This window comes from Anser brachyrhynchus, assembly GCF_964034855.1.
Source record: "Anser brachyrhynchus genome assembly, chromosome: 6".
NCBI lineage: Eukaryota > Metazoa > Chordata > Aves > Anseriformes > Anatidae > Anser > Anser brachyrhynchus.
The window spans coordinates 35969640-36257997 of NC_137700.1; the positions used below are offsets into that span (position 1 = coordinate 35969640).

A 288358-nucleotide genomic window follows, 5' to 3' on the forward strand; every position below is an offset into this window, starting at 1 on the left:
TCATTGTGTGCACATTAGGGATGTGGATGGAAACAGTCTAATGGTACTTCGGCCCAGCTCAGTGATGCTTTGGATAGAGACCAAATTCAGTACATTTCAGCAGAATCGGCTCTATCAACATTTCAAGGTGCACCAGCCTCTCCTGTGGGTTTAACCACAGACTTGCTGGGCAGTGGAGGTCTGGCACTCAGCCATTATCATCCAAGGAAATGAAAGGATCTGAAGAAGCTGTGAGGGCTACGTGAACATGGACAGGTCTGTTTTATTAAAGCAGTCAGGGCACACTGTTTACCTTTTGGAGCCAGCATCTGCCAGTATAAACTAACCTTTCCAGTGCTCAAAAGGGAATTAGCCCACAGGACCCACTTTCAGACGCACTGCCAGGTCAGGAACTAAATGAGCACCAGCTGACCCACAGACTGCAAGCACAGAGCAGAAGAAGCAGCGGTTTGCTTCTCTGCCCACCTGTCATGCTGCACAACCATGCCTTCTACGTGCAGGCTGGCCACGCTGCACTAGGCTCCAATCACAAGTATGTTTAAAAAGCTCTTTAGCCTGATTAAACACCACTGTCTTTGGCCATACGCAGGCCCTCTTAAGCAAGGGTTATTAAACTGACATTGGGTAAACACATTTTTTAAGTAAAGGCTTTTGTGAAGGCCAATTATCATTCCAAGTTGTATCAGCTCTCCACGGTCACTGTAGCCTGCCTCCCCACACACAGGTGATGGCTAGTAATGTTGTATATGGGAAGAAGAAAAACCTACTTGGAAATAAGTTTCTTTGCACTTGACGGAGGATGTTTCGCTGAATAGATTTGTATGAATATCAGTTTTCTTCTTTTTTTTTTACAAAGAAAAGATTTACCATACACCTTCTCTCCAAATGACTGAGCAGACCTATGGGGCTGCAGGGTACATATAAAACATTTTCTCACATTGGCACATTTTAGTCTCTCCTTCACTGAGGCAATTTCTTAACAGGAAGGAAAACATTGATTTCTATTGACAAGTAAAAACAGTCAATGCAGTTTGCTCCTCTTTGTGCTCTGCAGTTACCTGTTCCCTGCATTAGTAATATTCACAGACCAAGTCAAAGAGTCCTTACTTAGTACAACGCTCACCCCAAAATCAAGATGCTTTTCTGTATATGGTTAATCCAGATCTTTATAACAATTTGGACGATAGATGACCAGTTATCACCTCTACTGAATGATGTTTCAGTAAGTACCAGAAATTCATGTGATGTCCTTCCATCACTAGAAGTACCAAACTGGAATCAGACTGACTGTGGCAGTAGGACAGACCAATGCGCTACATCAAAGAGCAGCCAGTTTTCAGATCATCTCTAATTCATGCTCTTATTCAAACTTACATTTAAGGCCAACCCACATTTCCAGCTCCTCATCTAGTGTCTTCCATGTCAAATTACTAAGTCTTTCCTGCACGGGGGCTGGCCTCCAGCATCACATAAAATGCATTCCCCAAGGTAACAGAGCTGCACAGAGACAGACAACTGAGGCAAGTTTGGAGTCTGAAAACTGGAAAATACTATGCACCAGGAAAGGGCCATTATTTTCTCCCTTTAGGCTGGTAGAGCTTCTCTTTGACAATGCAATGGAAAGTTGTAACATTTTAACCAAAATTCAAATTGATAACAAAAGTGTCATTCCTCTTGGGGACTCTACTTAACATTTCTAGTATTTGAAAAAACAATACCACTGCACTATCTGCTGAACCAGAGGAATATGTCCTTCTAACAAAGGATATATTCTTTACTCAGTTTTTTTTTTTCCTGTTAAAAATCTGAAATTCTGAGAAGCCAGCAGCATAAATACATATTTTGCCTTGCCTTCTACAGCTACTCTTCTAAATAATAACAAAAAACAACTCTGGCTTCCTGTTGAAAACTTGAAAATGAGAGTGGATGGAAGAGTCACTACATGGTTTTGAAAAGCAGACAGAAGCTCAATGCACTCAGGCTCCGAGCTGGGAAAAGCTACATGCCTCAGCAGAGTTCGTGTCACCACCTCTGTGCTCAGGTCTCTCCAACTTGCAAATTACTCGAAGACATGTCCTTACCATACAGTTGGTACAACAATAAAGACAGAAATGCTTTTTTTCCCCAACAATAAATGGAAAAGATGAAAGACTATGCTGATGAAAAGAAGAAAAGCAGATAAACCTAGGTTGTCTCCTCATAGGCCACCAGGCAGTGGGCTGGAATGGGGAAGGGTCCCAGGTGGGATGGGTTACTCCCTCAGACAGGTGCTGGTCATCTGGGGTGAGGCACAGCTGCAGAGAAGACATATAGGAGAGCTTGACAGGAGGCTGAGCTGCTGCTGGAGTCAGGCTTCAGAGTGCATCAATTCTGACTGTAGGAGGTTTGGATTCAAGGGTGTAAGAGGTTGGGACACCCTGGTGCAGCCTTGCTGAAATTGTGCTAGGTTGCGTACCAAGCGGGTGGCCTTAGGAGAGCAAACTGAGGAGTCCCCGTGTGTTCTTTCTGAAGTTAGTCCCTCCAAACTGTTATAGGCTATCAGCTGTTTTCTGCTTTGCTCAAATAACAGGGGAAAGGGCTTGTTCCTATACTTGTTGGGGCTGTTTCCTACGCAAATATGGATGGCTGCTCTCTTTTATAAGGGAAAAGAAGGGTGACAGTGAGTATTATATTCTACACAGCTATACGAAAGTCTTAGTCTACAATGCCCAGCTGGCAAAGCACCTGCAAATCCAGCACACCAGACCTTGTGAGGTGCATGTCTACCCCTTGAACATTTGAGATTTTTGGCTGCAGGCAGGGAGATGGTTTGGCAGCCTACAAGGCAGTGGGGTGTAGGGGCTCTCTGGGCCCTTGCAATATCAGCTCAACCTTCTCTGAAACAAGTCAATGCCCAGGAGTCGAGAGCCAGAACAAGATATGCATCTCACCTTGGAAGGTGCAGAGAGGACTGATTACTGACACCTTGCCCCTAACTGGATGAGGAAGAGAAATTCCCCGGATCAATTGGTAAGTACTGACAAAGGTCTGATGAAGACCGTTATTTCCTTTCTCCTGTTGGACTCTGTTGCTCTGTTTTTTTTTGTTTGTTGTTTTGTTTTTTTAATGCAGGAATGTTTTGTTAAGAGTCTTTCAGTAGAGGGTCTATGGTATTCTCTGCCCTGAGCTGGAAGCCCCTGTGAGGTTGTGCTAATCAACAAGGGGTTTGTAAACTAAAGTCTTGCTGGGTAAGCCAGGTGAGAAGGGCTACAGGCTACTTGACCAACAAAGAACAAAGGCATGGCAGCCAGAGGATTTAGATGAAGACATTGTTACCACTTACTGCACTAAACAGAGACCTAGACTGTTTTTTTCTGCACATAGATAATGGGTTGAATTTTAAATCCAATCCCTAAAACACAGAACTGCTTATTTGAGGAACAAAATCCTATTTTCTTCTGAAAATGTTCTACTGACATATCTTACAGCCTCACTTTTCTTTCCTCTTAGTGTGAAGGTTGGCTGTTGTGCCAAGCAACATTTATCTAGTATCTAATGGAGTGGCATGAAAGCATAGCAGGGAACGTTGTCCTGCTTGTTGTTCTGTATGCATCTGCCCTGACTTAAATCAACAGGCTGATTATGTCTGACTTGAGCAGTGTCTAACCCGTACCCCATTAACACGACATCCTGGCTTGGTGCTGTGTCCTTCCCAGAGGCTGCTGTTGTCAGGTGTACCCATCTGTGGTCCCCACTTCAGTTCAACACAAAGACTTGCTCTGTCACACCCCCAATAGAGTGTTACAGCTACAGCCATGGAAGGAGAGCCAACTATAAATGAAACAGACTTAATTACTTCCCATGGGCACAAAAGCGCCCCGAGCACAGTTAGGAAGGTGGAACCTGGGTGACTGTCAGAGCTTCACCGTTCTCCCAAAAACCTCCTCCAAGGAGCCGGACTCCTCACTGTGTCCTGGTCTTGGCCTCTGAGCGGCCTCCCACTTGGAGGCACACTGTTCGGCTGCTGGAGATCTCCCCAAGTACCCAAAGCTGTTGCTCGTCTTGGTTTACCTGTGTACGAACTGCAGTGACACCTCACAGACAAGCTATGAGCTCTCCTTAATGAATGTGCATGGAGGACCCAGGCTGGAGAGATGCAAAATAACAAATGAATACAACTGTGTAGCCTCAGAGTGCTCCTAAAGAAAGCTGAGTATGTGATGAAAACAAGTTTTAATAGATCCTGACCAAACATCCCTATGTTGCAGGCCTGCGAGCAAAATCCAGTCTGCCTCATGCCATGTGTGAGGAGACTTGGAGAGCCAATTAAAACTGCAAGCAAAATCTTGAAATTTATTTTATTTTACTTTTATTTATCTATCTTGAGCAGAGGATTTTAGGATATGCAATCCTAGGCACATCTGAAGTGTACAGCACCTGTGCTTCACTGTGGTTTGGTGATCTAGCACTGGTATCCTGGGTGGCAGCATAAAATATTCACAAAGACAAATGCGAGCTGAAGCCGCTACAGGCTCCCTCTACCAGCTGTGTGGGCAATAAATAAAGAAATAAATAAAATAAAACCCACCCAGCTAAACTGGATGTGGCAGGCAAGCAGAAGTGCCTCTGTCTGAACTTGTGCATGTGTGAGTTAGTCTGTGTGCTTTAAGAGCCAAATTAGCAGGGTTTTGTGAACAATTTTCTCTCGACAAGTCAGGTGAATTTTATTCCCCGCTTTCAGCTGTTCCACTGAATTTTATGCAGCTCTCCAGAGACTTGCAAGCTCAGAGAGCTCTTTCCAAAAATGTCGTGTTTGCTCTCTCAGTTACATTCCTCGCCCTGTCAAACCTCCGCTGCTCTAGTCCCCATCTCTTTCAAATGTTTTTTTCTGTATGTGTGCAAGCTTTAGTGACTGCATATAGCCAACGGTTTTTCTTCCAGTCAGCTCTGAAACAAAAGTGAAGTTAAACCACTTCCCTTCAATAGAAGGAAAGGGGGCACAAAGATTTAGAGAGCGACTGAAAGAAGGGGTCTGCATGAGGCTGATGCTACATACGGGATGTGATGTCCCTTCCAGTCAGCATCCAGTCCCTTTGGTGCCCTGTCAGTGTCTCTAGGGGACGGGGCACAATTTTCTACAATATGTAGGGTTTGGACAACTGTGGAAGAACAAGGAATAGAGAGGGAAGGGTGTGGAGGTTCCCCCCCCCCCCCCCCCCCCCATGACCTCATCAGATAAAGGATTTGAGGTTCCAAATAGCCACTGAAGGAGCAGAGGCCTGCTCGGAGGGCCTGATCTTTCCGGGAGCTGCTGGATGTGTCTTTGACCATCATGGGCATAGCAGTTGCTCAGACTGGTCTCAGACCTCAACAGACTCACCCCTCCAGGGCAGGCTTGTTTCCCTCTGGTCTCTCCTGACTTCACCCACCAACTGTGTTGTGAATTAATGCCACGTAATGCTGGGGACACCTGCTGGCCTGGCCCGCAGGGCCAAGTGACCCCACAGTGACAGGGGGCTCGTGGGCACTCGTGACCGAAGGAGAATTTGAATGAGTGACCCAAAGGCAAAAGGCTCATTTGGTATCCTGTTACTAATCCCCTCATCCAGCCGGATCCCCATCTCTTCCCCCACCTTTTTTTTCTTAAAGGGCATTTGCTGCACCAGCTGCCAGAATATCTCAATTGCATCATGTCAACAGATCCATCTCAAACTGATATTTTATACTAGGGGAAGGCTGGGCTTAACTCTTCCATTAAACAATTAAAGCCATGCACACCAAACTCAAAACAGGCTCTGCTGTAACAGAACAATAAATATTGATGACTTGAGGCAAGTCTGGCTTTTATGACGTTTGATGACAACTGGTATCACTTACAAAAATTACATCATAAAGAAAAAGCAATGAAGTTGTATGTCATCAGACAACATTAAATGTCAAAAGAAATATGTTTATCCTTTGTTTTCAGATCCAACTTCAGTTCTAACATTAAATGAAATCTAGGGCTGTTCTCATATTTATCAGGCACTGGTGCAAAAAAGTCCTGGAGTATTTTTGTTTACTAACTTGCTCATTGCCAAGGGTGGCGTGTTGTTTATGTTCTCATTCTTTCAAGCCAATTTGTGCTGAGCAGAGGATCCTCTGAATTGAAACATCCCCTTCCTCTTTACCCCACCCACCTTATTTTTATCTGCTCTCATCCTCTGGAGGAATTGTTGGCTGCCAGCTTTTTGAAAACCTCAGGGTAATCAATGGCTCTGTTGGGCCTGGGGATGAGATTCATGGAGGTCAGGTATTAGCAATAAATCATGGGTTTATTGAAGATGTTGGAGATGAAAACAGTCTTTTTTTTATCTAAGCTAAATAAATTAGGACTGTCTGGACCACTGCGGCACAGTTGTGGTTTAAACAAAATAAACTCTCTCTGAATGTGAACCTCAAGGTCCTATATATATCCAAGGATGTTAAAATAAGTGCTATTATTAGGCAATTATAGAATTTTCAGCTATTCTGAGTACTTTAATAGCTAGTGCTATATACATATAAAACAAAAATAAAAATGGAGAAGCCTTTAAATACATGTCTTAGTCATGAGGTCCTTTTGTTGGCCAAATTCTAAAAGTGTTTTCTTAGCTTTGCATGAAGTAACAGATCATGTGAAAATCCTGACCCAGAGCTTGTTGCAATGCTTGTTTTGTTTCTCTTTTGATAATTGACACAAATGTAGAAAAGTTACCTTTTTGGTGGGAACAGGTGGAAGAAAGTAGAGATGGTGCTCAGCAAGCATCAGGGAGAGTGGAAATGTCACTATGAGACAGTACATCATGGCATTCATCACGTCCTACCTACATACTTATTGGCACCTAAATATGAACCATTTTTTTTCAATTGAAGAGCATTTCTGTTGCATTTCACTGCTTCCAATGTCTGCTGGTATAATGCAGGGGAAAAAATAATGTTTTTCAGCTGTGCCATATTAAATGAATGTGTTTCTGATTCTCCTATAGCCTGTATGTAAAAGACGGAGTTATCCACTGTGCATCTCCAAGGTAAACTGTTCCCTGAACTTCAGTGTCTCCTTGGACATAATCAAGATTTTGGTATTAGGAAGACTGGGGAAACCCTGCTCTTCAGTGTAACTTAAGGTCACTGAAGATTTCAGTGTTTTTCTTCTAGATGTCTGCTAGAAAGGGTTTGGGGGTTGTTTTAGACTCAGGAGGAATCTAAACCCGGACAATTAAAAACTACGCATAAAAAGGCGTTTCTAGAACAGTTTTTGCAGTAGAAGTTTCAGTTGAGGTTTAACTTATTGAGGGTTTTTTAGCTCGTCCCTGATGAGAAAAAAGTAGGGGGAAATGCTGTATGTTTTTTTTCTTCTTGAATGGCACACAGGCTGTCAGTTCACAGGACCTGAATAATCACTGCTGGGTGTTAGGTCTCAGATTTTCTGACTGTTTTCAAGCCAGACAGGGGCAGCTGCAGTTGTTTTACACTAAGGAATTTCAAAGAATCATCATATGCTTTTTCTTGTGGTTGAATTGCTTAAAATATTCCTGTTCCTAAAGTAAGCTGAATTTACACACATCTATATGTATATATAAACAAACAAACACCAAGGCTGTAAATCAGCTGGGGAAAAAATGGTAGCAGTTGAAGCAGGAATACATCTAAGTTATTCTGGGGGACTAAGAAAACATCCAAAAGTAAATACAGCACACACAAAAAAACAAACCAATATATATAAATAAATAAAAATCAGGCATTAATAAGCACTGGAAGATATTCCATTGTTTCTTGCTCATTTGCATGTCAATACAGCAATGCTATGCCAGCGCAGAGCTACTTCATAGCAGCACTGGTGTCTGAGCCCAAGGGAACAATGTAAGAGGTCGTATCAGCACATTTGTAGGTTCACTGATTTCTTTTCCGTGTGCTCTGGAAAACAAAACAAAAGGGGAAAGACTGGCGGTGTATCCTACGTGGTGATTTGTTGCTGACCTCTCCGGTCTTCAGCACAAGCACAGTGGCTGGTTTTCCAGCCTCACAGCTGTAGCCCCACATGGTTTATGTTGCACAATGTGGGGGAAGCAGAGACCTTTGAATTCCACCGTGGGCTCTGCTGCTGTAATACGTTGCTGTAGCTTCACGGTTAACACAGCACCTATCTGGGTCTGCTTTGACTACTGGCTTTTCCTTGCCTGAACTTAGAGGTCAGGATGTCTTTGGCTGAAATCAGAGCAGTCAGCTTTAATTATCACTCTGTCAACTTCTACAAAACCTTTTATCTGAGGGTTCCAGGGCATTTTACGGATGTTAAGGGGCAATTTTGGCTCTGTTACACAAACACAGCTTCCTTCAATAAGCTGTATTTGTGGCTCTGATTTGAACCAATTAATGAAGTTTTGTATTCTCACATCAGCAAATCCTCTTCAGAGGAGGAGCCTTCAGCAGCTGTGACATGGAAAGCATCATTATACAGACATGTAGGGTGAGAAACAGGGAAGATGCTGTGTGTGCAGATAGGAAGGGTAAGCAAGCCTGACAAGAAGTTCCTGCTTCAGTAGTTAAATAAGGTGAAGTACTCTTCTGAAACACTTTCCTTGCACCTTATCAGTTTTACGTAGGGTTCCTGTAACTTTCCTTAGCACTTTCCACTGCCCAATTATCCTAAACCTGAATTTTGTGGTTCATGCTTTCAGATGGGTAGTGTTCTCTACAGGCTTAACTCTGGGCTACATCCTTCGTTGGATGGTTAAGTGTGTTGAAGTTGCAGCTGTAAGACTTGGTCTTTATGGAGCTAGCTCTGAGTTGCCTTACCTGCTTAAGATGACTGCTTAAACAAGTCCAGCCGTTGCCATGGGATAAACATGAAAAACTGCTCTGAATTTGCCCTCCCAGTACAGCTACAGCTGTATTATTCTATTTATTCATTTTTAAATGCCTGGGAACCTGTGCTAGGATCCCACCATGCCATAGTACCAAAGCAACAATAGGAGACTGGCAGGGAAATCTAAAATCTCTAAAACTAAAAATAAATTCATCTACCGGGGGATACCAGGAGGAAAAGTAAGAGCTGCCAATACATGCAGCATTTTTTTTGGCATATCACTATGTGCCAATTTTAGCTTGTCAACTGTTGCTGGCAGTAGGCAGAGAATGTGAGTGACTTTCATTAATTACCATTTCTCTGCCAACATAGATAACCAGAGCTTTCTTCCACCTCACTGATGTGCGCTGTGACTTTTCTTCCTTTTTTTTTCCTCAGTTGCAAAACTTCAAATTATCTTTTTACTCAGGAATTTTTGTCAGACCTTAAGTATGATTTTTTTTTTCTGGATGGAAATTGTATCTCCTTGATTTAAGCTGTGCTTTACACTTGCATGTTCCTTCTTGGACACTGAATGTTGAACAGCCTTCATGTAGTTTCAGCTGTAAAACTTTCTCTTCTCTGGACTGGATTTTTTCTTTGCATTTATAGAGAGCTTCAGAGCCAGGCAGGGAATCCAGAACTCCACATTTTCTTTCCTTTGGCCACAGGGTACCCGTGCAGAAAGCTGGAATGAAAGGGGTCAAAACAACCCAGCTGGGGAAGATGACGTGGTGTTCATGAGGCACAGTGTATGGCAATAACTAATGCATTTGAGTAAACCAGCTAGAGAGCAGATGTTGCTGCTTAATCTGTCTCATATTTGGTAGTTGACCTTTCAATGGTGAACTTTACCTTCCATGCTGTACCCATGATTGCCAAAGTGTATAAGCAAGACGTCTAAGAAGAGGCAAAACCGTTTGGTGTAATAAAACTTCCTGACTGCCATTGGCTTGTTTGTGGTCCTAGACCAGCAGGACTAAAATGATTCTACTCCTTTGTCATTAGCAACACCTGGTATTTTCTTCATTGAGTGAGAGGTAACTTTGAAGGCCACGTGGTTTTTGCTCAGGTTTGCTCCATGATTCAGTGGTTGATTTCTTTCTTCCTACTCAGAATTTTTATTCACATTTGAACAAATAATGGATGAGCAAGTCTGAGAAAAGGGAGAGTTAATTTAAAACACTGATTCAAGTCTGGTGTATTCAGAACACTTTGTTTTATGTTTTTGTTAACCTAAGCTACTGTATTTCCAGCATGAATGGGAAAAGTGCTGGAATCTTCCAGTAAAAACCTGCTCAGTCACTCCACCACTTTCTGTGAGGTTAAGTTAAGAGTTTTCTTCTCTTTCAAAAGTTGGATCTGCTCTGGTCACTACTGGAAGGCTCTTTCTGAATTAATCCCTGCAGTTGTGTGACTTAGACTGACTTACAATAGTGTGTTGGTGCAGAAGATCGACCTGTATTTAACACCTGTAATCTGTTCCTTTTTACAATCTGTCACTGAAATCACAGCAAAGAGTTTAGAACCAAACCGTGGTTTATTTTAATGGTGGGAAGACAGTGTTGAGAGAGTTTTCATGATGGCAAACTGTTGTTATCTAGCTCTCCAACAATTATTCTAAACACATGTAGTTTCTTCATGTCCTGGAGGGTGTCTATAGTCTAGTCTGATTCCTTTTCTTCACTTAATCACCTGGGCACTGACATTTATCAAAAAAGTTAGTCTTGCAAATCAGATGGAGTGGAAATACAATTTTTTAAAAGTAATAATTTGACATGCTTCTGTCATGCCTCCTTCAAATTATTCAAGGCGTTTTTTGTGCAGTTCTTAGCCTTTTATTTGGTTCATCTGCTGGTTTGTCCTCCCGTATATTATTAAATAAAATGATTCATACAAGAAACATAGATATCTAAGTCATCACACCATGGAACATGCGTGCAAGCTCCTGATGACCTTCCTACCAGGTGAGGTGTCCAGACAGACTATTTCATACCTGTCACAGTCCAAAATACTATTTTCAATCTTCACTTTAGGCTCGTCTTTCTGAACCAGGGTCTGCGTGTCCCTTCAGGTCATTTTTCTAAGCAAATTGAATCTGTGCTCTTAATCCCTTCATCCTGGGGGAGTTAAATCTTCACTAATTCTGCCGTGGGGCCCTGAAGCCTTTTAGTTTTCCTCGCCTTCAGGCTGTGCCACAAAGAAAACTAGCCAGGCTCGTTCTTGTAACTCAGACGATGTTTCAGAGTGAAAGTCTATGAAAAACTCTGCTAATTGTGCTTACGTGTTTGCTTCCGCATGATTATGTTCAGCTGCTGATCTCTAGGAACTGTCAAGCCTCGTTAACTAATCATACCTTCAGTGGAAAAATTGGGTCTGACAGCTTCATGGACATAAATGCCCTCTAGTGACTGGTGATCACTGTAAGGAGCTATATTTTGTGTAGAGCTCGTGTATTCTTTGGTATGCATCTTATGTGGCTGTTGAAGAGTTACTTAGCTGGACCTTTGCCCCTTATGGTACCGGACTGTTACAGGACACTTTATTAATGTTTGCTTTTTGTGAAAACATTCGCTATTTGTCCTTTTTAGCTCCATACTACATGAAAGCTATTATATGTGAGAAACCACTCTGCCACTGCTTTAAGCTTTTCCTTTTTCCTTTCCTCCAGTCTGGAGTAGTCAATTTCTACCCAGTGTTGCTTGGTCTAATTGTATTTCTCCACAGCTGGAATAGCTTTGCTCTCCCTAATGACTGGGAGAAATGGGAAGGGGAGGATTGGGAATGCATGGTTGCATTTCCAGCTCTCACTGTGAAATCACTTTTACAAGTAGAGCTTTTATTAAAAAAAAAATAAAAATAAAATAAAAAAGCTACTTGGATCACTAATTCTGTGTTTCTGCTCCTGTTAGCCATGGTTGAGCAATCCTGTCCTCTGAACCCCCAGGAGCTATTACAAGGGTCTTGGACCAGGCAGTAGATCCTTCTGCCAAAACACTGAGGAGGAGCTTTTGAAGTCTTGGAAAAGAAGATCAAATGGTCTTCTAGATTTTTGAAAGCTAGAGCCAAGAAGTAGCTGGAAAGGGCTGTAAGAGAAGTATTCCTATGTGACAGGTACGTCTTTTAACCTGTTTCTTCTCCACTTGTTGAAGAGCGCTATCTGCTCGCTGGATCTGAGGGTTCAGACATTTGGCTTCTGTCTTTTGGTGTGGTAGTTATGCACTGGCAAGCAACAAACTAGGTGGCTCCAACTAGAATGGCATTTGCTGGGACAGTGGCAATGGGACAGACATAAATGTCAGAGGAATACAAGTTCCTCCTGTTTCTCTCCATCGTCTCCCAAAAGGAAGTGCCCAAGATATCTTAGGATACTTTTTCAGTCAGCCTGTTCTCTGAGGTTTAATAAAATTAGTAAATAGAGACCCTTTACAGGGCAAGTAGCTGATATTCCCAATATTAATGCTGAAATCTAGGCATCTGCCATTATGCTCAGCTAGAGAAAATACTTGTGTACTGGTTTTCCTATGGAAGCTTCTTTGTAACCAAACAACTGTTAGCCTGTGTACCCATGTATTTCAGTGAAAAAGGCTAGGACTGGAGCTGTAAATATAATTGTAACGGCTTGGATTTTTATGTATCAGATGGAAGGGCTGTGCTTTTTATTGGTTTGGAGGGAAACTGGTTACGGGAAGTGTGAAAGAGAACAACGGGGATGTGTGGGAGTGGAGACAAGCTTTGGGGCCAAGCTGTAGTCTGCCATAGCACCACCAATCTATGTAAGGAACAAACTCCATTCAAAAAAAATATTAGTAATTAAAAATATCATCAATTTTCTAGGCTCACAAACAGCATGACCCTCATCTAGAGGAAAAATAGAGGTCTGCCAGTGTAGCTGTTGTTGTTGTTTTGTTTGTATTTAGCACTTCTTGTCCTGCATCTATTTGGGAGCTTGGCATGGAAATCTTTGCTTACTGTCCATTTGTGTTGTCATTCCTATCACCACCAGTTTCTTGGGAGCGCAGGCTGTGGCTTGGGTGACCGAAGCATGCTTAGATATGTTACTGCAGGGTGTTGTCAGGAGTAAAAGGACTCTGTGGAGACTGGGAATTAAAGGCCAGTACATATAATATGCAGAAAAACATAGCTTTGGGTAATGCTTTGCAGCAGGCTGTCATAGAAAGTACCAGAGACACTCACCAGAGCTTGATGTGAGGCAAAGTATTGTCACAGGTTGGGATCCACTAGAAACAGTGAAAGAGTAAGTGGCAGTAGTTTAAGTCATGGATAGTGTAGGTTGCATGGCTAGAAAACACTGCTGAAAATCAAGGACTGCGGGAGGTCCCTTCCAACATCCATTGATATCACACCATCTTAGATTTATAGAACAACCTATGGTACAAAGAAAGAGAACTGAAGGTTTCTGAAACATTTATTCCTTCTATGGAGCCTGTAGTAGGTAAGGAAGAAAGCTCTGAATGGGCTGTTAGTCTGGACTTGCTGGCTGTGGCACTCCTTCCCTTGGCTAGCAGGCTGCTATTTCTTGGAAAAGAGCATGGTATCGTCGGTTGGACTGCTATGGGATCATTCCTGTTGCTACCAACCTGCTCCCTTGTCCTGAGGTGGGCTCACCTGACTCCTGGAAGTCCTCCTTCCCTGCTCGTTCATCCTTATCTCTGTGCCTGAACGGGCTTTCTGGGGCTGCAGGTTCTTTGTTGCTGGCAGCCCCCGCTGAGGTCCCACGTGCAGCCGCTGCTGATTTGCATGTGTCTGCATCGCTGCCAACAAGCTGCTGCCCGCACTGACCCTTCCGGGTTGGGTTTGGGTTTTGTTTCTTGTAACGCTGCTAATCCCCAAACCTTTTTTTGGAAGCCTTGCAAAAATCTGTAGGCAGCATGTGAGCGATATCTGTAGAGGGGGGGAAAAGCATCTGATACTGGCTCGGTCTCATGGTGGCTGAAGGTTTCACATTAGCCTGACTTGTGTGGGGCTTTTTTACATTAGGGTATTTGCAATATTTGCTACATAAACATCATTGGTGTGCTTTCATGCACATGTATGTCTCTTCTCCATATTTCTCTTAGAAGGGTTTCTCATTGCGATTCATATGCCTGTCGCTTTTGGGTGTCACTGCCTCCTGCCATGCTAATTAAACCAAAAAAGGGGGAGGGGGTAAATAGCCATATAAATAAAAAATACAGACTTGTCATATTTGACAAAGGCACGGATGTTAAAACAGAAGTTTTCAGCACCATGACTGCTTCCTTGTTACCCCTAGCTAATGGAAAATACAACTAATGCTGTGGTTTTTAGTGATTAAGTGGTTAATGATTTAATGAACTAAAAAAATCTCATTTGTTGCATCCCTTGGACTCAGAAAAAACCTCAAAGAGCTGATTTTCTGTGTACCTCAGTCCAATATTGCTACCTGCTGGGATATGAACACAATCTCTAAATAAATTGCAAGTGGCCTTGGGCAAATGGAAGAGTTTCGCTTTGATCTTGCTAGAGAGAATGAAGTCAAATGTTCAATCAATCAATCAAATTCATAACTTCTAGCTACAATCGGCCTGACAACAGCCTATTATTTATTTTTAAAATCATATATTTCATTATTGCAAAACACACAGTCTCTCGTGGGGGGAAAAGACTAAATTATTGATAAGCCTTATATGTGACTGAGTTTGTTGTTTTTGACATGCTTGTCACTAACTATTGTCAGGAAGAATTTACTAAGATGTTTAGTCTGAAAAGTTGGCTGGGAATGTATGTTGTGCCACACTTAAACTGGGTAGAGGAAACTTTAATAGCTTCTTTCTTCTTGAATTCCTAGTTGGTAAAGACAGCTGAAGGCAGACAGGGCTTTCTAGCGTGAAAACAATGCGTTCAAACAAGTGTCCTTTGTTTTAATTGCTGCAAAACAGATGATTCAGGCTCTGAAATTATCCATGAGGTGGGGATATGAAACTTTTAATTGATTTATATATTTCTGGAAATAGCAGTTCTCAGGCTGCGGAGTACTTATGTAAACAGAAATGGGAGAACAATTAACCCCACACCTCAAGAGTCTGTTTTCACTCATGTTTGTCAAAAGCATCTGAAGAGTGGGTAAGAGAAGAGCATGTCAGAGAAGTCTGTAGGGAGACTTACTTCACATAGCCACGCTATTATACAAAAGCATTTATCGAGGTGTTGTAACGGGTAGTTATTCCAACACAGCCAGTGTGTGTGAGGAAGCCGCACAGATGTGTAGACACATCTCCCACGTGGCTCTGGGGACCCCACGACTGACCTATCGCTATGTGCCCAGTAATGGATAGAGTTTTTGTAGGAGAGCCATGACCTCTTCACTCCCTTATTGCTAGTTCTGCGACCCCTGTGGGTCTTACATGTCTGTAAATAAAATACAAGTACTCAAGAGACCTGGGTCCCTGGATATGTCTGGGGGAGCTTGCAGCAATACCTGAGCACCACGGGAAAGAAAGAAGTCAAATCCCGGCCCTTTTGAAATCAATGGATGTTTTTATAATGGACATTTTTAAGGTCAGGATTTTGTCCGCCTGTGCCTTTAGTCATTATTGGGCAGAGCAAGGAACCAAGGCGAGTGCTATGACCCCAATCCAGCAAGAGATCCTCCAGCTCAGTACAGAAAGGTACAGAAAAATAGCAACTGGTGTAGGGGAATTGAGGAATGGTGAATCTAGTGACTCTTAAACACATTGACATACGTATTTATCCATAATACATATTTGTGCACTCCTTGTCTGCATCCAAAAATGAGTCATAACTAAGGTCTTAAGCATTTGTGTGATTAACATGTAAGGCATTGAGCCTTACAAAGGTGCTGCATAATGTATCTGTCAATACATACGAAATAGAGCTTTCACTGTACCTTCTAAAAACAATTAATGAAATTAGAGTTATATTTTTTTGCTTGTTTGTTTGTTTCTGAAAGAGAAATTACCAACTTTTATTTGCAGATGGCCTGAACTTAAAATGTCACTTGTTCCTTGTGCTGGTACAACTCTCCCAACAGATAGAGGGAGGCAGGCTGGTAACACTGCCCTTCTTGCTGCAGGGAAAGGCAGGCATGGCCCCTCCAACCCTGCAGCCTGATTTCAAACCCCAAACCTTCAGGCCTGATGCTCTGTTCCCTGCTGCAGTGTCTTTCCGTCATCCTTGCTGATGCAGGTTCAGGTTATCTCTTCTGATCTGCAACATGGATCTCAGCCATCTTTTGGATCTGCTGCTTATTCTGCACCCATTCTTCTAGTGAAAGAACTGATACAGAAAAATGGTGCAAAATACACAGAAAGCATCCAAATGGCAAATGAGACCTGTTCTATGTGTAACTCCTGCACAATTCCTGCACTCATGAGCCATAGATAGGTAAGGGCTAGCTATTTAAACCTGGTCTTACTATCTTTCAGCTCTGTATATTGTAACCTGTCTTTGTAACAGGATTTTTCTAACAAGTCTTTTTTTTAAAAAAAAAAAAGAGAGGAGAAAAAAAAGGAAGAGGCACCACCACTTCTGGGGTTGAGGTGGCCTGCTGCAACAGTAGCAGCTGCTTTAGTGCAAGTGAGACTTCAGGGTTAAATTCTCCAGATTTTTACTTTTATTATATCTGTGAATGAGGTGTCTAAAACTTTAGTATCACAGCCATAGATCTTGGTGCAGAATCCTGAGGGTAGATTTTATGTGAAAGTGATTCTATTACAAAATTAATATGATTAGAAAAGATTTGCTTTCCTTCCAGAAATGCTGGTCTTCTCTCTGAAAAGTCTAAATAAGATATTGCATTTCAGGTTAGTATAATACTGAGCTAATTTTTTGTGTTTGTTTGTTTTAGTATATCTTGATTCAAAATAAAATATTTTGGGCCAGTGCAAGAAGAAGAAAATGTTGCCATAATCTCCAAAATGTGGTTTTAGTCACATTGAAATTAAACATCTTACTAATTCTGGCCGTGTTTGTTCCCAAACAGTTTGCTCGATGAGCTATTTGATATTTCAGCATATTATATTGATTTCACAACCATGGAATATATCATGGGTTAGAGGTTCCAAGAGGAGGTAAAGGAAAAGCTGAGCAAAAGGGTTGATTTAACCAAACTTTAGCCATCTAAAAGTTGAATGTCTCACCCAGACAGGACCCCTCTGGAGGCACTGTCAGAAGAGGTACCTGCAGATGGTCCTCCCTATGCTAAAGCCATTGAGCACAGGCATCTTTCTCCATGGGATGACTGTCTCCATCTTCACTGACTGCAAGGGGAGGTAATATTGCTAGCTGAGACCGGAGACCTTGCACAAACTGACAAGAAGCAAGCCTTGCCATGAGGGAAGTGGGAAGTTTGGGGCTGGATAGAAGGAAAGCTCTTTTTGCATTGGCACAGGCTGGGAAATTTCCACCCTTGAAGACTTTGCTCATGGCTTTGCCTGGTGAATCTGATCTGTTGAAGATTTGCTCAGGAGGTTGGACTAGAGACTTCCAGAGGTCCTGTTGAACTTAAATTCTTCCGTAAGGTTTCAGCACGTCCTTGTAGTTTTACTAAGCAAACTTGACCCTTATACAGCATTTCAGCAGTTTGTCTCCACTGCCAAAATGGGCTTCTGCCCTTGGCATTGCTTCTTTAGTGAGAGGTAATGCATCTGTCTTAATGTTTAGACTTTCTGCAGATAGATATAAAACACTCTTTAAATAAAATCACGTCTCCTTTCTCAGTGAGGTAACTTTAAGTGATATTTTAACATCAAGATTTAAAACTAACATTCAGTTGATTTTTTTGAGAATCTCAGTTGACACTTGAAAGCTTTAGGTGATTGTTTGCTTTGCAAGAAAAAGAGGGAGATGAATCCCTGCTGCAAGATGTGTTGCCTGAGAGATAGCTGAGCTGCTGAAGTTCTGTAGGGCAGTACCTCTGGTGGCTATGGCTTCTGCAATGGAGCACTGATGATGAACAGTCCTCAGGGCTACAGGCTGCTGGGGACACAGCAGTGCCACCATGGGCTAATCACAGGTACTCAATACACTTCTGTATCTGCGTACCAGATCAGCATGGGTCAAACGTGATTTGTGGCTATTTTAAACTGAAGGTGGGACCTGCATTTTAAAAAAAAAAGTCATATTTGGAGCTTTTACAAACAACAACAACAAAAATCTCAGGAAAATGTGTAGTTCTGAAATATTTCTTCATTTCTCTTGCATTTCCTGGCTTTAGCTGCTGTTATTTCACAGTCACAGAAGCAATAATGCAAAGTCTCCCAGCCTTTCCAGGTCCCTCTGTTCACATTTGTCAGAAAAAACACTGCGGATGTAACAAGCTGTGGATGTGTCTGGCTTTGGGGAACTTCCCTTCCCAGGGCTTGCTTAGCAGCTCTGAGCATGACCTCGTACAGTTTGTCTGCTTTATGTTAGTCCTATTTGCACCTAGATTTGGATCTAGGCTGTGAATGCCTTTTAAGCCTCGGACCAATTCACACTTGTTGCAAAGCCAGGAAAATGAAGCCTTTCCTGAGTTTTACTCTTGTGGCATCATTACACCATGTAATTATAGACTATAATGTTATTTTATTATGAAGGTTTAGTGAGATGAGCAGTTTGGGACATTTAATGCCTAATGTGCAGTTCAACTTGGCTTTGATTGCTGTTATGAGATTTATTATCACAGGGAATGCACGTTCCACTTGACACTGCCATGTGTCTGTCTGAGCTGAGAACACAGACTTTTTAAGGCTAGAAAGATTTATTTGTTCTTTTTAATGTCTAGGACTAGATTTTTGCATGGCAGGAATGTGTTGCATAAATACACTCTAATCCTTCCAGGTACAGGAGAGGTATAGAATAATTTGCTTTATTTCTGCTTTTCTCAACTGGGTGAGAAATATTTCAAAGATCCTTTCTGCCAGGTTTCCACTGGCCTATAAGTGACTATTGTCTGTTTTCAGAAGTTCACAGGTATATCAAAATGTACAAGCAAATATCCATCTTTCCTCTTAGCACTCACACAGGCTCAGATCATCGTGGGAGGGCAGTGCCAGTGTTGTGTACTTTGCCAGATGCTTAGCTGCTGTGATAATGAGGGCTATTAAGGAAGCAGGGATATTAGATGCTGCAATCCATGATAGTGGGGGATTGTGCTTGATGACTCAGAAAGGTCTCCTCAGCTGCTGTGTTCCTGTGTTTAAGGGAGGTGGTGTTCGTTACCTGCCAAGCAGCCTCTGATTTACAGTCTCAAAGCACTGTGAAGTGTCAACACCAAATTAATTTCTTTGTGTGTTGGTTGTGATCTCAGAAGGTCCCTTCTGATACTTGGTGGTTGCAAAAAGGTGGTAAATTCAGCTCTGAGGTTGTTTTGTTTTTTTGGCTCAAGCGAACATCAGAGGAAATCTTTTTCACTCAACTGTGCTATTGAGAAGAGCAGGGAAGTGGCTCAGTTGTGCAGCAAGAGACGGTTAGGAGTGATTTCAAAGGAAAAATGGTACTTGTAAACTGGATCGTCCTGTGATTTCTCTTAACCAGGTATATTTTGCTGTTAACTGTAGTCAGGTAATTGCAAGTAAACTACATACCATCTGTGTGCCAACTTGTCCCTGTGGAAATAAACACGCGGGGTGTAATTCCGCTACAGTGGGTGGATCAGCCACAAGACGATGAGCATCAATTTCTTCTGTTTGAATCGAGAGGCCCTCTGTACCAGTCTCCCATAGCAGCAACTGCTGGAAGCTGACTGCATGGCCTACCAAGGAGGACGTTTAACACCAGTACGTAGCACAGGGCATGTTCCTGTTGCCGTTACAACTCTCAGAAATTTTTCATGGGCTTCAGTAGCCCCAGCATCCCAGCCAGAGCTTTGAGCATGTTTAGCAAGGGATTGTGTATGAAGAGCTTCGATAACATGGCATGCCTACTGCCTTTGGGTTTTGTGAATGCTACTGCTTATGTGATATTCAGACGTTTTCCCAGTGAGCTTGTACATGCTGCTGCCTTATCCTGTGTTGGTTTTGGCTCCCTGTTCTTCTAATTTAATACAGGATTTCATGATCTTGAAAGCTGAGGTCTGAAGGCACCTTTTTGCACAGGCAAGCAATTGTGCACCTTGCACACTTACAATATTCAGGCATTTCTGAAGAGACTTGAAGTGCCATCTGAATGTTTGCCTCTGGATTTTGTTCTTTTTGCCAGCAGTAGGCTGGCATTTTAACATACCAAAAAGAAGCATCTCCAGAAAGAAGCCCTACAAACAACTTGATATTGTCTCCAAGTGGGAAGTGAATGTAAACAAACCAGGCAGCACAGGATGTCTCTGTTCCTTCCTCTGTCTTTAGCAACACCCTTGCTGGAGAGTAAACTGAATTTCTTCAGGTTCTAGGGATGGTGCTCATCTGTGTTTCATGCTTTATCAACGTGTAATCATAGGCAATCATCTGCTTGTTCAAAAAAATATTTGACTGCCTTTAATATTCACCCCATAAAAGATTGGCCACAACAAACTAGAGGAATGGAGTTTTATTCTTAAAGAGAACGGGGCTCTCTGAACTTACGAAGGGACAAAACTGAAGCAAGAAGACTGACAAGCAGAAGACTGATTTTTGCTATGCAGTAACATTGCTTAGATCTGCCCTGCTCCCAGGAAGAGCAGCACTGGAACACACCACCACTCATCAATGTCCATCCTGATCCTGGCACGTGGCTTGGTGTCTGTCCAGCAATATTAAATTTGCTATATTAGCAGGGGACATGATTTCACAGGGGCAGTGGAAAAGAAGATTTTAGCTTCATGCTTGACTTTCCTAGAATGACACTTCGACGCCAACTGATGACCAATCTCCATTGGTCTTATTTTAGTCTAGCTTCTTAAATCATAAAGTGCTTATATCCCCATTTTTATCCTTATGGTAGCATAAACCACATCTCATCTTCTGGATATAAGACATGGTTATCTATAAATACATGGGAGACTGGATTATGCAAATATGCTTGTTACTCTGTTACGGCGCTGGTAGTTGTTGGTTTATGTCTTTTTTAATTTGAGCTCATTAACACTTGAGGCAACATGTTTTTTTCCCCTGTGGTTTCAAGACAAAATCACAGGGAAAAAAAAATGTTGCCACCTCTACTTTGTCTGAGCTGAAATGTACAAAAATAAGAGGCTGCAAATTGTTGACCAAACCTCCCTCAGATCCCCCCTACCCTCACACATATCAGTCCTTGTTTTCTCACTCCTGAGCTGAAAGTATCAAACAGGAGCAAATGTACAGTTTTTTTAATAGTGGTTTCCATAGAAATTAGGCAGTTTTTCCACTACACCTTAATTGCATATGTTGCAGATCATGTCATAAGTCACTCTGACAAAAAGGCCAGGAAACCTTAATATTTTTGTTTACAGTATGTTAAACAGATGTTTTTTTCAGTGTAGAGATAAGACTACATTAAATATGATTTTATAAATAGAGGCTCGCACAGCTCAGCTCCTCTCGGGACTGCTCTGATTTGCGCATTGGATGATTATAATGGGTTTTTAATTACACCTGTGAGCCAAGGTGTATATCAGAACTAAATTACAAAGCACCCTACAGTTGAGATTTTTCCAGTGTACAATGAGCTGAAAAAGGCTTTTTGTCCATAAGGACAAAGAAATTATTTTTCACATTATTAAAATTACAGAAGCTTTCTGGGCAAATGCAGTGATAACACAAGATTAAGACAGACAAACTTTATTTGTTTATTTTTATTATTTTTATTTATTTTGGAAGGTGCTTAGCAGTTTTTCCCTAGCGGGTTTAACTCCTTGTGAGCAACTGACTGAGCCTCTGGGATTTTCATACTTGGTGATGAAGTTTATAGCAGGATACTGACTTTTGTTTCTAAAACTTTCTTCACAAGCATAAAGAAGCCCAATCATACAAATAAACAAATATGAACGTTTGTGTGTTTTTTTTAAAGTGATTTTTCAGTCTTGAAGGAAAGAAATTGAAATAGTTCAATTTTTTTCTGAGCAATCTGCAGTTGTCCCTTAGGTTAAGAGGTACATCTTTGTGTACTATGAGGAGTCAGACGGTTTGAATCCAAAAAATGACTATTTTGGTCATAAACTGGTGCTCAGAAAAGTAACAGAAGCCCAGCAATTCCATACAAACATGCAATTGGGCTAATATTCCGAACAGACTTGCTTAGTACAGGCTCTTAAATGCATTATTTCAAACATAAATATGTCAGCCTGATCCAAGGCCTGCCAAGCCTGGTGGAAGTAGGCCCTGTTTTCAAGGTTTGTTTTGGTTTTGACTAGATCCAGCATCTTCGGAATATACCTGAAACACTGGCTGCAGGACACTACTGACATGGTTTTGTATATTTTATCCATGTTCCTGCCCTCTTTTGCCCAGAACTGTCGGGCGCTTCCTTCTGTTGAAATATGTGGTGGCTTGCTGCTGCTGTCAGGAGTGACAGAAGGCCTGGGCCCAGAGGGGACATGCTTTGCAGGGCTGCCACCCTCTTGAGGGCTACACAAAGGGTGTGACTCCAAAAGGCACTGAGCTTGCTCAGGAGCACAGCTTACTTAGGTGTTAACCCAGCAAAAACATAAGTCTTGGCTAACCTCTGAATACATTTCAGCATGCGGCAGCTTCTGAATCCAGACCTTCTAGTCAAGATCAACTAAGGCGGGCGCATAAATGGTTTTCAGAAGTTTTCACAGTGTCAAAGATGATCGCTAGTCATTGCTGAGCTCTCACTACTGTCACACGTGTTTTCCCTTTTCCAGCAGTGTTCCTGGGTGGCCCAGCACACCAGGACGCTGCGGGTCATGGTGCTGACACAGGCCCTGTACCTGGGAGGCCATCAGCCTGGGAGCAAGCACTCGCATGTTTGGAGAGGGCTGGGCCGCAAGTGTGAAAAGTAACAACTGACATGTCCTGGTTCCTGGATTGCTCTCAAGAAGAGTCATTTCCCTGCGTGACTGAGTCTTTTGTTCTGTCTTACAAAAGTCTTCAACTTATTGACTGCTGTAGTGAACTGGCTACAATACGTGATTATCTAGGTCTGTACTTCTCCAAACAGCACGAGAGCAGGTGCTCCCATAATGTGACTCTGGAATGCACAAGTCCATTCAAACAAGGTGTTTGTCTTGGTAGAAGTGTAAAAAGATGTTTTATTGCCAACTTCCTTGTTACCATCTGGCTAATGCTAATCCCAATTGTTTGCCACTTCCCGAGCTCGACGCTGTTAGGCTAGTGAAGAGAACAAGAAATCTCTTTTCTTCCCTTTGTTTTGAGAAGGGAAGGAGTTCTTTTTTTTTCCCAAAATTTTGGGAAATGATGAACTCGTCTATAAAGAAATTAGAGCTGATGGCAAACAGAGCAATGGTCACCTGCAGATACAATGTGGGAAAGCTATGCAGTCCAAGGAATTCTCTTTAGTAAGCTACAAGAAGGAAAATAGTGCAAAAAGCACAGCAGATGCTGTGCAGGGAAGGAACCCTTCCCTGTTGAGTTTGTTGCTCATAGATGAGTGGTAAGTGGGCTGAATTTGTATCCCATCCTCAAATGTCTTTCAGAGCATGAGCTTGTTGTTTTTATAAAGATATTACTTAACGGCCCAGGGGTGAATGGACCACTTGAGATAAGCGATACTTGAAGCAGCCTATAGGCATGTTGTTCATGAATTTTTATTTTTCCCTGAGTTGAATTAGAAATGAATAAGCTAAACATTAAAAGGTAGTGTTGGAAAAGTAACAACAACAACAAAACAAACATATAATAAAGGATAGGGGGAAAGGCAGGGCATGAGATTAAGAAGTGGGTAGGTGGAAAGATGGAAGAGATGGAAGAAATGGAGATGAAAAGAGAAAACTGAATAGCCAGAGAGTTGGCACTAAGTGCAGAGGCATTGGTACTAGGAAGTGATTCCAGAGGGAATGGTGTTATTTCAGTTGTTCTGCTCCAGAGGTGCAGAGAGCAACTGACTGCAGCTACTGGCTTGGACACTGGTTTTGGAGACTGGTTTCACCCACCACAAGTGTTAATGCTGGTTTGGTGGCAATGAAGGGATTTTTACAGTTTCATAGAGCAAAAATGGTATGTGATCCCACTGAGCTCTAATCTGACAGTGAATGGGGGTGTTTTCCATCACAGGCAGTGGCTCTGGCTCAAGTCAAATTAAGAGGGCTCACTCCTCTAGGGTGTCATCATGCTATGCTCCTTTTATACCAAGTCAGAGGCTGGCAAACAGAGAGCCTCCAACTCCAATTCCTGGGTATCCCTCTCTTGGAAGTATCAAAATACTGGCTGAATCCTGCTTGATTTTTGGCAAGCTAGATTTGGCATGGTTGCAAATGTCAACTTGTTTGATGAGTTAAAGTGGGGAACAGTATTTCTTTATTTTACTTAGTACTTGCATAGGACCATGAACACAGAGCAGAGAAGGCCAGATTTGTAACAGATATGAGTTCTCTACAATATTTCTATTCCATTAAACCAAATAATTTTTTATCACTTGGGTGAGTCTCTTCCATTTGTTGCCAGATGCTGACAGCAGGGAGTCTTTCCAAAAGTTCTCTTTGTTGCTCTGCTGGCTTTGGCCACTGTGGGATGACTTGGAGAGCCCCTCCGAACCGAACAGAGCAGGCCTGCCAGTTTTTGACACGTTTTTCAGGGAAAGCATCAGTGCAGTAACTGAGTAATTTCCCTGACGTTGCTGACTTGAAAAGTACCCAGGTAGTATGTCTACTACAGTTTTCTGTTAGAAACAAAATTACCTTTGATCTCCAAACCCTCCATTTATTATAACTCAAGACCAGAAAGGCTGATACATGAAAACGAAGGCACAAGCATGTTAAAATGAAGCTGGCCACATCCCTTTCTGTGGTGTTTCAGCCCCTTGTTGGCACATGCCTTAAAGGCCTCCAAATGACCAGTGAGCATGTTTGCAGCAACCAGAGACATACAGTAGGGCCGTATCAACTGTAGTACACAGCTTTATAACAAGTAGCTCTCCAGTTGCTGTCAACCTTGACAAGCATCCTATTGAAATGCAGATGCCTTGTTCTTGCACGGAATAGTTCAGGCTGAGTCCCTTCCTCTGGCTCTAATGAGAAAGAGGACACGCTTCTGATGATACATAATCATCTCAGGTTGCCTGTGCCTCGGGGTAGGGCCAAGTTGTGCAGGTGCTTTGCACATCTTGCGCATGATTCTGTTATGAAATTTAATATTGGGCCTCTCCTATGGATAGTCCAGCCAGGAAAGTTCAGTGGTATCAGATTTGTCCCTCATTTTTTGACTTTGTGTTGGTAAGTGGGATATGACCTCGGTCTTGCAGAGGAGAAGAAATTTTATAAGCTTTTACATACAGGTGAAAGGTGTTAACAAGTATTTCTGACATTCTAATAGCCTTCCATTTAAGCATTATTAATAAAATCTCCCTTTTTCCTTTAATCACCAGAGCTAGACATTTCTGAGCTTTGCCATTGTTTGATAAGAAACAAACACGTAACAAATCGCACTTGACTAATTTTGTTAAATTCTACAGGAAAGCAAATGTGAAGTCAAGTCTCTAGAGGTCGAGTCTTTGGCAAGAAGAATTTATAAGCAGAGTACGTATCTATTTGTTCTCTGATTATTTGCTCTGCTGACAGTAGATGAAGAAAAGACGAAGCAGAAGATTTGTGCTAATTTAGAAAAATGTTTGAAAATGTTGGGCTTGCAAATCCAAATATATTAGCTAAATGTTATTGAATAATAATGAGAACAGGCGTGTATTGACCAAAGGACTTTGGAACTAGGCAAAATTAATTTGTATTTATTTAACCCTGCCTTTCAATGGATCTTTGTTCACGTTTCTACTGCTTGGATTTCCTTGTAAGAGCTGATCTTTCTTTTTATAGCACTTCTTTATTTTAGTAACCAGCCTAAGTGCCTTGCTTCCCTACCAAAGCTTGAACAAGAAACGAAGTAAATATACAAAGCAAAGGTTTGCTCCTCAGAGGTGCTATTGTTTGTACAATGGCAAAGCACAGGCACCTCCGCTGAGGCCTGGGCCACCTCTTGCTGGATGTACAGTAACCCCAAATCTTCACAGATAAAAAGCTGGAAGAAAAGAAGTCTGTTATCTGTGACTCCTATGCAGTGAGCTGAAGTGGGGAGCGAGCAGGAGATCTGTCCACATCTCTGGAAGCAGTGATCCGGGCTTCCCCGAGTTGCAACCCCTTACCCCAAGCAAGTTTCCCTCCTCTCATTCTAAATGGAGCTCTCCACCTGATGCCCTTTTATTATAAAAAGAGAAACGTTTCATCATATTAAAATGAAGAAGGAAGAGTCAGAGGGAAGGAGTTCTGAGAAGGGCTTACAAGCAAAGCATAACTACTGAAAGTGAAAAAACAGGATTTTAACCACCTTTGCTTCAAAGACAACCTCCTTGTCCACCCCATTCACACAAACACCATGCAGGAGGTGAACTGGAGATGAGCAAGTTGCCTGCATAATCTTCTTCGCTTTTCCAGTGCCTTGAGTGCTTTCCTGGCATTTATGTGCCCCTGTACCACTGTGCTTTGCATGTCCTCCATCTCTCCTTCTGCAACCCGTATGTGGGGTAGCTGGGCTGATTTCATTCCTGCATGTTGTTCTGTGGCAGAGACCTCAGGAGGACTGAACGCTCCTGAGCTGTTCCCAATGGACCTGTTTCTGAGCTCTTTCCTGAAAGCTCTGTGAAAGGCATCCCCCAGCTTCCTGCCGCTCCAGGGGCCTGCTGGCCCAACTGCATCAGTCTTTCTCTCTCTGGGGAACACAGAGGACTGTTAGTCATCACTCTTTTATAATAGCCATTCGTATTTGGAAGATTTTCCCCTCTGCCTTTTTCTTTTGTTGCTAGTAAACCCATGTTTTTCTGCCTCTGGCCAGTTCCAGCCCACCTGTGTGTGCTGGTGTATCCAGAGCTTGAGCTGGGGCCCTATGAGCTCAAGCACTTCCACTTCCCACATCTCTCCTTCTATAGACCCCTTGTCCTTCCCATGCCCTCCTTTTCCCCCTGGAGTGAAGGATCCCCCCCATCCTTCCCATTTGGGAAATGCTACGGTGCATGGATTCTTGGAGATACCAGTGAAAATGTTTCCCAATGCTGAAATCAGGTGGCATTTCTCAAAAAATAAGAAGGCAGAATATCATGTTCCTTTTTAAGGGAGTGGAGTGTTTAAGGCTTTTAAGCTTTGCCGAGGATAAGGTAATGAAGTCCTCAGCATGTTCACAAGGACTGTTGCCCACACGTACACGCGTTATCTGTAGCAACTCAATACTTTGTAGAGGACTTTGGAAGTGTGAGAATGAAACAGACTCTTTTTAATCTCATTTATTTCCTCAGGCCATCTGGATTTAGTATACAGTCAGGACGCCTGACAGGACAAAGCTGAACCTTAGCACTAACAGGTTCATATGTGCTTTAAGAGCCAGCACTGCCTGCACTCGGCGTGCTGGCTCCAGTCTTGGCTCGCTGTGAAGCCTTAATAGCTTTTCCACAGTTTATGCGTCTTAAAGTAGGCCCAGCTATGACTTCTTGCCTCATGGGGTGTTGTGAATGCTTATTACTCATTGCTGAGAGTGGACAGTGTTACTGGAAAAAAAGCTAGAGGTCTTATTGAAGGCTCATTAAAATCTTGCAAATTTGGCTTGTGTAAAGTCATCCTCGGGAATTACCTGCTGAAGTCACTTTGCACCTTCTCGTGTAAGAACTGCAGAGCCGAGCCTTTAAAATGCATTTCAAATGAATCTGCTCTCAGCGTGGTCAGGAGAATCTTACAACTGGCTCCAGTAGAAGCACGGGATGTAGTCCAAAGTGAAGGAATCAGCACTCTGGGAATTTGAATGAAATCTAGTAACTAATAAAAGAGAAGTACTTTTGTTTATCCGTGCTGGCAAGTGGCCTGTCCGTAGTGGGAGCACTAGTGCCCGAGTATGTTCTTTATCCATTTGGATTTATATGATGCTAAAATGGGAGCCTGGCCAAAGCATGAGGTGCCCCTGCCACAAAAAGCAAGGACAAAATACAAGCTGAGCTCTGAGAGCCGTTCATGAAATCCGTGCAAAACACAGCTAACTCCATGAAATTGCTGCCTCCACTGTGGTATATAACCATATATACCATATATAACCATGTGTGTCATTCATATTTGTCTATCTAGGATAAACTTACACCAAAGATGCTGCTATTTTGCTGATGTCTGTGCAGTTCTAAGAGAATGGTGGATGTATTTGGGTATAAATTGTTCCAAGCATTGCTTAGAGGCCTGGATATTTTATTGTCTCTTATTCCTTATAGTTCCTGCCCATGGAGGACTCGGGTGGTTTGGTCAGCTTAGCTGTTTTACTGCCTTGGAGTAGCACCAAGCCTCTGAGCAACAGGCACACGTGTGCCCCTGCCTCTACTCACCGTTGTCAGCAGGCACGAGCAAGCCATTAGTCAGATTTCTGGGGTTTAAAGAAAAAGTTCTAACATTGATTGATTTATTTTGATGGGATTGTAGCAGAAGGAAGGTTAAACTGCTGCTTTTCCAGTACTGCCAAGCTAGCTGATGTGTGGCCCTATCTAGCCCTGCTGTGACTGTTGTGTATTGAAACAGTGTTGATGGTATGTGTCTATGAGAAGGGGGATATTCCCTTTTATTTTGCTGATTCACAGAACTGAGGAGCAAATATTCTACTTAGGCTTCATAATGGGCTTTAAAATTAGGTGGTGGAGTAAGAAAGAGCTATTAGATATGATGCCTTTTCCTGAGCTTTACACTCAACCTACTCTGTAAATTGAAAAAATTTGGTCTACTTAATGCATGGATGCAAAGCTGCTGGAGGGAATTTAGAGAAATCATTCCACGGAGCTGCACCTTAAATATTTGCTTAATTTTTGTGCCTGAGCATCTTTATTTCATTACGGAAACCTTCCACAGGTAAAACCTGTGCAAGGCACTTAATTCAAGTCAGACATACAAAAATAGATGATATAGCATGCCACAGATGTGACATTTAAGAAGATCTCTAGCTCTAACTTTATGGAGGGGCTTTTTGAATCACAGATGAAATGTTCCCACCTATCAAACGGCCTCTTTTTTTGGCTAGTTCATGTCTTCTGCTGGAGGGGGAGCGTGTGGTTTCATCTGAGCTGGCAAATCTGAACCGCCGCTTGCCACCACCTCACTCTGAGGTTGAAGCCATTTGAATTTCACCCGTATGCAAAGTGACTGGGATGGAAGGTGTGGGGGGAAGAGGCTTTTAGCTAGTTAGAGCTTTACTCTGTTCTTGGTATGATGCCTCCTGATGGGAAGCAGTCTAATAAAGCTTCCATTTTCAAGTTGAGATAAAAGCATTACCTATCCCATAGATCTGCGTGTAGACACTAATGCCTCTCTGCTTTGTTTTCACATATTATATGTACAACTGGCATTAATTGTTGCATTTTTCTTATGTTTTTCCAGTACGTTTTTAATCTCTGCAGGCTGTATTGATTTTTTTCCTGTGTTGCTTCTGCACTTGCCACCAGGACCTCCTTGTAGATAAGGTGTTTCAATTCAGTGTGTGATATTTCTTGGGAAAACACTCTAAACCACTTTTTTAATGTGTTTTTTTTTCTTCTCTTCCCCCCTTTTGCGATGTATTAAAAGGAAGATGCTGGAAAAGAATTCAGAGCACAAAGCAGGGACTTGCAATGCCCTTTCTCTTTCAGCGAACTCTTTTATTCTACTGTGAGGAATGAAACGCTTCTGTTACAGCAAACAGACTTGTGTTTTACAGCAAAAGCTGTTTAAAAGGTTATACACAGACTGTACACAGGGTTGAGCTGGGTAGCAAGAGTGTTTCTGTGTTGCTAATACTGAGAAGAAGAGAACACTTATTCTGAAGTCAGAGTTGTTATGGAAGGACACTTCTTTTTAGTGCCTCTGTCATCACCTCTTCAATTCAGAGCTGAGGGGGGTTCTGTCTGGACAGCTAAGAGTTAAGGCAAAATGTTAGGCTGTCACGGAATTAGGCTCGGGGGCTAAGAAGAGGGTGTCCTTGGCCATTCCTCTTGTATGATGGATGATGATGGGGAAAAACAAAGTTTGACATGGGGTGGGCAAATCCGGTGACTGCAGAAAGATAAATCACAATATTTTCTGGGTTGTTGAGGCTTATCAGGCATTCCTTAAAAAAAATAAAATAAATAAAACAGGCCCGTAATTCTTCATTATCTCAGCATATGCGAACAGCAGATACGGAGCAGTCTGACAATACTGGGAGGTGGGTCCAGGCACCGTGTCCAGGCCAGCAGTGCTGCCAGGGATGACTCGTGGTGCAATCATGCTCACCAGTGTTGTGCACACACCTTTCCCATCCCTGTCTCTCCGTGCCAGCAAGCTCAGCAGCTCTGCCAGGGGACAGTTTTGCTCCCCAACGCATTATCTACCTGCTGCCAGCCTCAGCCAGCGCCCTCACCTCCTTAACCACAAGCTCAGCTTGTTAAACCTGGTGTGAACACAATGTGGCGTGCCTAAATTTGTGCCATAAACTCCAGCCACCAACCAGCCCTGGCTGAGGAGGTCGGACAGAAGGGCAGGGTGCTCCTTGCACCCCGTCCTGCCTTTGGCAGGCAGCTGCTGTGGCAGCTTTGCCCCAGGGGAGCAGGGGGGGGTCACAGTTGTGACCAGAGGTCCCTGCCAGCCTCAGGCATCCTGTGATTTGGGCAGCTGAGCCTCCTGCTTGATGTTGCTCTGGGAATGGCAGAGGACAGGGAAGCACAGGCTTCTCTTGCTACCTTATGCACTCAGGACTCAACCTTGTTTCTCCCCTCCATCCTGCCTTCTCCCTGCCCTGTGTTTGGGTGGGATTTTGTGCTTATAGATCCCCACAGTGACTGCTGGTGTTGGTAGCATCCCGCGCTCCTCCCAGTACTGAGATGGTGAGATGGTTGCTCTGGTTTGGATCTCATAGCAAGCAGAAGGCAGAAGCGGCTCCAACCACAGCTCAGAGTTCAAAACCAGACCAGTGTCTCCCACAGCATTTTATTGCCTAAGAACCCTTATCTCAGCTATGCCCCACGTGCCATCAGCCTGGGATGCTCCAGCACCTCTCCCGAGCAGGGAGATGTGGAGGAGGAGAACCTCCCATTGAGCATCAGGGAGAGGGAAAGCGCAGCAGCCAGAGCCTCTCCCAGTGTGCACAGTGAAAGAAAATGCCACGAGTAGGTCAAAGTCTGGGCTCTGTTTTCAGAGGCTCTACCTCAGGCAAAACGCAGATGAAGGGAAAAGCAGAACCCTTCCAACTCAGTTAACTTGGATCCTAAGCAGAGTGCGCAATTTTACAGCAGAGCTCTCTGTTCCCATCTGTGATGTCCCTAAATACAACAGTGATCAATTTTTAAAAGAATTTAATATTAAAAATTCAGCCACCTTAGTCAGAAATAAGCCCTGATTCAACACAGATGTACAAAAAATGTTTTGAATTTTAGGTCTACACCCCAGCCCCAGAGAGCTGAATGCTGAATCGTCACCGCTCTGCAATGCATGCCGTCTCTTAGAAAGTTCTGCAAAAGGTGAAATGTGTTGTGGTTTGTTTTGCTTCCAGACTGATCTAACTAACTGTTCAAACTCTCAAAGAAACCATGTAGGAGCCTGACATTTAAAAGAAGGGAAAAAAAAAAAAAAAAGTAGGGAGGAAGTCAAATCTTCCGAGAGAATCTGAAGTCGTCATCTTCCCGCCCGCCCCTATCCCAAAGGAGAATGTGTCTTGAGCACTGCTGCGCTGGGGTTTGCTCCTGGCAGGCAGAGCGTTGCTCCTTGTGTTTCCCCGGGGTGCAAAAGCGAATCATGTGTAGAGGGGTGTGCTGGTGTCAGGTTTGCTTAGCTGGGTGCTTCAGGGGGAGGGAAGCATTCAGGAGATCAGATCTACCTGCATCGTGAGGTACCGTGCTTAACAATAAGAAATACTTGCAAAGGTTTTTATGGGCCATGGGGGATTTAAAGCTGGAAAATACCGAGTGCTACAGACTGGTCATCTACCCAGGAGCCAGACAAATCTCTACTCTCCTTAATCAATGTAACCAGGAATTTACCAGATTAAACTCGGATGCATTTCCAGTGATTTGTTCCCCCTCTGTGGTAGACAGAATTTGCATACTGATTGTGTGCGTGCAGCTATATAATAGAATGATGCATAATATACACAGCTCTGATGTGCACAAGTATTGTGCCTGTGCGTTCATGTATTTCTTACGTATTTTGAGATACGCTGCAGCTGTTTGGAAACACAAGAAAAAAATTGTCCACGGCTTAGGCTGAACCCACAAAGAAGTGTCCCTGCTGCATTTTTACCTTGCTATAAGCTTTCCAAAACACAGCGCAAAGCAGGGCAAAAGCTATTTCTTTTTTCCTTAGAAAACATCATCAGGCAACACAGATTTTTATAGAAGGTTTACTTTTTCCCCACCATGTCAGCACACACACACTGACATAAGTGATCTGGATTGAGATATATGAAAAATCCCGAGGTCTAACGGTTTGACAAACAATGGCAAAATTCCCCGCAGTCCTGCTGAGTTGGTGTCCGTGGGTTATTCGGTGCAGCTCCGCTCCCAGGGCCCTCGGATGCTGCGGAAGCTGCAGATCCACGCTAAGTGCCAGAAGGATGCTTTTAGTATCGGGAAGAATTTGGCTCTCGGTCGTTCAAATAAATGCCTCGTTCAGGCTGAAGGTGGTGGATGTTTCTTGTGTTATTAAGGCACGGAAATAACATACCAGGCTAAGTCTTCCCCCTTGCTAGCACCAGATGTAGATTGTGGTTGTGCAAAAACCTTGTTAATACAAATTGTTCTTTCTTATGAGATGCTTCCCACTGAAGTAAAAATGAACTCCTATGCCATCCCTTCCCCTGAGCCCCCCTCTACACCCCGTCTCTTTTGTTTCTCCTCCCTTGATTACGGAGGTTAGGAATGCAGGCTGTTTGGGGGCTTTGCAGCGCTAAGACTGTTGTACCTAACAAACTATAAATAGTGCCACACCAGTGAGATAAGAGGTAATGAATTTCATAGAAACATTTAAATATATATTTTCAGGGGGTTCAGTAAAAAAATGCACTCCTAGGAAAGTATTAATTGCTATAACTCTCTGCAGAACTAATTTTTTAACTAAGTAGTATATTGGCATTATTGGACAAATGCGAACCAAAATCTTTCTTCAAATAATTTATGCAAGAAATCTATGAGTATCCTGGTTTCTTTTTCCTTTTTTTTTTTTATTTTTTTATTTTTTATAACAAGATGAGTTAAGAACGCTAAGCAAAAAAAAATAAAAAAAAAAGAAAAAAATTTCTTTTATATAAAGTAAAAGAAAATGTGTTGCTTAGAAAAAGACAGTAACAGGAACTCTTTTCATTCGTTTTCTGTGATGAGGTTGTCTCTTGGAAATTTTAAGGATATATTTTATTAAAATCATTTCAGTACTTATATCTTACATATTCCAGTTACATTTTAAAATATTTCATATCTTAGTGGCATATTTTCAGTTCTGAAGAATGAGTCTTTCACTGCTGAATGTTTTTAATATTGGGGTTTCTTACATCTGGTTTATAGTTTAAAAAAAATGTGTGAACTGATTTGCACCAAATTCCCTCATAATAGCAAGAGTTTATTGTAAAAAGGGTTTGTGGAAGTGAAGGGGAAGTATGGAAGAATTAAACATAATGGCAGAATTATTCTTGTAATCACTCCGTATAGGATAAGCATAAAATGCTGCTATAATGTGAATGATAATCTGAAGGGGGAAGTAACGGCTGAAAGACAGAAAGAATTTCAATTAAAATATACTAAGCTTAACTGATTGTGCAGATAAAGCACACTGATACAGCAATGATGGACACTATATAAATGCCAATGCAGATTCCCAGAGCACAGCAAACAGTTTAATTAAAAATGAATTTCAATACAATTATTGTTTTAGCCTGACAACCAACTACAACAGAAAGTCATATTTCATAGCGCGAGCTCCCGACGCATAAAGCATTGCATTGTGCGGTATTTATGAACCCAGGTTTTGTCTCAGACCTCATAATGGACAGTTGAAACGCAGAGCCATGACTCTACCCTTGTATCGGTTCTTTGTTCTGGAATTTTATCTAAAGATATAATTACGGGGAAAGCAGTGGCATCAGATGGGAGACCCCCCTTTGGCGCAGGAGGCTGAGCGTTTCGGCGCTTCGGTTATGTTTCAGTGCCCTCTCGTGGCTCGCACGACTCGGGGACACGGGGGACAGAGAGCCCCAAGTGGGATGCGATGCACCCGGTGGGGAACCGGTGGGCACTGCCACCTCGAAGCGGGGACGTCCCGTGGGTCCCCGTGCCCTGGGTCGCACCCCGGGGGGGCAGGTTGCCTCGTCGCCTGCCCCGGGAGGGAGCACGGGGTGCCATCGTGGTCTGTGGGTCAGGGTTGTGGCTGGACCCCGTTTCTGGACAGGGTCTGGTCCATGCCGTCTGTCCCTGGCCGTGCGATGGCTCACGCTCTTGTCCTGCAGCTGGGCATCAAAGGATGCTGCAGCCGAGCGTAGCTCCCTGCCTGGGGCTCCTGTAACAGCCAGGGGTTACGGTCTGTACAGCGGCCACATCAATACTGAATCCTGCATTTCACAGTTCCCCTGTGATCTAGCTGTAGGTACATGCCGATAAAACAGCTTTTCTGGTTTTCTCTTCTAACGTTTTTTCATCCGCCCCTTCCTTCCTTCCCGATCCAAGAAGTGCCTCTCGCAAGCCACAGTGTCTAGAGCAGGTGAGAGGGGCTGAAGGCTGAGGGACCGGCACGTTTTGGGCTGCTGCTGGGGGTGCAGCCCACACCCAGCGCTGCCTACAGCATTCTTTTTGGAGACTGAGTTCCCTTGCTCCCTGCTTGTCCCGAAACCTGCTGCCAGCCATGCTGGTTTGTACCCAAGCATGTGGTCCCCATGCTCTGACATAAAAACCCCGCTAATTCTGTGTGAAGTCGCTCATCCACGCCTGGTGAGGAGTCAAGCTGTGACCACTACTTTCAGACCACTTATGACACGAGCTAGATTTAGACACGTATCTCAAGAAGCATAAACCTGTATTTTCTGACTTCACTGCAGTTCTAGATGATGGTAAAAGTCAAACCCGCCACAATAATTACCCATCTATTTCTCATCATGCTTTCTGTAGTGCCCGTCACTGTAAAACCCAGGATATATTTGAAAGTTAAATAAATCATGCGAAACTCAGATCTTTGTTTCAGCGAGGCATTTTTTGCAGCGTCGGAACGGAGTGCAAGTTGTAAGTCTTGTCTGTGCGAAGTGTCTTTTATAGCTTCCTTGCTTGTACAGCGCAGCTTGGGAATTTTAAGACAGAGGAGGGTACATAAATTGTACAGCTCTGTGCTGCAGAGGAGACTGCTGTAACGCTGCTGAAGGTGGGAGAGTTGTAAATGGGAAGGACTTTTGTTCAGTGTTTAGTATAACCATTTCACTTTGTGCTGAGACAGAGACAGCAGGTGGAGAACGCTTGTTGGGTTTTAGAAACGTTTAACTGAGCAAGAGCACACCTTCCTTCCTCTGTTTTTCAGGTCTCAGGGAGACTATACAGACATCACTTTTCATTCTGAGGGACACAGCAAATCAAAGCCAGACCAGGTCTGGGTAGTTTTTTCTCTCTTGCTGCTGCCTTCCACAAGTGTGGGAATTTCGTTGGTAAGATGATGCTGATATCACTGGTTTTATCTTCTGCTGATGCTGAGCTGATGTGCCTGGTGTAGGAAGGTTTCTTACAAAAGTGTTTTTGGGAAGAGGTAGAGATAGATGTACTGGGATTCTCTATGTCTGTGCTGGTTCTTACAGGTCAGGGATGATAAAGTGTCCGTGGAACCGAGGTAGGGCAGGATGGCATCCCCTGGAGGTGTCCTGAGGTGGTCCTGTGGCTGCAGCAGTGACTTGCAGGTAGCTGCCACTGCTGCCTACTGTTCCGAGGGAAAACCCCATTCCTCACAGGGGGATTGAGGGAGAGGTCCCCAGTGTTGCCTTCATGGCCCGTCTGCTGTCTTGAGATTCTCACTGAGGTCAGGGCAAGTCCAGATGAGCATGTGTCAGGCTCACGAGTTACACCGCTATCAGTCATCATCTAGGAAAGGGAACATCTCTTCTCTTCCCTGTCCCTTACACTGGAATTTTGCTGGGTCTGCATGGGCCAGGTTTTCACCCGGAGGGAATAAATAGAGTCTTCACCTTTTTGAAGAGGGTGAAGAGGAGCTGGTGCCACAGGAGCAGGCAAAACTTCTAACAGGACTGTCCAACGAGACTGGCCAGCCTGCTCTGTTGTATCCATTAATAACGGTGCTGCACACACAGAGTTCTCAATCCTGTGTTTTGTGAATCATAAAACAGGGGGAGCCATCCTTTCAAGTATCTAGTAGGACACCTCCTTTTCAGACCTCAGTGTTTCAAATACCTCCAGTGTTGAAAAGGATGTGGCTGGAGAGAGGAGTCACTCCTCTGCCCTGTGCATAAAATCCCGGCGGACCAAACGCCAAGAGACGCTGCGCACCCCTTTCAGTAGCTCTTATTGATGCAGCCAGGCAAACTGCAGGTCATGCTACACAGCAGTCAAGTGTGCGCCCCACGGTGGGAACAGCAGAGGCACTTTGTGGCTGCAGCCCACTGCCGTGGCTGGATGCTGACCTGCAGAAGCACCGTCGCTCTGCTCTGCCAGTCCCAGCGCAGCTCCCTGCACACAGATCGAGCGGGCGAGAGGGGTTCTTTATTTGCTGAGATTGCAGAGAAGTCTGTGTTACCGTGACCTTGCTTTTCTGTGGCTCCTATTCTAGCCAGCCGCACCGTGTTGCGAACTGACCTTTCCTTGAATGTAACTGTTATTTGCAGAACGAGAGGTGAATGCTCAGAAATGTTTTTGGAAGCTGGCGGCAAAGGCCAGGTTAATGGTTACGTGTGTGCTAACACAGACTCTGACCCACGGAGTCTCGGCGCAGCCGAGAGCGCTGCTGTCATCTGCTCGCGTGGCGCAGGACGGCACAGCGCAGAGCCCACCTAGAGCAGCGATGTCTCCTCACTGCCTCATCTCTCATTAGCAGCAGCCTCTACAGCAAGAGACACTTCTTTCAAAACTTAAAAAGTGAGCGTGAATGCTGTTCAAAAGCCTGCTTGTTAGAAGACTAGAAGCGGATGGCAGCCTGAGCTGGGGAGATATAGAAGACTTAAAATACATATATATGAATCATATATGCCAGCCTATAAGCCAGCGTGTACAGAAACTGACCTTGCTGTTTCATCACTGCAGAGTACACGAACTGCATAATTTGCTCCATCCCACGAGTACTTGTCCCCCTCTGCTGTCTGTCCTGGTGTCACACACTGCAGCTGTGTGGGGCAGCTTCGCCCCCTCCCTCTTCCATCCGTTCCTTCTCCTTCAGCCGACAGCGGGACAGCCGACCTTCTGTCTTCATCATTTCTTCAACAAAAATATGGCCCAGTTTCTGTTCATTTTGGTGCAGGGATGAGTCCCGATCAGTCAGGGTGCAGCGTTTTAGTTGGCTGGTTGCTTATCTGAAAGGGAGGATCTCCCACCATAGGTGGGGGAAAAAGAAGACATTTCTGACTGGAGAGATGAATGGAAAGGTCTCTCTCTCAAAAAATGCATAAGAATTAAGTGCTTAGACCTGGACATAATAGATGTTCAGGAACTCAGCTTTGAGTTCAGATTCAATGTCAATGTATATTCACAGTCTTGTCTGAGGATGTCTCTGCTCCCGCCTGACAAAAGTTGTCAAGAGTAGTCACTTTTTCCATTTTCTAGCTAAATTGCACAAAAAAGTTATTGTTCTCCAAGCTGAAGATCTAAATTTAGTTTGCCCTTGAGGTAGGCAATCTCCATCAGAAAATATGTGTCCTTCACAAGTAGAAACAAACAACTATTCTACATGAAGCTGATATGTGAAATAAGCTAAGAACGCATCCTCCTGGGAGTCCAGCAGCCTGCTAGAAGTCCTGGGTCCGCAGTGCTAGAAATGTATTTTGTTCGTGGAGTCTGGAAAAGATCTGCTTAATTTTTTATCTCAGATGACAGTTTTGTTAACCTCTCTCCCTTTCGAGCATTTTTCATTTAAATATTTTTCAATAGAAAATACATAGAGAGAGTGTGGTAAAGGAGCAGGAAAATTTAAGAGGATGTGAGACTGATGGTGCTGGACCTGCCATAAAGTGTCAGCTCTGCAGCCTGGTCTCCTTCTGCTCTCTCGTGGGTTTCTGCACTGAAAAACCGCAAAGTTCCACTGCATACGAATGAATTTGGGCTGCACACACATACTTCACGTGTAAGGACAACGTGAAGCCTGTCTCAGTGGATTTAGCCAGGAACCTCATCACCCTAAGCGTGCCTATGAGTAGGTGCACGTGCTGGAGACACACCTCAGCAGTGCCCCTGAGCATCAGCCTGCTGGTGCCCTTTGTGGTCAAACACATGGCTGGATGGAAAGGACTCGCGTTACGTTCACAGAGGGCCAAACAGGCAAAGCCAGTTCCGGCTGGCCTTTTGGGTGACTGGGAGTGTGCTGGTGTAAATCAGAGCACACAGCTAACTCTGCAGCCCTACAGCACCAATCCATACATCACTTCTCCAACGCATGTCGCTGATGTTGATGTTCTGATCTTCCCACTGTGGAAAATGTTACACTTGGGAGAGTGTCTTTTGTTGTACTCATTCCTTACTGAGCTAAAACGTGTGGTATAGTCTCTTTGCGCTCAAAAATGTTACAAAGATGTTTATGTCTTTGCTTAGAAAAAGCTGCCCTTGATTAGCAGCCAGGTATTCACTCACCAGTCATCCCTTCACTGGAAGAATGTGCCATGCAGGCTGCAGAGGAAAGTAATTATGCCTAAGAGAAACTACCCCTGGCTTAAAGCCACCGGGGAAAATAAATCAATTGAACAGAGACCGTGGCATCTATATGAAGATGCAAGGTATCTGTCCCTCAGGCAGTAATGAAGGACAGGGTAGATGGTTACACACTTAAGGAATGAGACTTTGCTCACAAGCCTGGCATAGAATACTAGAAAAAAATTTTGTAGCAAATTTTCCCAATTTGTGGTAGAAGCAGAGAATTTTGCCCAGATGTGTCTTTTAGGAGCACTGCTCCTCAGAGCGGTGTCACTGAAGGGTACCACTCGATATAGCTGGCTTCACTTCAATGCGACACTGAGATCTAATTACAAAATAGGAGTATGAGCTCTGTATTTGTTCCTGATTTCGGGCATCCACTGAAGGGTAACCACCCTTCCTCTTCTCGCAGTTCCAGAAGCTGCTCAGCAGTTATTTTATCATCCTTTTTCTCATTGTTCTGATGATAAATTTTCCTATAAATTTCCAGATAAAGGTGAAACCATGACCACTGAGAATTACAGATTATAGAAAGGTCAGCCTGCAAGAGCGCTCTCACCTGCATGCCCTGAATCCTATGCATAGTATTCCCCAAGCATAAAGAGCCAAAAGGATGGTAAAGACTCACCGTAGTGGAAATTCTGGACATGTACTAAACCACCAGGTGTTAAGAGAGCTTTAGGTTATGGGACTGGGGAAAAACTTAATTTGTGGGGAAATTATTTCATAACTGGAAAAATCCTTCCTGACCCTTGTTTTGCACCAAGGCGCTGGAATGGGCAGCGCTGGGGAGCTGCAGTGACTGCGCCGTGTGAGGCCCCTGAGAGCTGGTTAGAGGAGACTCTGGCCGTCCTAGGGCAGGGCATGGATTGCTGAATGGACTGTGTGAATTTGTGTGGTTCTTTGCTGGTTTCTGACAGCTTGGGTTTTGGGATGATTCAGCTGCAAGAGAACATGGGCTGGGTAAACCTCTTTCTGCTCCCCACTGTAAGTTCAAATTAGTTCTCCCCTCTCCCTTCCTGTGCTGCTAATTGGGATGGAGGTTAGGTGACCTGGCATCCTTTATTAATGAAAGAAGCCCTATAACATATATGTGTTTGTTCTATGTTTGTCCGCTTAATTTAGCTTTGGCAAAATGTGTCAGAGAAGCAGCCCCAAAGACAGAAACCCTCCATTTACCTTCCCAGAAGCGGGCTGTGTTGCTCAAGCTGCAGGTTCCCTGTCCCAAAGACTTGCCTCCTGCCTCCCCTTCAGCGGCAGTGGGTATTTCAGCGGCTGGTGCTCTGTCCTCGCTGAGAACTACACAAAGTGCTGGTGCAGTGACAGACAGTACAGGCTCCCTTACCTCCCCCTAGCTATAAATTTGGTTGGCAGAACCCAATGCATCTCTGGGGAACCATAGGGAATCGTGCTTTGGTGGCTCACGTCACCTCCCTTCTCGCTGCCCAGCCGTAGCTCACGGGCAGAGGGCTTGCTGCTGGCTTCAGTGCCAAATGAAAAGGTTGTATAAAAAGCAGTTAGCCATCCTGCTTGTAGTAGGAACTGTCCCCCTGTTTAATTGCGAAACTTAACACCATCAGAATATTCCTATTTATCCCACTTGAGCTATTATGCAACTTCTCAGAAAGAAACCACATTCATCACTGGGGAATAATAAGTCTTATTTATAGAGTAGCCCATGCATGAAGTCCTCTGGGCAACTAACATAATACAGTCCGACTTAAAAAAAAAAAAAAAAAGTCTGAAAAAACATCTCCATGTAGTCCAGTAAATGCCAAGAGGGGTGAAATAATTTCTTATTGTTTTTAGACCAAACGTGGTCAGCAGTAAAAGAGTGTCAAAGAGATTTTTAACAGACATTTTCTGGAGTTAGATTGCTGTCCTTCTCCGAACAGTTGGTTGCTGTGTGGGATGATCAGAAAAAAAATAAGGAGAATATTGTTGAGGAGGTGAATTGTTTTGATCTTCAGCTCACCAGATCACCCCTTCAGTCTCTTATCAGCTTTCATTTAAAACTACTGAAAAAAAAACTAATATGGAGATGACTTTGCTCAACACCAAGTGACATTAATTTTACGTAGGTATGGCAACTTGGGAGAAAAGGCCTTCTCTTGAACATATTTTCATGATGAAGCCACAGGTTCCCACCCTAAGGGAGGAAATTCTGGTCTGTCCCAGGTGAGGGGACACTGTTCCCACTCCAGAGGGGCCAAAGCCACGAAGGGACATGAGGGCTGCGTGTGGCTGTGCCGCCCTTGGCGATGTGCCAGTCTCCTGTGCCAGGGTGTGGATGTCACTGTGTGTTAAACCAGACACAGCACCTTCCACGTGCCCCGTGTCACATTGGCCACGTAAACTTTTGTCCCCCTCAGCACGCTCATTCCCAGCGCAGGGCACTGTATGGGACCATAAGCAGGGTTGGTCTTGATGCCCAGACTCTCATCCTTGCTTATTTTTTAAGGAGAATAAGAGCAACGTTAGGATGCTATTGAAAACCAGAAGATAATTTATGCAGGTACAATATATCTCTTAATATCTTCCTTCCAACTACATTTTCTGTATGTTGCAGCTTTTATTTTAATTATTGCATTCCAAATGACTTGCCTTTCAGTCAGCAAGACTGAAAGATCTTGAAAGACCCCAGAAGTAATTTATGAGCAATTATCTGATTTTCATTTTTAGCAAGTCTGTACTGTTCCGATTTCTGTCACCTTGGAATATTCTTCGCCACAGTCTAGATAATTTAACTAATAGGAGGGACACCCGTTTTAAAAGGGGGCTTTCTAATGACAGGCCCTGCTGAGCCTGCTGACACTGGCGTGGGTCGTTAGAATTATTATGGTGATTCTCAGCATTCTCATTAATCTCTTCTGCATTCTCTGGGGTTTCTGAGCTGAAACTTGCCAGGCAAGGTCTTAGCAAAGTAACAATTTTTTCTTCTCTTTCCTTAGGGTCTTTTTTCCTAATGTAAGAGTGTGTTAAATAAGGTAAAAGTGTTTCACAAAACTACAAATGAAGAAGGTGATAACAGGCCTAAGGCCTGTTATAAGGAGCTCCATGGCTGTCTGCTGGAGTGGTGAATTCCCTCTTTCCCACATCCCCCACCTGAAAATCAGGGTGCGGCAGGGAAAGGCCATGTCATTTCTGGGTGCTAACCCACTCCTCGCTCAGGATCATGAATTTACTGAAGGATGCTCTGCTGCCTCCACAGGGAGGTGATGGCCACCAGCAGGTCCCTGCAGAGAGGCCCCGTGGCCCCATCCCAGTGTGTGGCCTACAACAAGCTCTGAGACCAGCTACGCCTACCTCAGAATCAAGGGAAGGTGAGGCAACATGACAGAGACATCAGTGTGGGTATGCACAGCCTGGTCAGCGACTATTCCCACCCCCCACCCCCCCCCGCCCCATCAAGTGAAGGAAGACAAGAAAATTCCATGATCTGCTTGTACAGCATCTACTGTAAGAGGCCTCATTTTTGTGTGGAGCATTTGGGCGCTTCCACAAGCCGAATCACGAACGTCACATTTGTGTTTATCTCCCCTTCCCTTTGATCTTTTCCACCCTCTGGTTGCTGATAGATTCAACTGGCTTAGAAACAAAGATTTATTGCAGCTACGTTCTTCCATAAATAGCAATTGTATACTTTTAATCAGAACAACTTTTTTTTTTTAAATAAAAATATATATCTGGAAGCTAAAGGGAAGGAGAGTAAAATCATTTAGAAAAGCACAGGATGTAGGCATGTGCATGTGTACCTGTCCTCTGTAGTACAGTGTGCAGAGCTGAGCACAAAAATGACTGCTCTTCTTGGCAAACGTCAGAGTCTTTAGACATTTAAATGTTCAGCATGCAGGGGAAGAAAAGGCATGGCAGCTACCAGTTAGCTGGGAGGTTTTATTTTATTTCTCTCTCTGCTCCTCATGTTTGCACTTAGAGGAGATGGCTCAGAGGATTCAAACTTCCTTGCTTGCTTGTGGTAAAAAAAAAAAAAAAAATCATCCTTGACTTGGGAACCCAACTTCTCTTCTGGCCAGGAAGTCACAGGTAGAGCAGATCAGCGGGTAAGAGAAACGCTTGCCTTGCCCCCACCCCAACACATCAGAAGTGAAACCTGGGTCAAGTCTTTTCATGTGTTCCTCATAGCTTCTTTAAAATAGTGTTTCCACTGATGCACACCAACGTGATGAACATTTTTCATGTATTATTAATGCGTTTCTTTGTACCATGTTCCAAAAAAGAAAGTTTTGATTTATTCCACACCTTAAACCCAATGTGACAAACTAGTGAGATGGCAGCGGGCTGTCTCTTTCTTTCTCCAAGATTTGAAAACTGAACTTAAAAGTCTGGAATTATACTCAGATGCATTCCACTCTTGTAATATTAACATTTTTTTTATTACCTGAACTATTTTCCCTGTCTCCCTTGACTCCCACAGCAGGGACTCTCACATTATTTCCCGCAGTGTTCCACCCCCACTTTCAGAGACCTGGATTTGAGGAGCTGCCCTACCGTTTATCAAAGCTTTTCCCTTGGTCATCAGAGAGAGTCTTGTCTGGTTTGGGCTCTATGAAATTGTCTGCTTCTACTTTTTTCCTTGCTTTTTCTTCCTCGTCTTTGTATCGAGTTATCTGTTCACAGCTGAGTAATCTCAGTAGAACTGCGGGGATGGAGATCTTCTTGCCTTGCGTCAAAGATACAGAACCTTTTTCAGCTGAGCCAGGGATTGGCGATACGGACAGGTATTTGTAAGTGCACACACAAAGTAGGTATGAGGTGTCTGCTGTGGCAATTCCTGTGCAATATTGTATTGATCATATATACCTCTGACCTCTTTTTCTGCCCTCTAACCGTAATGTTCGCCTCCACCAAGCCTAACTACTTCCAGCCTTCTTTACTGCTCAGTGCTTCTCAAGTAGCAGCCTTCTTTCTGGGAAAACAAAATAAAACAAAGCAGAAACAACCAAACCCCCCCACACACCAATCAGATAAAGAAAGCCTTTGTTTCATTCCTTCAAGCTGTAGGATTTTCTCCCAAACCAGAGCTGTACAATTCATAATACCCTTTCTTAGATGAGTTAATATTTTAAAAGCTAAATACATTGTAAATCAGGTTAAATCATCACCATTTTTATCCTATAGAATTTTGGGAATTATTTCTCTGAGAAGAGAGAAAACACTTGATTTTAAGCCCAAGGTAGACAATGAGATAATAGAGTTTAAATTGTCAGTGTTATGCACAGAAAAAATCACAGATATTTCCCGGTGAAACCATTAATAACAAATTTGTAGACTGACTTCATCAGCAGCAGGTATTATAAGTATATAGTGCTAATATAGGTGATCCAACCACAGAATGGGGTGACATGGCTCTAAGGAAATGTTTTAATTGGACTTGCTTGGGGGTTAAATTCTTTGTGTTTGTTCAACCATCCTGTTCAAGACTTTTCTCTCACAGTGTAGAGCTTCTGTATTGCCTGCACTTTACTTCTTAAACTCTCTAAAAATACTTCTCTGTGCAATCTTTTTTGTAGTGCAGTGACTTCACATATGTAGAAATTGTTGGTTGTTCATAATCTTGTCCATTTGCATGATGGTGCTGTGAGCAGAAGCTTCTTGGAATAGAAATGAGTCTTGCCTTCCTGGGAGTTTGGAAATCATCTAGACCAAATCAGCATCTATGATAAAGTTGCTGACACCAGTGTTACAGATGGTTATTATTTATTTATGTTCCCATGACTGGGTAATGGAGTTCTCTCACCTGATGATAATAGAAATATTTTTTACAGCAACATTATATATATAAGTACAGATGATGTGGACATTTTAAACTTCACAAATCAGTTCTATTAATATTTGTTTGAACAGAGATCTAAGTCTGCTTTCTCTGTTATTTGCTTTTTTTTTTTTTTTCCAAACACTGTTGTCACATTAAAAAAAAAAATCTGCTGCATTTTTATCTTGAGGCCTTTTCTGAGTGCATGCATTTGCAGCGAACCTAATCACTTTCTGTGGTTTCTCCAGCTGATGACTTTAATTACAAAAACACTGATGCTTGCATGATATCCTCAGCTTTTCACAGAAAGAAAATTTTGAATGCTAAAGTCAATGTAAGGAAACAAAATCAAGAGAAACACTAGACAATCTGCTAATCAGGCAGAGAAAAGGAAAGCCATACGAGCTACACACCAAACCAAGATTTACCAGCCCAGCTTAAACCACCCTTACTAGAGGGTGGTTGAGACTGTTTTGATAATGGTTACAGAACACTAAAGCTGTAAGGTATTAATGTACATTTTGTAAACAGAAAAAGTAGGCAAAACCATAGAATAAATTAAACGTAATTTTCCCCCACTTCTTTTGCCTGCCAGCACAACTATGCCCATACTGTGCTGAAAAAAGGTTTTTCACAGATTTGTGATCTTAACTGTTGAATCTATATTTATGAGTTTCCATGATGTTTCGGTAATAATAAGATTATTAATGTCTCTTTTACTTAGTATGAGGCACTAAAGCAATCAATGCATGAAACTCAACCGCCTGTAACAGTAACTGGTTCATTAGCAGAGACTGCTGTACAGGCTGTGGTGAGCATTAAGGAATATGCGTTTATTTTTAGCTGGCCCTCAATATCATGTGCAAATTCAGCATGGGAAAAGGGAATGGAACTTATAAACTTCTCATAAACAATCAAACCATCCCAGAATGGTGTCATTCAAATATCTCACACCTTTTCTTCTAGTCTTGCACCCTAAGGTGCTGATAAAAAAACATGAATACCACCAGTCCGAAGGCAGACCCAGAGATGGAAAGTATTTTGTCTAGTTCCCATTTCCACATTTTTTTCATGAGAATATTATGTTGTGCTCCTTTGGAAGAGTCATCTTCAGACACACCCCGTTCGAGTTGAATTCTGCTGTGTCCTGACTGTCTCTTTTTCATTCAGGTGAGAGTAGGACAAATGGGGACCCAAGTCTGGTGACACACAAAACCTTTCAAGGGGACGTGGTGATCATTGGTCTCACCAAGGTCAGACAGGCTGAATTCATCACTCCCATCAGACCTCATCACCATGAGGAACAGTTGCATGGTGATGACATGGTGCTGAATACATCAATTTGACCGGGGAAAAGTGTGAATATATTTGTTTTTTTAACTCTGTTTAATCAAATTGGAAAACTCCTTGCTCAACTGAAGAGTTTGCAACAGCATGTGAAAGAGACAGCTAGGGAAAACACCATCATTAGGAATGTTTCTGTAGTGTCTATGGCTCTCCGTCAGCAGGCAGACATGCTGAAGCAATGCATGCAGTATTTTCAAATTAATACAAAGTGTGTATGAGTGGCCTTTGTGAGTTTGCTGTGTGTTCAGGGAAAGCTCAAACTGAGGATCTGACCTGAATTTGGAACGGAGTGGTCCTCCCAGTTAAGTAAAAGCTCTTTTTCATGACATGAATCCATTTATTAGGCGAACCAAAAACCCCATAAGCAGACAGTTTTAGGATTTCAAAGTGCCTTCATACAGGTTCTGGGAAACAACTTGCAAAACATGCAGGAATTTATACAGAGATGTTTAATAAATCAAAGCGACACTTACAACAATGAACATCACTCAGTTTAGGTGATTAGTTCTTTACAGTCATTAGGATTGGAGACCAGAGTGTGTGGACTAGTCTCTTTTTATAGATGATTGATGGGATGAGAGAGATCAGAAACAATATTGTAGACAACAGATGAACAGAGAATATTAAAAAAGCAATGGGGGGAGGATTGAAGCCCTGCTGAAAGATTAAAGAATAGAAAGAAGTACAAATGAGCAAATCAATTATTGTGTGAAGATTTCTAGGATGTTGTTTAATTCATATTGGCCTGTTCTATATTTAGTTTCCTCACAGTTTCTTTTTTTATTGATGTTTCTTTTAGTTCCCTCTCTGGAATCTGATTCTAAGATGCATCATTGAATGATCCTTTGAGGGGAAATGTTACAAAATGAGACCCAATCTAGCAAACATCTTCTGACATGAGCCATCTTCCCTTAACTAAGCAAAATTCAATGATGCTGTTTCCGAGTATGGAAATCGCTCAAAGAAGCAAAAAGTTTGCGAGTGTGGGCCACAGAGCATGCATCTGCCTGGGGATGCAAGGGCAGAGGCAGACAGGGAAGTGCTAACTTCAGACATACTTTTTCCTCTCACCAAAACTGATGTTCCCTGTGGGGTATTTTAGCACTGGGTTGAAGGATGGTCACAGAGACAGGCAGAGCAAAGTGGGCTGCGAGCCGAGTGTGAGGATTACGCTGGGAATATGTCTGGGGAAGGGTGTTGGTGTGGAGGGACCTTTGTGCTTAGGGGAAGCACCATGGGAGGGGAAGAAGAATGAAAGAGGAAATAAATACCCCTTTAAAAAGTAGTGCACTGTAAGCACAGACCACGAACTCTAAAATAATGTGACCGTGCTCCTGCACTTACTTTGAGATGTCATTACAGAGCTAAGTCCAGACTGTGCAGGAATCAATCCTACTTTGGAGCACATTTGAATTAACTTTAATGATAAATTATTCAGTTTTGCAATGCTTAGCTTAGGGATGGTTATAACATCGCTGTAATTACCTTTAAGGTAAACGCTGATACATGCTGACACCTATACCAGCACCTCAACACTCAACATTTGCAGTGAAAAGTTAGGGGCCTGTCTAAAAATACTGTATGCAAAGTGCTGCTTCCCGCACAAAATGTTAACTTCTTCACAAAAAGTCCTTTTTAACAAAAAAAAAAAAAAAAAAAAAAAGGATTCATGAATAGCCTGATTGCGAGGTATCTCATAGATATGTGGTGGTGACTCTTAGCTCAGCTCTTCAGGAGACCACGAGGCACCACAAGAAAAGTGCCAACCAGGAGCTCCATGTTACCACCAATGTGACATTAGCAGAGGAGGAACTTTGCTGCTGCCATGAACCACTGCGATGGCTGGCTCCTACCAAAGCTTTCCGACCTTAAAAATTTTTAGTTTTGTTTAGACTCTGAAGCAGAAAAACCACATAGCCTTTCCGGCGACCAGAGCATCTCACTCCTGTGGCTTTCACTGGTCTGGCTCAGGGACAGGAAATCCCTTAGGACTTGCTCACAATTCCAGTGACTAATTTATAACCTATTTGTCCCACAGTTATCAGTCTGGAACTAACATTTAGCATTGCTTCTCAAGAGACAGCTTTCTTATCCTTGACAGTCTTATAAAAACCATGATCAATTTTGTTTTCAGTCGCCATTGCTACACGGAGAAAAATGCAAACAGTGCTGTGCTGCTTCTTTTATAAGCTTGGGAGACTTAAATTAAAAAAAAAAAAAAAAGACTTGGTTAAATTCAACTATGTAAAAAATGATCTTGAATTGTGGATTGGTGTCCACAGAAAAATTGCTTTTCAGAAAGAAAATCCAGGGATAAAGCACAGATCTGGGATGATGGATCAAAAAGAGGAATTGCAGCCTGGGGAAGCTGGGATTGAAAAGAAATCAAGATCCAACCAAATTGGCCCTGCTCATCATGCTAGGCCAGCCAAGTTAAACATGAAGCCAAGATAAACATGACATAAGTATTAGAGCTGCTAGGTATTTCATCACCACCTCCATGAGGTATGAGGACCAAGGAGGTAAGGCAGGGGCTCCAACTGTGCGCTGCTTCAGCTGTGCATCCACTCAGATGGCTAACTCTTTCTCATGTGTAGTATTGAGCATTAGTAATTAAATTAAAACTGGAGAAGAAAAAAAAAATATATATTCTTATTCAGAGCTCTGCACAAGGAAATGTAAACATCTAAGAAGAATAATGTAGACGTATGGTTCTTACTCAAGCAAGATTTGTTGACTCTCTCAGAACTGCGAAGCAGTGCTCATAGCAGCTGTGCACAGTTGCACCTGAAATGATTTGTCTCTGTTATTTTATCTATCATTTAGACAATTAATAACATAGTATGCTAAATTATTCTGCCAAAGAGTTCCCAAATATTTAGGATATATATTATTCCATGACCTCCTGTTGGATTCCCAACAGGAAACAGATGATATCCCACTGTCCCATTGAACATGCCTGGCTCCTGTTTAAAGCAGCAGCACTGCAGCGAATAGGAAAGAAAAAAATATGTCAAAAAGTTGAAGTAATTATTTTAAGGCATGTCTTTTAGAGGCTTTTTTTTTTTTTAAAAAACAGGTGTTGCTTAGTTTGTGCTTGCCTTTAAATGCATGCAAAATAACATGGAGGTCAGCTTTCATTAGGTTTTTGCTTCTTCAACAGGAAAAAAGTATTTGCCATAATGTTCATTATATTTAGCTTGTTGGGGAATTGTAAAAATAAATTAGTACTGTGGCTGGTGTCATCTGCGCTGCATGAAAGGAGAAAAGACGTGGATGCTGGCTGAAAGTGGCACCAAGATGCATGCCAGGGCTTACTGCTATGCGGGGCCTGATGGCTTCAGAGCCTTGGGTACCCAGGCAGATCGGTGACTTTCTCAGCACAGACAGGACACGGAGAGACCCTGGAGGTCCATGCACCTCTGCTTACTTTGTTTCTTGCCCTTTCCATGCAGCTCGTGGCTGAGGACCACCTCAGCAGTTGTGCACTACCCACGGCAGCTGGTGTGTGCCACAGGAACCCTGCGTGAGGAGGCGGCAGGGGTTCCTACCTTCAGTTGATTTGCTTGCTGGTATCTGAGGTGTTTGGGGGGCAGTTGGCTCAAAAACCCAAAGGCTGCACCTTTCAGAAAACCTCTCTTTTCTCCCAGAACACCAGGGCAGCACTGTCAGCTCATGCCAGCTCTCCCCAGCTCCCACAGCATGGATCAGGCCTGACACTGCATCCATCTCCCTGTCAGAGATCCCCTCACAGGGGCAGGGCTTGTCCAAATTCCCTCGGACTGGTGTCCCCTGAAGGACCACTGGAGCCTGTGAAGGGAGTGTTTGTAACCGGAGCACAGTAACTATATTAGCTCTACCTTTCCAGAGTGAAAATAATCTGTTTTAGGGTGGTTGAACAGAATTTGGCCCTTGGGATTCATAGCCTAGGCAGGTTAAAGTGAGAGCTGCGCACATTAAATGCAGACTTTGAGGTAGGCCATTGCATCTTTCCTAAAATGATGTTACCCTACGGTCACATTTTGTTTGTTTTTAATACTCCATAAATTTATGGCAGGAGCTTTGATGCATGTTTTTCAGCTTGAAAGCAAAACTGCCTTTCTTCGTCCACCGCTTTACAGTTTTAATGCTTTTAGCAGGCAGCTTCAAGACACAAAAATAGGCTCACAGAGCTGTGCAGCTAACAAGAATATCCGCAGCTGTTACAGGAAAGATTTAAAAGAACACCCAAGAGGCAGAAAGGGACAGAAAACCTCACGGCCAGGGCATACACCAATCTCAGGCTGGGGGCAGGAATAAAGTTCCTGTGTGGCAGGTTGTTCTTCAAGGGCTCAGTGCCACATCAGTGTCAGAGAAGTTGTGGGGCACAGTGTGTACCTCTGGAGCCAGATTGCCTCTCCTCCTAACTAGCCAAGCCCTGCCTTGCTCTATGTTTGAGTTTGCGTAAAGCCTTTGAAGTATTACGGGTGGGTTATAGCAGCAGGGACAAGGGAAGTGTCTTCTTTCACGTCCAACAGAACTTTCTGCTGCCTGCACTTATTCTGGTTTTTGTTTGTTTGCTTGTCTTTAAATTTTTACTCTGCTTTTGATCTGAGCCCAAGAATTGAAACCATCACTGGGAATTTGCTGCTAGAGAGAATTATGAAACAAAATGCAACCGCAACACTTTAAATGTTGATTTAAGTGGTGTCTAGACCTCATGCTGGCTTTCTGCACCAAGATGAGTTTCACAAAGAGAATACCCCTCCTCCCCTTCCCAGAGTTGATATTAAAAGTCAGTTCCCAATACTATCGCTCAACTCTGGTTCTTTTGCATAAAGAGGAATAATAGGGCTCCTGCTTTCTTATTTTTATTTGCAGTTTGAAAAAGGCTTTTGTTTAAGGGAAATAGAGGGAACACAAAAAAGGTAGCATGAACATATATACAGATTTTGAGTTATTAGGTTAATTAAAGAAAGCCACAAAACTGTAGCAGTGGAAAAGGCCAAAGCCAAAGCATTGATCTTTGCATATTCCACAGCATTGCTTCTGGGTGTGAAGAAAGTCCTTCTTATCTGACCCTCCTAGAGACTTGTTCATGCTCTTGCGGGCACTGTGCTGGTGCCTGATGCAGGCAAGTATTTCTAGAATCACTGTTTGTATTAAAGTTGATTATTAAATGTTTTTGTTTTTCTTTTACCTTAGGAATTTTCTCTCTCCACTGACAACTGCGGTGATTTGTTCTTTCAGGTATTAATAGCTATATTTGCAGTTACCATACCCGATACCATAATAATCCGCACACACATGCATATCCAGCACAGCATGTTGTTCATTTGTTCTCTTCTGCTTTATGTTGGAAGATGAAGAGCTATCAGCCAGGAAGGGTTGGAAATGCTTTCCAAAATCAGAATTTGCTGGCTGTGCATGGTGGCAAAAAAAACGTCCAAGTAAATATCTTTACACTGGAAATTCTTAGTGAGGAAAAAAAGAAAAAATAGGGGGAAAAAAAAAAGATTGACAAAGTGATGTTTCTGGTATTTATTTTGGCAACAGAATTACCCAACCATTATAGAGTACTCAGTAGTAATTCCAAATAAATCATTGAGAGTACAGTCCTTTAAGTTACTCTTTTCTTACTTTTACAGTAGGCACCACAGCCAAGAAAAGGCACCTCTTGTGCCTGGAGCTGTTCATTAACATAGGAAAAAAATAGTAAACCAGAAGAGTGTTGTCAAAACAGGCAACACATAGGGAAAGAGGAGGTGTTGCCACCCACACTCTTCAGGTGGGAAGCAAAGGAATACTGAGAGTAAATGATTTGTTTGAGGCAGTATAGATGACTGCAGAAGCCCCTCCAGTCCACCACAGTTCTCTTCCAGCATTTTAAGCGGTTGTTTTCACCTATTCATTCTCAATTTTAAAGGATTGGTTAGTTCCTCTCTACATTTTTTCTCCATATTTTTAGTTGAAGCCACCTAAACTGTCACAGAGAAGCACTTCATGTCTGGTGAGCAAGCCAGAAAATGGGTTTGGAGTTGTGGGAAAGGGTCTACTCCAAGAAAAAGAACAACTGGGCCCAAACCCTTCACTGCCTTTGAAACTTTCTACTATGCACAGCAACATACTTTATGCACCTGCTGTGCCCTGAAAGGGTTGGCCATATCCTTGTGGACAAGGAAAGCAAGGAGGTATAAGCAGGTTAACAACTTTAAGAATCAAAATGTCTCCAAAGCTGCTTTTAAGTTTCTTAAAGCTTCCTAGAGAAAAGACATTTGCACATATAGGAAAAATAAAGGAGTTTCACTCATTTAAACTTTAACCCATCTTCTGAAATTGATAGATGTTGTGAGCAGGTTTGTCCTTCCATGGGGTCTGGCATGAGGACCCCTTTTCCAACAGTGACAGAATGAAAAGGATGGGTGGGATTTCTGCAGTGGGCAAAAATCTCCCAGGAACAAAGAGCCAGTGGCATCTCTGTCACTTGTGTCTTACTCTTAAGGTTTATGTGGCACAAAAGGGTATAAGCAGGCATTGTGCTAACACTCTGCACATAGACAGATTTCACTCAGCAGCTTGAGAAGGTCAATTAAGTGTTAAAAAGCACCCAGGATAACAGGTTTAGATTACTAGGTGCCATGCAATGTTTTTTACATATCACGAGCTGTGCACTAGGGCATATCTAAATAAAATGCATAGGAAATAGCATCACGCAAATATGATCTACATTTTTTCTTGATCAAAGAGGCTGAGGGAAAAAAATAATTAAAAAGTAAAAGCCTTATGCAATGAGATTTAAAAGAAAACTTTGGAGGCTGACAAGACGCATCTGGCACAACTTCAAAGTCCATCAAAGTACATATAATCAATGTTTGTCAATAGCAGTTTTGCATCCTTTAATTTATCTTTCATGGATATAAAGCATGATGTTATTAGGATCCAGTCCATACCTTAATTCTGTTTGAGATTTGATGAATCAGGGCTCTATTAAAATTCAGTGCAAATCAGCTTACTCAAGGACACATTACATAAAGTTGTGCATTATCTAACTCCTTTCATCTTGCTGTCTTTCCAACTAGTTAAAGAATCTGGAATCTCTCAAACCTGAATGTGTGGCCACCAACATACTAAATCTCAAACACGTTTTGCTTGTAGGCACCTGCTTAAATTATGCACGTGTGGCATAATTATCATACTTAAATTCTTTGTTTATTTCCTGATGTATGAAACCTACCTCATGATGCTCAGGCCCCAAAGTGAGCAATCATCAGAAGGAGGGTTCCCTGGCATCCAACTTTTAGCACTTGCCACAGAGTCTGTAATCGAGTGCTCACATCTTACCTTTTTTCACCAGGAAAAATATCGTTCAGGGTGGGAAAGCTTGAGGTCCTCATGATTTCACTGTTTTCTTCCTCATATTCAACATGTGGATGCCCTCTCCCTGTTATATTTACTGTACACTACTCAAGTCCTTCCAACAGGCAATCATATTCTTTTCCTCCTGGTGGTGTGGAATGTGCTCAGCTTTATAAACACGGAGAAAACATATTACCAGGGACTTCCCTGTGAAAGTGGGCTGTGATCTCAAAGCACTATATTTCTGCTGGATTTCATTCTCTTGGCCTTTAAATTATTTGGGAGAAGAGTATATCTTTTCACTTCTCTCTTAACATGTTGCACAAACAAGATCTGATCAGTAAAAAAAACTGATGGCATTTCTGTAATAGGGGGTTGTTTGTTCTTGTATTGTGATTCCCTCAGTTGCCACCATTGTAAATGCTTCAGCTTCTAGACACTGGGGGTTAATTGAGAATTTCAGTTTTTATCAAAAAATGGATCTCAAGTTCTCAAATCTGTGGAAAAATTCTTGAGAACATGAGCCTTGATGTTTGAAACTTAGAAAATAATAAAAAGCATGTTTTCTTGTTTCTAAAAATCTTATAATTTTTAACTGGATCTCACTATTTTTTCAGGTGGAGGGGACAGAAATAACTCTGACTCCTACCTGTTTAAAATGACAATAACAGAAGAAAAATATTTCTAATACAAGAAAAATACTTTGTTTTGCCATTAGTTTATACTGTTTCCAGGTTGGATAGTTACTGGTTTGGAACATTTACCAGTAGCCAATGCGGTGATTATCTGGACAGGATGCACTTATTTGAACAGGGCAATCTGTTGAACATTAAACAATATTTGAAGCACAGTTAATTATTTGTGCTGAATTAGCTCACCCTCAAATGATTGTGCCTCGTCTGAAAAAACATAGGCAACAAGAAAAAAGCTAATTTCACAACAAATAGAGCAGTGCAAGGATGGCTAACGGCGCTTTGTCCCTTCAGGTTCTTCCACTGATCCTTTTCCTAGGGAACACACATTTGTGCGTGAGTATGGTTTTATTTCGCTTTACTTGTTGCATACCAGTCCTGTACCTTGCTGAACCCTTCCTGGGCAGCTGGAGAGGGTAAGGAGCAGGGACTGCCCACCTACCTTGTCCCCAGGCAGGGCATGGGGATGGTCCTGGGCTGAACGTGGGCGCTCACAGTGCGGTGCCCCATGCGCTAATGCAGCCACCACAGCTGCCGTGAGGACAGGCTCACAGGTTGAACAGCTCAGGCTCGGGCTGGGAGGTTTTGCAACATCTTTGTTTGAAGGTAAAATTTATCCCAGCCATACATTTCAGATGGCTGAGTGGTCATTGCTCTTAACTCTAGAGGTGTGTTAGCAGCAAAATGTCCAGCAAAGCAAGGCAGAGCCCTGCGTGGGTAGGGCTGGCAGTACTGCCCCAAGTCTCTTCAGCTCATCTTCAGGGAAGAATGAAAGAATGGCTTGTACCAAAGCAAAGTTGCAACTCAGTTTTAAAAATATTTCTTTTGTTTCTCCAAGCACCGCAATCAAGTAGATTTTCTCGTGAAAGACTTCCAGGTACCCTCAAACTCCCGCTTTATAATGCCAATTCCTATGTACGGTGATTTCGTATTTACTGAAATTAATTTCAAAATTTTAGATGTTGACATGTTCAAATTGAGTCCTTTGGGAAAAATATGTAGTGAGGGGCTTTAATAGGTGATGAATCCTTTTGAAGAGCTTGGGGAGTTTATAAGCAGTTATTTTTGCGACACGCTAGGGTTTTTATTAATTAGCGTATCATCGGGACTATCCATCCACTGGCAGCAGTGGATGTGGCATACTTGATCCACCAACACATGACAGCTTATGGGAGGATCAGTTCTAGAGCAGCTCAGTGTCAGTCCTCAGATGTCGTGGGAACCCAGTCTGATATAAATCAGCCCACGATAAATTGGGTTGTTAATTCACACTCAGCGAGGCAGGTGTAGGTGCAGTCTTCGACAACGTGAAGTCTTGCACGGATTTTCCTGAGTAGCTCTAAGTATTAGATTAATTCGTTTGCTTTGACAAGCCTTTTCTGACTCTGGTCTACATATTGCTGTGGAAAATGCAGTGCATGTCTCCCCCAGTCCTGAAAATTCATTAACATTGCTAAAATGCAAAAGCAATTCTGCTGTCACTGAAAAGCAGCACGACAGAATATTCAGCAGGCTAGTTTTTAATAAAACATGTTTTTTCTTCATAATTAATATAACAAGGTTTCTGGCTTAGCACTTGGCATGAATCCCAGAAAAAAAAAAGCAAAAAAAAAGAGGGGAATGAGTCTCTGTGACGTGACCATTGCATGACAAACATGTTTTGAGAGGACATTTTGCCTTAATGATTTGTTCCAAAGAAGAATTTACACTGAAATATTTTGAATGAGAAAGTAACAGAGTATGCACATTGATTGTGGACCTCCCCCCTCCATTCCTGTTTCCATCACTCTTTCCCATACTATCTCTTTTCACCATTCTCAGTTTTATTCAAATATGGTTTTAGGAGTTTTTATAAGTAACACCCCTCTTGTAACACTCCTCTTACTAAGTGTTATTGGTGTAATATAGCAGAAGTCGAATACAGATTTAGACAGTAGCTCATATTAAGTCAGTCAAAATAGGACAGAAAAGAGCTGGGATATTTATGGATCCAGAGGGTTTGGAGGAGGGCTGTAAGGCGACAATGTCCATTTGGTCTTTCATATTCTGAGGAGAAAGTGGTTTCACTTGAATGAATCCAAAGTATTTCCATGATGCATGAAAATGCACCATGAATGCAAGTAAAAGCAAAACTTGCTCCTTTACTTTAACATTTAAAATGCAACTGTATAAAAGATTGTCTTCAGATGTGACAGGTCTTCCCAGTTTTTCTTGGGAAGAGCAGGACTTGGAGCAACAGAAGTGGTCATTCACTGAATATTTTGGAACTTTGGAAAATCGATGCCTGCTTCGTAGTGATGGAGGTGTTTTGAAGTCACCAGCCATGTCCAGGCCAATAACTGAGTGCACATAGGAACAGAATGGGAAGGATTAAAGTTAAGATTAAGATTAATTCTAATATATTAATAACTGCAAAGAAAACTTATCAATGCCTATCTCCTAGCTGGCCCACAGCACGTGTGAGGCTGTTATCAGCAGCACAGGTCTTCCCATGTCTCCAGTGCTTGGAAAACCATATTTTAGGGTGAAAAGACCCCAGGTGTCTCCCTGACATCTTCTTATGGCGATGTTTCTACCCATTCATGGATCCGTCCCTGTAGCAAACTCTCATTTCTGCTCCCCTCACCCTCTCCCCATCACTGCACCTCTCCTCTGAGGTCCTTATGCTCCCCTGCGCCACGACCAAACCACTGCAGAGAGGAGCGAGTGCTGACAAACACCTCTCCATTTGCACCCCACTAGGTGCAATGCCCTTCTGCAGCGCTCGCCTAAATTTTCCTGATGCAGCAAAAAGCGAGGAAGCCCTGGGAGCGCCCCCAGCTAATTGTGCACCGCGTGCTCCGGGAGGGATGCGCGCCTCTCTGGCCCCCCAAGGCAATCAGCTTATGCCCTGAAGCGTGCAGGTTGATATCCCCTGGAACTAAAGGGACTTAATGACTTTGCATAAGCTTTAAGTCTAGCAGCATAACCTGCGATCCTGGCACCGGCTGCCGAAGCGTTTGATAACACGGCGCATGCGTCAGTGCGACATTTCTGGCTCGTGCAGCCCCCTTGGAGCAGATTTTGGAGCTTCCCCTTGCTCTGGCATCCGAGGCTGGCTCTGTTTTCCACCGGGGAGCCCACGCACACCTCGTCCACGAATGAGCAACTTTAAAACCAGCCAGCTGCTAGCAAGCCATCTCCCACAGTGCAAAGATTAACTTGAAAACTTTGATCTCTTGGAAAGCAGGAGCAGGTCGCGCCTGTGTGGGGAACCTGGCTGGTTTCTGCAGCACCTGCGAGGGCCGTGCGGCTGCTCTTGTGCTGGGTCCAGTGGTTACTGTGTCAGGTGCTACCTCAGGAAAGGTTCGCAACCGAATAATCAGGGAAATAAAGACATTGCATGTGAACTTCCCTGGGTGTCCCGGGACTGGTCAATAAGGAGCGTGCCACCTACTCTGAGGCAAACGCTGCAGTTCGGCGGGAGGCAGGAGATGGCTTGCTAGCAGAGAGGTGAAGAACTCAGAGGTTTTGGTGGAATCCTTTAAGGGAACGGTTTCCCAGGCTAAAAATACAACATGTGCTGCATGTGTGCTCCAGATGATAATGTGCCCTGCTTTCATTATGCTTCAGCCATCGCCTTGGCTGAGAAATATAATGTCATTGCTGGAAAAGCCACTTTCCCTTGAAGTTCAAAGACTGTCACTATCCAAGATGGTTGCAGGCAAAAATCTGGCCGATTGTAAGAGCATCAGAACCGTCGATTCCCTCCTCCTTTGGCGAGCAGCCCAGACAAAGGTTCCCACTGAGAGCTGTCAGCAGGATCAAGGGGTTCACGAGGAAAAGGCAGTAGTTGTGCCTGCCCTCGTGGCTCCTTCGTGCCGGATGTCAGTTGTGGATGGAAGTTGATCAAATAGCCGTCCTCGTCCTCCTACGCAGCCCCGTGCCACCGCCTCCTCGGCTGCAAAGCCGTGCCGGCGCAGGGGAAAGGGGCGACGTTTGTGCTGCTGCTGCGGAGGCTGCTCCGTGGCAAGTTGCAGGAGAATTGCCACGATGCAGTGCAATTAAGCGTGCAGGCCGATTCATGCCAAGGTAGCTGAATTTTTGAACTCCTGTAGAGCTTTTGTTGGGAATTATGTGCGTGTACAGGGGCAGGTTTTGTCCCTCTGCTAGTCTGCCACAGCAGCTCAAATAAGTACATTATTTGCTCTGGAATTACTTCTGGTTTGCACACATGTAAATCCACAGCCTAACCCTGGGTTGTCACCTTTGTGCTCCCTGTTTCTCCACCTGCGTTTGTGTTTTAATTATTCATTTTGATTGTAATAAGGGGTAGCAAATGTACCCGAGACACAATCAACAGTTCAACTGCAGAATGCCCTTGGCAGCTGTAAATAATTTCCCTTGAATTTAGGGTCAAATCTTCCTGGCTTTATTCAGAAGGAATTGCCAGAGATTAACTGGACATTTTTGTCAGAGCTGGAGCTGTAGGATTCTGTCCTGAGACCAAGAAAGCTCCTGGTTCTGGCGCTGCTGTTTGAAATCTATTATATTTCAATAGTCTTCCTTTCTTGAGGGGTTGAAATGGAAAAATGGAGAGTATCCTCTATCTGCAGTGTTTAACCTTTGTACAAAGCCCAATTAGCAAAGTTTGATGGTTCTTTGGAGAAACGAAGATTTGGTGAAGTGCTAATCACTGCAACGATAATGACAACAAAGGTCAGGTGAAATTAGGAGATTTTGAATTTCAGCCATTTTTCCACCATTTTTTTTAGGAGCCCTATAAATGTAATCGGCTCCACACTCAGCAACGCGCCAGTACCCACATAAAATGTCTCTCCTGGATCTTGTTTTTGCAGGGTTTCTTTTTTTTTTTTTTTACGAGCCTAAAGTCATAAAATTTAAAATTGCTCTCCGCCAGTTCTTCCAGCTTCGTCCCCCGTCCCTGCGGACCCGCCGCGAGCAGGATCCAGCGATTTTATTCCCTCTTGAGAGAACGCACAAAGTATCAGTGTCGGGCTGCAGAAAGGAGACTGTTTGGTGAAACAAGCCCCACAGTCTCGTTTCTTTTCTCTCCCCCCTCCTTCTCCTCCTTTTGTTTGCATCCTGCTCCCGGCTGGGCGCAGTATTGCACCTCGTCGGAAGGACAAGATCCTCCTCTGCTGGCCGTGAGCAATACGGCACGGCGGGCGAGGGGCCCGGCCACATCGCCGTGCTGCCCTGCCTGCCTGCAGCCCCTCCTGGGCCCCCTTCCTGCAGCCCCCTTCCTGCAGACCCTCTGGGATCCCGCATCCCACGTCCCCTTATCACACCCCGCATCTCCTGTAGCATCGCCTGCACCCCGCGTCCCACCTCCTGCACCCCACCTCCCTCATCCCATCTCCCGCATCCCGTGTCTCCCATCCCACATCCCGCATCCCACGTCCCACGTTTCCATGCCCAGGAGAGGGCAAGCTCCCACAGGAGGGAAGGAGATGGGTGCTTCTCCAGCTTCTGCCACGTAGCGCCATGGAAAGCTTCGTGCAGGGAGCCAAAAGGTTGAATCTGGCCCCGTGCTGGCTTGCGGAGGTGGAAATGAGTCTGAAGCGATGTGGTCTGGTGGACCTCAGAAGGGAGAGGAAAGTCTCCTTGCTGAGAGACCAGGTCGGCCCAGGGCTTTGTACCCCGCAGATCTGCATCAGGCACGTGAGGGGCAAAGGGACAAAATGGTTTCATTTGTTGAAATGGTTTCATTTGGTTTCATTTCATTATCACACCAGGTTAGTGATAAAGATTAGGTCAATCTCCTGGACTTGTAAGGTGGAACTCTCTGTGTTGGGTGCTCCAGGAACATTTGTTCCGAACGACATTTGTGTTGTGGCAGTGGACGGTGGCCTTTATCCAAAACTGGGAACCCAAATCTGGGGCTCGGCCACCCTTGAGTACAGGGCACTGTCTGCTCTGAAGGAAACTTGGACATTTTCCAGGGCACCAGGTCATTGCAGGAGGTTTAGGGTGCCAGCCCTCTTACAAGCAGCTCTGTCCATAGGGGAAGGCTTGGAAGGGTAGCCTGGACAATTAGCATAGCAATGCGCTCAGGCTCACTTCTGTCCTCTGTTCTTGGTATTTGAGTCTTCCCCTTGGACACTGGGAGACTCCCAACTGTGCTCTGCAGCTGGGGGAAACTGAGGCACAGAAGAGCTGGATGCAGCCACCTCCATGCCTCATGCAGCTCATGCTGGCACTCCCTGCCCTTCCCATCCAGAGCAAATAGCTGCCCTGAGCACAGGTAAGGTTTAGCAACCTCCTCGAAGACAAAAGCTTCTGCCCTGAAACCCTCTCCAAGTGCATTAAGCCCAGGGCAGGAAGGGGCAGTGCTCCCTGCCTCCGGCTGCAGGGGGACACTCAGCTGTGAGCGCCAGGCGGCAGCCACAGCTGGGGGTTGTTCTGGGTTATTGGGGCAGGTTCTTATTTATGGCTGCTTATTTACTCATTCCTAGCTACAGCCTGGTGTTAGCTGAGAGTGCCTCTCTTCTGTACAGAGTGCTTAATATAATGCACAAGTAAGAAGTGTGTTTTTACAATTAGTTACATCTGTAGCAAGGTGCATGTAGTAACTGTGTGTCTATACTGTCTTGATTACACACGTTAAATTGTTTGGAAATGCATTTTCTTCTGACAAATCGTGTGAGGGATGCAGCTCCAGATCTCCTCCTTCACACCTGCTGTTAGCGCGTGCTCTCGCCGCAGCCAGGTAGCCCCGTCCGTAGCTGTGACTTACAGCAAGGCGGGATGCACGCTGACATCTTCACGTGGGGGATGAGTCCTGATGCGGCGGCGGTACATTTTCTTTCTGCCTCGCTCGCTCTTCAAAGGCTGAGTGTTGTTTTCCTTCTCCTTCTGCTCCCTTTTGTTGTTTGCCCTTGATCGCAAGCCAAATAGGAAAGGCTGGAGCCCCGCGTCAGAGGGCGAACGCATGGCATTTCCTCGCAGGAAGCACCAGAAATATTCTCCTCCATCCGAAGGCTGTTGATCACCTTCTAGCTCAGAGGGCTGGCTCCCCACACGTGGGCTGCCCTCTGCTCCATCCTGCCCAGCATCTCACGGCCCTTGGCTCCGGCACCTGGCTGTGATGCCATTAGGCAAACACTCAGTGCATGGCCACTTAATACATAAAGGCAATTAACTCGTTTGGGACAGGTTTCTCATAAGCATGCTGCAACTTGGGCTGGGTGGTCAGAAAAGCTGGAGCTCCCCTGAGGTTGTTGGGAGCAGTGTGGGTTTTTGAGGCATTTTGGTGATCTTTGGAAAGAGCTCTTAAAAATGCAGCCTGGGTGCATCTGAAGTGGGTAATGAGCTTCTCTGGCTGACCAGTGCTGGGGCAAAGAGGAACGTGTCAGAAGTTGTGCTGTAGCCATGCTCCAGGCTGATTTTTCTTTTCAGAAACTGACTCTGCCTTTCTTTATCTGCTGCAGACCTCCTGGTTCTTCCTGGCCGACTTGCTGAATGGTAAGTGGATTTGATTTCTTCCATCGAAGCTCTGCATGCAGGCCTCACTGTTGGCAACCTGGTCCATCAAGATCCTCAGCTAGTGCCTAGCACTGAGTTTTATTAACTTCATGCATGGCTTTGTAATGCCTTAAAATAGGGCCTGAGATCCTGAGAAAGTCTGTTGGACTCTGGACAAGTAACACAGCACTTCCAGGCCTTCCCACGTGCTCTGTGTTGGTGCAGAAAACATCTCTGCATCGGGTCACGGCACAATGGGGTACAGAGCAGGGCTGCAGCAATGGTAATGGGGGACACCTGGAGGGCACCTGCAGCTTGCTGTGCTGTTCAAAGCCAGGAATCCTCCGCTGCTCCATGGCCTCACGTGCTTGGTGCAGCTTTGGGGACCTGTTGATGGGCTGGGTCTGGCACGTGGGTCTCAGAGTGGAGTGGAGGTCATGGTGCTGAGCTGCAGAGCGCACAGGAGGGTAAGGGAAGAGTCTGGTGCAGTTCAGTGCCAGCTGTGCATGAAAACTGGAGGTCAGATAAAGGATGGATAGCTTTCCCTTGCTGCACACAGCTAACTGTGGGACTTACTCTGGAAGCGGGTTCAGAAAGTGTTTGGTAGCTCCTGTGAGTAAAAAATCATTGAAGGTGATGTAACGTTATGATGCGGGTAAGAGAAATGCTGTAATGAATCTTAGGGGGTGGGAGGGTGGGGTGGGGGCTGCAGATAACTTGTGAGGACTTGTACATGCTCTTGCAGCCTGTTTGATCTATGAGAGGATTGTGGTTTTATTGCTAAGTTTTTTGTGATTTTGTGGGTAAGCCCCATTCTTTTTTTCTTTGAATTTAGTGGCTCTTAGATTTGAGCTTATAAATTATTAAACTAATGATGAGTAAATTAATTTACTAGTAAACTATTAAATTAATTTTCCCACCAAAGAAAAAAAAAGTGTGCCTTTCACTGTGCACTCCTTGTTCAACTACATGCCTCTTCGTTCTGCTGGCGTTTTGGTCCGGCCTGCGAGTCCAGCTGCCCTGTACCCATGCAGCACCAGTTCCTTCCCCAGACCAGTGTTGCTCTACTCATAGGACGTGTGTGGCAAACACCTTGCCAGATCAGCGCTTAGCTTCTGCAAGTACTCGGGCTCCTTCAGCAGCCATCAGCAGCCAATGCCCTCCAAGGGGTAGGTGCTGCAGAACTGGGGCTGTAACAGCCCCAGAATTGTTTGAAAGGAGTGAGGGCTTGGCTGTTAGCTGTTCCTATCCCTTCTGCAATTTCTTTCTGAAGCCACAGATGCTCCCAGCCAAAACCCATGTGGAAGGGAGGAAATACCGAGAGGTCTGTGCAGAGGTAAATGGGAGACTTATTGTTTTTTGAAATACCATCAGGATTTCAGCCTCATAAAAATAACTTTAGATTATTCACAGACCTGCAGACAAAAAGTATTTAGAAATGTGGCAGGAAAACTCATCCTCCTTAAATTAGGGCAGATCTCAGTCTGTCCCTGGAGGTTCAGAGAGCTTGAATAAATGCCGGGTACTTTCTGTGTTGGCAATAGGCTTTAACTTTGCACACCACTCATCTCGACAACTGCAGTCCAACAAAGTTACCTTGCCATTCAGGTCACTCGATGGCATCCTAATGCATCACTTTCCGCTCGGAACATTAGTCATGACTTGATCCAGGCAAGGTTTTGAAAACAGTGTGACTGCCGGCATTGGCATATCTGTTCTCCCCGCAAGAGAGAGTCCGTATAAGCTAATGAACAAGAGGATATTGATCAGAAATCCATTACTTGATTGACAGCTCTTGGCAACGTGAAAAAGTGCAGATGAAAGCCTGAGCAGTTTAAAAGATCACCCAGACCTCAAAGCTGATTTGAAGCTTTAAAAGTCAATCTCTGCCTATCAATTATGGGGGGATTTTTTTTGTACTACACAGAGGAAAGTTATTCTTTGAAAATTTGCATGCAGGATGTCTAATTTAATTTCATGTAATAGTCACATTTCAGTGACAAATGTCAGATCACTGCTTTTTTAAGCATGTTAAGGTTTTCCAGCACTTATAAAGAATGAGCACTCTCATTTAATAATATGTTTAAATCAACCAGTGTATCAGGCTGTGTTAATTATGTGCTCAGATTAAAAAAATGCTATTTTTGCTTTACTAAACCTATGGCTTGTTATGAATAATTTAAAAAATGGAATGGAAACACTTCTTAAGTAAGAGACGTGGAAGCCAAATAGTTATTTAGTGTTGAAGCAATGATAAACAGGAAGACATCTTTCAGTTTGATGTACCCAAGTCGGGTTTCTGTTCTTTCTTTTCTGGTGCTTAATAAATGATTGATCCATTGCTAAGGACTGACACTAATGTAACAAAATGAAGTGACACTATCATCATTTCTTAACACCATCCTTACACTGAGTAGTCGGTAGATGCTTCTGCAACAACTTCGCTATTTGTGCTTGTTGGGAGCACTTGTATTTTTTTTTTTGGCTGCCAGCTCAGCAAAGTCCTCTCTCGCCCCTGTAAAGCATGCTGGGCATGTCTGCAGTGTGCTCGGAGCAGCTGTAACTCCCCTGTTCATCCTTCACAACTTTTACCAGGTATGTCTTTTATAGAAAAAAGGCTACCCCATCTCTCTGAATAGTTCCTTAAAGCACCTGTGGAACAAAAGCCAACGCTCCCTGCTAAGATTTTGAAAATAAACAAGGAAACAAAATCAGGCTCCTTCACAATATTCCCTCCAACTCAAGTCTGCCTGCAAAATCTCCCCTCAGACAAAGTGAGCTCGCAGGTTGCATTTCAGGCAAAACCCTCTTTTTGTTTTCCTTTCTTAACTACATCACATTAAATTTAATTTTGTTCACCGTAGACAATGTCCTTATCTTCCAGCGAGATCCTTCTGTTCCTCAGCACGGCACACACTTCTGCAACACTTGCACACTGTCGAGACTTAGCTCCTGTGGAAATAATGAGCTGAGGAAAAGGAGTCTTGACTTGACATAGCAATAAATGAGGTGAAACTTTCCTCTTTTTTTTTTTTTTTGGTGAGAAATGAGAGTTGGCTTGTAGGAAGGAAAAAAAAAAAGACGAAAAAAGACGGTTCTATTTTAATATGAAATATAAAACACCCATTGTACAAAAGTGGATTTTTTTTTTCAGAAGCAAAGAAAGAATAAAGATAAAGGCTGCAAGAGAATGAATGAGGAGAGAAAACTAAGATAATGTAGTTGATAATCAGTTCAAGGCAGAGCATTATCCGTGGGGCCATCAGTCCGGCCCTAGGGGAGAGCTTTTTAAAATCTCTCTGCTCGCAGTTTAGCAGTGCTCATTACCATAGCTCGTCTCTGACACGCTGGCGGGGCTTCTGCATGCCCACGCGATTCAGCTCCCCCAAACACAGGCTGGCAAAGCGCTGGGGGATGCTGGCAAGCATGGGCGCGCTCTGTGGCACGTGTCCCATGGCATGGCGGGGGCATTGCGCCCTCAGAGGGGCTCTGTGGGCTCGGAGATCCGCTGCTCTCCCCCTGCCAGCAGCGGAGGTGCTGGGGATCAAAGCAGCGAGACAAAGGAAACCTCTCCTGCTCACACGGCCTCACGCGCTGCGGGTGGCAGCCACCCATGCCTCGTGTCCGTGCCTGCAGGGTCCCCCGCCACCAAATGGCAAAGCCCCTGTGTCCCACCGCCCCAAGCATCCTGGCAGGAGCCAGCACCTCCAGCTCCCTCAGGCAGCGGTGGCAAGGCCATGCAGGGGTGGCCTTGTAGCAGTTGTAACTCCTCCACGCGTCCATTCCCTTCTCCTCCCCACAGACGAGGCCGCCGATGACTACGAGTACTACGACGAGCACACGCAGGCCGAGGAGGACCTCTTCCACCAGACACAGACCTCGGAGGACCCCGACTGGTTTGAGGAGTTCTTTGGCTACAGCGACAACCAGCAAGGTGCTCCGGGGTGGGCCGGGGGGTAAGGAAGGGTGAAATCCCAGCCCCACGCTCACGGAGTGCGGCAGGCCTCGTCTGCCAGCCTGCTGGTGAAACGCCTGCATCAAAGGGATGAGTTAGGAGGATTGTTTGCTGTGTTCTCCTTTGTGTTTCTCTTGTAAGGAGCCTGTGTTTTATCTCTGGGTTTCTGGATTCTGATCAGGCAGAACATTTCTGATTGCTACTACAAAAAAGCACAGGCTTATTTGTCTATAGACACTGTAAGACGTAATTGCTGTTTTCATGGGATATATGTTCTGTATTTATGCTGGGAACCAAATGTAGAGCAGGTTTCCTTTTATTTTTTTTTTCTTATTTCTATTTTGCCAAACTTCAGGAGAGCAGGAAAGGGTCCTCTGGACTGCTTAGGGAACACACGAGGAGAGGCGGGAGGCTGCCTGCCGTGTCCCTGCTCATCCCCTGGTGCAAGGGAAGCAGAGCTGCCACGAGGCTGGCCCTGCTCACCCCAACACTGGCTGCTTCAGCACGGTGGTATTTATACCCCAGGGGTATTACATAGCATAACAGTGATGGACAGCTTTTCCAGGGGAGTTTCAGTGCCATGCTGCAGCCAGGGCAATGCCAGATCCAGCCACCACTGCACTAAGCACATGGAGGCAGATGCCCAGGGCCAGCTCTGGTTCTGAACACATCTGCTTCTTTCACTGCTGCAGAGGCAAATCTGCTCCATCACAGGCTTGTAAAGGGAGTTGGAGAGCTCCAGACCCAAAGCCACGAGCTCTTAGACCTTACAGTAAGCTCTGCAGCAATTTGTAGCTGCTCCTGTGGCTGCTGAACCATGGTGTGTGTTACACTGGATGCTGTGCCCAGCCTTCTGCACCATTAAAATAAAGGGGGGGCGGTGGGCAGGAAGAACAAGTGAGGAGGTAGAGAAGCTAAAAGGCAAACTAAAAGCCCTCCATTCTTACCCTAGCTGACCCTTGCTCCTCTGATCCCTGCAAGAACAATGGGTGGTGTGAGAAGAGAGGAAGCAGCTTCAGATGCGTGTGCCCCAAGCCGTACACTGGGACTACCTGCGAGAAAGGTAATCGCTCCTTGCTGGCCGACGCTCCTTCTTCCACAGCTGATGTTACTGCCATGGCTCTGCCAATAGAAGCAAGCACTGAGGCTTTATAAACCCACTGTTCACTGAGGTGAGGGTTTTAGCAGCCCGGTGCAGTCACGTCAATATGTCTTGTACTTAGCTCGTGGTCCGAACCCAAGTCTGTCTAAAGCAGTTATCAGTAACAATCTTCTGGTGTGCAGAAAGTGTACCTCTGTCCCCTCCCACCCAACGTGGACACTGGTGAGCTGTTCGTTGGTCTTGCAGCCTTTTTGCTGTAGATGCTTGAACAAGAAGGAAAATCCCAAGCCACACTGCTATGTGGTATGGTGTGACAGCCGGGTGACCAGCTCCTGGGGAGTCAGGAGAAAGCATGGCTTCCCACCGCCCTGTGGGGGCACAGCTCTGTGCGTGCACAAATGCTGGTGAAGCAAAGCGTTTACCTGTTTACCTGTTTCCCACAGTGAAGGACATGTGTCTGGAGAAGAGCTGCGTCAGAGGAGACTGCCTTGTTACGCTAACCCCACCTTACTCTCAGTGCAGCTGCAGTCATCCCTACAAGTTACCGGACTGCCACCGTGGTGAGCACAGCCCCAGCAGAAGGGGCTCCCACTTTGTGGGGTGCTGTGTGGGTGGCGGTGGGACTGGGTGGCAATTAAGTCCTGCTCTGGCCGAGATGGCTGCAGGTCCCAGCCGTGGGGATGGGATGGTTCTCACCACGTGTACAGCGTGGTGTCAGTTGATAAGAATTTCAATTTGAGGCTAAACGGGGGCTTTCCTGGATTTCCATGGGGTGTGTGAGCGGCTGTGGAGCATCCAGGAGAGTTGCAAGGCCTTCTCTGTTTTCCACCTTGACAGCATCTTCACAATGCAGGCCAAACCCATGCAAGAATGGAGGAACCTGCATACGGCACAGAATCAGATCAAAGTTCACCTGCAAGTGCCCTGAGCCATTCAGAGGGAGGTTCTGTGAGATCGGTACGTCACGGCCCCCAGGGAGGCTGGGGCTAACCCTCCTCAGGCTGCCTTCGCCCTGCAGCCGGGCCGACCAAGGCCTTCCCCACCAAGAGCCCGACCACTGGCCTCCTTGGAGAGGGTGTCAGGGGAAGAAGCTGAGCACTGCGGCCTCCATCAGCCAAGGGGATCAAAGCTGTTCCCATACCGATGTTTTCTGAGCTGTGCTTCAGCAGGCTCCTACTGGTAGAGCATGAGTGAGCACATGTTCTCCAGGGGTTGTATGTGACCCGTAGGGAAGGAACATCGGGTTTTCCTTAAACACCAGAAAGATGATGTAGGGAAGGTTCACAGCCGGTTGTCTGTGCCTCCCCAGGCTGGGGACAGCTGTTGATACATGGTTGGGTGGTCCTTACCATGCAATGAGGTTTCAGGTGTTTGAAGTCAATCAGGCTTCAAGTTGGACAGATGCTGGGACACAACTCTTGTTTCTGGCCTGTCTAGGCCAAGAGATATCACTATGTGATCCCATGGGTCCTTCTGATCCCTCATCAAATTAATGTAAGGCAAGGAAGGGAAGGAAGAGGAGCCACTTCAGGCAAGGAGCAACTTTTTATAAAGACTTTTTCATATCAACATTTTCTTCTTACAGGATTGGATGACTGTTATGAAGAGGACTCCCTTGGGTACAGAGGAAGAGTGAACCAAGCAGAGAATGGCAAGACCTGCCTGCACTGGAATTCCCATTTGCTCCTGGACCTCCCTGTTAATGCATTTATGGAGGATGCCGACTCTTATGGAATCGGTGAACATAACTTCTGCAGGTAATATTTTGAAGAAGCAGCTGTAGAGGTCAGTATCAAAGAGATCACTGAGGACAAACTGCTCCCAGGAATTTGGCAAACTGAGGGTGTTAAAATCCGGCATATTTCAAGACAGTGTCTGCCTATAAAATACGAGGATGTTAGGGCTGCATTCCCTAAGTCACTGCACAGAAGTGAGGCTTCCAGAAGTAGCCCTCAATTTCCCTTGTTTTTTTTTTTTTTTTTTTGATTAAGATAGGTAAGGGGACAGTAAAATGGCAGAAGCGGCACTTCCGTATCTTAGGTATCTTTGTCAAATCTTATGAAAGAGTATCTCTCAAAGCCCGGCTCTTTTATGGGAGCATGAGGCATCCTTAAGCATCCTTAGCTCCTTTGCAGTTTCATGGAGATTTCCCCACTCTGGCTGATGCTCAACTGTTCCCTTCAGGAATCCTGATGAGGATCAAAAACCCTGGTGCTACATCAGAAAAAACAACAAAGTGGAGTGGGACTTCTGTGACGTTTCACCCTGCTCAGGAACAGGTAGAGTAATGAATTAGAAGTGAGCTGTTTGGCAGTGTGTAGGTGTCTGGATGAGCAGGTCACCACCCGTTGCTTAACTCCTCCTGTCTGATATTATCTCTGCATTACCCATCTGCTGCCTCTTCCAACACAGCTCAGGAGAGCCAATGGCCAACAGACAGCCTAGCAGACCCAAGCGGAACAAATTCAATATTCAAAACATGTGGACAACCAGAAGGTCAGAGGGCACTCAAGAGGATCTATGCTGGAGTTAAAACTACAGCTGGCAAACATCCCTGGATGGTGTCTCTGCAGAGAAAGACTTCAAGAAGAAGCACACATTTCTGTGGTGGAGTGCTAATTAAATCGTGCTGGGTTCTTACTGCTGGACACTGCCTTACGTAGGTGCATGTCCTGTGCTTAGGGTAGATAAACATAAAAAAAACCAGGGTGGCAGTTAAAGACAGCTTCACATTCAAATGATTTACAATCCAAATTATTCTGGGAATCAAATTGAGAGGAAAACATACCAAAAAAAAAAAAAAGAATATGCACATGAAAATGTGTAAGTGTATATGAAAAAAATGGTGCTTGCTGGAATTAGAAATTAAACTTACACCTCACTCGTCTAAAATGAGCTAAAATAAGTGTGTGAGAGGAAAACAGGAGGACTATAAGAAGGTTTTTACAGTATTTGAAAGAAAAGACCCATGAAAATCTCGGGGATTATTGGGATACCATGATCAACCTGACAAATTGCATCATAGTTAAGATCTTTAGAAGAGCACAAACATGCTTTTTGTTTCCAATTGTTTATGTGCCAGCTAGCTCAGAAAATGACATTTCCTTGAGCATTCTTGTTTGTTTGTTTGTTTGTTTTTTGAAGAGGTTGGAAGCCACTACCATTGGAAATTGGTAAATTACACTCTAGAGACCATTCCAGCACAGATGATTTTAAGTGTGCTTAGTGGCGAAGGATTGTAATCCCATGGCTCTGTGAGTTAGCACTCAACATCACAGCCATGGTAATAGACTATTTGTACGCTGCTAGTCTGCCCCAAAATAAAAAGAATCAAAATAATAAATTAAAAAACAATAATAAAATTAAAAAGCATGTTCATACAGCTTTAACTCATTTTGTTTAATGACTGCAACAAGTTAAGAGCACACGTATTGTCCAACGCTAGAGTTTTCCTGACCAAGCCCAGTTATAACAATCTTAGGAAATCTTCTGGTCATGCTCTACAACAGGAAGCAGTGTCTTGACTTCCAGATACTAAAGCTGCAGGTTTTCGCCATTGATATACAAGGTCTGTAATGTCTGCACCACCACAATAGATAATGTTGTTTACTTTACTCTTTTTGCAGAGAGCCAGCAGAAAATCTCCAAGTGGTTCTTGGAAAGCAAGACCTCAAGAAGAGGGAACATCAAGAGCAAATATTTGATGTGGAGAAGATCATCGTACATCACAAATACACAGAGAAGGGTGGTGTCCCACACAATGATATTGGTAAAACCCTTTTTATTAAATGTATCTCAGCCCTAAAATCAGTTGCCTGAAGTGCCTCTCCACAACTGAAGTCAGTATAAAATTCCACTCCTAGAATGTATTCTGCAAATTATTAGGTCAAATTATGGTTTATACCCATGTGAATCTTTGGGATGTGAATCGTGTTGGGCAGGGAGAAACCACTGTATGTGGGGACTAAAAAAAAAAAAGTAGGGACAGGTCCAGCACATAGTGTGAACGATATGTCAGTGCAAGCCCCTGTCCCATGGAGTTGTGGCACAGACTGATAATGATGGCTAGGGATTAAAATCAAAATACAAGTTACAAATACTTTTATCTTGTCTCCAGCATTACTCAAGTTGAAGCCAGTTGATGGTCACTGTGCCATGGAAACAAAGTATGTGAAAACAGTGTGTCTGCCTAACTTCTACTTTCCCGTTGGTACTGACTGCTTCATTTCAGGATGGGGCGCAACAGAGACAGGTACGTGAGCCCATGAGGGCTGGCTGTGTTTTTTCAGAGAGCTCTGAAAAAATCCCCCCTCCCCATTTTTTTTTTTGGTTTGGTTTGGTTTTCTGCTTGCCAGATGACACACCATATCATGGTTTCATCTGGGGCCAGCTATAGAAGTAAGAAGGTATCGAGAGAGACTATTGTACGCTTTGTGAGTTTCAAGACAGGACTAAGACAGGCTGGAACTTTCACATGGTTTTCCAGCCCATTGGGTCAGATAAAGCTTTTCAGAAGCAGCATCTGGATCTTCAGATGTGCTGGAAAATAATATAAAAAACCCACCAAGGCTTTTCAAGTTGAACTAGCTCTATCCAAAATCTTTCTTGCCCATGGTAAATCCTGAGGGGAGAAATTACTATGCTTAAATAAAAGATAATGGCAATTTTCTGAAAAATGCATTTTCTCATGTTCTGATTGATGTGTTGCTGTAAAGCAGCAGAAGGAAGATGTGTCACTGAGGCTGCAGTAGGTGTCCTAGTGCTTTGTGACTGATACAGTCTGATATGATACACAGGACCAAATTCTCCCTTCTGATGTAACTCTCATTGAAGTCCACAAGAGACAAGCACATATATTTGATCAGAATGCACCAACAGAATTTAATGGACATTTTTTAAAAGTTCCAAATAGAAAGTCTCTCTTAAGAAGTGAATGGGGAATTTTATTATTATTTTCTTTTTCCTACAAAGAATATCAAGTATCCTGTATGTGTTCAAACTAGATGGCTCCTTCTTTGAGCAGAGCTATTATTAGCATTTCAGGAAATCACTGCAGAAATAGAATATTTCCTGAATCTCAGGCAGAACCTAAGTTATAAACCACCTTTAATTATCTACAGATGTAGTGCTTTGAAACTCTGGCTATTGCCTTTAGATGTCAAGTTATGTCTTTAGATTCCATGTAATTAATCATTGCTTTTAAATATTGCATGATTTTCAGTTTTCATCTGTTTCATTAGCCTATGTGTTACAACATCTAATGGCACTAGTCTGAGAAGTGCTGAGCAGCTCTAAGTCCCGTTGGGACCAGTGGGAGCTGCAGACCACCAGCACCTTTGAAAAGCAGGATACCCCTGACAGGTGTAGAGCTGATCTGAGCCAAATGCTGAATACCTGACTTTGCTTTTGTTCAGGCAACAGCTCAGTGTCCTGAGTGAAGCCTCCAGGCTCAAACTCTAACCCTTATCAATGCAGACATGCTTCTTTTCTTCCCAGGCTAGACCATGCACCCCTCCCTGCTCTTACCCTTTCCCATACAAACGGCAAGCAAGCTCCTATTTTGAACAAAGTCAACATGTAACAGGACTGGGAGGAAGGTGACTCTCTTTTTTTTTTGGTCTACATCCTGCAGATGATATATCCCATCAGCTGCTAGATGCCAATGTCAAGCTGATTTCACAGAAGCAATGCAATGCACCCAGAGCATATGATCAGCTACTGGATGAAAGTATGTTTTGTGCAGGAAATCTTCAGAGACCCAGAGCTGATTCTTGTCAGGTCTGTTGCTTTTTCTGTATTTGAACACTAATTTTTCGTGTAAATAGGCTGTGCAGAGTAATAGCTTTGGCAGGGTGCTGCATATGTATCTGTTTCTCCCATCAGTGTATTATTTCAACAGCCATCATCTTTCTACAGTACAGTTTGAGACGTATGCCCCTAGAGCTAATGTCTTCACTGTCAGCCACAGGCAGATCTATGGGGTCTAGAGACTAGCCTGGGAAGTTTGGCTTCTGAGGCATTTTGTCTTAATAACTTGAAAACTTGTCTTTTTTTTCTTTCAATTCTATTACAGCCACTAACAGTTCTAATCTGATCTTCACTATCAGAGCTAATACTTACAGGGCAAGTCAGCTAGTGCAAACGTGAAGCCAGTTCATATTTATACTGTTGTAAATATGGGGAGGAGTTTGAACAATGGTTCCTGGGCTGAAAACTACCACTGCAAGGATAGTTAGCAAGAGAAATCACCCGTAACACTGAAAACTACCAACCAGTTCAGAATAATTATTTTTGTTATTGTTATCTGAGGGGGTCGGGTAGGGGGATGGTGTGGGGAAGATCAAGTGGTTTCTTTTATGCTAAGTATCGCATCTTTGTCTTTCTCAGTTCAGACTCTGACTGCCTGATACTTTCATGCCTGGGAAATTTCATTTGACTTTGTCAGATATACATCACAGACTTAAACAGAAATTTACGTCCACAAAAGTCTAGTGTTGTATGACCTGTTTCCAGAACTGTAAGTCTACTCAGGAACTGAGCAGCACCTGCTGATACATCTGCTAGGAAAAAAAAACCCACCATCATTCCAATTTCAAGGTCTTTTGATGAGAGAAGGGAATTCTTATATTGGTCAATGTTTTGCTTCACATTTTGAACTAATTTTGTATGCTTTTTCGTATTTTCTCTTATTAGGGAGACTCTGGAGGCCCGCTAACTTGTGTAGAAAATGGCTCCTACTATGTATATGGCCTTGTGAGCTGGGGTGATCAGTGCGGGTTAAAAAACAAGCCAGGAGTTTATACCCAGGTGACAACATTTCTCAGTTGGATTAAATCCAAAACTCGGTCAGAGTCAAGATCACTTCAGTAGGAGACAGCTCTGGAATGGCAAAAGGTATTAAATCCTGTTGAAAAAAAAATGTATCTAAATCTATTGGATTATTCTTGAGTTTTTGCAAGGTTTGCAAATAGAACTATATTTTTTTTGTCCAATGATTCTGTAACCATATACAGAAATTTGAGAAACGGGATTGGTATTAAATCAGGATATAAAAAGTAGACATCTGCAAGCAAAGATTCAATTCCTTAAAATAATCTCTCTCTTATCTGAATTCAAGGGTTTACAACCTTCTCTAAGCAGCTACCTAATCTATCTATAGTGACCCCTCCTAGCTTCTAATGAGCTAATCTTGATATTTTGTTTTGAAATAGAGTGAATAACTAAAGTGATCCAAATACATCCTGTTGATCAAGAACAAATTCTCTGTTGTCCACTAAAAGACATGCCCTTGGTTAGTTAATAACTTTGCTTCCACCGGCCCTTGTCTTGTTCACCTGTTAAGCCACCAAAATCATGCTTTTGCATTCTCTTAGGTCAATGATGCCAATAATCCAGTAACATGAAAAACTCCAAAGGTTAGAAGTATGAATAAATCTGACAAATCTGGTTCCAATACAAATGATTTTATATTCTACCAATCAGGTTCATTCATCTGTAGTACAAAGCTGAGCCTGCCAGTCATCTAGTATTAATTTCATTTACAGCTGTAAATAAATATCAGCCTCTGTAATTCATACAATGATAAATCACAAAGTATCCATGCAAAAATTAGAAAGATCAGTTATAAATTGCAATGTCTAGCTTGCTTTTTAAAACAAACAAACAAAAATCTTAGATGCCATCTATTGTGCTTTCCAGAAAAATGGAAAAGCTACAAGATTTGCAGGATAAGATGAAAATCTATTTGTGTCGTGTCACGTTTCTGTTTACTTATACAGCTGCATTTTCTTTCTCTTGACTTGCAGAATTTCTGAAGCATCAGGATTGACTGTGACCTGCTGAGATCCTTCTGCCCCCAGTTGGTCCTGTAATAAGATCAAACAACTAAATTGTGAGAACAGCCAATAGACAGGAGAAAGCTTTAACTATTATTCTACAAATATATTTACAAATTAAAAATTACCTCAACTAGAAACAACTGGACAAAATCTGAATTACTGCTCTGTACTGAGGACATCTCTGCCGTGGAGAAGTGCAGATACCTGACCCATGCGTGTAAGTTAAATGACACACATATCCAAGGACAGAATGTGCTCAAGGCCTAATTTCTAAATTGAGCCTTAAATAACGAGCAACCTAGCAAGTTCCAAGTGAATTGCACACCTGTAGATTTCCCTGGGACCATCAGATCAGTACCACACGTAGTGCTTAAGAAGGTACTGCCTGCAGTCACCACTGCCTGCATTGCTCAACTATAGTTATAATTTATTTCCTGAGTAGCTTTTCAGATGGGAATGTAAGTCATGGGTATGTCCTGTTTCTTTTGTGTTGGGTTATTGTTTGACTTGTTGCCAAGGTTAAAACTTAAATGAAACAAGTATTTAAAGTGCAGAGCTTCTCTCTTACTGCAACTTAATGCTTCCTAACTGCGGGGGTTACAAGATCCCTGTATGGACTTTTGTTCTATTATGCTGGGAAATTGCAGGCTGGGAGCCATGCTGTGGAGGTGAGGGAGAAGGAAAACCTGGGGGAAAAACAAGTTTGTAATTTCTTGAAGCTTGGGACAGACAGAGGTGGAGGAGGCTGGAGCAAAAAGTTTCCCACAGTACGCTTTATGTTTTTAGGAGTCTACACTGAGCTTGTCAATACAGCTGTCAGTGGAGATTACAGGGTAACAAGGATGTGTCTTGCCAAAACCAGGAAAAGAGAAAGGGAGTTGTACAGGGAGTCCTTTCCAACTGAAATTTTGCTCTCTGTGGATATAGCAGGACACTTTGAGATCTGACAACATCCAAAGTTAAGGGAAACGCAGCCTGTAGTGTAAGTAAAATCCCGTCCTGGGGCATTTCCTGATCCCTAAAGGAATTACTCAACCCTGACATAGCTGAATTCCCTTGAGAGGTTCCTTCATACTGAGGTGTACACAAAGCTTGATGATGGAAGCAATATATATTCTGTTTAAATAATTGGGAGAACTGCAATGTCCAGGGAGCATCCAAAAGCATTAAACAGGATGTGTGCCTGCCTGTCTTCTACAGAGCAGAGCTCTTGCAATTTGTGAGAAGAATGATTTACTTACAACTTGAGGTCCATACTGAGCAGCAGCAGCTTGCATTGCCATGTCCCGAAGGTATGCCAGCTCAGCAGCTCTTCTTGCCATTTCGACTTTGTAAGAACCTGGGGGAGTCCAGCCAATGCCTCTGAGCCAGTTCAAGTCAGACTTGTATTTTACCTAAGAGAATGAAACGTACACTAGTGTGTATTTAATTTGGTTGACATTAATCAAACCACATGCCCTGGGTTTTCAAGAGAGAACATATAAAGAGCAACGGGGTCAATAATAAACAAACTGTTTGTTCTCCACAAACAGACTGTCGTTCTTTTAAGAATGATTTTGTAGACAGACAAGCTCTGTGAAGCACATTGCCACAGACAGCTCCTAGCGCCTGACAGGACAGTGCCACTTAGCTGTACTTACATCGCTCTGCAGCTTATAGGCCTGCTTTGCGTGCTTCACATTTAGCTGCTCAGGATCACAAGTATATTCGTGCAAGGGCTGCTTGTAGTTAACATTGCTGGCGAGCTGCTGGCTTCTCTTAGCATGCAGGAACCCCGGCTGGTTAAGGTGACTGTGGAACTGCGCCCTGTTTTGGGCATATCCACTCCTGTATTGGTTGTCACTCTGGAGTTTCCCCACTCTGAGGACATGTCTGATTTTGGGATCATCGTTCACGCTGAGGAATCCAATCTGCTGGCCTCTGCCTCTCAGGAAGGTTTCTCTGTATTTGTACTGCAGGAAATGTAGAAGGGCATCTCACTTTCATATTTACATCACCTTCAAATTCCATTATGAAATAAATTATCCTCCCCTAGCTATCCATAATGCTTCTTGTAGTGCACAGAGACCAAGGGTTTGTTTGGTATCAAACTGTATCTGCTAATTTAACGTGACACTCTAGGAGAATGACCTTTGTGCTAATTTTTTAAGGGAGTGTAATGGCTTAGGGAGCCCAAAGTAATCCTCTCTCAAAAGCAACCAAAGGTCATCTTATTGTGCACCCAATAAGCAATAAAGCTCTTCCATCTTCAGCTTTCTTGATGTCTTCTCTGCTCAAAGGTGACACACTTTATTCTAGCCCATGGTTGGCTATCCCTAGCCTGATTCCTAGCTTATTTACCTATAATATAATACACTTCCTTCCCAAGGACAGCTCCTTGAAATGAAAAGCAGCTTGGTCTTGGACATTATTAATGGGAGCCTTTAGCTGGAAACCTTTGCACTTAACTGGCATTTGGTTTCACTGGTCACCCATTTTTGGGAAACAGAACAATGTTCTCTTATGTCAGAATTCAGCATTTTTACAGGGTGGGGGTGGCATGGGAATAGGGTTGGGAAGTGTTTGAAACAGAACAATTCTTACATCACTTGCAATCTCTCTTGAAGCCTTTGCTGTCTGGAACGGAATGGCGTCAATCCTAAAATCGTAGCCAGATGCCCTTGTCTGTTCCCAAGATGTTTTATACACTTTCTGTGTTGAGAAGAAAAGAACAAAACAGTCATTTTCCCCCGCAGTGTCTTAAACGTAGTCCCATAACAGCAATAATAAATGTTTTATCCTACTGGGCTTATTTGTATCAAGAGTCATCAGTACCATCTCCAAGGTTTTGATCCAGTTCTATAGCACTTCAACTTCTTTTCTATTCCCCATAATGATAAAATGTCTCATCTGAAAAATGCCACCAGGGTTTCCTTTTGTACTTGAATGTGGTTGTTTTTGATTTGATTTAATTTCTATTAGAAACTGTGATGCATCAGTCACATCAATATTGCATTGATATTGCCCTTATTCTCTCTTTTGATGCATCCACTTGCAGTGTCTTGGGTTTCATGGCATCATAATTTCAATGCCAGTTATTTCAAGCTTTTCTAATGATCCCTGTCTCTATTCCACAGCCACATGTGGCTTCATTAACTCATCTGGAATAACAGCCAGTTCTAACATATTTAATGCGACTTTGTGGATGTGAAATACATTTACATCCTGAAGAGAAAAATTTCTCTAGATTTGGTTCTTCCTCCCTTAGAAGCATTCTTACACCAGCCTCCAGTCTGTGCATCCTGTTACCCAGCCGTTGTACCTTAGCAGACACTTCTGGCTGTCCCTTTCTGATTTTATTGATTTTCTTTCTGTAAGACTTTGATTCATCTTTTCTGGGGTTTGTGGCTGTATGAAAACCAGCACAAAATCCACTTCACATTTCAAAAGATATTTTTATGTTTCACTGACGGATTTAGTGCTAGGTGGTGCTTAGTCCAAAGGTAAATTGAGATGCCAGAAGTCCTGCAAGAACCAGTAGGCAGCCTGGGTAGAACCAATACAGTCTTTCCTGTGTGCTTTGTTAATAGGTCTAGGGCTGACTTTTTGTTTGTGTGCAATCACCTCTTTGCCATGTTACTTTTTTCCTCTGTCACTTCAAAGAATGTAAATCCTATTTCTTTCTTTTACCTATAGAGGACCTAACACTAAACAAGGAACTCAAAGCCTTTTTCAAACTAAGGTGAATGTGACCCTGCAGCTAATGATGACAACTGTTTAATTACAGATTGGTATATTAGGGATAAATTGAGTGCCTCTGCCTGGGGTAAGCTGTCCACAAGCTATGGCTTTTTCAGTTCATGTCAGGCTCGAAGAACCCAGCTTCTACATATTCATGAAAGTTTTTCATTCCCAAGCAAATTTGTTTTCTTTAATGACCATTAAATGGTAATGGTCATTGGTAATGACCATTACCAAGTCAATTCCTCAAAGTAAAGGCCTCTATTACTTACATCACTGATGTGAAGTGCATTCTGGCGGGCTCGGATAAAGTCTGGATGATCAGGAGGCAGGGTATACTTGTGCCTGGCTTCAGAGTCTCCAGCCTTGTACAGCCTCTGAGGAGTCAAAAGTCATTGAGTTTAACTGATACTAGAACTGAGGTCAACTCTATAATGCATTATAGCACAACGGAAATTATGATCATTTATAGTAAAATAAAACTTACGTCACTGCACTGGAGGTAGCTATTTTTAGCATGAATCAAATCTGGAGAGTCAACTACAGAAGTGAACTTCAAACTTTCTGGCTTCTGACGGTACTTCGTCTGGAGGAGGCAACAAAAGCAAACAACAGAAAAAAACAGGATGTTTCTGTTAGACAGTGATATATCATGATTCTGGGTGTGTGATAACTGGGGCAAAACACAAATATCACTTTCCTGAAGCCATAGTAATAAAAACATACCATTCTGCTTTAGTCTCAGTTGCTCCTTCAGCTAATGAAAAAGGACGCCACTGTGTCGTTGCTGTAACGTCCAGGCACCAAAATTTGTTGTTGTTTTGTAAGAAGGACTTTGCACTGGATATTCACATGCAAAATATTTTGAACACTACACTTTTGACAGCTCATAATTCTTCTCCATTAATACATAATACTGAGCAGGCTAATGCCCCCTCAGTGTGACTGTCAATGCTGTACCTTTCTATAACATTTCCATAAGCACCTGCTTAGAATTTCATAATAGAATTTACTGCATTTATTTATTGCTACATGTTTTGTTTATACTCTTGTGTTTCATTCAGAATGGAAAATATTCAGCAGGTGTCACACAGTGGACTTGCATCTCCCGTACTGCTTCTTGGTAACTTACACCTTGTATAAACAGGCTCCCACATCAAAAGGAAATGATAAGCTACATTCGTAAGTGTCATGTAACGAGGAGCCTTGATGGTAAACAATTCCTACAGACGTGCTATCCCATGAAAGATTTATCAGTTACCTCACTGATGAGCTCTCCAGCCTTCTTTACACTTTCTATCTGCGGAGATCTCAGAGCCATCCAACCAACTCCTTTCATGAAGTTCAAGTCTGATTTATAGCGATGCTGTTAAAAATGAAAATCGTTAGCTATCAGTTTTGTATCCACAGCTATTAAGGTTTTTTAAAAAATCTCCCTGATTCATATTAACATTTTGAGGTTTTTCATTTGCCATGCACATATCAGAACGTAAAGCCAAACTGTTTGCATTTGTTCATTCCACCAGGAATTAAATAATGTATCATATGCAAGTTACAAGGGAAGGCCCCACCAGTGAATTAGCATGACTCAAAGCAGTAAGTAATAACCTGTTTGTACTGGGCGTAAAAGAAACCCTTTTGAAATAATTTTCTGAGGTGAGTTCAAGTCAAGAATACTAATTATTTTATCTGGTGCAGGCTTCCTCATTAACCCCATTTCTAAGAGGAGACTTAAGATTCTTTACTCGCATTAAAGACTTCCTCTACCTCTTGATCCATAAAGTAAAATGAGACAGACCCAATAAAAAGTCAGAACCAGTAAAGTACTCTCAGTCCCAACAATTCTGACTTCTTGCATGATATTGGCGCACTGTGTGACTAATCCAAACATCCATTTTTTCAGTATTTTTTTCTCCTATACACAAAAGGGGACAGCAACCAGGAAGCTCAAATGGGTGCTGTACCTTATCCTTACTAGACAGTGAGGGGATCGGACAAAACCACCTTGATCATTTCTCTGTGGTGTCTACAGGCAGGGAACCAAGTCCTGAGGTCCTTATTCATCTCCTACCTTGACCCTTGTTAGGCAAGCTCTAAACTACATGCTGTTAGGACTAAGTCCTTGGAAATTACACTTTCCTATAGTATAAACCACCATCACAGATCAGTAAACAGCAAAATATGCTGCCTACCTGGATCTAAATAACCTCTATGTCATCAGTTACCCATTACAGAAGAAGACAGGAGTGGCATTTGGAAAGGCAAAGAATTGCTTCTAAAAACAGCTTCCACACCATCCCGAGAATATCTCCAAAAACCTGCATAGTGAATTTAGTTGCTTAGTCACTGCTCCCTGAGACAGCTAGCATACTTTGACAGCTAAAAGCTCTTTGTCTATTACCAGCAGTGCAGCTGTGAGGACTAGTCATCAGCCAGGAGGCAGCAACTGGTGGGCTCTACTGAGTAGTAAACCAGGAAGAAGAAAGTTTAATCAATCAAGTAGTGCTGATTTGCACAGTGGGGGGATAGGAGCAGTAAATTTGGAAAGGGAATAAGTAGACTGAGATTTCTATGACTTCACAGAGAAAGTACCTATGGCATTGTTGGATGGCCTGAGCAGGTGTATTAGACTTTCCTCAGGGAATGGCTTAACATGTGATTATTTTATTAATTTTAAAAGCATCTGATTATATATGTATATGCGTACATTACATATATGTAACATTATAATTGTACACACAATACCAAGTGCTATGAAGGTTGTTAACTGAAAGGCAGTTGACAAAGTGTTTTCCCTAGTGAAAACACTCTCTAGTGTCTGTCGTACTGATCTGAAACTACAGCCAAAATTCTCTCACTCATTCCTAATCCTTATTTTTGCTGCCCTCCACTGGGATACCTCTGTTTCCCAGGGTAGCACTTTTTTATTTTCATCTAGACAAATGAAAAAAAGACAATTTTATACCATAATAATAAAATCCAACTGGGATCCTTCAGTTGGATCATTTGCTCCTATTTGAAGAGAGAAGTTAAGGAGGGTTCTTTGAAGATGTCTTTTTCTGGCAACAAAGAGGATATTTATATACTCTATAATATATATAGTATTATATCTAGTATATTTGAGATACTAGATAGCAAGTGCACTGAGTACGAAAGGTTACAAGCTCTACAGTGCTTTGATTGCCACACTGACTTTCATAGCTGGACTATCTGTAAATATCTGACCTTCAGATCTGACATCCCATCACTTTGTCTCTCAATAAAATCCTGAGTTCAGTGTGATCAGCTCTCTGAAAACCTATAAAGAGTTAGAACAACTTCCTGAACAACCTTTTGCACTTCCTTGTTGGATCATTCAGTCTCTTTTCTAACACAACAAAAACCCACCCAAATATAGCTTTGTGGTACAAAGCACCTAAGGAAAGATGACTCCAGAACCTAAAGCATTAAAATACAGCTACCTGCATCCATGCAGCCTTATACATGAACTCAATATTTACGTGTGTTTGAACGTAGCCAATAGCTTGCCCCTGAACAAAGGTAAACATGCTATGACGAAGTGACATTGGATGTTGCCCATTCTGAGATTCCATCGTTTCTGTCGAAGTTTGTCTGAACTTACATTTGTGAGATCAATTTCTGTGAACACATCTGGGGAACTGGTTGTTTGATATTCCCAGATCTGTCTGCAAAATGACCCTCTAGCACCATATCTCAAAGCAACCTCTGAGCATTTAATTTCCTGCACAAAGAATTCTGCACGTAGGGCAGTGGCTGTCAAACCTCTGCCTGGCTGTGATCCAAAATGTCAAGAGAGCTTTTTTACATCCCTCAGGTAAGTGACCACAATGATTTTCTGTCAGATTCATAACATGAGAACCTCTGATTCACATTTATTCCATATGCGCAATCAGATATCTTGCTGCTACACATACACAAGTTTACAATCCTCCTAAAACCACTGCCCAATGTCAGCATACAATTTGTTCCAGTCATTCAAAGCTTTGTTATTGCTAAGTTCAGTTTACTATCAACAGAAGGAAAGTCTTTACCTCACTCTGTAGCATGTGGGCTTTTTTGGCCCATTTCATCTTCATGTCTTCTGGGAGCGCTGTAAATTCATGGAGTCTCTTTCTGTAATCTTGATCACTTGCTAAGGCCTGGGCTTTCCTTGCATGGACAAGATTCACCATGTCCATGGGCAGATGGTACTGAGACCACACTCCTTGGGATCCTTTCTTATATTCCTGTTCACTCTGTAATTTGGCAGCATGCAAGCAATGCAGCAACCTGGTATCATCCAGAACACTTCTGGCACCAATGTGCTTTCCTCTCTCCATCACAAAGTTGTATTTATACTGGTACTAAAAATAAAAAAGGGTAAAAGTGAAAACGTGCCAAACTTAGGCTGGCTGCTCTGGCTAAATAACTCAGGATAAAACATGGAAACATCTATGCTGACTGTAAAAACAGCCAGAGTATGCAGTGCTACGAAGTAATTTTTGAATCTCTCATTGCTCTCGAGTTTAAATATCACAGTAGTGGCAACATTTAAGTTAAGCACAATTCAATACATGCTTTGAATATCCTCTAAGCATTTGTCGTGTTTAACCTCAGATCATGGACTTTCATTATCTCTCATAGTTATGATCCCATCATTAGGAATGAGAATGTAAGAGAAACAAACAAAAGAAGAAAAAAATCTATACAGAGAAACATATGCACTTTGTAGCCTTCAGATTTGCAAATGCCACCCAGCTATTTTAAAGAGTAAATTCAGTCTTTCTGGATCAATAACTATGTTGAGAAACCTAAGATGGTGGCCTGAACACAAGAATAAGCACCAGCAACCCCTCATTCTCATCTTAGCTGGGACTATAACTCTCCCTATGATCTTGCATTTATCCTCTCTGTGAAATAGTGATGATGATGATAATGATTATTTATACAGCATCAACAGGGTGCTTGGAACTTTAAAGGGAAGGCCTGGGCCCTGAAGAGTTCATAATGTAGTTGAAATGGGATAATAACACTTATCTACCACACAAGAGAGTTGTGGGGATTAAATTACAGTAGCTAATGTTTATAAAGTGCTTCGAAGATGAAGGGCCAAATTCAGATCTGTTGTAAGTGGATGTAATTCTATTATGGATTTGTACCCTTTAGAGCAGATCTGAAGCTGTAACCAAAAGCACTCTGCAAAATATAGTTAAGTATACATTACAGCTAGATATAGCTGCTTCATAAAACAAATGCACATGAAATAGATTCATATTTTATCATATTAGAGATAAAATATGCAACTAAATGCTACACAAAAGAAATACTTTCTTTAATTAATTTTAGCTTAATTGTCAGTTTTTTCTTGTTAAATTTCCTGAGATGAACTTGGGCTTTCTGAGAAATGGATAACATCATGTCTGAGTATTTTCCAAACAACAACCTAAATGAGAGTATATTTTTAGGGGTAAGAAGATTTGTTCCCTCTGTTTTAGGCCGTAAAAAAACACATGTACAAGAGAATTCACTAATTTTCACTTCCTAACCAGACAGTCAGCTCCTGATTTACAGAGATTCAAAGAACACTTCTTCTGACTTCATTTCAATTCAGGAGCCCTAAGCACTTCCAAAAGTCAGTTCAAAGCAGGGTGGACAGAATTAGTGGGCACTTTATAATATGAGAAGCTAAAAGCCTGGAGAGGAGCAGAATCTCTCTGATTTATCTGTCTGCAAATACTTTAATTCACCAGCTATTTCCCACTGGAAGATGTTTAACTGAGCTTGGTTCCCGATTAGCAGTGATTCTTCCTCTTTTTTTTTTCTTCCCTTTTTTTTTTTTTTTTTTAAATTCACACAAAGAATCTCATTCATAAGTAATATATTCTGTCTCACACTTGTCTCACATGGTTATGGAGTTGCTTTAATTCAGTAAAATCTGCTTTAGACATTGTTTTACATGAAGTTAACAGAAATTAGCCAAGATGGAAGGTTGAATCATTCAACTCACATCACTGGCAATTTCTCTGGAGGCCCTCGCAGTCTGGAAAGGGAGTGCTTCCGTTGTCAGCTTGTAGCCTTGAGCACGTAGATTACGCCAAGATTCCCTGTATTTTGCCTAAAGTAGGAAAGGCACATTTAGATTGCTCTTTCACTTTTAAATGCACAAAGGAACAAACAAAGGAACCCTCTTTCATTTGTTATTCTGAGTTACAGTCTCATTCCTCATAATCAAAGGATTTTTTTTTTAATTATCTTGAGGAAATCCTACTAACTTAGACAAAACAAGTCTTATTCTTTATGTAGATTTAATTTACAACTGTATGTATGCTAATGGAGATAAATATAATCAAATCAGGGAAAGCATAAATAGAACAGATCTAAAAAGTCCTCTACTTATCCATCTTTCTTGACATTGCACAACTCATCCTCCAACTCATATAAGAAATATAAAAACCTCTTACATCACTGAGATTGGCTGCATTTATTCTTGCTCGTGTAAACTCGGGCAGACCCAGCGTTGGTGTATAGTGATGCTGACTGTCCTCTCCTGCTGCTTTATAGAGACGCTAGAAAAGAGATCAAAAAAGACGATTGCAATTAATTTTCCCAGTGTTTCAATAATGTAATAGCAGTGCTTAAGTTGTTTATGATTATGACAATTGTAGTCAGCCACTGAAAAAACAGCTGAGAATATAACAGTGCTATTGTATGTTTTTGGTTTTTTTCTGGGCATAAAAGAAAAGCAAATTTAAAATCAATTTTTATGCATATATCATGAAGCCTACCCACTGTGCTGTTAGGCTTGAATTTGTATGTTCCCAGGAGGCCAAAAGTTGACCTAAGAACATTAAGGGCACCTTGAATGTGGGTTATTTAAAAGAGCTGGCATTTCAGTAAGACTCGTCATATTTTCTAGCTTGGATTTTTTTATCCTCGTGTTATTACAGACAATTCTGGTAATTTACCTGTGGGTTTTCTCTTGTTTTTTGAAAATTAGAAAAAAGATTCTTTTTCTGGAGGCCTCAAAAGTGGACTGCATTATGCAAATAAGCTCCCTCAAGAACACCCCCCAGAAATGATCTTTTGAGGCTTTGTTTCATGTAAAAACACCTGATAACAGGACATATGGGCACTATTCAAGCTTTTTAAAAAGAGACTGAATTGAAAAATGGGATTAAATGTTTGTCTGGAAATAATAAAATGTGATCTAACTGTGCAAAAGCAGAATTCAGTGATGTTTGCTTTCTTTTTGATGCATTTTCTTTCAAGAATAGGGTTGTCTCTTTCCCACTCCTCCATCCCTCTCTCTGCATTTTGAAAAGCATATTTTCTGATTCACGTTAGGAGAGCCTACCTCATTAGCAATCATATTGCTGAATTTTGCATGAAGGAGACCAGGAGAGTCTGTCACCGATGTGTACTTGAAGGAATGTGGCTGCTGACGATATTTACTCTGGTTTCATACACAAAGAAAAATGAACAGAATAACTAAATTGTCTTGTCAGATAAGGTACATTTTCCAACACTAGTACTTAAACACACTAGAAGTGTGTTTAAAACCCTGCCTTGCAAAGGATATGTTATCTATTAACCATTAGACTAATTTACCTTTTGCTTCTCTGAGTGATGAACTCAAGTCTCACAGGGGAAAAGCAAGGAATAAGGTGTGAAACAAACAAACAAAGTGCTGCTATGTTGAATATAGTAATAAGGTTGTTTCACCCCTTGGTGCCATTAACCCTAGCTAGTGGAATTACAGTAAAGGTAAATCCAATCCTAAGAAAAGGTGCTGCATAAGCCAAATGATCTTTTTTTTGGTGGGAAAGATAAGGTTCCATCCAACCTGTGGTGTTATGTCAGAATTGTGAACAAAATAACTAAGATCACTGCAAGAAGGGATCCATTCACTAGAATGCAGCTATGAAGAACACTCTTATTTTTCCTAATTTCACGTCTATCTGAATATGGGCTAAAACTCCATGATCTGAAACTAGTAGAGACTGTAAGAAGACAACAAAACAAAGGAGAGAAAAATCTAGTTAAAGCAGTGTTTAAAAAAATAGCACATGAAGGCAGCAAGAGAAAAACAATCTGAGACCGCAAAGCAGAAGTCAAGCTGAGGACAGTGTAATGTACTGGGCACTCTGCAGTCTAATTTTGGAGAAACAGTACAAGGTACTTAAGAGAGATAGTCACAACCTTATTTTTTAGTTGAAAAACAGAAAAGAAAAACCACAACATTTTAAAACTAAAATAAATCACATAAACTAACAACCTCCTAGGTCTGAAATATGGGAGAAAATATTTGTGAAAAGTTAGCAAAGCCTGCAAAACCTTGAATTCCATCAGGTTCGCCTATCTGCAGTTAGAACATGATTGGAGTGATCAAACGCAAGGGGAGGGAGCCTAGCATTATCCAGTGAGTCACTTTGCCAGCCCAGTTTAATGGAAAGACATCTGGCAAACTCTTGTTTGTAGGGGAGAAATCAAAAACCTCTTTTGTTACCTCACTGATGAGTTCAGAAGCTTTCTTCTTTCCTTCAATCTCTAGGGCCCCTGGAGTAATACATCCAACTCCTCGCATAAAGTTCATGTCAGACCGGTATAAATTCTAAGGAAAACCAAGCAGAAGTAATTTCAAGTTTGCATTTGAGATGCCCTATATTTATTCATCCAAAAATACACAATAAGGTTATTTAAATAAATCCACTAAAATTAGTGCCTACCACAGAGAGCTAAGATACTTTCCCCTAGGTTCTTGTGTTTCTGTGCATACAGCACCAGCAGATCTACTGTACAGATGCAAGATTCTAAAGAGTACTAAGTATCATGAACACTGAATGATATTTGGGTTCCTAACTTCCATTTGAAACCTTGAAAAAACTTTTCCCAGATATATAAATTTCATTTGCATATAGTATATAAATCAAATCTACAGAGTATTCATTTATAAATTTACATAAAATAAAAGCAATTTAGAAAAGTGTATGAAATAATTACAAAAAAAGCTAGTAAGTTCATAATAACTAGAATAGCAAACAAAATAAGGTTACTTTCAAACAATTCTGCATGGTTATGACATATATAGGGAACACTACAGAAAAATACCACTGAGACAGCCTGCAGACTTTGTTAAAATATTTTCTGGACCACCAAACACAGCAGAGACTCATTGTAGACGTTACTTTTTCAACTGTTACCACTAGATTACAAGTAGATACTTTACAACAAATATTATTTCGTCTGATGATGAATGATGATGAGAAGGAGGATTGTCTTATTTTCTGCTTCAAAAGAATTATAAAGACCAAACAAGTAGTAAAACACAGATTTGTCTACTTGATGGATATGTGGAAACTGCAAGCGCTTACTAAGTGAACTCCTAGCTTTACTTAGGAGTTTTTGTTCAGCCAAGCACTTGTAATGGAAATGGACTATGCCTAGGAGAATAAAAACAGCTTTTCTTCTATCCTCTCACGCATATGCCTGCCCAGTGCTAAGCTCTGGACTCAAAACCACTGCAGTGCCGTGTATGGGAAATACCCTTTGGGAGTCTGTAGATTAGAGAGGACAACAGTAGATATCTCTCCTCACCTCTTGCCAGCTATTAGCCAGCTGATAAAAGAGGTAAATTCTGCGCTCTGAGACATGTTGCTGCCTATCAGCATTTGATTCCCAAGTCAGAAGATACGCATGGAGGGAAATCTGCTTCAGAATCTCTGATTACATCTGTTTTCACTCGAGTTAGAGCAGCACAACCGTAGCTGATGTTAACGGTTGTTTGAACGCAGTTGCCATCTTTAAGATTGTTGGCTGAAAATGTAGAACTTAGTACAGTGGCATTCTTGGGCCAGACTTGTTTTTAAGATACAGTCCTTCCTGAGGACTCCTGAGGCAACCTAATTTATTGAAAGCCCTTTACTTAGAGATTAGTGCATACTGACACTGCCTACCCTTGAATTTGTAATGCGTTATCTAGGTAATTCTACTCAAAATCATGTAGTGAGCTAAACTCGTCCTTATGAGAATTGCAGTGGTTATATCTTGGGCCACAGTGTACAGGTCTCTTACAAATCAGATCTTTAACAACAGGCATTTTTCTTGTGGAAGTGCACATTACTCCCACCCAGGTGCAAATCAACTCAAAATACCTATGGGTAAAGAGTCTTCATGGTTAGTAAGACCTTAAAAAGAGTAATTCGCCAACAGTGAATTACAACCAACATCCCCACTTGCAAACACTTCTCTGCCCCAACATCAAAGACTACCTTACTTTATCTTTTACCATGGTGCGATCACACGCTTTGTACAACTGCCCAACAAATAAATGTCTAATTCCTGAATGTAATCAAGGGAGAACAGTAATTGTTTATCCCTCAGTTGCCATGCAAATACATACCATCAGCTGCCATGATTTGGAACAGAACTATCTTGCACCAGACCCAACAGGGAAATATTGAGGGGATGTTTTGCAATTACCTCACTCTGTAGTTTATATGCATTCTTGGCACACTGCAATCTCAGATCATCAGTCAAAGAAGTGTACTGGTGTAGCAGCTGTCTGTATTCTTGTTCACTGACCAAAGACTGGGCTTTCCTGGCATGTACCAAGTTTATCATATCTAGTGGCAGATGGAAGTGAGCCTTTGCATCCTCAAAACCTTGCTTATATTTCACCTATAAAATTAAAAACAGATCACATTTATAAACACAGCATGGTAATCAGAATTCAAATTTTGATCAGCAGACGCATTACCCATCTTTCTTCAATTTTCCAGCATAAACTATTCTTTTTAAAAATGTTTTTCTTAATCTGTTTAACTATGCAGTGAAGAATCAACCTGTGCAATTATAATACGTGGCACCCTACTTTTCATCAAAATAGGACTCATCTTTATTATATTTAATTAAGATGCGGTATAATTTATTTTCATTTTTATTAATTGGACACATTAAAGCTATAAATTATCAAACTGAGGAAAGAATTCTTAATTTACTGCATTTCTAGAATGCACAACAAAAAGTTGAAGCTACTGCCTGAAGATAAAACGCAAATGGCCACATGTGTATCAGAATTAGTAAAAATCCCTACTCAAAATATTTGTCATTATATACTAATTTGGCCAGCTTAATTTCAAAATATTAAATATTATTGGGGGGGGGGGGGAGGGGAGGGTGTTTTTGAATTTTGTTTTCACTTCTTGTTCCAAGAAAAGAAAGCTGGAGAAATATTCAAGGATTTTTTTCATATGAAATTTCCTAATCGGATTATGCAAAAATCGAGAAACATCCAGATCTATTCACAATCAAACTGACAAACTAACCTCACAGATGACTGATTTATTCAGACAGTTGTTTTACCTATCTCAATCTACACATACCATCACACAAGAAAGAATCCCAGTGTAAGCACACTGCAATCAAACAGTATAATAAGAAGCTAGTCCAAAGCTGTCCATGAGGAACTAGGCACTGTTAACAAATCAATTCCAAAACATCCACATCTTCTTGTACTTACATCACTCTGCAGCGATGATGCATGAACTGAATGAGCAATATGAATATCACCGTCCAGTCCACATGAACCAACCATCTGACCTTTCATTTTCTCAAATGCCTCCTTATACTTGTGCTGAAAAAGAAATAGGAAAAAAATATGAATAGGACTGAAGAGAAGCAAGTATTAGAACTGTTAAAATCTGAATAAAATGGTTTTCTTATTACAGAAGGAGAGCTATGGACATTTAATTCTGGCTGTACTTAATATGATAACAAATTTGAATAAATCTTCAGTGGATGCTTGGGAGACTTCATCTACAGAAACATTTAAATATTTTATCCTACTTAGAGAAAGTCACACACATACAAAAATATATAAATAAACCCACAACAATGAACACTTAAAATAGTTTGGGTCAGTTACCTGCTATTACACAGGTGGTGAAAGACAAGAACCTGATGCAGGTGTTTAGAATCAACCTGATGAGCCTCTCTCCATTAGCTCTCTAGCAAATTCAGAAAAACTAGTCTCCTATGCTTGAAATTAAACTATATATCTCTACAACCTGCAAAGGACACCCAAGACAAACACTGAAGGGTAGAACATCCTGACTAAGCTCTGTTCTCCAAAGGTTGGTTATCTGACAGTGGCTGATATCTCCTGAACAATCCCTATCACTGTTAGTGACTGTAGCCAAGTCAATACATTAGGGAGGTTGGTCAGCTTTGCCTTAGCAAACCTTCCTTTGATGGTTAACTTGCTTGTGTCCACACCTCCAAAAGCACAATAACTAACTAGACTGAGGCCGGATGTCTCCCAGCTGTAGAGTTCACTGGACATGCTGTTTCCATCAAGAGTCACTCAGCAGAGCAGAAACACTCTGGAGTGACTGACATCTCCTACTGGACAATATCAGCAGTAAGTTCACCTACGTCGCTTATGATTTCACCCGAAGCCTTTGCGGCCTGGAAAGGAATAGCATCTAGTTTCATTTGATATCCACCGTCTTTCATCTTTCCCCAGGACTCCTTATAGCGAATCTAGGAAATATGGAACAGGACAGAAGCAGAGAGGCTGTTCAGAGGGTTGACACTGCAGCATTGTTGTTATCCTAGAAACGTTACCGGAGTAGTTCCATTCTATTGTAGCACAAACTGCTAACATAAATGAAAATATCAATACACACAACATGAATAATCAGATCACGTGTTCATTCTTATCTTTCTAACTTAAGAGAAGTTTATTAAGAAGTTTGGTAAAAAATTTGATTTCTGATTTTACTTCAGAAACACCTAGACCATAGATCATACACTGGTGAAAAGAAAAAAAATGATTTCTGGTGTAGGATAAAGGGGAAAGCACTATCAACTTTTTCCATTTCCCTTTAAAGTATTAAAGGTAAGATTTATACCTCACTGATATTCATGGAATTTAATTTGGCCAGAAGGAGTTCAGGAAAATCTGTTGTTGGTGTATACTGATGCTTTACACTCTCTCCATGTTCCTTGTACAGTCTCTGCAAACAGAAAAGAGTTTCAGTAGCAAGTGTTGACTACCCATTCATCGCCTAATTCAGACAAAAAATATTTTCAAATAGGTTTATGGCATGCAAAGACTATGGAAAAATTACAATAGCATTAAACACAGGCAACTATATCAGTCAAAAAGTATTCAAAAAAACTTCTAGTGTTTGATGCACCCATCAGCTAGAGTATGTGAGAAGTTATGAGCATACAAATCAATTACTATGAAATTTCATTTATCTGAATATTAATTTGATAAGACTTCCAACATATGTGAATAAGGAAAGGGAGAATAAACAGTATTTATTACAGATATGCAGCCTTGAGAGGCCCACCAGCACTTCTGAAACTCCACAGGAATCCGGGGAGTTGAAGTTCCCCAAACACATCTTTCCAAATTTGTTCATTTTTAGTAGATGAATACTATGACAATTATCTGTGCAATTACTCCAATTTTATTTCCAGAGCTAGTTGCGAGGGGGTTGCCCAATAGACAATGACAAGAAACAAAAAACTCAGAAGGTGACTGATCCCATCCTAAATTGCCTATGTGGGCTACTCGTATCAATCTTTGGAGGAAGAATATAGAGTTGGCTCAGGACTTTCGGATGTCTGTAGACAGATAAGAGGCATTTTATGAGGTTAACTGGAACTTCACCTACCATGGCTAATCAGATCACCTCCTTCAAATTATTTTTCTTTCCTCTCTTAGTTTATTCTTACATTAGCACTGTAGTTTTCAGCCCAGTACAGATAGCCACTTTTTTTGTGGCCTTTGGCCCATGTCTTGACCACCCAGCTTGCCTTTCCCAGGCATGATGGGTTTGAGACCCTCTAGATTAGAATGAACGTCTCACTGTTTCACCCTGCTGCCACTTTCTTTAGCAAGTAGACCCACTTGTAATGCAGCTCCATGAGAGGAAAATTAATGAGAACTCCACGTGTGAAGAAGTAGAGCAGCAGACTGATTTTGACTGCGGCTCAGTGGAACAAAATGACTTTTATTTATCCTGCCTGAGATGTAAGCCTTTTGGATCTTATTAATTAAACCAAAGGCATAGACACTATAAGTATTACAATAGCATGTGTTTTACACAAAGTCTTTCATCTTCCTCTTCACTTTAAAAATATCTATTTTCACAATGAAACATCCTCTCATGTTTGAAACTTGTCTTTTTTGAGTGACTTTTGCATATTATTTACTTCAGTATTATCCCAGTTAAGTCTACAATGGTTTTAAATCGCTCTTCTATTAAAAATAAACATGTTTAAACACTAAACACCCTCAATTCTTCCCTTTAAGGTTTCCCCTTCTGGATTTCTCTCTCAGGAGGATGACAGCTTGAAATAATTTATTTTTTCTTTCTTGTCATGCTGCTTCACATTTTCTTTCCAAAGAATATACGGAAATTGAAATTTGAAAGATCTGTTTGAAAAGGCGAAAGAACCCCATATATGTTCTTCCTCAGTGAATCTCAAAAGGCCAACAGCCTCTAAAGGTCAAAGGTCAGTTTTACTCTTAAATTTTACGGACTGAAAGCCCTTTTTACACGAAATTCCCATTCACTTCAGTGGGATTGCTACGACTTCCCATTCCAAGTTAGAAACATGCTCTTTGTGAGATGCGCCACACCAGAACACAGAAGTTTCATGGTTCCCAAGGATAATCTCAGAGAAAGAAAGAGAGAGAAAGCCAGTGCTTCAATCAGGTCGTTCAAAGAGGATACCACTCTTATAATCATAATGTATATACATTATAACTTACATCCACAGCCTGGTTATAACTAATTCTAGCCTGGATCATCTCAGGAGTGTCTTTAATACTGGTAAACTTCAAAGCATATGGATGCTGACGGTACTTCTTCTGTTGAGCAGAAAAAAGATCAAAGCTGTGAATTTTGTGCTGCTCTTTCATGCTATTTGAAAGAGAAAAATCATAGGTTGCTGGAGATTAGAGTGAATTTGTGAACATAATTATTATTCCTCTTTCCTCATCTTTATGTCCTAGGTACTTTCAGATTAATATTTGTTTCGATTTAACGATAACCTTTTGCCAATTAATATTAAAGTATTTCTCCGTAAATATAAAGAAAATATTTCAAAATCAGGTTCTGCCTACTAAAATACTCCAGGACTCAGGATTTTAAAATTTTTTTCAGATGGTTTCAAATACAGTATGACTGATTTTTTTTTATTTATTGTTCCTTTAAGCAAGAAATGGTATACAATTGCGGTGTGTTAATAATGGCAGCAGAAACTTACTGTTTCAAGACTCAGGTTTCCTCCTAACTTACATATAGCAAATATGTGCAGTCATTAACACTGTGTCTATTTGTTATGGTATGTGATATTAATTCAGCTGGTTTGGAAGGACCCATAGAAGCTTCTCAGAAAACTTGTTATATATGTACATAATTAAAATGAAGACTTTGATGGGAAACTGACACTTTTTCCACATTGTCCCGTTTCTAAAATCTTCCCTTCCTGCATGAGTTGTCCTATACCCATCATAACTCTTATTTCTTCTCCAAATAGCACATACTAAATTTTCCTGATGCCTGTGATGAACTCCCAAGTCAATAAACATATTCATGGCTCTTTTGGAAACTTTATATCTCAGTGTTCAAGTTTAAAGGCATATCATCCTCCTTTAATTTGAGCTATGATCTGCAGAAGCTTCAGACAACATCTTGATTCTTTGGAGACTCTAAACGACTATGTAAGACACATTAAATCTTTTAAGATATCACAAGCTTATAAGCAATGTTTTGGTTTCAGAGAGAAAATCCTCAATAATGAGCAATCTTACTGAGTTTAAATGGGGACAAGAGTGGGGACAGTGTTCTGTTCAGTTGTAGAGACAAATATGAGTTGACCAGAACATCTCTACAAAAATTCTGAGAAATAATATTGCTTTTTAGCAGTAATACAAGTAATTCGTGGTTTGTATGTAAAAAGGGAGGAGGCTCATAGCCATCTAAAATTTAGTACTCACAAAAAAGACTGGCATAAACAACCTACCAGGTCAAATTTCTACATGGCTAACTTGCCACTACTGTACATCAAAATGGTATACTTATATAGATTTACAGTTATTATCCCAGCTGCCATTTCTGTACTAGCTTTTATGAAGCTACCTTGCTTTATACCAGCTGAGGATCTAGTTTGTTGTGTGTAAGAAAACACATCCTTCTTCATTGTAGTTAATTGTATAGGAAGAAAAAAGTAGTGTTAGGAATAAGGCAAATGTGAAAGAATAACCATGACACTACACCAGTGGTTATACTGTTATTCTCATTGAGCGAATGGACAGATGATTCCTGTATCACCAGTGGTTATCTTAAAAAAAAAAAAAAAATCACAAAATTCAGTCTCCTAGTGCAGCAGATTTGGCCAATAGGACTCCTTCTGAAATAACAGAGACAGAATACGATGAACCTTTTAACCACTTCCACCAGTACCTCCTTTGAAGGCCTCATGTGACTGGCACAAATGTTTCTAGAGTTTGCCTTTGCTGTAAGTAGCATTGGCTACTGAGAGAAATAAGGATGAAAACTACTCAGACATATATATGTAGCTGCATACAGAGATATCTATGTGAATTTCAATAGCTAATGTGAATATATTTGGAAAAGGAGCAAGAAGGAATGTGTATCTGTTACAAAAGAAGGTTCTTGGTCCAATGACTGCATCTTTTCATCATCTCTCCTGTTTTGCTTCATTAAAAAGGTAGGCTAGTGGGTAGCAATTGAGCACTGTTTGATTGCCATTATTATTCATAATATCATTTGTCACCTACTTTGTTTTTGCAAAGGCTATATGGACTCCTACTGGTGTGTGTTTGGTATCTGGTTTCCCTCTAATTACCAGTCCTATCCCTGGTTTTGAGGGCTTTCATGTGGTATGCCTTTTTCTTTCCCCTTTGAGTGGAAATTATTTTAATTTTATACAGACATTTTGCACACATTATGCAGCAAATTCTGTTGCATGCTGTCATGAAATCTCACCTCACTAATGAGTTCTCCTGCCTTCTTAGCCTGCTCCACATTTAATGACCCAGTGGCTATCCATCCAGCTCCTTTCATCCAGTTCAAATCTGCTCTGTATCGGTTCTGACAAAGGAAAAAAAATCATCTTATTGTTGGTGTTCATACACTTAAAATGGCATTAAAGGATTCAGAAATCTCAGGAACAACAGCCAAGTCAAATTAGTTCCTGCTTGTGTTTTATTTGCTATTGAGCAGTTGCAAGGAAAGCAAAATAAATTACAGAATGAGATAACAGTATCAGGACTCACCAGCACTTGTGCAATATACTTTGCAAGGCAATTTGTAGAAGTGGCCTACACCTTACTGTCATTTGTAATTTTTACTCTAATTTAGCTAAAAAAACCAGTTCCACTCTACATAGCATCTGATGTGCGCTGTTTATAAGATTATTAATCATTTGCAATGATATGAAAATGATAATTAGCATTTCCTAACCTCTAACATGTTGCTGTACTGGAGGGAAAGCATTTTGTCGTTTGTTTGTTTTCCATGTGTCTTTAAGGAGCAAGGGTACAGATGTGCTTCTGTTTCCTCACTAAATCTCTTCTGCCAACAGCCTACTAAATTCCAAAAGTTTATACAAGCTCAACAGATGGGTTTCTCAAAGAAGCCAGAAGCATTTCAGCACCTGCACCTCGACAAGACCTGTACACATATCCATCTTAGTTTTCTTTAGAAGTTCTGAGTTAAAACCTCAGGATGGCAGACTGACTTAGATTAACCACACAGTGTCAGACAGTGTATCTGATGGTTACAGCTCAGTACATGGGCTCCACGTGGAATTTTATCAGCATTTTACATAAATTATTTAACCTCCCTATACATTAGGTAAAATAAATAAACAAATGTACATCATATGCAATTAGCAGGGTTTTATTAATATAGGCTCTGAAGAAGCCATGATCATAAATAGGATCATAATTCCTCTCAAAAACACTGAACACCTTAAATATGTCTCTTGAGCAAAGAAGTGGTTGCTAATTGCTCTTTTAATATTAGCTATTTAACGGTTGAAAAACTAAGTGCATAAATATGTCATGGCATTAAAAAGCATAAACGTTCAAAGAAACTCAGCCGTAAGTATCTGAAGGGGTTGCATGAAAGTGTTGAAATACAATAAGTTCTGGACTTACATCACTTTGCAATCCATAGGCCCACTTGGCCCACGCCACTTTCATGTCAGTAGGCAAGGCAGTGTAGTGATGGAGGGCTGTCTTATATCCTTTGTCTGTAGCCAAATTCTGAGCCTTTTTGGCATGGACAAGGTTAACCATATCCATAGAGACGTGGAACTTATTCTTCGTGTCCTCAAATGCCCTCTTGTACTCCAGATCACTCTGCAACTTTGACATTTGAAGGGAATGAGCCATTTTTGAATCTTCCTCTGCAGCTTTTACTCCAATCAGCTTACCCTTCATTTTCTCATAATCTTCCTTATATTTAATCTGTGAAGAAGGAAACAGACCATGAGTAAATGATCTAAGCTGTGAAACTGACACCTTTGCTACTACTAAAGCAATGGTGTATCAGTGTTGGGTCCCCAATACAAGGAGCCCATTTGCCAAAAAAAAAAAAAAAAAAAGAACTGGAATGCCTTAGAAATTAGCGCCTACCAAGAATAAACCCTATCTCAATAGTAATATGCTCTCAAAAAGCTCTAAGAAATATTTTCTTTTTGGTTATCTTTAGAAAAAAGCAATATTCTATAAGCACTGATGTCCAAAGAATCTTTCAGGGATTTTCTGGCCACCCATAGGTGTATTAAGTTACTATGTTTCACATGAGAACCCCACTCTGATTTCTGAAATTCACCCTCTGGTCAAAATGAGAATAGGAAAACATAGTCAGCATGTAGGGAATAACTCTGAATTGCTCAGAGCAAGCCTTCTGAATTATTATGGAATACCATTCACCCAGACAACTCCTCCATTGCTCTTTAGCATGAATCAAGGAGGGTGGCTCAGGGCACTGGGACAGATGTGACACATCCCTAACACTCTGGTAGCAGCCTGGACCTTCAGCTGTCCTATGGATAAAGAACCCTGATGGAGTCCATACTCCCATCACTTGCCAGATCCCTCTTTGCTTTAGCTGTCAAGAATGACAAAGCATCCAGACGAAGCACAAATCCTTTTTTCTTCTGCTGCTCCCAGCTACTTCTGTACAGTTTCTGAAGAGATGACAATAATAGTGTTTTTATTACTATCAATAATATTCTATTCATTTTATAGTTAGAGCGGAAGTTCTCAAGTAGTATCAGACTATCATACACTCCATGACCATCAACTATATGTGTAAGGATCTGATCCTGATCATACCTCACTGATATTGGCAGCATTTGCTTTGGCGAGTATGAAGAAAGGCTCATCTTTTGTGATGGTGTACTGATGAAGAAACTGCTCTTTTCCTGACCTGTAGGCAACCTGTCCAGAAAGCAAGTGTGGTTAACAAACAACAGGCCATGTTTAATTTTGAAGAAATATCGATTGAAACACTCCAAATATTCAAGAATTTGTTAAGGTTAATTTATTTGGTGAGTTAGTCTTCAGCTTCATGACTTTTTTTTTTTTTTTTTTGTCAAGTCTGAATTTAAAAGCTAACCCACAGAGCCAAGTTGGCCTAATTACTCATGGTTAAATTTCAAGGAAGCAGTGAAGAAATAACATGCATATCAGGATACTTTAATTCTTCTTCCTAAAGTTAGTTACTTAACTGGCTATAAAGCTGACATTAATTCACAGCCCATACAAAATGTCTGCAAGAATATATTTCATCCAATATTAAACTGCAACTACTTTCTAGGTGGAATGAAAGAGTTTAATAGGACATAAAAACAGTGAATTTTGGTCACAAAATGAAGAACACTAAGCAGTTCAATCTGTAGAGAAAACGTGTGACCTAAATATAATTGCTGACATAATACTCCAGCATTTAAATAAAAATATAAATGTCCCTTTTATGATCCAAGTAGCAAACATCTCTATTTTATATCCCAGAGCAACTTCAACAGAGAAGTTAGCTACTCTGTTTCAGAACCCCATAAAACTGTTGGCAGAGCTATTGAAAAGCTATGAAAAGATGTACCATTTCATGAAGCATTATATTTCTTATATCTCACAGGAAAAAAAATAGATTGTCCTAGTATAAAGCCCTAAATTCAGCATCACTATTCGAGCTTCAACACATTCAGAAAGGTAGAATTATCCAGTACATAGAAGGTAAATAATAGCAGTCAAGAGACCAGCGCTCTCCTCTGATTCACATTGGTGTTATCTTTGAGACACACAGCACTCATCCAAGTAAGTGCCACGTTTTTCTTGATGCAAAGGAACAAAAAAAGGAAACAAGGTAGTTGCCAGAAAAAAAAACAATCATGAGGCAATAATGCTTTGTTCATGTAACACCTGTATCTTCAGTTCTGACTGTAGATGGAGCTGACTGTACTTCAGTTCAAGGAACAGCACATTAAAATGCAACCCCCACACCAAAAATAATAAAAAATAAATAAAAAAAAAACACAGCTTGGAAAGTCACTTCTGTTACAATATTAGTCAGTAATTTTAACACCAGGTTCCCCTTCTTTTGGAAACTTAAGAGAGTTGCCGTCTGCTACTACGTTGTTTTGAAACACTGCCTGAGGATCAGCTGGGAATACTTCCTGCCTTTTACTTCCTCATGGATAGCCAATTTTTGTGCAGATGACATTAATGTCCCAGGAATATTCAGGCAACCTCTCATGAACACGTTTCAGCCATACTTGAATCCTGCCTGCACCACTCACAAGTTTGTTGCCAAGGCTGTCTTGTAGAGGCATCGCCTCTTTTTCTCTGGCCACTGACATCATTTATGAGAAGCCTGGCTTGCAAATTTCTGTTCCCATTGTTTTTTGGGGGTCAACTGTTGTTCTAGTTCAGAAAATTCAATGAGAGAATTCATGTAATTAACAAATAAAACATTTAGAAATAAATCTCAATAACTACCAGAGGTTGAAAGCTTTCATGACGAGCTCTTCTTCCTCTCCTCTCCCCACCCTCAGTGTATAAACCCCAGGAATGACCACATCATGAGAAAACTACTTGCAAAGAGAAAATTATGGTCAAGGACTTACATCACTTTGCAGTTCCTGGCTTTTCTTGGCATGTTTGATCTGAGAACTGTCCGCCACACTGGTGAACTTCAGAGCATCAACCTTCTGTCTGTATTTTTTCTAGGTCAAATTAAAGCAGGTTACACAAAAGTTGCTATAATATTTATCTTCCCAAAGATTCAGTGCTTTCAAAAAGCATATGACCAATAGAACCAGAAGTCTGCTGCAAATTCCCAAGGCAGTTTTAGCATAAGTATCAGAAAAAAAAAAAGCTTCCAAATAATATATTCTGCTACTGTCTCCTGCTGAGAGGACCACAGTGGCAAGGAGGTTAGTGTGAGAGCATGCCTAATACACTGCTGCTGACACTGCAAGCTGAGATAATCTTTGGTGGCAGAGGTACTAGCCACGTATCTTACAAGATCTTGGCTGCAATCAGACTGAAAAGTGCTCTTTACAAACTGGCTGTCTTAAGTGAGGGCCCATGAGAGCCTGTGAGCTACGCAGTCAATATTACTAGCTCATTTTCTTACATGAGACTTCTCAAACATAGGCATGTGGTGTTCAAATCACAGAACATACGAGCTATTTTTCAGTTGTCAAGGCATTTGTAATTTATCAGTTAAATTAGAACGGGAAATTTCAGTGTCTTGAAATTAATTGTAATTCAAAATCTTCCCCACCATCAGCTGAGAATAACACCCATGAGAGTCCAACACAAGGCTCAAGTCTTGGATATGGAAAGAAACATCCTAAAGAAACATCCTGCTCCATTCATCCTCTGGTACCAGCACTTAAATGAAATCTACTTGCATAGACAAATTTGCATACAGACTAATATTTCTAGCTTGCTAAATAAGACTTCCCTTACTTTTATTCCATTTTGTTTTATTTTACATCTGAGACACACTAAAGAAAGAGGAAAACTTCCACTGATTTCATCAGCCCTTGGATCAGGCCTGTTTTGTATCCATGCCTCTGCCCAAGTCTTCTGCATCACTCATTTCAGAGCAAGCTAAGCACTTCTATCTGGCTTTGAGACAGTGCAAGGTAATTCAGCACATCATTTCAAGACCACAGAATAAGAGCGGAGACCAGGCAAACACTTCTTGCATACTTTAGTCAAATTCCTATTCTAACAATTCCACAAGGAGGTGGGGCTTTCCACCTAGGAGAGGTTTAATTGCATTTTTTCAATATCTGGCATTTCAGGAGAGAAATCCTTCTGTTTGAACTGATGGGTGAACAGATCAGTTTATGCTATGACTTTTCTAGGGGAACACAAAACAGAAGTTATAAAAGCATGCAGAACTTCAAAGAGGTGCTCATCACTTTGTTTTAGGAACCTGGAAGGAAAGGAGGCAGATTAAAACCGGCATGTTTTGTCACATATCATGGAACACAATGTAGTGACATTCTGCAAAGAAGTGACAAAATGCCAGGTAAGAGATCTCTAAAAAATATCCACCAGTCTCCAGTTTAAATGACTGTCAGCCATCTCTTGGCCTTATACAGCACTGAAGTGAAAAAGCAGATCATTATGGATTAAGTATTTGTGGAAGTGATTATTACTACAGCACACTACAGCAGCAGATGTCAGTCTATCTCTAGCAAGACACTGGATCTGAGAGTTGCTGCTCTTCTTTTGTTTCTAAGATGTATTTTTTTTTCCCCTTTACAGTAGCAGCGAGAGGATGTCAGAGACCCAAGGTATCAGAGAGTGTGATCTCCAGTAGCTAACTGGCTTCCATTCCTTCCTCCAGCACTAAGTGGGATTTTAACCTTCTTGTCAAACTTCCCCTAATTTATTTGTTCTTCTATCCTCTGGTTTCCCCAGCACTAGTGAAACAACTCAACCATAGCTAAGCAGCTGAGGAAGTGTACTTCCATAAGGTTAATGGCAGTGTGGAACCATGAATTAGTCAAGGGAAAGTGATGAAAAGTAGCACAGGTTGAAACTGCCACTAAAGTCACAGCCCTTATTTGCTGAAGAGCAAGAAAATTTTCAAACATGGCTGTCAAATATCTAATTTTTCAGCACCGTTCCTTAGAATTCTACACACTACATGTAGCACATCACGTAGGAAATTCTGATTCCTTTCCATGCTGCTCTGCAAAATGGGTACGTGAATGAAGAGATGAAAGCACAATTATGGGGACTTTTGCCTCACAATCTTGACAGAAATCAATAATCATAAAATGGGAAAATTGTTTTTTAACCTTGATTCCAGGATCTCCTAAACTGTAGAATATCTAAATTATGTCCTTTTGATATAGGAGTTCCTTATCTATTTCACATGATGCAGTGGAATAAGCATGCATAAGCCTCTAAACAAACAACAGACAGAAGGCTGAGCACTCCGCTTACCTCACTGACCAAATCTCCTACATTTTTGGCATGTTGTATATTAAGACTTCCTTCTGTAATACACCCAACTCCTTTCATCCACATCAAGTCTGACCTATATTGAAGCTGTTGAGGGAAAAGGACATTTATTAGCATGGGGGACACAGATACAGTATTTGCATGTGAACATGTGCACACTTGCCAGTTTCAAAAAACATTTTGAAGACATTTTAAAAAGTCATAGTGCAAATCAGGGAGTGTCCACGTGAAATAAGAATGTCAAATTCTGAAAAAAAGTTTATGGACATCCATATTGCTTGTAATACATAAGCGGAGTACATATAAACTTACATCACTCTGGAGTCCATAGGCCTTCTTGGCCCATTTTGTCTTCATATCTTCTGGAACCACTGTGTATTCATGGAGTCTCTTCCTATAATCCAAGTCACTAGCAAGTGCCTGGGCCTTTTTAGCATGCCTCAGGTTTACCATATCCATAGGCAGATGGAAATGGGTCTTACTCTCCTCAAAATCTTTTTTGTAGGCAATCTAGAAACAGAAAGAATGAAAATAAGTTGTCTCTATCAGTGCATTGCAAATCCAAGTCTATCTTAAATGTCCAGTCCTGTTTGTTTCCAGATTAGGAAAAAAAAAAAAATTTAATCAGGTCCTATGAGGAATCCATAAAACAGCTGGCAGAATTAATTTTGCAGTATCTAGAGACACCCTCTCTATTACAGTACATCTTAGTTTACAATATATTATTATCTGCTTGAAAGTTCCGTGTAGAAGTGGTTATACTGAGGTTTTAATAGGATGATGTTATTTTCCTGCTCTGAAATTAGGACATCATCAACACAAAATTCCCTAGGGGAACAAAAATATTGTGCAATCATTGTACATTAACAGACTGAGGAAGGAAAACAGTTTCTGTCAAAGGCTTCCATTTCTTATAGTTAAACATCAGTAGCAGTGGTAGGTCAGGTATTTGTTGCTGAAAGATTCATAATTACGAAAAACACCTTTTGAGTAAGGGAAATAAATAATTTACCTCACTACTCATCTTGGCCACCTGCAGAGAGTGCAAAAGTCTTGAATCTTTGGTTCCAATTGCTTTTCCTTTTGTTTTTTCATACTCTTCTTTATACTTAATCTGTGAAAAAAATAGTTTAAGTCAAAGAACATTTTTCACTTACCCCAGAGATAAGCAATATATTTTTCACTGACAATTTGGGTGGTCAAAATTTAGAAGAGTTTAGTCTGATTTGCATCTCATCACTTCACATTTCCCAGACTTTCTCAGAAATTCCCACAGGCACAAGATTGGTATTACTTATGTTGTCTTTAACCTTATTCTTTAAGGCTTACTCCTCTGAGATGTATGTGCTTACAGACTTTAAGTCTTCTGAATAGCTAAATTATCTGGTTCTTCAACCAAATGATAAAAAAACAATCATGTAAAAATCAAGCAAGAAATCCAAGACTTGATTTTCTTAATGAAGTGGGAGAGCAGCTGAGTGAGAAGAAAACTCTTGTATTCTATTCCATTCTTAAGAGATTTCTGAATCATCTTCATTGCTGAACACTTTCCAACTACAGGCAAAGTTCCTTCCTTTTCTACCTCTCCAGAGGCTGAGAATTATGAGATAAGTTGTTCAAAAATAGTTAGTTTGGATATATATTTTTTTACTATGCATGTGTTTGTGTTAAAGAAACAGACTAAAGAAACACACAGTCCCTTTGCAGTGGATGATAACAGCAATTTTGAAGCTGTAAATAATTCAAAACACTGAATTTTACTATGAGAGGATTGAGCCATTGTCCTTTTGCAAACTTTGCTTCCTTCCATACACATATTTAAAAAAAATAATAATTTCAGAGAGTGAATTTTCATAGCAGAGTCTGAGAAAGTTTCCAGCTGTTCATCTGCCTTTAAGAAAGATGAATGCATGACAGCCGAATGCAGGGCTTAAACACCCAGATGAAGTGAGCTAAGCTTTATTTCCCTGTGCTACAGCAACTTATGTAAAGAATAATTCCTAGGTAATTAAATGTAACCTACATCACTGGCAAGATCCCTTGAAGCTTTTGCAGCAAGTAAAGGCAGAGAATCAAGTTTCATTTCAAAGCCCTGGCCCTTACTCTTCTCCCAGCCTTCTTTGTACTTAATCTGAGAAAGGAAAGACAGCAACATGTTAGTAACACACAAGATCTTCAAATGAGCATGAGAATGACTAAGAACAAAAAACAAGTATAAATACTCTCTGCCCACGAACTAGAACATTATTAAATCACAGTTTGTTATCATTCTGTGTTAATTAATTGGCTAGGATTGAATCAAGAGTTTTAATCTTGCAGTTTAGAGTCATTTTAAACCCCAGAACTTGCACCAGGTTTGCATGCATAGCTCTTGTTTTTTCTTGGCATGGAGGAGGGAAAGGTTTCCAAAAGTGTCCATGGTTTTGTCTAAATATGCAAATACTGTAGATTAATAGCAGCTGATCTCTAGGGATGAACAGCTGGTGCTGTTCACACTACATGTTTCAGACATCACACTACACGTTTCAGGATTTTTCTTCCCCCATCATACTGCCAAACTAGAGCTAATGATGTGAAAATCACGTTTAACTTCTGAAAGTCAATGGAAGCTAAAGCACTAGTTGTTTAAACTCGTTTTCAAGGTTCCACTTTAAATTCCATTAGATCAGGATCAAGTATGCTTGCATGCATACACCTACATCCATGAACCTCTGATTTCTGGATGTAGCTTTTTTTTTTTTTTTTGATAATATCTAATGCTGAGCATGCATCCCAACACATTATAGCCAAAAAGAGCGTTTCTCCACAACACAAATGCAACTCAAATGTAACTTAGCCATAGAATAAATTGTATGAATATGCCATGAAAAACTTGCAGCAATGCCAACTCAAAACCATGAAAAATTATTAAGCTGGCTCAAAAATAACAGTCACACCAGTAATACATTTGGAGGTTTTTGTTGTTGTTTTCTTCTTTTTCTTTCTGTTTTTGTATTTAGTCATCTGTTGGGCTTTTTCCCCACAAAATTATCTACAACGCAGGTCTGATAATTACTTAACAACTTAAATAGAGGTTAAGGCTTTCCTGTAAGTGTTTTATTTTAACATCCGGGTCACTAAGTAAATCTCTATATATTGTAATGAATGAAGAACGGTAGCAACAGTGGGCTTCACTGAAGTTCACTGAAGTCACTGTGACTCATTGCATGGACTTCATTTCCATTGCAAAAACTTCCTTTGAGTTATTAGAAATGAAATAAATATTGTCTTTTTTCATATGAATACCACCACAGAAGCTGCTAATTTTGTGAAGTGATCACTGATTTATTAAACAAATTCAAATCATTGGAAAAAATCTTGGAAAAAATGTCTGTCAGTTTCCATGTACTTGAAATTGCATGCTCTCTCTCTTCTGGTTCCTACATCTCATGCTGTTTAGTAAAAACAGACTGTAAATGCTAACCACTTCCAGAAACAGTGTCATCATCTGTACATTCATTTCTCCCTTTTAATGGCATCATGAATACAAGTATTTCCACAACACTTGACTTACCTCACTGTATAACTCAGCATTGGCTTTCGCCTTGACTAGCTGAGGTACATCCTGAGGTAGAGTGTAATTTGTTTTTGTCTTCTCATACTGGGCTCGGTAGTTCAGCTGTCATAAATTGAAAAAATCAAAACCAATCTCAGTTATTTTTAACTCACTAAATGATATGCCTGTTACACTGATTGACTGCTGTTGAATTGTAGGTTATTGGTGCCATATGATAGTGAAAGTCATAGCTGACAAATATATTGGGTGTGAAAAGCTAATTATAACTTTCACCTGGGTACTAGCAATTAGAACAGTTATTCTATAAATAGAGTCATTATTGATTGTTTGTAAGCAGCAAATATCTGATTAAAAAAATGCACAGAAGATAAATCACTAACAAAGCACACTAATACAATTGTTAAAAATGGAAGACAATACTGTATTTAGTGGTATTGTTTGTTACATTTTTTGAAGTAATTTCACTCGTTTTGTATTCTTGTTTTATTTGTAAATCTGCTGGTTGTCTGTCAAAAATAAAAACACTTAAGTGCTACAAATGCTGTGAAATAAAGTTATCGCATAATTCTAATAAAAAACATGGCCAATGTTGACAGAACTTACATCACTGAGCTGCTGTGCATTTCTTTTGGCTTGAGCAATTTGTGGAGTACTGGCAACAGAGCTGTACTTCAGCTTGTCTATGCTCTGCCTGTAGTTTACCTAAATTAAAATAAATAAATGAATAAATTTAATAAAGGAAGAAACTTTCAGGCTAGAAAATGAGAGATTGAGTAGACAAAAATTTTTTAGCTAATTTTCATAACTTAAACCATAATTAGTTGAGAAGGGGACGAATGTCAGGATCTCTTGGATGAGATCTGTAGTTAATGCTCTGAAAATTTCCTAGTCTGAGGTCATAATTTTTATTCCACTTTGAAAATGAACTTCACTTATAACCCCTTTCCCTCAAAACCACAAATTCATAAAAAAGGTGCAGTTTCAGCTGGTCCCTCAAAGCATTTCTATACAACTGACATCTCCAACCATCACTCAGACTATTTTTATCTTTATCAGACTATCCTAATTGACAGTTATAATTTTCCTTTATAAAGAGGTCTGTCCAGTGCAACTCTGTACAGAGCAAATGAACTCTCTTATGCATTGTATTTAATTATTAGATTAAAACTCAGTAATCACAGAAGTTCCATATGTCGTAAGAGTTTTGTAGATTGGAGCCCACAAAATTTCTAATACATTAACATGGTAGCAGCAATAATAACCTATAAAAAGAAACATATCAAAGCCCCAAATTATGGAAGATAACACATCATGGAGAAGCTTGCTTTCAAACCTGTTGCTGCCTAAGGCTTTAGTGCTACACTAAACAATTCTATAGAATCATGGAATCATAGAATCATGGAATGGTTTGGGTTGGAAGAGACCTTAAAGAACACCCAATTCCAACCCCCCTGCCATGGGCAGGGACACCTCCCACCAGACCAGGCTGCTCAAAGCCCCATCAGACTGGTCTTGCACATTTCCAGGGATGGGGCATCCACAACTTCTCTGGGCAACTTGGAAACATCTCCATGGCTTCTCTGCTTATTGACAACTAACATGCTTACTTTGAAGTCTTTAAGAATACAATTCTCTCACACACTAAGTAATCAAACAATGAAATTTAACTTTTTAAAACCTTTTCAAAGAGAAAGCTGGAATTATTGCTCAAGAGGCAATTGCACATCTTATATTTGAAGTTTATCAAATACTTCCTCAAAGATGTCAGGGCTCTTAATTCTATGTCTTCATGCTATCATCCTTTTCTTGGAAGAAATATTGAGGCCCAGATACATCTCATACAATGTTGATGGCCTCTGTAAGGCATCTTGCCCTTGGTTTCTTGCGTTTTCAACAGTTATATACGCCTTAAGCAATCTGAAATGCCCCGTAGAGGTGCTGCTCTCTTTCTGACAATTTTCACGAATAATGCCCTGTGACTGTGGTCTTAAGTAAGACAAAGGTTAGGTTCTTAATGCTAGATAAGATAAACCAAGACTTTACTGCTTGTGAGGTGAAAGTATGGTATCCTCTAAAGTCTGATCTCCTCCCTTTATCTGCAGAGCATGTATAGCCACAGCAGTACACAAATTTATTCACATTGTTTCACCAGAATCTCAAATCCAAGCACAGTGCGTACCTCTCTCACACCAACCAGTGGCATAAAGAAGGTTATGTAGCCCGTTAGTTTCCCTTCAGAGACAAACACCTGTCTTGGGGAAATTCACAAAAGGGGGGAAGTCTATTTAAGTCTCCCTGTCCTCTCAGTGTTTGATGCTGCTGTTGACTCTGTCCAGGATGGTGAGAAGTTAACAGACTAGGGACGGGGCAGAACTAATTCATTTTACCCCACTGTGCTCAGCTGAAACCAACGCCAGGAGGTGGCAGCACTTTCTATTCCCCCGAGCCCTCTTAACTCCTTGCACTTTTTACTTTAACTTTTTTTTATCAATGGCTGTTTGCTTCCGTGATTAAATCATCATTTGACACATGCAATCCATCACAATCTCTCCTACAGAGCGATGATGAGCCATGCAAGGCAAGGAAAAAGAAAAACATAAAATTATTTACATCTTTCAAAGGGACCAACTTCCTTGTTGTCTGATACGAAGGAGTGAGAGTAGCTGGGTAATTGTAGTCAACGCCGTCATGTTTGTAATCAGATTTATAGGCTATCTGAAACACAGGGAGAACAAAAAAAAAATCATTTTTTTTTTTTTAGGCTGTCATTTGTTTGAATAATTATCAGTCAAGAGGAAAGGAGAAACAATAATATTAATATTAAATGCAGGAAACAAAGTAATTTCAATGTCGTGAGTGACAAAGAAAATGAAATTATTTGCATAGTTTAGCCACTAATTGATTCTTTTTCAGCTCCTCAATTAATCCAGTGCCAACAGTGGGAGCATTAACTTAACTTCCACCTATGACACATCTCTTTTATCTTTCTACTTAGTTCTCAAGCTTCTTACAGATTTGTAAATAATGTACTTGAAGGAATAGTATGTAATGAAATAGCTTCTTGACTAACCCAGTAAATTAAATTGGAATCCAGAAATCTTCATTAAAGACTGCTTTTTTTTTCACCAAAGGTCTGACCCTGGGGGAGGGTAGCAAGCAACCTTCAGCATCCTACTGGTGTCAAAGAAAACTGAAGGAGCTCAGTATGTTGCCAGATCACTGAATTTGCTTATTTTAGCACACAGTGAGGTATAAATCAGTGTAAAAGGGTTTCCAGAATTTCCTCTCTTCCCAACATATCTAGCCTTCAGATCCTCAGTACAATATGATCTAAAGTTTCCTGTCAGTTTAATTATGGAAAAAAAATTAAAGAAAGCAACAACTCTACAAGTATGATTAAAAAAGACTTACATTGCTTGCCAAGTTGCCAACTTTCATGGCATGCAACATTCGTTTGTCCATACCAATACCTATATAATGACCTTTCATTTGGTTCTGGTAGGTTTCTCTGTATTTAAGCTGTACCAAAAAAAAAAAAAGCATAAATACTCTGACAAAATATATTTAGTTTTTCCATGCATTTCTATGTGTTACGGCAGTGAAACAAATTATTACAGCTGTGGTATACTAGTGTTGCACTACTACAAAAACCCACAAGTTCCCAAACAACCTCAGTACTTTAAAAATTAAAGCTTAGAACACTGTGAATTTCCTAATTTAAAAGATGTTATTCATATATTCTTCAGACCACCTGGATGCCACATAAAGGGGATATTTCAACACTATGGCTGCATGTTATTTCATCAGAAATAGAATAAAGTTGCAAGGAAGCATGACTTGTACATTAACAAATGAATCATCTACTAAAAATGGTCTGTTTGGGTGCACCTTTCACCAAGTCCAAAGCTGGGAATTCAACAACAAGATAAATTAACTACCCTACCATCTCATCTGTATGACATAAGATTTACTCCCCCTGGATTTCAGACAATGGGAGCAAGCAGTTTAAAGCAAAATTATATTTCAGTATAATGAGATACAAGCAGTATCACTATTTATATTGATTACTTTCACACATGAAACGTGTTCCTCTCTGACATTAACCCTGGTAAAATAACTCCTGCCTGCCTTTCCCGTCAAGAAATGGAAAACGAAAAACTCAACATGAGCCAGCAATGTGCACTTGGAGCCTGGAATATATCTTCGGCTGCATTAAAAAAATGCCTGGCCAGCAAACTGAGGGGGATGATTCTCCCCCTCTACTCTGCTCTTGTGAGACTGAAGCGCTACGTTCAGCTTTGGGGCTCCCAGTACAAGAAGGACATGGACCTGTTAGATCAGGTCCAGAGGAGAACCATGAAGATGATCAGAGGGAACACCTCTCCTATGAAGAGAGGCTGAGGGAGCTGGGGTTATTTAGCCTAAGAGACAAATCAGCTATAATCTTTCCCAGAGCACACTTATCTGAAACACACATATAGATGACTTGCAATTCCAGCAGCTACCAGGGTAAGCTTTAAACAAACCACAAGAGGCACTGAAAACTTACATCACTGGTGTATTTTGAGATCTTGCTCACATTCTTGAATTGCGGAGTATCACAGTAGTTAATGCTGTAGCCACTGTTGTTTCCAAGATCCTTCTTATACTCCACCTTGGTGACAAAAATACACAAGGAAAAGTTATGGTAACACGTTAACTTGTTCTATCAAGTTCCTCCACACTCTTTATTAGCCAGGCCCACTGTTCAGACATTTTGATACATGTCTCTTACCAGATGGCATACAATGAAAATTATTATGGAGATGAATTTCATATAACTCAGTTCTCTTTTTATAGGCAAAAGAAATGCAATCACTTTTATTCACTTGAACCTCAGCAAAGTGTATGAGACTGTGCCATGTGGAAAAACATTAGCAAAAACGGGCATCTGATGGGATTTTAAGGTGGGTGTGAACCAAATGAAAGCACAAAAAGCAGTGTGTGGTTTTCAACAAGAAGGACTGAACAGGAGGAAATTTACTAGCATAATTCTTCAGAGTGATTTTAAAGACTACTGGATTAATATTTTCATTAAGTTCCTTTGCTCCAAAGTAGGGATGTTCAGGGGCATATTAAAAGGACTTAAAAACTGGAGCAATAGAAATGGGACTAAATTCAGCAGTGCAGAGGTTAACATACATACAGACTAGCCACAGAAAAAAATCAGCTATAAGAACTCATCACCTGGAAAGGCTGAGAACAAGAAAATTGTTCATATGTTGGCTGATCACAGGAAAACGGCAAGATGCCAAAGTAATTCAGCCATTAAAAAGTCCAAGGCAGGAGCAAGAAGAGATTTTTCAGCAGGCACTGGGAAGTGCGTGTGCTATGTACCATGTTCCAGCAAGACCTCATCAGGAACTTACGTACTCTTACAGACATTCCTGTTTAAGGAACATGCTCTCAGCCTGTAACAGCTGCAGTGAAAGACTGTGAGAGAAGAATTTGGTGTGCTTAGTCTGGTAAAAGAAAGGCAGACAGAAAATGATATCTATCTGTAAACATCTCAGCAAGGTAATCATGCAGGGGGATGAACTTTTTGAACTAAAGGGCAATGTTGGCACAAAACACAACAGTAATAAAATGGACAGGAATAAATGCAGGCTTGAAATTAAAAGAAGAGGTTTATACAATACTGTGCCAAAACAGCAGAAGTCAGGAATCACTGGCCCAGGAGGCCCCTTCTAGTCCTACTTCCAGGGGTTTTTCATTATTGAAGATTTTATTCTTTGACATCTCAAGCGTATAAGTTTTTAAACTGCCATGGGGAAGCTCTAGAAACTCACATTTATTAATAGCTTTATAGCTGATATGACAATATAAATAAATTAACAACTCAGAATCTACTGAGAGTTCCCTAGCAATCTTCCTTTGCCAAGTAGAAGAAGAATGTGTTATGAGTAAGTCAGCCTTTTACATCATGGAAGAAAACAGAAATCTGCATTAACAGAATGGTACAAATTTTGGCTCTGTTGGTATTATTTTTTAATTATCATTAGAACATTCTTTGAAACACTGTAATATATACTGCCAAGTCATCCTTAAGCATTTATGTCTATAACCTCACAGCACATTAAGAGCACTGTCCAGAGTTTTCTTAGATTTCTATTCTCCACGTGACCAGAATTAGAAGTGCTCTCCTGGTATAATTCACCATCATGGGCAGGGCCAGATAACAGCACTTGGAGATCTGTTCTTGCACCTTATTCTGCAGCTACTGTGCTAAACACAGACTATATTTGTTAAACGAGAGACAATAAAAACAGCAGCTTTTTACACTTGTAGTCCTTATCCATCAGACACAAGTGTTTGTATGGTGTGAGCTACGTCTCACACCGGTCCATAGATCAATTCAACCCCTTACCTCACTGACAAGCTTGTTAGCACTTTGGGCTTGTTTAAGGACTAGGTTGTCTTCAGCTGTTAGAGAGTGGAAGTGAGCTGCACCTTTCATCTTGGAAAGATCTTTCTTGTATTTTATCTGAAAAGAAGAGCAATTATAAAATAGATGTCTACATTTTCACTATTGCTATTTAGACAGACTTTATGAGCTGGGATAACACTTTTCTTATTTCTGCTCTGATAATAAAACAGAATTTATGAAGTTATGATCTAGTAACAGAAGGGGATCTAGTAACAGAAGGTATCGGGGGTTTTATATTCTCTCAGTCGTAAACTCAAGTAACATCAATTCTTTCCCTTTAGTTTACTGCTAGTGTCTGGTTCAGGCTAGCGCAAGCTGAAAGACTCAACTATCTGTTAGCTCCCCAAAAAACAGATTGAGCCCATCAGCTCAGATAGACCCAGAGGGGACAGGTGTCCACACTACAAAGTTTGTCACTAACAGGAACTTTTCACAGCAGCCACAGGGTAGTGACCTCATTTTTGTCACTGCTACAAATAGCCTCCTTAAGCACGACTGAGGCTCTTTAATCAATGGGCTGCATGGCAAGAATCACACATCTCCACCTTTCTTGCCAATTCTTCAGCTTACCACCCAAAACTAAAAATCACCAGCCTAGAAATAACCTCAGCCTTATGAGGTGACAATGTCACACTCTATAGTTTCTTTCCCTCCGTATGACTTGCTTTGCGCTAGAGGCATGATACACATCAAAATATCAAAACCAGTTCAGCTCATTCATCCCCCATTTATTCACTACTGGGAATACCACAGTAGTCCAGAGGATGATTAAGGCAGTTGAAGGTTTCATTAATAATACAGGTGCAGATTTGCCAGGAGGGTTAACCTAACAGTAGGGATCCCCATTAGTTGCTACATCCACCTCCTCCCTCATGCAAGCTGGAGCTGTGTCCCCTTCTATTAATGGATATTATTAATCCCCTGAGCCACCCAGTTCCCGGCAATGCAGTGAAATGTCATTGTTGTTTACTTCTCAAGTGTAATTTTAGCATTTTCCTTCTAGGCACTGCTCTAACAAACTGATGTTTTTAATTGTTTATGAATTGTATTGATTCTGGTTTCATACTTACATCACTTGCCAATTCATTTGCTTTCTTGGCATTTTGATAAGCTGGAGTGATCATAGCAGGAAAGCTTCCTTTCCCTCTGCGTTCTTCATATTCATCCATATAATCCTGAAGAAAATTCAAGGTGTTTACTCATCATACATGACCAGGTGGGGTCATGAGTAATTTCACAAAACATCATAGTCCTTGTTAGCAGGAAAATTCATTACTTTTTCTTTATTTTAAACAAAAAATAGAATAAAATGACCAACTTTAAAAATAAAATCACCTATTAAATTAACTGTGCCTGTAAAATTATTTATGTGCACTGAAAAAAAAAAACACAACAAAACAACAACAAAAGGTAGCAATTACCTAAGGTTCAATATGGCATTCAAGTGTACAATGACATACATTCTTCTAATTTTACCCTAACTCTTATAGAGATGATATTTGCTAGCCCCTGTCTTTGTAAATATATGCTTGCCTGAAAAACTAGAAGAATATAAAATGGCTTGAGCAGCCAGAAGACTTGCTTAAACTTTTCAAATTTAGGGTGGTGACCTGACAGACGTCTCTTGACCTCATCATGGCCATTCCTCACACCATAATTGACCGAACCATAACATATTTCTAGTGTAGTGATATATTTTGAAGAGGGATTCATTAACGAAGCACAAACACTTTGATATTTTAGTGGTAAACTCCTTAGGAAACAAGCTAACAGAATTCAATTTGTTTGAGTTAAAATATATATATTCTGGAATTAATACTATTAAAACTATAAATAAGTTTGCCCATTTGAAAAGCCTTTTGAAGATTTAATAACAAAATATTGGAGCTTTTTTAGTATGGCAATGCAAATAACCACCCCAAAGATTTCCAGATCCGGGAAGAATATGGCAAGTATACAAACAAGTAAGGTATAATGTAATGTGTCTTCTCTCTTAATTCCTTTGTAGTAAAGAGCCAACTTAAGTGAAAAATACAGTGTGACATGTCAAAAAAATGTCATGGAGAGTACAGCATAGATAGAAATGACTATAAATATTCAGGGTATCTCTCTTGTGGCTTCTCAATACAAAACAATCCATTGTAGGTCATTTTGTGCAACATCAATGTCACATGATATGATATGTCATAAGTTTGCAAACAATATAACATAATTACAGTTATTTCATCTAAATTATTCTATAAACAGGCATAGAAAATAAAAAATATCCCTGACTAATCTGCTGAGTTAGTCTTTTAAAATGTCATTCACAAGCCTGAATTTTCCAGGCTAACTTGTAATTTTCTTTTTCCTTGTACTTTCCTCATATACATTTTTACATTATTTCTAATATCACTCATATTCCAAAACAGTATTTTTAAAGGTCCAGATAATTAATTATAGCCACTCGTAAGATTTTTAAAAATGAACAAAACAGGTGTTCAGAACACAGGTATTTTACAGTAAGATTCTTTAAATTGCCTCATCATATATATATATATGCATATGTGTGTTTATATATTTATATAACATATGATGTACTCTCATGATCTTGAAAGCTAGAATTCTAATCCGTTTACCCATATTAAATCACACTTCACTCAGAAAGATCCATTAATTTCAGTGGCTCTCTTTTATTTGAATAAAAATATCAGAATCCAACCTATGAAGATTAAAACTCAAATTAAATTTGAAGTCTGTGACTGAAGTTTCAAAGATACTTTCAAAGAAAAAAAGACTTAAATTAATTCTAAAGATAGAAGCATTCCAATGCTTGAAGATGCAATTAGCACTTTTTCAAACTCATTTTATTTGTTTATTCTTGCTAAAATTTGTAGTAGCTCAAAAGATAGAAACTAATTGAAGGCTCGATTGCTACATATTCTAAATTCATATTCTTTCACTATGGTTTGCTTTTCACACAAGATGTAGGTTTGGATAGAGGCAGTGAATAAACTTCCATATGTCTTAGAACAATGCATTTCTTGTTCCTTAATTTCTCCAAAGAATATAGGTTTCATGAGGAACTAGGATGACAAACCTAAACTAACCGCATTGTTTTGTTTATACAAAAACACTATTCAATTCTTTTCAAATTCCTTTTCCTATTCAGTTCTATTTTAGCTGTACTATTTCCCTGGGACAAGCCTAACTTAACTGGGATAGAACTTTGAATGATTTTTGGGAGACCACAAAAATAATTATATTCCCTTAAAAAATGAAACAAAACCAAGAAGAATGCCACAAACCAAAATAGATATAAAGCCCATTTGATTCCACATACATACAACTACAATTTGTCAGGCTTACAGTACCACTTTGATAGAAGAGCCAAAAACTAAGCACTTGTATGACCTTCGGTGCCACCTGCACATATTCAGAACCGCAAAGCTTTTCTCAAAGATTTCTCAAAATATTGGCAGGGAAAACACGCTTAACTACCTACTAACCTTCTATCATTTCATGACCCTTTCATATTTTCTCCTAGCTGATTTTACATTTTCTTTCATTTACTTTCTAACAGCATGGGAATGTTTCCACATGTAAACATATTTCAGTGTGATACATAAAAACATCACGATAGAAATGTCCACTGCATACATGTACACAGATAAAATTTGCCACAGTAAGTCTTACCTTACCCTACCGTAACCCAATACCTTACGGACCATGCACCTTGCAGTCCCATATTGTAAGTGTCAATGCCAAATATATTACACATTCATAGCATGATGTTACTGCAATCATCTTTTCCTTTGAGACCTTGCTTTCTTATACAGGAAAGCAAAGTGAAAATGGGTCCCACTGCAATTTCTAAAGTCTTGAGCAATCGGCCATAGTAATGATCAACATCAGCATGGGATCTCCTGGATGATGCATACCTGGTCATATTGATCTACATTTTCTCTTGCAAAATTAACATCTGTTCCAGCTGAATGGCTGGCTTTTCCCTTGATCTCGTTTTCATATTGTTGATGATACTTCACCTAAAAAAAAAAAAGGAAAATGAAAAGAATCATCTGGATGAGTTTAGTCTGGTACACAGATGCTGATAACAACAACAAAAAATGCAGATAAAAAAAAAAACAACAATAAATGCAGACAACAACAACAAGACAAAAAAAACAATAAATGGCACACACATGTTGATAAAATATTGTTAAAAGTCCCATAGCCACCAATCTACAGAAGTCAAATATGCTATTTGAAGATATAAAAACAAAAGTAGTGGTGTACTTTTTAATACGCTAGCAACATGAAAACGTGGAAGTTGCCATTTTAACCTATACCATTAGTTCAGTGTATTCAGTAACCTCTGATTGTCAGTGGCTAATCCCTGATGTTTCAGCAGGTTAAAAAAAAAAAAAAAGATTGTAAAATAAATTCATGGTTACCACAGAGCACTTCTTCCTACCTAATCTGCCACAAGGTCACATGCATGCCATTAATAAAGTGACATGTTTCTGAAATACAGTGATCTCACCAGTGATCAAGGAAATTGTACGAAATCAACCTGCAAATTTGGACCAAGAGTTGCATCGCTGTTGCTGAAGTAAAAGTAGTACCTATAATCTGATACGGTCTTTTAATCAATGTATATCTTTGCTGAAAAAAATGAAGGGTCTTCCACAGATCAAAGGCAAACTTTAAGGCATTTAAATGTTTTAGAATAAGTTCCTTAGTAAGTTGCTTTTGCCTTCAAAATTACAGATCTCTTCTCATTCTCCTTGGTGACCCTTAATAATGTTTTAAATTCACTTCCACTGAGTTATCCCAATATGTTATTTTCTCCAGTTAAAAGAGCTTTACTTTCACTCTCCATGAGAAAACACAATTAATTTTAGTCACAAAAATCCACAGTGTTTATTCACAAATAAAATGCCAGGTTTTCTCTTTCTGCATAAAAGTCAACTTTCTTCCTTCAATAGAAAATCACTTGAAAATCTGTTTATAACATGTGCTGCTGCTGTAACTCCACCGTGATAATGAAATTTCTGCCAGTAAAGATTTTAATCCAAACTTTGTGAGAGAATTTATTCTCTTATTTCCAAAAAGAGACTGCTTTGGACACTTACATCACTGGCTAATTCATTTGCTCTCTTGGCAATTTGATAAGATGGAGTGATCATAGCAGGAAAGCTGCCTTTTCCTCTCCGTTCTTCAAAGTCTTCAGTGTATTTCAGCTGTAAAAAGAAAAAGAAAAGAAACAAGACAGCTCAGAAGCAATTAGATCAGACAAATGTATCTTGATTACACACATAATCAATCCTTAAAGTTGCAAAGTCAGGCATTCAATGTCTGTCAACTGCCAAAAGGAAGATGAACCACACAATCTGGGTCTAACCTCTTTGTGTGCATGTTTTACAATGTAGTCTTTAACTATGTGATCATATATCTTCTGCAGAACCTCTGTGTCTCATTCAGTGTGTAGGATGGATCACAGTTGTTTAAGGAAAATACTAAAATTGTCTGCGAGATGCCTGCTCTATTTATATTAGTCAGACAGTTTCCTTCTTCAGCTTGCATGGCACCCAGTTGCTGGATGTAGAGCAGACTGGTTCTCTGCCATCAGCTCTGACAGTCAGCTAATCCCGTAACAGTCTAGAAATGAATATGGTCTTTACATCTAGAGGTACTAAACACTTAATGGTGAAATGTATCAAGTGTATTTTAAGATATGTACATTTCTAGTACTAAATTTTATTTATGTTTATATTTGCCAGTGATGTATAGATATCCAAAGTTTCTCTTTCATAGTCAAAAATGGGTCAACCTATTTTCTTTTGTTTCACTTACATCACTTGAAAGCTGTCCTGCAACTTTTGCATGAAGTATATCTGGAGTATCTACAACAGAGGTGAACTTTGAAACTCTCTCTTCATGTCCCCGCTTATATTCTACCTGGGGGAGAAAACATATGTAAGATACATATTACAAACAATGAGTAGCAAATATCTGTTTTCTCTAAGAAAGCTTCGAGAGAAAATGAGCAACAGCAGACATGACATTCCCCACTGTTGGCTGAAGCTATTGGCATACTTAAGTCTCAATTTCCTTAAAGTGAATGCGGGAGATTTATGTGAGCCATGCATTTGATTAAAATATTCCAAGAACAGCTCGAAGTACTAAGATCATACTGCAGCAACAATGCAGACAGTGTTGTAGAAATAAATGCAATATTATAAAACCATTTGTACAGGATTATTTTTTACTAGATCTTGTTCAGTTGAATTGTTATTTTTATAGAGAGACAATTTTGTGTGCATATATGGTTTAAAGTAGCTTGTAAATGAATTAAGTTTAATGTTACCAGTATTTAATTTCATATAATCAAGAGAGCGGGAGTGATCAGAAGATGTAAAAAAAAAAATTAAAATATAAATTAAAAAAAGACTAATTAAGCCATCAAATGAAAATTAAAGTAATGAAGTAAACATTATAGAGTGGTTCATGATCTTATTCACATTGTAATATGGTTGCTTCATCTTTCAGAAAATGACTGTATTGTCATTTATCGTATATGATTGTGTTCCAAAGCAAGTAGTTTGCTAATTGTGTTTCTTGCATCATGTTCCAGTTTTCTCACTTTGGAGGTTCATCATAGAACCTACTGTCTAAAGGGAATTGCCTAAACCCAGAATCCTCCACCTTCAGGATGTCTAATATACAATTAAAAAAAAAATAACACTTACATTACTGCTTAGTTGAGTAGCTCTCTTAGCAACCTGGTAACCTGGAGTGATCATAGCAGGAAAGCTGCCTTTGCCTCTCCGTGGCTCATATTCTTCTGTATATTGGAACTGGAAAATTAACATTTCTGGGTTTTGTTACAAAAGAACCCACTGTAGTTTAATGTAATTCCTCTGTTTCCCAAAAATATGCATCAATTTATTTAAAAGTAGACAAATTAAAGAGCATATACCATATAAGTTAAGTTTAGTTAGGTAGAAATATTTCCTACATACAAAAGAAAAGGTTCCCCATTCATATCTATTATTCAGTGTTAATTTGCTATGTTGATTAGGTCACTAAGATATTTTATGGACAGAGACAGTCACAATTCAGAATTGATTTTCACCAGTAGGGGAAAGGCAGTCAATGAAAGGTCTACACTGTGGAAAATAAGACATTTCCATCATGAGTTCTGCACTACCGAGGGAAACAGCGCTGCATGCTAGATAAGGACATAATCAAGGTCAGCTCAGATACCATTTCTCAGTAGCTGAAGAGCATCTCAATTACATAAATACAGAAATGTAGGATCTCCAGGATAGGCAATAACTTTGTTATCTGACTAACTGCTCACATGGCTAAATAGTGTTAATGATGGAAGTAGATATATCAGTATGTTTTGGTAACATTTTAGTAAAGATTTGGGTTTGATGCACTCTTACGTCTTCAGATTATGATAGCCCATGAAAATAAAGGTATTTCAAACGTGCACTTACATCATTCAGAGTCTTCTGTGCCTGAGTTACCCTCACCATCTGAGGATCTGGGATGCTTCCTGAGTACCACGAAGTTCCCCCCTCATAGGCAGCATAGTAAGCATTCTACAAAATTAATACAAAATTAATACAAAATACAAAAATTAAATAACTACCGATCTGTACCCTTGTTTCAAAAAGCAAATAGGTGGTCTGACACAAAGAAATGGGAACACACAGTGCTGTGGAAGAGTAAATTTACCCTCTGATGACATACACCACAAGGCCTACACTCCACATACTTTCGGAATGCCAGGGCTGAGTTTATATTCCAAGAACTGACATCAAGATGTCAGGATCTGGGATCCTGGAGTAAGACTCAAATAATTCTCCCCGGGAATCAGACCACTTGTTGTGAAGCTTCAGTGTCAGTAGAGAAGAGACATGTTGAGTATGTCTGTACATGCAGCAGTCTAAATTGCTAGCTGTATAGGTATGCTATTCCTTTCCCATCTTCTGATTCTTCCGTCCTAAGCTACAATCAAGCTACATTGCCATAAATAGTTCAGCCAAATGAGAAGTAATGTCTTTGTTAGCATTGGAATGCTGTGAGTAAAACCCTAACAATCACGACCGTCAAGTCCTTGCTCTCCTGCAGGCTAAAGGCTTGGAGATTTCAGGGATATTTCTTACCTGGCTGGCCAGTTGTTGGGCTTTATATGCAGCTTCAATGTCTCTAGACCTCACATCCCATTGAAAGGCGGACCTGAACTGTTCACCCTGTTCTCGATATTTTATCTACAAAAAAAAAATGACTTGGTATTAGTAGCTTGTTAGCACAGACTAAAGCACACCACTCTCAGGAGGAAAACAAGAAGGAAGACAAACAAGGTGAACAGAATCTTAATTCACAGTGATATGGAATCTACATGAACTGTAGCAACCAAAGAAGAGTAATGCAAATTACAACAAAAACAGTGCAATTCCCACCGTAACAAATCCACTTCAGTGCCTACTAGTTTGGGCTGCAACTTACACCAGTCTAAAGGAAGGCAAAAATCACCCTTGGCCATACTGGGCAACCTTTCTTGTGCTCTCTTACACATTGACACCATCAGACAGACATCCATGGGCCGAACTGGATGAGGGAACTGGTATGCAGGCTTTTGCTGTGTTAGTTTTCAACCATGCCAGTTCCTTCACCTGTCTCACTGTAAGAATCATCAGTGCCAACACAACAGAGGCAGAGGAACAGTGTGACTGCACAGAACAAATTCTCTGGGTGACAGCATCAACCTGACTCAGTTTAAGACAATTTACTCTAGTCATTGTTTATCTGTGTCTCCAATTGCTACAGAGCAGCCTAGTTTTCAGTGCCAACTCACTATTTCACCCTTGAAGACCCATTTCTATATGATACAAATGCAGAAACTTAGGGGCTAGGACAAGAAAACTTGGTCCACCAAATCTCTGCAGTCCACAAGAAAATACCAATCCTATTCTGACAGTCTGCAAAACTCTCCATCTGTTCCTCCTTCTCACGCTTTTGACCAACACCATTTACAGCCAGCTTATGTACAAAAAAGCCACATGGCCTGTAGCTCCATGCCATGCAAAGACTACATAACTACTTCCTCCTTGCCACCCATTCTTGGCAAAGGAATCTCCATGGAAGAGAAGACTGGGTTTAGCCTTAAGGTCAAAGCTCTACTCTCTAATCCATACAGCCAGCTTCTGTCTAACATCGGCTCTATTTCTGGAGCTGCACAAGGAACAGCATATTAGACCTGAAATCTAACATGAAGTTCTGCAAGAATAATTTGGTCTTTAGATTGGGGAAATATTTGGGGAAATATCTATGAACACTGAAATCCTGAAGAAATATTAAGCAGAACATCCCAATGCAGAATTAGATGAAAGAACTAATACCTGCTGGGCAATGTTCTGCTCTCCTATTTCCCTGTGCAGTGTCCATAAAGTTTCATGACTGTGTAAATGCAAGTGGATACTATATTTAGTTCTGAATCATTGTTTTCCTCCTGCTGCCTTTATCATGACAGCATACCAGAAATTAAACTGAAATCATACCTCTACTCTATAATGTATTCTACAGATGCAAAAACAAAAAAAACAAACAAGCAGTCACTGTACTGAAGAGTGCAAAATCTAAACTGACTGGACAGAAAAGTCACCAAGCATGATTACCGTTATCCGCATTTTATAATTTAAGTACAGAGGTACACAGAGATGAATGATTTGTCCGCACACAGAAATTCTGTGTAGATGAGGGAGCTGAATTTTTATCTCTGCATTCTACTTGGTGTCTCAACATAAAACTTATGTGAGAACATCATGTTAGGATTGAAGAAACATTTTCTGCTCAAGAAATACTATTAACTAAAAAAAGAACAAATTACAGTAGCAATTGGAATAAGTTAGCACCACTTTATTCATCTACCAATGAAAGAGTTTTCCTACACCCAAAATTTCTACAGAAGTACTCCCTTTAAGTAAGCACTGCAGAATCAGCTTCTTTAGTACCCCCTCAGCAATTTTCTCTCTGGAGCAGGACCTCATTATGTGATTGAAAAGGACAGAAGGTGCTTGAGGTGTAAAAAAAAAAAAAAAAAAAGAAAAGAAAAAGAAAAAAGAAAAAAAAAAAAAGACAAGAGAAAGTGATCTTTGAGCTATAATTTGTCTGGCGTGTATATTCACATGCACTGGTAGTATCGGTGTCATATCACTGCCTAAAACCAGAAATAGAACCTGCAGTAATCCCAAACTCATTCCTGACCACTTCTGTCACACACAGCTTAAAGTAAGTGTGATGGTCACTGCTGAAATAGTTACTGCCTCTGATATTGCAAGACCTGATGCATAGTAGTAACGTACAAGAATGATAAAGATTCAGTATCTGATAAGGGTTATTAAATGTATATCAACTTTGTACAGCTAATACAGAAAAAAAGACTGATGCAGTATGCTATAGTCTAAGTAACAGAATTCACTTTTTTAAATTTTAATAATGTCTAATCATGTTTAAACACACTAGTTTACTAAATATAGCTATGCAATGAACAGTGCTATTTTAGAGCACGGAAAGACACGACACTCAAGAAAGCAGTGTTGCACATAGAAGTGAGCTCACAATCAACTATGGGCTGGTTTTGCGTTTCTCATTGCCTGAAAGTTCATAGACATGCAAGTTTGAAACAAATGTATCTGGAGGAAAACAATGCAAGGCAGAACAGAATGGCATTCGGCAAGAAAGAAGACTTTGAGCACCCCTAGAGGTTTACCGGTGCACAGCAGCCTTTTGGAGTGCGGATGCAGTTCCATGGCCATAGGAAGCTATCCCATCCTTAACGTCCTAGCAAAACATTTTCAGCAGCACCATGCGAAGTTCCCTGGACTTTGTGCTTTCTCACAGAAGGGAAATATCAGCTCAGGTTTTTCAGAAATACTTGACAAAGCATTTATGTGAACTTTTGCCTAGGTCTCACTAGATCTAATAAAAAGATAATTTTGTTTGTTTGTTTTGTTTCATAGCATTTAGTATCAGTTTCAGATGAGATCATAAAGCAAGTAGGTCGTTCTTCTTTCAAATGGCAATGTAACCCCACCTGATTTAGTTACTAATTTTCCATAGCTCTGGGCAGTATCTCCTGCAGTTTACCTGAACAATTCTTCCATGTCGATTGCCAGATAGGAATCTGCTAGCCATTTCTCTTTTTGAAAGTGTAAACAATTTCAAATCTAACCTTCCTGTTTGGTTTCTTATGAAACAATTCTAAAAATTATGACTCAAGCCTGGGCTGAGATTTTACCACTCTGAAAGTATACAGAAGTGTAAATAAAGAATACGTATTTATATTTTTAAAACAAGACCCGAATATTGTATCAAAATTAAAATCAGAGACAAACACATTTGGCAGCCAAACTTCTTACCTCACTTACTACTTCCGATAGTTTTTTTGCATTTATATTTATTGGTGTCTCAAATACGCTTGTGAATGCATTGTTTTTTGGATTATGCCTAGAAAAGGAAGTGTAAAAGGATATTAGGAATGTGCCAGACAGCCCACAAAAAAGGTTCTCTTTGAGCCCTTGAAAACACAAGATCACCCTCCACCTCCCTCTACATAACTTTTCCCCCCACTCAGACACAGGTCTCAGATTACATTCCAGTTATTATTGCGTGGAGTAGGGTGCCTAGAGCAAAATTAATTTTAATGATCATCATATCAATGCTGTGTTTCTAATAACAAAAGAGAATAATAGAATAAAAAACAACTGTCATCTCTCCTTTTACCACTGACAAATTTGACAGGAACTGATCATTATAGAATAAAAACTTCCTAGAACAAACCAACTCCAAAATCTGCATTTTATGCATTTTCCTGATGATTAACTCAACCTTGTTAACTCTTAACTGCTGATTTGGAAAGCACTGAATTTTATGGTTCGGTTTGTTTTCTTCCCAAAATACTGAAATGGAACTTAATTTGGTGTCTTTTAACATATCAGACAAACGAGGAAGCTTTATCTACGGTAATAAGAGTTTCCCATCATTGTTGATTCACGTAAATGCAAAGCTATGCACTCAGGCACTAACAATACATAAAATGTCATCACACAGGACCAGGCTGAGTCCAAATTGTGATCTTTTGTTATATTAGGATTACTTGATGTTTTAAACATTATTTAAAAAGAAAAAGAAAAAAGGAAACAGACTTACACTTGGCAGTAAGGCTTTTTCTCGTGGCTAACAAAGTTGTTTACTGTTAACATCATCTTGCACACTTCGCAGTGAAAACAGGCTTTATGCCATGTCTGGAAACACCACAAAAGAGAAACCAAGCACGCATTATTTGTATTGCATTATTATTGAGTTTTAAATTTCAGCATTGACCCCTTCCGTCCATTTCACAAATCTGAAGAATTCTTCAAATGCGTGCCTATTATTAACTCATTTCAGTTCTGATCCCAGTTCTGAGTAAAGAACTTCTGGAACCGAGAGATTTGCACTGTGTTAAAAGTGCCAATCTATACATTTATTATAGTCCAAAATAATAAAGAAAGAGAACTGACCTGATCTATACAGTTAATCTTCTCAGCAGGGTAAACCCCATAGCCACATCTAGCACACGGCTGCACATTCATCTTGAAATCCACAGAGTGAAAAATATATAGGTTTATACAAAGGGTTCAAAGAGTATGAAAGTGACTTTTTGGCCTGTGCAAAGCACGCTCTAGACGCTCCAGTCAGGGCCTTTTGCTGTGGTCAATGGCTCCCATTAAAGCTCTGAATTGAAGTCTGTTGCTCCGTTTCCTGACCTTCTGTTTCAAAGTCAGCTGCAGGCTGGCTTTTAAAGCTGCCAGTTAGTAAGAGGGTTATTTTGGCAACTGTGTCAGTGCGTAAGGGAGGGTAGCAATATCATTCTCGAAATAGAAGAATGAACTCATAGAAACAAATCATGTCCATGTGAACGTCAGAATCTGGTCACTTAGTATTTCAGTTTTGCTGTAAAGCCAGCTCTCAGTAGCCCAGGATGAAGATCAAAGCATACACAGCAGCAACGCATCAGTCGCTCCTCACCCTGATACACAGCAAATGGCTCCGCGTAGGACTGCTCTGTGTTTAGGAACAGCGTTGGATGAGATGGAGGTACCACCACAGGAGCAGGCCAGGGATGGGTTTGGAGCATCACCCTTTGCTACACCCAGGAGAGGTACACTCGTTCCTCAGTTCTCCATCTCGTCAACCTACCGCTCCGTGTCCAGCCGCAGGACATGCAGTGACAAGGGCATCTCAAAGAGCTCTAAATCTGGGGGGTGCAAATCCAAACATCTATCCCCCATGGAAAAGCCATCAGAAATGAACTTTTTTTGTTTTAAAGAATGAACAAAGAGGCTATTCAAGAGTGTTTGCAAAGAGTAGGCTGGCACGGATCAGAATATAAAAGTTCCTTAGCCAAATAACACTCTTCAAGAATCATTATTCTTGACGTTAGGGTTCAACCACGTTATTATGGATGTCAAGTCTGCTCCAAACAAAAGAAGTTACTAAATTTTACTCACTACAAATGGTCAGGATTTGAGATTTACATCTCGCCTAATCATAACACCTCCAGTTACAAGGCGCGACAACCCTGGGACATGGCTAAGAGCGCTCCCTACCTAAATAAAAGTTTACTCAGTTGTCCATGCATCCGCAGCACTTCCCGTATCTGCAGCATATTGCTAAGCACCTTCCTTCTGTGTAGACTACAAAGAATTATCACAATCACTTCTACCCAAAGCTTCTCAGTGTGCTTAGAGAGCCTCCTATTCAAGAGATGGAGAAACACAGTTCTGCTTCACTTCTAACTCCTTTTACTGAATGCTGACAATGTACTGGCACAACGTACCGTCAGCAACTGGTGTGCTGAAAATAGCGTCTCTAATCTGAAGAGCACTGGGTTCAGCACAAAATCCTGCAAACATTTATGGCAATTTAAAATAGGTGATTAATAGGAACATACAAACAGTTGTATTTTCTTTAAAAAATACAGTCACAGAACAAAACCTCTTGTATTAAAATAACTGCAGAGTTACCTCATGCTGTTCCCTTTGGGATCTGGAGCAATTTTATGTTGACTATGTTACATCACAATAATATTTATCATGCTTACACCTGTGAACCAAAATAATTTGGTGTTCTTCCAGTTCTCTTCTCACATAGCTTTTCATGTTGTCCCAAACAGCCATTATATTTATACAAGTGACCTACGTTAGGGTCAGGGTAGCCAGGCTGTCCTCTCCTTACTTAGCGTCAGGCATACTACCAGCTGCAGCCTCTTTGTGTTCATCTACTGCGAGTGTCAACACATCATTTATTGTCTAAATAGTCCAAGTTGTCTTGATCCTTTCTGTATCCATGTTACAGCCCTCTTCCAACACTGTGGCAAGAAAAAAGATGCATAACCTTCTTTTGTCCCAGCACGGAAAATCCATTGCTTAAGGCACTCACTCCTGAAACGAGCGCTGGGAGATACTGAAAATAATACATCCCTGAACACACAGAAACAAAACAAGTTGGTTTTGTTGAAACCACGAAACAAATCATTGATCCAGGAGCCCCTGGAAGGCTTAAGATCTGGACAGGGCTCTAGGATGCACAGTGCACCATGTGTTCCTCCCAAGAGCCTTGTCACACAGCTAAAAGTTCTTTATTGCACAGAGAGAACCTATTCAAGATATACAGAGCACGTTTGTTTATTTTCACAGCAACATAGATTACCAGCTTGGCTGAAAGTCAGCAAAGATTTTCCAAGTTCTCCTGCTTCTCCTAGGTTACAGTATGTTCCAAAAAACAAGCATGGTAAGCAACAACATCCCATACAGTTACTTTCTTTCCGAGCCACATTATTTCCCTCGCATCCATTGTGCACCAGTTCTGCTGGAGTCTATTGAAGAGTTTCCCATTTCTGAACACCTCAAAACTGTCCTGTTGCATGGTCTGTTCTTCACCACTCTGGAATAAAATCAGAGTTGCTAACAGAAGAAAGAGTTTATTGAAAAAACAAGCATTGTCTGGTGTCATTACAAAGCGCGCACTCCATTTTGATCATGCAAGGAATTAAATCACAAAACCAGTGCAAGTTTGTTATCTTGACAAATCTTAGCAAGACATTTTCTCTTCAGTTAAAAGCTCATTGTGTTTTTTTTCCTCCTTTAGTAAGGCCCCATAAAGGCTTTTTGATATCAATGAAAATCTTAAAAGGCTTTACTTAACAGTAGAACCTTAATCAATGCAGTTTAGAAGTACTGCAGTTACGTATAAAGTACAAGGAGACAGTACCTTGAAAGTGCAAATTAGTAGGAAGAAACATTGTTACCTCTCCAGCCACCTTACATTCATTGAATTAACTGCATAGAAAACTTAGAGCATGTCTGAATCATGAATCTGAATCTAAAAGCACACTCCAGTTACACAAAGTAACCTCTTAACAGACATTCAAGTCAGGGCCGCCTTCTCTGTCATTCCTGAACAGCAGCTGTGCCCTTCCAGCCACATGAATAGCAGGAAGCTAGGTACCACAATTCATGGCAACCGTAAGAAAAAATAAAGGTTCTGTTTCACCACACAAACTGGGGCTGGTTGTTAAAAAGCTGCCTGTAGAAGTTCAAACACCAGCCCAACCTCATCGTAACCTTCTCTGAACCACGCAGCTAATTAGATACGTGGGCTCATACAGTCTGTTTGTGCTAATCAAATTTAGCATAGTAGCAAACCCAGCTTGCAAGAACATCATAAGAAAGCTGGCAAATATTTATCAGTGCCAGGACCTCCCACGACTTGAAGAAAAAACACTATGGGGCTGCTTTCCAAATCTGTACAGTAGTTTTTTACATTTTTGCTGTTCTGGAAACCAACCAACATCTGTTTACATTTCATGACTTGTGCTTACACTTTCCCTTTGTTGACAGTGTCTGGAAAACTTGAGAGTGAGGGGATTTTGCAGACACTTCTAATAGAGCAAGAGAAAGTGAAATGGTGAGGATGTGGCACAACTTAAATTGAAAGCTTGAAGGAAAGTGTGCATAGCATGCACAACACAGCCCATGTGCAGACGATGAGACTTCCATTGTCCAAATATTCCCATTTATCATGTATCATAACCTAAAAATGCCACACATTTAAAACCAGTAAAACACGGCAAGTGCAACAGATCACCCCTGCCTAATTCCAGATAAATCCCACCCAAACATATACGCCAAGCTGACTGAAATGCATTACTCTACTGAGCTTCATAAAGCTTTTGTGTATCATACATCATTGGGAGTGTATCATATCATACACCTCCAATATTCCCAACTGTGTATCAAACCATCCACCTTTTCTTGCAAAATATATAAAATCCTAACAACCATAATTTAGGAGGGAATATCTTGAGAGTCGTTCAAGTTCTCCGTCCTAGAAGTATCCCCACCTCTGCCTCCCAGGTCACAGCAACGACTCACCCTTGTTTTCACAGCTGTTGTGCAGAACACAGCACAAAGTTATTATTCCAGACAGGTACTACTTAGCTGCCTCAAGCCTTCTAGTATGTACCCGCCATCTACCTTTCTATTTCCCAAAGGCGTGCTCCATTGTCATCCTACAACTGCTTACATGGTAGTTAAATATTTCTTTTCTACAATGCAAATATCCACTCAAAGGCTTCATTATTAATGTTTTTAGAGAGTGCAGTGAGTCTCTGGGGATAAGAAAAGGAATGCTGATGCATCCCATTGCTGGCTCTTCCCTCTGCCCAACAACACACACGGCCAGCTGTGCAATATTATATGTGAGAAAAATCTTCCTTCCTGACCCTTCCCCAGGTAGCAATCACTCTATGCCCTGAAGCAAGGTATTTTCTTCTACTTCTCTATTTTCTAATTTCTCCCTTACTCATCACTGAAAACCAGCAACATTTTCTGAAAAATCTAACACTTTATTCTGCATTAAAATCAGTTAAACTAACATGTAGTTAAGAAAGGTATTGCAGCACACTCAGGAATCAACCCTTCACTTTGTGAATGTCAGCAACTGACATGAAAATAACAAAGAGATGTTTCATCAACAGTTTCAGTCAGAAATTACCCACATATAAATCTATTAGTGATCTCTTCAAAATTGAGAAGCGTTATCAAATACCATACGACTTTTTCAATAGCATTACAATGACTTTGGGAAGAGAGACATTTCTAGACCTGCTAATGTGCCTGTGAGGGCTAGGTGGCAATGGATAAGCTTAGCCATAAAGACATGGAAAGCCAGTTGGCATACAGCTACCGGATTTCCTGGTAACCCCACACATCATCAGGAAAGCATATTTGGGTGTTCTGAAGCTCAGGAGCCAGTGCCACTCATTACTGGTTATGGCATAGTCCACTCCCACCTCTCCTCTCCACACGTTTACTCAAAGATCTACACATTTCCAGTTTCTCTGTTGCCCGTAATGCCCTATTACAGATTTAGAAACGGTGCCGGCTTCTTGAAAAGCAGCAGCTAACAGATGGCAAGAGAGGAGCCATGGGATTCTGTCAGAGTTTGGTTCTCAGGCGCAAACTTTGGCTACACGTCCAACCAGGAGCTACCGGCGTAATCCCACAGAGCCGAGGCCGGGCCCGGCAGCAGCACGCAGACGCGAGGCGAGAGCCGCGGCGCAGTTCAGACGCCGCTCTCTCACATCGAAGCGGTGACCTGTCGGGAAGCAAAAGGCTGTTTGTTACGATGCCTGTGTTTTGTGCCAACTACGAAGCGGTTACAGTGAAAAATGTCGCTTTGATGTAAATCTCTTCAGGTAGTGAATGTTAAACACCGCGCACCGCTGGGTAGGTGCATGATTTTGCAGGATTGGAGCCCGCATCCAGGAGTAATTAGTAAGACTGTGCCGATCTTCAGTCCGTGTACTGGGCTGCTGGGCCTGATGCAGCGGCTACACAGTTGGATACCGTAATTAGCAGAGATGCAACACAGTGAATAATTGGAAAGATACGGAAATGCCACAGAAGTTTATACAAGGGGAAAAAAAAAATCCTTAGATCTAGACAACCTCGTGTCACCATGAAACTTAAGGCTCTTCTTTTGAGGGGGTGTGAGGAGCGCTGCTATTAAACCTGGCAATTTTCTAATTTCCTCTTGGCTGTGCCCAGGCTGTGGCTACGGGCAGGTAGGGACGGCCACAGGGCAGCACCGAGCCCCCTGCCCCGGGGGGACGAGCCGGGGGCGTCCCTGGGGCACCGGGCGGAGCGGAGCGGGGTTGGGGCCGTCCCTCCCCGGTGCCTGCCCGCCGGCCCGGCACCACCCCGCCGCTTTCGCTTTCGCTTCTGCCTCGCCGGAGCCCAGCGCCAAGGCAATCCCCGGAGCCGCTTCACTGCCCCTCCGGCCGCCCTCCCCGCTCGTCTCACAGGCGGAGGCTTCCCGCCGTCCCCCCCCAGCCCCTCCGCCTTCCCGCTCCCCGCCCGCCGCCGGCCCCGCTTCTCCTCCCCCGGCCCCGCTTCTCCTCCCCCGGCCCCGCTTCTCCTCCCCCGGCTCCCCCCGGCCTCCCCGCCGGCCGGCAGTCCCTCTCTTCTGGCCGGCCTTACCTCCCGTGCCCCCAGCGGGGTGTAGAGGGGCGCCGTCCCGGCGGCTGGCCGCACGGCCATTTCCTGGAGGCGTGCTTGCGATTCCGGGCATGGCCGCTGGTGGTTGCCCCACCTGTGTGGGGCAGCTGCCCCGGGGCGGCTTCTCCTCGGCCTCCTCTGCCTGCTCGTTTTTCCTTTCTTACCTGTTTTAAACGTGGCTAACAAATCTGTTTGTCGAAAGCGGGTCTGCTGTTGTTCTTGGGGTGCTCAAAAACCTGCTGGGTGGTGTTGGGGGTCATGCAGCCGGCCTGGTCCTGCTGCGGGCTGCCCGAGCTAGATACAGACGTGTACACTACTGAGTAAACGCGTTGTAAAAGCAACTTTAATCTGCCTAAATGCGGGGATGAGGCAGGAAAAGCTGCTGCTTTTCCTCCTGAAAATCTGAGGCCGGAGTCGGAGAAACGGCTCAGCAAATCCCACCGGGAGCAAAGATGTGGGGGTCCTGCTGTTCCTTCTCCGCTGCTCTTCTCACCCCGTGCTGAGCTGATGCAGATTGCTATGCTATCAAAAAATGACTCTTTGCAGTTTTCTGCTAGTTTAACAATCTAAGTAAACTTAGTGAATGGTCAACTCGGTACACAGAAGAAAAGAGAGACCAATTTTTTTTCATCACAAAAAAAGTGACTAGACCAACTCAGCCATGTGGTACCTAGTGTCCCTTTTGAGATGACTGAAGATGTTCCAAGCTTACACCAGAGTAACAAAAAATTGGCTGAAATATAGCAATTTGCATAACAGGCTGGTTTATGTCATGAAAAGTGTCTTAATTTCCAAGAAACGCTCCTGTTTTTTTCCTAATGACTGTACACATGTATTAATTAATCATTAGAAGAATATAAAATTGGTATTTACGGTTGATATAGACAAAACAGAGAAATTAAAAATTAAGATCCCATCCACGGAAGATAACACCACGTTTTCTCTTATGCTCATTTGCTTATGCAAATGAAAACACAGGAGCTTTCTGGGTGTTTCGGTACCAGGTGGGACTGCAGTTCTAAATATTTTGATGTTAGTTGTCCTTGCTTTCTTCTCAACGCACCTCTTCCCAAGCATGAAGCATTTTCAGGGAATTAGACATAAGATCTTGCATCATAAAATGATTTTTATTTCTGTCCTTACCTGCATTTCTGAGTGCTGTTAGACAAGTCACTTGTTGGTAACTACCACAAGGTATTAAGTACAGAGATGGCTGGGCACGTGCAGTGTCCCATTAATGCGGTGTCAAAAATCTATAGCCACTCTTCCTTAAGTATCACACGAGACCAGCAATCCCACATGTATCTGGTTTAATGTTTCGGTTTGTATAAGAATTTCTGAAATAATAGTTTTCATTGAGGAACACTTACGTTCTTGTACTTCTGTTTGTAGATGTCAGGAGCTCACCATGTTGATAATTCTACTGAAGAGAGAAGTGATGAAGGTCAAGATGATGTAGTTGATGCAAAGCCGGACAGAAGTAGTAGACTCTCAATTTTTGCAAAGTAAGTTGCTACTTTTATTTCTGTTATTTTTCTATCAGCTATGATACTGCTCTTCGAATGGGATTCTAGTATTCAGTGTGCCGTGCTCACAGTGTCAGAGAGGGTCTGATAGAGAGAAGCTGTATGTTGTGTAAGGTCTAATGTATCTAATCAGTACCCTAAAGCTGAACAGCCCTCAAGCTGCTCTGATTTACAGAGACCTATAGTATCTCTCATCAGCTTACTTGGTAGTCAAGAGACCACTAAGTTCGTTTAGCATCAATTGTAGCCCCTCGTCTTAAACATTGCCCTTTCGTAGATCTGGGAATTAAATATGCCATTAATTATCTATTTTACTGCATTCAGCTCAGCTAATCTCCTACATCACTGGAATCCCCTGCTGACTATTTAAGTTAGTTTGAAGCCTGGATGTGCCATCTAGGCTGTAGCACAAAGAAGCCTCACTGAGTCTAGAGATGTAACCCATTACAGAGGAAATTAAAAGCATTTCATTTTAAAGCCTAGTAGTCTCACTGAAGCATAATCTCACTTTCATTAAATGTACAGGCAGCAAGAACTATGTACTGCTGTCTGTACTCCTGAAAACACTAGATAAATGTGATTGAAAATGAAAAAGACAAAAAATGAACACGCAAAATTTACAAATACTGTTGAATGTCAGAAAAAGACTACTTCTCATTGTGAACTTCTTGTATTTTATTACAGGTGTTTATTACTAAGACTATTGCATTTACAGAGGGGTTTTGATTTTTTTTATTGGACATTCACATTCAAGTGAAAAGTATAATTCAGAGAAAGTATATGTGCCATTTAATTTTATTTTTGCAGCTTATTATGAGAGGCTAATGTCTATAGCAAATCTGTGAGAGAGCTGAAGCTGCCTTAGTCTTAAGTCTTAGAAGACTTTTGATGTGCTGTTAAGCAAATCACTCTACTTTTGCTGTCTCTCATTTTCTCATTCCTCAAGTGTGTTTTATGATGTGTATGCATATTATTAATTTTCACAAACTCACATACTACAAAATAGACAATGTAACATTTATTTCTAAATCTTGCAAAATACTTTTCAAAGGTTTCTTTTAAAATGTATTAAATGTGTGTTTTAATATACGAATGGTCTTCTTTACAAGAGGTGATATGCTAATATTATTATTAAATTATGCAACTCAAAGTTAATCATTCCTGAAGGAAAGGCAAGAATCAGCATTTCTATCACTTTTCTTTTTTTATAAGAAATTTTTCAAGTAATTTGGCTATTCATCAGTTTGAGGCATTCATCTTTTGGCAACTCCTTGAAGATACAATTTGAAACATTTTTCTTTAGAAATAAAAAATCACTCAGATAAAATAAATACAGAAAAAAAAAAGAATAAATATGAGGTACTTGAGAAGATTCAACGTAGATTTTGTAGAAAAAAAAATAAAGCCCAAGAAATCTATCAAAGCTCCGTGAAGAAGCTGATGATAGTTTAAAGAGTGATGAGCTGCTGTTCTACCAAGAAGGTCTTAAAAATCCAAGTACACTGATAAAGTCTTTGTCTTACAGAAACTAAAACTCTTTGGCCTGGAGGAAGATAGGAAAAGAATGTGAGAGCATAAAGAAAGATGGGGTATGATCTAAAATAGTGACTGTGATGTAGGAGAAAGTGAATAGAGAGTGACTGGTCATGGTGCCTCACAAAACAACTAGGGGGCATCCAATGAAAAGTTTATACAGTCAGTTTAAAATAATCAGATGTATTTTCAACATAGCTCAGAGTGCAGTTGTAGAATGAAGTTGTAAAATGTCACAAGATATGCAGATGTCAATACTTTAGCTGAGTTCAGAAGAAATTAGATGAATATATGGAAGAAAAGGCTGGTGGGAATACTGATGTTAAAATCTTTGGTACAAGATGTCCCTAAATGAGTTTTCTCTGAGAGTATTCCGTACCGCATTTTTTCATTTGTTCTCTTAACTCTCATTACTAGTCAGTACCAGATACTAGGTTAGGTGTACTGTTAGGTGGAACCGGAGTGGTTCTTGATTGCCAAGTCTCCACTTTGGCAGCATAAAATTAATACCTGAAAAAAAAAAGGTGTCTGGAAAGCTTTAGATTGACTGCAATTATATGGTCTGTTGTTTTGTTTTAGCAACCAAATTTTTACCAGCTGTGCAGTACTTTCAAGGAAATTCAGCATCTGTTTCAATTATTAGTGCTTAAAATACGTAATCTCGGTAGGAAAACAACTAGCTTGGTAGATCCGCATGTTAATTTTAATGTGGAAGAGAACAGAACAATGAGAAACTGTATTCAAAGCCATGCAAAAAGACCAACTTCTTCCAGTAGCTTCACAGCTTCAATTCCTTTTCCTTTGGCTGTGACTGGAGATTTATGTACAAGAGCAGTAAACAGGTGAAAATCTTCTTCGATATAGCACATTTCTCTCCAAGAAGTCTGTGACCCTGGTTTACTAAGGAGGTGACAAATCTCAGAACAAAGCACAGAGTGGCTTTTTTATGTGGCACAGTTTATGGGAATTCTCTTCTACATACTTCCTTTTCTTGGAAAAAAAAAAAAGTGCTATTACTTAGATAATTTGGGTGAGGAAAGTGTTTGGGCTTGTTTTAGGGGTGTTGTTTTTTTTAGCCACTAGATGGCAGACAGGTTTCACTTTTGTTTACTACAAAACACGACATAAAGGATAAAAATTACAGAGACTTGCAGTTCAACCAAAAAGTTACATTTCAGAAAGCAAAGACCTCAGGATGCGCTCTGGCAAGCCTGAGCCAAACGAAACTTTAAAAGACACTGATAAGCAAATGTTGAGCTGAGGATTTGAAACGCATTTTTTAATTCTTCATGTTATAATTAAAAACTGATAGAACTTTTCCCATATATTTTTTTTCTCTTCTTTCCTGCGTGTATTCATGTTACGCTTTTTGAGACTTTAAAAATAGTCTCTACTTCTCCAAAGGACAAGTTAATATCTTCATTTGGAGTCTTTTATTAGGGAACTCTGTTAGGGAGATTGAGAAACAGAGTAGAACCTAGGTTAGCATCCAGGTAACATAATTTGTCATGAAATAGAGTAGAATTTGTGTTCCATTGTATTATATGGAGCTAGGATTTCTCTTACTCCTAATGTATTATTATATTTTTTAAAGTTACATTTGAAAATGCCCAAGATAGACTAGCACTAGCTCTGTTAATAGTCATGATGGTCGGCTTCAGTGAAGAAGCATAATACAGAAGAGGGTAGTTGTTAGTAGTATCTAGATACCAGGTTTATACTACTTTAATTATATAGAAACCTCTCTCTGTCCGCTAGTTACTTTTATCCACTGCAGCTCTGCTGTCTGGAAACAGAAGACATCATTTAAATGTATATATAAGAATTACAAATACTGAGTTACCATTGAAACTGATACTGTTGTATCATCAGTGCAAAAAATTTTGAGTCATAGAATCATAGAATGGTTTAGGGTTGGAAGTGATCTTAAAGACCATCCAATTCCAACCGCCTGCCAGGGGCAGGGACACCTCCCACCACACCAGGTTGCTCAAAGCCCCATCCAGCCTGGCCTTGAACACCTCCAGCAATGGGGCAGCCACAGCTTCTCTGGGCAGCCTGTGCCAGCGCCTCACCACCTCTGAGTGAAGAATTTCTTCCTTTTATCTAATCTAAACCTACCCTCTTTTATCTTAAAGCCATTACTCCTTGTCCTATCACGACACTCCCTGACAAAGAGTCCCTCCCAGCTTTCCTGTAGGCCCCTTTAGGTATTGGAAGGTCAAATACATGAAATGTATTTTAACAAAATCCCCATAAGGAAATTGAGAGTCTGGTAGGGTTCATTGACATACACTCACCAAGAGTACTTCATCTGTTTAACAGTGTAAAGTAACAAAATATTTGTATATTATTTATTTCTGCCAAGTCAGGCTACTATAAAGTTTGAGACTCTTAATTAATTTGAAAATTTGCAAGAAACATCAGTGCGTATCTTACTTCTGTAGTTCAAGAGTTATGATATCTACCAATTAAATATCCAGGGTTCACAGGTATATAGGGGTGTTTTCTTTTCATCTGTATGGTATTTATTTGGGCCACATGGCGTCAAAATGAGGAACCATGGATGTTACTAAAGCTGTTTTAACTTCATGCCCCATATATCAGCATAGTCACATTTCTAAAAATAAATAATCCTATCTTTCAAAGAATAAATACTCCTTTTTGAGATTCAGCCACAACTGAACCTCAGCTATGGAGCTGCAACAGGAGTAGAAAATTGTCTTTGTTTTGGCCTTGCTCTTTTATTGTTCCTCTAGCTTTTCAGGAGATATTTTCCATTCACTTTTGGTTACCAACAGTTTCTTTTTGTTTGGTTTATAAGATGTTTTGCAGGTAGAACTTAGTGAAGAACAGATTCGCATCATGTATTTCTCTTTTCGCTCTCACATCTGCATATGTTTTCTAGAGTTTCCCAGTTTGGTTTTTTGAGGGACAAAACTGGGGAAACACTGGGGAACACTGTGCTTGATCTAATACATTAATTGCTTTATTTACTGATAAACTACTGCTGGTATCATTGTATGGTTGTGAAGCAGCTGTATCGGCCTCCAGATCAGCTGTTTCTGCCTTGAAATTAACGTGTTCAAATCCAAATGATGCTTTGAATGATACCTCATCTTTTTTATCATAACTTTCACAGTTTTAAAGTAAAAAATGCAGTTTTGTTGCAGGTTTTTCAGCCACAGAATATTACAAACCTTTCAAACCCAAATATTGCTAAGTACCTCTTTTATCCTTAAATTAGGTGTAATAAAAACAGCAAGCTACCTTAAAACAAATAAGAGCCAATGAATCATTATTTGAATTTATGCTCTGGGCTGGAATGCAGAGATCTGAACTGAACACTTGGTTCAGCCTTAGGTTTCCTCTATGTCTCTAAGCAAATCACCACGTGCCTTAGTTTTTTTCTGTAAATGGGTGATGATCTTTCCTTTCAGCATCCTATAAAGGCTATCATTTTAATTTGTTTGATGTTTGTGGGTTTTGCCTTCACAGGCTAAATACCAGAGTAAGTCCCCCAAAGCACTGAACATTTAATTTCAGAAGTAATAGCTTTTGGCATCTCTAGTCTGCTAATATTAATTCCTACATAGACAGTAAAAGAGACTTTAACATAGTACAACAGAGGTGTTTCTTTTTCATTACTCTCTCTTAAGCTGGAGGTTATTTTTTATTTTTTGTTACTGTACTTTTTGTTAGATCTAGAACTCAACTTATAGAGAACGCGGCAGGAACATTTAACATCAAGTTACAACTGTGGGCAGTGCTTTCCCTTGGACACTTAATAAATGTGCCATATAGGAAATACCCAAGTGTCTTCAAATAGCGTCTAGCCTAAAGTATTAAGAAGTCGTTAATTCATAGTCAGTATTTGCTTCCAGTCTCCTTGGAGACTTTCTCATGTGCTGCACAGCAAACACTGGGTTATTCTTGAACTATATCTGTAGCAATCACAACAGTGAGCTAAGTAGCCTAATTCCTTTTTATTGTAGTAATTTATTTCCTTCCTTACAATAAACTCTGCTTGTCAGCAGTTAAAATTTGGAGGAAAGCTGTTGTATATTTTCATTTTTAACCTTCTAAAGCAACCAACGACTATCCAAATTTATAATAAACAAAAACTGTGTCAGAGTAAACGTGGGAAATAGTTCTGTGAATTAGAATACAAAAGAGGTTTTGTAAACCGTGTGTGTTGTTTTGCATTATTTTCTTAGGAACGTTCACTGTGTAAATATTGTAGTGATGGTGAATGGGGTTCTTAGAGAAGGAAGGAAGATGTGTTAAAAAGCAAAGCTTGCTGTCCCACCTGCATCTCAAGATCTGCTCTGTTTTCCTACACTTTTGCATAGGAGCAGTGATAGAATCAGAGTGATGGGAGCGTGTTTTCCGCTTGTCAGCAAAGGTAGGTCAGGCCTGCATGACCTCAGCTCGCAGGGCGATAGTTGTGAGGGTTTGAATAGCCCCATAGAAAAGTCCAGCGTGACCCACTGCTGACATAGGCGAATCTTTGGGCCTGAGCACAGAACACAACCTGTTTCACTCTCCAATGTAGCCCTGAGCATGGTGGGCTCCTAGCATTAGCAAAGAAGATTAGACTTGCTCTTGGCACAAGCTGAAGCTATTTTCAGATGCAGTGTGGAGTGCCATTTGATGATGAGCCAAGGTACTGTAGAAAGTTACTTATCTCCTTCTTTCTCCGCCACCTGTTTGGAAATCTCATGGATGTGCACCCTGAAAGAGTTTGGCTGTGGTGCTTATATCAAGCTAATAATAATTATACTGGTGTTTTCCGATAGGTAATCCTGGCTAGAATGTTCTCTTAGAAGCTGTATTTGGGGGTTTTGCTTTATTTTGAGTCATTTTCCAAGCAGCCTCTGTAGACCTCTTAATAGTTCCTAGTACCAATGACAGATAAAAGAGGCTGTATCTTTTGTATTGTATAATTGGGAGTTGCCTATATACTTTATACTACTTAGGATATTATGTGCAAGATTTCAGTTTTCAGAACACCCATGGAAGGTGTATACGCTCAGGTTTTCCAGAAATGAGTGGAAAGCCTTTCAGCAAGCAATATTATTTTTGATAAAATTTTACCTTTTGAATATTATGTTGCATATAATATTGTGAGACCTGCACAGCAGATACCATGCAGGAAGTTAGGAAGCTGAAGGTGAATTACAAATTGATGGTTAAGAGTTTAGAATATGCTCTATTTTGGTCAACTGCGGGTATTACATCTCCAAATTTTCGTGTAGGCTGTAAAATATCCATACAATATTAGGTGCCCAAAGACTAGGATACTGCAACCTGCTGTTTGTTTTTATTTTTATCTTATTTTATCCTGTCTTTTTTTTAACTGTCATGAAATGTGGGCAATATTAGACATAAAGGACTGTTGAAACTTTTTTTTTTTTTTACTAAGTGGGACTGGCTTAGCACCAGTGTACTCCATCTGCTTCATTTGTATTTAATGAATAAAAATGTAGCCATGATTTTGATTTTATGTTAAAGCCATCACTAACACAAAATTAGGACAGTGAGATACTTGGCACTGAGGGTCATGTTTTAGTGATGGGACTTGGTAGGTCAGCTCGATGGTTGGCCTTTAGGATCCACCTTGGTTGGTCTTTGCCAACCCAGGTGATTCTGCGATAGATTTAGGTACAATGACTAGAACTCCAGAAATAGCTGTAATGTACAAAGTATGTTAAAAGCTGTAGTCTGAGGTTTGTTCTTTCAAATAGCTCAACTCAATTACACGGTGTGTTTCCAGTTGTGCTTAACTGGGTTTCTCTGTTTTCCAAGTTCTTAGAAAACTTCCCCTCCTGATTGGAGAGTGGTCTGAAACTAAAATGGCACTAAAAAAGCTACAAGGGTAGTTCAGGTTTTGAAAAAAAAAAAAAAAGTCCTAAAATGAGGGATTTAAAATGTATTCTGTTTAGTTTCTCTAAAGTTGAAAGATAATTTGTTTATACTATATATGTGGGATATGGTATTAGGAGATAGGCTCTTTTTGCAAGAAAAGAATTCATAAGTAGGTCCAACAGAGTGAAAATGTACACAAGATATAAATTCAGACAAGCAGATATTTAATAGTGAGGGCATTTAAACACTGGAATATTTTATTTAGGCACAGCAAATCTTTGAAAAAGCTTGGGTATGTATCTGAAAAACATGCTTCAGACAAAACAAGCTGCAGGTTTGTAGAAACTACTGAATGGGGTTGTGTGGTTCGTTTTGCAAGAGATCAAAGGAAAAGCACGCTCGTGCTCACACACAGGAGAGTCAGCTACTGCAGCGAGCATGCTGCAGGTCACCGGTGGATTTTGCTCGCCTCTGCGACTGTTGCACTTGTGAAGCTTTGTGGTAGGCAAGGCCGTACTGGGGCTGAAGCTAACACACTTCAGATTGTGGCTTCAAAGGATGTGGAACACGCACACAGCCACGGCTGCAGTTCAGCTGCAACCTGATAAACCATGGCAGATTGGCCATTAAGGTGCCGGGGGCCTTTAGGGGAATGCCGTATTCTGTGGACTGCAACTGTTTGTGTATTTTGCAGTTAACGTAAAACTGTTAATGCCTACACGATTATTTACTATTCAGGGAAGCTAATGTGCGGTAACCAAAGATAGGGAGTGGTTTCTGGACTAAAATCCCCTGTAGACCTCCACAGTACACAGTAAAAATGCCTTTGGTTGCAGCAGTTTTTTCCACCAGGCACGTGCCAGTAAGCTACCTCACCTGCTCTGGACCTAAAGATTGTGCAAACGTGTGCTTGCTAAGGGCAAAACAGGGGATTTTAAATTCATTCTCTAGGTTACTGCACACTACTATCATCCTGTACAGAAGCCATGAGATCTGTAATTGCTTTATGAGATCTGTAATTGCTTGAAATAAGTTTGTTTAGGCTGCATTTGTAATGAAAAAATGAAGGCCCAGTGACGTGGAGTTAGTTTCTCAAAGTTACTCAACAGCAGAAGCAAAATTCGAACTCAGTTCTCCAGCCTGAGCACAGCTATATGGCTCTGAATGTTGGTAACAGCACGTATCTTCCCCCTGGAACCAGTCAAGCATTTGGGGTTTGTTTAATACTTTTCATCAAGTTAACTCAGCAAAGCATAGTCAGCATGTTATCTTAATAAATACTTTTTATGGCTTGTGTTTTACTGTTGGAGGTGATCCAGCATGCTACAAGAAACTTAGGAAAATGCCGGGATTTCTTTAAAAAATTGAAGCATTTTATTTTGCGAATTTTCTGCAAAACCTGTAACAATACTGCTACATGTTTCATAGCAAGACCAAAAGTCAGATTTTAATATGAAACTGTTTTACTGGCCTGGAACCCAGTCTTGCCTTGGGCAAAGAAATTGTTAATGAAAGCTCAGGTCTTTCCCAGCCCTATTAGTATCTTCACAAGTTCAAGGAAGTCATTCCATTATTTACTTAACTCCTTTCTTTCAGGACTGATACAAGAATATTTTCCTTTCAAAATGAATCCTAAGATTAGTGTGTTTACAGTTAGAAGAAGGACTCGGGGCATGTTTTTTTCCTAAGAAACAAGGGACTCTCTTCATCAGCTTCCTCATATCAGGTCTGTTCAAGGAAAAGTCTTTTCCTCTGGTGATTTTAAATGATCTTTGTTCGGTCAGCTGACAATCCCGTTCCAAAGAAGTCATGAACCAACTGGCAGTTTAAAAGGAGGCTGAAGACTAGATATTTACTATGGCCCTGATCTTGTGAACAGTCAGAAGCAGACTGTATTTAATGGCCTGTCTAGTCCTCTTACTTTTAGTAGGTCTGTGGGATGTGCTCACTAGGGGGTGTGGTGTTTGAGTAAACACACTTGCCACTTCCTGGCATTCTACCACTTCCTAAAAATGACTTCTGTGGTTTAGGCACTTTGGCAGAGTGGTATGTGAAGAAGAAAGCACTGGCCAGACTTTTTCTGTCATTGATAAATACGAACCTTACGCTCTGGTGTTATCAAGTTGATCTGCTTCACCATCATTTAAAATTTCTTTAGCATAGAAAACAAGGCTATTCTATTAGAGGGAACAAAAGTATAGGACTGTATATTTGTTTGTTTTCTGTTTAAATGCTTCTTTTTTGTATTGTGTTGCTTGTTTGCTAGTGTTTTCTAAATTGACACTGTCAGTTTTCATACCTTTTGTGCAATCTCCTTGCCACAGTAAGTAATATAGGTGCAATTACGTGTAGGTGCTTTCAGGGGAACTTGTATGTTCAATTTTGTAGGACCCCTTTTCTCTTCTAAATGAAGAGTTTCTATGTTGTTGAAAAGATTCTGACTTCAATATTAGAAATCTTTTCAGCTGTTTTAATATTTCTCTGGAGCATATTTAAAAATGGCCTTCTAAGGACTGCTTATTTTGTTGGTGCTGGTTTATCAAAGTCAGCAATCATTTGCTAATAGCTTTCTGTAAAGAAATTGAAAGTATGTGATATTTACTTGAACTTCTTCCTATATTATCAAATATTCCTCCTTTTTCCTCAGGAGATAGTTGCTTCAACTATTAAACCATTTTTCAGTTTACCAACTGGCACATAATTTGGAAGCTTGGAGAACCTTTAAAGTAATAGATTGTGAGGCGTAGTATTTTTTTCTGACTTGGTTTACAATTATATTTAAGCTCTTTCAGGAGAGTCGTTGGTAAGGTGTTACCTGTCTGAAAAAGAGAGAAGTGGAAATCGCATCTGCTGCTGGGGTATATTCAGGAGAAAAGGTTTGAGAGCCAGTTGTGTTTCACAGGCAGATTGCAAACAGAATGGAGATCTCCCAAAAGCCAATCTCTTATGCAGTGGCTCCAATTAGTATTTAAAGTAGATTGTATTTCATATTCCAGCATGCAGCCTTGCTAGCCTGTGACCCAGAATCATATAATCAAATGCAGCGTAACACAGATGTAGTATTTGGACTAGCCTTTCTGGGTAATGCTTAGTTAATCCCACATAATTTATGCTTGCTGGTTATTAACAGTAAAAGAATATTCATTTTATAAAGGAAGCTTCGAATAGTGACACATTCATCTTGTCCAGAAATGTTGCTGCTTTGCCAACCTGATGCAATATTAATGGAAAAAGGCAACAGGATAATCTATTATTTGCATGCAGCTCTAAATCTGCATGACATTTTACCAAAATGGATCTGACAAAGAACAAAGAGTCTGCCTTAAAGTACTTAAGATCTAAAAAGCTCTAGTCAGGTTTAACAAGTGTCTTGTGCTTGTTATTACTAATAGGTTCCAAGAGAAAAAAAATCAAAGAGGGGAAAGTGTACAGCAATTAAAGGTGTACTAAATAGGGTAAAATTAGACTGGATAAAGTATTGAAACAGGCTAAAAGTATTAAAGCTGGCACTTTGGTTGTATAGGAATAAGACCTATCCATGCATGATCATCAGAAAGCAACAGACATACGAAGAGACCCCTAATTACTGAGACTGGAGTAGAAACAGGAAACCAAATTTTGAACCTTGATTTGTCTAATTTATGAATTTTGTTTCCTGATCACTTCTTCAGAAGAATAATTTTGAATTGGTCTCCACCACACTCAGCTTTACTACACAGAACTTGATGGTGCCTTGTAAATTCAGACAAAATCTTCCTTGCATTTTCAGTGTTTCCCATCTATCCTGTAACTATTTACTAAAAAGAAAAATGAAAATCCACTGCGGGAGGTTTTCCCCAGGAGAGCAAACATAGCACTTGTGATAAGTAGTTGCAAACACCCTGCATACTATACGTGCAATAGTGGAAGAAGTGGGGCTTTTAAGACAGCTAAAGCAGCATAGAACCACACAAAGTGCATATAAATAAAATCAGCACGATAGGCTACCAAAGTTTCTGTAGAAGTCTTAAAAGTAAAATATTGTCCTTCATGCTTACCCACTCTATTCAATGGGGAATTTATTCAAATGCAGTATTTTAAGAGGTCGACAAATATAGAAGACGTGAGAGAGACACCTCAGTGGTTAGTAATAGAATAAAAAAAGAGCACTGCAGTTTTAAGATGCCTTCCATCCCACAAGATTAAGTGCATCAAAGTTCTTTTGGATGTTGACGGATTAACTGAGATTTGTACTGTGGACTTTGTCACTGTACCACCACTGTCATCTTTCTGGGTGGACTCAACAGAAAGGCTGACAACCTCAAACAACGGTAAATATACTTTCCAATGGCAAAAGGTATGGGGACTCCAGAAGCAACCCTGAGATGATGTATTCTGTAAAATAAACATGCTTTTTTAGACAAACAATTTTTCTTTTTAATAGAAACCCGTTACCAGTCATTCAAAAATGATATACGGCTGCGCATCAGATTAAAGAAACATGCCAGACTAAAAAAAAAGCTATCACAATATTCTGAGACAGTCCTAATCAAATAAAACTTAAATTTACTGAACTTCATAGAACAAAAGTCAGAGTTCTCTCTTTTGTGTGTGTGTGTACTTTGGATAGAAATACATGGAATCAGTTTAACCTTTTCCACTCTCCTATGAATGGAAACTTCCTTAAATTGAATAATATCTTAATTGTTGTTTTTTAAATCTACTTACATCTTCTAGTATAGCAACAAAAGTCCCTGACTTTCTGTGGCGTAAAAAGGAATACAGCTGTTTTCAAAGCCCAGGTATGCCCTGTAATATCATTGTTCGAATTTAATTTCTAATTAACACTATAATTTCCCTTAGAAAAGAAAAAATGTAAAAACAAACAAACGTGAAACAGGGAACCCCTCCCATCCTCTGAGTAGGAAGTGATGATCAGGACCTGAGCCCAGGAGCTTGGCTGGAACAGGTGGAAGAGATGATGAGAGACTGGGACAACCGAGGAAGCCCTTGTCCTGTACACAGATTCTTAGTACGTTGGTTTGTCATACCAGTAACATATGTGGTAGCAAAGATAGTGCAAGAGGGATGCTAGTAGAAAGGAAGCCAAAGTAGAGGAAATTGTGGCTGCTAAGAGACACTGCTTTCAGTAAAATTGACAAGATTTTAATTTTTTATTGAAAATAATCTTTAAGGATATTTAAACGTTAACAATGGTATTTTTATCTGTAAATCCTGATATCTTTACATACTGACATCATAGTTTATCCAAAGTGTAACGGAAAATTTGTTGTGATAACTAGCATTCCTTTATACAGTCAAGATCAAAGTTACTACTGGTGCAAATGAATTTATCTCCATTGAAGTCCCATTCCCAGACAGACCATTGTCTAGCCTAAGCCCTCGATTTAGAGACACGGTAAGGATGAAAACGTGCAAGATATATGAGTGTGCCAAAGTGGAGTTTTGATCTTCCTGAACTCTTGACCAAAAGGAGAGAACATGAAATATGTGAGAGCACTGATTGAAAGACTGTTTCTGTCCAAGGGAAAGATCACATTGACCACTAGTGGAGTGGGGAATTAAGGCATGGCTGTAATTAAAGGCTAAAGGAAGACGAAACAGTCATAAAATTCAAGCTTCTATTTAGTCTGGGCAAGTTTGAATTCAAAAAGAGGGATGATGCTGGATGTCAGAGAAGCAGAAGGAAATAAAACTGACGGCAGATAGATGAGAACAGTTTATAACAGCACATAATTAACCCATGAAAACCCTTTCAGAAACTACTGTGATTAGGATGCCTAGAGAACAAGTCAACATTTATATTAACATGTGTCCAGTTCAGCGCTTACAAAATAAAAAAATTCTCTGGAAAGCTTTATCCTTCCAGTCGTAAGCCAGCCTCTCACTAACAAGGAATTTCCCTTAAGGACTGATAAGTACATATTTATTACATTATTAATCATTATTGCAATTATTTAGCTTGTTTAAACTGAAGAGTGGGATTTTATACTATCAGCTTAGGTCACTCAGGCAATTCCCATATTGCACTGTTTTGGCACGGCAAACAAAATCTTAAAAAAAAAAAAAAAGAGTTCTCACTGGACTGTAGAGTGGGGATAAGTATATAACACAACCTTATTCATTCAGTTTGGACAGATACCAAAAGATTTCTGGAACTGTTTTGTTGTTCTGCCAGTAAAGAAATGATAGGCGTAACCCAGTAAGATACACCGTGGTTGCTTATTATCTGATTATCCTGTTCAGGATGGAAAGAATCGTTAGAACAAAACCATACTATCTTTTGTAAAGGAATGGGGAAATGAAATAAAGGGTTCGTGCGGACTGCCATGCTGGCAAGGCTCGTCTGTGACATTTTGACATTGTACAGCCCAGAGCTTCTGGCCTGCTTTTGGAAATGCCAGCAGTAGCTACATCCCGTAAAGTCCTGAGACTTTCTGCATGAATGAGTGCGAACTCCTGAACTCGGAAGTGAAGTGGTTTCAGAGCAGAAGTTGTGGGGCTACATTCCGGGGCCAGTTCACCCAGCTGCTATTTTCAGAGAGCTTCTTTGTAGGGCAACGTGACTGCCTGACTTCTGGTCTACAAGTAGATCACTTCCAGCATTTTAAGAGAGCGGACAGTATAAGCACGACACTGTACCACTTATGTAGATCTGTCCTAAGTGTTCATGGGCTAGATAAAAAAGGAATTTGTGTAGAACAGCCATGAAAATATCCTGTTAGATGTAACAGCCACTGCTAGTCATACAGCGTAGTCAGGAAGCTGCTGAAGCCAGGTAGATCTGTAGTATTTTAATCCAATGTGGACTGAGGAAATTAGCCTCTTCATTGATCTGAGTGCTTATTCGTTGTTTTGAAATTTTTTTCTCTTTTTTTTTTTTCTTTTTTCTGAAGAGTTGTCTAGTGATATGGGATAGGGGGAAATTTTAGGCTAAAATAAGAATCCAAGATCTCTTTGAAACTCAAATGTGATATTAACACCATACAACTGTGGATAATTCTTTAAAATGGTAAAAATTTTTTTTTTTTTTTTTTTTTGAGGCAAAGCATATTTATTGCTCCCAGGGCCCTCAAGAAGTAGTATGTAGGGAGAATACCAATACTGGTGATTTGCCAGAAAGAAAACACTGTACTTTCAGAGTATCAAATACAGTCCTCAGGTAGGTACAATTCAAAACCTAGTTTCATAGTCTCTAAAAGAATTCTTAAGAGAGGAGATGACATTAGGAGTGTTATGTGTAAAAAGAATACAGACACAACACTCACTAGGTGCAGCTATTTGATTTGGTCCTTTATAACAGAGCACTCAAAGATACGAAGGAACTGTTTTAAAATTGAATTGCAGTAGCATTTAAATATGATGAATCATCCAGAGACGGTTTGTTATGGTTTCCAGTTAGGCCTGTCCTTTAGTCATAAAAAAGAGGACGCTTGGAGCCAAAACAATTGCTAAATCAGGTAGGTAAGAAAGCACGTTTCCTAAACAACATTTCATCAATTTGCAGCAATCTCATGTCTACAGGCTGTTATTGAAGCAAATAGCTTCATAATTCTCTAGAAAGATGTCAGAATGAGGAGCTTGAATTATGGGAAAAATCTCATTTGGTTAAAAACAAACTGTAAAGTGCAGTTAATTGTGCTAAGAAAACAGGTTATGTTTTCCTCCCAGACTTCAGCAGTAAGTACTATTGGAAGCAGGATGCTGGACTAAATCAGTAAGAGATTTGTTGATACCTTCTGCCCTTTCCTGAGCGTTGTTTCTAACTGTGCTGCTCCAGAGCTTGGTTTTATTTCTGAGACATCATCAGATGCTTTAAAGGCACTCATTGGCTTCAGTTCTGCTTGTGGAGATCTCAAAATCGGAAGCCACCTGGCTGGACCAAAAAGTCCACCTCAGAGCAAATACTGTTGAGTTCCTCATGACTGTACCTCAGGCGGGCATGCTGGCTGTAATAGATTGTTCTATAATTCTTCATTTAGAGTAAATTGGTGGGTAAGGTCCATGCTATCTCTCAGCAGCTCTTTCTCATTCAGTCTATGGTTCCCTCAGAAAGCAGAAAGATCAGTGCATAGCTGAATGAATGGAGAATATTTATAGGGGACTTTTTTTTTAACGTGAGGTTCAGATGCTGATGAGATTACACTTAAAATTTACTTAGATTTTGCTTAGTTTCAAACTATTGATTGACAGACCAAGTTAACACATGACCTGTTCACACCTATAACATTTCTCAGTAGAAACTATCAATCTTCATAAAATCTAGGGATGGTGATTATTCAATAAACAAATCCTATCATGCTATGGGGTATACTGTGTATCTTCTTGTCATGTTTGGAATAGTTAGTAAGGATGATCTGTCTGTGCTTCCATGAATAACTTGTAGCAAAAATAAAACAGTACTTATGTCCCGAACCGTAGTTTGCAAAAGCCTGACTTAGTGTTTAACCCATTTGTTTTATCCATGGTATTTGGGTCAGGGTCTGCTGTTGGCTGCAGTCAAGTGTGACTTTACCGTCATCAAAATCCAATAGCGTACAGTAATCGCTGCATGGAAATGACAAGACTTAAGCAATGAGTTAATATCTCTACATCTCTGTCTGAAATATGAAGGAAGAAAACAAATATGAGAGAAATAAAAGCACGAGTTCAGGCTGCTGCAATAGTCTGAGTCAAGATAAATAGGCACGTTGCATGTGACTGGCCACTAACAGTATTTTCATTTGGTTCACATAGAAAAAAGAAGAATGGAGAAGAAGAGCAGCCAAAGTCCTCTCTCAGTAATCAGTACCGAATTGTTACACCCACATTCCAGTATAATATGGACTACAAGAAAGTTGGCAAATGTATTATTATAAACAACAAAAATTTTGAAGATAAAACAGGTAATGTTCTTTGCCTGCTTGAGAAGGGAGGTTGGACCACATGACCTCCAGAGGTCCTTTCCAACCTAAACCATTCTGTGATTCCTTTGATGACATTCATTACAGATTTTAGATTTTTTATACTTTCATTTATCAATAAAGCTATTATTTTCAGAATATTGCATTTTAATTACTATACTTACCTTATTTGAGAAATAGTTGTTCCTACAGTTTATTCCTGTTCTTTAATACTTACACTGGAGCACCTCTTTGCAGTTCCTTTGCAGTAGATATTTCAAAAAGGTTTAGTTTGAAGTTAGCAGAGCAAAGTGATGTCACTTTGCTCTGCTAACTTCAAACTAAACCTTTGTCCCAGACTTTAAGGCTGTGTTGTTAAAATTTGAACTTTGATATCTGCACCCCATGTTATAACTTTCCTGTCCCTGAACTACAGCTAATAGCCGTAGCTGTGCTACAAAAGCTAGTATCTGTAGCTGTGCTCGGTTCACACTCCTGTGGTAGATGCCTTTAACTTTCCAGCCTGTGTACAGTTTTGAAGCAGATGATATTTGTGTTATAGTCAACTTCATATTTTTTTTCCCCTACATGCTGGGCAAACACATTAAATGAAGAGCTTATTCCAAAGAATTTACATCAGTGTCTTTTATGTGGGTATCATAGGGACTCTTTTTCGACAATAATTCCTTGGGGTGCTTTATGCATGTGTTAGTCTGCATAACCAGAAGGAGATAGAATCCTCCACAGAGGTTCCATGTTCCAAGATTCTGGAGGTATGCCAACAGTTTTCAGGATAAGATACATGTTAACATTGAACTTTGCATTATTTTACATTAAAAAGAACCTCACAACTGTTCTAAATGCTGAAAATTAACGTTAGAGGATTGTTTTAAAATTGTCACCTTTCAATATGTAAATTATTTTGCAATCAACTGTATTCTTTCTTTTCTGACAGGAATGGGTACACGCAATGGCACTGATAAAGATGCTGGAGATCTAACTAAGAGTTTTAGAAACTTAGGTTTTGAGGTTCACATATACAATGACCGAAGCTGTGATGATATGGAAAAACTACTGAAGCAAGGTAAAAATTTACAATCATAGAATAATTTATTGCGGAAAGGACCTCTGGAGATCACTCAGGTTATGCACTGCACAGAGCAGGTCAGATTAGAACAGATTGCTTAGGCCCCTCTAAATGAAGTTTAGAAAGTGTAGAAAGACTGTGTTTCTGAACAGATTAGCTTTAATTCCCCACCTCTTCCTCTAAAGTCAATTCAGAAATACAGTTTTATTGTCATAGTAGATGAAGAGCATTGTCATTTAGTGAAGAGTTCGGCCTGTTTACTCCAGTGGGCTAAACTCTGCATTCAAGGTACTCATCACATTATTAAAAAGTGGGTTGTGTCTTTATCCACTTCTTATGCCTTCCAGAAGAGGCCCACTGCATTTAGTCTCAGAAAGTTTTCATTTAAAGTTTTACTTCCTTTTGGCTAAAAAGTATTTGACTTGTAGCTGCTGAAGAGAATCACAGTGATGCTGCTTGCTTTGCCTGTATCCTTCTAAGCCACGGGGAAGAAGGCCTCATCTATGGCACCGATGGACCTATGGCTATCAAACATCTGACTGCACTCTTCAGAGGAGACAAATGTAAAAGCCTTATAGGGAAACCCAAATTATTTTTCATTCAGGTAATAGCGCTAAGGTAAATATAATACACTACTGCAGCAGCAGGGAAGACATGTTTTGTCATGTGTCTGGTCTTGTCGTCTTCACTGCTGTTTCAGGCATGCCGAGGCTCTGAATTTGATGAAGGTATACAAACTGACTCTGGACCTGCAAATGACACTCTGGAAACAGATGCCAATCCCAGATACAAAATTCCAGTAGAAGCAGATTTTCTGTTTGCATATTCCACAGTGCCAGGTAAAAAAAAAAAAAAAAAAGAGTGGGGGAGGAAAGAAGCCTGACAACTTATCACTCATATGAATTAATCATGCACTATTTGTAAATTAGGTGTGCACTTTTACATTTAAATTTCAGTAACCGGGTATGTGTTAGTAAATAAAAAAGAAACAGTTATATTCTGTTAGATTTTTTTTTAAATTCTGTTTTCCGTCTTCAGAATTTTAATTTTGTTTTTTTTTCTTCAGCAACCGTAACATTTTTATTTTCAGAAGTGCAAATATACGTGCTGTATATGTTGACTTTCGCTAACATTCAGAATTTTAATTTACTATGGTTAACAACCTTCTTTTTTAATGAGAAGTTAGATTCTAAAGAAAGTACTCCTACTGTAGTGCTGTGGAGCTAAAAGTATAGCATGCATGTCACAGTAGCAGTGAGTTTGTAGGAGGTACATAATTAAAATAGAGAGTGTGAATCTGAGTATGAAGCTATAATCATCAGGAACAGAAATAAGTTATCTTAAATATGTTTTTTAAATTGCTTGATAAAAAAACATGATTTGAACTCCTTTATTACAGCATAGACAAAGTTTGTAGGCAGAGAATTAATCTTTGATTCGAGTTGCTAATATAGGCGGAAGAAGTTGGAAGTCCTATCTTCAGTTCTCAATTGACATTTTCCAAGTGTAATAGTTACTCCGATAAAACATGTTATTTCTACAGAACTTGTGTCTCTGCCCCCAGTGCATCCATCACAGCCGCTGCAGTACTACCCTAGCATTGTAGATCCGCATTGATAAGCTGGTGTACATTGGTGGGCAAAAAGCTAAGACCCAGCATATGCTGGGCCAATGTGTTGTATCTTTACCTTTCGTGCTAGCTACCACTGAAACAGGAGAAAGCCCAGATTTGGCAGGTAAGAAGGCACTGACGTTACAGATGGCAGAGGAAGGGGATACTGCCTTTTCACAGCCCGTTTTAGTGACTATGTTGAATTTGAGTTGAATGCAGGAAGAGGATAGTTTATGGCATGAAGCTAATACAAAAATAAGGCTCTATGGAAAAATATAGAATGGTACCTTGGTATCGTAAGGACTGGGGAGCCGATGTTATTCTCCGCATTAATAAAGCAGGATAGGTGATGCAAATAATAAGAATTAAACTTTGTATGTGCAGTTACTGTAAATCCAGAATCTTTCACACAAACTAGTAAATCTCTGATATTCCATTCTTCAGTGCAAGACAATAAGAAAAAAGGAAAAATAATGTACTTTTTTTATCTGTCTTCCCTGTAAGGTTATTATTCGTGGAGGAATCCTGGAAGAGGCTCCTGGTTTGTGCAGTCTCTGTGCTCTGTGCTAAATGAACATGGAAAACAACTCGAGATCATGCAGATCCTCACACGGGTCAACTATGTGGTTGCCACAAATTTTGAATCACAGTCTGATGATCCACGCTTCAGTGAGAAGAAGCAGATTCCCTGCGTAGTGTCTATGCTCACTAAGGAACTTTACTTCTGAAAGCAGATTTTAATGCAGCCAATGATGTGAGATCAGGATATGGTTTTGGGTGGAGATTGGATTATAAATTGGAATAACACTATTTTATATAATGCAATTACACTAGATTTATAAATTGCATAAGCTGGGGTATCTGATGGATGGACAATATACAAGATTTTAAAGAAAGAAATGCTCTGGACCAACCCTACAGCTAATACAAATTATTTTGATTTTCCTTAGTGTGGCTCTCTTGATTTATGGGTATTGAAGATGTTCTGAGAGTTAGCTACCTGATCCATAAAGGCTTATTCCAGAAAACAGATTGTAAAATTTATTTTAAAAAGTATCAGTGAGACTTCATCTTTTCTCTCACTACTAGCTCAAGGAACTGTAAATTCCTTGGAAATTTCTGAAGGCTGTCATACTATGGGAATGTCCAGAGATGAAACTGATTTTGTAGCTGTTTAAAAGGGTGGTTCATAGTCTAATTTATTCATTTCCTTTTTTATGAACATTATTAATGATGATTAATGGTTGCTCTGTGCTTAATATGGAAGTCAAATTACTTAGTTATCATTCTAGCAAAAGGTGGTTTTATTTGTAGGTGATTCAGTTGAATAGTATGGAAATGTGACAAATACAAACAATTTTATTTTATTCTAAAATTGGGCAAATTGTAATTGGATGATGCCTTATTAAAATGCCACTTTGGAGACTTTTGCTTTGCAAATGACAATTAACTGTTAGAACGACCTGAAACAGTGGTATTGCAATTTGTTTGCCTGCAGAAATAAAAATACCTGCTTGTTGATTCAGAAGTTTTGAATCAACAGAAAGTTAATGTCTAGGCTTTGTTATAAAAAAATAAAAAAAGGTTTAATGTTGAAATGATAGAATTATGTGAATGTTTACAAGTGGATGTTTAGATTTAACTTCTGTCTGTGAGGAACTTTGCCAAGACTGGAAATACTTACTTGAATCAGAAACCAGAAGTGCCTTTTTAGTTACTGTGTTGTCTTGATCTTGTATTTTGGAGATACGTCAATGATGATCATATTCCTACTTTTTATATTTTCTTTACATTTGGTAGCTAGTTCAGAAAAGTAAGTTTTATGATTTGGTTAGACTGCTAAATGATAAGTTATACACCCTTTTCCCAGCTAATGCATTCTATACTTTTTTTTTTTTTTATATAAATCTTCTAAGAAAATATTTACATGTTATTAGGGCCAAATAATTACCAACGTATTAAGTTAATTTTCTTACAAGAACTGTGGCATAGTGAGGCATATTTTTTCATAAGTCAAATTTACAATCGTTTGAATAAAATGAATTACTGTTTTGTGGAAGTCTTGAGCATGACATCAATAAAGACCTGTTTTGTTTTTTAATTTCTTTTGAATATCTGCCTGTTTGTCATTTAATCTGGCAAAGTGAAAACCAACCAAAATACTTCCCAAAAGTTTTCTCAGAGAAGAATGCAGATGGTTCAGCCAGTGACTGATGAGATCCCCTGTGACTGGTGAGGAATCAGGAGGTAATATTTGTGAGTTTACTCCAACAGCAGGAAAAGGTTCTTACCCTGTTTGACATGATGTCCTAACGAAAAAAACAAGTGGACAGAGGGGGTCTTTACTAGATTTTGGGGTACATTTATCCTTATGGATACTAATACAGCTTGGGAATTTCCAAATAATAGCTGAAATGGTTGCTGTCTGTCTAAGAAAAAAGGGCAAAATAGTAGTGTTATTTGAAGCTCTTCAGTTCTCTAATTTGCAAGAGATCTCTCCTGGTAGACCAAAGTTTTCCTGGAAAAAGCACAAAGGAGCACAGCAATTCTTTGTGCTGACTTACAATGAAAGGAAGAAATTAAGGCTGAATCTTAAACAACCTTCAGGCTTGTCCGGTATGTGAAGTATACAAAGATCGAGCATCAAATACCTGAAGACACTGCCAGAGAGGAAAGTAACTTGGAAAGACAGCTGAGAGTAACATTGAAAGAAAGAGATAAAAACATAATTCGTTGTGTAGGGGCCAGTGTCTCTGGTAGGTGGACCATTATTTTAGATCACGTCCAAAAAGCATGGGAGGAATCTGTTCAGAGTAAGGAAGCCTGACCCTTTGACCCGAGCAAGGCCAGATAGCTGCATAGTGACTTATAAGCTGTTGAGCAATTTAGCCGATTTCCCATTCAAATTTAGAACTATTTAAAACTATTTTCTGTCTAAAAGCACATCCCTTGCCTTTTGCAGGATTAGCCAAATGGTTTAGTGCATAATATCAGTATCATTAATTATGCTGGATGTCTCTGGAGAGAACCCAGAAAGTCACCTGTAAACAAGATGGACATTGATCCTGGAACAAAAGTACGCTGTCATTACATAGGTAGCGTAAGAGAGCCTGCTCCACCTCGTGTTTTAGTCAGTACAGCTCTTTAAATCAAAACTTGGTTACATTTTATGGCACTTTATGATCTTTTATGGTTGTTAATGTTGGTTTATCTTCCATTTGTGGGTGGATACGATCTCTCAGACACAGCTCTGGGGGAAAAAAAGGGACTGTTTAATAAGCTGAAGCTAAAAAAAGTTGTGTTTTGTTTTGTTTTTTTCTGCATGGGAGACATTTATGGCTGCCTCAAATGTGTGTATTTTTTATTTGTTTGTAAGTGAATATTAATCTGGATTTCCCCTTTCAGAAAAGCCTTTAATTTACTTCCCCGGGCAGAAACGGGAATTTCCTCGTGGGTCATATTTCAGCTGCATTTATACCCTGGCTATAAGAAGGCAGTGACGATGCAGGGTGAGGACACCATGCTTGGCCGCAGAAAGCAATACAAGGAATCTTGAAATACTTCAAGGTGTATTTCTCTAAGACTTTCTACGCTATAAAGACATCTGCCTGTAAGTATTAACACCGTTTGTTTTCCTTATCTTGGTATTATATTTGTGAAGGTTTGTAATAGCCAACATCTCGGTCATTTGCGGTGCTTTATTTACATTTTGACTGAAGTGCCTCGCTGCATTTCCACAGGTTGAAATCAATCAAATCTCTTAATGTCAGGTACACAAAAATCTGAGGGGTATAATCATGGAATCGGCACGATTTATTCTGAATGAGACATAATGCTTTTAAAAGGTTGCTTTCCACTGAAGTGAAAAAAATTATTAAGTACAACACTTAAAAACTTTTTTTTTTTTTCAAAATGCAGAGTGAGATAGCACAAATGGTGAAAAGCCTACTGTAATCTCATGGGTTTCTGTCTTTCTACCTGCAAATCTTGACTTTTACTGATACCTAGATGAGACTTCTATCATGTTATAGGCTCTTGGAACGCAGCTTTGAGATGCATCGCCTGCCCGTCGTGGTGCCTTTGTCAGTCGCACTGAGAGGAATATTACACTGCATTTCATTGCAACCCCAGACATGTCCCCCCACTGCTGACATTAGGAATTTGACTGTGTGCAGTCACTTGTAGTTCTGGAAATAGCTTTTTTAACCTTTTTTGGTAGGCAATAGATGAAAAGACTAGGCAGTAAATTTTATAATAGTCTGTCACAGCAACCAATCTTTCTTCCCAAAAGGCAAAATTGTAAAGGTTTCCCTAAAAAAACGTACAAGCAGAAATGCTCTACAGAGTTCTCCAGCAGACCTGAGTTTGCAGTGGTTTGTTCTCATTTACAGCTTTGCCTGGAGCTGGGTATGGAAGCTCACAGCTTGATTTTTGTGCATAACCCACCCTGTGTCGGGTGACAGCTGGTGCTCGCCATCACTCCTGGCTGTTCTGTGTTTACTTCTGGCACCAGGGAGTAAATTACTGAAGAAATAAAAGCAAACACCCTAAATCTCTCAGTGCAGCCAGGGAGTGCAGCAAAAAACTCGAGGACGGTACTTGCAGTCCCTCGGCTTTTCCCAAGAGGCTCTGCAGGTTCATGTGGCACACACTGGAGGCTGTGCCACCTCGTTGTAGCTGACAGGGAAAGCACTGAAAGGCAAATGAGCTGAAAATCCCCATGGAAGTCAGTAACCAAAGCCACCATCTACCATCTGAATGTTCCAAGTCCCACGGAGTGTTGCCTATGTGTTTTGTTAGGGGGTTATTTAGCAAACTGCTGGCGAAATCCATGGCAATGCATCAGTGCGTTCTGCCTCCCTCCTAGCCTCTGCTTCCATCTCTGCCTCAGCCTGGCTATGCCATGAGCAGGTAACGTAACTTCTCAGGCTCACAGGAAGATTACTTGGCTATATTTATATATTATATTACAATATAATATGTAGTTATATTCATATATTATATTATATTACCTGGTTAATATTGGAGGAGACACTGTGAAAACCAGTTGACATAAATAAAAATAGATGCTGTGAAAAAACATGATACTAATCCACATCCATCACTGTTTATAAATTGTTGGGAGGACATTGTATTAAAACTACTACAGGCTAGCACATTATCCTAATTACTATAGCACTCTGAATAGGTTTTCTAAATGCCCTCAGATGTTAAGCTCTGCAGGCCCTGCTATGCCTCCTGAACGCGGGGCTGACCACACTGCCAAGGCAATGTCAGGAACAGGTGGGATGCAACATTCCTGGGTTATAGTTGTTGTATCTACTGCAAAAGAAGGGACAAAATACACTTCTCCTCACAGCCAAAGCAAATCATCCCATGGACTTATAGAAAAGTATACATTTTATTACACATCATTTTAAATTTACGGTATAAGAATATAGCACCATAACATATATGTAATTTATAATATATAATCTTATATATAGTAATATATTTAATAATTATTATGATTGTTTCTGTAGTTTCTTATGGATTTTTTTCTATGTTTAATTTCATTTAGTTTAACCATCACTACAAAAATAAACGCATCTGAGATATTTGTTATCTTCTCAAGCAACCATCCATGCAGCAAAATGTTGCTCAGCAAGAAACAGAGTGAAAGGAATTAGCTTCAAGTTCGTGGTTCTCTTTCCTATCTCAGAAGAAAAAAAAAACAATCAGGATGGCTTCAGGAAACAGGAAATATTCTGCAGGTACAAAGTGTCGTTTATTAAGATTCACCAGTAGTGAGGTTGGATCGGGTTTCAAACTATTATTTTCAATATTTAATACTTGTCTCTTTCACCTCCAACTGCCAAGGAGTTTGTCATAAACAGTGGGTGAAAAACAGGGGAAAACAGTGTGTTGAAAATTCAGAGAGCTCAGCTGGACTTATATTATATGTTAATTTTGCTCCTTTGCTTCCTTCATTAAAGAATCTGTCCTAAACGCAGCATTTCCCTCTAGAGCAGAATCCGTCTTGTCCCTGACACAGAGGCTGGGCTGATATTTCTGAAAACATTAAAATCCTTAAAAATTAACTGGGAACTGTCAGTAGCTGATGACGAAGTCACCACAAAGCTGGGTGTTTTTTTATTGCCACCTTTCCCAGAACTTAGGCATGTCCTAGGTTGCTGGAGGTTGACTGCACTCTCTTCAGTCATTCGTTGGTTTCTTTAAAAGTCTTAATTTCCCATACACTGCTTACAGCTTAAAAAATAGAGTACGATTGCCACTCCTTTCACTGGGTGTTCAAGTGCTCGAAGATTTTGATCAGAAATCCACCAGTGGTTAGAAAAAAACATGAATCTTAAACTGTAGTTGAGCACAGAGTACACAGGGTCATGAAGAAATGCATTCAGGTATTTTTACCCCCAATCTTTTAGCTTATATTTTCCTTGTAAGACTTCTTTCTGTTGCTGCATTGTGATCTGCAGTGTAAGATGATTTATCCTTTGTGGTGTTTGCAGCCTGTCCATACTGAATGCCATCTACAAATTTAATTAGGATGCTGTTTACTGTCTTTCAGATCGCTAATGAAGAAGTTAAGTAAGACCAGAGCCCAGAACTTTAGTTAGATCAGTTAAATAAGACAGAGCTTTCTGATATCTTCTGAGCCACCTCCCTCAATGCAGGACATTGCCACTGTCACTTGTTTACAGTTTTGGCCAGTTGTCAGCAGTAACAGGGACATCAAGGAAGCATGGCCTGGCTCTATGTTTTATAGCTTTGATTTCTGTTTGTCTTCTCTAATTGAATGTGCTTTATGGCCATTTAAGCACAGCAACCCAGTGCTCAGCATCATTTTCCAGTTCAAGGAGGTCCCTGGAGGAGATTAATTGGCAACAAGTAAGAGTAATGGTGCCATTCGTTCCTCTTTGATTAGTGGGAGCTCAAAACACGTTTTGCCCTGAAGGTGGAATCTTCCTGCATGGATTCCTCATCAAGTCACCACCTCTTCAACTCTTCAACTCACAGGTATACTAGCACAGATTAGTCATATTCCAGCAATCCTTCAACAGATATCTGCTCTTTCTGCTATCCTGAGTTTTAATGAGAGACAAATTACTTTCTCTTTGGCAGAAATCCTGGAAAAGGCGTTTTTTCATCCTGTCCAAATCCACCAAGGGCAAGTACATCCTGAAGTATCTAAAAGGCCAGAGCGTGAAAGGCTCCATAGCTGTTGATGAGTATGTAACTCAAATGCATCACCTTTTTATTTTATATCATGTATCAACCCTCTTAATTAGCTACTGATTGTACAGACACTTGTTCCTGATTGAGGTTCTTCATCCAAATCCTACTGAAGACAGAAAAAGAGTTCCTTGGGCTCTTGTAGGCTCTGGGTGCAACTTAGAGTGTATGTTTTTTGTAGGAGTAAAAATTCTAAATGATTTTGATGGAATTTGATACGTTTACGTGAGCAATTGTGGTGATGTGGAACCTGCAAAGCAGACAGGTTGGCTCCGTGATCCCAAAGGGAGGATTCCTACAGTAGGAGACATTTTGTGTTCTGTGAGGACAGTGCTATGCATTCACTCACACAAGAGTAAGAATGGGCTACAGCACTCGTAACTGTGTAGGCACACAACCTTTCTCACCTTACAGCTTTGCAAAGTGCTTTGAAAGTCGTGCAAAGGTCTCACGGCTTTCATGTAGCCCTTTGGGCTGATGCTGGCTGCCCCTGCCTCTTACCCTGCCAAGAAATTGCTCTGCTTGGCTCATTTGGGTTGGTCACTTCATCCTCATGGCACAGCATCCACTGCAGGCTTCAGCGAGTCTGAGTGTCGTTGGCTTTGTGCTAGCAGCCTTACCGTGTCAGCTGTGGTGTAAGACACGTTGAAGGGAAACAGTTCTGGCAAAGAAATGTAAAGATTTTACCAGCCAGACTTGGAGCTTGAGCCAAAAGCTCCTGGAGCCGTTAGGAGTTTGCTGGACTCATTGGTGTTTTGCTTCTTCCATTAAAAAAATTTATATTATGAAGTTCTGAAAAATTTCCAGCTTGCTCAGTGATATGTGGTGACATTATTACCATCATTATCGTTATTGTTGTTATTATTTTTAATGATTTAACTTCTTGTAAGTTACTGGAAGTAGTGCTTCCATTTCAGAATGCATTAAGAGTACATCTTGTCTATTCCAGATCCACTCCATTAAAATACTGTTAATATGCAGTTTCAAATCAAATTTACTGTTCTGTCATGGATCAAAAACATCTGCCATGAATTTTTCTTACTATCATTTCTGTATTAGAACAACAGGCCCATTTTCAGAAATGGTGTTCTAAAATCTAGACATGAATCTTTGTAAAAGTTGATTTTATTTTTTTTGTTTGGAAATGTTCTTCACTGTGAAAGTCCAGATGTTTTTAATGTGGGCACTTACTTTCTTGAGAATTTATTCTGTTGAAAAATGTTCACCATTTTCCGTGTAGATCTCCTCATGTCATGCTGTGCTCAAATTAAAATGCACCCCTACACACACACGTGTAAATGTGTGTCTGTATATGTGTTTGTATGCATGTCCAGTTATATAGGATGTTTCGTATCGTTACCTACACAGGATTGTAAAAGTTGAAATTGGAATAAGTAGTTCCGAAATCATGGCAACGGTGAAGAAGATGTTCAGATGCTTTTTTGAGGAGGTGATGTCCATCACTACTGGAAACAGATGTTACTACCTCATTGGGAAGAGCAGGTAGGCAGAGGAAGATGTGTAAATGCAACATGACATTACAGTTAAGCTCGTGTAAGACCAAGACCAAGGAATGGCTCTACTCCTTCCCTGCAGCTCTGGCCAGCCCTGCCTGTGTCCGTGCAACTGAGTGTGCAACGCAAGGTTTCAGCTGGCTGATCCCAGAGAAAACTGCTCTCTGGTGTGCTGTTTTATCCCCCGCAGCCAGGCTAATTCCTTGCCGTTTAGGGCCACTGGGCTAAGCTCCCCCGCAGCCACGCTGCTACAAGTCCAACACGTGAAAGCAGTGGGAGCACACGGCTGGGAGCGGGCACGGCATTGGCGGTGTGGCAATGCCACGTCAGCCCGTACCCGCTAGGGCCGAGGGGGAGCAGAGGGCTTTGCCTCCTCACCCAGCAGCTCCTGGGAGCTAAGAAAGCTTCTGCAGTAAACAGTCGAGCTCTGGAAAGCAGATCGGTAATCGAGGGAAGCAGACCGAAGGGGAAAATTCCCAAGAGAGAGCGAGTAGGTCCCAAGGGGAGCGACTCGGGGCCGGACTGCAGCAAGGGCAGAAATCACTGCTGCACAGGTGAGCCCTGAAGCTCAGCGAGGCCAGGGTTTGGCACAGTGCTCCTCTGCTGCTGCTTCCCGGCCTCCCCTCTTTGCCTTCCCAGCCCCAGGCACGTCGGGGGGTTCTGCCTTGCTGCAGAAGAGCAGCTGATGTGTGAAATGCTGATAAGCGCAGAAGGAAAACACATACCTGTGTGCTACTTGAGCGTGCCACCCCACGCCTTCCCCCCGGGCACTGCTCTCAGGGCCAGCCCTCCCTGGGAAGAGCTGCAGAATTAATCCAACAAAACCCACTCACAAAAACAGGGCTTCAGGGGTGCTTTCAGGAGAAGTTTCTCACCCTGCATTCCCAAGCCCCAAAGTCCCACTAGAGCAGCATTATACACAGAGAATGAAGCAGAAAGCACCATTGTACAAAAGCCTCTTTGTGCCTCGTAGCTCTTGGCCCTGGGCTGCACTTCCCTGAGGCCAGACTTTGCCGTCTGGCTCTTGAAAGGAAGGTGCAGATTTTCCCTGTTGATTTCAAGAAGCATTGTTTTGGGCCCATGGGAGGAAGTGGGTGAGCAAATGGGTTTTCCTTGTGTTTTACCTGGAAGTAGGTGTTCATTTCTGTTGTTCCAACCCACAGCCAGGAAATAGAGAACTGGGTCACTGCGATATCTTCAATCAAGAAGGCCAAAAAAGATGAACACTGCCCTCAGGTGATGTTTCTGTACTTGATTTTAGAAAGAAATAATCTTGTAATCTCATTAGAAACCTGTGCAAAAGCAAGGAATTGTCTTGTCCTGGTTTTGCAAGTTGGCTCTTGACTTGGTTAATCAGAAATTAATTTTCCATACAAATCCTGTACCCTGGGCTTATGCACTAAGCAGGCATTGCACAGGTTTTTTGTGCAGGGATCGTTTTTACATTGAAAGAATCTCTTTGAAGCGTACGACACATGGAAATGAGGAGGTGATTGACACTGTGCTACAACGAATTCCACCTTTGATGTGTCAGAATGAAAATGTGTGTGTAATTCTTACCGTGTACTTTTTGGATATATCTACACACTGTTTTACAAAGCGATCCACATCTAGTCTGTCAATGCTATGAGCGAGCTGGAAGCCCTGTTAGTTCCAGCTCCAGCCCAAATTTCTGCACCATGTCAGCCAGCCAGGCCATCTAGTTCAGAGCCAGCACTAAGCATCTTACACCCCATCGGCTTCCAGTCTGCTCAAAGTGCTAGAAGCACAAATTTACATCTGCCTGCAAAATGACACCTAGACAACCTCCCTGAGCCATTAGGAGTAAAATCTGCACTGTTGTGTGATGTGCCGGTACATTGTAGCTCATGCCATACAGGTGCCTGTCTTACACAGCTGTTATCTTATTTGTAGAACCAAGACCTTGCAAATCCAGAAGTCAAAAGCCGTCCCTGCTCTTTGCCATTACTATTGGATTATGTAGATGTGACCAATTTCCTGGAAAGGCAAAGCTACCTGGAGGTAAATGGTTAGCCATCTTTAACCATGAGTTTGCTGCCAGGGGTGTCTGTGAAATTTGATTTGTATTATGGCTTGTTTCAATCAGAAGTTCTTCAGAGCTCATGCAGTGGGTGCCCAGGTGGTCTGTTCTGGTCCGTACCGGGGTTCCTGAGTAAGAGCTGGACGATAGCATCGTCGGAGAGTCCCCACAAAGGGCCGGTACTGGCGTGTTAGTTTAGGAGTCTGCGTGTAAGTAAAGACAGGTGATGATGACAATGAGCACTGGTATTTTCAGGCCATCTCAAATGACCAGCAAAGGTTGGTCGGGGTAAAATAGCTTCAGATTAGCTTTGACATGCCTTGGAAAAGCCATGGAGTGATTCTTTCAACAGCTGCTAGCCACATTCTTCCTGTTCTGTGACTGTGCTTTTCTTTGTCTCTCTCTTCAGGCTCTCAAGCCTAAGGGGGAATTTGGTCCAGTGCTGTCCACTGGAGCCTGCACTCCTTGCTCTCTGTGCCTTTCACATCTCCCCCCTCAGTATTTAAATAGAAAGGAAAGCATTGCTGCAGTCACAGAGCAATTACAGCCTGTACGTTGGTGACAGACTGAAGAGCTGCCAAAGCGTTGGCTTTCTGCAGTCACAGGGTGACATCAGGGCTGCAAATGGCCCTGGTGGAGGAAGCTGAATGCAGAAAAAGCACATCCAGTGCATCTCCAGAAGGAGTCAACATTGTTTTCTTTTGAATGCAGGATTATGGTCCCTCAGAAGACAAGAACAGGCCTAATTCAGATCCTGGCCCTCATCAGGCTCAGAATGACTCACTGAGGGGAGTTTTTCCAAACCTGGTGAGCAGAACAAATAAAACTGCTTTTGACTTGTTTGGTATGCAGAAGTGACTATGGGCTCTTATCTCACCTGTCTGTAGCTATAGATTATTCATCTACTTCCCCAGCACACTGAGCCGGTTTTCATTATGAGGATTTCCTAAACATAGCTAGTCAGTTGTCGTCTTAACCATTGAAAATAACTTTCCAAGAACTTGCTTGAAATACCCTTTATTTGCTTTGTTTCTTGGGGGCAGATCCTCAGAATTTCTGTGCAGTGATTGCAACTTGTGGCAGCTCTTGCAAGCTGGATGAAGAAAACTGAAGTTGCACTGCTTGAGGATTTGTCCCTCCTGTCGTATTTCCCAGCTGTGCCACACTCTTTGTAAATGGCTTCTTTCTGCAGCCTCCGCAAGTAGCCTTTATATTGAGGCACACCTCAAGTCTGACCTTCTATTAGCGTAACTATAACTTCAAGTAATTTAGCTTCCCTATCTTGCAGGAATTGATTAAAAGGATACAATAATTAGTGTTATCATTTTTTATCAGCTAAGTGTTCTGACCTACGTTCCCCGAACAAAAAGGCATGCAGCACTTTCAGATGTCTGTCACCCACCCTCTGACCTGCCTTTGCAGCAGTCAACAGAACAGAAGGCACAACCAAGGCTCCACCACGCCAGCGTGCAGTTTGGCAGCTGAGAATAAACCTATCTTTAATTGCAGTTTAAGCACTGAACTATGATCTAGAGTAGCTGAGATGCAGGGGAAGAATCTCTGCTGCTATCACAGCTAACAGGGCAGTGAATCACATGTTGCAGTCAGCATCCGTGTGTACAGGCTGGCGGTGGGTATGGTATAATACAGTTTGATTTAGTGGACTGAAGTGAAAAGAGCTGAAATTACATTGCAATGCCATGGGTTATTACCACCGTTCAGCTGATGCACTGTAATTTACGGAAGTGCAGTCATTCAGTTATGAGTCTTAGCTCTGAAATGCACTGGGCCAGCCCTTAGTTTGACTTTAGCTGGTGCTGCCACCAACGCTGTCTTTCCGCCCCTTTCCTACACTTGCCGCTTCTGTCTCATTCGTTAATCCTTCTCATACTTACAGTGACTCAGAGGGCATGTATTTATGCAGCTTGTCAGAGTAGGACAGACTGACAAGCAGCACTAAAAGATAAGGAATTTGGATTTTACCTGTTCTTTTTAGCCTGAAGCAAAGGGAGTAGCAGGAAGCTCATAAATCTGTTTCAGCATGTGTGAAAATGAATAACCTTGCCATACAGCTAACAAGGAGCAAAAATGTTCCTTCATTCAATAAAAATACTTCATTTGCCTCATAAGATTAGCATCTGCTAACATCTCCAGATCTATTCTTTGCTCAGCGATGTCTGGACAGCTGACTCCCATAACAAGCCCTTGTATTTACTTCCTGTTAGCAGTTATGACTCCACATTTCTAGTATCTGATTAGCTTTACTTTTTTATTGGCCGTTCCCTCATCCAGGCCCTGATCTTGAAAACTGTTTGGTCAGTAGCCATTGCTCATGCAGACAGGCTTCTCAATGTCAGCCGAGTCTGGTCACACAGGCCGGGACCCAGCCACCTTCAAGGGCTTTGAGAATCTGGCTCCACTTCAACCCACATTTTGGTGCTACCAAACCACACCTGACTCAGCAGTTGAGTATCAGCTATTTCCATACACAGCATTCAATATGTAAAATGCGTCAAAATAAAGAGCCCAGACTTGTATCATGGTGCTCTTTACCGTACTGCAGGTACCTAGACATACTAGTCAAGAGTCTGGCCTCAATAAATGTTAGACACACGTGATTTTTTGAAAGAGAAATTTGTCTGTCCAAGGGCAGCACGTAAATTTTGACCCTTTCCCTGAAGAGCTTGAAACTAACAATTACTCAATTGCTTTCCAGGTTTCATTTCCATTTTGTGCTACAGCCAATTTCCTCCATAACCCATTTTCTCTCTAATGTAAATCCACGCCATGGTTCCCCACAGCCTTAAAGAACTCATTCAGCTGTACAGCTGAGAATAATTTTACACTGAAGTTAACTGTAATTCTCTGGTTATAAAGCACTCAGAGGAAAAGATATGTCAGCAAACTCCTTGAGGAAAACACCGTGGTGCTGCTGTTTAACCTTCTCCTTCCTATTGTCCCCATAATCTGTGATGGTGCCAAGGAGAAACAGCATGTGCATTTGGCAAAAGGTGGCCACCGTCAGTGGCCCAGGCTCAGTTTGGGAAGCTGATGAGTGCTCTCTACTCTCTGACATTTTGGAGGAGTTGGAGCATCTCAAGACTTAATAAAATCACCTCCGTTTTTCCCCAGGTGTTAACTTTGATTGATCCAAAGCCTCTAAAATATCACTAGGAAATTCGTTCTTGACTTTAGATCATGACCAGAGTCAGTCTTGTTCCTGAAAGAGTTTTGTTATGCACTTCTTGAAAGACCATTTGTTGGTTTGTTCTGGCAGCTACAGCATGGGCTGTTTTTTATGTCATTTATACCAACAAGGAACAAAAATATGTTCATCATCTCTAATTTCGATTCAATGCCGGTATCTTCTCTTTACATGTGCGAGAGTAATTAGTTTAATTTACTTTACCTAGAAAACAGTAATATATTCTGTGACATATTTAGCAGTTACTAAAATGATCACCATAGAAACCAAGGAGGTAAGTGGAGAGATGAAAAATGGTTGTATCACAAACACGGCATGGAGAATTGCATTGGGAGGCAGCAAAATACTAATTACTGTATCCTTCATTACAGTGAAGTCAGCAAAGAAACAAAAATAAATAATTTGCCTTTGTGACTTAGAAAGATAAACTTGGTGAAGTGATTAATTTCTCCTTGGTTTACCAAATGGCCACAAACTTAATATTTCAGGTATTTATGAACCTGGAGGATATAATTCAGGACACAAAGGACTCAGTATCAGACCTCCAGCCCAAGCTATGTTCTAGCTCACGGAGAAGTATGAGTTAATAGACTTTTCATCAGTCAGGGAAGTCCCAAATAAATTCATTACTTCAGAGCAGTTAAAAGATACTTAAAAATGACAAATATCTCCCAATCCACTCCTAGATTTCCTACAGATTTTTTCCTAGTGTAAGGACTTTAAGACTGAATGCAAATAAAAAATCTTTTGCATACAAGCACAGAAATGCATGCAGAACCACGCATGAAGTGTTTAGCCCGCCTGATTTCTAAATAAAATAACACTTTTTGAACAAGCAGTCAATTGCAGTATTAACTCATACTTCTCCATGAGCTAGAGCTTAGCCCAAGGGGCTGGAGATCTGATACTGAGTCCTTTGTGTCCTGAATTGTATCCTCCCAGGTTCAATGAGAAATATTAATACTAGTGGCCAATTTTGTGCATGTGCAGTGGATTTCAAAAATTCAAGTAGGAGCAGAACTACAGAAGCCTGTTCCTAAAACAACCTGAACAGACTCTTCAAGGAGAAACATATCTTATCATCTTTCCTGTGGATAGTTGCTGATTCTGTTACTATTAGTAATTGGCAAAATACATGTTAAACGATCCATATAACTGAACCTATTAAATATAAAAACATATTTTTAACAGGATAAAACTCTAAGAAAAAGTGACGAAAATTCACTGTCGTCAAATTCAGATGAAGACATCAAAAAGGAAGAGGAAGCTTATTACCAAACTCCCAGCAATCTTTTAGCAAAGGTAATTTATCTGTTGTGAGTTCTTCTGTTTTGTTAACAGCTCCAGGGAGACGGAGATATTTAATGACCCAATGAGGAACTGGTATGAGGAACCACTAGTACCTTGCCAAAGAAATACGTAGATAAAGCAGTACGTAATAGTTTTAATGTATACAAGGAAAAATGCTCGATTCAAAGGATCTTTCTGCTAAAAAGTAGTATTTTAACAAAAAACATTGCTGATTTTGTTGAAATTCCACAAAATCTCTGTTTCGTTGTAAATGGCTTTTGCCAATTGTATCCATTTATTTTTATCAAAAATGAAAACTTCATTTAGAAAATGTAGCTGTGCATTATAGATTTTAAAATGTAATTCCATTCAAGTATCAGTAAGTGGCATAAAACCAAGCAGTAATTTAAAAATGCTGTCATACATTTTGGTGTGTGCATTTCAGTGTGAAACAAGGGAGCAGAAGGAATCATACTGGTAATTTTAAACAAATTTTGGTGCCTAATTTGGGATACTGATTTCTCTAGGCTTCCCATGTAGTCAGGGGTCATGAGAAGCTAGTTAAGCCAGGCTTCTGCAGAAGTCACAGCCTTTCTCCAAAGACTGTACAGCTAACTGAACATCATTAACAACCTACTTTTATCGTAGCATGTAAGTACTTTAAGTTAAGCACACTCAAAAGACAAGACGCTTTTCGATCTGCTTTTCTGAATTAAATTTTTAACAAATTTTATGTGATGGTACTTAGGAATATAGCTGGTTATATTCCAACCTAAAAGGAAAGCAAATGGTAGTGTCAGTAATACCAGATAACACGAACCTCTGATTTTCAACCACATTTCTAGCTCACAATTTCTGGGAATTGAGTTATTTGAGGAATACCAAGCTGTATTAGCCAATGGTCTTAAACAGCACGAGCACTGAACAAAACAAGGAGATTAAGAAGATTTTTTTTTCTGTTGGAAGAGCAAGAATATCTATGTCTTATGTTGTTAATTGTTTCTAACAGTGCAATGCTGAAGTATCTAAACCCAAGCCTATAGATGAATCCCATGTCCCTGTGCCAAAGAAAACATGGCAGAGGAAGCCAGTAAAGGAGAATGTCTATGTGTCTATGGAATCACTGTAAGTAACATCTCCATTAAAGTTCTGCAAATAACAAGTGATGTAGTGATATAGCTAGAGCTGTCGTTTGCAAGATTTACTTTGCGGTATCTAAAGGCTGCATCTTGTTTGAATGAGTTCTTCAGTCTTGGTTCAGAAAGTTCAAAACTCTTGGGAATATCAGAGTGAAATTCAGACTCATCAAAGTGGAATTTAAGCTCACATTGCCACTCATGCATTTAGGCAGGCTCTGATTACAGGACACAGAACGTTTTGGTGACTGATAGTTTAGCTAGGTTCTCACAACATGCCAGCCCACCACTGTCCTCAGACACCACAGCCAAGCTCCAGCAGCGATTCAGACAGGTCCACCCCAGAGCAGTTAGTGGTTAAAAGAGGAACGAAGAATTGCAGCATCAGCTCCCAGCTTTTCCAGTAAGAAGTTACATGGTCCCCAGTAGGTCACCTCCTTCCTTCCATTTTCCCGTTGGAAGTATGGGTCTGATGCTGTGTACGTTGGGGTTACAGTGTCTGGTATGTCACAGAGAAGGACCTGAACTTTGTTTCACAGTTGCAGTGCCACCAGGAAACTTCACAACCTGCGCGATATAGCTGAAGAGACACGTGCCTACATGGTAACACCAGTCCTGAGCCACAAACTGGTCGATAGCTGCTAGCTATGGCCTGCCACCTACAGACAGTCAGGTCTTATTTCACATAGTGGGAGGCAATCAGAAATGCAGACCCACAAGCCAGTTTATTGCAATAGACTTATTCAAGTCCATCCATGTCTCTGGCAGTCTTTATGGAGGGATTCACTATAAAAATCTCACAAGCCTACACAATCTGAGTTCATATATGCACCAAGAGCAGTTTTTGCTTCTAACCCAAACGCTGTTTGAGGCACAGAAGGGAGTTGACTCCAGGCATTATATGGCTCGTCAAATAACCTGAAAAGTATTAAAGCACTTCTGAGTTACTGTATCCCCCAGGGGACAGCGTTACATCCTGACAAAATCCAGTAAAGCCAAGGACAACAATCTGTACTCATTTCTTTGGAAAAGCATGTTGTTAGCTGGAACGTTTTCAGGCTTAATAAATAGTCTTTAAATACTGAAAAGGTTTATTTTAGGATTTATAGTCCATTTTTAGAAAGACTGTTTATTTTACTTAGCCGTAATTTTATCCACTGACTATTCTACAAGAACTTGTTATTCTTTGCTTCACTGACAGCTATTTGATCTGGCAGGAGTGTCTGGAATGGCCAAATCAATTCAGTTTTTATCATCATTCTTCTTCAGTAGGCTCCTGGATAACAGTTGCCAGCTCACGTGTAGACATGATAGGCCCCCTACTCCTCCCAAACGCTGGGGAAACAGTGCATGTCCAAGAGACTTGGAGGCAAACAGAGACCTAAAACTCCCAGAAAACAGTACCACACAGCAGTCCACCCTCCAAAGAAGGCACAATTCATCACCACTTTCAGTGGTTCAGTTGTCTATCCTGCTCAGGTAAGCATCTTCTCCATTTTTCGTTGCAGAGAAGACAGATATGTTCATGGGTTTCAGTTAAGGCACTGGTCCATGATGTTTTCTCTCACAGTCAAGTTACAGATGAGACGCAACTGCAGGAGTTGGATATTTTCATCCCCCTGGCTGACATTAACAGTTACCTACAACTTACCGAAGCAGCAGGACAAATATGGTAAGCCCTGGATACCTTGTGATGGTGCACGTCAGGTGTGAATGAGTGACACAACCAGTGTTGGCATCCATACATAGTTTTAGCAGTGCAGAACAGCACAGGGTCAGTGTGTGCTCAAGCTGCAGTAATTCCTGTCTGCTTTCTGACTTTTCATGTACTTGAGCTACTACTTCAACTGCTGTTGAAAAGGGCTGTGTAGCACTGAGATCCCTTAGCATGCTGTGTAATAGTTCATGAGGGAGTCCCACTCCAAAAGCTAATCTTCTAATGTTAATAGGTGTGAAATCAACTAATTACTGCTACGCAGGTTTGTCTTTGATTTGGTGAATCGTAGTGAAAGCATGTCTCAGAAATACAGTGAGGGGACGTTATCTTGTGATAGAGTAAATAGGGCCTTTCAGCCAAAAATCTTACAGGATTTGGTGTAAGTGGCTAATAATTTGTAACACTTTGTTATTGACAAAAAAAAAAAGAAAAACAAGAAAAAAAAAGATGAAAATTAGGAAGAACATACAAGGGATAGACTTCAAATCCCATTTATGTCCTATGAAGAAAAAGGGGATGTGTGGAAAGAGATGACAATCTTTTGGAAAGCCATAAACCTGTCAGTGGAAAGAGGGACAACATGGAACCTACCAGCATAGGGGAAGGCATTTCCAAACCTAGTACATTCAGTGATTTCATCTTTCATCATCTCTTTCATCAAATCCTTTCTTATCTTTTTCCCTTTAACCTACTAGCCCAAATATTACTGACCTACATTACGTCATTTTGTAATTTAAGTAATAGCCCCTGCAAAGTACTCAGTCTCCAGATGTGTGAGCTGTAAGTGAAAATTTAAAAGATGTTACATAAATTAAGCTGACCTGAGTTTGAGGCCATCATAAAGTAATCTCCAAACTAATCCCAGCACTTCTTCAGTGCTAGGAATCACCGCTAGGCAGAGATTTTCACAAGTAGGTGTTAGGACGTTAGCACATACATCCTCTTAGTAGACGCACTGGAAATTACTGCTCTCCCTAAACCTTTAATATCAATTACTAGAAGAAGGAAGACAAAGCAGAAAAAAATATTTTTTTGCATGCTCCTACACTACCTGTTGATCTTTCACTGCCACACAGCACTGAGACTGCCTTTTGCCACTGCTCTCTGTTCACACTAGCCAGGTGCACCGTGTGCACAGCAAGTCACTTTGTTTCAGCCACAGTCAGCAAGAGAAAATATCACTGCAAAAGGGACAGGAAATGGGACTCCAGAAAAATTTGATCTGTGTCTAAGTTTACAGAGCTTTCCCAGTGGAAATTCACATTGAAAGGATTTGGGGCTGGTTCTGGGTGGGAACAGAACACTAGGTCTGACTGTCAGCTTAGCTAATCCTAGACAGTTTGTCATCACAGAGAGTCTATCGGAGACCAGCAGGAAAGAGATAATGGAATTTCCACAAGGGTCCAGTCAGGACAGCAAGAGATCTCTGATCCTTGCAATTATATCACAGATAAAACACATTATAATACATTTAATTTCATCCTCTTGGGATGACTTGGGACAATTATATCATTCCAACATGAATATGCATGCATGTACCTGCATCAAATCTGGCCCACAGTTTTCAGACTGGAGTCCCCAGCTCTCACTGGTGATGTTTCTAGCAGCAATCTCACTTGTTAACAGCCTGGGATGTCAGTGTCACACACACTTTACAAGGCGTGGGTGAAGCACCTTGATTTCAGCTAGAACCAGATCAAGAGGCTGCAGTCATTCAGCCCGTGTGTCATTTCCAGAGGGCAGTATGGTAAATGCAATTCTGTTCACTCTTTCCCATTCTGTTAACAGTAACTCAATATCACACATAATTCCTTTGTTGTCTCTCCTCCAAATACCCTAGTGTCTCACAGTGGACTGGTCCTTGCCAGCTGGGATGTTTATTTAACCATGGAGACCGTATAGTGGCTGTGAATGATCTGCACCCTCAGAACCTGGAGGAGGCCTCCTTGTTCATCAGCAGGTCCATGAGAAAGGAGGTATGCTCAACTGACCTGAAAATGATAGTCAAGTAAATCAAGCCAAATGAGAAAACACTTTGCTTTTGACTTTCAGATGTCTTCATTCAAACCAGTTCACTCTGTTTTGAGTGTGGTGTGAATAACCTCAGTACCTAGTAGTGCCTCAGCATCACTCGATGTAGCATTTCTTACTCCTGTGCTATTTGGGGAATGCAAGGTCTGCACTGCTGTGTTTGAGGATTGATCTCAAAGAGTCTGAGCAATTCAAACTTTAATTTAAAGTTACTTGGTATGTTTTGGCTGAGGTCTGTGCACTGAAAACTTTGGGAAGTAAACAATTGTCTCCAATGGATTTGCTTATAGTGGTTTTGGGCATTGAGAGCAGAACCCTAGACTCCTATTTCCTTATCCACCTATTATCACTTTTTTGAAGAATGTGGGAGATTTCTAAGTGATACTTTAACGCCACCGCAATCTTCTACACATTTATACCCACGTTTCTCTCAGATGGGCCCCAATTTCAATATGCTGGTTCTCTGACCCATACATGAACACCTTCACATTTTAATTTTGCTGAGAAAGTTAAGGTCATTAGATGCTGTTGCCCTCTATAGAAAAGAAAGCCAGTCTCCATAAGAAAAAGCTATCCACTTCTCTTAACAGGGTATTTTTTATTTAGCTAGTTAAAACACAAGTCAGATAGTAGCACAAATGTTTGTCAGTTTTAACAATCTATAAAGCAGTGTCTCCCACTTTTTCTTTTTAAGGTGAAACTTACTGTATGTAGGATTCCACATTCAGATACTTTCCATGTTAAAGGCTGCTCATGTTCCTGAAAAAAGACAACAATAACGAAGTAAGTGCCAAAGTTCAAGGGAAAGGATCAAGGAGAAGAATGTGATATATAATGCATGGAGATCTGTACCTTCTAGGGCTGCCGGACAGATTTTGTTGCTAAGTACAAAGAACGGAGAAAGTAGATTTCATTTTATGTCCTAACAACTTGTTTTGGTGACATGAATAGCTGTGTTTTTCTTCTGTTTCATGTTATCATATATTTCAGTTGCATGAGCAAGAAGGTCAAATCATTTACAAAACATTTGCACTGTATATACTTTGCAATTCAGTAGAAAGTACTGGTTCATGCCTCTGCTTGCCTCTTTACACTGAGTTATATAGACTTATCCCTAACTCCCGAACCATTTAGGGATGTGGGAACAACCTGCATTTGAAACAAAGCCATCTTTTCCCTTGCTTACTCTCAGCTTCAGAACAGCAAAGGCAAGCTGAGAACTATAACATTGGAAGGAAGATGGGGGGGCCTCCTCTTTGCTATGCCCCTCATGTTACAGCCAAAACATGCATATAGAGTGTATACAGAGCTTATACCTATTCTATATGGGTATGCATACATTTGTACATACATGTGTATGTGAGTATTTACAAACATATATATATATAGCTGTTAGATAGATTGTGTTAATATACAAGTGTGACAACAAACTAAATAACCATTTTTGAGTACAGATCATTTTATTTTGCCAGAGAGCCAAAATAAATTAAACTAGTTTTAGCAGGCATAGGTTTACTGTTATTAGCATATTTAAGGTGGATTTGGCCCAGAGAAGACATTTGTCCAGCTTCCTGTTGAATTAGGCCAAATCAAGAAACTGAACTTATTAAAATCAGTGTTTCTGCCACTTACTCCAGTAGTAAATTTGACAAAGATGATTTCTATACTTGCTTAAAAATCCAATCTGGACTTAAAAAAAATAACTAAAATCTTTATAAAATTGTATTCAAGCCAGAGATTAAAACAGTGTCAGTAACTCAAACAAACAAAAACATTTATACAACAATTCAGACTCAGCTCCCATTCAAAATATTAATTTTCACATTGTTTACACAGCCTTTCTCTTCTGTTTTTGAGATAAGAGTGTTTGTGATATGCTTATTTCTCGTGATGGGAAAGAATCACTTTCAAATATTTGTTACAGTGGCGTTCAAAGGCCTGCTTGTGCTGAATTCTGCATAAAGACCGAGGGAAACCCCAGTTCTGGAACAGCAGAGACTGAAAATGGAAGAAAAGAAATTCCTTAGGAGCCTTCCTCCGAAGTTGCTGTGGGATTCCTTTGCTCTGGGCTGTCTCTCCGAGCCCAACAAATCCCCTTCTGCCTAAGGAGTCTGTGAGGATGCCAAGGGCATCGCTGTACGGGGCACTGCCAGCTCCGTAACCATGTCGGCCTGCTCGAACAGGCCTCTAGGCCGGGATCCTAAAACCATGAATCATCTAGGTCAAGAGTACCCACCGATGACGTGTCCCTTGACTTTTCTGACTGAGGCTTGCCTAAACTCTTCTTCTGAACTTTAGAAAAGGCCAAGCCTTCCTGTCTTGTTCCAAGACTCATCTGGCTGTATAATTAAGATTTTTCTTGCGTGTTTTCAGCAGGCATGGGGAATTGCTCCACTGTTTCCACAGAAGTCTTTATTCTGGAAGATATTTTTTATGCCTGTTCTTCCTTCCATTTTTTAGACCAAATATCCTGCATTCGTTCAGCATTTTTTCCCAAACATTTCATGTAACCTTTCCTGTGTCACTGACCTGCAGAACAAATACCTCCTTTTTCCAGTTATGGGTGAACAAAGAGGTGAGACAGTCTTAAAGCAATTTCCTGAAACTTTGTATAGAAACATTTCCAAGAAGAGATGAACAAAGAGAAGCTCTAGACTGTACGTAGTGGTGAGAGGAAAGCCAGGGCCACAGAACCTGCATGTGGCATTGCTGCTGGAGCAGACGTTGAGCAACGTATGCTGCACCCCTCAGCCATGGAAGAATGCTACTTCTGGAAAAAACTACGATTTGGGTAGAGGTATCAAGCACGAGACAATTCCAGAATATTTCAGAAAACTGGGCGGTTACTTCTGTAAACAGTTACTGATGTGTTACATTAATCGATCCTTATGTCAGTTTGCAGTATGATAAATGCAGATAATTAATGTTACATATTGGCTGATTCACAACACTTGCTAGATATACAACATGGAAGTGACATCAGTAAATTCTGGTAGGGTGTGTGAAGTTGTCTGTGCATGTATGATCAATAAATGGGTTATCACTTTACAACACATATTGTATTCCCTGACTACCTCACTTTCTCCTAATACAGCCCCTCTTTATCCTCCAGAGACCACCCCTAACTTTCCAGTAGCTTGTAGATGGGACACCAAATAGCCCTTTAAAAAAATAAAAATTAACCTACCCTTAAAAAACAAGAGCAACCTGCTTCTGTAACACTTTTTGCCAATATGAAAATTTTACCTTTCTTCAAATGAGCAAATTCTGCTGAATCTCTATGCTGCCTCTAGAAATGCACAGCAGTACCCAGTACTCACATTGAACCCCAGATCCCCCAAAGACACTGTCTTTAATCCGATGCCAGCTGATGTGGAGCTGCTGATTTTTTAGATCACCTGTGGGCATTTAAAGGTGCTGTGTAGGCAGACTTTTAAATAGGTGCTATTGTAACTTCTTGTTGCAGTACACTCCGTGGCATCAAAAATCTTCTTAGCCAGTCCCCAGGTAACTTTTGGTCTGTGGAGGGTTCCTGACAGATGTTTAAGTTGACATGAGCTGAAATTCAGTGAACCCACAGACTAGCACACATGTGTAAAACACAGTGGAAAGAAGGCTGCAAATCCTGAAGCCTTCCTGCACCACTGACCCCACAGAGCTACCTGTGTGGAAGCAGGGGCTGGTGTCGGCTGCGACATGTGCCAGTTGAATCGCTCTGCACCTGCAGGCTGGGTCTACAAGAGACAGAAACCAACAGACTGCAACACAGATTACATGATTAGCTAAAGATTAATGTGCTCGGCAGTAACTGTATTTCATTCCCATGCCTTTAGGTTGTTTCCCTGACTGTTAGTTCATGGCTGCATTCACTCATTATTAGCTGCTGATTTTCCCTCCAAACTCCCAAATATGAGTCATGCTCTTTCTACCTCTCTAGTACCTTCTACAACAGGAAAGTGGCAAATGTCCAGGAGAAAAGCAAGTCCTGGAACAGATTAAAATTAATGGGAAGAGAAGTCCCCAAACTGATGTGATGTCACTGAAGTTAAAAAACATAAATTATACAGCAAGCACCTAGCAGTACACACAGTCCCAGCACTTTTCCTTCAGGAAAACACCACTGAGAACCAGGGTTGGAGTCAGATATCGATAAGAGAGCACAAGCCCTGCAGGAGAACGAATACGGACAGGAAAGGGGATCTGTGCTACCTGGCTGTGCCCATCCCAAGCCGAGCTACAGGCAAGCCCTGCACGGTGCAGCATCTGGCCACAACGCGTGGGGCTGGGTGTGATTTAGAGTCCCCGCAACCTGGGGTACCCAGCCGTGCATGCTTTGGCATGGCTGCACTTTCAGCAAGTGGAAGGAGAAGTTGCAATGAGGGAGAGCAATGGTACCTTGTACACTGGAGAGAAAACAGGTCGGTGGTGATCTGGAGACACCAGGCACCAGTTGGCGTTTTGCCCCCAGCATTCTGGGTGACCTGGGGAGAACCATTTCTTTCACCCACACAGTAAAATTCGAAAAGCAATTTCACACACATTTGTATCATGCAGTCTGTTACAATGAAAGCAGTCTCCAGCATCACATCCAACGCTACAAACTGCTTTTACTTCCAGAGCACCTGCTGGAGACACCTCCATGAGACCTGCATGCTGCAGAAGTGCACAGGTGGAGGGAGGACATAAAAGCCCTGTGCTGTGGAGAGGTGCCGGTCCTCAGGGTCCTCAGCAGAAAGCTTTAACCACAGGACTTTCAGGTCTGGGGAACTGACAACGTAACCTGAGATGTGCTGAGGGCTTTCTTGGTGTGCTTCCCAGGGACGATCAGCCCTCCCACAGAAGTGCCTCTCCGCAGCCAGCCCCTTCCCTCCCGCAGGCTGGCCAGCAGGTCGCCGTGAGGAACTTGGAGCGTCTCGGCCTGTTCCTAGAAATGCCACTGGAATTTCAAATGTTCCCTTTGGTCCCTTATCACTTTCTAATTTATTGCACCATTTGAAGAAAGCGAGAGGCCAGCCAAGGTTGATGCAAATCTTACATTCAGCAAAAGCACCTGAAGAGAAATCGCGTCTCTGTGCCCTGCAGCACTGAGGATGCTCAGCAGGGAGGATGCTCAGCAGCCAGGAGCAATGCGGCTGACAGTGGCTCAGCCTCTCCTCCCTGATATTGGATCAGGACCAGCTCCTCAGCGGGTGCAAAGCCACTGTGGTGGCAGCGGGACTGGACGTACAGCAGAGAGCGCCTGGCCGTGTTGGATTTTCCACCCCAGGGTGCCTGAGTCCAGGTCTGTGCCTGAGAGTTGGTTTTGTTTCTAACCCAGCAGTGGAGAGTGAAGTTCAGCAGTCAGTGGGAGCACTAAGACCATGGCTATCAGTGGTAATCTCACATTTTAAAATGCCTTGTCTGTTATTATCGTCATTGTAAAAGTTGATTTGGAGCCCTAGTCCCAGGCACCCAGCCCAGAGGTCTCTTCCCCTGAAACACTCAACACCTCTTCAGCCAAAGCAAGCAAAATATCTGCATCGGAGCAAAGCTTACACCCGCAAAGTTCCCCAGAGTGTCCTTCTTGGTTTGATTCCTTACCCGATTTCATTTCAAAATGGTGTCCACAAAGCAGATTAAGGAAGAAAAGGGCGCAGTCCAGCAAGTGACCCCCAGCTCACAGGACAGCCACCTGCCCGCGTGCTCCAGCTTTGGGGCTGGCAGCGACAGAGGCTGTCCTCACAGACCGTGCCAAACAGCCGGCATGTCAGTGCACAACATAGTTTTAAGCAAACATAATCCTAGGCAGGGCTGTATGGGAACAACAAAGTTTGCTAATCAAGTCTACCTGAAAATCTGAAGCAGCCACTGCCATGAGCAGTAAGGATGCTGACGTCTCTTCCAGTAGCGTTGCTGTGAGTGTACATCGTCCAAACAGTGGGATGAGGAATACCTCCTTCCTGGGAGCCCTCCTCTGCTGGAGCTCTGCTCTAGGCAGCATCTCTCTGGAACCACCATGGCTCGGTGTAGGCCTGTCTCCAGCGGCCCTGGGAACTGGAAAAACAACACACACACACGCACACAAAGGATTCTGACCTTTCTCCACATAGCAGAAGTTCCTCTGAAAAGTGAAATCCCCAAACACTTGCTCCAGAAAAGAAAAAACAAATCAATCTAAACCTCCACCTCTCATAATCCCCGAAGAAAAATGAGAAAGGAAAAAAAAAAAAAAGCTTGGAAGAGTTAGGACATGTGCCTTGTCTGCCTTTGCGTTTCTGCGAAAAGCACTGAATTATGAGTGGTATGCCATGAAACCCATTTGGAAGGGCCCGTCACATGTTTGCATTTCTCAGACATGTCCTTTTCCACCTGGAAATGTAGTTCTGGCAGACTGCAAGGATCTTGTACATTTGCCCAGGATTTCTGGGCACTTTATCTTCCCAAATCCGTGCGGCGTGCAGCTCCAGCGCTCTGTGAAGCACCCGTCCCGCCGTGCCTGTGCTGCAGAGGCGGTCTGTGCAGACCCCTGACAACTAGCAAAGCAAAGCGACTGTGCAAATAGTCCTGGCTGGGGGACCCTGACCTGAAACTCCCAGCTGCAGCACAGAGGAGGGGAGCCGTGGGCTTTGCAAGGCTGAGCAGACATTAAAACGCCACAGAACATCCTCCTGAAGCCCAGCTGAGCACCACCGCCATGGCTGTGGACTTCAGGAGAGCTACGTCCATTTTTTTTCTGCTGTCTCTGCAAGCTTTCCCATGATATCTGTTCCTGTTTCCTGTGTTTGCCTACAAAACCCAGCACAAAATCATGATTTGTGTCCCTCTGCGGGCTGTTAAAAGGGTACCACCACTGCCAGCTGTGAAGGTGGCACAGCTTTTGCACCCAAGAGGAGCCCATGTTTTCGTGTACTCGCTCCTCTGCAGCCCCTACTGACCAGTGGCATGTTCCACACCAGGGCGTATTTTGCCAAAACAACCTCATTTACATGCTAAATGCCCTTGGACTGATTAGATGCCCTGCAGACCTTCTGCCCTCAGATTTGCCCCTCTTCGGTTTTATTCGATGTCCAAAGCCTGTGTCATTGCTCAGAGATGTCATTCCGCTTCCAAGCAAATGTTCTTGTGCTCCTTTTTCTCAGAACAAAGGTGAACGCTGGTAGTATAACATTTCTAAGAAATTCCCAGCAGTGGAAGGGTAGCTGGGGGGAGAACGCAGATAGAGGAAGGAAAACTGAGTCATGAGGAGTAACTATAAACAGAAAGAGGGACAGGGGTAGGAGAAAATCAAGTCAAAGGCAGTAAAAGTGGAGTTCTCTGCTGTAAATACTTTTTTGTTATATTTGGTGATTTGAAAAAAAAAAAACAAACAAAACAAAAGAAAAACACTAAAAAACAGCTTAAGGTTGTTCCCTAGCATCAGACAAGCAGCAGTTCCTGCTCTTCAAGGCCAGCTGAAGCATCAAAGTAACTCACAGTAAATATGCGTCCGGTCTCTCTGGCAGCGTGATGAAGCATTGCTAAACTCAACAGCTCCTGGCACCCTGAGAGTTTCCATCCATTTGTACTTGTCTTGTTTAAGTCCTGCTGATGCTGGAGATCAAGAGGCTAGGAATAGTGCGGAGAGATTTTGGCACTGCAGCAAGAAGACAGGAGGATAATGTAACACGGCGTACCCCTACAGAACAGAGTCAATAGGCAACTGTCTCGTCCAGGGGCTACTGGGCAGCCAGCTGGCCAGGAACCTCTGGGATAACTCCTGAGTGCTACTTCAGTGGTCTGGCTGCTTTCAGGACCCCTTGCAGGTTTGGGACACCAACCACCCCAGACCCCTGAAGTGCACCTGTGAGTCTCCTGCACCTCTGTTAGGTGACGGTGTCTGGTCTTCTCCTGGCATGGAACTGGTTTGTCCCAGGTCTGAGGCGCTATTGTAACATCTGTAAAGAATAAGAAAAGAAAAGCAGCAGATGGAGGTGTACCTGAGGGCATGATCTGAGCCTCATCTCAGCGAGAGGCCATCCTGCCTGGCTGGCTCCTGCGCACCTTTACCTCCTCGTGCTCATTCCCAGAGCTTCCTAAACAGCAGCTTGGGGCTGCAGCCAAATTTATAGCACACAACGGTAAGGAATTTTCTGTCCCCAGGGGGCATAGAAATCAGGCTGCTTGGTTGAGTAAACATCCCCAGAGGGAACTGGAAAGCACCAAACCAGGAAACAAGAGCCTCCACGTCTGCCAGCTTTGACTGGAAGGTAAGTCACTGACCATTCAGTTCTGTCACTGTGAAATCCCCGAAATTTCCCCGATTGATTAAGCATCACATTTCATGGCTGCTCTGGCAAGCTTCACCACTGTCCTGTTTGCTCCAGGTGCACACAGATCCCTTTGCTGCCTTTCCTGAGCTTTCTGTGGTGCAATGAGCTCCTTCTCTACATGGTATCTGCTGCTGGCTTGGACTCTGGCTTGCACGCTAGCATCCCAAACCACAACCAGTACTCCCCAAGGGGTTAAAAAGGAGAGGAAGAAAGAAGGAAGAAAGAAATGGGTTGTCAACAGAAAGGAAATGACTTGATTTTGGTCGCCTGGTGGGCAAGGTGTTTTGTGAGTGTGCTGTGCCTGATGGTTCACCGGGCTCCTCCATGGACCTTTTGGTTTCACTCACGAGTGAGTGGATCACTGACAGCTCCGTGCAGGCGGCATTTGACAGAAGGGATATAAATCAGGCCGTGGCCTGCTCCCCCACCCTGTCCCTCCGTTTGGGTGCTTTGGTAGTTAGTCGTTACCTGACGAGCCATCAGGCAGTGACCCGCTGTCGTACCACCCTTGCTCCTCTCCCCTTGTCTCTGCTGTCAAAATCAGAGGGCCTGCTGTCACAGGGCAGAAATCCAGGCACCTTTACACACTGCTGGAGACGTTTGTCTCTCCGGAGGCCCCAGTAGCTCCCAGTGTCCCTGCCCACCACTCAGAGCCCCATTTCAGACCCCCAAGCTGTCAGTCACTGCCCCAGCGATCCTCAGGCCCTGCTAAAGCCCTGGGAGGAGCTACCTCCTCCATGAGTGACCATGAAGGACCTAGAGGCAAACCATGTTTCTGCTCTGCCCCGGAGCTCACTCCCTTGGCCTAGGAAGCAGCACAGAGGAGTGGATTTCAGCTGCAGCTCCCTGGTTCAGGCAGATCCAACCCAGAGCAGGGTGGAGAGCTGAGCAAGTAACGCAGCTCGGACACCGGGTGAGGCCCAACCTGCCTTCCTGGCCGAGGAAGCCCCACTGGGATAAACACACCAACCCATCTCCGCTCCAAAACGGGAGCTGAAACACGGGTTGGAGCCTGCTGCTGGCAGTGCTGTGGTCTCTGCCAGGAGTTCACAAATGACTGGAGTGACCAGAAAAAGCAAGTTTTGCTTCTCGCAACACGGTTCACCAAAAGCAGCGTCTCCCTGCATGAAGGCTGGTGGGCAGCCAGGAGGGGTGGGAGGCAGCGCGAGCAGAACCTCATCTTGCTGAACTCAGCTCCCAAGTCACCCTGTTTGCATTTGTGTCCTCGTGTCACCTTGTCCTCACATGCACTTTTTCACGTGTCTTTTTTCCCTGAAATGGTGCATCTTCTCCTCTTCTACCCATAACAACCAATACAGCGTACAGAAGGAAAGGTGAATAAAGTTAAATTCAAATGCAAAATGGGAAAATTTAGGATTTTTAAAAACTGTTTTATATAAGCACTTGCTGGAAACTGGCACAAACAGGATGCTATCTGCCCGGAGATACCATGGCACATGTAAATGTGACCGAGTGGAAAAGACCCTTCCCTGCCAAAGTATTTGCTGGAGATTCGATAACGAGGTGCCACTGTACAACAGTGGGTAAGGGTTCAGGGAAAGTGGAACCAGGAAAGGCACCCAGGCGGTGCAGGGTCTGCCTTTGCAGGCTGCAGCTCCACACGAGGCTTCCCAGGCTTCTGCTGGCACCGCAGCAGAACTGGCCCGCCCGTGCACCACCTCTCTGCCTGAAAGCAAGCATGAGCCTGCGGTGGTTGTGCTGGCCAGAGATTTAGGGTCTCACTCTTAACCCACCAGCACCTCACACTATGCGCTAAATGCAGGTGGGAGACCAGACCAAAAGTCCAGACTCACTCACGTGATGAGCCCCTTTTCAAATACATACCCAATAATTTCTCTATTTCTGTTCCCTGGTGATCAGGGAGCAGACAAACCAGCTGGAGGAATCCTCCTCTGGGCCCTTGGGACTGCTTCTTGGCTTCATACAGGTACGTGGTGGTGGCTCCCCTTTGAAGTGTGGAAGGCTGCAGGCAGCGTGCCTGGGGGCTGTAAGGCGTGCATGGAAAGCACCAAGCCCTCCTCTGTGATTTTTGTTTCTCACAGCCCATGCCTGACTCAGCTCATTGAGCACATTGCTTTCCTCCTCTCCCCTTTCCCCTCCTGCTGCCCTTTTCAAACAGCGTTGCTTTTAGCTCATTTATCTGCCTATCAGGGTGATAAGTAATCAGAGCAGGGAGTCCTGATGGGAAATACAAAGTGATCCTTTAGAGTGGGCACTGACTGAGGAGGTTACAGCTGCCCTTTTGCCTGCTTTGCCTTCTGCCCCAAGTCTGTCAGCACTTAACAAATTAGAAGAACATCCAGGGTATTCACGAGCCCATCTTGCTTTAGAAAAATCTGTTATTTACGTTGACGTGTGGCACTCATTTGATGTGGAGGTAAGTACAGAGCCTGCCTCATCTACCCTCTGCACGGGGGACTGGGGTCAAATCTTGCTTTAACAAAGAAAGCCAAAATAACCTCCAGTCTATTGACTTTGAGATAGTGGTATCCTCAGTTAGAGTGAACACTTGTAACCAAAATAACATTTTTTTTCCACTCCAATCATGTATCCCTCATGTCAACATTGCCTAAAGACAGGAAACATTTTCTCCATCATTAGGAAAAGTGGAGCTACTCCCCAAGTCCTACTTAATTACACTTCAGCAACTCTGAAATAAGGTTTATCATATGTCTGTGCCCCCTACAGGACTTAATCAGCTGCGATCAGAGAGCCTTCCCGAGGAACAATCTAGGAAAGGAAAGAGAAAAGGTCCTGCAATAAATCTTCCCACAAAAATCTTGTTTAATTAAATGGTTTTCCACAGCCGTTACTCTGCCCTTCTTGGCAATCTAAGAAATCTAATCCTGTTATTAATCTTCTTCCCTTACAATATGGAGAATAAAAACAATACTTTATTTCCGGAGTTTGGATTCTGAGAAGACTTTTTTCCATATGAAGGAGGCCAAGTAAATGGTAACATGGAGAGCTCCTAACATGAAGGAGGATGAAATGCTGCAGCATTCAAGGCTACCCTCGAAAAACAGCTGGTAGAAGTACAAATACAAACCAGAAAGGAGGAGGAATGAAAGCAATCAGAGGGCTGATGCACCAATACCTACAGCAGAGCAGACAACTGAAAACAGACTCCAGCACACACAGACTAAAAAGGAATCTGGTACAAAAGCCATTCCTCTTCTGCTTTTGCTTTGTGAGCCTATCAGCATGTGTTCCAAATCAGAACAATATTAACTGAGTCAATCTCGTAGATGTCAATGTCAGTGTCTTCCAAGACACATTTTTGTGGTTAGTTCCAGAAATAAGTTTGCTTTAGCCCCCCTGCCTCTCCCTCCCCCCCCCCCCCAAAAAAAAACCCCACCCACACAACCCTTTACTCTAGATAACAGCGTAGAAACCGATAGCACAAGGTAGAGCCACCGTGAGGCAACAGGTGTCTCACACCTACCATCTGCAGTGAAAGCCGGTTTATTTTGGTTCTCTGCTACTATTTGCATAAAGGCTAGCTAATTGAGTTGCAAACCTGTAACCGCACCAGCATGTTCCGAGCCCACGCACATACTCATTCTCTGTAGGGATATTCATTCCTGAAAATGTAATTATGGAAGCAAGAAGATGTCAGAGCTGCGATTACCATTTTGACCTCAGTGTGCTTACTCCAGTACCTCATACTTTGTGCAAAATAAGTCAATAAGTCAAAATAAGAAAAAGACACAGGAGCCCAAAACCACAAACAATTCCTAAACGACTGAAGTGTTAGAAGCATTCACTCATCAAGCCATACCCCTAAATTTGCTCCTACTTGTACATTCGAGACAGTAATTCAGGCTCTGTAGTTGCAAGCACTTTAACAGATAATTTTTTAACACACCTACTCCAACATGGAGTGGAACTGTAGAAATGAGTATGCCGAATCCAAGGCAATGAACAGTGCTTGTGATAAGGGGAGCGAGCATAATGCATTATGTAGAATAAAAACTTCAGATGCCTTTAATTGCCTAATTTAAACAGAACCATTTAACAATGTCATATGTCAGTGAATGTACTGAGAGAATTGTGAATCAGTGTAAGAATTTTCTTCTGTCAGAGTCTTGCATGGTTATTTCTCTGAGAAGATAAAAAGTGATATTACATTACAGAGCTCATCATTCAAAGACACGGATCTGTTTATACTTACACTGATCATTAAATAAGCATTTTCCTGACAGAAAAGGCATTGAAGATTTCAGATTAGCCATTCAAGGCAGTTGAAGGATGATTCTTTATGCATGATCCAAATTTCTGTTTAAGTCCTGAAACTTTGGCATTCTTTCATATTAATGCTTAAAATTATACTTGTGTGCCTGCATGCAACTACGTACTTCAGCATAATAAATACTAAGCAGATACAGAAAAAGCAGCACTAAGAATCTGTCAGGATTCAGGAGTAAAACACAAAGGGAAACTCAGTTTTCTGTTGCCAGCACTACTATTTGCCTTTCTTGTTTTTCCAGAATTCAAGTGGCAAACCTGTACATACAACCCCGCAAACCCAGAAGCTCTGTACTACGTGAAGAGGAAGCACTTCTGTGCTTTGACCACGTATTGAGAATTTGCACTACAAGGGCAACACAAGCAACATATATGGAACGTTCACTGAAAGCATTAAAGAGTTTTCTCAGATTAGCAACTACAGTACTGAAAAGAAATGTACTTTGCTCTTAAGAAGAACACACAGGCTTCACGGAGGTTCTTTATTTAAAAAAAAAAAAACATAGAAAATCTTGAGTAGAATGTAGGTAGCAATATCTTTTATAAAATTCATTCTTCTAAGTATGTATGTTGCAGAAACCTCTGCCAATCCTCTGTCATAAGGTAAACGTCTTACAAGTTTTGAATTGTGGGTGTAACTACAGCCAGTTCTGCCTCATGGAATGAGCTTCTCTGAAGCCTGAATTAGCAGCATGTGACATAAGCATAATGTTGTTGCATTTATTGCAATAAATTATTTTCCAAAATGATGAACCTGGAGGTGGTTTCACTCCCAGCATCATACATCTAGGAATCTCCATAATCTGAGGAAAAAATAAGAATGGGAAAAAAAGAGTTAGATTTTAGTAAACTGCAATATACATTTGCAAACAAGTTATAAAGTTATGGGAAAATAAATTAGTAGCTACATCAGAAAACAAGGTGCTCTTCCCCGCCCCAGTCCAGCTCTCTCAGGAGATTGGCAGCGTAGACCTTCCCATACAGAGCTCCGTGGAAAAAGGAGGAGTTAAACAATTTCACAGGAACTCTCAATTTCCCCTTCAGCCTACCTCTTTTGAAATGTACATTATTCTTTACAGTTATTTATGTCCACTGCCCTCAGTCATCCAGTCTCTAAAATGCTTTTCCATCAAGCTTCTGGCTCTCCAGTCACCAACATTTACAGTGGGGATGATTTTCTGTGGCTTCAACCATTGAACAAAATGCTTCATTTCCAGGTAACTGCTGTGTTCACTATAAGGAATTCCTGAAATAAAACAAATCAGAGCAATCTATCAGTCCACTTAGTTTCTTGCCAAAATACTTTTGCAAATTTCAGCTCAGAAAAACTTGAATTATTAAAAAAAAAAAAAGCAACAAACTGGAGATCTAAATCTTATAGCTAAGGTAAAATGAAAATCCAGATTTTATTTCTGGAAAATTTACCTTGCATTATGTTAACAAATCAATCATCTGTGCAAAATGAACAGTATCTAACATTCAATTAAACAAATGTTAAAGTTTTTAAGAGATTAAATTCCATGCACTGAAAAGAAATAAGAGGGAGAGAAAGATCCCCAGTCTCCCCAGTGTTGGAGCAACGTATGGAATGAAATCTTGGCTCTGGAACTGCACTGCCACCGGCATCACTAGGGCCAAGATTTCATCCTTGAAGTTTCTGCAAATATCATATAAAAGCCTTTGTTTGCAAGAGGAGGACATGAGCAAAATGTACATAAAAATCTACGTTTACAGTGTCCTCGATTACTGTTCTCCTGGAGAGATCCATCTGTTCGGTTTCTCAAGAATTTATCAGAAAAAGCATTAGTTACAATGAACAGTAGGAGTTTCCAGAACAAAAAATAAGAAAATCATTCACACAACCAGATGCACTGAATCTTTACCACACTTATACCATAAATGGTGATCCTTCCTCTCGTCTGAGGTTTGATATCCAGCAGAGAAAGGCATGAATCAGAGTAGGTCCATCCAGTAGGTTTGAAAGCCAGAACTTGATCAAAATTCTCAGAAAACTTATTTAAGTGGTCTTGCAAGCCCTGTTAAAAGAATATAGCACATACTGAGTCCCATTAAATGGCTCTTTAGTCTAAAGATTGGAGATTTTATGATGGAGACACCTCAGACTGAATTTTATTTTTTCATGTTTTGATAAGGACTTTTTTTCTTTTAAATACCACCTGCCTTCAAATTAATAATGATAAATATTTACATCTGCAGAACACCTTGTACGTTAGGATCTCAACTGCTTCATCTGAACAAGTGCATATTAATAGCTACGCATTACAAATCCGAACACATGAGGCATAATTACATCTTGTATATCTTGTCCCCAAGCTATTCATTTCCTTCGCTCAGCTGGAGGTCAGCACTCTTGCAGCTGAGTTCTGATAAAAGAAAGTAAAAGCCAGCTTCAGTGCAAAATCATCTGGTTAATTTAAAGTACCACTGACATCTCGATATCCGTTTGTTTCCAGAAGCACTCAAAGATTAAGTAAACTACCCAAAAAATTGCAGCAAGCCAGTGCACAAGTACAGTATTGCTCTGACAACTAACTGTGCTTTATCATGTCTCCAGTCATGATAGGAAGGAAACTAGCTCTCATTTCTTCACTCTTAAAAAAAATTAAAAAAAATTGAAATTTAAATAGTTTCCAAGTTGGCTAAGTTAGCCTTCAATGTTGTTTAAGCTAGGATCAGGAAGAAGATGAGAAAGAAGTATAAGGAATGTACAATCTTATTCCTGGATGAAGTGAAGTCAGTATTATTTCAAACCAAAAGCAGAAAATCAATTTCACGTGTCCTGTATAAAACCTTAAAGGCATATTCTTCATTTGAAAGACTTAGGAGATTTTAGAACTCAAAATCATAAACTTTATGTCAGCAGCAGGAAGAGGAACACAAAAAATTAAGACTGCTGAATAAAAAAAGGGGAGGGAGGTGGAGATGGGGAGGCTGTGACAGAACACTAACCACCCTGCCAGACACTTGAAAATCATTACACAGAGAAGTGGAAAGCTGCCTGCGACACTGCTGCATTTAGCAGCACCTTCAGTACACTGCCCAGTAGCAACGTACAGAGCCCATCAATCTGGGCACGTAAAAGACTTACAAAACACCCTACCACAACACGCTGCACTTGCAACAGGAATTATGGCCAGCCTCCACGGCTCTTAATGCACTGCAGAAGTCCAATCTTCACTAGATTACAAATACAACTGCAGCAGCCTGCTTCTTCACACTTCATTTAAGAAAACTGACAGAGCTTAAGGCAACAATTCACAAAAACCGTATTTCCTCCCCTTGCCTTCATGAGATCTAAATACAGTACTTCAAATACAACAATTATGATATTAACCAATGCTAATTTGTTCTCAATTTTTGTTATAAATCAAGTGTGCAACATTCACACTACGGATGCAATTTCAATCCCATCAAAAACAATTTGTGCATTTCAATCACAGACACTTTTGAACATCTCCCCTCGATTTTCAGTGAATGACGTTACGGAGCTAAGCACCGTGAAGGAGGTGCACAGACCTGAAGACCCCAGTTCTCTGGAAATCTTCCACTGCATATTCAAGTGGCAGAAGCCCCAACTTTTAACTTATAAAATGTTGTTTTTGTTTCAAGAGAAACATACATGCACTGTAGAAAAGACGGCCTCTTTCCACAAAACAAATGGCTACAGTGTTTGCTCATAACAAGCTCACTTTAAATACACATTCCAATCTCTTATTTCTTTGGCCAACACTATTCTAAACCTTCATCCTTTTAAAATGGAAAACACATTTTACTGCTAAATCAAGCTCCTCCAATCACCACGACAGGCTGTTATCTAGTGTTGCTAAAGTCAACAGTACTTGATCAGGTAATTCTTGAAATACTATTTTCTGAGTTCTTGTTTACTGATGCTACTGGAGCAGAAATAAGATAAATGGCAATGGGAACTCCTCTTTAAGCACTTAACATTCTCACAGTTTACTGATACTACATTTCAGCAGGGCATTCACACCTAGCTACTGGCCTCATCCGAAGCTTAGCCTCTGGAAGACCACTCCGATGCCTTCTTCACATGGACACAAAATTTGTAATGAGAGGGTGAGACAACATTTGAACAACTTCACATATGAAGTGAAAGTCCCAGTGCAGAGGACCACGGCTGGTATAGCAGGCCTCCCATCTCTGTCCACTGAATCTCTGTGCCTTTAGCCCTTCCTGGCCCTTTGCAGGTTCCAGGCATCGCTTCTGGCATGCTGTAGGTTTGTCCAGAATCCCCATTCTGAGAGATGAACCCCTGCACATGATATGACTGCCTCACCCTGAGAAGTAAGGCTGCGTAAGACATCCTTGTGGTATAATCACGCCCTCTGCCCAAAAAAGTCCAACTATGTGAGTACTCCACACACACTGGGATGCAGCAGCAGAATCGTGTAACAAGCCAAAAAGCTGCAGAAGAAACTAACATATAGCACAGTTTATTAAGACAACACATAAAAAAAATCCATATACATTCCCACCACTCATTTCCTGTCTCACCATGGAAAAGATTATAAAACAACTCAGAATACTGAAACACTAAGTTCTTTTTCCTGTACCTCCTGTCCAAATCATACAGCCTCCTTTTCTCCTTTTTAGGTCAACTCTGACCTTGACTGAGTCTGCAGCTAAATACCATCTTGCTCTGAAGAATTTGCTTGGGATGGCACAGCAGGCCTGCACTAATGCAGAAAAATAAATCCAAGTTTGTGAGGCCTAAGTGACCACTGTTTCTCTTTCAGGTTACCTTTAAACTAGAGCCTGCTGCTTTGCCTTAATGCCATTCTGTGTTTTGTGGTCTATTTAGAAACACCTTTTCCCCCCAGGGATTAGTCACCTTTCCTAACTAAGGAATCCCCACAGAAGCTCTCAACAAGAAAATCCTGCTGTCTCAAATCTCTTGACTGAAATGTGTACTTAAAGTCATCTAAGAAGAAATAATGTCTTAAACAAGAACTGCTTTACTTGCTTTTGCTACAAATAACAGAAGATTCCTCTGTGTGGAAAAACTAAAGCATGTGTACGTATGAAGTGTCCTTCAATTCATTTACTGAGTGCATTTGTTTACGGAAGGCTTTTCACTGATTTTCCAGTATCTGTATTCTCATGTGTATCCCCCAGTATCCATATCCACATTCTTCGGCACAAGAGCAGAAAGAATATGCTTTTAACAAATGAAAGTATGATTGTAAGTCTAAGGAAATTGACCTGAGAGATGAACATGGAGAACCCTATTTCTTTTTCATGTCAAACATCAGGCTGAAATTAGGAAATGTTCACAGGCTGCCTCAAAACAGGGGAAGTCTCAGCCAGAAAATCCTTCTGGTCTTCTCCTACATCACACAAAGTAAAAGACAGGCTCAAAGCAGGGACTCAATGTCAAAATATATTAATTGCTAATAGGATAGATCCTGGAGTCATTACATAAACCTACTTCAAAAAGGCCTGCAAAGAGCAAGCCTTTGAACAAACCTTACCTTATCTTGTACAAGCACTGTACTGAAGTTACACTTTCCGTGCATCACGTTTGGAGACATTTATTAATGCTTAATTGCATTTCATTTTCAGTGTATTGCAGTATGTCAAAACTCTACTAAATAAATATGATCTGACAAGAGGGTAAAAAGCACCAAACACTGGCTGGGAGGAACCAACAGTAAGATTAGCTAGCAAGTTAACTAACAGTGTATTTTCAGAACTTACCTTAAAAGTAATTTGCATCATGGGAAGAATGTGAAGCAAAGTACCAGCCCAGTCCACACTGATGAGGGAATTAACAGCTGCTGACTCCAAGCACTGCAGTGTTTTGTATTTATCACGGGACATGCTTGCTTTCGAGCCCAGAACTTCAGCAATTGCTTTAGGATTAATTGGAAAAAAATAAATAAACAACTGAACACGCAGGAAAAAAAAAATATAAAGGAAGAGCTATTTTGTTACTTGTTTTGGAGAGATTCCTAGTTACTGCACTGGAATATCACCCCAAGTGCAGTGTGCAGGTTTGGGCGCCACAGCATAAAAAGGACATAGAACTGTTAGAGAGTGCCCAAAGGAGGGTTACAGAGATAGTGAAGGGCCTAGAGGGCAAGGTGTGTGAGGAGCAGCTGAGTTCCCTTGGTTTGTTCAGCCCAGAGCAGAGCAGGCCGAGGGGAGGCCTCATGGCGGCCTGCAGCTCCCTCACGAGGGGAGCGGAGGGGCAGGCGCTGAGCTCTGCTCTCTGGGGACAGCGACAGGACCCGAGGGAACGGCATGGAGCTGAGACAGGGGAGGGTCAGGCTGGGGGTTAGGGAAAGGTTCTGCACCCAGAGGGTGGTCGGGCACTGGGACAGGCTCCCCAGGGCAGTGGTCATGGCACCGAGACCAATGGAGGTCAAGAAGCGTTTGAACAACGTCCTCAGACACAGGGTCTGATTTTCTGTGTGGTGTCATGCAGACCAAGGAGTAGGAGCTGATGATCCTTGTGGGTCCCTTCCAACTTGGGATACTCTATGATTCTACAATTATTTTTAATATTGAAAAAAAAAAATCCATATTCAACAAGATGAACAGTATTTCATATCCTAAAATTAAGAAGAGAAATTAATGGCTGTTAAAAACAAACATCTTTTTCAGTACCAAAATTTAGTATGACAACTGGAAAGAGAAGGAGAATAGAAGCACTTTGATAAGTTCTAAGTCGTATTTCTTTGGTAAAATGTTACTGGGTGAATTGTTATTTATTTCAAACAAGCCAGAAAAGCTTAGTTTTTGGGATATGCTACAAACAATGTAAATAAACTAAATTTCAGTGTGAAATTCTTGTATTGATGACTTCAAATATACTCAAATCACAAATGGTACACAGCTGCCTGCTCCGGGGTATACATCTGGGCAATCAATTTGTTTTCTAACACTGTAACTGAGTGAAGCATAGCATACAAGATTTTCATTAAGACAGAAAAGATGTGTTTTGGTTTGGGGAATGCTGTGGTAAAACAGATTTCATTAAAACTGATTACTATACATATTCACAAAAATACATAATATAAACCTGGAAGGAAAAACCATTAGCAATATAGAAGTTGAAGAATAACTACATCCCCCTGCTCTCTTGACAAAATGAGATAATTAAAACTTAAAATGACATTTATGCTTTTAAATTGTCTTTAGCCCTTTTCTCGCCACAATCAAACAAACAGGTCCATTCATTTGGTATCCAAATTTGCCTTCTGCGTATGTGTGTGGGGGGTGGTGGTTGTAAAAATGTCAGAAAAATATTTCTATCAGAAAGTTTAAACTTACTGATTAGAAAAATAAAGTACTAACAGTACGATTATTAAATGTGCTTAACTTCTTAATGCAATATCTGACCACTAAGACTAAGGGACCATTTATATCTTAAAAGGCCATTAACACTGATTTAGACATTTATTTAGTTATTTGATGAATTACAGTTTTGTTTTTTTTACATACCTAAAAACACTTTTTCTTTTCCAATGGAATAGGTGCCACAGACAACTAGAGTACGCGGGTTTAAGGTCACTGTCTCAAAGGCAGTATTGACAGCAAACTGGATAACTTCTTGTTGAGAAGGAAAAGTGTATTCAGGACTACAGTATCTGGGGCATGGAAACATGATACACCAGTTCATTACACCAGATAGAAGACATCTGAATTTACCAAGAAGGACCTCCAAATTGCACGTACACTTTCACAAAGTAATGACAAAGATGCTATTCTGAAATATAACTTCAGTCTACTTAAAATCTATTTATTAGAAACCACTGAAGTGCTCAGATGAAACTGTTGGAATAAAATTTACACTGAGTACATCAGTCTTCTCTCTACAACCCTACAACCATTCACTTGTCTGACACTGACACTCAATTCTGTAGCTTTTTTCCTCTATAAATACCAAGTGCTCTTTCAAGCTAGATATTTGTAGCATGTACTAATTACATCCTTATGTCTATTTTTCCTCATGCACACAAACCATAACATAAAGCATTATTCATTCGCAGAAACATATGGAAGAGAAATGAAAGACTGCAGCTGGGCATTAGTCATCATACACAGAAAAACAATTTTATATACATGAGTCACAGAAAGGTCTAATGAAAACCTGGATAAGTGACAACCATTTGGCATTCTATCACTCTCTGAATTCTCTCTTCCCCCCCATCCCTTTCACAATATAGCTGAATACTCATAAAAGCGACGTTCCACGATCCTCCAGTTTTAGAGTTGAACGCTTAATGTACAAATTTTGCAACCCAGAACTTAATACCACGTATAAATAAGATGGTCATCTCAACAAATACTTCACTATTTTTTCCAACACCCACTTTTAATCTCTCATGTAACAGCATAAGAGATGAACAAGGTAGACATATAAGGACTTTCAAAAAATACCTGATTTTATATAACAGTAGCTAACAAGTGTTAAAACGGTAAGGTCATTTATACTCACATTTATGTGGTTCACCCAAAGTCTTACTAAACTGAAAAGAGGAACATTACATTGAAAAAATATACGTTAAATGCAGCTTACGTGGTATCAAGGTAAAGGGTGTGGACTTTTTGACCGATCAAAGCAGGGTAGCGCTCCATAGAAGGATTGGCCCTGAAGTCTCCTGTGTGCAGGATAGCAGTTCCACTGGGCAGACGAAAAAGGATCATTGTTGCACCTGGACAACTGGAAAGGAAAAACAAAAAACATGAAAACCCCACACAAATGATGTTAGTTTCTATACAGGTGTAGTGCCTTAAGACAAGAGATAAACCACTCTCCAGTGGCATGAAAGGATGCAGAACAGCATTTTAAAATCACAGCTACTACACTGTCTAAGTTAGCTAGAAATTCTTGTTTTATAAAGGAATTCTAAAGCTATCCTTATTGCCTCAAGGTAGCCTTGAGTTCTCAGCTGAGATGGAAAGAAGAAAAATCACCAACAACAATGTAATCAAGCATTATTTCCTTTTTGGGATGTTCTTTCTTCTAGGTACTACAAAGATGCTGCCTCAGTTGCAATCTCTGAGATTCTGTTAGACTTGATTTAAAGAAGAAACAGCACACCAAAAAGCAGCAGCATTCTTATTTGGGAGAAACGTTATTGTATTATTTCAGATGTATCTTCATTCCTGGAGGACTTACTGAAGCATTTCTTTTTAAACTCTATTTGCAGGTTTTAAACATCATCCAACATCCAGAATTCAGTGGTTATAAATACAACTCTTGTGTTGGCCACAATGCATCCACTGCGCCTTCTGCAGTTCCTCACCAAAGCTGTCTGAAGGGCAAGTGCAGACTGGAAAACCAGACTGGGACTATTTTGGACATGAATCATCTGTAAAGGGTAAATGAAATCTCAGAAACCAGGAAAACTGGCATGAATCAGAGCTAAAATGACAGAATTGGTAAACTCTCCAAGACGCTGAACTTCGTACCTAAGGTTTACATGCCTTTTAAATTGAAGGCAGGGGATCAAGGAGGCAAACAGGAAAAATGAAAAGCGTCCAAATTACATAAGAAACAAGGCTTCCTTCATTCCCAGAAAGGGTTCTCAAAGGACTTCATGGAATCTTATCTCTCCAACTATAAACAAATCCTAAGATAAGTAATATTCAAACCAGCTGTGACACAGTGCTGTGTGTCAATATATAGTTTAGGAAAAGGACTTCTCTTCGAGCCCATAGCCAAATAAGGTACCAAGAGACAGAATGGCAAGAGCATGGGGCTAGAATCCAGCAGCTACTGAACCCTAAATCCAGCATTAACACACACTGACAGTGTAATGCTGGGCAAAGATCTCACCCTTTATCACTAAATCCAGTAGATATTTTTTTTTCCCCTCCAGATTTCAACAGGGTTTCAACAGTTTGATTTTCAAAAACAACTCACCTATTTCAAAAGCTAGCTACTTGCTATAAATTTAGGTTTCTACACGCCTAGTTTGCTTGTGAAGTGAAAATGCACGTTACTAAGTCACGTCAGGTATCTGAAGAATTTCTACCCTTGTTTTTTCAGATCCACTAACACCTAAGAACTACAGAAATAAAAACTGCCTCTGTACAGCTATCCTTAATATTCTATACAACCAGTGCAGTGATACATACTGATTAGCATCGAGCAACACCACTTTGATCCCATTCACGACACATTCCGTGTCCATCGGCAGCACATGGACGTACTGCTCTTTGACTCGAAGTTTGCTCTTCACCAGATTGCCAGTTATCTGTAACAAGAAAAGGATTTAATATGGAATAGGAACAGAATCTAAAAAAAGCCTTTATTTATTTTAGAAACAAAGGTTCTCAAAGCGAGACATTCTGACTTTGAGAGAAACTATGAGATCCTGTGTATAATCAAGCCTTTCAGTAGCATTTCAGCTCTCAAAAAGCAAACTGAAGAAAAGCTGTCTTAAAAAAAAAAAAAACCAACAAACTTTTGAAAGCCTGTCAGCCTGTTATGGGTTGGAATCCAAGAGGAGGCCAACACGGAGGAACAACACAGCGAACATCTGTTACAGATTGACTAGTCAAGAATCACAAAATGGTTTGGGTTGGAAGGGACCTTAAAGATGACCTAGTCCCAACCTCCCTGCCACGGACAGGGATGCCACCCACTAGATCAGGTTGGTCAAGGCCCCATCCAACCTGGCCTTAAACACCTCCAGGGATGGGGCATGCACAACTTCTCTGGACAGCCTGTGCCAGTGCCTCACCTCTCTCCGAGCAAAGCATTTGCTCCTAACCTCTAACTTATATCTCCCCTTTTTTAGTTTAAAACCATTCCCCCTTGTCCTGTCATTATCTGACTGAAAAAAAAGTCACTCTCCATCTTTTTTAAAAGCCCCCTTTAAGCATTGGAAAGCTGCAATGAGGTCACCCCGAAGCTTTCTCACAGGAGGATCCCACATTCCCCTATAAATATCCACCGTGCCTAACTGTCCCAACAATGGAACTTCTAGTCCTCTATTTATTTTCACCACTGTAGAAGTGATTATAGCTGCAAATAGTTGGATAATATCCACTAACCTTGAAAGCCCTTACCTTGTTACAGTAGATTGGAAACATGAAGTTTTTTGTCAACCCACAATAGTGATCAGAGTGAAAATGAGTGAGGAAATAGGCTGTGCAGCCTTCAATTTCTCCATACTGGAAAGCATCAACTGTAAAACCAGTTCCTACAGCAAAAAGGCAAAAGAACCTCGTCAGTAAACATGCACAGTTCAGAACAAGTTTCTAAGGTTTTTTTTTCATTATTATTATTTTTTTTATTTATTCCAAATTGAAAAGGGAGAACAGTTACACTCTATAAAGTTTTAGGGATGATTTAAGGATGAACATGTTTTGCATATGAGTCAACAGTCACAAAAAAGATTTTCTCTCATTAAAACAAAGATTTCGCAAAGCATCCAAGTGCAAATATGTTCAAAGGCCTTCCACGTATCTGTTGTTCAGCTGCCATCCTACACAGATGACAACTGGTTAAGCAAATAGAAAATATCTATCTGCATTCAGCTGGTATTTCTGAAAGTTTCTCTGGATTAAAATCTAAAACCAGAATCTTAACACAAGATAAAATGGACAGTGACAGCTTAAAAAAATGCATTTTGTGATCAAACTGTAATTTTTCAATTACTCTATGGTTAATATTCCTCCTAAAACATGCTACCATATAGTTACCAAATAAGCGATCCGGGGTCTTCAAAAAAATTTGTTGAGATGAAACTTGACCGATTTGCTGCTATTCCACGTTTTCAGTGAGCTGCTGTTTGTATAAAGACAGCTCTCTTCTCTGCAAACTTTTTTTTTTCTTTTTAAGTGTAAATGTACGACAGATGGTCCTTTCACATTCGGTTATACTTTTGTAAAACCACCAAATACTGCACAGAACTAGTGCGTTTGGTGGCACTCAAATATTTTTCATTGTTAAGCAAATTTCCCATATCTTGCAGCTGAACTAGAAATAGTTCTACTCACTGGAGGATCGAACTTCAAGTGTTTGCAACTCCAAAAAAATAGAGTGGTCTGCTAACGGAAACCAAAAGAAAAGAAAAAAACAAAAATACCCTTCAAGTCTAGTAATAATATTGAGAACAAAAAATAATATAGATAATAGCAAAGCAACTTTAGAATTTCATTGTAGGCACAGAACTCTGCTCCTCACATTTATTACATATGGGAAATGCTCTCAGCCCATGGAACCCAAGATACTGGTGTAACCTCACAGAGACTTGTAGGTCAATCTTCAAGCAGCAGCTTGGCACTCGGAATCACTGATGTATTTCTATTTGGCTTCCTCAGATACCTTACTAAGACTAAATCCTTTGGTGGTAAACAGACCTGTGAGGATGTGAAGTTTTTTTTTTGTTGTTTGTTTGTTTTTTAAAGTTCCTGGTGTATTATTCTGTATTTAGATTGAGAAGACTGAAGGATTCCTGTCTGTTTTTCTGAGCTAAATTCTTCTGCTTGGTTTTAATTTCTTTGCTTACATAGTTGTAGCGCTTCGTATTTCTCCTATTTGTGAGCTTCGTATACAAAATATATATATATTTTTTTTACTTACTGTAAGGAAATAATTGTTATTGACTGCCCTATTTTCACTGGCAAATGAAACAACATAGAAGATTAAATTTGGTAATTAAGAGAAGTGCATATTAACAAGGGATATATCCAAAAAAATAAGAATGTAAATCAGTCTTTAAATACTCCTCATGCTTCTTATTCTGTCAAACACATGCAAAAGACTGTCCTTGAAATCACTTTCCTGAGATGGCTGTGTCAGTGTGCTTTATTGATGAGGCCATTGCTGACTCCGGTTCTACAATCACTTTCTTCTGTTTATCTGCACCTAAACAAGACTTCACTGACTGGGATGGAAGAAGGAAAAGTTGTTACAGACTGCAGTCTAAATGACTACGGAGAGTGAATATGCTGAAGGCTTACATTAGGGAAAAATACAACACACCAACCCAAATTAGTTAATCACTACAAAAAGAAAGAATTATCTCTCACCTGGTATTTTCTTGTAGAAGGGGCACTGTTTTTTTCTTGTTCCTTCACCTGTAGCAGGTAATTCTCTAAATTTTTTTCTCCACTTTCGTTGGCCACCAGAAGTTACATCTGCCAGCTCTCCATTTTTATTTGAACTTTCTTCAGCTCCTTCTACATCCTCCACAGATCCTTCAGCTTTCCTTTTTTTCTGTCTGGGCCTCTTTCCATTGGGAGTTACTGAACTTGGTGTCTGCTTTTCCTCACTCAAACACATCTCTTCCTTACTTTCCTCTTTTACTTTGGGTTTTAACCCAAAGAAAACACCAATGTCCATTTGTTTGAGTTCTCTGGCAGAATTGGATTTGGCATTCACACTTGCTAAAGAATGAGATGACGCTGTTTTAGAGACAGGGCTGGGAAAGCATACACCAGCTGCGTTAAGGTTTTCTTCTTTCTTCACTACCGACTGCAAGCTTTCTTGGCGAGCACCTTTTTCAATTACACCAGCAGCCATTTTATCTGGATTGGTTAAAACGCTACTTGGGTCCCTCCTAACCTTACTTTTTTGTGACAGAGGAGAGCCAGCACCTTTTCTGACGGACACCAGTGGCGTATCCGTAAGACCCACGTACACAGGATCCAAAGCACAAGCACCGCTACCTTTCAGCTCTGTGTTACCTGCATCAGCAGCCAAGGAAATCAATGCTGGCTGTTGAACCTCCTCCTTAAGTACATCACAACTAAAAGGAAAAGAGGAGTCTGTCACTAGTGTCTCTTGCTGATGCTGATTACCTACACATGCTGAATTACAGAAGTTGCTGCTCATGTGACTCTGAGAAGCAGTTCTTAGGCTATAATGCTGACAGTTCCACGTATTTACTCCCTCACAGTGTTGGTTTTTTAACATAAAATTTCCCTGTTCAATACGCTTATACTGAGGCTTCTGCTGTAAAAAAAGTCCATCACATTTTTTGACCTCCACAGAATCAGATTCTGTATCTTCAAAGTTCTGGACTTCGAATAATTTATTTTGTGATATTTTTACTTTTTTCTCCTCTTCTTCAGTTTCATCTTCGCTTTCCTCACAAGTACTCAGTGGAGAGTAAGAAATTTCACAGTCACTGAAGTCCACTTTTGACTGTAGTAGACTTGGCTGATTTGTATCTTTTTGACTACTCAGATCCTCTCCTGTAACACTTTCCTGAGAGGACGCAAAGTCATAAAATTCAAATTTACAACTATTATCTGTGGTTTGTGTGAGCTGAAACGTTTGTTGAGGGTTTTGAGCATGTGCAAAAGAGGAAGTACTTTCACTGGTTATATTTAGAGACTTCTTTTGTGGTGAGCTCTGTACCATCGGTGCACACTCATATTTTGGGATGTTTTTTACATTATTAGATGGTTTCTCATTCTGTGAAATTTCTTCTGAATGACTTGGGAAACAACCTGACTTTGCAGCAGCAGAGCATGTGGACTTCCTCTCCAAAGCGTCTCCCGAAGAGTTTACCAGATATTCCCCCGCCCTGCTTGCTGCAAGTAGGAAATGACTATAGCGCTTGTAGTGAGATGGAATGGTAGAAGTGCACAGTAAGCCATCAGGACACTCTATGAAAACAGGTCAGAAGAGAAGTTCTGTTAATAAGTTTGCACATATAATTGGCATAAGCATTAAAATAAAAAACACATATGGCATACAACTTAAAAATTGTTTCTTATAAATGCAGCTATTGGAGGAGAGAAGGCACAAGTAAAAAGTAATTTTCAAGCTGCCAGATCTCTTTCCAGAGAGAACGCCAGAACAAGAATGTTTCCAACCTAAAACCGAAAGGCTGATACTAACACAGCATTAAGCCTGAATTCATTCACCCTTCTAACAAGAAGGGCACGGCACCCTCTTTCAGTACTGTGCTAACGTAGTTACATGGATTCTAGTTTCGAGTTGTGTCATGCACAAGCAATGATCTCAGAGCAACAGCACCAGAAAAGGTCAAGACATGTTTCAAAACAAACTAAGCCGAGGTTCTGAATCAACCTGAAACTGCATTTAAAATTGTCTGCTAGGTTACACGTTAAATTTTAAAATTGTCATGTACTTACTACGTCCAAAAAGTATTCAGGATCTATTTGCCAGCAAAAGACCTGTGGCTGTTCCATAACCATTTTTGAGTTTGTTAGCCTAACTTTTGAGAATTTAAAGACAGATGCAAATCAGTCAGTATTTTTTAGCTGTTAATTATGGGAGGAAGAGATGGAAATCCAGTGTTAACACGTCTGCCTCAAGTCAAAACCACTGCCAACATCAGGAATAAGGGCTCGGATTTCATTGTTCTTAAGAAACTTCAAGAAAAGTAAAAAAGATATGAAAAGATAAGTTGCAGATATTTATAAACATGGTATTTCCTCACATGAAACTAGTCATGGGAATGATTCCATTTCTATTCCTCTTGTGCAGAACTGAAAACCAAACAGTGTTATCTTATGATACAAGAATGTTCGTGTATAATTCTGGATAAAAATTCCAAAGCATACTTGACCAGCAGCTAACGTTTCAAGCAAATTAACTTAATGGACTGATCTCTGATTACAGTTGTCCTCAGAGAACTGAACAAATCACACATCAACATGGGTATAGGATAATGACGTTTATACTTCAAGAAATTCTGTGTTAAAAGTAGTAAAGTCTTAACAGAAGGAGGCTTTTGGCGAACACTGACTGAATGATTGAAACAAATTCCATTATTTTAGACTGGTAAACGTACACCTTTGATTTCTTCAAACCAGTGAAAGTGGGGTTTGCTAAACAATCATGAATCTTTATCAATGCTCCACAAAGTTTTGAGACTAGATTCTAAGATTTCCATATCAGATTTCCACGTTCTTCATAAAGAACTGAAAATTTGATACAAAAATGTCAATAAATGATCAGTAACAACTTCCTAAAAATCATACCAACTACCATTTCACGTTTCGAACCAAGTATGAAAACCAAAGCTAATAGCAGGATTATGTGTTTAACGTTGTTTCCCGAAGACTTTTTTCTTACCCTACTCATACCTTTTTCAGTGGATCCTGGAGTATCCAGACATTCGGCAACGTGCCACCGAGGTGTCTGGACTAGCAGCAAGGAGAAGGGCATCTGACAGCTCGGACAGTGCCCGTCGTGAACCGGCCTCGCACTTTGTGAGCCGTGCTCTGCCTGGCTGCCCGCGCTTTCCTGGGAGTGCACGCTGCTGTCATCTTTACTCGGCTCTGGATCCTCATTTGGCCTCGATCTCGGCTCACTTTTCTGAAGAGTACCATTTTTCCCCACCTTTTTCCTTTTACTTCCATTTCCCTTTCTTTTCGGCCTGCGTTTGCCGTCGGTTACTTTCTGCAGAGGAGCGGAGGGACTCTCCGAAGCGCTCTGCTGCTTTTGCTTCCTGACGGACTTGTACTCCCAAATGTCCTCTTCCAACAAGTCCTCCTCAGACATGGCAGCGTACGGACCGCTCTCCTTTCCCCCCAGAAACACCTCATAAACCCAGCCTGCTTTCTGCTAACACATCCTCTCTCCCCTCCGCCCGGCAGCGAAGCACTCCCATTCCATCTTAACAAACCACCACAGGGCCCCAAACCCAGCAGCAGCCCGCGAGGGGACAGAAGCATGGTGGCCCCTAACCCCCAGAGGATTTGACGATCGCTTCCCTCACGCTCTGCAGCCCCCGGGAGCCCCGGGCGGCGCCATTGCCCTCAGCGGCCCCGGGCACCGAGGCTTTCCACACCAACGGCCGCAGTTTCGTCACCGTTCCCGCAGCATCCCCCCCTCGCCTCCCCCCCCAAAAAATCCCACCGCCCTAATCGTCTGGTTTGCGCCGCTTTTCACATCTTTTAATCTATTTAAAAAAAAAAAAAAAAGGAGAAAGGCGGGAAAATAAAAGGCTGTGTTGAATCTGCTGAGACACCGTTGGCGCCGGGCATTCTCCTCACGAATATGCTTCTCCGAATAACAAAAGCCCTGTAAAAATCGGGGAGGAATTAGCAGCTTCTCCCTTCAACACAGCCGAGTTGCGGCGTGCTTGTGCGCAGCGCTTCGTTATTATTTTTATTCTTATTCTTTTAATTACGGCTGTACCGCCCGCGTGCCGAATGTGCGGCGGCCAAACGGCAGGGCGGCGGCAGCGGCGGGCGGGAGGCGCCATGGCGGCGGGGGCGCTGCCGGGGCTGCGGCCCGCCCAGACGCAGCTGGAGTACGGCCTGCTGGACGCCGACAGCCCCCGCGACAAGGAGGCCTTGGTCTACAGCTACCTGCAGAAGGCCGACAGCCGGGAGCGGGACCTGACGGTGCCCGAGCTCGGCGGAGGTGGGTGGAGGGGCCCGCGACGGGCCCCGGTGCCCCCCGGGGAAGCTGCCGGGCTCGCCCTGAGGGGTCCCTTGGGTGATTGAGGCCGGGAGCTGCTCTCCTTAAAGGTGGTTTTTATCCGGTTGTGGGGCTGTGAGTCCTGAAAGCACCCGGGGGGAGCAAAGGGCAAGAGAAGGGAAACCCCTTATGGATGCTCGCTTAGGTACTGGTTGCAAAAGTCACGTTCTTTAAATCCTCGTTCTTCTCTTAGCTTCATTAACTTCTTTTTTTTTTTTTTTATTTTCCCCTCCAATAAAGCGTTTCGCTTTTCTTCAGTGTATTGACAGGAAGCTTCCTCCTGCTCTCAGCTCTCTCTCCATGGCTTACCCGTGCTCGTCAGTTTCTGTCTGTGCACCGTAGCGCATGCTGTGCTGGAGACATCGTCCTCCTTCAGTGCTCTGCCCGTTTCCCCTTCGTGTTTCACATATTTCTCCATCTCTTCTTGTGAAAAGTGTGAATCAAGGGTTACGTAAAAGTCTTGCAGGTCCTGCTCCGGGTCCTTGTAACCTGAGTGGGGCTCCTTGGGACTCTGAGAGATTAAGGGTTTGCAAGACAGAGGCCTAAGGAGATAAACTAGGGGATTAAAATCATATGCATAGCATAGGAGTGAATTCTGACTTCTAACTGATGGAGCAAAGTGAATGCTTTTTCGGTCTGGATTTGGACTCCTGAATTTAATTTTCACTTTCGTCATCAGTAATGTTTCACTTTCTGTCTTCTGTCAAAGCTTGTGTTCTCCAGGAATCAGCTCAAATAGTAGCCAAAGTTATTTATTTCCAGTTTATTTTTAGGAAAGATATCCCAATTCTACTGAAGAGGGAAGGTGTGTCATAAAACAAATAACCTCTTCTTTTCTTTTGAAAACGCAAAGTGGAAAGCCTTGCCCATACACAGTGGAAATAATGTATAAATTATTGTAATTACTGTCACTAAACCTGAACGTGTGTGCATTCATTTATGCTTTTAGGTATATATGCATATATAGGTAGGGAACAAATTTCCGCTTACTGAGGGAGGAAACAAACCTGCTGACTTGAGTAGCTGTAACTTCTCCTGGGGCAGTAAGAACTTAGTTTGCTGAAACTTGACAGGGTGGAAGCTTTGAGTATTTTTAGATTATTCAGAGTAAATTTGTATATTAAAAAAAAATTAGTTCTTCAAAAACTTAGTTCAACTTTACAATATCTTTGCTATCTGTTTTTTATCCCATTATTTTCAGAAGAGTTGGGTGGTAATAATGGCAGACCATAGTCTAGGACATTTATGTCTTGATACCAGTTTCTTATGGGACCAAAGGAATATTAGTTACCAGTGAGGAAACATTGCCTCAATGTCTCATCAAGTAATTGAAATAATTGTCCAGGAGTACTACCGGCTATATATGAGTGGGTTGTATTCCCAGGTGGCAGCGTTATTTTATAACTGTCATTTCAAACTGTTGAAAATCAAGATCAAAACGCTTAAGTAAAAAAATATTGCAGTCATTTCTGAAGTTAGTTCTTTACAAAAATGTTATAAAATCATGAAGAGTTTAACAGGCTTTTAGTTTATTTGCATTTATTTGAGGTTTAAGTAAATAGGTGTTACACCTATGTCTTTGTTAGGTGTTGAATAATGTAGATCATGTTCCAAGATGTATGGGAATCGTTCTGAGGTTTCCGTGTTCTTTCAATTGAAAGGTGCCAATTTAACTATATAAACCACACTGTCATTGTTACATTACATTTTGTTAATATTCTCATTTACTAATTTTGAAGAATTGGATAATATAAGGGTGGGTTTGATAAATATGAGACTTCTGTTTTGCTTTTGTACTTGCTAGAAAGTTATGTTGCAACTTTTCTTTAGTGAAATATACTAGGAATGTGTGTTGTCATGCAAATTAGGTGTGTCTTCCTTTCCCTGCCTTTCCCCTAACTGGGTATCTCTGCTCTCTGAATTGCAGATCTACAATGGTTGAACACCGAAGGTCCTATTTCTCTTCACAAAGACCTTTGTGGAAAAGTGGTGGTGTTGGATTTCTTTACTTACTGCTGTATCAATTGCTTGCACCTGCTGCCTGATCTCCACGAGTTAGAGCAGCAGTACTCTGATAAAGGTAAAAGAGCCTTGGCTGGCTTGGTACAAAATTTCCTGGCAGTGTTGCAGGTGGAGTAGCTGAGTCACTTTGTTGGTTACTAAACAGCTGGCAAAATTTCAGAGGTGCCTAAAAATGTCTTCTAATATTTTAAGTATTGCAAAAAAAAAAAAAAAAAAAAGGTTACTGGCTATGCTTTCATCACATTTTTAGATGGGGTTAAATATGGCATCTGTTGTGTCCCTATAATTAAGGAAACGGGCTATGTGCTTGAAGCCCAAATCTGATATCCTCATGAATAGGGCAGTTTGCAAAATGTGAGGACGTAAGACGGGGGCTCAGAGTTGATAGATGTACACTTTACTTAGTAGCCAGCTCTGAGCAGAATGTTACACAGATGGTAGAATGGATGTAGTTTAGATGACTTTTTTTTTTTCCCCTTTCTAACTGAAATAGCAAAATACGTAAACATGGTTTAAGATTTTTTTTATTTTTATTTTTTGGTATTTGCATTGCCTTCTTTTCAGTTAGTAGTCCTCTGTTCTGGAGAGGGAATTAATCTCTTTAATTTCACATCTGAGATAAAATCTCCATCTCTCTCTGAATGAATGAAAATGCAGGGTAACTGCTATTTAGAATTTAGTCTCTTGTCATCCTGATGACTTGTCAGTGAGAAAATGTCGTCTTACCCAGGAACGTATCAGCTACTAACTTGGCTATTTTGATAGGCTAAATGATGAGATGAACAGTGTTACTTTCGGTCCTTAAAATCTTGTATTAAATACTATAATAAAAATAACCTTGCCTTATAATGTTTACATTTCTGATTCTCCATTTGCTCTTCTGATTTGATTTTCATTTTGCCAGCATTTATTTTCATGTGTTACCTACTCCCACTAGAAAAATTTCCGAGTCTTTGAAATTGCAAGTGTAAGTAGTTCACTCATATGTTGTAGGCTTAAATGGCACTTTACAGAAGATTCAAATAGATGAATTTTTCCTCTTTGGGAAGTTAAGTTGTTTGGCTTGAGAAACTTGAGAAAGGGTTGGAAGAATAAGACTGAAGTTGAAAGGGGGCAGATGTACCAAAAATACTGTAAGAATATCAAGATATATTAATGTAGGTATCTTGATACTCATCCTGATTCTGGAGTTTCATTACACTTTAACGTCTTCTGCTGTCTTCTTTAGTTAATGGAAGTCCCTTCTCCCTTCACAGGATGGGGGCAGATTCACTTTCACTCAGCTGGTTCCCCAATCTCTTGCCTCGTAACTGGAAAAATAAAGAGATTAAATATATAGTGAAGTTATAACTTTATTAAACTTCAGATTTGTAAACATAGTATTTATATACACATTTCATCTACATATTTACAGAGCTGTGGTAGTGACAGAAGGTCCTGATCTAGCAGACAATGATAGAGTGAAAACAAGCATCTTACTCTGACAAAACATCTATGTCACTGTGCATTTGGATCTTAATCTGTTGTTTGAACAGCTGAAGGAGTGTTGCCTTCATCTTTCTGCATAACTGAGAACAAACCTTAATACTGATATAATTAATAGCAGTATCTTTCTTTGATTGTACCTTTTGTACATATTTTTTGATATTCTGATTATTTTTTTCTTGTTCACATGGTTCAAATACTGGCGTATGTGGAGTATGTTGAAACTTCAGCAATGTGATCATCAGACGTGAGATGTCCGAACCTGAGAACCTGTAGTTTTAAGACGTTTCTAAGCCATTAAATGTCTTAGTATATGCACACACAGTTCTATTGTCTGGAACTCAAGGAGATTTGTCTCAAAATAAAGACTGCTTTCCGTAGGATTAAATGTCGCCAAGCATCTTTATCTGATACATTCTCATTGCTATCTTCAGTGGAGCTATTTCTGTTTTTCAAGTGGCGTTCAGAAAGTTATTTTAAACTCCAGTGCATATTCAGTTCATGTTATCAGCAGTCCAGAAATTACTTCTATAAGAGGGAGTACTTTTTAATATTCAGAAATAGCTTGGCATAAGTCCAGTGTTGTGCTCTGCTATAATCCTTCGAATAAAGTGTTTTAAATGGTGTGCATGTTTTTATATCACAGTGTAGCATCTGTCAGTTTCCACACGAGTTTTCTTCATGAGAGGATGCTATAACGTATATGTACTGTACAGGTGTCCAGAATAGCGTTGTCCTTCTAGCTCTAACGATATTTTTGATGGACAAATTATAAGCACTGCTGCTAATCCTACTGTAGTTAAAATGTTTGACTTTGCTGTTCAGAGCTCAACAGTTTACGATACTACAACTTGAGCTGTCTCACAGCAATGTACTGTGCGGGCAGGATTGGCAAAGACAATATCAGTGATTTAAAAAAAAAATAATTATCTGTGTACTTGTTTTATTCAATTAATGTGCAGAATTTTACTGTTTCTTGTTCTCATATTGAAATGTTACCACTCCTGCAGATGCTATTCTTCTCCATTAATACTGTTTTACAGTTGGGGACAAGGGCCAAAATAGAAAAATAGTTCTCAATTTCTCTGTAACCAAATAAAAAGCCAATCTGACATTAAATAATTTAAACTCCTCTGAGCTCAATAATACAACTGTTTAAGATATGAAGTAATTGCCTTTCCTACATTTCTACCACAAAACTATCAAAATAATTGACTTGAAATAAAAATTAAATACGGATTGTGCTGCCAAAACAATAGCAGCTCTGGCAGCCTTCCATTTTTACAGAGCTAATTTATCAAATGCTAGCAATGCAGTGTGCATTACTGTAGAAAACTTCTTTCCTTCAGCAGGTGTCAGACAATCGTAATGCATCCTTGAAACACTTATTCCCTTTTTGGAGAAAGGGATTATTTCTGCTCTGGCTTTGTACATTATAATACGTTTTTTTTAAAAAAAAAAGACAAACTTTTTTTATAGTTCTTTTTTTTGCAGTCATTTGTGGTAATACGGAGTTTTTCAATAATCTGTGTTTCATATTGGTTTAAGCTTCAAAATTAAAAAAACAAACAAAAAACAAACAATGCAGGCACTAGAAACAAATTGGCATAGAGTTCTTCATGACAGGAATGCTTTCTGAAGCCAGCATCTGGATTTTTGCATTGCAGAATAGAGCAAGCTGGACATGTGTTCCTATCACATCAAATGTTTTTAATGGCTGGGAAGAAAACATAGTGTTGGAAATAAAACCATTGGGATGACAGTTTAGATAGGATCAAATGGCAAAACTTCAGGGGAATGTCATGGTTTAGTATCACCCAAGTTGTAGAAATCTTCAAGACTGTGAGAAGGTTTGACGTTGTTATTCGTGTTGTTGGTTTGTTTTTTTTTTTTTTTTTTTACAAAAAGTGAATTTTAAAAAAAAAAAGATCCACTGAGCAACAGGGAAAGAAGAGATTTGCAGCTGTACGTTTAGGTAGGCCGAAGAAGAGCAACCTAAAGAAAGAGGCTGCAATTCTAAATTCAGACCAACTCAGCATGGATTACCGTGCTGGCAGTCAGGCCCTGAGGAATTTGGAATTTGGAAAAAACAATGGCGAAACGTAGCGAATGCCTGAATATAATCCCTACCTGAAAGCAAAACAAGATTTCTGAAATTAGATGGGTTTGTGTAAAAGCAAGCATTCTTCGTGTACCATAAAGCTAGGAGGAAAACCTAAAACCAAATACTGCATTCCGTTCAAACCCATCTCCTTGCGTGTGGTTGCTTACAGGTGTCTTCTGGGCCCTTTTCTGATCAGAGGGCTGGTGTTACCCTTCTTGCAGTGCTGAACTTCCCTGGCTGTAACTGCACTGCTTTCAGAGAACGGTTGTACAAAAAAAGGCGTTCTGCTTTTACGTATGTGTCCAGAGTTTTATAAGCAGTGAAGTGTTTTAGTGGATAAGGTAGAAAATGCCAAATAACAGGAATGATCTGACGTGTAAATTTCCAATTCAGAACGAGTTGTGACACGTAAGTTGATCCTAAATTAAATAAAATATGTGATAGGTGAGTTATTGTGGAAAAAAAATACATTTCCTGTGAATTAAAAAAATAAAATGTTAGAATGCTGTTAAATAAAATGAATGTCTTTGATAAGGAGAAAGATGCATTATCGTGCAAGCTGCAAAAAGTTACTTCCTTTGTAATTTTTCCCATCTTAAAGAACTAATTATGGATTTTGATATTTGCAGTTGTAAGTGGAAGAGGGAAAGAGAAACAGGAGAGGGAAAAGAGGCTTTGTTCTGGCAACTATGAGAAACTAGAAGTTGAGAAATAAATTTGCCAGCGATGTTACTGAAAATATTTAGGTTTTGTTCCTTTTAGATTTGTGGTAAACTGATGAAATCTTCACTCCCTTGTAACAAATGGTTATTTTTGAATAAGGGCAGAAAACATCTTCTAAAAACTAAGTAACTGCTGCTTCAAGTAACTAAAACAGGTCATGCTCTGCAATCTTCTTAAAACTTTGCTGAGAAAACATTTATTTAAAATTTGTCTTTTCCAAATTAGAGACCTTTGGGGAGGGCTCTTTCCATTGGATTTTGTTTAGGACAAAACATAACCGTATTATTCAAGTCAACACCAAATAACGGAAGTTGATTGACTTTGCACATCAGCCTTTATCCTTTCAAACTGCAAATTGTATCCTGCTTATATAAATTTAATAGCTGTTAACCAAATCTATTTTTCTGTAGTGATACAATACAACATTTTTGATTGCGGTGAAGGAGCACAAATGAATTTAAGATATAATGCAGTAATTCAAGATAAATATAATTTAAGAACCATGAAGCTCTTCAGGGGTCTACATTGATTTTATTTCAAAGTATAGGCATAAAGAGAATTGGATTAGATTGGATAATGTCTCTTCTTCTTCCGTGCCACCCTGTAGGGCCTCCAAGTTATTTTTGTTGGTTTTTTTTTTTTGATATTACTTGCATAACTGAAAAAATTGTTGTGCTACAAGGGATCCACCTATAGACATTGGTGACTCAGGGAGGGAAGGAAATGCTACAGATATTTGAATGTTAATAATAAAAGTGTTTATAAATGCTTGATATTTGTTTAGACCTGACTGGAGGGGAGGACGAAAACACTTTTTTGTTGTTGCTATCTAAATATTTTCTAATACTAGAGTAAATTTAACCAAGCTGGGTGTCAACTGTATGGCTACTCTCTTTCCCAGTTAATTTCACCCTTCTCAAAATAACACAAATGATGAGATAAAAAGTTTAAAACTTTTACTTGGACAAAGTAGTAGAATGATCCTCATTGTCTGTGGATACAAAAAGCTTGCACTATCCAAAAAGAAAGTGATTTTTGGATACATAGGAAGGTTAGTATGTAGGGATTTCCATTAGATCAACAGTTCTGGTTTAAAATCGTATTACATCTTTCTACAACTGCGTGGTTATTGTTGTTATCTTCCTTGCTTCAGTGAGGAAAAATCCTAAATGTCTCATGATGGCTGTGAGCAGCAGACTCTGGAAATGGAATGTTCTGAAATTTAATCAAATGTCATGGTTCAGACAGTCTCGTTTATTTTGCTCAGATCTCTGAAGTTTAATAAAAATACCACCAAATTCAAATCATCACAGATCTGACAAGTTATTCTGACTATAACAAGATTATGATTTTTGCTAAGTATTCTCTGGTATAAAGTGAGACGAAATATGGAGTCGATGTCATGTACCTAGCTCGTTGCATTTGGTAGAGCTTATGCTAGGAAAATGGAATTTAAGGCTCTGAAAAAGGCTGTAGTGGTGTTTGTTTGTTTGTTAGGGGTCCTTTTTTTGCTCCTAGGACGTACCGAAAGGTGACTCGACTAAAGGAAGGCTCGTCATTCTTTTTCTGTTGAGTAGGTAGGGGGAATGGAAATTTTGGGGCTGCTTACGTAAGTGTCTGCAGGGGGTGGGTGTATATTTCTTTTTTGTCGCACAGGGAAAAGCAAGTGAAGTCTGAGCCATAAATTTTTATTTCTGTTTGAATTTCATGAAACTGAGGAAAAAAGCAATTCAAGGACTCTGGTAATCGTGTGCTTTTTTGATTGTTTTTAGGGCTGATACTATGTATTCTGTGTATATAAGCTGAATTATATTACTTGGTGCTTGTGCAGCACCTTCACAATAGGATTTCAAGTGTAGTTATCTCTATTGTGGGAAAGCCTGAACTTTTCATTGTCTTTATTAACCAAATACAGAAATTAGGTTAAAAACGGTAAGGGGAGGGGCAAAAATGATAATTTAATTGATTTAATTCTTTTTTTTTTTAAATACAGGATACTATTTTGATTTTAGGTGCCTATACATTTTTTTTGTTTTGTTTTTTTTAACTGTCTGTCTAGAGTTAGATGTGCCAGGATAACTCTGGACTTGTGGTCACTTGTTTACAGTGGAAAAGAATTAGTTTTCTGTAAACACCATAGTTATGTAAAGGAAGCAAAAGTCAAAGAGGTATCCTAAACACTTGAAAGAACAAAGCATCAGTTAAACGTGGGTGAGCTGCAGCAGTTCGTTTTGAAAGTATTTTCTGCCTTAGAGATTCAGGGCTTAAGAACAATTTATAACATATTATGCTCTTTATTTGTTCAAATCTTCTTTTCTGGAATGCAGTTAGTAATGTTGTAGGATAACTGTGCTTCCCTCTTACAAGTTTTTTTTAATTGAAATACAAATATGTTTCAACACAATACTTCATTTTCCCTTTCAGATGGCCTTGTTATTATTGGTGTCCATTCAGCGAAATTCCCAAACGAAAAAGTCCTGGATAACATCAAGAGTGCAGTTCTGAGATACAATATTGTCCACCCTGTAGTAAACGATGCAGATGCAACGTTGTGGCACGAGCTGGAAGTGTCCTGCTGGCCAACTCTCGTCATTCTTGGCCCTCGTGGAAACATGCTCTTTTCGCTTGTTGGAGAAGGCCACAAGGAGAAGCTGTTTTTGTTTACTTCTGTAGCACTGAAATTCTACAAGGAGAGAGGACAAATCAAGGACAACAGTATTGGAATAAAGCTATACAGAGACTCCCTCCCACCTTCTCCCCTGCTGTTTCCTGGCAAAGTGACAGTAGATAATTCAGGAGAAAGGCTGGTAATAGCAGACACTGGACATCACAGGATTTTGGTTACTCGGAAAAATGGGCAGATTCTACACACTATTGGAGGTAAGGTTATATACGGTTTATTATAGGCATTTTATTTAGGAGTAGACTATGTTCGGTGGTGGTGCTAGGACCTAGCTATTCATAAGCATTGATAATTTTTTTTTTCTTATGAAATCACTTTTGCAGGACATGAGGGAATATAGCGTAGTACCATCAGTGGGAGGCTCTGTTAATGCAACTGGTTGAGGTGTCCCTTATTTGTCGTTGTTATTTCATTGACTAAGTTTTGTACTTTCATGTGATAGCCAATATGAATTACAAAAGAATAGAGTCATAGAATCATTAAGGTTGGAAAAGACCTCCAAGATCATCTGGTCCAACTATCTTCTGAAAGAGTTTCAAATGTGTTTGGATTTCAGTGACATGCATTCACATCCAGCAGCAAGATAGGGAAAAGAGAAAAATACTTCCCTTTCCAAGAGGAAAAAACAAACATGGAGTTTTGGTTGTGATGGTGTGTTTGGGAGGTGCTTTTTCTTTGTTTGTTTTAAATGAAGAACATCCCTCAATAGGATTCACAAACATCAGAAAAATACCAGTGGCACTATTGTTTTAAGAAAGGAAGGAAATATTTCATTATTTGATGGAACAGTGCATTGAATAGACAGGCTAATTATCCAAGCTAACCTGATAAAGGCCTTAATATGGGAAGTACAAACAAGGTTTCTTATGACAAGAGTCAGACAATTTGATTTCTGTTTGGTATGTGAGATGAAGTCTCTGCCAACAAAACACCCTTTAGTATTCTGGGATATTCATTAAATAGCAACTTGGAGGGAAGTCTCCTTATCTCTGAACGGGTACCCCTCCTTCCTTTGGCACTCTGTGCTGTTCCCGATGAATGGGCACCCTGATGTAGTTCCAAGGGGAACTATCGGAAACTGAAACACCAGCACCTCAATGCTTCATGCCTGTTAATGTCTGAATTGTCTTCTGAGAAGTTGTAAAAAGTTTGTGTATTTCAGTGACTCAGTTAAGTGATTCTGTGGGCAGAAAATAGTGTAACAAAGTTGGTAATACTGTAATAAATGTGGGCATGCACAAAGGTTGAAATTACTATATTTGCATCACAAATCATGATGCGCACATAATAACTCATGTATCTAAATGTCTTTTGCTGACACACAGTGCTAATGCACTTTAAATGTTACTCCATCTAAAATGCGATGCTTACCTTCACACTGTTTTATTCAGCTCATGTTCCTCCCTATATTTCTTCTTTGTGCTATACAGAAGACTGTCACTCCATCATTCTCACTGTTCTTCCATGTAATTAGTTGCATATCATCTTTTTGTCAGCTTTTATTATTAATAAGAAAGTGCTGCTAATCAAATATTAGTTTCATTGTAATTACAGCAAAATCTAAATCATTGAAATGTAATTGAGTTTTGGAATTTAAAATCTTTGCTTCTGGCTGCTTTTGGTAATGGTTTGGCTGATAATTAGGAATTTAAAAAAAAGCTATACAAGGTGCAATGAAAGCATCTTTTAGAATATGTAATTATCTTACAGGTTTAAATACATACACTTTGGTTTTTTTAAGTTTTATTTTTCTAAAATGACTTTTGAGTTTTGCTTTGTTTCATTTATAGGTCCAAACAGTGGAAGAAAAGATGGAAGATTTTCAGAGGCATCTTTTAACGCACCACAAGGAATTGCTATAAAAAATAATGTTATTTATGTAGCTGATACAGAAAATCATCTAATTAGAAAGGTAAATTTTCCATAAGGAAACAACCTCTTGTACTTTCCCTACTTACACAGGTGAAAATTTATACCAAATTAATTATTCTACAAATACCTTCAACATCAGGAAGGAAATTTGGACTAATATCTTATAAATAAGCGCTGTTGTGCATTTCCTTTTTTAAAGGGCTACATATGCTTTTGTACTTCCGTTCATAGAATCATTCAGGGTGGAAAGGACCTCTAAGATCATCTAGAAATGAAGAATGTGCCACTTGTTCTAGCATAACTGATAGCTTTTTTTTTTTTTAACTTGTGACTTGCTTTCCTGTTATGAGAAGCATCTATTCTTAGTATTGGAAGCAGAAACTGTTTCTGTTTCACTTACAGTTCAGATTCTTATCTAAGGTTATTGTACTCTTATGGTTTGGTGGATATCTGTATTTTTGTTAACTAGTTGTTTGGGCCTGTAAGCATACCTGCTTTAATTTCAGAATTATTTGTGTGTTGATCTTTTTTTGAACTAAATACTTAAAGTTTTTAGCACACAGGAATGTTGCTCAGTATAAACTGGAGTTGAATCTTAAACCCAGTTAGGTAAAATTTAGAATAATCAGAAGTTTGCTGAAGCAATGTCATATGACCTTATTAATAAAAGTTTTTATGCATCTCAGAAGATATTTTACTCAGATTTACTCACCAGGAGGATTTCTGAGTCATGATCAGAAGAGGTACACGATAACTCAATTTGAAAAGCTTTTTTACTGTTCAGTATGTTCACATTCATTCAGTGTTTCACTTCAGGGCACTAGTCTAGAAGCCCTCTGTGCTGTATTCATTGTCACTGGCTACCAGTTTTATTCTGGAAAGGACCAAGTGGCCCTGTTGATCCAATGCCTTCATCTTAATAATATTCATCACTGTAGCCTGGTGACCACAGATAATTATGTGTTACGGTTAACAGAGTACAGAAACAGCTGAAGATCTGGGCCATGTTGCTTCAGCATCTGTCATGATAACTAGCTGTTCCCTTTCATTTAAGTTTGCCACCACGGTATCCAAGAATTAAAATAATCTGTCAGCTGTAGGACGTCCTTTCAAATGTTTGTGCAGGACACAGGCCTTGCAAACTGCTCCAAAAGTTAGTTTTCATGCTACATGTGTGAAAGACTCCCTTTTTATATAATCATTACAATAAATTAATGAGAAGTATTGGAAGTCACTTAGAATATAAACAAAGGAGGAAGGAAAGATACATGGAGTTAGGTTGCAGAAATTAAACAATTCTTTTTTCTTCCAAGGCATGAAATTAACTGCAAAAATAATGTTTTGTATAGATTATTTTATGTAGAGATGGGAAATACTTCTACAATTTCTGATTTTTAATAGCATATTCTTTTAGAAGAAGTCTAAAATGAAACATCCACATCCACTGTCCATCTGAATACTTCTCTAGAAAATGTTGATACCTTCTTCCAGAGTTGCTGACCAAATTTTGACAGTTCATTGTTGGTGCATGTGGAAGAAAATTTCAGTCACTTGTTTTTCCTACTGTCCCCCACCAGCAGCAAACATGGTAAAATTAATTATTCTCCTTCATAAACAAGTATTAGGATTTGTTTTTTAGTTGCAAGCAAAGATCCTCTGTTTTAAACATAGCTAGGTCAGATTATCTGTATTACCTCTGTATTAACTCAAGGTGCTGTTGTACATTTAGCATATATCATTTTGCTTCTTGCAGATTGACCTGGAATTAGAGATTGTGACTACTGTAGCAGGCATTGGGATACAAGGTGTTGACAAGGAAGGTGGAGCAAAAGGAGAAGAGCAGCCTATCAGCTCTCCGTGGGATGTGGTTTTTGGCAATTCAGGTATAGTATCAGTTGAACTTTTAACATCTCACATTTATGCATGCATAAGTGTTTGCTAAATGTTTTCCTACTCTGGTAACAATTTGAAGTTTAGTAAATATTTACTTTACAAGTGAGTCGAAAAACAGTGGTTTCTTGTTCACAAGTAACTGCAGTTATCAGCTGAATCTAAGTTTCTGAAGTCCTTGAAAAAACATGAACTGTTACCTGACCTGAAGAATAATTATTTTGTAGCAAGATACGTAGTTATTGGATCCAAATACAGAAGGAAATTGTGATTACCTTTGGTGGGCCGGTGCTTTATGTCAGGATTGCTTAAGAAGCAGATGTATTTTACAGGAAGGGAACATTGTCTAAAGTTCTTTTCCTTGACTATACAGATATGTCTTACCACTTGTAAATATTTGAGTTCAGGAAATAAAAATAATTTTATCTGGTGACTTCTGTTTATTCCTGTTTAGATGATGTGAAATTGTTAGATTCAAGATCATGATAGAGGCAAACAGATAGAAGAACACCTCAGAAAACACCTCGCGAGCATCAGGGCATAAAAATAAAATCTTTGCATAATAGGATGTAAGAATGAGCTTCTGAGGATTTAGGTGGTTTTCTTTTCTGATTAACTTAACACACTCCTGAGCCTTACATCACGTAACTGCCATGTTTCTTATGTTTCCATCTCAATATAATTTAGAGGTTACAAATGCAAGTTTCTTAACGACAGTAAAATGATTTAGTGTAGCTTAAAGCCCTTATATCAGGGAAGGAAAAACACTCAGATTTAGTTTAAGGGAACATGTAGCTGGTTCATGAATGCTGATTGTATGGAAGTCTTCTGGTAGAAATACATTGCCAGTTTAGACAGCGTACTACCATAAACCTTGAGTACTAAAGTAAGCCACAGGCATCAATTTCACATTTCACACTTTCAGTAACATGACTTAACACACACACACACACAAAACACTCTACACTGAAAGGCTTATTAATGATCCTTACTAATTAAGGGAGTCAAGGAATAGGGAGTCCTACTTAATAGGAGTACCTGGAAGAGAATCTCACCAGATCTGGGTTGCTGTTAATAAATTTTATCCAGTCTGATTTCACTTTTGTGATCCAGTAAACTTCTGTGGGACTCGATGGTGTAGTTTTCGTTGTATCTTGAACCAGCAAGCTGATGGCTGTGGGATGTTGTCACAGAGCTGTTTTGCAGATCAGTAATGGAGGGGAATACCAACTCGAAAAGTATTGCCCCAGTGCATCAGAAATTTAAGCTGGTTAATAGAACTATTCAAAATATCCTTTAATTTTACTTACCATTTTCCTGATGCTTTCTTCTACTTCTGCCAGTATCTGTTGATACTTTTATTTTTGAGAGCTCTGATTGTTAAATGAAATGTTAAATTATATGATTGTTATCAACATGAAGACAGTAATCACTGAATTAGTCACCTGTGAAGGGTTAGTCATCTGAGCTATTTAACATTGCTGAATTTATATCAGTGTTTATATGAAAATCAAACTTTCTAAATGTACTGTTTTCAGACCAGTATGATTTTTTTTTCATGCTCGATCAGATCCTACCAGTTAGTTGGCTATTCAGATCTGTCCAAAATATAACATAACCTGTCACTTCAGAGGAGATCAAATCAATTTAATTTCCTTCTTTGGGAGGGTAAAAGGCCAGATAGATAAAATGGGGGGGCTGCTTTCAGTTGTTTTTTGTTGTTTTTTGTTTTTATAGTTCTGATATGGTTTTGTGTCAGTAAGGTAGGGTAGTTGTCTGCCATGTGTAGATGACTGTAATATCTACATAAATCTCATTAGAAAACTATGACCAGGGAGAGATGTCAAAACTGAAGGTTATATTGAGTAGAATGTTAACAAGAGAATGTCCCAGAGCCCGGAAACACTAATCTAATAAGGTTGTTTTTAGGGGGCCAAAACTGCAGGATGCAATTAAGGCACTGCAAGGAAACTGGAAGAATCAGAGGAGGTTTGAACAGGTGAAGGAATGGTGATCACTGAGACACTGTCTCGAGATGAAGCACAAAACCAAACAGGTTGTGCACAAGGAGCCAGGAATATGTGTTAAAAGGCTTCATTGTTTGCTTATATTTTTTAATGTATTGTTTGTTGTGAAATTAAACTAATTCAAATCATCGTATAAAAGATGCCATTCACAGAACCAAGAAAAGCGCTCAGTAATCCTCCAGCACTGTGTTCACAAGTCATTATCACTTCGAGGCAGAAGGTGTCAAAGGTGTGAAGTAAATACAAAGCTAAGTTGTAACGTTTCAGTGTTTCGTGGATTCCAGATGACATCGAGCCTGATTCAAAGCCCACTGAAGTCATCAAATCTGTTGCTGACATCTGTCTTGACAATACAGAAAACAGTGAATCACTTTTTTTGTGTGTGTTAGTTTGCCTCCCAGTATGCTAGGAGTCAGACTTAACTTCATATGCAGTTCAGCACTCTGGTATCTGGTCTCACTGTGATCACGTTGGAAAACATTTTTGGAAATCAGCATTCATAAGGATAAAGTTTTAATTTAATCTGATGAGTAAAACCAAGACCTGAAAGGATATGATACCATCTTTGTCAAAAACAGTTGTATCCCCATGTATAGAGACTTCTGTGTGATTGGAATTTGCTTTCTGTATATTTCAAATATGAAAGTAATGAGGAGAAAAGTTATTGAAGGCATAGACAAGTTCATCTTTAAAACAGATACCGCTGTCATACTTCTAACCATCATCATAGTATTTCTGTGAGATAATAAGCTTTTGTTTCCCCCATTTTTTGCTGAAGTTTGAGGCAAAGAGTTCATAAAATCATAGAATGGTTTGGGTTGGAAGAGACCTTAAAGACCATCTAATTCCAATCCTCCCCCAACCACTTTTCATGAGGTTAAATGACTGAAATACAATTTAATAGAAAGCTGATAAAAATGTCTCTCTAAGATAAGGGAGTTAATCAAGACAAAAACTGTGCTGGCGTTCATGTAGACAGTATTCTTCTGTGTCATCTTTTTAATTTCTTTGATTGTGGCTACTGAACTTGTGTTTTACCCTCCCCTTTTAAAAGTCTTGAATGAACTCGATGGATTAAATTCTGCTGTTGAAGGTGGTGCTGAAATTTCCATTGACATAGATTGTGTAAGAAATACACAATACAGGGGGGAAGGCCAGCAGCTTAAAAATACGTTATTAAATTACTGTGTGCTTTTTTAGCTTTCTATGTTGTCCCCTTCTATTTTTACTCGGTGTTGAAAGCAAGTGATACTTAAATGCAAAGTTGGTCTGAGTGTGAAATGTTCTTGATAGCTGCATTCTTGCTGGAAGGAACAGGATGATGACCTGTGCATGGTGACATAACTGTGTGGTTCACATTCCAAAGTCCAGCCTGAAATTGCATGGTTGTATTTTATTTATAGAAACTCCCAAGCACAGTATTGCCCATGTGTTCAGCAAATTAGTTGGAAATGTTTACGTCAATACAGGTTTTACGTAGGTATTATTGAAATGAAAGTACTGTACCTTATCACACTGGTGCAATCTTTATAGCCCTTAAAAGGCAAAAGCACGTACAATTTTTTTCTTGTGTTTCTGCTAGAGGATTGTTTAGTACAACTGCATTCCGGAGGAAATACTTCTTTTTTCTTTTTAATCTTTTTTTTTTTTTTTATCTTGAAAGCATGCTTTCTACACGTCACTTTTTTTCCCCTCTAGTCTGGTCTCCTTCTGGCACTGAGGCTCTAGCCTTCACTGCCTTATGAAAGGAATCTTCCTTGATTAGAGCTGAAAATAAAAGAGCTCCTTTTGAGTTCATCAGCGTTTAATTAGGAACCATTTTTCTTGACAACTCAAAATTTGAATTGCTCTAAATGTATGTTGCTTATGTGCTATGACTGCATGATGTGTCAGCGTAGACTAACTTGAAATGCAAAAGACTTTCTCACCTCCTCAGCAGTTTCCAGTGCAAAAGTAGAAGCTCAGAGATCCCATGCCCAGTTTTGGGCTGCATCTGCCCTTATAAAAGTTAACGGCACAGAAAACCACATTAGAGGCATCACTGGCACTAGAAAGCATCGTCTGTCTTCTCTTCAACTAGATCCTAAATCTACTTGCAAAAGGTCATTATTTTTTCTATGAAATACTACAAATTTAAAAGAAAAAGAAGCTTCATTAAAGTTAAGGCTAAAGTAAAGTGGAAGACATTGTAGGGTTTCATTCCCATGTAATGACTGTTTGAGGAGAAAAAGTCTTTTGAGAAATGTGGCATTAAGTAGTTGCAATAAGGGACTGCAGAGAAGAAGAAGGTTATACAGGAATGTTTTGGGAGGATTTCTGAAGCGCACTGTGTTCTTACATGTGTTGTCCGAGTGGGTCAATCAGCTTCATACTGTTGGCAGAATCCCAAAGAGGGACAAATATATTAAGTTAGGACATGTGAAAACTTCAGCTGAATCGATGCACAGATTCTGTCATCCCTAAGCAGCTTTCATTCCTGCACCTAAACTGGCATTTGTGTGTTTTTTCTTTTTTTTTTCTTTTTTCCCTTTAAGTATTTGAAGGACAACTGAGGAGAGAGAAACTTTCAGAGCTGGTATGATCGCCCCAACAGACTTTCTGTACAGCAACCCAGTTAAACTGTTGCCTGAATGCCCCGTTCCTGTATTCCAGACAAAAACAAAGAGATTAAGGGTTTATGGTAGTGCTGAATTTACAGCAGTAGGCTGTAAAGCAACAGGCTTTATTAATTTTTCACATGTTCCTGTAGAAGTAGGTCAAGAAATCAGATATTTGCATTAATATTTTAATATAAGCATGCCTTTGACATATACATAGCATAAGAATGCGATGGGAGCTGTGACTGAATTTCCAGCAGCAATCCCACACAATTTAGTTTGACAGACTCATTTTCGAGTAAATTGGACTTCTCTAAATCTTGACAAAGTGGATGATGATGATGATTACTTTCTGCAGTAAAAGAAACATTTGGATTAGCAAAGTTAGCATCTTAACAGATGTCAAACTTAGTAACGTTTGAAAGTCTGTGCCTTTTACGTGCCCTCTGTATAGAATGATGAGATTTGTACCTGGAATGATGATTTCTAATTCTCTTTTTTCCACAGTCTGTATGTTTTGTTTCGTGAATTAGGTACACGTTTGTGATAAAGGAGTTAAAACTACTAACCAGGTTCCTAAACATTGTTTCAGGTTCTAGATACTGTTTTTAATGTAAAGTTCCAGATGAAGAGCTGCTGAAAGTAAACATCCTTGACAAGTCTTAAAGAGGCTTTGTTGGGCGTGCTAGGGTCAGAATGAGACACGCTTCTGGTCCAATCTGGTGCTGAAAGTGCTTCCCAGTGTGCAAGGTCTGTTGGGGATGGGGGGAGTGCAGTGCTGAGGTACCCTCAAGTGTATGTGCTTGCTCTGAAACAGGAATGAACAAAACGCCTAACTACAGGAAAGCTAAGACTGGTTAGAGTAAAGTATCCCAACACTAGATGATCTACAGAAGTACTTTCATGTTAAAAAATGCCATCACTTGCAATTTGGATTTCTATTTATTTATTTAAGTATATATTCCATTACAGTCAGAAGACCTGAATGGGAAAACTTGGGATAGAAAGAAAACAGTTGTTCCTAGTTGTTATTTTTATCTCCCTTTTATCTCCCATTGTATGACATCCCCTCGGTATCCACGTCCAAGAGATTTCCTGTGATGGGATGGTAGGGGTAGTTTACTAAGGAGGAAAATTCTAAAAGTGTTTGGTTTCGTAAAGGATTATGCTTTTTGCATGATACAACAGTATGTGAAAGAGTGCTGGGTAGCACAGGGAAAAAGGAAAAAGGAGAAAATGAATTTTTACTCCTTCAAAAAGGATGACGTGTATGTGTAACAGTCCAGACTTCGTGCTAAAGCATTCCTTTTTGGGATTTGCCGTCTGTCTCACTGAAGACCAATGATTCTGTAGTTGTTTTGTCAGTTAGATTTGGATTTAATTTGCTAAACTTCCACTGACTTAAGTGAAGACGAGACTCGCATTCATACGTGTAAGTATGCAGCATATGTATCCGTGAGCAGGAGGGGCCGCCGAGCAGCCCTTTTTGCGTGTTTTTTTGCAGCGGATGAGTGTACCAACAGGCTTCTTCCTTGTTACTGCTTTCTTAAAAGATAAAATCAGAGAAGACAGGAATAATATTTTCAAACTTCATTTTATTTAGAAAATAACAGTAGTGCCAGCCACAAAATGTGATTTTGATTCCCAGACTTCTAATTCTCAGTCGGGAAGTTAACCCCCAGTCCCCAGACCGGGGAACTGGAAGTGTGTGGAAGTCCTGGGAATGGGGTCTCTTCAGTTAGGTGTTGTTGCCTGCTGTTTAAGTCTTTTTTGTGTGCTCGGATTTACTCAGAAATAGTGCCTTAAAAAGGTCGTTAACTGAACTGTTTAAAATTGTGTGTGTACACAAACAGGACTGTTAATTCTTAAAACATGGTTATAGAGCAGAGGCGGACTCAGGAACTTGAAAAGCACTGAAATACCATCCTACATCACACAAGTGCATTCAAAGCTCTAGTTCATTAGTAGTGAATCTTTATAACCTAAGTATATCATATTTGTAAGCCATACTTTGCTTTGATACAGGCAGCACTAAAGATAAGAAAGTCCATACCCTAATAAGGAGAAACTAAACTGGATTTTTAAAACAGCTCGAGATAGTTTGGAATGCGGCGCTTAATTGAATCAATGTAAAAGAAATGCTTTGTTCTTTTATGTTGCTTTATAATAAATTCTTTAAAAATAAATTCTTTCCATTCAGGGATGATAAGGAGTTATGGTAATGATGGCATTATCATAACTTTAACATGTTGGTTCTCCCTGTCCCCCTTCTCCTGCAAGCACAGTACGAGGATGACAATGGTGGCATGTCTCCAGATTGTTTTATCCTCAAAGAAGTTTTCTATCTTTTGTTTCAGAAGATAAAACATTAAATCCTGTAGTGTCAGGACCATTGTGTGATAAAATACCTTATCTCTGCAGCCATATGAATTGTTTTTACTTTTCTGGTTTTGTATAATTTTTTTTTTGATTAAAGCTCCTGATACATTTTCCACAATTCAGTATGCTTGTACTGTTCCCATGCCTGTACCCAATCCCTTTGTTCTAATTGCTATCCAGAAGAAAATATTTGTGTTAAAATTTGCAGTTGCAGAATTCTTACTTTTCCTGTCTTGTTCTCTAGTTGAAGAAAGGACCTTGTCACTATTGATCTTGCATATTCTGTAAAATTCGAATTAATATTTTTACATTTTCCTCATGTTTGAAGAGACATTTGGTGTGCGGAATTAGAGTGAGACACCTTTTCATGTTTTCACCATAGAGCTGTCACAGGGGAGTGCGAGTGGGCGGAATTACAGAAATTGGATTTTATGGAATAGATTTTTCTGAAGTGCTCAGCTCTAGTCTTACTCCTTCGTTTCGTTGTTGGATGAAGTGAATATTAAATAATGAACGAAGCACTTGCTGACATCCCTCAGAATGAATGGCACAACGTAGTAAGATGAAAAGCTCCCTTTCTGAGCTGACCAGTGATTCTACCGTAGGTCTTTTGGGGGTACTCAGAGTAGCAGCATCTGAAAAATGCAAGCTATGCAGCATGGAAACAAAATCCTGGAAATGGATCGTGCACATATAGATAGTAGTATATAGTAGTATAGAAAGTAGAAATGTTTTCCTAAGCGATTTTCTCAATTTAAATCTCGTAGAAACAACCTCTAATCAAAGGGGATTCTGTGTTTCCGGGTTTTGTTAGGGGGACTGGGGTGTGTGTGTTGGTATTACCAATACTTTGGGAATGTCTCTGGTGACTTAAAACGTTTATTTTCCAACTCATTTTGAAAACCTTCCCTCTCAACAAACAGCTTTTACATGCTTTGGAAGTCTGACTTTTATTCTTGGAACTCCAGTTTGTGTAAAAACATGGAGCCATGTGGAAGTGCAGGAGAGAGTCAGCGAGTTCCTTTGATCACAGCCTTGGAAACTTGTATCTTGATCCAAGAAACAGAAAAGGCAGAAGATAAACTGCATTAAAACCATACCAGTGGTACTCCGAGGAGGGCTCACAGGATGAGGAAATTGATTCTGGAGATAGGAAACTATTTTTTTTCTGCTTGCAGTTGTAATGTGAGAGAGATTTAGGATTGAAAGAAAAGCGGCAGGATCTCAGTTGGGGGGGATAGTGGCAATTTCATTTCAGAAAGATTGATTTGCACTAACTTCACAGATTTAAAATGTTTGCAAGCATTTTACATATAATTGCTTTTATTCTGAAGGAATAAGGAATGGGGAGGGTGGCAGGGGCTGGACTGTGAGATTGTTTGCAGGAACAAGTATGAGATGCACATTTTTATAAGTTAGTGTGAATAAAAAGCTTCTGTGAGCAATTTGTTTTTCTGTTGACTAGCTAATAGTCATTCCAATACATTCATTTAGGAAAATATTTTAATGTTGTCTTTAACTAGATCAGAGAGAGCCATTCAATGTATGTGAACTAGTAAAATGTTAGAAAGATAACACTGGCCACATTTTAATGCAGTTTTTAGATGTCAACTTTCTTGTTCCTTAGCTTTTTCAGAAAAGGATATATATTTTTTTAACATCCTTACACAATTTGTCTTCATGCATTCTTACGCTGTAATATGACACATTTTAAGCTGTAAAGCACTTGTATGTTCTTCTGTTTCCATTTGTATTTGTGAAGTGTTACCTAGAAAAGCTTTGTTTAATTCTATAGATTTGGATTGGTGAATATTAATGTTATGCTTCAAGTTGAAAAAATTAGATGCTTGATACACACTTGAAATCTTCTTGAGAAAGTCGCTGTTCCATGGACCTGCATCTTTCACTTGTGATAGCACATGTGCATGCAGAGTACAACTTGGAAACCAGATGCGTAGTGCAGAGGAAAATCGGTAACTGCACACATCTCTGATTGAACAGTGGTTGTTGCTCTACAGAGCATAAATCTCCATGATGCCCAAGCATCAATTTCCATTATCTTAAGAACATTACGTACCTTCTCTTTACTGTCATTAGTAGTACCTCTGATTTCAGTGGGACTGTTACATGTAGTATGGTAAGAACATCAGAATTTGCAGGATAAATGACCAGGAACTAGCAGGAGCGTATGGTCTGAAAGGTACTGCCATTGTTATTTGTCTTAAAATGTGTTAACAGTTCTCAATAGCATTTTGGAATATCTAATTTTATCACCAGCATAGTGCGTGGTGGGTTTTTGTTTGTTTGTTTTTAAAAGAACACCCCACAAACATAGCTTAGGAAAAATATGTACATATTTGTTGACCAGTGTGATGCCAAAATAACAGGTGAAATGTGGAGCTAATAGCAAAATCTTGCAAAGAGCAAATCCCGCTTGAAGTATTGCCTTTACCAGGCAAAGATACACAATTTTTATTGTGTTTTTAATATCCTTAGGAAGAGGATAAAACAGCAATAGCAGATTTCTTCATAAATGAAAGACATTCTCTTGCTTTCTTGCTCTGTAGCTTGTTTGTTTGTTTTTCCCTGTGGCAAATGGTGAGCTGGAGTAAGGGGGATGGCAGGGTTTGTTTGTTGGCTTCCTTGTTTCATGAAGCATTCCCAAAGAGGTTTTTTTCATCTGTTCTTATACATCCATTTCTTTAAAAGTTTCAGAGACCCAGGAAGACGATGTTTTATGGATAGCGATGGCAGGCACACATCAGATATGGGCACTGATGTTGGAAGGTGGAAAACTGCCAAAGGGAAGGTAAGCGGTTTTAATACAAGACATGTGAAACTGTTTGTCTGGATAAACAGCCTTCAAACCCCACAGTAAGAGATAATCCAATTAAACTAAAAGTATTTTTTCTCAACCTGTACTTAGCTTGAAGCTTGCTGTTTCTCTTCAGACTTAAAAGGCTTGTGTCCTTTAAAGCCTGCCTGCTTTTACCCAGATCTGTTAGATGAAATGAAATATTCTACTTTAGCTATAAAGCTATGACTTGGTAACGTACAGTCATATAATTGAATGTTACTTTTCATTGCATTTGCTGAATTTATCTAGTGATAAATGATAAACTAAGGTGAAAAAAGTTAGCATAAAGGCATGGAATAATTTCTTGTGCTGCAATACAGTTGGTTTTATAATTCACAAGTGCTTTTCCTGTGATTTCTGTTCATGCATAATGTCTAAAGTATTTCAGACCTGTTCTTGAATATAAGTACTATTTTCATTTAGTGATTTAAAGAAAGGAACCTGTCTTCGATTTGCTGGGAGTGGAAATGAAGAGAACAGAAACAACACCTACCCTCACAAGGCAGGCTTTGCACAACCTTCAGGTCTCTCTCTGGCTTCCGAGGAACCGTGGAACTGCCTTTTTGTAGCGGATAGTGAGAGCAGCACCGTGCGAACAATCTCTCTGAAAGACGGAGCAGTGAAGCACCTTGTAGGAGGAGAGAGAGATCCATTGGTAATCACTTCAAACTTCCCCACACTGCCCTACTAATATTCCTCAAGCCTGACCTGGAGGAACCACTTTTGGGGTGAGAGGGTAAATTAGTTTCCGTGGCCATCAGTTTCTTAACTTCACTGCTTGGAATGCAAATGTGTACCAGTTGTGGTGCTCAAGTTGTAGTGCAGAACATTGCTCCTCAGATACAAAATTACTTCACTTATTTATAAAATAGCCAAACTGAAACAGTATTGTATTGTTATTAAAGCCAGCTGGATTCATATTGATAATTTAAATGTGGTAGTTTCCATCTCCATCATTAGCATCCTTATTCCTAGTTCTCAGTATCCTTGTTATAAAGTAGTCTTGCTTTTTTTTTTGTCTCAGTGAATTTCCATTTAATTACAATCATTTAAATTCAAGTCAACATTGAGTAATCAAATATTTTAATTTAATAATATTGTTTTCCAGAACTTGTTTGCCTTTGGTGATGTGGATGGAGCAGGCATAAATGCGAAGCTGCAGCATCCCCTAGGAATAACATGGGACAAGAAAAGAAAACTGCTATATGTGGCAGATTCCTATAATCATAAGGTAAGCATGTAGAGTAGCTTGACATATGCAGGCTTTACAATTTTTACTACTATGAGAGTTTATTTTCAGAACATACAAAGACTGTAGTTGGTTGAGCTGAAGAAAGAAATGGTAAGAATTCTTTTGTGAGTTCTTTTTCCTTCCTTCCTTCCCTTATGAGTCCTTCTCTTTACCCATTGTTTTGTTGTTATATGCTGCTGTGTTGATATGACAGCCCCTTGGGTAAGGTGAATTTGTACCAAGTTACAGTTCCAACTAAAGACTCTTTCCTTATATCTTTCCAAAGAGGCTAAACTGGGGCAAAACAGCTAGGAACGCTTAGTCAGGAATACTGCAGGTTTGATAAAACCAGGACAGCAAGAGGACTTGTTCTTTCCTCAAAAAAACACCCATATTTTGAGAAGAAGTATTGTGGGTTACTCCCATGGAATTTAAAGATGAGACAGGTTGTTCTGTGTTATTGTTCTCAAGCTTTAATGTCTACAAGGTTCCTAACTGTATGTTGATTAAATGTATTAAAAAATAAGTAGTTTGTTTTGTTTTACAGAATAAGGTATATATATCACTAAATATTCATTAAAACCCGTGGGGCATATGAAATTTTGTTTAAAGTATTTTATAAAACATTATCAACATTTTTGCTATTACTTTAAGAAAAAAGTTAAGAAAAATGTAATCTATTTTTAGGAAAAAAAAAAGTTACCGTGACAGTTTTATTATGCTCTTACTATTTTGAAAATGTTTTCAGGAAGGCAACAAATATTAGGAAAAAAAATAAATCTGATCAGCAAGCATACTTTTATACCAAAGAGGTAGGTGCATTAGAAAGAGAACACGCAGTGAGGACTAGGAAGAAAGATGGGAGATGTCTTTTGATAAAGTATGATAACCTAGCTTCCAGGACAAATGCTCGTTAGCTAAGATAATCAAAGTTATTGCTGGCTTCTGAAAATACGGGCTGTAAGACAATCCAGAACTTTTACATTCTGGTAGTTTTTTTCAAAGAAAGTCTTTTTTGTTTGTTTTTATCTTAGATTAAGGTTGTAGATCCCAAAACGAAGAACTGTGCTACCCTGGCAGGCACAGGAGAAGCAAGCAATGTTATTGGTTCCAGCTTTACACAGTCAACTTTTAATGAACCGGGAGGTTTGTGTGTTGAAGAGAATGGCCGCCTGATGTATGTTGCAGACACAAATAATCATCAGATTAAAGTGCTGGATTTGGAAACAAAAATTCTTTCCATGGCAAGTAATATTTATTAAACAGGCTGATAGTGGTGTTTCTTTGTAAATTACTATTGCAGACTTTAGCAAGTGGTATAAAAATCATATAGCTAATAAACTTTCTGGGGACAGTAGTTATATTCTTACAATGTTTTGTGATGATCTAGCAAACAAGCATTACCTGTTAGCATCCTTGTTGATAGCCCTATTTGTGAAAAGGGAACTTTTGCATATAAAACTTTTTACATAAAAATATCCAAAACCATGCAGAATACTGAGAATATAAAATACAGCAAAGTTAACTTGCAGCAGTGGTCTAGAGAGAAAAGTCAACAACAGTTTATTTAACATGACTTATGTGGGGAGAGCAGAAGAGCTGTCATCACTCTCTTATAGTTCCAAAACCAAGTTTCTAAATCCAAATTCTTCTAAATTTGACAAAAATATTGATACGACGATGTCTTTGTTTTGCTGTTATGGTACTGAACTTTTTGCTGAACTTTAAAATTTACATTTAAATGGTGTTTAACTTTTAATGAGTGCCATGCAGAATTTTATATATTCTTTATTTGTGGCTTTCAAGTTGTCAAATTGAAACCACTTTCAAATACAGCAGTGCTCAATTTGCTTGTAAACATGAAAACAAAACAAATTTGTACTACTGTCTATCTTATAATGATACCATGTCTTGGTGTTCTCGTGTATATATATGAGATAATAGTCTTACTGTATTCTTTTAAGCTTCTTGCATTTAATAGTACGCAATCTTAATGTGTATTTAAATTTCCATACCATGTAATATCTTGGTGCCTTTTCTGGGAAATCGTCCTTTATTTTGCTGCATAATCTGCATGGTTAGAATCTTGGATTTTATTACCAAAGGATACAGTTATCACCCCATGGGGAGAAAATGCTTATAAATTTTATTTAAAATAAAAATGTAATGCAAATGTTAAAAAATTAAGTTAAAGAATACTCTAAATAGTGGATTTTGTAAAGTAGTTACAGATTTTATGATTTTAATAGTAAATATTTTTATCTGTATCCATCTGTTTTATCTCTTACATTTAAAAAGTTATTTTGTCCTCTCCTTTTTGTTCGTATCATTGCACCATTATTGTGCTCCATCAGAAAGTTTCAGTACAGCAACCATATTGTCATGTGTTAGTTTTCTGAGTTCATGTCAGCCATCAAAGTGTGATTGTATTGTGAAATTGCCTATTTGTTATACCAGGACAGATGAAAATTAATACTTTGCTTTCTACTGATAGTTGCCTATCCTGAATCCAGAAATGTGCGATGTTCCAGATCATCTGCCTGTGCAAAAGGACAAAACAGCAAACCTTCCAAAACTGCCTAAATCTGCACCAAACATTCAACTTCATTCACTGACTGTAGCTCCTGGCCAGACAATTCAGTTTTTATTGAAGTTGACCCTCCCTCCAGATTCAACACTGAATGAAGAAGCACCCAACTCCTGGTTTATCACGGCAGAAGGTAAAGTGCTTGTGTTGTTTTATCAGTTGAAGAGGAATAGATAAGAAACAAAGTAGATTATATCAGGATGTGCTTGCCATGCAAGGGACCTCAGTGTGATGAACCAAAACGTCCCTCCCAGTCTGTTCCTATATGACACTGTCATGTGGTAAATGTTAGTTAGTGTTGATAAATCGAACAGCTGGAGTGGGAAGAATTAAAAAAAAAAAAAAAAAAGAACTTGATAATTGTAGCTTCTTGCTTGAATTAATACATGCTGCATTAATTTTTTTAAAACTTCCTTTAAACAAGTTGCCAACGAGGGCTTGCAGGGGCACTGTTCCCAGAACAGTTGAGCTTTTTCGTCCTTAGATGCTTGCTCTCACCATGCTGTCTCCATGAAAGCCTTATCCCAGCCCTACTGTCTGCTTCTGGGAGAAAGGTTGCTGTGAAGCTGAAGCATATTCCAGAAAGATTCCCTTTTTTTCCTTCTGTCTCTTCAAAAAATTATTTGAAGTAAATTTCTACCTAACCACTTTGAACCTACTTTGTTATAATTCATATATTTGTACTTGAATATTTCTATAATAAGGCATGCTCTCATATAGGAGGAATATTGTGGTATGTCAAGGCAGCAGAAATAATTGGCATTTATTGCAGGCCACTTTTGCAGGCCACTCTTCCTATGTGGCCGTGGGCAACACTTGCAGTCACTGCATGCCTTGGTTACTGTGAAATGGGAATAATATTTCATGTTAGAGCAGCGTCGTGAGGCTTAATTAATCTCTTTCAACGCTGAAGTATTTTAAAAGAACACATGGAACATGTTCATGTGGCATGTGACTGGAATGGTTTAATTCTAACCATCGTTGCCATCCTTACGCTGGGTATTACTATGCACGAAGCATGACCAGTAGAATGAACTCTGTGAGTGTGTTCCCTAAAATTCTTTTCAGTACAAAAATAGTAAGGTTATCTGAAACACCTTCTTGCACAGGGTGACCATTAGCAAGTGTTTGGAAACAGTGCTTCCCAGTGTTCCAGCTGTGCTCAGAAGGGAGTATCTGTCAGTGCCCTTGGCAGTACCATTTGAAAGAAGAGGCTTACATATGGATGTGCTGTATGGAAGCTGATGTACATAATAACCCCTATTTTTTTCACGTTGTGTCGAAACAGTTTTGTCTGGTTATTGAGTTACTCAGGTATGACTCATTTGCTTTAAGTCTAGTATATTCATGCTATACGAATAATTTCCTGATCTCTGGAATCAAGGTTTCTAAAAAGTATCCTGTACCTTACCATGTGTGCCTAAGTAAGACTCCCACCGTGAGCTTGCCTTTTGTGGGTGAAGGGAGGATACTTTTCATTCAGACTCTGACAAATTTCTGAACTTTGTGAGCACATTTGCTGTCAGACTCTCTGCACCCTAAAAGTAGGTGATGCACAGAGAACTATTTATTACTTCTTAGAGAAACCAAATAAAATAATAAATAAGCCATTATATAGAGCAGAGGAAAGCTTTGCCAAACAGCTAAAAAAAAAATATATATATATATATAGTTTTCTTTAGTTTTGTTGTCATGTTCTTGATGTTGAGTTTTCATCATGTGGACCTTCAGTAGATTTTTAGAAGCAATGGACAAAACATTTTTATTTCAATTATTTTTGCTCATTTACTATACTGCATTGGAAAATATTCCTTTTTTTTGAAATGCTGCTGGATTCTAAAATTCTACTGACTCTTAGTAATTGTTCTCAGCCTGAATTTACATGTCATATTGTCTTTTACAATAATAAATACGTGTTAATAGTCATTACTGCTTGTAGATGCAGTTAAAATGATCTGAAGCTAAACATCTCATCTTCTGACTCATATTTTGTTGGCTAGCTTTCAAAGTGTCTATATATCCATGTGGTAGCTTAATTAAATGGGTTGTTTTAAAAAGCAATCAACAAATACTGTACAGGGCCTGCAATTTGGTTATACACTTCATGATTTAAGGCAGTTTCTCATCGCAGTTTATGCTTTTGGAGTACAAGTAGACTATTTCCAGCACACTTTTTGGCCTATAAAAATCTCCAAATATTGTTGAGGTGAAGATATATGTCAGAGCTTCAAGGGTTAGTAAAACTGGAGAAGATAAGCAACTTAAATTCAACAAGACATTTCAAGCTCATAACTTCGAGAGCCAAATTTAAGGTATTTTATTAAAAATGCCAGAAAGAGCACTTCATCCATCTCACTTTACAATAAAGTACAGAGTGCAACGCAATGAAGTAGGTACATACATTGTGCAGTTTATTTTGCAGTTCACATACTCTTAAATATTTAAATAAATGTGAAACTCAAGCTTTGTTGTAATAGTCAGCCTGAACATAGCTAAATTACAGCAACCTATTTATAAAGCCAACCTTTCTGTTTGGAAACATGATAAAGTACCTGCAGTTCTGTGCATTTATGGCAGTCGTCTTGCCTGGAGTATTAGACCTCTAATACAAACATATTACAGCCAATTTATTTCAGGAGTTTTGCTTATGTATCAGAAGAAATTTTAATATCCTCTTAAAAGTGTATACAACAAATTGCAGATTCGTTGCATTTAGCTAAGGTATACTGTGGAGATAGATATACCCATGTTTCTGAAGCAGAGCTTTGGATTATCTTTAAAAGACAACTAAAGAAGCACTTGTAAACTACTTTTCCTTTTTTTCCCCAAGACTGAAAAAATCAGAAGGGAGATTTCCCCTAATGTTCTATATGGAAAAAGGTCATGTTGTCATATGAGTAAAATTAGTGTTTTCTATAGGTTTCAGACATGGTATTAAATATCCTAATGATAAAACTTGTTGTTCTTTTGCAGATAATACATGGTTGCTTCAAGGACAGAGTCTGTCTGGAGAAATTAAGGATGTTTCCTGTCAAACTGTCATTCCCTTTCAGTTACCAAGGAGCTGTCTATCAGCTGAAGCTGTCCTGGCTATCAAAACGTGCCTCTACTATTGCAGCAAAGATAGCAGTGCCTGTATGATGAAAGGAATCTCATTCAGTCAGCCTTTGCAGATAACAAGTGAAAACCAAGCCAGCTTGACTCAAGTTGAACTAACATACACATTTTTAACTAACTAACCCAAAGCCAGCTAATGTGGTGCTTTATGTTGCTGTCTACCGTAGGAGAAAATATGAATAGATAACTTTTCTCCATTGGCCATTTTCCTGGAGCTTATGACAAACCTAAGAAATAATATTCTTGGTAAAATGCAGTAGAATTCCTTACAATTTAACATGAAAATTTATAATCACAACCTGATTTCTTTTCATTGCAGTAGAAACAACGATACTGTAATACTTCAGACTCCATTGCCATTTGTGAATACATTGGCCATACGCCATTGTAAGCGATGAGCAAAAATTTTTAGTGTCCTTTTGAAAGAGTTAGTATTGCCTTGTGATTATACTGTAAGAAATTCTTTGCACTATACGTACTGTTAGAATAATTAGATCATTTCAGACTAACAGTTACAGATTCCTTTTGTGCTCTTAAATTTAATAGAATGTCAAACCTAATAGTTTCTTTCTCCAGGCTATAAAAGGAGCATCTTGCTTATTTTTCTGTAGTGGCATTTCTGAAAATACATCTGAAACTAGGTGCAGCTCTAATGTTATGCAAACTGATTGTTTTAACTAGATATGACTGCCTTATATGAAGAGCACGGTTTCATGGAAAAATTTCTGTGAAAGGAAATGTTTGAGTTCCTACAAAAAAAAAATCATGCTGATTTGTAACAAAGAATGTGCCTCTCTAATGTGTGTGTATATTTGTAAAGAAAAAGAAAATGCTGGAATCTTTCTGATATATACTGATTTACATTTTATGTAAGTGGTAGAAAATGGTTGATTATCTAAACTGCAAAAATTAAATGTCAACCATTTCAAGCAGGTGAATCACTTTCCTTTCCCACTTTTATGATTTCTTTGTAAAACCCAGTCTGAAGACTTCTGTCTTGGAAACATACAATATTAAGAATGATACTACACTCCTAAAGTGTGATTCAAAGTCTTTTGAAGTTGCTGTTTGTCCACCCATTTGTTATGGTGGCCTCTGAATCAGAACCGTACGTTTAATAATGGATGGTTGCATTCATGTCTAGAGGTTCTGAGCTTTTGCTAGAAAACTGGTGATTCAATCTTTGAGTAAAGTGCTTTGATTTGAAGCTGTATTCCCAAAACTCTGCCTTTGGTGGTTAAATGTTTTGCGAGTAAAATTTGATCAATTTGCCATAGGAAGTAGCAGAAATACGGGAGGGTGTGCAATTTTCTTACTTGAATTGGAAGGATTTCCACAGCGCTTAAGTGTATTTGGATTAGGTCCAGTGCTCTGATTATGAGGATCAGTTCTGAGAAGATGAATTTGTTTTAAATTTGAAGATAGTATTTTTACATATAGTATGATGTATAGTAGTGAAAGAATTTTTATGTTGTCTTTTCTAAAGCAGTCACCATTGTTCCTGACACCTGTCAGTAAATCCCTGGTATGATTTGTTTTTGCTCTTTCCTAATTGAAAACTGATTGAAATGTTGGTCATGAACTCCAGAGGCTTTTGTTTTAAGGGAACCATATGGATTGGTGTGGTTTTTCCTTCTATTGAAATGCCAGCATATCTGTGAGTTCTCTACAGTACCAGAAATGGTGGTTATCTCACCTGTCAGCAAGGCAAGGCCTGAACTATTATTTTCTTGTGTTTATTTTTTAAGCAACTTTTCTAATTCAGTGTTTCAGTTCCTTTGAGTAAACCTCTCAATCTCACATGCCATTTTGAAGAAGGATAAAGCTTTGCTACTTTGTTCACAGATTGCAAATGCTGTTGAAAGGATGAAGGTAAAGAAACCGATTATGGGGCATTAATCACTTCTCACACTTTATTACAAATCTTTAAGAGTTTTTGTTGTTGTTTATTTAACTTTGGGTGGTAGCCAGGAAACCTTAGATAAGCTTCCAGCTAGCTCACAATTTTTCTGTTGCTTACTGTAAAAAGCAAGCGTTAGTTTCAGAAGTTCAGAATAACAAATTAAATTCTTACAGTTATCTTGAGTATACAACTCAGCAGATAGATTTCTTTTTTTTTTCTCTCATTTCCAACTAAAATATTTATCTGTTTTGATTGGACAAGATCATCAAATTCTACCTTGTATTTTGGCATACAGAAAAAAGTAAGTCTCAACAAATCTGTTATCTTAATGACACTTTTTAATTTAAGTATTGCTTTAATTAAAGTAGGGAAAGGCCACGTATTCCTAACTTTAACTACAGTAGATAGTGTTTAGTGTTGTAGACATATACATACATTTATATCTAAAATATAAACAAACGTTTAAAGGTCATATATCCTTTTTTTTTCAAGATTCAGCTTCAAGTTACTGTGTGTAAATGCATTCAGAACCAATGTAGCTTATTGGGAAGACATGATAGTAGATAGTAGAAAAACTGTTGCGTAAGCGTCACGCTGAAGTCCAGGATCAGACTGTAAAGGACCTTTAAATATTTAGTTGTAGCCATATTTTAAATAATGAAACAATTTCTGCTTTACTAGCGGAGAGTAGAAAAATGTGTTTGAACCATTTTATTTTTCTTTCTCTGAAGTCCATGTCTTGCAGCAGTTGACTGAATCCTGTGTAAACTGAGGGGTGTATACTAACCAGGTGGTTTAATGGTGAACTTGGCAGAGCTAAGTTAAAGTTTGGAGCAGATGATCGTAGAGTTCTTTTCCAACCTAAATGATTCTGTGATTCTGTTTCTAGAATCTGTAATGGCTTTATCCAAAAAAGAGACAAAAGGTGTGAGACCATCTCAAAAACTTGACCTGAAAGAAAAGGTGAATGTCCTCAGATGCTTTTACCCCTGCACCCCATAAGTCCTAAACCATTCTATGCAATAACCCCCTCAGTTTACAAGGGAGAGCTTCTTTCCCTGACTTTTCTTAGTGGGTTTCACACAAGGACACTGCTGTAATCATTCTCCATCTTCTTAGGTGTAGCTGATTCTCAGTGTGCTCCAGTTCTTCCTGATGATGTTACTGGGGATCTTCTGATCCTCAGTCTGTGTGTTCACTATGACTGGCGTTTATCACATAGCCTGTTTTGTTTGTCCAAGGAATAGCACACACAGCACTGAGTCCCTCCTTATGTTTCACTTGTGGCGTACAGACATTTGAATGTTCTATATTTAGAATAACATGCTTTTTAAAAGCTTATGATGTTTACTTTTATTCTACAAAAGGGATGCTATTTCCATTGCTTTCTCCAGGGTTTATAAGATGCTGTTACACTAAAGCAAGAAGTGCCATAAATGTAACCAGAAAGGCAAAAACAATAGCTTGTACAACAGAAGTTTCAGTTAAGTTACCAGAAACCATCTTCAAAATACAATTCAGAAAAATAGCAAATTTTACTACTGTCTCTAAATACTGAAAAATTAAATGGCTGCTATCTTTTTGTATGGTAATGTAGCTTATAGTGTTTCCTGATACAAAAAAAAATTCAACTACCAGCATATTGGTATGGCTCAGCACTCCCAGATTTGTATCTTACAGTAACGGTATGTAATTGAAGGCCTTTTCAAATCATGCTTTCCCACTGACTTTAATAGGTTTTGCATCAGACCTATAAAGTCATAAATTACTGTAGCAAATCTCTAAAGAATATTGGTCATGCTTGCATTGTATAATGGAAAAAAGTTCAGAGGCGTTTGCAGTTTTTAGTTCTAGCATTTGCTTTCCTGGAACAGCACTTTTTTTTTTCCTTTTTTTTTTTTTGTTTGTTTAGACAGAGTAAAAGTGCATATAGCTTTCAGTATATTGTATATATTCTTTATGTGCTTTTTTATTTCAATGGGCAAATCCTGTAGTTCAAAGTAAAAGTATCTTTTGTGAGAGCATTAAGAAAAACTTGTTCCTTATCTCTTGCTTAGAGGAAGGAGATGATCAGAACAAAGTGACTTCCATTCTTGTACAGGGGCATGTCCTTTTGCTCCTTTAATTATTGACTATTCACTCTAGCAAAGAGAGTTGCATTATTGACCACAGTTTCAAGTTCTCTTGAGTTTTTGATTCCTAACAAGGTTTGCTATGTACATGACAGCCTTAAATGTTTGACTTTGTAGAGTTATCAGTGATATATCTAGTATGAAATGGCTTACAGTTTAGCAGACGATAGCAGAGATTTATGTATTTTTTGAAAATTACTGTTCTTCCTTAACACTTACCTCAAAGACATATTGCAGCTAAATTTCCACAGAAGTGTGTGTTCATAAACTGTGTTGCAAATCAAAAGTAAGTTTGCTTCACTCTATGATGTGTGAGAGATGCTGTAACAGGTTGTGTTTGTGTGTCCTCCGGGCTGTAGTTCTTCTAACAGAATTTACCATGCATAGCAGTTTGTTACCTACCCTTCCTGATGGTAACTGCATGGTCAAATCTGCCAGCTCAGTTGTTTGTATGATCAGCTAAGATAACCGATTTGAGTTAGCAAAGATCTAGTATTTAAAATTAATTATACTCATTTTCACTGAAAAAAAGTTCGTCAGGGGTTACATGAGCTTCTCTGTCCCTCATCAGGAAGATATAAGAATAGTGAGAGTTAGTTGCAGACAGTCACTGCAAAAGTGAGACCTGTTGTTTTGTTTTTTAATTGAACCATCACTTCTGGCTTTGCATTCTGCAGCAGATCATTAACTCAGAAATATTTCTAATAATATTTTACATTCTATTATGTTCATATAACCAAGCTTGACTACTGTCTTCCATCAGAACCAGCTGTTCCTATATTTTTGTAGATTTTGAACTATCGTATGTAAAATCACTTACTCTTGTTAAAGATTAGCTTTCGTTCTTATTAAGGATTCAACACAACTATGACTTGAATTTCTGGGTTTATTTTGATTTTTGTCATAATATTGGAGGGGGTTTAGGGTGGGGAGAGGAGTTGGTCAGGTTTCTGTGTCTATCTTTTCCTCCTGTAGCTTCCCCAGGACTGAAATACGGCCAGTATCTTATTACCATAGAGGGATCCAAGTAGGATAATTCCCTCCACAAGCCTCTTGCCCCTCCCCTGCTTTAGGGCTGGGGAGTAAAAAGAAAGTGCAATAGGGCTTTTACATACAAGGACAATGTTACCTGGCAGCTCACTCCAAACGGGTGCAAATGAGGTGAGGGTTTCAAGATGAGTCGCATGGCACTGATCCTCAGAATGGGTAGACCTAGTGTATATTGGCTTTCTGGAGTTACCTGCTTCCTAGGTCTACTCCTCTTTATGACCTGTAAAATTTTGCTCCATACAGAAGGTGAGAATTTTGCCCTTACTCTCACTGGAAAAAATATTTAATCAATTGATTAGTTAGTGCTCTTTATTTTAAGGTAACCTGCTAATAGTTACTGAAATCCAGGACCTGTCTAGACCCTTCCATACAGTTCTAGGTAACATTAAAGTAAGATTATGTCCTCAAGTCAGCTTCATCAAACTCTACAGTGATGCAGCTACCATCATTTTTTTTTAACCTTTATCTCTGGCCCTATTCAATGAAGTTCTGAAGTTGTTTCTAGATCTCCTACAGCATCTCAAACTTGAGTAGCCTACACATGGACTTTGTTGGCTCTTAGTTTCAGGAAACTGCAGATTAAATACTTAGGAGTATTAGGTGATTTGAAAGATACCCCAGCTTGCTATCTTGTTGAAGGCTTAATTATTATCACAGGGTAACGTACTTCTGTTGCAGCTGAAAGGCTAAAACCTTGGATATAATTTGAGTGTTTGTGTACCTACAGTTACTTGTTGTTTAGTGTACTGCCTTGTTGGTCCAATGCTTTCGAGGCATACAAGAGGACTTTTTGTCCAACTGCAGGCCCTAGGGATAAGAAAAAGAATTACAAAGGTTTTTCAAGCCTTGCTTGGTTCCTTTATAACACTGATAATTTTGAGTTAAAGAAATCACACTTGTAGAAATCTATTTATAAGTCTACCTTAACTTAATGCTCTGTACTCAACATGCGTCAGAAGAGCAATATTCCACAATATATTTTTCCCCTCTTGACTAAGTATTTAGAAACTCAATCCATCTGGACATTGTCAGACTTCATAGTAAGCGAGATAACTATTCCCCATTCGGTTGTATGGTTTTTTAAAAAAATAAGAGCTTGTACTTCAAGTTTTTGATGAAGCTGAAATACCTGGTTTTGAACCACCCATTCAAGGAATGTGTGCTGAGAGCTGGCTGTTTCAGATAACTTCCAGGTTTTAAAATTTTGGAATTGATAGTTAAATGGTGGAACATAGCCAGCATGGGTTCATGAGGGGAAAGTCCTGCTTAGATAATTTAATTTCCTTTTATGACAAGGTTACTCATCTGGTTGACCAATGGAAGCTGGTAGGTGTGATTTTGGGGGGGATTTTAGCAAAGCTTTCAGTATTGTTTCTCAGCTATGTCCAGCATACAGCTTGACAAGTACACGATACGACGGGTGAACAATTGGCTGACAGATCAGGCTCAAGGGTTATAGGAAGTGGAGTTACAGTAAATGGCTGGTGGCCTGTCACTAGTGGGGCTTCCTAGGGCTCAATTTTAGGACAGGCTCTCTTGATTTTTTAAATGAACTGGATGCAGGACTCAGATGCATAGTAAGTAAGTTAGCAGGTGACACTAGGTTAGGAGTTGTTGATTCCCTCAAGGGAAGAGAGGTCTGCACGGAGAGAGCTCACAACAAATTAAAGGTCTGAGCAATCACCAACTCAGTGAAGTTCAACAGGAGCAAGTGCTGGATTCTGCAACTGGGAAGGGCCAACCCTGGGTATACGAACAGACTGGGGAATGAGAGGCTGGAGAGCAGCCCTGCAGAAAGGGATCTGGGGGTTCTGGTTGATGGCAAGTTGAATATGAGTCAATACGAGTGTGCCCTGGCAGCCCAAAGAGCCAGCAGTGCACTGGGGTGCATCAAGCACAGCACTGCTAGCTGGTCAAGGGCAGGGATTGTCCCCTGCTGCTCTACGCTGGTGCGGCCTCGCCTCAAGAACTCTGCACTTTGAGGCACAGCAGTATAAAAAGGACATAGAACTGTTAGAGAGTGCCCAAAGGAGGGTTGCAGAGATGGTGAAGGGCCTAGAGGGCAAGACGTGAGGAGCAGCTGAGGTCCCTTGGTTTGTTCAGCCCAGAGCAGCGCAGGCCGAGGGGAGGCCTCATGGCGGCCTGCAGCTCCCTCACGAGGGGAGCGGAGGGGCAGGCGCTGAGCTCTGCTCTCTGGGGACAGCCTCCCGGAGTTCAAGAAGAACTTGAGCAACTTCTCAGACATAGGGTTTGATTTTGTGGTAGTCCTGTGTGGAGGCAGGAGTTAGACTCGATGATCCTTGTGGGTCCCTTCCAATTTGAGATGTTCAATGATTCCATAACAGAAATGCTAAATGTTTTATATCTGCAGTATCTAACTTCAAAAATACTCAGTCTTGCTTTTAAAAGAAAATTAGTGCACTTAAAGCTTTCTCTTCTGTAAATCATTGTACTGTTAAATTATGATGGATTTGTGTGATTTTGTATAGATATTAATAAGGAAAAATAAGGTAATTGAAAAACTGCAACCAGGTGAAATGCAGGCTCTCTCCAAGGTTACCAACAGCTATCTTTAGGGCCAGTAGTTCAGTCCAATGTGACAGAAATTCTGCATTTTCATTACATCATGATGACTGAAGGAAGAAATCAGTGCCTTGAATAAAAATACTTGAAAGTGTGTATTTGTAGAAAAGCTGGAGTGTTGATTGAAATAAGGTATTTATTTGACCTTCATGATTTGTGAGTTTTGTGTTGTTTTTTAAAATTCTGTACTAATTCAGAAACTGTAAAGTTTTTTTCACTGTTATCTTGTAGAATTAAGTTGAAATTGAAGTGCTTTTTATTCGAGCTACTCTTCCTATGAAGTACTTTTACTATCAAAAGGCTTTTTCTCTGTCTTGCAAACGTACCTCTTATGTACACTTAAAAACATCTTGCAGAAGTTGGGATGCAAGTGAGATGGAGGTTAAAACTTTAATTTAGAAGGGCAAGGATGATTCTTCTCGACATTTGAGGGACAGGGAGTTGGTCTGCTTTTTTTTTGGTTTTGTTTTTTTTCTTTCCTTTTTTTTCTTCTATAAGCAAAGATTATTTAAATGGCAGAGGGCTGTGTATAGAGGCAGCTATGAAGGGTCTGGTTCTCTCACTGTGAAACCATGTAACTTCATTTAGGTTCTGACGTTGGGATGTTTTAAAATCCCTGCAGTATAGCACTAGTGAAGAAAGTCACAGTTGAGCACTTAACACCTTAGTACATGGCTTATATTGTTTAGATGGAAAGATGGGGAGTATTTTTTTTTTCTTCCTTGAGTACTACAGTGTTGCTTTAAGGACATGGGAATATTTTTGTCTGCTCTTTGAGATACTAAACCTCTTTTTTTCCATTGCATGTGATGCAAAGCCTTTCAAATATCTGAACGTTTTAAAGGTATGTTTTATATTTGTTACTACAAAGTATGTGAAGAATTAGAACTGAAAGCACATCATCTGCAGCTGATGTAGATTGTGGAGATTCTTCATACACAGCATCACCTAATAGAGTTCTTAACAATATTCATGGGTTATGATCCTTTTTAAGTAAAAGGTAAATGTCCTGTAATATTATGAGAACAAATAAATACACTGTGGAAGAAATGCTAGCTTCAGATTTCAATTCAGCAAATAAACAGTGATTGAAGAATGTATTCTCTCCCCTATGAAGCCTATTTCTCCTTGTAAAGCTTTTTCATGGAAAAATAAACATTAAAAATTTTATCTTTTCTTTCAAATCTTGGCTTGCCTGTCAATCTTTACATCAACATAGATGTGGAAGTAATGAAATGTGTGTGCCATAAGGCATTGCAACTTGATTAAAATCTTGTAAACAACAAGTACAATTTGTTTCACGCTCCCTTTCCTGCAGGGCTCTGCAGCCATGGGTGTCAACTGACCATTCACGGACCTGAGGTTTGGTAAAACAGTGTTCAGTCATGAAGACTCGCCAGCTTCAGGTTTACCCAGTGATCTGGAAACAAGAGATCTGTTTTTATTCCATTTGTGCACATAAGAGAGATGAAAAATGTTGTGCTGGATGAGTCACAGACTGTTTGCAGACTTCTAGTTGTTTTTTTTTTTCAGAGATGCTAAGAACTATCTTAGCTACTGGAACAGGTCTTGCTGCATTGAGGTCTGCTTTAGAGCAAGGTTAGCCATATTAGCCTGTAAACTGTGCCACAGTTTGCGCTGTGTGGGTGCTTATAGACACAGCTATTCTCCTCCCGCTTGACGTTGCATGGCCCCTGGAAAGAAGGGAGTTGCTGTAAGCAAATGCTTGGTTTGACTTCACCCAGACCTTAATGTGAGGAATGAGGGAATACAACCTTCCCCCATTTCTTCCTCACTTGCCTAGAGAGGTGGACGTTTTGTTCTGTTGACAATAACTATCATAGTAAAAATGTTTAATTGTAATAATTATGGTTGAACCATACTCTAACAACAGCTTGTACCAAATATAATTGTTTTATTATAATTATTTCACTTGGATAACAGTTTTTACAGCTTTGACTAAGAACATATGGATATGGACTACTAATACAGGCTTCTTGTGCAGTGATACAACTGAGGAGCAATACCAGCATACCTACAAATATAATCTATTATGCTTTGAATCGTGTTCTTAATGATACAATAATTAATTGTTGATGAAAGTATTGTATGCAAAAAAACTGTCTTGTTTACTGCAATAGGTGAGCGTTAGTAGTGTAGCTAAGTTGATTTTTTTCCCCCTTGTTAAATAATATTGCTAATTTTTATTCAAATACCTGTAAAACTCAACTAATTTTCTTTGATTTTCCATCCAGATGAAATATATTCAGTGTAGCCTAATGCATTAAGACTGAATTTGACAAACATTCAAGCAAATTTATTTGCATTTCTATGTTTCATATAAAGTGCATATAAAGCTCCTGCCAAACCTAACTCAGCTTAAGCAGTGTTGTGTGATATCTCAGCATCTTAGTGAGCATTCACTTTGGATGATAAAGCTGAAAGTTCACTTATTTTCATTCATCTCATCTGAAATGATACCTTCACCCCCGATTTTTAATCTAAGTATTAATTTAAATAATAATAATAAACCTGCATGTACAAACCTATAGATTCTTGTATGGTAGTAAATGCCATTGTGTACAATGACATATTTGACTGAGCTGGATTTGTGCATTTTGCCAGAACTGAGGAAGGCACTGCCCCTTTCCGTGGCCTCAAAGTGGCTGCTCTAAGAAGCAATTACTTACATTCTTCCTAAAGGCAGGGGAAGGGAGCCTTTCATTTGAAATTTAATGATGGGGCCAAAATATTTTCTTGTTATTGCAAGGGATTCTGCAGTCTCCTGCCAAGAATTTACCCAGACATGGGATAGATGAGTCTTTAAAAGGCTTCTCTCCCTTCCCTGTCCCTCCAATCTACAGAGTCTGTTTTTCTGTGGGTGTTCAAAATCACGACCCTGCTTCCTCATCTGAATTTTTTCCTTTTCACCTGTCACCTTGGTATTTTGTGCATGCAGTCCCAACAGAAATTGAAAACAGTATTTGACCACAGTTTTGCATGCTGCTGTTTGTAGCAAATTTTTACCTTAACTGTAATCGGGCTTTCTAGAGCTGGTTTGGTTGCCTTTGCCTTCTTCCTTAAGCAAAGACGTGAAAGCAGAGGCAAGGATTTCAGACTTGAAGTATAAAAGAGTAGCTTTCTAATGTACTGCTACAGCAATGCATATTGTTTCTTTTCTGGAAAAGCATTAGCACGCTGTAACCCTCAGTTAAATATCTATATTTGTCCTATGTCAGACATTCCCTTAAGCAGAACATGTGGGCTTATCAATGCTCAGAGAGCCTATCAACGGGCTGTAAGTAATGGATGTGCTTTCCAAAAGCTGAACAGAACTGTAACATTAAGGAGTAGTTAGATATTAATGAAGAGGTTGCTTTAGTAAAACCAAATATTTAGTCAAAATTACCTCTGTGTTGTATATTTGTGTGTAAATTCCTACTGCGGAACAGCAATGTTGTTTGATCTTTGAAGTTAAAGTTTGCAATCATTGTCATTGAGAACTGAGAAGTTGTTCTAACATCATCTCTATATACTAATGAGAAGGCAGTACAACAGTTTTAACATCTTATTTATGCAGCAGGGTTTGAAAAGCACATCACTTCCCTAGCATCGGTCTGAGCTCTGTCTGAGATGACAGCAGATAAGCCTGCTGTGTTTCACAGAAAGTACAGTCCCGTCTAACAGTGGAAGTAGTAGTTAGATCAAGTGGAAGTAGTAGTTAAATCAAGGCCTCTGCACTTTCCCTCCCTCTCCTTATGCACACTAACAGGCTAATGACTTGACTGAAGTTGTAATGTTTTGCAGGTTATTTGGGTTTAACACTAAACTACAGAGATTGTTAAGAATGAGAGATGGAGCTGTTTTCCAGAACCTTAATCCATTAAGAAAATGGAATCACACAAGAGAGTACAAAATTGAAATGTACCAAACAGTGCGTAGGAGCATCGATTTCTAAATGGCAGCTAAATCCAAGGGAAATTTGCTGGGGGCTACTGAGAAACCCATCATTTAAAGTTTTCTCTCCTTTATGCAGTTGAGTGAGGAAGATGGATTTAATTAGCATTTTTGCTGTGCTCTTAGCAGTGTAAGTGCTATAAAATGCTGTTGTTATTGCAGACTTGAATCAAAGGAGGCATATGAGGCAGAACTTGTTAGACTATGTGGAAGGTGCAGAGGATATGCTGGGACACTCGGAGATGGAATCCCTAGTAAAGAGTGACAAAATTTGCCTCTCGGAATTGCAAAATGAAACACCTACTGAATCATAACAGGAGTAGTCATGAAATTAAACTTAGCAGGGGGTTAACATTTTTTATTTACTTGAGGCTGCTGAACAAAGCAATTCTCTTTACAGTAGGTTTAAATTACAAGGAGTGCATAAAATACAGGTAAAATTACTGAGAAGTCAAGAAGAAAGATGAATGCTGATTGTTTTTTTTTTTGTCTTTTTTGTTTGTTTTTCTAGAGAGATACATAATCATCTTTTTCTAATATGCATAAAACCCATTGATTTAAAAAATAAAGATTCTGAAACATTAGTGGCTGGAGTCTCAGCACCTTTGTGACCTGCTTCTGGTCTGTGTAAGTATGTACCCTCTCATAAGGATAGTTTTCAAAGATGCTCAGGACAGGGTCTCTCCTTTCATACACTATGATGGTCTGATTGCTGTTGTGCCGTCTGGGACTCTGCATGTCACAGTTTTGGTCCTGACAGTAGGATGGACTAGGTTATTATAGACACCTGACAACAGGCATGCATTTTTTGCAGAGAATGGTCTAGCTCAGATGAACTGGTCATGGCAATTGTTTTCCAGCTTCTAATATGTAGATGTGGGGCATCTTGTTACAGCAACAAGAAAAAAAAAAAAAAGAGGATTCTTTTAGATTTAATCAGTGTTGAAGCTTCACACAATCTTGAAAGAAATTTGTATTTACGATCAAAAAAAATTATGTTGCTAGCTTAGGCAACTTTTATATTTTAAGCTGAGAAGTGTTTGCAGTGAACTGAAGAAATTTTCAAGAAAAACTTATCAATGTTATTCTGAGGCAATTCTGACCTTTCTGCTTTAACAATATGTTTTGGGAACTACCATAAGCCATCTGATATCCTATCCTTTTTTTCTTTTTTTTTTCTTTTTTTTTTTTTGTCAACCAAGGAAATTAGTGAGGGAAATTCACTAGCCTAATGTCCCTGGGTAGCACTCTGATAGTGTATTTCAGCATTGATGTCTACTGAAATTGCCTCAAAATAGGGAGAGATTCAGTAGTAAGTTTAACTCAGCGATATAAAATGTGAAGGCTGAATCCTTTGGAATAAATCCGTCATTCGCTTTAGGAACATATTTGTCCCATCATGGTGGGTCCCAAACACCTTCATGCATTCAGAGGGGTCACTACAGCTCTGGCCTAAACCAGCAGTGAGGGGCAGGAGGACGGCAGCACCTCAAAGCACGAGGTCTTGGTGGACGTGCACCACACCAGTGCCTCTGACCTGTCAGCTAAACCTTTCTTTCCCCTCATGTCTGCTGTCAGCCTCCAACGTCACTTCAGCTGTCCCAGTCAGGAGGAGGCAAGCATTTCACGTGGGTCAGAAGCTGGCCTGCCTCTGACTGGGCAGTAGACCTCATACATTTCTTCCCAGGCAGCAAATAGATGCATTTTTTACCACATTGCTGCACTCGTCTCTTATCTCTGTTGAGTTTCTTCTTAATGACCATCACTTGACCCTTTTCACTCTACTTTCATTTCTCTAATTACCTCCACCAAAGTCCCAGTGACTACCCACTTGTAGCTCTTTTCACTCACAAAAGAAAAGTCATTTAGTTTCTCTTATACTGGAAGAAAATATTCCTAACCTGTACATCCCTTTTCTTTTGACACTCATGAAATGTGCTATTAACAAGAGCTCCTGCTTCCTGTGCTTCACTTCTGTATTACATCCCCACTAATTTGGCTGTGTCCCCATGCAGACCACTGAAATTGCTCTTAACACATCTTCTAATGATCTATTGCTAGCCAAATCTCTTCCATCTTCTTGACCTGCCAACATATTGCCTTCAACATACACAACCTGCGTTTTATTTCTGAAATCTCCATTTCTATTTGCTGCTGTATGTCACTTTATTCAGGTACTCTGCCTGACGTGGAGACTGCTCCTTCATCATGTCCTTGGCCGAACATTTCTCATCATCCCAGCCTCCAGCTCTCGGTGGGAAGCCCCCTTTATTCTTCCCACGTGTTTGCATAACGCCTAATGCAATGGAGCATTTTTCTGAGAAGGACTCCTAGACGCTCTGGTAATATAAATGATGATAAAACTTGGTAGGGCAGGTTTATTTCCCTAGCACCATTTATTCTTAGGAAAACAGCTTTAAAAATAGATGCAGAAGCCAGAATAATAAATGACTTCTATGAAATTTGCAGTTCTGCTTCCATCATCTAGTGGCTTGCTCTTGCCTGTTTGTTCACGTACAGATCTCCTGTTGCTTTTCCTCCTGAAGCCTCAGTAATGGAGAAGCAAACGAATTCATAAACCTTCCTGACCTGGGAGGATTAAGTCCTTAGTTCAGGAATTCCAGAAGGGCCTGTGGAGTTCGGCTAAACTACAGGTCCCTCCAGGTTCAATCCCCAAAGGTTCCAAGATTTTATCAGGCTTTTTATGTGGATGTTTGATCACATGCTGAAAAAATGTTGGAGTTGGCCAGAGATGCAGCAGTCCTCACAATATTTATTTATTTATTTATTTATTTTAATTAGTTCTAGTTACTCAAGAGATGATTGATTGGAATGAATGAAAAACAAAGCAGCATTAAATATAGGATTTGATTTACATTGTGGTACATCTGTCCTTCTCCAAAATACAACAGGTCCTACACACGTGAGTGAAGGCCTTGCCATTGCAGGTCATTGCAAAGCTGCTCAGTTCTTACCAGCGTTCCCTAGATTTTGGCTCAGTCTGCTCAGCAAGGAACAACCCCATCACACCAACCAGCTGCTGCATGTTGAGTTCGTGACAGATAAATCCAGTAGTACATATGGCCAGAGACAAGGTTGCTTCTGGAGTTACTGCCAAAGAGTACCCATCAAAACACCTCTCAGGCCTCCCTGTATATAATTAGGGTGAGGACTAGAAGAAGCCGCTGTGGAAGCACGTGTCACTTCCACAAATCATCTTGCATGACACGAGCTTACAGCTGACCTGAGACTGTGAGCTGACAATTTATGGATGACATTAGGTGTAATTTGTACAATGCTCAGAAAGGATAATTGAATTCTTCAGCTTTTTTTTTTTTTTTTTTTTTTTTCATAATGGCTGAGCATCTTCATTAGTGTGTTAATCAACATACAAGTGGGAATCATCATTTGTGGTTCTTTCTTTTTCTCCTTCTCTCATCTGGGGAAGAAATGTTTGGCAAGGCCATGTTTGGAGTGCCTGTAGGAGGTGAGGTGATGTTTAGATCCCACAGAAGTTCACTCTATGACTTTGAATGAGACACAGAGATGTCTCCTGAACTGCTGGCTGTTACCCTTATAATAGAAATCTGAGTGACTGGGCAGTGTTCTTTCTCATCAGCTGACTTTGTTTGGCACTGAGCATCCAGAAGGTCGCAAACAATTTCATGGATTGTACTCGATATTTTGAGCAGAAGGATTCGATTTCCTCAGTCGCAAGTCTTCCGTATAAACCGTTGTATCCACAGTTCTCCATTCCCAGCGTCAGAAGCCACTTCCCATCACTCCTGTTTCCTGCGGGGCTCACATCCTACTGCTGTCCTGCAGAGTGACAGGGGATGGAGCAGACTCAGCTCCCTCTGCCCGGGGGAGGCTTTTGGCAGTTTGCACCATCAGTCATCTCTTCTGAGGAAAGACAGCGGTCCAAGTCCCACTGATGCCAGTTGGATGGCACTCTTCTGTGGGAAGCCTGTCTCGGTAGAGGAGGGAGACGTGTAATGAGCTCTCATTTACTCACTGGGACCTGTCCTGTGACTTTGCTGTAGTTCATCAAACAGGGATGAGTTCATGTTCAATATTGCATGGCTACAGTCCAGGCAAGAGGTAATGAGAGGCATTTCTAACACACCAGCAGGCAACCAGCACCGAAATCTCCGAATCAAAAGGAGAAAGCAGAAGGCACGGCCCTGGGACAGAGTTGTGTGAGACCTCAGTGTCTGTAAGGAATCCAGGAGGGCTCCAGATGCGAGGTAAATACCCAGAAAAACAGTTGGGAAGCCTTTTTTCTGGAGGAAATTCTGCTATCATACATAAATCTGTTAGCCTGGCCTGGTTTATTTTTACCTTTAATCCTGAAGAATTCCTGTCTGATGTACTAACCCTGTTGTCTCATGTTTTATTAGAACCAATTTACAGAGCCTCATTCCAGGATGCGTGGGATCCTAAGCTTAGCTTTTCCCTAAAAGCTGCCTTTTTAACTCTTCCGCACCTTCCCCGCATTGATTCTTCTTTTAAGACATTGCAGTATCTGAGAAAAATGCTGGGAAGAAAAATATGCTATTTTCCCTTATCCATAAAGGTACTTGAAATGTAAAGCAGCTAGTACATAACATTAGCAATGGGAAATAAGCATCTCAGACCCATAAATTCAGCAAAAAATTTAAGATATTACTTTAGGAACTTTTTCCCCCTCGGATTCCCTAACTTTGGTTTATTTATTTTACAGTCCTAGGAGTGTCACACACAAATCTGGTTGGACCAGATGATCTTGGAGGTCTTTTCCAACCTTTATGATTCTATAAAATCTTTTAAGAATAAAAACCAAACCAAAAACAAACAAACAAACAAACAAAAACCCGCTATAATTAATGCAACTATTACTTTAGTCAAGAATGTAAGGATGAATAACAAAAATTGTCAGAAAAAAACAGCACAAGAGGGGTCTTGTCTGTTATGGCAGGGGGAGCTGAGAGTACTTGCTTCTCTGTGATTATATATTGGTTTCCTAATTCCCTAGGCTAAAATTAAGCACTGGTTTTGCTGGTACTGGCTTACTTATGTTTGAGGTCTTCTGCTTATTGTATCCTCAAATTAAAAATTTCTGTGCCAAACTGACAATTTTAATGGCATTTTAATTTCTCAGTAAGGAGAACGTAAGCAAAGTATTTGAGTGAGATGTTTCAGATCAGCACGGGAAGCAAGAGCCCAGCCTACCTCACCAGCCTGTCACCTGCTCCCTGTCCCCTGCCACCAACACTGTACATGAATCTGAATTCATTCCCAACATGACCACGGTCTGCACCTGCACTGGGAGATTTGTTTGTTTTGGGAGGCTTTGATCCTTGTAGAGTCTACTTGTTTTCAATTTTTTCAACGAACATGTACGTGCTTCATTGTCCAGGAGCATCGCTGCTGACAGCAAAGAGCTTGTTCACCCTAGTAGAGGTCTGCTCGTACATAAATACACAGCTGCATAGGCACACACTAATTTTTTCATGTGCTTAGCACAGTGGGACTCGAGCCCTAACTTAGGACAGCTGAGTGCTGCTTTAATAGAAAGAAATGATGAAAATTGCAGATTATTTCTTTGCTGCTCATTATGCCTTTTAAAAAAATCCTACACTCTGACTTATTCAGAAACCCTGACTGCGGACCACCTCCTCTTCAGGAGAACTGACAAAGTGTTACAAGCAGGCCTGTCTGATGACAGATATGTGATTATATTTAAATAGCCCTGCCATAAAAAGCATTTCCTAGGTTGTTCTTTTTCTTTGCCTGGTGTTTGAAAGGTTGCATTGCATTTTGTGTGTTCTTAATGAAAACTCTCTGCTGCGTGAAAAGGGAGTTAAGAGCACCGAATTAAGCTTGTAGTCACCACTTACCATACAAAATAAATACGTAAAAATGTAAAATATATATATATAACATATGTCTATGGGAGTTTCTCATGGTGGCAAAAAATGCCCCAGCCAGTTCAAAGTCTGGATGAATTGAATCCCACTTCCAAAGAAAGGCTCACGTTGCTGATCTCCGGCGTCCTGCTGTTTGAACTCATCAGCCTCAGAGCTGATAAGAGCATGTTATTATGCAAACTATCAAAGTTTGTTTACACAACTTCTTAAAACAGATTCTTTCAATGGTGTGGCCAGGTGGTTAATATCTATTGTCAAATTGTTTGTGCGTGCCAGTTCAGTAGTATGCATTCTCCATCCTGTAAGCAAGATATTGTTCACTGTACAATGTTCTGTCATCCTAAATCTGAGGGGCTAGCGCTGACTCTCATCTTTAATCTCCTGGAATCCTTCTTTTTGTTTAATTCTGAAATTTATAAGCACTTCCACAGAGCACATCCTTCAATAAACGTAATAAAAAAAAAATCAAATAACCTAAACAGCATTAAGTTGAGAATTAAGTTAAGAATCAGGCAGGAATCTGGTAATGCAGTGCTAGTCTGCCACAAAGTCTTTCATCTTTGCAAGTCCTGGAGCACTCTAGTTTTCTAGTTTTCAGGTGGCCTCTCTGTTCTAAATATTTTTAAGTGGCTTAAATGATACCTCAGTTTTGGGACACCCAACTTAATGTTCCCTCAAATGGATCAAATTTTCATAAGATGGCTGTTTAATGTTTCCTGAATAGCGGGCTGTTTTTCTTCTGGTATCTATAAGCAGAAGCAACAAAGATCACTCATCATTTTTTAAGTGTATAACACATTTTTAATATGTTCAATTTAACTGCAAACTCCTAATAACATCTGTGAAACATTAAATTTTCTCCTATGTTTAAAAGGCTTTGCTTCTACATGGGATATAAATTACACAATAAAATGTATCAGGAAAAATGGGAAACGGAGATGCCAACTTATATACAAAGGAAATACTGGAAGATTTATTATCAGTGATTTTCTTAAATCTGCTTGAACGTAGCTCTGCCAACATTTTCCAGGATGGATATGGCTGCAGGTTTTCACTTCGATAGATCAGCAATTCGTAGCGGATCCCTGGAGAGCTCAGATTAATGAGAAGTGACAGTAATGAAACCACTTCCAGTGAGCTCCAAACTGCCAGGGGCTGTTGGAGCTCGCCGTCCCAAAGGAGAGCCCTGCTGTCACGCCTGAGGCAGTGGAGGTGACAGTGGGACCTTCCGTGCGTGTTGACAACGTCAGCATCACAGGGATCCAGGTCTTGCTCCTGGCTCTCAGAAGGGAGCTGTAACTTTGAGCCTTTGCCACATCAGGTCAATTATTTAAGTGTGGAAATAGTAAAATGCCCAGCTTTAGATTTGTGACTGTTAACACATTACAAACGCCCATTATATTTATATTCCGTTACATTAGCTTTACAGTTGCATTAACTTTTCATGGGCTACATTCACCTCAACATGCTGTAATGTAGATGTCTGTGAGTATTTTCATCATCAGACCCAAAGTCTTTTTGTTTTATGTTCAGTTTCCTAGCCCTTCAGATCTCTGGAAATGGGACTAGCAGCAAAATCACTGAAGTATTTGGAAAAAAGTTTAAACTTTCCTATATCTTGAGCCAAGATACAGCAACTTAAGATGGTCATTTGGACATTTATGGCCTGTCACAAGCAAGGTTGTTTGAATGAGCTTATCTTCACTGAAAGCTACAGTAACTTAGATTATGTTTCAGTTGCTGTGGATTAGAAGTCTACACAGCTTCAAGGTGGCAGCAAAGTTACCTGTATGCTATGGGAAAATCTAGCGACAGACGCACTGAGAATTTTTAAGCAAATTGACTATTTTTACAAAAACAGAGAACAAAAAGTGGTGGAAGAATACCACTTCTAAGACCCTTGTACAATGTAGATACTTAACAAATACTTCCACAGCCTTGGAATCCAAAACTGATTTTCATTTCCCTGTCTATTTTGACATTACTTCCTCTGACAATGATGAGTGCCTCAAAACTGCATATCACTTTCTATCTAAAGCTTGAACTTTTGTGTGTATTTTTATTTCCTTAATAAGTAACACTGCTAAAATTATGCAACGGGTAAGAAGCAAAATGAATCATCCGGCAGTGAAAAACTTATTTTGAAACTGTAGGAAAATATATATTTGAGCATGTGGTTCTGGAATTGATTAAATCACCACATTTGCAAATCCTTAAACCTTACCTCACCATAAAGTTGATTCAAAATTTTGAGAGGAAAACCACAAGCTAAATTTGCAGAAGAGCATATAGCAGATATGCAACAATGGGCATGAACAGAAAAGACAAGATTTCTCGTAGGAAATGAGAAATTTCTTGTGGTGCTGAGGAGGACTGAAGCACTCTTAGTACATTGCAGGTTTCATTCATACAGACTACATTTTCAGCTGGGTTACGTCTACCAAAACTAGGTTCATTCATCTGAGAAACCAAAACTTTTGTCGGCTGGAAGACTTCCAGATAGGAAGCAAACAAGCATTGCATACCTTACACCTATTTAAGATCTATTATTAGCGGCCTCAATCTATTCTCAGCAGCCATGTGGCCACCCTCCAAGAAAACGCCATCATCGCTAACATATTTAGACTGACTTTGTAGAAAGGTAAAATACTGAGAAATGTGTGAAACAGAAGTGTCTTTGAGTGGGTTCTTCCAGAACTAACTTGAAGTGCCGTTCTGAAGAGACAGTATCAGCCATTTTTACTCAGTGCTTTTCATCTGCAGGTGTGGTTAATCTTGAATAGCTGCTGCCAGGACTGGGCCTGTTCTGTGGATACGAGGACTATACTTCTCTATCCCAAACCAGAAAGAATGTGCAGAAAGCAAAGATACACAAAATGATCCAGCCAACATGTTCATGACTTTATTTATGTTGGGAAGGTGAGAGACAGAGCAGACTTTCTAGACTATTTCGGTAATTAAAATGATTTAACAACGTGGCTAGGCAACACAGCGTACGGACCTTAGGCTGTTCTGCCAGCTCATCGAAGTCGTCAACTGCAGCATGGCTTGCTGTGTGGTTACTAGATGTTCCTGGGTTTGAGCACTTCGGTCATGCTGCAGGATTCCAAAATGTTTCAGTTGGTTTTGCATTTGTCATTAAAAAAAAAAAAGAGGTATTTGCCCATGGAGAATATGATCAGATGACCACCTATACTTGCCTTTGTGGTCTGCTCTTGAAGTTGGACCTAGGAGGCAATGACAAGCCAGTGCTATCTGCATTATCGATTGCAAAGAGAAGTCCTCAGGAGCTGCATGGTTCTGCAGCTCATGATAACTCAGGCGTGCCATTTGAAGCTGAAAAAGTTGACTTCTGCTACTTGGAATGAGCGAGTAACAACCTGGGATTCTAATTTTTGTTTGAGACACATTACACAATGAAGGATATTTTTCCAACCTACTGCAGAGTAGAACAGGAATTTTTTGTCCATATGCTAAGTGTCTCTTCAACTCTTGGGGTCTGGAAAGTGAGGAATGACACTAATATTGGCAATTAGGAGTGAAGCATTCAAGCTAAAGTTTCAACAGAGCTGAATGAGAGAAGGATCTGTGGAAGTGAGTTTTCAACAAACAGTATAACAGTGTTAGGTTAGATGCTAGGCATGTGCTTAAAATCAACCCCTAAGACCTACTTAGATGATTTCTTCCAAGTCCTGCACCCCACCTTGGGGACCTATAATACCTGAACTGCAGGAATGTCAAACCCCACAACAGCAGATACCTACCCCTGTAAATTACTGAGAATATCTAGAGGGGAGAGAGAGAGAGAGAAGACTTCTCTGAGACTTCTCTAAGACTTCTCTACACAGCTGTAGAAAACACCAATGAAAGACAAAGAATGGGATATTCTTCTCTCATTGTTGACTGTACAGAAAAGTTAAATGCTTACAAAGGCCTTGTGTGGGGAAAGTAAATTCCCTTTCTTCACTTGGCCATGTGCAGCAGTGAAGACTTCTCACCATTCATTTGTCCACTTGAGTTTATAGAGCATGAATGTGTTTTGCTGAGAGGACAGGCATGTAACTGAGCAAAGGCTCATCTTCATCCGGCCAGGACTCCCCCCCCATAAGCCCTGTGGTGGAACAGGAGTGCTCAAGATCATAGAATCATAAAATCATTTAGGTTGGAAAAGACCTCTAAGATCATCTGGTCCAACCTTTAACCTAGCACTGCCCAGTCCACTATTAAACCATGTCCCTAAGCACCGCATCTACACACTTTTTGAAGACCTCCAGGGATGGTAACTCAACCAGTTCCCTGGGCAGCCTGTTCCAATAATTCACAACCCATTCAGTGAAGAATTTTTTTTTCTAATATTCAACCTAAATGTCCCCTGATGCAACTTAAAGCCATTTCCTTTTGTCTTATCACTAAGATGGGCAGTTGGGCCTCCCCTGCTGTCCCAGAGGGAAAGGAGGTACTAGCACCTCTGCACCTTACCCTTTCCAACACACATGGATGCCTGCAGAAATCTCAGCAAAGGTGGAGATGGTGTTAACGTTTTTCTGGGGTTGGGTGTTGCTGGGGTGCAAGCAATTCAAATTGCTCTCCAAGACTGGATTTAGGCACCACCTGAGTAAGCAGACTGAATTTCACTCTTAACCGTGTGCTCTCATTTCACTGTTGTCCAAAGACCATTTTGAGATTTTAAATCCTTGCCTTTAGAATATTTTCTTTTGATAGCATACATGATTTAATAGCCTTTTAAAAAATAATAAGAAAGAAAACAAGAAAATTAAGAGCCCAAGTTCTGCACAGTAAGGTCAAATACTCAGTTCCTTCTCCAAGCTGAGCTCATCATGCTTGGAAAACTCAGGACATAGCAGCATTGGTCCAGCTTTTCTTTAAAGTGTTTTAACCTGATGTCCAAAACAAAGCAGTAAATTAGATGGACCTGTCAGCTGAAATTCAATGTCCTTAGCTGAAACTTGGCATGTAGCTTTGCCAGCTCAGTTATAGATTTTTTTTGATGACTATTTGGCTTATTATTTCTCTCTGTGCCTTTTTTTAATTCCTCCTTCTTTTCTGCCTTAAAATGTACTTTCCATTACAATAGTTGAGCACAGCAAAACACCACCTTACTTACATCTCTAATATAACCATTTTACTTAAATATTCTACACACTAGAGCCATTTTCTGTTAAGCCTACAGATTTCTTTCTTGCTTGCTGTCATTGGAACATGCTTTTAAACGTAGATTATTTTGTTTCTGAGATGCATAGAAACGAATTTAATGTGGAAATTCACTTTGCTCAAACAAGGCTAAACAAAGCATTAATAAAGGTACAAGAGCATATGAACCTGAGCAATGCAAGGACACGTAGTTCATTTCCATTGCTCAGTTCTGTAATTCTAGGACCTGTGAAATTAGTTTTTCCAGATAGATCTTAGTTTAAACACTGAATAACAGTATATTTTGAAGATTTAATTTTGATCACTGCACACTTTAAGGGTTACTTCACATGAAAGTTAATAGTGCATTGTTTAGAATTACCAAGGAAATTTTTATATAGTCAGTTTGTTCCCTTTGCTTTCTCATCTGGACCTTGTAGTGATGATATCAGCCCTTTAAAAAAGCTATTCTCTGCTTGCTTGTAACCTTTGAAATATTGCATCCTTACTTTACTTGCAGGTCATTACCATCTTGAGAGGGGCCTAAGCTGCCCTGGAGAAGATATTTTGAATTGTCAACCTATTCTCCATCCTCAGTTGATTGAGAGCAATGCTGATTGCCAGGAATTTTCAGAGGTGCTTAGAAATTTTAAAATTATTGCCCTTTTTCTGGCTCCTGGAGTTGCTGTCTTGTTGCTAGCAATTCTAAGGAAGCCACAGTTCTCCAGCACAGAGAACAATATTTATCCTCTTTTCTTGAACTTACCATGATTTCTTCCCAAATTTCTTTCAATATGAGTGAAGGAAGCAGAAACAAACAAAACCACCTAAACTGAAAAGCTTACTGGGAGTTAAAATAAGCTCAGGTATCTTTCTAAAGAAGGAGAAACTGACCTGAAGAAAGCTGGCTTTATTAAATTTTGCTTTAAGGCTTGACCTTATGTTCTACAGGTCACATGAATACCAGCAAGATTTCCATAGATGTTTTATGTATGTGTCCTGTTGCTGACTTACTTATGTTCCTAATAAACCCCATAGAGAATGTCATCAAACACTTTCAAATGGTTAAAAAGGGAAGTTTGAATCTCCCAGCATCATACATTTGAAAATTTTCCTGCAAATTATATTAATTTGTAGACATGGCTTTATACTCCTTTACTAAATGAATCAGAATTACATTGTTCAATCCTTTCACACTTATAGTCATTTCTTAGTTAAGGTGGAATCCCAATCTTATTTATGACAGTGAGAATCCAGAGTAGACCCACTAGACACCATGGGATTATTAGAAGTTTTTACACTAAGAATAGGAATCAATGTAGTGATGATGTGCATATATCCTAGTTTAAATGCAGGTCTATCTTTTGTACCTATTTAAATAGCCCTTCTAACATTGATGTATCAAACTTGGTATGTGCATGGGTATGGCTGTCTCAGAACGACATGCCTCAGGTACTGATGTACAGAGAGAGAAAATAACTTGCTTTCAAAGAGAAAGAATCTAACAGAATTCAGAGTTTTATTCTGAATTCTCAGCCCATGCTATTACTGTAAGAGCTTCTTTTTTCTTGAAGCATGGAACAGAAGAAATATAACCTAATGCAGATTTTATCTTCTGTAGAGGAGCTATGAAATAGCAGCTCCACAAAACCCCTGTCCTTTGCGCAGTGGGAGTGACTCATTGGCAGTGTCAAGGGCTGTTTGCTCTTCTGATCTGCTCATTTACAGAGCTGCATCTAGAAGCCTGCTTGTTTATGCAGAATTCCTTCTCCATGTTTATTCTTTTCTCTTAAAAAGAATGCTTTCTCCCCCTTGCTCTTCACTGCCGGGAGCTGGTACATGCCAGGGGCTGGCTGCGAGGTTGTACCCAGCTCCTGGTGGTGGCCCAGCACTCGCTGAGGCTGCGGCAAGAACAGGCAGATGGTCCGCGTAGGTGGGCTGTTGAAGTGGCTTTTGAGAATATCAACATTTATTAGGCCTAACATCAACTTCTGTTTTGGAAGTGGGATGGACTCGCTCCTCACGTTTTCAATCTTAAAGCCGTCTGTAACTTTCCAAAGCTAGCTTGTGTTTCCCTGGAAGAGCATCCAGCACCTGCCCACGCCAGGGCTCCTCGCCCCTTCGTCTGTGTGCAGGTGGATGGCAGGCTCATCGAAGGGAGCAGTCCCTCTCTTGCTGTCCTCAAACAACATGTAGACACGGAGGTTAATTTTTTATTTTTGCCATGAGGCATTTTCTAAGTAAATCAAAGAGTTTAAGGATAAACTAGTGTTTAGAAATGACTTGACTCCATTATTTTGCCCTGTCAGACTTCCTAACAGGAAGTATGAATCCCCACGAGGAAAAAGCTACCTTCGTGGCATTCTGGCATTCATAGATGGTGGTAAGATCAAGTTTTATGAGTAAGATGCATCTCTAATATCAATAGTAAAACAAATGCTCTAGCAACAAGCAGAGCTTGAAAGGAGGAGGGGGAGCACCCTCTCTCCTCTTCAGACCAACTAAAATTGGTTAAATTGTTTTTATTTTATCACAGGTCAGCCTAAACATGAGAAGCACAAATACTCATATAGTCTTTCTCCCCTCTTTCCATTAAAAGTCTGGGCTAGCTATTACATGCTATTCTTATTCTGGCTACATTTCCATAGAGTTTTCAGTCAGAAACCTCATGCAGCACTAAGTGCATTTATTTCTCTGTTCACAGCTTCTTTGTTGTATACCTTCCTTGTTTGGTTATTCTAGTTTGAAAACAAGAAAGCAACTTCCCATTATACATCACTGTTCCCAGCTGGCAGAGTGTAAAAGATGAGATGTCAAATCACAGATAATGTACAGAGATTTAAAAGGGTAACATTTTAAGCTACTTCTTAGTGTTTCACATCTGAAAACTAATGATAACAACATTTACTTTCATGTAAACTGGCCAATGCTTCTTAGAGCATTTGGGAGCCCAGAGTACTGTCATTTGCTTTGTGTTGAGAATCCTCCGGGCAGTTTTTACCAGTTTATACAAAAACCCATGTCTTACTGATTTTTACCATTTTTGTAAGACAGTGCATGTCTTTTATATATGTCTCTCCATAACTGCTACCTACCACTGTTCTGCAACTTTAGTATTTAACAAGATGTTTAGGTTCAACATTATAATTAGGAGATGGGTAAAGTTAAGTCCCTGATTTTCCAGAGACTCCATCCTTTTCCTTTTTTCTTTTCTATTCTTTCCATGGTTACAGAAACTTTCAGGTGAACAGAACGGTCTAAAGCAAATTAGCTTAATGATGGTGCCGGCAGTAAGTACCCGATGCCCTGAGCTGTCCTACCAATCACTCTCTTCTCTGCCACATTGAATTATAACATATTACAGGTCCATTTTGTTATGTTGTAAAGGGAAGTCTGGGGAGCTGATAGATGTATCTGTGAGCAACAGAAGGAAATATTTGGAAAACTAGTTCAATTGTTTCTACCTAATGATCTATGGGTCCCTAAGGCTTGGTAGAATATCATGTGAGGCTCTTTGAAAGTAATGTTGGCCAGCTTCAATTTGCCATAAACAGATCTGTGCGTCCATTGGAAAACACTTTACAAATAGACAAATAGAAAAAAAAAAAGTGAAATAATGATTTAGGTCTTTTTTTTCTGCACCACATATTTGATTTCATTTTATTTAGCTTTACATTGGAAAGCCTTCCACTTAAAATATTTGTATAAGCTTTGACATAGTTTTCAACATTCCTGATTGACCCCAAGGAAACTTTAGAACATTTTTAAATGCATGCTCACAAATCAAATCTCTTCCTAAAACCCCTTTTGCTGCACCCTTCTGAATCAATGTAGCATAGGGTTTTTGACTTTTTAAAGGGATAACAGAAGGACATATTTAAATTATGCATTACTGGTGAAACAAGAGCTACTCTGAAAAATAAATAAATAAATAAATAAAAATAAAACAGAAATGTTGACGTTTATTTGGATGGATCCTAAGCTGAGGTAAACTGAGAAAACTGATCAGAAGTCAGCATTCACATCAAAGGGCAATCTAAGTCATACACTCTGCTGTCAGATTTGAGGAGCCTGATGTATAGGATGAAGGTGCACGTTGATACCATCATTTTAGAAATATTAAAAACAAGTTGTAAGGAATTTGTAGGTTTTCCCCACAGAATTAAAAAGTGACAGTCAGGAACAGAGACCAGGAGTTTCTTTTTCTAAGCTCACAGTACTTTCTATCGTAAGAGTTGGACTGTTGAGGTTGGGCTTGTAAGCCCAGTTTTGCTAACCCTTGCCTCTGTGAGTTTACAAGTGGGCTTGAGGAGCTTTCTGACATGAAACTTCCTAGCAAAGGATAGCTATGTTGTTTGTATCGCATTATGCAGTTAGTCCCAGACTCCATCCTCAGACAGCACAGTCCATACTTGCAAAAAATTCAGATTTAGATAAATTTGTCTGGGTAACAAAATAACATGAGGATTAGGAATTGCCTATAAAATGTGAGCTTTGGTAATAAACCAGAATGTGTGGGAGTTCTGCTCTAAGGCAGCAGTGTGTCTTGAGGCAAGCAGACTCAGTGAATAAAACCTTCCCAGCATGGTATTAAAATCAAGTTCTTACTAATTTTGGCTTGGCTTCACATGTCTGCACTAGATGAGAGTACATTCATTTTCAATAGGTAGGAAGGCCATTTCAGTAGTAATGGAAATGACGATACATTAGAGGACTTTGAGAAAGCACAGGCTGAGAGCACAGGTCTGGGAGTTCTTTTGCATTTGAGCTGCTCTCCAAGAGTCCATCTGAGATGTTGCTGCCCATTCTTGCTCCAGGTTTAATGCTCAGCAGAGGTAGGTAATACTCATGCTCTGGAATGTCTTGTGACAGCCTCCCCAAGAAAAAGAACGAAGTTCATGGAAATTAGTAGAAAAGACCAATAAAGCTCCCTCATCTTCTTGCACAAAGGATTTCATGCTTCTGAGCCTCATCCATCTGCTATCAATAAGGGCATTCCAGATAATGTGATTTTAAAGGGAAAAAAGATCTAAACAATTTGCTTTGGTATGCCAGAAACAGGCCTAATTATCTGGAGATTTGCTGGATATGTCTGTAAACCGTTACAGGCTGAGCTAAGTCCTTTTGAAAAGCCGTGTCTTATTCCCCTTTACAGCTCCTTGCATCTAAGCCCCCTGACAAGCCATACATACTCGTGTTAGTTAGACCAGCGCTCTGCGATCTCCTGTTCTGTTTTTGTTTTGAGGAAGGCAGCGCAGACACACAGGGTGCCCCAGGAGACCAACCTCTTCACACCTCCTTCCCCAGGAATATCACCGCAGCCAATTACAGCGGCCCCAAAACCTGAGCAAAGAAAATCGTGGTAAAGAAGTGAGATCTCAAAATATCTGTTGTCTTTCATCAAGGGATTCAGGGAAGAGTGGAGGTGAGGGGTGCGTGGAAGAGGAAGCACACCCGCCTTCTGCTCTGTGGGCGATGATGAGCATTAGCAGGAGCGTTGGCACATGACAGTGCAATTCGACCTGAAGGTTTGTTCCAGCGGCTGTGGAAGTCGACGCCTCTCATGTTCCCTCTGCGCTTTCCCTTAAAATGGAATTTAAACTTCTGTTTGGCAATTTGTATTCACAGTGTGTGCCGGTCGGATTGCAGCGATGCTTCCCTACCAACATTCCTCTGGTGACTCAGTCAGTTTCCAAAGACTTTAATTGAAGTAATTGTTCACGTCCTTTTGTATTGTAAAGAAAACCTGAGTGCTGGTGGAGGGTCTTCTTCCTCCCCAAGCTCTTAGCTAGGCAGAAACACTGGAGTGAGCACTTGATATGGCATTTCTCAAACTCTGCAAGGAAGACATGAAGTTTGAGAAGTATGAACTGTCCCACACCGTCTCAGTTGGGCACTGATTAAGAAGTCTAATAAATCTCATCTTTGCATGCCTGTGGAGCTGGCCATCAACATGTGGGACCTCCTGCTCCCGTGTGGTCTCTTTAGGTTGGAGACTTGAATTATCAAAGCTGAAGATCTCAGGCTCCTGGTCCCTCACAAGTGTGTGTCCACAAAAGGGACTCTGTGGTCCCATTCTGCTCACTCTTTTACTGCCAAGTGTCACCCGAAATGTCTGGGTTTTGATTCACAGCGTAGGACAAAATCTGATTACCACCTGGGTTTTCTTCATTGTTTTGTCTGGAACCTTTTGTATAACCAGCAAGAACATTTCTACACACAAGGGTGTAGGAAAGTGATGCTCAAGCTCAACCTCCCGTAAGAAGTTAACCTGAATTTTGAAAGGCTGTTTCTTCACTGCTTCTGCTGCTGCCTATCTCCCACTCTTTGCTCACTGCTTCTGGAATTGGTGGTGCTACTCGCCAGCCTGACCTGCCTCCCTCGGACTCCCTCCGTGCGGGGACACTGCCAGGAGACTTCCAGTGAGCTCGAGGCTCAGCAAAGCCGCTGGCCTGACTGCCCCGGCTGGAAATGCTTTCTGTGGGTTCAGCTCAGTATCCGTGATTTAATGCTGTGCTAATATTAAACATCTAACGTAATTCAATGTTGATCTAAACCAAGGAATAACCTAGGAATAGGTATGTGAAAAAATATGTTGTTGTTTTATTTTTTTTTTCCATTTTCAAGCTGGAGACAGGATATAAAGTAAGACTGGGAACAGTTTGTCTCCAGGGTCCCAGCAGGAACTTAGAAAGTAGAGACAGAGGTCTCCTTTTCACAGCCTTTTGAGAGAGTATTTCGTGAAACAGCAGGGACAGCAGCTGCACTCCACCTGCTTGCTCTTTACCACGTATTCAAAGGGAGCTGGAAATGACTGTCTATTCCATCCATTCCAGTTCTCAGGGACCACAAGATACCAATGTTGATTTAATACAGAACCTTGTATTTCTATGGCTAAATAGAAATTTAGAGCATAAAGAAGACATTGTATTCCAGAAGACAGCATTGCAGAACAGTCTACTGTCAGAAATCAAGTCAGAATGAACCTGTGACAATTTCCCCATTTATATTCCCATTTATGTTTCAAAGAGCTTATCAGATCAGAAGAGGCAGGTTTTGCCTCATTTTCTCCTTCGTTACAGAAAGCAAGTTGCAAAATAAATCAAAAAAAGTATTCAGAAGCCAAGATCCACTTGAGATACGATCTTAAAATCTAAGATTGCTTCTGCGTTAGTTTGCATACATTGAGCTGAGTTTAAATTCCAGGTTCTTGTTAAGCCTTTTAGAGAAAATCGTGGTACTTCACAAGCCTTGGCACTCGTATAGTCCCAAATTGCTTGAGTTTGACAAATGACAGAAGTGGGACCCACTCATGGCTTTGAGTCTGCTTTTACCTCAGCCACCAGCCAAAATTCGTGCCGCTTGGTGGTCTCGTTCAGACCTGTCTGTGATCCAAACAGTGAAAATGAGCACATTCCTCTCAGGAAAGAAGACATCAGTTAAATGAGACTTCTTTGGTTTCTGCTGGAGAAAGCCACCCGCTCAAGAAACCACAAACCATTCAACTCACTGTGATCTTATTTCTTTACTCAGAAAAATGTTTTAGAACCACCTACTTTCCTACAATAATGGACATCGGCCATACTTAATTTTTCATTTTAAATTTGAGCTACTAATTATAGACCCATCCCAGATTTCCTGGTCTGAACTTAGTGCTCTCATTAAAATATGGCATGCATAACCAGCCAGCTTTTATGGCACAGCCAGGCTGGTTGGCTCCAGAGGATTGCCCCGTGCCCTTCTCCTCTCCACTGCCTTGAACTGTTTTGGGATCTAGCTCCAAGCTGCGCCGTAGACCACACCTGGGCCTGGGTGTTGATCTAGGGTCAAATGATGGGGCTGGCCATACGTGACCTCCACAGGACCCAGAACACAGAAATAAGCATCCTCCAGATTTTATGCTAAGCTGGCCAGATCGGGCATTCTTATTGACTGAACAACACTGTCAGTAATCTAAATCCTAATTATGTAGAAACCTAACCCAAGTGCCTGATGTATGCGGACTGTAAGAAAATTGATTTTGCCAAAATCAAGCTGTCAGGCCAAAATCAGCTTATCATTATCTTCAATGGTAATGCTAAAAAATAAAGCTGCTGGTTTCCTAAACCCTACTACAGTACTTGTCTATTAGGTGTTTGGGGAAGTAGGTAAGTGTTCTCACACACAGACACACAATATTTGTGGTGCTCTCAGTTAAAAACCTATAAAATACTATATGAAACTGATATTAAAACCACCATTCTCCTGACACTCTCCAGAGGTACTTTCATGTTGTTTTAGAATTGTTTTCACATTGTTGAATAAAATTGAAATGTCATGTATTCTACACATGAGTTGATTTCCCCTATATTTATATTAAATACAAATATACTGATTTGCCAAGTAAGCTGTTGTGACTTCTCATCTGCGTTGTGTTTGTCATCTGCATGAGAAGTTACTCAGGCAAACTATAGATATCCAGTCTGTAAAGGAAGGACTGACAGAGCTGTGCACCTTTTCTGCTTCATGATGGGTAGAAAGATATTGTTTTCATAGATAGTGTCATGTTTTGGTCTTTTAGCCATTGGGTAATTGGAATGAGAATGAGATACCACTCTGTTGTACAATAAAACCAAAGCAATAGTTCACTTTTCAAAAATTATATCAAAGTCACAACGAATGAAAAGGATATTACTAACTCCAACACTTGATCAACACTTAGTTTGTGAGGAGAAAAGAGCCCGGGTATGCACAGCATTTTCAGAGGGAAAAAACTTCCCACTGCTGATCTCCTCCTGTGTGCTCCGGCTGCCAGTGACACACGGAGCATCATCTTTCCAAGCCTTTTTGTCTTGGTTTCCTCAAACAAAAAGATCTAAGAGTGGCAAGGGCATATTTTTGCAGTAGTCGGTGAAAAGGCTTATTGCTGCCGTCTGTCTCTGCTCAACCTTTGCATAGCTTAACCTTCACCCATGTTCTGCACGTATTTCTGACGTCCTTTACTCTGTCGGAAAAAGCAGAGGTTTGTCACTCAGCCTACCCGAGCTCTAAAAAAAAAATCAGAGGAAGGTGACTTAATTCTGGACAAAATAAAGCAGGAATGTTTCAGGGAAAAAAACAAAACATTTCATTCTAGGGTCAAGCCCCAGTGTTTCATTCACATTTAAGCTCTATTTTTTTTGGAAGAATTTAGTTCATTTAATGCTCTTCTTTAGACATTTAGTTTTAAATACAATTTTAGAAAAAGAAATGCCTTTCTAAAATGGGAAATTTCATTTAGAAAACGTTAAAAAAAAAAAAAAAAAGTTTGACTGTTTCCAAGAAGAAATATTCCCTTTAAAAAACTGTCAAAGGAAAATCTGTTAACATTTAGAAAAAAAAAAATCCCTGATCAGCTTTTTTTAGCCATAAGATACAACCGCATTCAACTCAGCTTCACAGTCCCCTAAAAGTCATCTCATCCAAAAATAGTTGCCAACTACCTGATTCCTCAATCACCTTCTCCTCAAGTTTTCCATCTACCTTGTTTGATACTTTTTCCAACTTCAAACCAAAAGCAAAGGCAGACTGTAGCTCGGTGCTGCGTGCTGTTTCTTTTTCCTTCTCCCCTCGTAAGCCTTTGCAAGCAATGCACGTGCAGACCCGGAGAAGGCACCTGCCATCACTTAGCATGTCTCTTTGCCACCGGGGCTCAGACGTGCAAATTCGGCGTCTCACACCCCCAGCAGGCTGTAGGGCAAGGAAGGAAATTGGTTGGCTGCAATTAGTGGAAGAGTGTTGCATTAGGCATCACGGAGACACAAGCCCCTTGCTATCAGACCTAGCTGGGCACAGGGGTCAGCTCAGCCTTCACTCGTCTGCCTGCAACTCTGCCCGCCATGGGGAGTGCTTACAGGAGGGCAGCAGGGCAGTATCATGGCAAAATGTTCTCTGAAGATCTGCAGTGCTGCTCCTTTCCTCCGCTGAACAACATTTCAGTTAAAAAACCCAAGGTATTGTATTTTTCTATTTTTAACTGGAAAGTACCTCAAAATGCAGAGAAAACCACTCATGCTGATCCCCAGTGCAATCAGCACCTTGCTATGGGGGCTGTGTGGACAGACACAGTACCATTTCAGTATATTTCTCATTAAGACACAACTAGATGCACGAGGTTGGCTTGAAATGCAAATTAAGTTTGTGTGATTCACAGACGTTAGTGACAGTTTTCTCCCAGCTCAGCCTAGGTCTTTCCACTTGCTCAACTGAGCTGATTTTATGGCAAAGACACTCAAAATGAGCTACTGTCACCTGAAAACTTCAGAGCTAATTAAGGGCTTTCCAGATACATGGTTCATGAAAGAAAAAAAAAAAAAAAAAAAAGAGAGAAAGAGAGAGAGAGATTTTAGAGGAAGACGTAGGATCTAATAGTGACTTAGATTTATATCTGAACCTACCATCATTACAGAGCCCACTGTTTGTCTACTTCGTTTCCTTACCTGACACATGTAGATACTACAAACCCCAGGGTGTAAGTGCTAGCTTAGAAGCTGTAAGCATGGTACCCACACTTAGTGGATTCTGATCTTGACTCCATCTAACAATGACCAAAGTGGTCACAGATCATCTGAGATGTAAAGAAGGAAAAGTTAGAGAAAAGAGATTCTGCATTTAAGAATGGCGAAGTACAAGAAAATACACAGGGAGCTGAGTTTTAGCTTTGCTAAAGAAACCAAAAAAGACAGCATTCAGCCAGGAACATGAGAAACACAAAGGACCGCATGAAGACCAGGAAAAGTGAGTCCGTTGCTCCATGCTCTTATTCTGAACAGCACCAAACAAACATGTTCTCCAAGATGTTTACCCACAAGAACTAAAATACGTTATTCAACAAACTGATCAGCTGTTGGACAAACATACAAGGTAGGACTGGGAAATAAAAGAACGGAGGGAGAGGTTGCAAAGAGGAGACCATTTTTTCCACAACACCTGGTTGTGTCACCCAGGTCACAGCACATTCAGTCACTTGCTATTTACTTTGGTAGAAGTAGAAGAGCAATCTCATTCCTGTTTTTGTTTGAAGTTGCTAAGTTATGAAACCACAAGTTCCACAGCAGACATGCAGATGAGTAAGCTTTGCTATGGCCTCAGAGGAGTCATGTAATAGTCATGAGGAACAGCAACTGCACGATGGCCTTTCCAGAAAATGTAAAGGAAAACGAAAGGTACAGCTACACACTGCTGACATAGACAAGGCAGCATCGTTAACAGAATTTCCATCTGTAGGTGTATTTGTGCAGAGCAATTCGGACCATGGGAGCGTGGAGACTTTGGAGATCCTTGAATGGAGACGTCTGTGAAGCCCAAGTCACAAAGCAGCCTTTTCACAGTTCTTGGAACTTTCTGTCACATAAATGTTGATTCAAAGTGAATTATTTTTCATAATAGCCCACAGGAAGAAAAAGGAGAAGGGTACATCATGTATTTTAAAACCACTAGAAATGTCAGGTAGATGTTTTATTATTTTCCTGGAAAATTCTGGAGAAACTCAGGAGTTATTTTTCATCTATGGATGTAGTTCTCCATCTAAGAGGGAGCCAGGTGCTGCTTCCTTCAGAAACAGCCCAAAGAAAAAGCATGAAATGTTTGTCTTTTTAGAAGATTATTATCACCAAACTTAATTATATATATATAAAATATATTAAAAATTAATAATTTTAATAATAATGTGCCTTTGCACCTGAATGGAATATTCTTTGCAGAAACCTTGCTGTTCCAGTACCTGGAGCAATAGTAAATATCTGAACTGGTACCCTTGTTTCACATTTACACTATCCATAGATCTGGCATGCACAGTTTTCTTTGCAGGTAATAAAACTAAAAATCAGAGACATCACCAACAACAAAAACACAAATGGAAACATCTGATGGCTCTGGGGAATCCTGAACGTGCATTACATAAGTTGTTTTCTCCTGATCTTTTTCAGTCTCCCCATTTTTTTTTTTGAATGGCTGAAGAGTTTTATCATGTAAGAAAGTTTCCTGATTATCTACTCAACATGTTATCGCCCTCCTTCAGAATGCTATTAGAGATGGATGGTTCACTTTTACAGTTCACTGGCATTTATTGCTCCTGCTGAGAGATTTCTGACAGCCTCACAATAATATAAGACCTGTGTGGAAGTTCAGCTAACATAAGATACAGCAATAGCAACTTTTAGCTGAGACGAGCTTAACAAAGCCACAGTTCTTCATGTTTCGGAGCAATTGAACTTTCTATGACAAACTGCAGTTAGAGCCTTATCTAAAGCTGTGAGCAAGGCACCTTTCTGGCAAGTCCTGCTGTAAACACTCAAGTAATTCATTGATGCTATTCTTGTCTCTTGGTGTGAGTCACCAGGCATATTGGTCATACCTCTGCACACGGACAAAGGCAGAGGAGACGGAATACTGAATAACGTGTGTGTTTAAATTTAGTAAAATATTTTACTTCAGGCTGTTAGTCAGACTGACTCCTTTGTTTTGACAGCAATGCCGGGAGGTATTTCCAATCTTTTGTAGCCTACTTCACAGGTGCAAAACAAGTGGCCACACCTGCCAGTGCAGCCAGTGTGACTTTATATTCAACATCAATTAATTTAAACATGCAAGGAAGCACCTCATCTGCACCCATGTGGCACACAGACATGGTGGGTATCTGCCTTTTCTGGTCTGTGGAAGATGCAACATCTTAAATATTACACCTTCACGTGCAACAGGTATGAAAAACACCCATCCTTTTCACAGTAATTGAAATGTAATTGCTCTTCAGCCCCTTCAGATTTTCTCCTGTTTGAAATGAAAAAAAAATACTCAAGCTCCTGTATATTTGTTGTCTCAGAAAGATGTATGCCTCTGCACTAAACTCATAAATGCTTGGTTGCCTGAACCTTTATAAACATTGTCCTTTTGCCCACTGCAAAAGTGATTACTTCATTAGCTCAAGATATGCAACTAAAATAAACAAGATATACACTGAGATTGTTCTGATTTTGGCTGGACTCTCAGTATGCAGGATCCCTTTTACTCTGAGAAACGTACAATATTCTTTGCTGTTTGCAGAACTAGTGATAACTTACTCCACAGAGGACAGAAGGCTTACGTTGATCTCTATTTCAAAACATGGTTTAATCTTGGGGCACTATCTCAAATGGTCTCTCTTTCAGCTGAGGTTCAAGTTCACGTCCCTTTGATGCTGTAAATGGAGCATGCTGGGCTTGCTGACGCAGTATAAAACGTACTGTGTGCTTTTATAAGAACAAATTAACAAATTATCTGAGGGTTAGTGTGCTCTGCTTTACATGCTGAAAATTCAAAGGTAATGGCTTTACACGCTGGTTTGTGTTATCTTTCCTGCCCAAGAACTTCATTCACTTGTGCTGTCATACTTGTTCCTTCTGATCTAGAACATCTGGTTATCTCTGTGAAGTTTATATACAAATGGACCACAGAGATCAAGTGAGAAACAGGATGCAAACCCATCTCCCAGTGTTGATCCCCAGAGTAGCTATTCACATGGGAATTGAAGTGGACATGATCCACTGGATATGGTCCTGGACAGCTCTGCTTGAACAGGGATTTGGACAAGAGGATCTCCAGAGTTCCCTTCCAACTTCAACCATATGAATAAAAGTAGCAAGATTGCTCTATCAGAAGTATGTATGTTCTCTTACATTAACAAACATTGAAGATATGGGTGAAGTTTTATATTGTATTTTGAAAATATTGAAGGAAAAACATAGGTATCCCTGCAGTTCTTTACCCCTTTCGGTCAGTCACTGGGCCAGCTGAGGGTTGTTTCTTTCTTTTTGAAATTCTGGTACATTTCTTAATTTTAATAGGAAAATGTTTTGAATATTTCAAGATTTGTCTTGTTCTTTTCTGCCTCCAGTCTTATCCTTTTACCATATTTTTACATGGTATCCCTTCCCAGTAAAGGAAAAAGAATGTAAAACCTTTCTCTGTTCACTGCCAGTGTCAGTACAACTACGGCATGATTACATCCCCAGGGCCAGTCAAGCAGATAAAAGAGTTGTTCAGCATGGGACTCTGTTCTAAGCCGGTTGCTTTGATACATACTTTCCTGTTCCTCCAAAGCTTTCTGCTTTGTATCTTCAGATCTCTTCAGGCTCTGTTTCTTCTTATAGATCATCTTCAGTGTTGTACATATAGTCTTCATCCAGGAAATATAGCACCGCACACATAAGAAGCTTCTGAAATACTTTTTATGTGCCCATTTACAGTAGGTAGTGATTCTGGAATTACTTTTTTTCTACATCCAAAACATCACAGCAATGGGCAAGAAATCATATCAAACATCAAGGAGGTGTTGAGTTTTCAGTAATAAGCTAATTGCTGTGTGATCTTTTCTCCATGCCTCTAATGCTAAAAAGCTAAGTGTTTCCCAGATACCATAAGAAAATGTATGTCACCCTTTGAAGAATTTTCATATGTGCAGCTGGTTAGACACAATGCTGGGGGAGGACTAAATAAAAAATTTGCTGTAAATTCTCTCTTAAAGACAGCACGTATCCTGTTGGGGACTGAAGCATTAGAATCCGAGTGAAATATCTGGTTCTCATATTAATAAAGTGATTCCTGTCACGTGTCTTCCAGCCATAGGTGGCTTGCTTTTGTACAACTATAAAGTATTTTTTCTTTCAGGTAAAAAAAAATCCTGTGGATGAAAATAGCACCACAGGCACATATGTTGAAAAGATCTAGACAATAACCTAGATGCATGGCAGAGTCATCAAAGATAAGAATCCTGTCTTTTCCTTCCAAGACAAGAAGGGGAGTGAACCAGAGATTGAAGCTTTCTGTGGTATTTAAGCAGGTATTTGAATATAATGGGATTCTCTGTAGATGGTGTTTCCAAGGGCTAGAGCTGAACTAGCTTCTTTAAGGTTGTGTGAACACTTCTTTTTTTCCAAGCCATTAGTTAGTCCTTCTGCTGTAAGCATCTGAACACTTCCTAGTTATTCTCTAGTCCTTGTCAGGCAAGGATTGTTATCTTTCTCCGTCAAGGAGAATTAAGGCACAGAGGAATTAATTTACTGCTTCAGGTGACCCCAGGAATCCAGGTAGGGGTGGGAATGGAGCCCACAATTCTGCATTCATGTCTCTGATCTAGATATTATTAATTTTCCCAGGACAGCATTTTTTTTTCATGATGCAGCAATGAAATCAAAAAGCAGTGCCCCGTAAGCAAGTTCCTGTGGAATTCTGGCACCTCGGACTACCCAAGGTTTACACTGGAAAAGAGGGGGATTTGGCTCTTTGTTCTGAGAGATTTGTGTGTATAAAATAATACGTGTATTTGTGTGTTTCTTTCAACTGGAACCTTAAATAGCACAGCTTAGAACCTTAAATAGCACAGCTTAACACCCACCCAGTCTGGCGTGGTACTAATCTTTCAGCAGCACAGAATTTACTAGAAAAAACTTCTGCTTCCAGCAAGGTCAAGCTCACCGTGCAGTTACCCCAGCCTGCAAAGGGAATCCTTTGCCAGTCCTGTGGATGAGGGCAGTAGGTTATTACAAGGAGTGATGCTGCAAGAAGGCTTCACTGTAAATACACTATAAATACATTCACAGTCTTAAAAGGACTAAATTCACGGGTTTCATGTGGGGGGAGGCTGGTTCCTCCTCTGCTCTAGAGCTGCTCTAGCCTTCCAGCCTGTGCAACCTCAGCCTCACAGGCTTTCTTCTTCCACAGCCTTTCTGTCAGAGCCTGGGGAAGCATGTATCACATCAAACAGATACCATTTGCCACGTATCAGCTCAAGTCAGATGTGCTGGCTTTTGAACAGTGTGGATACAATGCCATTCTCAAGTCATAAAAGAAAGGCACAAAGAATAGGAAACAGACAAACTCGTTTTATTCCTATTGCCTATCAGTGTCGTCTGACTGACTGACTGCACGGGAAATACACTTTGATAGGAAAATCAGAGGTTTCATGTTCAGCAAATGCAAGAACTTGAATAATTTCTGCAGATCATATTTCTTTCTCTTACGTGTTTACATTACAATGCAGTCTTTAATTACAAGGTCACTTCTTCTTTCCACAAGGTTTTTTCCCCTGAGGTGCAAAGCAACCATTACAGTGCTAGATATCTGAGAAATCTCGGTCAACTGGAGGTGTTTAGGAAGAGATCGTGACGATACCCACACGGCTTTCACCAAAGAGATGCAGCTAAGAACATGACAGGTCATTCTGGCTAGCTTGAAAAGTGGGATGATGAGCAGCAAGGGTGAAAGGGTGACTGAGCAAGGGAAGCTGCGAGATGATGAGCAGCAAGAGCAAGCCCTTCTGTATTAAGGGTTGCAGGAGTGACTGCTTACCCACAGGGAAATGATAGAAGTGGGAACTGCACATTTGGGTAATGGGTAGCTGCACACGGTCTTTAACCATGCCTGTTACAAACTGTAAGAAAAAAGTGCAAGAAAATCAAAAGCAACGAGACGATGATATGTCTTAGACAAAGTTACTGTCTGGTTCATCATCTGGACAGTCTAAGGTGACACTATAGCTTGCAATTTTTCCTCTAACATCTTGGGATTGTACAGGATTGGTACAACCAGAGGTGATGGTGCTTATCCATGGAAAGGTCCAGGCAGCCTCTGAATCTCACCCTTGGCTGAAATTACAGCCTGTGGTAATGATTTCTCACCTATTCAATGCTCAGAAAGGTGAGTGAAAATTTATGTTGAAGTTGCTTCAGGTCTATGGCTTTTGAGAGCAGAAGTCATCCAACATGATGAGAAGATTCAGCCAGCAATAGATGCTGTTGGGGACGAACTGCCAAAAGCTTGTGGGGACTGAAAGGATCGAGCTGCATGCCTGCACACTGGTTGTGTGTGAGGAACCGTAACTGGCCGAGCATGTGAAGCCAGCTACAATAAAACAGCCTGTGAAGGGAAGAGAAGGCAGTCTCTGTCACATATGAGAGGAAAACAGATACTTTGGGTGTCAGGTAACTAGAGGTGAGAACAAACTTCTCTGTTGAATGTGCATGATGTAAGTGGATGAATACAAACGCTTTACCAAAAGGGTTGTTAGGCATTGGAATGGGCTGCCCGGGGCAGTGGTGGAGTCACCATCCCTGGAGGTCTTTAAAAGACGTTTAGATGTTGAGCTTAGTGATATGGTTTAGTGGAGGACTTGTTAGTGTTAGGTCAGAGGTTGGACTAGGGGATCTTGGAGGTCCCTTCCAACCTAGATGATTCTGTGATTCTGTGATTCTGTGATTCAGTGGCTTTTTCCACAATCATGCATTCACGGTCCTCTTTTCTAATCTTTTCTAATCTTTAATTGGAATGAAGGGGCTTCATATCACCCTCCTGTGATATTTTACTGCTACACAAAGAGCTTGGTGTGTATTAGCGAGCTCTAAAAATTTCACTGTAGCCTTTGCAACAGGCACAGCAGTTGTCAGCAGAAGATCTGGACCTGTGCTACAGCCGGGGTGAGTTAACAGGGAACTTACCTGAGTGGTGGCAAGCTGGTGGGAAGACAGCTGTTCTAGGGATCTGACATAAGGACAGTGGCAAGGCTGTGCTGCCAGTCGTGAGAGTTTCCTTGTATTTAATCTTCAGATCTTCAGCTCTGCCCCAGGCCGGCAGCCCCCAGCGGAGCTCGCGAAGGGCGAGCTGAGGAGACGAGCTGTCCCTCGCCAGAAGAAAGGTCACCGAGACCTCCCTGCCTCTCGGAGGAGAGAGTAATGCCCGTGGGACTGATTCCAGCCGTATTTCAACAGAACTTTTGTTAGGACAAATGATCACTTTGAGTGTGCAAATGCTGTTTATAGCCATCTCTGCTGTTCAGCAGGGGATGAGAGAAACAGTTGCAGCAAGTTGATTTGTTCGCTTAGTTTTTAATGCTGGAACCCCTCTCCACTTCAGGGAGGCACATGAGACTTTAACATCCTCATGTTAACACTTTTTAAAATTGTAGGAGGGCATCATTTTTTTGGTTCTAATGTAATGCTTCTGACATGTAGTTTAAATATAATGATTGCAACATTATTGTGCAACGCGGGTATAATAGCACACTGTTGTACACAGGCATTCTGATTTCTGTGTGAAGGAGCAGTGACATTGCAAAGCTTTAAAAATCAGTTATTAGTGCAATAAGTGATATTTTAACTTTGCAGAATGTGAAATCTGTGCCATGAAGTACAGATTAGGTGTAGTAAATAATGGCTAGCTAACGAAAAGTAGTATTGCCATTTTTTTGGGTTATTTTTTATTTTATTTTTTCAGTGGGAGGAGGCAAGGTGAAGAACAGAGGACCTCACAGACTTTCCTGCCCTGCTCTGGGTTTCTGGTTTCTGCGCTCTTCTAAGAATTTGGCCAATTTGAAGAAGCCGTATTGGCAACAGCCAGTGGGGTTCCTAATTAAGGTTTCTGAAGTATGTCCTGGACTAGCTGTAGCACTGTTCAGAGGACTCCAAATCCTCAGGCAGGGAATAAGTCCTGCCTCCTCCTATCTTCAGACTGCCCTTGTAAGTTTTTTCATTGCTGTTGTTTTCCTCTAGCACTTCTTTAGAGTAAACGGTGAAGAAAGGGCCAGAAGAAGTTTCCCAGTCTCTGCCTCCATGCTCATCTATTTCCCAGGGTGGAACTGAACAGATGCAGCTTCTGGCTCACAGCATCTTTGCAGCCTGTCAGGATTGCTTTTAGCTGCTGTTCACAACTTCTGGGGCAGCGTAAAGTACACAGGCTTCATTTTTCACCAGCTGCAGGGGAATTTTATAAATAGAACTGTATAGGAGGCTTACGCTCTCTGCCTTTCAAAGATCTTACCAGTTCATTCTAGCAGGATCCAGTGTCTGTTGCACAGTTAACAGTCCCACCGACAAAAATTCAGCAGAAATCACAAAACTGTTCCAAAGTACACTTGTATTCTAGCCTCTCAAAAAGAATCTAATTTCATTTCACAACCAGTATACAGATATCATGCAGCCAAAACCTGATGCATGCACCCTCATGCATTCTTCAGGTCAAAAATTTGACTTAAAATTAAAAAAAAGTATTTTTAAAAATATGTTTGAGGATATTTTGCTTTCACGGATTATGTTTTCAAGTTTCCCTGCAATCATGAAGGTTAAATAAGTGGTCTTTTGGGGAAGGGGGCTGGCTACTTGTTTTCTAAAGTGTTAGAATCCTTAATACCAAAGGTTCACAGATCTCATGAGCCAGCCACACTGCTCTAAGGGTGATAACTGAATTCAATTTGTTCTCATCTTCCTGTTGGTAAATTGTCTCAAGTCAGAAAATTCTTTGGGACAAACACTTTCTTAATTCTTCCATATTAAATGCATCTTGTGCAATTGCCACTGCACTGCTAATAATAAAAACGTGGACCACAGGCTGCTAATTCTCAACCATTAGCTCCACAGAAAGTGTGATACCTGATTCATCTCCATGGAAAATATGGGCTAAAGGAGTATCCACTGTACTTTATAGGTGCTTGGATCCAGAGTTAGAGTAGAAGTCTCAGGTATTACACCCTTTGTACACAGAAACACAGACCTGAAAGTCTTATTCCTTTGCTAATGCTGCTTGATGTCCCTAGGCCTGACTGCTTTTCAATATTATTCTTACTGCTGTTATATGAATCTAACATGTGCAAGGAATTAACTCTTCATTAACAGAATGGAGTCATCATGCAAAGTGTAATGTTAGATGGGAAGTGCTGTATGAATGGAAAAATGTAAGTGTATGTCCACATGTGCATGTGTAGGACCTCTTTTTAGGTAGGCCTGAAGGTTATCTAACATATCTCTTTGCTGAGTTCTGCTTTTAAAATTTATTTTAACTCCTTTGTAAAGACCTGCAGTTACATAAAAATTGATCTGGATAATTTTTGTTCTTAAAAGTAATTAAAGACTTAATGCTATGTGAAATAATAATAATAATAAAAAAAATCTTCAAGATAAGAGCAACAGAAACCAACACTCAAAGAGAAATATGTGACTTGGATATTTGGTGCTAATGGAAAGCTTACTACCCACATTATCATTAATAAAACCACACACTTCTGCTTACATAAAGTACCACAGAAATAAAGACAGTGCAGCTGGAGGTGAGAGAGCTCACTGACAAAGACTTTCAAAACCCAGTATTTTATCTGGTGGAAAACTTGTGTTGGTAATGAGAGTCTCCAGCTGGGGCTTGTGGTCCTATTCTTGTGTCTTTATGAAGACTTTTTGACCAAACCATTCTCAAAATGCTTAATAAGATTCCCATTTCCATAGTAAGAAGACAGACACATCCAGGCAGCCCACCATGCCCTACAGTGTATAGTGCTATATGTACCACAGCACCATTTCACACGGAGACCCTGTACCAAGGTCCTCACCAGCGCTCCACAGCTCTCTGTGGTATCTCTCCATAGCTGTCAACACGTGTGTCCTATTCCAGTTCCTAAATTTTGTGCCTTATAATAGGGAAAAAACAACACCTGGCATACTGATGATCAGGTAGCTAATGGCATTTGGCGCTAACACAGCCTCAGCATCCTCCTCTCCCTCTGTTACACAGGGGACTCACCTCCAGGTACTGATGTGAGATAGCCTGTAGGAAACATAGCGGATGCATTACTTCAGGGAACACAGCCCATTTAAGTCTAATGGCACCTAAAACAGATGGTTCCTTCTGCTTGTAAATTCTCTGATACCATTTCTGTTATTCCAAGCTGAAATGGATCTTTTTTTATCACGGGTCAGCTGGAAAAAAAAAAAAAAGGGAAAACACAATAGTAAGTGCCAACTCCTGTTTTTTCTCTCTCCTTCTCCACACAAGGCAGTCCAGAAGTTCAGATAAGCTGGGGAAAAAAACAGGAACTCAATGGTCTGTCATTAAGGGCTCCTAGCAGTTCCCTTTCTCCAAGCATCCCACCGCACAGTGGCAGCCTGTGCTGAGAGGTCGCTGTGCCAGAGCTCACCACGGCCGCTGAAGTCTGGGGGCTTTGCCGCACTTGTAACAGCTCCAGCACAACCTGTTGGCTGATCCACGGCCACTGCTGCAGAGAAAATTGCCCCAGAGGTGAACTGGCACCTTTGTCTGAAAGCCCTGTCTGTGCTCCCCACCTGTGTCAGCCAGCTTTTAGCTCATGGGCTCTCTCAGCAACCTTGTACCACTTGCTCATCTCTTTTGCTGCATGTCTCTCAGTTCCCAGCATGACTCTCTTCTAAGAAGTTCAAATGAAAATTCACAATGCTGCTTTTCTATTCTACTTCTAACCTTTCTTAAAACCTGCTTCAGCTGTTAAGCTTGCTTATCTGTGTTCAGGCTAGTTGAACTTTCTCCTCTCACCCCAAATTTTGCTGACTGTAGGTACCTCAATTTCCTTGCATCCACTCACAACATGTCAAAGAAGGCCCATTACTTCTCTCACTTATGTCTCACACACCAGGATATCTTTGAATTATCTTTATCCTAAAGGAAATGAAAAAAATAATTGTCTGGGTCATATTAATGCCACTGCTGCCTAGAAAGACTGGTGCTGTTCCTGCAAGCTCCTTGATTTGAATAGCCTGAGTAGAGTGCTAAGCAGTACTATTTTCTTTGACTCAAAATGTAGAACGAGGCTTTATGGTGTTAATTTCTGGATGTTTAGGATGTTTAACTCCATCTATCCCTGCCTTGTCTACAATATAAGACAGCAGAATTTGCCTGCATTGTGAATATCTCAAATGTTTTGAGAGTATTTCATTATTAATTATAGCAATATTATCCAAGGAGTGTGTCTGAGAATAAAAATAGTTTCTCAAGTAGCTCTGACAAGTGTTCAGGAGGAACATGAAGCCAACTCCTTACTTGACTGGGCAATGAAAATAAATTAACATGACCGTGGTTCTTGGAAGAGAAAGGAACCAGAATTTTGTCCTCTTAGTAACATTATTAACAGAGGATTTATTCTAGAGGGTGGTAAAAGCCCATGTGTATGTTTCTTCATTCCCATCTTCAGCAGATATCTTACTCTTACTTGCATGTGACAGTGTGGCATGGATCACACAACCAAATGCCCCACGAATGTAAGCGGGTGCTGCTCTGGGCACACTGCGGGAGCCTCATTCTTTTGTACCCGCAAGTGTTTGGCACCACAAATGCGTGTGTGTGTGTGTTGCAGAATGCAAACAGTGGCACCGTTCAGGTCCCCGTGTTCTGTTCCCTGCAAACACCATGGTAACTCCCAGCGGTGCCGAAGTCCTGTGTCCTTGTAGTGCACTACATGATGCTATAAACAGCTACGGAGAGCAAACAGATAATAGATAAATAGCTAATAGTTATAAATAGCTTTAGGATTTGTCTGAACGAGGAGACAGTTTTATGGTATTTTAATATCTGTCAAGTCACAGGCATCTGCAAACAGCTGCTAAGTATGTTTTTTCCACTCAAATATCCAGTTTAATAAGCTTCTGTTAGCACTGTGGTGATATTTCTGTGACAAAATTAATCAGGTTCTCTAGCTAACAAATCTGGGAAATCAGTTTTAAAAATCAGGTCAGTATGAACTCGTTAAAACAGATACAGGACAAGGAGAGCTTAATCCCTCCTTTCCCAGGAAAGACAAAGGCTTCTCAGACTCCTAGAAGAGATTCACTGGCTACTGAATATCTGCTGCCATAGCGGGATCAGCCTGCAGGCAGTCCAGCTTGCAGATGCCTCGGAGTGATTATCAGTCAAGCAAACTGAGGAGTTTCTCCAGTTGCAGGTTCCAGCTGGCCACAAACCAGCCTCTGCTACAGCAGCAGCCTCTGGCCGAGATGCTGGTGCAGGTTTCTGCGCAGTAGCACCAAGTATTTGTAGTGTATGTGGGGTGGGTGGCCGTGTGCCCCAGCTCACCCTGCAACCAACGCTAGTGAGCAGGAGCTAACACCCCTTTGGGTGTCTAGAGCCCCCAGCTCTAGAAGGGTGGCATACAGGGGCTCTGGGCTTCTGCTACTACTGGGTCGGGTGGTACAGGCTACAGGTAGCATTGCTGGCAAGGCAGGTGCCAGTGGGGAGTGGAGGATTAAGCAAACCGCCCTGGCAGGCAGCACGCAGAAGGAGCTCCTGGTGGTGGGACTCCGCAGAGCGTCAGGAGGCCTGCCAGCAACGTAAATGTTTTGCGAATTTGTCTCCGTTTTGCTTAACTGTCCATGAATAACAAACCGCAATAGATGGTGAAAGCTGAAATTTTTCATGTTGGCAACTCCAGCCAGAACATTTGGTTTCCAGTTGGAAATGGCTCTTCATTTAGAAATTTCATTCCACTTTATTCAAGAAAATAGATGTTAGAACATGCTACAATGCTTGAATCTGAAATGAAATGTTTTCTTTACATCGAGTTCCAGAAACTTGTGGAGTGGGGAGCTGGAGGGCTTGTAATAATTTTTTAAAATAAACAAAACCATCAATCATTCAAAAAGGTTTCTTCCTGGCTCTTTCTCTGACTTCTGGTGGGATTTGGGGTATATCAGTGCATTTACTAACCCTTTGTTTTGGCAGCTAAATTGGGAGTTGTAGCTATCCCTGCCTGTGTTTGTGTTCTAGCAGTGGGTTTCTGACCTCAGCTGGGCTCTGCTCTAACAAATACTGCAATGCTCCTGGTAACTGCGACACAGAGGAAGATGTTTTTCTTTCCCCTTTCCGTGTCTCACATCACACGGTTCCCCTTCTCCCATTTTGTCCTCCCAAGACCTCCAAACTTTCTCAGCTGCTTGGCCTCACTAAAGCCATTGACAAGCCACGGATAAGAGGCTGTCTGTCTTCAGACACCGTGCATCTTGCTCTGCTTGCTGCTGCCTCCTGCAGAAGGCTGCATGAGGGAGCACGGATCGGTAGCTCCAAAAGGGCGAAGGCGCTTCCTGCACTTATCCCCCTGCACTGTCTCCAGGGCATCACCAACAGCCAGCCCTGCCAGATGGGAGTGGGGCAGCACAGGCTGCCCCCGTCCACAGCTCTCGTGATAACCAGTGCGAGATGAGCCAGGACAGATTGTTCTCAGTGACAGGCTCTAACTTCTGCTATTCTCCAGTGCCAGCAATTACTTTAGCCAGAGCATGACCATATTCACACACGAGATTAGCCTTTTCCATGAATACCAGTACAGTTTTCCCTGTAATCCTCTAGTTTCTTTCTTATTAAGAGTCCTGAGAAAACTTCTGCTGGCACAAATTATCCTGAGTCTACAGAAATCAACAGAGCTCTGACCATTTTTATTCCAAGTCAGGTTCTCCTACCACTTGGCAAGGAGACCCGCAGGGCATTAAGGTAACCTGATAGGAGAATTCAGGTCTTTGTCCCCGCTCTTGGATCTGCTTTACTAAGAGGGAAAGTAGAATTAAGGGAGGGAGAGTGAAAGGGCAGTGTGTCTTTTAACAGAAGTTAAAGCCATCCTAATGTCATCATCATCTGCAATTGCAGTAGATCTATCTTAAAGGCAAGGAGTTTGGAGTTGGGATTGCATTGACTCAATTTTCATGACCTCGAGCAAATTCTCATCCAGTTTCTGCTTTTTTTTTTTTTTTTTTTTTGAGTAAAAGCAGTCAGGAAGTGGATAGAATACCACTTTCTTTTATTGGGTGTTTTGGGAAATGTGATTGATGGCCTAGATGGATAGTGTTATGGTTTGTGCTGTCACAGTAACTCTCTGTGCCTAACTCTCTGCAGTGCTGTGCATCACAGAAAACCTTGTCCAAAAAAACAGTGGGTTTGAATTAAAAAAAAAATAAAAAATAATCAAGATTAGTACTGGGAAGGATAGAAATTCTTCTTGGAAGTTATTTCCTTAATATTTAGGTATAATCCACCTTTTACCTTTTCCAGAAACATCTGTCTGTGTATAAGATTTACGCTTCAGTCCTCTGCAGCAGTGTCCAAAAATGAGTTACCAAGTATCGCTTCCTGATCATGTACAAATGGAGGTTGTATCTATGCCAAAATCATAATATGAACACTGGAACAAAAGTGCAAGACAAAGACAAAAGGCACACACCTGAAAGCCTTTAGCTAGCCTGTCCATCTACTGAGCTTCACTAGTCTGCTCTAATACAGCTTTGCTGAAGCTTTGTTTTTAGAGGACATTTATATTCCATTAGGAAAGTGCAAGCATCTCTGACAATAGCTCTGTGTCAGGCCACAATAGTTTGTATTCCTTTATGTTAATGCAGGCTATTAAAAGAAAAAGCCCAACCAATGCCCCTTGGGTTTGAGGAGAGCTGGGAAATTTGGATGTAATGTTCACTTCCAGCTTCAAAGGTTTTTTAGACTGAGGGACTCCACCAAGAGAGACCACACCTGCTAAATTTACAGAGGCCACTGAAGTGAGAGGAGGCTGCAAGCATTTTGGCAATCAAGATTAAAATATAAAAGTATTTTGGCAATTTGAAAAAAAAATGGAAAAGGTAGTTCTGTAGGGAGTAGTGCAGAATGGAAACTATTAAACATAGCTGCAGAAAAGTGGGTAGACTGAATTGCAAGATGAGCTCGATGATATTCCTTTGCAAAACAGGCGAGCAGCGTGGTGGGATGCCTGGGCTCGAGCTTCAGAGGTGTGGACTAACCCTGTTGTGCATGGGACTGGGAACACCTGAGCTGCAGCAGGAGGTGCAACACTGGAGATTCAGATTTTGATTGCTGGACTTTGACTGCTGGACTTGATTTTGGGCTTGAGTTCTCAGAGCTAGCCAGGGTTAGAGCCAGTTGCATGCACACGACTTGTGCAGGATCGCGGGTTGTGCAGAAGAGTGTGTTTTCCATGCACTTCCTCCAAGTGTCTTCATTTTAATTCATTGCCTAACAGGCTGCACAACATGAAGAGGAAGGCAGAACTCCAAGGAAAACATCCCTGACTGATCTTTAGTATCCTCAGTTAATCCCGCTGCTCAAGGGGCCAACTCCAACCTAGTGCCAGAGCGGGGATCAGTTCGCATCATCGGGGAGTTTGGGCTCAGTCACGGGGCTTAAGCCAAAACAATAGATGCAACCACTAACTATGTCTTCTAGGAAAAGTAGACATCTCTTACACATACGAGTGTCCCTTATCACACCCATGAGACATGCAGGCCTAGAGAGCGCCGTATTGAGTCAGAGCAGTACTCCATCTAGGTAATCAGGCCGAGGCTGCTGTTCGACTGCCCCTGTGCACTACTTCCCTGTGAAATCAGCTGCTTTCTCCAGAAAGGCACCTCCTGAGGTGGTTCCAGACACTGAAGATTGGCAGGACCACAGCAGAGCAGCAGTGCAGACGTGAATGGTTTAATCCAGGTAGAAGCCTTGCAGAAGCTTTACACAGAGACTTATAGGGAACAATCCCTACAGATATCCAAATATCATCTCATTTTCCAGGACTGAACCTAAATGATATTTCATGTTCTCTCATTCCTTACAGAGCTACGAACAGGGAAAAACAGACTATTTCTCTGAAGATTCCTTTCTGTTTCAAAGAGTGCTTTTTCATGCTTGCTAAGGACGTCTTCATTTTTCCTAATCATCCACAGGACTCTGAGACATGCACAGGAGGGAAGCACTTTAAGTAAATCACCCCAGCCTGACTTCAAAGGAAAGGGAGCTGAACAAGATGTGCCAAAGGGTTTAACATCTGCGCCATTCCTACAAAGCATTGTTTTGTCCTTCATACTTAGTGAGGAGACACCCACATGTGTTTTCCACTTTCATTGTGAAAGCAGGAAATGTTTAATTAAAATCAAGCTTAACCTACTTTGTTTTCTCTTCACGCAGAAGTCACATCGGTTGCTGAGAGGGAGGATCTGCAAGTCTTGGCACCCAAACCTTCTGACTAGGCTGAGGGACAGAGCTGACAGGGCCGTGAGGATGATGTCTGAGGCCCTGGGCACAGCAACGAGCACGGCCGCACACCAGCAAGGGCAGAGCTTGGGGCGTGCTGGGGAAACTCAACCCAGACAATTGCATTGGGCCTGATCCTGCCGTCACCTGTAGAGAGTGACAGAAAATAGGGAAGGCAAGAACCTTACTAGGAGACCTGGCCCGTCTGTCTTCAGTCTGTCACCCTGAAGAGTAGATCTTACTATGGGGTGCCTTTCATTTGCTTTGAATGGCCATATAATAACACAAACCTTTATGTTAAGTGTTGATAATGCAGAAAACAGTCCTACTGTCAGGTTGCAAGGAAGTTTAGGGATAGTTTAGATTCTTTTCCCAGAGACAACTCAACTTCCAGTTACATATTTGAACAAATCTTCACTTTACCAAGGCTGCTTTTTGTTTGTTTGTTTGTTTGTTTGTTTCCTATCACTTAGATGAGGTCTTTAGTGGTTATTAGGAAAGCAGCCAGAAAATATAGCGCTAGCCATGATCCCATTATCAGAATACACCCCTGTCCATTGGAACATAACCTCTGGCTCAGAGAGCATATTAAGGTAGGCTAAAAATGCTTCCTCAGTTACAAATGGAGAAACGAAGGTTAAGAAAGAGAAAAGTCCTTCCATCAAACTGTAGCACCTTGCAGTGAGTTAAGAGACAATGGACCACCTAAACCTATTGTCAAGTTTATGCATCCAAAGTGAGAGGAGGACGGGTGGATTAGTCCTGTATGTCAGTGCAATGGCATTAGAGGTTTGTCTCAATCACTTTAATACTACTTCTTTTTCTCTCTTCACTCCCACTTTGGCATCCTGACACCATCCCATACAAACAATTTTTGGTCCCTTCCTCCTGTTTTCCCCAGAGAAGGAGAAGTAAACTGAAGTTGGCATGAGCTCACAAAAGAGCTCAGGTCAGAAGAGGAGTCTAAAGTACTGTTGCTCATGGAGTTGAAGTACAGCAGTGTTGTTTCCTCAGCTTTAGAGGCTATAAAATGGCAAGCAGCAGAACACAGATCTGTTATCATGACAATGAGTGTGATAAAAAAATGGGGTTTTCTCTTCATGGCTAATGCTTTGAGAGAAAGCTAACCAGGACAGCAATAAACACTTGATAGATTTCATTGTGTTGGAGAGCAAAGCTGTGTGGTGTTCAAAATCTAATTACAGCAGAGACATATTATCTGTTATTGATGAAAGGATCCAAATATTCCTATCTGTATTGATGGACACTAGTGCTCTCGTGGACATGAGATAGCACCAAGGCACAGAAAAGGCTCTGTGTGGGCAGTTTCCATGGCCCAGCTCAGTCCTCATAGACTAATCCAAAGTCCTCCTAACTAAGTAACATTCTCTGCAGCAAATCAAAACCTAACCTACAGATTAAGCTACACCCTGTAGAATGAAATATAAAGGTTATTGTGTCACCATGCATATCCCCAGCCGTGGATTGAATTATTGAACTTTCAGGAAAACAACATCAGAAGAGGTTCCTGGATGAAAATGATTACTTGGGTGAAAAGTATCACTTAGCTAGGCTTCAATATCCAACAGTTATTTGTCTTCCCATTGGTAAGAAACTCCCTGATGTGCAAGACTCTCCAGAACCTGTGCTGATCTGCACAAGGGAAGATCAGTTGTGCAGGTCAGTGATATCTGCCTGGTGAAGAACCCAAATCCCTGCCCTACTTCAGCAGGGTATGGATAAACAGAGACAAATTAGGAAGAGCAGGCATGGAAGCTGAGGACCTTCAGTCACATCACGCCTTCTGTCTTCATTCACTCACCTTGTACAGGAGAAGCTGATCCAGCCAGACCTAACCTCTGCAAACTAACTCTTCTGCAAGGCTACAATGCCACGCTTCATCCGTCCAACCAGGAAAGGTGCAATAAGTACCTCTGGGTAAAACGTATAGTACAGTCTAATGCCTTGAGATTGGAAAAGAGGTGGAGAATGGAGAGAAGAGGAGAACTCAACAAAAATGTTAAGAAACACACAAACTACATGTGAGGCTCTGCAAAGTGTTCTCCACATCTCTCTCGAGCCCACTACATGATCACATACTTATCCAGGTTTTCTTTGCAGACTGTTCTTCCTTCCTTTAGGTTGGGTAAGTTGAAACTGAAGGGAAAAGGCAGAAGTCCAACAGCCACAACTTGATGACCTTGGATGCCAACTACTGCAAGAAGCTAGTACTATGAAAAACTCAACTTATTCCTTATTTTACCTATTTTCCTGGTTAACTGGAGCAATGGTAATGCCATGACTGCAAAACAACAAGCTGCCTCCAAATGTACAGTTCTCTGGCTAGATGATTCCTTTTTACTTTTCTCTTGTGTCCATGAACTATTTACCTTTGATCCTAAGGAAGCAGATAATGTGTTTTTTTTTTTTTTTTTTTTTTGAACAAAGACAAACTGATAGTAATAGACCTCTCAGGTCATAGGAGGGTTTTCTTTGTTTTCAAGTCAAAACCCACTGGCTCAGATCCAGACAGCTGTCTTGAGTTTCTGGATGTGGTTCTTGAGCGAGGTTTTAAAACTACTTCCAGCATTGCTTAATTGATGAAGCTCATATTTTTGAGCTGTACAGGGAACACATATCAAATGATAAAAAATGCCATATTTAATAAACTGAACGGGTCAACCCTTCTGTTTTTACGATAAAAAAAATAAAAATCTTAGCTAGTGTCCTGTAACTTCAGTGTTGTCTCTGCCTCTCTCAAGGCAGATGGCCCTTGCTATGCTGAATTTCACAAAATAGGAATAGTCCATTCCTTTCTGTTTGAGTTCTTCTGTTCTGCTTTGTAATGATGTAATGGATGAGGATCTCCACTGCTTCTCTGAGACCACTCTGCAACCTACCAGATCACACTAGCAGGATTTTTGTTTGATATTCCTCCTTCTTCTTCAGCTGGCCTAGATATGTTCAGGCGTCTTACTCAAAGCCATTCTTCAGGGTATCTCCCATTGTGTTGCCAACCTCACTCCATTTCAGTTCTTCTCCAAGTTCTCACAAGTTCTTTTCCATCCATGCTCACTGCAGTCGTCTTCAACACTACAACGGGGCTGATACCTGTAACATAGTGTTCATTTTCTTTCTCCTTACAGCTTGTCTGAACATCTTTCCTTCCTATCTTTCTGTGTAATTAGCAATACATGCAGTCAGTCAGATTTTCAAAGCTAGGTCATGTTTTGAAGAGACATTGAAGCCTGGCAGGGACTGTCATAGCTCACTTGCTGTGGCTGCTGCAATGGCTCATTTGGGCTTCTTGACACTGTCCTGGCTCTCCTGATCTCAGCGCGAGGCTGGCTTTCACCTCTGGTGAAACCAGAATTTTCACACTGAAGACATGCCTCACTTCCCCATGGACAATGCAAGTGAACATCAGGGTCTTACCTCCCAGTTTGGCCACAGAAGGAAGCCCTCCAGTTATTTTGACTCCTTTATTTGAAGTTCCTTTTTGTTTCCCAGCTGCCATTATGAAATGCCTGATGATGTATATTCTTTGTAATGAAAGTACAGTGCAATACCTAGCTCCTAGTACCAGTCTCTTGTACTAACAGAAAAGAAAAATAAAATTAAAAAAAAAAAAAAGACACCAACACAACCAACCCTGAAACTAGAATGCCCCAGTCACAAAGGAGGGAGAAATATTGCAAAAAAAGTACTATTTCTCCCTACTCTATCCCACTTATAAGGAAATCTCTGGGAAGGTCTTTTCTCCTCTTTTTTTTAGTGGAAATTAAAGCATGTTTCCCATCTGGCTGCTTTGTACATATGGTATTTTTGAAGCTCACTATCTCCAGACAGCAGTCCACTGCTCTTATATGTATTTTTACTGCTCAGAGCAGAAGTGACACAAGGGTTAAGTGATTTGGCCAAGGCTGGGAGCACATAACCAAGTGGGGATTGTAACTAAGGGGCAACCAGGCTCCTTTCCTGTGCAGCCACATTGCTGTCTGCACTGCGATGATTTCATTCACCAAAACATAGTCATGGACAAAGAACGGGCTCTGCAAAAACAGCCCCTTATCTGCTCCCTGCCTGCCTCTTGTCCAAGTCATGTGTGATTAGTTTACTGACACAAACACCCCTCTGGAGCCAGAGCAGCTGCAGGAGCAGGCTGTGCTCTGATACAGTTCATGCCTTTACAGCAGTGCAACAGCAGTAGCTGCGGTCTAACCGAGTCCAGGAGCTTCACTGATTGTAGAGCTGGAAGGAAAATACACTTGATTTTAAGATAGCAAGTAAACCTGGCTGAGCCGGCAATTAAAAAAGTAAATAAAAATAAAAATAAATAATAATAAAAAGCTGATTAGTAAAGATAATTGCGGTGAGTATGAAATAAAAATTAAGTGTAGGGAACAAATACAGGACAGGGAAATGTCATTCCCAGGAAATGTTTTAACTTGTCTTTTTTCCTTTGTTGATAGGAAGTAAAACGGTTCAAAGTGCTTGGGGCTGGGGAGATTAGGAGTAGATGGGTAGCTGGTAGCAGAGCCCCTGCCTGTCATGACTCCAACTAAACCTCTTTTAAATAACTACTAATTAAAACTGCAGGAAGCTTCATTTCAAATAGGTCTCTGTTGTGTGGATTCTTTAATATCTGCTGAGGTAGGAGCTCTGCAGCTGCCTTTCCCTAAGCAAGACACTAGTAGGCTCTCTTCACTCTACCCAACTCCTGTTGCCGTTAACACATACAGGAATTTATTTTACTGGAAACCTCTTGTCCTCCACCAGTTTTGGTTGAAGTTGGCCAGCAGGCAGAAAGACATATATGTACACATCACAGAGAGTCGAGTTTGTAGGTCTTGTTTCCCTGAGAAGACAGGCTAACAGCATTGGCACGCTGTGCCTTTACCTACCGGTATCCATCCCTGCCGCTAGCAGGGAGCGTGGAAGCACGCCTGTCGTGCTGACGGGGGTAGCTTGTGCCATATCACCGGCCTCTTGTTGTGACCCCAAAGACTCAGAAAAAAAAGCAAAGCAAAAGAATACAAAAAAACAACAACAACAACAACAAAAAAAAAACAGAGCACGTTTAAATCAGACCTCCTCAGTTTTTCCATATGTACGACCTCAAGAGTTTCAGGCCAATATAGTTCTTCCAGGAAGGGGATCTTTGCTCTGCTAAAAAATATTGTTTGTTGTTAATTAGCATAAGACATTTCCCCAGTACTGCCTTGATCCACAGTAACAGGGCTATAGATAGATCTTTTTTAATGCTACATCTTCTGATCTGGTAGGACAGTCAGACTATTAGGATGTTGCCATGGTATTTCTTCTATTTTTTTTTACTCATTTGTATTTGTAAAGAAACATTAAAAACTGAGACTAAAACTATTTTACATTTATGTAGCTTTTTAACACACTGCAATACAACCCACCAGGTAAAATATTATTCATTATCAATTATTCTATTCATTATTATAAAACAGAAATGGTTTAGCTGATGCAGCCTACAGAATCATGCTTATATATTCAAGGGGCAAGTCATCAAACGTTTTGATGCAGTAAACAAATCATTAACCTTCCTGAAGAACAGGAAATATGTATTATGCTAAGGTTGTTCAAACTTCTGTAAAGCAGAGATTCACTGCCGAACACAGCAAGGAAACTGAAAATCAATGACGAAGGCAGGAACTGGAGACTGTGACAAGGGACCCACTGGGTTTGATGAGTCATAGAGCAAAGATCCATCCCTTCTAACTTGGGCACTTAAATAAATCAGCTAAAGCAAGAGACCGAGCTCCCTCACTAGTCAAAACTAGTGGCCAGAACTACCGCCTCTCTTTGCTACATATAGAAGAAGCCTAAACCCTAAAGTTCAACAATGCTCCTAACCTAGAGACATTACTTAAGTGCTCAAAGTTATTTTAAAGTCTTATTAAAGCCTGGAGTCCAGCAGTGCCTGCTGCAACTTAAGTGTCTCTTGCTGCAATATATTTCTGTTCCTTCTTGTCCTACATCCAGCAGAGAACAGTTTATTCTGCTCCTCTTTGCAGGAACATTTTACACGGTCATCAAGCGTCCCCTTAGTGATCTCTTCAGAGTAAACAAACCCAGTCCTTTCAGTCTTTCCACTGAAGCCACGGTGTCAAGGCCCCTGGCCATTCTCAGTACTCACTTTTGGGATCGCTCCACTAGGCTCACATATTTCTGAAAGCTGGCACCCAAGTCTGGACACAGGCATTGCCAGCAAAGTAATGCCAGGCATTGATTTGCTAGACCTTCAGTAGAATAGAGGGATTATTTTACGTCTTCCATGTATTTTCTGTCCTGCTTGTGACGCTTGTGTTACAGTGGTCACCGCTCTTCACAGACCTTACAGCACGCCAGGATGCTTCGACCTTTTCCCCGAGAGAAAAGCAAAGGCACCACCCCCTCTGCCCTACTCCCACAGGAATGTCTTTTCATGGTATGGTAACTGCTGCCAAGAGCAACAAGAGACAGAAGTGGGTATAAAGAGAGAACGAAAAGTTTAGTGGGATCAGCAGGCAGCATCCAACACACCAAACACAGGCTGAGATGCTGAAGCTGTCTGGCTCTAACCTTGCAGCAGCCCTGGGTGCCAATGGGAAAGCCATTAAACCTGCCTGTCCCTTTGGTTCCCCTCTTATTTAACTAACTGGCCTGGTTTAGGTCCGCAGGAGGGCACTTGTTTTACTCCCATCTCAACCTCCACTGTAATACAACCAGTAGCAGCACGTGAAGTAAAAAGTCGAGTGAGCAATGTCACCTGCTCAGCCCGTTTTCCAAAAAATACATGAGGATGAATCTGTGATTTCAGAAAGAATTGAAGGAGAGCTGCAGACCTGGAAAATAGGAAGATGCCCAGATGCTCCTGTCAGAAGCACTCTCGTGCCTTCCAGAAACACGTCTCCTGGGCTGGAGACTCATCAGTGGGAGAACAAAGCAACGCCACACGACAGAGTCGCGGCGATCCGCGAGTTCTGCAGGCAGCACACGACAAACAGCAAATACACAAAGCAATTACGAAGGCAAAGAGTTCACAGGGAGCCCGTGGCCTGAAATATGTTTGCATAAACAAGCTCCCTGAATCATTATGAATAATTAATGTACAAACAAGGAACCAAAACCTCATTCCTGGATAGACTTCGGGATAAGGGGATAAATAAATCATAAGGAACAAGGTGTTTAGCGAGTGAGAATAACTACGTTAACTGGGAGCTCAGCAGTTCCAGATCCTGAGGCTGCGAAGGGCAGCCTGTGGTTACTGTCACGAACAGCTTGAGCAGAGAGGGCTCTCACTAACAGCGCTGCTATTTAAAATAGTGATATTATTCGGTCTATAGGGGACCATTCAGATGAGGTCTGCAAAGAGGCGCACAGCTATTCAGCTTCACAAAAGCCTTGTGAGGGCAGAGAGAATATTTATTAGATGCAATTATGGCATTGTTACTAATATGTTACAAAATCATTGGCAGATGTAAGTTTCTGCTACTCAGATGTGAGGGAGCCGTATGCAGTAAGTGTAATAGCTAACAGAGAAAACTTGCAAAAAAAAGAGGTTAATCTCCCTTATTGTCCAAAGGCATTACGCATAAACAGCAGGTGCATCACGAACTACTTGCAGGTGTCATTTATGTCGTTTGGTCACAAATGAATTTAGCTTGATGCCACAGTGAGGTATCTGTAGATTATTAAATATCTTGCTGATTTAAGAGGAAGTGGGAAAGGGAGGTCTAGTTAAGCTGAGTTAAAAATCAGGCCCTTAAAATGAGAATAGAGATCGAACTCGGGAATGACTCAGGGATGTTTCATCAGGCTGAATACAACTAGGGGAGTGCAGGGCTGGCAGTGCCGTGCTGGATGCCTCCAGTAAAGCTCCAGTGAAATCCCTACAACCTTGGTGGTTTACCCACACCGACTGCCTTCCCCTCTCTCTCCTTCTTCTTTAATCAAAAATCTGTAACTCGGGTAAATATTCTATGCAAAGCATGGGTAGAATGGTTAAGGTGTGGGGACGGATGGGGGCTGCCAGCACTGGGATGACATCTGGATCAGGCCCTGCTGCTCAGGGTTTTATGGAGTCCAGCACACAGAAAGAAAATCAGATCCAAATTTCGCAGCAAAGACTATGGTCAGACTTCAGTGCCAACACGACACAGGATTTTAAACACAGGACAGTAATTTGGCTCATGAAAAACTCTGGGCCAAGTTATGATGAAAAGAGAAACACTGAGACCAAAGCCAGACCTAGGATCACTTCAGCTTTATTTCCTAAAGCTATAAGCTGTTTATTTCCTCAGCTATAGCTGTGCTTCAAGACCACAGTAATTTTGTTGAAAGATTTAGTTATATAGCGTTAAATTTGGGCCAGATTTTCAGAAGTAGAAAGCACACGTTTATCCACTTTTCCTCCAGGAAACAGGAAGGCTGAGCGCTTCAGCTTACCATGCCAGGTATCTGCTGCTAGGTGCAGACCAAACAGATACTTCCCAATGGGAGGCACCTACACAGAGGATT

At 40.6% G+C, this 288358-nt stretch overlaps 7 protein-coding genes and 1 long non-coding RNA gene across 28 annotated transcripts; 5 read left to right on the forward strand and 3 right to left on the reverse strand.

Moving 5' to 3' along the window:
- The first annotated feature begins 2336 nt into the window (after window positions 1-2336).
- On the forward strand, window positions 2337-74383 carry HABP2 (hyaluronan binding protein 2). Of its 9 annotated transcripts, XM_080596528.1 has the most exons (16): window positions 2338-2510; window positions 2682-2754; window positions 2887-3009; window positions 61318-61351; window positions 65154-65285; window positions 66259-66369; window positions 66852-66968; window positions 67246-67365; window positions 67994-68165; window positions 68593-68687; window positions 68821-69067; window positions 70035-70177; window positions 70526-70660; window positions 72041-72186; window positions 73102-73302; window positions 74214-74383. In XM_080596528.1, exons 3-15 carry the CDS (start codon window positions 2980-2982, stop codon window positions 73276-73278), a joined length of 1659 nt encoding a protein of 552 aa, XP_080452654.1. In that variant the 5' UTR covers window positions 2338-2510; window positions 2682-2754; window positions 2887-2979; the 3' UTR covers window positions 73279-73302; window positions 74214-74383. The 9 variants fall into 9 exon arrangements, 8 of the variants coding, with proteins under 8 accessions (XP_080452656.1, XP_080452654.1, XP_080452652.1 ...); XM_080596526.1 differs by having other exon boundaries at window positions 2338-2754; XM_080596527.1 differs by having other exon boundaries at window positions 2682-3009.
- NRAP (nebulin related anchoring protein) lies at window positions 73856-129721 on the reverse strand. Its single transcript, XM_080596524.1, has 44 exons — window positions 129583-129721; window positions 129356-129465; window positions 124091-129230; window positions 123738-123832; window positions 122948-123035; window positions 119693-119797; window positions 119021-119125; window positions 118265-118372; window positions 117369-117473; window positions 116648-116755; window positions 115454-115558; window positions 112604-112708; window positions 111474-111590; window positions 109617-109721; window positions 108479-108586; window positions 107678-107782; window positions 105671-105769; window positions 105065-105169; window positions 103535-103642; window positions 102524-102625; window positions 101824-102021; window positions 101494-101598; window positions 99147-99245; window positions 97357-97461; window positions 97101-97208; window positions 96172-96483; window positions 94997-95101; window positions 92755-92853; window positions 90878-90982; window positions 90399-90506; window positions 89485-89598; window positions 88446-88643; window positions 86473-86577; window positions 85321-85419; window positions 84428-84532; window positions 83974-84081; window positions 82019-82330; window positions 79228-79332; window positions 78454-78552; window positions 78239-78343; window positions 76830-76937; window positions 75887-76198; window positions 75488-75640; window positions 73856-74273 (listed from the first exon to the last, which is right to left on the reverse strand). Exons 3-44 carry the CDS (start codon window positions 124160-124162, stop codon window positions 74175-74177), a joined length of 5211 nt encoding a protein of 1736 aa, XP_080452650.1. The 5' UTR covers window positions 124163-129230; window positions 129356-129465; window positions 129583-129721; the 3' UTR covers window positions 73856-74174.
- Window positions 129722-129747: 26 nt separating this feature from the next.
- Window positions 129748-152739, forward strand: CASP7 (caspase 7). 3 transcript variants are annotated; one of them, XM_080596539.1, is made up of 7 exons: window positions 129748-129882; window positions 131525-131637; window positions 147796-147944; window positions 148897-149025; window positions 149457-149632; window positions 149729-149867; window positions 151145-152739. In XM_080596539.1, the coding sequence occupies exons 2-7, from the start codon at window positions 131525-131527 to the stop codon at window positions 151366-151368; spliced, it is 930 nt and encodes a 309-aa protein (XP_080452665.1). In that variant the 5' UTR covers window positions 129748-129882; the 3' UTR covers window positions 151369-152739. The 3 variants fall into 3 exon arrangements, with proteins under 3 accessions (XP_080452665.1, XP_080452666.1, XP_080452667.1); XM_080596540.1 differs by lacking the exon at window positions 129748-129882 and adding an exon at window positions 130220-130773; XM_080596541.1 differs by lacking the exon at window positions 129748-129882 and adding an exon at window positions 130449-130586.
- Window positions 152740-154061: 1322 nt separating this feature from the next.
- Window positions 154062-173858, forward strand: PLEKHS1 (pleckstrin homology domain containing S1). 6 transcript variants are annotated; one of them, XM_080596535.1, is made up of 15 exons: window positions 154062-154250; window positions 156255-156393; window positions 157566-157657; window positions 157763-157869; window positions 159242-159376; window positions 160551-160623; window positions 161302-161409; window positions 162140-162235; window positions 165825-165935; window positions 166933-167048; window positions 168332-168538; window positions 168630-168731; window positions 170617-170752; window positions 171502-171590; window positions 172732-173858. In XM_080596535.1, exons 2-14 carry the CDS (start codon window positions 156363-156365, stop codon window positions 171568-171570), a joined length of 1383 nt encoding a protein of 460 aa, XP_080452661.1. In that variant the 5' UTR covers window positions 154062-154250; window positions 156255-156362; the 3' UTR covers window positions 171571-171590; window positions 172732-173858. The 6 variants fall into 6 exon arrangements, with proteins under 6 accessions (XP_080452661.1, XP_080452662.1, XP_080452663.1 ...); XM_080596534.1 differs by having other exon boundaries at window positions 154079-154250; window positions 168329-168538; XM_080596533.1 differs by having other exon boundaries at window positions 154080-154250; window positions 156201-156393; window positions 168329-168538.
- On the reverse strand, window positions 173205-182449 carry LOC308196853 (uncharacterized protein). Of its 5 annotated transcripts, XM_080596543.1 has the most exons (7): window positions 180941-182449; window positions 178627-178720; window positions 178260-178461; window positions 176635-176840; window positions 175203-175288; window positions 174470-174541; window positions 173205-174339 (listed from the first exon to the last, which is right to left on the reverse strand). In XM_080596543.1, exons 3-7 carry the CDS (start codon window positions 178339-178341, stop codon window positions 174300-174302), a joined length of 486 nt encoding a protein of 161 aa, XP_080452669.1. In that variant the 5' UTR covers window positions 178342-178461; window positions 178627-178720; window positions 180941-182449; the 3' UTR covers window positions 173205-174299. The 5 variants fall into 5 exon arrangements, 1 of the variants encoding a protein (XP_080452669.1); XR_013952437.1 differs by having other exon boundaries at window positions 173205-178419; XR_013952438.1 differs by lacking the exon at window positions 180941-182449 and adding an exon at window positions 178827-178850 and having other exon boundaries at window positions 173205-178419; window positions 178644-178720.
- Window positions 182450-183835: 1386 nt separating this feature from the next.
- On the reverse strand, window positions 183836-200121 carry DCLRE1A (DNA cross-link repair 1A). Its single transcript, XM_080596696.1, has 10 exons — window positions 199433-200121; window positions 196400-197983; window positions 194432-194565; window positions 193496-193614; window positions 191931-192074; window positions 190853-190998; window positions 189104-189258; window positions 185259-185400; window positions 184414-184610; window positions 183836-184167 (listed from the first exon to the last, which is right to left on the reverse strand). Exons 1-9 carry the CDS (start codon window positions 199848-199850, stop codon window positions 184444-184446), a joined length of 3009 nt encoding a protein of 1002 aa, XP_080452822.1. The 5' UTR covers window positions 199851-200121; the 3' UTR covers window positions 183836-184167; window positions 184414-184443.
- A 193-nt stretch (window positions 200122-200314) lies between these two features.
- Window positions 200315-239200, forward strand: NHLRC2 (NHL repeat containing 2). 2 transcript variants are annotated; one of them, XM_080596697.1, is made up of 11 exons: window positions 200315-200717; window positions 202702-202854; window positions 209533-209988; window positions 211582-211703; window positions 213417-213546; window positions 223266-223365; window positions 223837-224068; window positions 224522-224644; window positions 225679-225888; window positions 227139-227364; window positions 230205-239200. In XM_080596697.1, exons 1-11 carry the CDS (start codon window positions 200504-200506, stop codon window positions 230468-230470), a joined length of 2232 nt encoding a protein of 743 aa, XP_080452823.1. In that variant the 5' UTR covers window positions 200315-200503; the 3' UTR covers window positions 230471-239200. The 2 variants fall into 2 exon arrangements, with proteins under 2 accessions (XP_080452823.1, XP_080452824.1); XM_080596698.1 differs by lacking the exon at window positions 200315-200717 and adding an exon at window positions 200738-200919.
- A 30566-nt stretch (window positions 239201-269766) lies between these two features.
- LOC308197168 lies at window positions 269767-280363 on the forward strand. The gene is made up of 3 exons (XR_013952653.1): window positions 269767-270498; window positions 270629-271536; window positions 279764-280363. It is a non-coding gene; the product is annotated as an uncharacterized lncRNA (long non-coding RNA).
- The last annotated feature ends 7995 nt before the right edge of the window (window positions 280364-288358 follow it).

Coding starts and splice junctions, on each gene's coding strand:
- HABP2 (XM_080596525.1), top strand. CDS start 54,152: ATGGCTAACGGCGCTTTGTCCCTTCAGGTTCTTCCACTGATCCTTTTC. Junction 67,366..67,993: donor AGGGAGGTTCTGTGAGATCG/GTACGTCACGGC, acceptor TTCTTCTTACAG/GATTGGATGACTGTTATGAA. Junction 68,688..68,820: donor TTCACCCTGCTCAGGAACAG/GTAGAGTAATGA, acceptor CTTCCAACACAG/CTCAGGAGAGCCAATGGCCA.
- NRAP (XM_080596524.1), bottom strand. CDS start 124,162: ATGAATGTGCAGCCGTGTGCTAGATGTGGCTATGGGGTTTACCCTGCT. Junction 105,770..107,677: donor AGTTGGTCCCTTTGAAAGAT/GTAAATAATTTT, acceptor ATTTTAATTTAG/GTAAACTACAGGCAGAGCAT. Junction 74,274..75,487: donor CTCAGTATGGACCTCAAGTT/GTAAGTAAATCA, acceptor ATCTTATTACAG/GACCAACTGGGGGCAGAAGG.
- CASP7 (XM_080596539.1), top strand. CDS start 131,525: ATGTCAGGAGCTCACCATGTTGATAATTCTACTGAAGAGAGAAGTGAT. Junction 149,026..149,456: donor GGAAAAACTACTGAAGCAAG/GTAAAAATTTAC, acceptor TTTGACTTGTAG/CTGCTGAAGAGAATCACAGT. Junction 149,633..149,728: donor CCAAATTATTTTTCATTCAG/GTAATAGCGCTA, acceptor CTGCTGTTTCAG/GCATGCCGAGGCTCTGAATT.
- PLEKHS1 (XM_080596534.1), top strand. CDS start 156,363: ATGGCTTCAGGAAACAGGAAATATTCTGCAG. Junction 165,936..166,932: donor CCAGCAATCTTTTAGCAAAG/GTAATTTATCTG, acceptor TGTTTCTAACAG/TGCAATGCTGAAGTATCTAA. Junction 167,049..168,328: donor TATGTGTCTATGGAATCACT/GTAAGTAACATC, acceptor ATTCTTCTTCAG/TAGGCTCCTGGATAACAGTT.
- LOC308196853 (XM_080596543.1), bottom strand. CDS start 178,341: ATGGAAACTCTCAGGGTGCCAGGAGCTGTTGAGTTTAGCAATGCTTCA. Junction 175,289..176,634: donor TGGCTGCTTCAGATTTTCAG/GTAGACTTGATT, acceptor GGTTCTCCCCAG/GTCACCCAGAATGCTGGGGG. Junction 174,340..174,469: donor CAGCCCCTGCTTCCACACAG/GTAGCTCTGTGG, acceptor AACATCTGTCAG/GAACCCTCCACAGACCAAAA.
- DCLRE1A (XM_080596696.1), bottom strand. CDS start 199,850: ATGTCTGAGGAGGACTTGTTGGAAGAGGACATTTGGGAGTACAAGTCC. Junction 194,566..196,399: donor CTTCTACAAGAAAATACCAG/GTGAGAGATAAT, acceptor TTTTTGCTGTAG/GAACTGGTTTTACAGTTGAT. Junction 192,075..193,495: donor GTGTTGCTCGATGCTAATCA/GTATGTATCACT, acceptor TTTCCTTTCCAG/TTGTCCAGGTGCAACAATGA.
- NHLRC2 (XM_080596697.1), top strand. CDS start 200,504: ATGTGCGGCGGCCAAACGGCAGGGCGGCGGCAGCGGCGGGCGGGAGGC. Junction 211,704..213,416: donor AAAATCATCTAATTAGAAAG/GTAAATTTTCCA, acceptor TGCTTCTTGCAG/ATTGACCTGGAATTAGAGAT. Junction 223,366..223,836: donor GGAAAACTGCCAAAGGGAAG/GTAAGCGGTTTT, acceptor ATTTTCATTTAG/TGATTTAAAGAAAGGAACCT.